Source organism: Leptidea sinapis, chromosome 9 (assembly GCF_905404315.1).
Source record: "Leptidea sinapis chromosome 9, ilLepSina1.1, whole genome shotgun sequence".
NCBI lineage: Eukaryota > Metazoa > Arthropoda > Insecta > Lepidoptera > Pieridae > Leptidea > Leptidea sinapis.
This window is the reverse complement of record NC_066273.1, coordinates 1,770,298-2,050,289: the sequence shown is the minus strand read 5'-3', so window position 1 is coordinate 2,050,289 and position 279,992 is coordinate 1,770,298. Positions and strand designations below refer to the sequence as shown.

Below are 279,992 nucleotides of genomic sequence, written 5' to 3'. Positions count from 1 at the left end.
TTTAATATAGAATAGATAATAGAGTGACAATCCAATGTGTTAAGTGTTTTTGTACACCTGATAAATCTCTACTTTAGATACATTATGCACCCTTATGAAAATTTAGTTAATTTATACGACTATAGAATATGACACGTCGAGAAAAAATAGTGGTGAACAGAGTTACGACGCCCAACACGGCTAAACCTGCATGCGTTGCCACCCCGTACCCCGACGTAGTGCTGATCGAGCACCCATTGTCTTTTAGATTTCTTTAGTTTAATTATGATATTGTTTAATCAGTCTTGTTCCAATTTATCTGTGAGTAACATTAAATATTGTTAAATAAAAGTACTTTTTAAAAACTTAATTCCCGACGCCCGATACGTAACTACAGTTAGCCTCTATTTTTAACAGTACTCACACTACCACGTATAACAAAGTGATTAACGTATCGCGAGTGTAAGACGTAGGTGTCATGCACACTAAAGAGCCTAAAAAACTTAGCCTGTTGTCATGCTTTGCCTAATTGAAAGATGCTCTATCTAGATATATAAAATATTTAAGACGAAAACCATTCAATGACATTTATGTCTATATCACAATTAAATGATTATGATTAGATATAACAATCTATCGCAAATATATATTTATTTAAAAAAAAATCATAAATGTATGTTTAGTCCTGTTAAGTAGTAGATTGTTAACCGAGGGTCGAAAGAATCAATTCCCGAGGTATTTAGACTTAGAAATTGATTTTTTTACCCGTGTTAAACACTCTACTTTTCATTTCGAATATGTGGAAAATAAAACTATTTGTTTATCTAAACTATTCATAGATAATATGTAATAATATTAGTAGTATCTATTTAAAATTAATTGTCAAATTAGGACAATAATTTATGTCGACTTTTTGAATTTTAAATATGGAACTCACCGCGTAATTGTTGCGGCTTATTCCGCTCAAAGAAGTTTGTGCTAAGTGCACACTGGCTGTTTAGAAAGTCACATGGGTGCAGCATTTTTTTATTAGATTTTCTTTTACATAAAACTCTTCACAGCTGACAACAGTTCTATTTTTAAGCTTCATTCCTGCCCTTAGGTGGGAAGTAATTTGTTTGAGTTTTTCCCTCTCTGTGGAGGGAGGCAGCATTTTCTACCCAATAATCAGATCAAAACGACAATACTTTCCGAGTGTGAGAAATGAAAAGTATTTTCCTGTTAGACCAGACAAGGGCTCTGGCCTTTGAAAATGGTAAGAAGTGAAAAAAATATATAGTAGGATGAAACCCATTGGAAAATGAAGAGAATATAATAAAATTGAAAGGAAAAATAATTTACGGGCGATCTGATGTCGCGGAGTGGAGGAGAGGGGGGGGGGTGAACTTATGGGTTAAAAATGGTTTATCGCGATTTCGTGCAAAACTACAAGTCCTATAGAAAAAAGTTGAATACCAAAGTTGTGGGTAATAAAATTGTCTATAACTTTTGTAGTTACACTGTTTTTCACATATTAACATCAAAATTTATGTAAAAAATTCGAATAACCAAGTTGTTGATTTTTCATTTTTGCCGGCTTTAAAGGCGTATTTTTCTTCCGTGAAACAGTAATGTAAGTAAGCATTACTGTGTTTCGTTCTGAAGGGCCTTGCAGCTAGTGAAATTATTTGGCAAGTGAGACTTGACATTGATTGTACTAACGTGACGAGCGCAGTTATAATGCCGCTCAGAATTTCAGGTTTTTTACAAGAATCCTGAGCGGCACTTCATTGCTCCTTCTACTCGTCTCGTCCCTTATGGTCATAAAAAAGTATAGTTCTACAATACGCACATTATAACGTACTGCCACAGACAACATAGCAGTGATATCATAAATCAGGAATGGTATTCATTGGCTCATTAAAATGTAAAGCTTTTATCTGTATTTCCAAGGTGAGACAGTGGTCGCGGTATCTTTAATATCTGCCGCAGTTCAGAAACCTCTGTATTCAATTTATTTAGCGAGCACCTCTCGTGATAAATCGTATGTAACTTTGGCGCCAGTTGAACGCGATACAAAAAATATAGGGTATACTGATTAAATGCGACAAAATACACTCTGCAAAAACGTTTTAAAGCTACTTGTAAGCCAGTCATCTCTGCGTCGACTCAATATTGTTTAGTATATTCGATATACAGGCGCACGATGTTTTTGACGCTAATGATAAAACTGGTTTCGGTGCAATGAATGCAGCTCAAAGGGTTTATCAGACGCGGAATCTCAAATCGATATAATAAGATCGCAGGCATCAGGATAATTTAAAAATATCGGATGCAATAAATTCTGCTCGAACGTCTTATAGTTTGCAATTTTTATGTGAATGCTTAGACTGTAAACGTTTTTTGCTGATTTTTATAATGTTTCGGGAATGTGTTTTGTATTTGCCTTGATTTCGTATCGAAAAATACATCCTGTGCCTGGTCGGGTTATGTTGTCATCGTATCAGTCCAACGAAAGACTATTTGGCTAAACTTGATTGATTCCACAGAAGAAATGCCTCAATTCGTGGTATTATTTCTCTACATTAAAAGGGGACAGTAGCACCGTTGTATTCCCCTTTTTTCTCCCTGGATAATGCTTCTAGAGAGGAGATTTTTTGTCACAAAATCTAGATATTCTAAAGCTATGTCTGTACGTTTTTATCAATCAACTAAGGACATAAGAAAATATGACTCTTCAAACATCGTAGAAAAGAGGCGTCTAGCGAAACTCTCTAAGAAAGAAGCGATTGTATGCAATTGTATTAAACGTTCAGTCATTGATAGATTGACAGATGACGGATATAATCTTATTAAAAACGGAGAAAGCCGAAATCTACCAGGTTTTAAGCAACTGTTCGCTTTCAAACTTAGCCGTTTCTTGCGCCGATTCTTCTCTCTCAGAGCGCCATTTGTTTCCGAAGCGGTATTAGTATCTAGTATATTAGAAAAGACAGCAAAAATAATTCTAAAGGAATTTAGGAAAATTTTCTGCCGGATGCTTTTTATGCCGGAATATACTTCGTCACCTTGTTTGTAATTACTATTTCAAACTGTCAAATCTCACTGCACGATTTAAACGTAATAAATTTCACTTTTTACAGTCCCGCCTGTCATTACGTAGTATTTTTTACATGCTCTTTGTTGAAGAGACTCAAGTACAAAGAGCTGTAATTATCAAAGTTAGTTGTAATTTATAATTTTGATCCTAAGCGACACTAGCGCCACCCAGACTTTAATAGTTCATCATCGAGAACTATGCTTCATGTTGGCAATTCTAATTTAATATTTATTTATACTTGCGTATTTATAATTTCATTATGTTCATATAATGCTCCCATAATACCCATATATTTAAGTTAAACCACTTAAGGCGCGACTTGAGGGTAACTGAGTTTATTTTAAGTATTCATTTTTGCTTTTTTAACCTTAAAACCTTAGATGATTTGTACTCTCAATAGAGCCTCTTGCTCTTAAGCAGCGCATGACAACAGGCCAGCCTTATTACTGTAGTGTGCTTGTCAGCTCACGTCTAACACTTTCGATACAACAGTCACTTTGGAAGCGTATTGCTGAAAATAGAGGCTTACAGTTTTTACACTATTTCTTTCGACTTTCACAGCTGTCACCGTCAATCTAGACATATAAATTGTCTAAGCTTAAAACGATGATAATTTTGTTGCATAGAAAAAACGAAAATTTTGTTAAAAAACCTTGAAGATTCTGGTAAAGAATACCTACTCGATGAGTGTGCAAGGTCTCACATGAATTTGACGTTTAAAATATATATTCGACTAGCCTATAAGATTAATTCCTTAGAATATTATTAGTGTCAATATTCTAAGATATTTTTTTTACATTAACTGGCTCCGTCGACTGAATGTCGACGATTTGGCCAACGCCAAGGTGGAGAGATGTTTTATTTTAATTTAGCTGTGGTTTTATTTGTGAACTGAAGAATAGGCAACAAGAGTTAGTACGGTTAGTAATAAACACCCATAATATTAACTACCTTGTTAGTATCTAATCTAAGTTTAAGGGAGAAATGTGTGAATGTAATTGGGAATATGTGCCTATATATTATTCGGTCTATTTAAATTATTGAATTGTCATTGGTGCTTGAAAAGTGTGCACTTTTTGACTGCACTTGACCACAGACTTGACTTCAATCCGACGTTTTAACATGGGTGAAAATAAGGTGAAAACCAGCACAAAATTTCTGTTAGTTACACACATACATACATAAATGTAATTTTTTACCAGTGGCTTCTTTGCACAGGATGCCGGCTAGATTATGGGTTCCACAATGGCGCCTATTTTTGCCGTGAAACAGTAATGTGTAAGCATTACTGTGTTTTGGTCTGAAGGGCGCCGTAACTAGTGAAATTACTGGGCAAATGAGACTTAACATCTTATGTCTCAAGGTGACGAGCGCAGCTGTAGTGCCGCTCAGGATTTTTCGGGATTCTCAAGGATGCTGAGCGGCACTGCATTGTATGGGCATAATATAAATTACCATCAGCTGAACGTCCTGCTCGTCGGACCTAATTTTCATAAAAAAAAATCAATAGACAATTACCAAGCTAATAAAACTGTGTTTAAAATATCTATATCTCCCGGTAATAAATAACGAATAGGTACAACCATCAGAGGTATCCAGAAAACATTTGGTGGTGCCGCGTTTGTAGAATACTCAATAGAATTCTTTGACGACTTGAAAACTTCAAAAGCCAAAGCAATTTACATAGCTAAGTATATACATTTTCAATTATTTATACTAGATACTGCAGTGCCTCTGGTATGTTTGCTGAATCGAGGGTGCCTGATTTCTATGCTGTGATGAGAAAGAGAGTTGCTTCCTTCTGGTATAGACTCCGCAAATCTCAGAACCGCATTCTCCAAACGGTTTGTGACGGGATGCCTAGCAATATTTTTTCATATTGGCTATCTGTGCATAAAAACAAAAATAGTAAATAAATGACGGTGCCATGACCAAGACGCCTGGGAAGAACTTTATTAACCTTTCCAGATAGATTATAAGTTTTGTGTATATTTTACCTTTTATCTTTATATAATGTATTAGAATATTACAACTTATTTGTTCCATAATATGTATACTGGGTAATTTTACCTTTAATAAAAACTTATTATTATTATTATTATACTTACTGCGCATAGTAACAAGCGTTGGGAGGTATTGCAATTTTGCAGCACAGTACAAAGTATTTACAAGAAAACGTTCACACAAGTAATAAAATTTTATTCGCATACTTGTATGTCGGAAAGAGTCGTTAGCTATTAACATTGTCTTGTCCTGCCCGCATGAGCCATGACGCATCGCCCCTGACCATTGTGAAATTTGAACTTTGCAATGTTATGTCTGACTTTGCATTTTATCGTTAGTCAATTGCTGTTCGAAAAAACTTTACACCGTTTTTTAGTTTTTAAATTCCCGATTGATATTTTTTGAACCGACTTCAAAAAGGTGAAGCTTCTCAATAGCATTGGTATTTATATACTATCTAAGTACAGATAGAGATAAATTACTACCTTTTACTGTCAGTAATTAGCTGTCAATAATCAAAAACTGTCGCAATATGGGGTATATAAGTCATTCGTATCGCCTTATATTGGGACGCGTGAACTGCATTTTCCATACAAACTTCTATCGCTGGTAAGCTATACGGCGTCCCATTGACAGACAGTGTGTACGGATAAGCTGAGTTACCGTCGATAGTTTTATTGGGACAGAAAAGTCAACGATAGTTACGATTTTTATCTCAAGTAACAGATAGACCGAATATTGGGAACGGCCGATAGTATAGAACGTCATTGGGCCCAGTAGGTTTTATTTTATGAACATTTTGAAGATGGTTTTTTAAACGTAGTTTTACATTTTTAACTACGTTAGGGTTATCCAAATGATTGAGTTTTCTTTAGTGTTAATTCCGCCAATATATGTCTTTAAATAATTCGACACGAGACTCAACTTTAAGTCTCGTCCCAGATTTTGGCGAGACAACACATCCTGAGGATGCCTCGTGTAGAGGCGAAACACGTGTCGAATTATTTAAAGACAAAATATTGGCGGAATTAACACTAAAGAAAACTCAAATCATAAGGATAATTATGGATTTCCGCAAAGTAACGCCTATTACAATAGATTTACCTCAGGGTTCGCTTTCACAGTACTTTGCTTGCATGATTAATCACTTCTTTTTCTTTTTTCTTAACTTACACAAGTGTGAGCAATATTATAACATTGATTCTTTAAATGTATGTGTTAACAAACGCAACCAACGCCATGGAGTTAAAAGATATCCCAATAAAGATTCTAATATATAAAATTCTCGTGTCATGGTGTTAAACATTGAACTCCTCCGAAACGGCTTGACCGATTCTCATGAAATTTTGAGTGCATATTGGGTAGGTCTGAGAATCGGACAACATCTATCTTTTCATCCCCCTAAATGTTCAGGGTGGTTCACACGATTTTTTTTTTATTTTTTTTTAAATATGTTTGATTATGAGTCAGCATTAAAAAATACATACAACTTCAAATTTTCACCCATCTACGATCAACAGTTACTTTTGTATCGCGATTTTAATATCGGCAATACAACGTGTGCTGGGTCAGCTAGTACATTTATATAAATGCTGTCGTATATTACTCTGTTAGGAAAGTTATTTAAAAAAAATTGAAGTAGGCGTTACTTTGCGGCAAATGTTTTGAGTTTTCTTGTGAGTGAGTGTCAATTCCGCCAAAATCTGTCTTAAAGCAATTCGACCCGTGTTTCGCCTCTACACGAGGCATCCTCAGGAGGTATTGACTCGCCAAACTCTGGCACGAGACTCACTCACTAGGAGAGTCACTCACTCTCCTAAAACTTTTAGTTTAATCTACGTATTAGGCTTAAAAAGTTTATGTTTGTTGGTCGTGATAAAAATATGACTATCACGCTTTCTAGAAAATTAAATAATCTTAAAAATTAATTAAAATTAATTTAGGAGATCCACACACATCTAAGAAATTCAAACTATACAAATCTAAGGTATTCTTCATATTATATATATAACGGCCGTTCCCAACATTCAGTCTATCTCTTACTTGAGATAAAAATCGTAACTATCGTTTACTTTTCTGACCCAATAAACCTATCGACGGTAACTCAGCTTATCCGTATACGCTGTCTGTCAATGGGACGACGTATAGCTTACCAGCGATAGAAGTTTGTATGGAAATTGCAATTCACGCATCCCAATATAAGGCGATAAGAATGACCTATGTGGTATATTGGACAGCTTCAGATTACTGACACCCAATTACTGACAGTAGAAGGTAGTAATTTATCTCTATCTGTAGATATTATATTGGGAACGGCCGTAAGACATTTTCCTAAGTATTGACTCATCACGATATCTCTGGAACAATAAAGGAAGAGACTTGAAATTGTCTAGGAATATTCCAACCGCCGAGTAGAGGTGAGCTACGAATGGATTTTACGAAGTTCCACCCTCAAGTTTTTTTTTATTATGAACAGAACAACGCCTGTCGGGTCAGCTAGTTCTTCATATAGTTAACCAACTAGCAGTGGACCTAGGATTTAAACCCAAGGCGTTTTCAGACCAAATAGGCGCGCGATAGCGAAGCCTGATTGCGGAAAATAGACCGCGAATAATGGTCAAAACGGATGAAAACTAGATAATATTATATAAGGTTTGTCTTACGTGTTGACAGATTAAGATGTACTGTCTATCTTTATGTCTGGCCACAGGCAATCATAAAAATATACAAAAATAAAAACCGTTACAAAGCAGTTATGGTAATTTATCGATACTTTCGGCTCCACGATCATTTTGGATGACAATGGCCTCGCAATAATGTCACACATGGAGGTATTTTTGTTTATATCATAAAAATGTTGACCTCAGGTCATCGACGTTCTTTTATTATCATATAAGAATCGTTGCCACCAAACTCGCATTTTTGTATTGTTGTTATTCATAATTTATTTAAATATGGATATATTTCGTATTGGGCTTTTACAAATGGTAGAATGTATTTTCTGTATAAAATTACAGACCTGTTTGATGGTTAGATAGTGCTTCAGAGTTCATTTTAATAAGTTATCTGTACGAGAGGAATAATAAGTTCATTTAGAAAAAAACATGTGTCACACGACAAAGCGACTAGAGAATCTCGAGATGACTTTATCCTAACAAGCATTACGTATTTGAGTATGACGGCTCAGTTTAATTCAATACCAATATCTCGCTACTTTAATAAAGTTTTCAGTGCGCCTAATAATGTCTTCATTTCAACTTTGTATTATTTAATTAAACAACAAATTGTTAGAAGTGAATTAATGGTTTAGCTCTGTGGTAATGAATTATATGATAAGGCAAAATGGCTTCATTAATTAAATCTTAGCATAGTTAAAGACTTACGTAAAGCCTTAAAAGAACAAAATATAGACATGAAATAAGGCGTTCGTCAAGACGACATACACATAGCCCTACTAAAAGAAATATTTCGGAAGTTAGAGTATTACCAGTTCAGTTCGTGAATTTACAAAATATGCTAGTAGACCTAAAAAGAAAAAGCCGTAGAGTTGTCTTAAGGCAACTAGGAATTTTTATTCATTCTTAATAAATTATGACCACCGAGAACGAAGACTCTATTAAAGTAAATGGTGAAACCATCAAAGCTGAGAAAGAGTACCTACACCTACTTGGGCTTAATAATTTCAGATGCGAATTTAATGTCTTAAATGTAGATACAAGAATTGGTAACGCATGGAAAAGCTATTGGAGACTTGAAGAGGGTTTGAAAAACAAAGGTACTGAGATATCGTTAAAACTTGTGCATTTACCAATACAGAACTAGGAAACTGAAGTGGAAATGATCAGGACACGTAATGGAAGGAGCTTGGTACCCAAGAAGTAAAAGAGAAAACAGGGAAGACAGTATTTGAAGGAAGAAGGCGATATAAAAGCAACAGGAAGAAAGACAAGGATCAGGATCGCACTACACAACTAGATCGAATCTAGGCAGATCCGCCCCCTTGTGTAGAATAGTTGTCACCTACAACAACTTGGTTAAAAGAGCTGGTATAGATATTTTTCAGCACTCTGCCCCATGTTTTAAAAATCATTATGAAAGTACTGCAAGATGGTTAGCCATTGTTCGTAGTTATTGTTTTATTCTTTAGTTTTTCTTGGTTATTAAGTAAGAACATAGTTATTTTTTTATCAGCCTTTTGCCTGTGGCTTTAATTTGTTAATTTTTTTTCAATAGTTTTAGCTTAACAAAGAATGTATATAATACTCTTAAGCATGTCGAGTTAGCCTGTAAGTGGAGTGTACAAGATTATAAAATAATTTTTATATGTATCTATAGATTAAGATAGTTGTATGCGCGTTGGCTTCCTAATAAATAAATAAATACACAAGCAGCAAGGAGATATGTTAGCGAATAGAGGTGGTCTATGTTGTTTTAAAAATCAGTTGTGACCCATAAATAAAGGCAAACAAGTAAATAAAAGCTTATTACAATAAGCCCCAAGATATTATTGATCACTGATACTGTAAAGATGTAACAATAAAACCGTGCAGCTTCAAAGTCAAAGTCAAAAAATCTTTATTCACTGTAAAACTTTATAAGTTATTTAGTGCAAGTCAGGATAAAGTACAAAAGTTACAATAGCATTCAAATGAGTATAACAATATTCTTTAACAAAATTTAGAACAACTATCTTTATCATTCAAATAATCTTTCACATTATAATCGGCCTAGATGTTAATTTATTTTTTACTATACTATTAAATTTTTTAATAGGTAATATTTTAATTTCATTTGGGAGTTTATTATAAAATATAACACAATCCACTTTAAAAGATTTAGCAATTTTACGGAGCCTAGTAGATGGAATTGCGAGTTTATGTTTGTTTCGAGTATTGACACTATGTACATCACTATTCATTTAATATAATAAAATATAATATGTTTATGAGCGTATATGTACTGGCTGTGTACGTTCTCGTATATGTACTTTCATAATATTTATTTCACCAAATGATTCCTGACCTTCAATGATTCGCAGACAACAATAATTGCTAACAAGGACTTAAGTTTTTGTTTCGTTTACTAACGTTGAATTGAGACGAGGTTATTGACCAATACAAGATCAATTACTTACTGGACTGCAAAAACATTTTCGTTGTGATATAATTGACTATTGCATACGATTATCTTGAAACAAGTTCCATTTTATATACCTACTAAGCGCAGACAGATTTCAATAATCTCTCATTGATTTGTGCTATTATAGACACAGTTTATAAAGTTGTTTAATTACGGACTGATTTGAAATTAGTTGAATAAGAGAATAGATTTTATATTAATACTAGCTGCCCTTTCGTTTTGTTCGCGTATTAATTTAAAAGAAGTCATCGATAAATTGAATTCGGGTGGCCAATGTTATTTTTGACATAAAATGTGCTTTAAACTAAGGGAAGAGACGAGCAGGAAGTTTAGCTGATGGTAATTAATACGCCCTGCCCATTGCAATGTAGTGCCGCCCAGGATTCTTCAAAAACCCAAACATTTTGAGCGTCACGAAAAAAGCGCTCGTCTCCTTGAGACATACGATGTTCAGCCATATTTGCCCAGTAATTTTACTAGCTACTGTGCCCTTCATACCGGGACGTTCTGATAAAAGGAAAGGTCCAAAGCGAACGGAACCGGCGAGCAGGTGTGTAATGATGGAAGCAAGTTACGTTCTGTTGTCTCTGCCTAACCCGACGAGAAAAAGGCGTGAGTGTATGTATGTTTATTGAAGGAACATAATATGTTGTATCGTCCTGGAAACACGCGAGGAAGCTCTCTGAAATCGCACTGTTGAGGAACACCCCACATCCTGATGGTGGCGAAATCCAAGTTTGTGGCGTGTCAAGTGAAGGTGGAACTCAGCTACGGGAATAATGTCAAACGGCAGCCGGTATATATATACAGTATTGACAGTTTTTATTTCATAATATAATCATTTAACGGCCGTTCCCAATATACTATCTACAGATTGGGATAAATTACTACCTTCTACTGTCAGTAATTAGCTGTCAATAATCTGAAGCTGACCCAATATACCCGATGAGTCAATCTTATCGCCTTATATTGGGATGCGTGAATTACCATTTCCATACAAACTTTATATCGCTGGTAAGCTATACGTCGTCCCATTGACAGACAGCGTGCACGGACAAGGTGAGTTACCGTTGATACGTTTATTGGGACAGAAAAGTCAACGATAGTTACGAATATGCCCTGTGCTGCCTCGGGGCGTAAAAAGAATAGGGTAGTCCCAGGTCCAAGGGTGTCGTAAGAGGCAACTACGGGCTTTTTGAAAGTGGGAGAGTCACGCTGCTGCCTTATGACGTCAGCACAATCGGGCCAGACTCGTCCGGGTTACTTACCACACTCGCACAGAATACCGGAGTGAAGTAGCGGCCTAGTGCCGCTATGTTTCGCATAGGTTAGTGTCGAGGACCGGAGGCCATTCCCCCCCGCCCCTCCCCCCCCCCCCCCCCCCAACAAAATATGAGAGCGGTCCTAAAAAATAAATTACCCCAGGAGGGTACCGGCTCTTGTAGAGCCGGAGAATCCCTCCCCGAGCATTCGCGCTCGGGCTGCCCCTCGTATTCTGGGGAGGGCACAGTACCGCGTATGTCACAGGACAAACAGGGCAGCAACACCACGGCACCCCGCTCCACGCTTAATGTGGACTTTTGTAACATCCGGGGAATTCACTCCAACTTAAACGCCGTCCACCACCACCTTGAGACGGCGCAGCCGGCCTTGTGTTTCCTTACGGAGACGCAGATATCTCGACCTAGCGATACGTCATATTTAACGTACCCCGGGTACAAAATTGAGCATAATTTCATGCCTCATGCCGGGGTATGTGTGTACGTTAGGGAGGATATCTGCTGTCGCCGTCTCGGCAATTTTGAGGGTAAGGGCCTGTCTACTCTCTGGCTCCGCGTAGATTTAGAGGACCGCGTCCGCATCTATGCGTGTGTCTACAGGTCCCATAGTGGTAACGCAGAAACGGATCACCTCATGGGCTGCGTTCAAGCGGCATTTGATGACGTGCTTGCTCAGATCCCCTCCGCTGAAATCGTAGTCTTGGGTGATTTCAACGGGCACAATGCCGAATGGCTTGGATCACGTACCACAGACTACGCAGGGCGATCTGTGCATAATTTTGCATTGGCGTATGGTCTGTCCCAATTGGTTGAGTCGCCGACGCGGCTCCCGGATGTGGATAGCCACATGCCGTCCTTATTAGATCTTCTGCTGACTACACATCCCGATGGTTACCAGGTCTCTGTCGACGCCCCTCTCGGAACGTCCGACCATTGCCTGGTCAGGAGTGTAGTGCCTATCCGACGCCAACGTCGCAGACCACCAGCGACCCGCCGCGTTTGGCACTACAAGTCAGCAGATTGGGATAGGATGCGTTCCTTTTTTTCATCCTACCCTTGGGGCAGGGTTTGTTTCCTTTCAGATGATCCTAGTGCCTGTGCCGTTGCAGTAGCCGATGTGATACTGCAGGGCATGGATATTTTTATACCAAGCTCTGTAGTACCGATCGGTGGCAGATCACAGCCCTGGTTCGATGCGTCAGTTAAAGCAGCATCTGACTGCAAAAAACAGGCGTATCGAACTTGGGTTGCGGCGCTGGGCTCAAAGGATCCGAACTGCAAAGTTCTGAAGAAGAAATATAACCGTGCCTCCAGATTTTTTAAGCGGCAAATCGCCCGTGCGAAATCGAAGCACGTCGTCAAAATTGGCGAGCAGCTTTCCAGTTACCCGACCGGAACACGCAAGTTCTGGTCGTTGTCGAAAGCTGCTCTTGGTAACTTCAACCAGCCGTCCATGCCGCCGTTGCACATGAGGAATGACACCCTGGCCCATACGGCAAAAGAGAAAGCCGATCTCCTGTGCACTCTTTTTTCCTCCAACTCGACTCTTGACGACAACGGAAAAACACCGCCGACCATCCCGCGGTGTCAGAGCTCCATGCCTGAAGTACAGTTCCGACAGAAAACTGTTAGGCGAGCTCTGTTTTCGTTGGACGTTAGGAAGTCGAGCGGGCCGGATGGCATTTCTCCAATTGTGCTTAGAACGTGTGCCCCTGAGTTGACGCCGGTGCTAACGCGTTTATTCCGGCACTCTTATTCAAAAGGCGTAGTCCCTGATTCATGGAAGTCAGCCCTTGTGCATCCGATCCCAAAAAAAGGAGACAGTTCGGATCCGGCAAACTACAGGCCTATTGCTATTACCTCCCTACTCTCCAAAATTATGGAGAGCATAATTAACCGCCAGCTCTTGGTATACCTTGAGGGTCTCCAGTTGATCAACGACCGGCAGTACGGCTTTCGCCATGGTCGGTCGACTGGCGATCTTCTGGTATACTTAACACACAGATGGGCGGCGTCTATTGAAAGCAAGGGGGAAGGCCTGGCAGTTGGTCTGGATATAGCGAAGGCCTTTGATCGTGTATGGCACAAGGCGCTCCTCGCAAAACTTCCATCATTTGGGCTTCCCGAGAGCTTATGCAATTGGACCTCCAGCTTCCTTACTGGGCGCAGCATACAGGTCGTTATCGACGGTTATTGCTCGAATCCCAAGCCCGTGAACGCTGGAGTGCCCCAAGGCTGTGTGCTATCTCCCACGCTGTTTCTTCTGCATATCAATGATATGTTGGACACCGCCAACATGCATTGCTATGCAGACGACAGCACTGGTGATGCCGTATACACGGGCCATGCAGGTCTCTCTCGGGAAAACGTCGACCAGTGCCGGGTGAAACTTGTGTCTTCTGTCGAGTCCTCTCTCGAGAAGGTCGCGGAATGGGGTAAGTTGAACCTTGTCCAATTTAACCCCCAGAAGACTCAAGTTTGCGCGTTTACCACTAAAAAAACCCCATTTGCCGTATCACCGCTCTTCGAGAACACTTCCCTTAAAGCCTCGCCTAGTATCGGAATACTGGGTCTCGAAATCTCGAGCAATTGCCAATTCCGTGGCCATCTGGAGGGCAAAGCCAAACTGGCTTCAAAGAAACTGGGCGTCATAAATAGAGCACGGCAATACTTCAAGCCGGCCCACATTCTAGCGCTCTACAAAGCGCAGGTCCGGCCTCACATGGAGTATTGCTGTCATCTCTGGTCTGGCGCACCCCAGTATCAGCTCGATCCATTTGACCGCGTGCAACGCAGAGCAGCTCGAATTGTCGGGGACCCAGTACTCTGTGAACGGCTGGATCACTTGGCGTTGCGTAGAGACGTCGCTTCATTGTGTGTCTTCTACCGCATTTATCACGGGGAGTGTTCCGAAGAGCTGTTCAACCTGATTCCTGCCGCCGAATTTCACCTTCGCACGACACGCCACAAGTTACGATATCATCCCCACCATCTGGATGTGTGGCGGTCCTCCACAGTGCGGTTTTCAAGGAGCTTTCTTCCTCGTACCACGAAGCTGTGGAATGAGCTTCCTTGTGCGGTGTTTCCGGGACGATACGACATGGGTACCTTCAAGAAAAGCGCGTACACCTTCCTTAAAGGCCGGCAACGCTCTTGTGATTCCTCTGGTGTTGCAGGAGAGTGTGGGCGGCGGTGATCACTTAACACCAGGTGACCCGTACGCTCGTTTGTCCTCCTATTCCATAAAAAATAAAAAAAAATAAAATATAAATATAAATAAAATAAATATAGTATTAGCAAAGAGTAGGGATGGATACTTACGTATTAAGTATTAGCATTGTTTTGTTGTCAATATTAATTATACAGTGTATGTACAATACCGTAATAGATCAGTAACTTAACTTCATACTAGAGCGCCCGAATAGACGCACGCACACATACACACGATTCACACCGCCGCTAAGCAATCATGGGGAGACAATACTATTGAGTGCCACCATAGATAATACACTCTATACTAGTGATAGATGTGCAACTATTGTTTTTATTTTGTAGAATCAGTGTACCCAGTCAGGCGCTAGATGGCGCTAATTATGTTTATAGTTTTTACTATTTTTGTAGACCGTATTGAATGCATATGTTTGTTTTGTGTGGGTGGAAATCTTATTAAAAAAAAAAGTTTAATAATTTCAGCAGTTACCTTTAAATAGGGAGAGGCATTAAATAATTACAACACGATAGTCAAGTCTTGTGTTAATAAGTAAGTTAAGTGAGTTTTTTGCTATCACTAGCTTTATCTATCCATCTATCATGTATGTTTAATTAATGCCATCGTGGTGAAGTTGCGTACCTAAAATAATAGGTGGCAGCACTTTCAATTTAATTTTTTTTCATGTGCCAATGTAGGGAAGTTGCACCCCCCTGAGTGCCACGCCGTTAGCTGCCGAGACTGGTCGCTATCCGAGGTAAATAACTGCACCGTGCCGCACCGTCCGCTTCATCAATATTTTTTTATGTACCAACCCTAGCGCTCCGCCCAGATGTAGGTATAAATAACAAGGACACCGCTGAGTTACGCTACTATTCTTTTGTGTTGTTTGCGAAGTAATGCACCTAAATACTCAAACGCTTCAACTTGTCTAACATTTCAATAACCTGTCAACAGATAGCATTGGACTATAACGAATAATATAACTATATTGGACATAACTATGGATAGATAAGATCTTGTCATTAAACGGTGAAAGCAATAGATCCGTAACTAGAGATACGTTATTGAAAACGGCCGTAAAAAAACTTCAAAATAGTAACGGTATTTCCCATAAAATTACATTTTGTTTCCACAAATTAACGCCGTTGGGCGCGTTTGAAATGCAAAGATTACAGAAAGGTGTAATTTATAATGTGTTAATTATTGTCCTTGTTTCAACAAAAAGGTATACGGCGATTATAACACATTCTAATTATAATATGCAAATTTTATTAAGCTTGATTACACAAAAGAGGATTGTTAAAATTTCGTCTCGCGTTTTGGATGATGTTTTGTGCGAGCCAAGAGTGATGTTAATGTAGACAGACTGTTTTGTACTAACTATTATACTTATTTACCGATCTAAGACGCGGATAGAAACGAAATGTTAAGTTACTCCAAGTTTAAAATTACTTCTCTCTTAAGTAATTCTGTTGTGACAAAGGTAAGATAAAGACAAACGGCCTTACAAATAAACTTGGTATAAAGTTATAACTGATGATAAACAAAGAAAATGCAAAATGTTTACAATATCGTTGACAACACTGTCAACACAATGATAATTCTTTGGCCTATGGACTTGCATCCCGTGCCACTAAATAAATTACAAAAAAAAAAAAAAATGATATTTCTGAAGTTTTCCGAATGACAAGCTGCCTTGCAAATAAACGCGGGAAACGTTATACGTCCGAATAAACCAATCGTAAGCAAAATGTCTATTTGTAAACATTTTGCATATTCTTGGTTTATGCTTGGTTATAACTTTATTCCAATTTTATTTGTAAGGCCGAAAGTTTTAAATTTAGAATAACTTTTCTTCACGTTTATTAATGACACAGATGGAGTATTGCTGACAGCAATACTCTGGTCTGGCGCACCCTAGTATCACCTCGAATCATTTGACTGCGTGAAACACAGAGCTGCTCGAATTGACGGGGACCCAGTGCTCTGTGAACGGCTAGATCACCTGGCGTTGCGTAGAGACGTCGCTTCATTGTGTTCCGAAGAACTGTTTGACTTGATTTCTACCGCTGAATTAGGATATCATCCCCAATATCTGGATGTGTGGCGTTCCTCCACAGTTCGATTTTAAACTCACTTTCTTCAACATACAACCAAGCTGTGGAATGAGATTCCAGGACGATATAACATGGGTACCTTTAAGAAAAGTGCGTTCACCTTTCCAAAAGGCCGGCAACGCTCCTGTGAATCATCTGGTGTTGCAAGAGAATGTTGGCGGCGGTGATCACATAACATGACGACCCCTACGCTCGTATGTCCTCCCCTTCCACAAAAATAACATGTCAGGCTTGTGCATACTCGTCCATTGGCAAAACTGCCATTGGCAAAACTGCCATTGGCAAAACTGCTTCATAACAATCGGTCTACTGACAAAATTTTTAACAAAAAAACAACCGATTTCAAAAACACTATTTCAAAACAATAGACATAATATGCTCTAAAGAGTATAAAAATAATTGCGTATTTTTATACAATCTAATTAATTAATCTATAGTAGTTACGATTATTATAATTTTTGGAATCGGTGTCCTTCCGCCGCGACTCGCCCTCGCCTCCTCACAACTCAAGCACATCTCACGTATTATTATGTATGTAGCTACAAACCTATCTTGGATGACACCGACTCCAAAATTTACAATAATCGTAACTAGGATTAGATTAATTAATTAGATTGTATAAAAATACGCACTTTTTTTATACTTTTTAGTGCATATTATATCTATTGTTTTTAAATAGTGTTTTTGAAGTCGGTTGTTTTATTTTTGTTATTTTTATTTTTATTTTATGATTTTTAGTGAATTTGAAGAACACTATAGTTAGTGTTCTTCAAATTCATGATGGTGAAAAGTGAAAAGAATCGGCCGAGTATCTTTAATTTGCTCCTAAAAATGGAAGAGTTACTTTGTCATGGATTCCGTAATCAGAACCTAATCAAACTCTCACCAAACTATCTTTGAAGTATATCCTTTCCAATAAAAAGAGAATCATCGAAATCGGTTGGCGCGATATTGAGTTATTCGTAAATTTATCATCCACTTTGCTATACGCATGTATAGCAAATTTAAGACTTTTATGGTTTTCTCATGGATGCCACTGTCAGATTTGGACCAAATTACAATGGGACCACACGGGAAGCACCAGCTTTCAAATAAAAAAGAATTATCAAATTCGGGTCACCCAGTCAAAAGTTTTGAGGTAACAAATATAAAAAAAAATATACCGACGAATTGAGAACTTTTTCTTCCTCCTTTTTTGAAGTCGGTTAAAAACATCAATGTTTATAAAGAATGGTTATTAAGTATGAGGTCGTAATATTATTGGGGCGCTCCATCTAAACTTTGGACTTTTCTAAATTGCCTCAAGTAAAGTTCTTTGTTATCTGTTGAGCTCCGGTTCAGCTGGAGGTTCAGCAAATTGCTTAATAGATAATACAATATCAACTTTACTTATACCTGTTTCATGATTAATTATTCCTTTGACTTTTTCAGAGTTATCACTACATATTATAAAACAAAATCCTCCGCCGTGTCAATCTGTGTGTTCAAAAAATTTCATGCACCGATTTTCGTGCTGTTTTCACCAATGGTTCTTGAGGAAGGTTTTTTGTATACATTTTTGTGTACATTCACGATATTTGTTGGAGAAGTCGGAAAAGAATAAGACGTCAGGAGCCCTATTACCAAAATCGAAATACGAAGTTTCGGTTGACGGATCATACATTTCCCTATTAATAAAGTGTTTCGGATCCGAAGTTCGCGATTAGACATTTTGTCTTCCGTTTACATTATTCCCAAATTTACTTGACATTTACTTTTTCGTTGTTTAACATTATTATGATAACTACAACATCACTTTATATGGTTATGTCTATGGTTTCAAACCGAAATCCATCCGTACTATTCGGATCCGAAGTACTTTGGTAATAGGATTTAATAAGAAGTTCGTCGTTCTTTCGTTTCAGACCGAAACTTCGGTTTTCGATTTTGGTAATAGACCCCCAAAAACAAAACAAAGTTGCTTTCAACGAAAACGCAGTCTAAACCCTCTGATATACACAATAATGTATGGTTGAATTGGACGTAGTTCCTGAAAAACGTTCCAAGCCACAAACATCACATTTTAAGGCATTCGTGTTTGAAGTTTAATAAAAATTAGTGTATTTCATACATGTGGGTTGGACTACTAAGTCATGATGTCATTTAAAGAGTGCTAGTAGGGCTGCCATTTATTTGTCAGTCCGTTAATATGAATCACGTGACCAGTTTTGGGTTCTTAACTCCATGTCGACATGATTGTGGTTTGGAACGTTTTTCTGGAGTTACGTCCATTTGTGTATCTTATTAAGGTCTACAGAAATGTCCGTGATATATCTCTCTCTTAAGAATAACATACTATATCCATTTTAATACTTCAAAAAAATTGGCAATTATAAAGCGGTAATGTAAAACCTGGTTTACATAAATATAATTTTAATACGATATTAATCCTTATCTGTTTATTAACTACTACATGGTATAAAATCAATCAGATATACGTTTTTGTTCCATTTTTACTTTATTATTTATTACATTTCTTCCGAATTCTTGCTTTTTTTTTCTATTGACAGACCCGCGTTTGTCCAGCTATCCAATAAACAAAAATATTTATATATGAACCGGCAACAGATTTAGAAGTGAAACACTAACATTAAACAAATCATAGGTGCTAGGGATATAATAGTCACCAGTGGGAGGCTTCTTTGCACAGGATGCCGGCTAGATTAAGGGTACCACAATGGCACCTATTTCTGCCGTGAAGCAGAAATTTGTAAGCATTACTGTGTTTCGGTCTGAAGGGCGCCGTAGCGAGTGAAATTATGGGGCAAATGAGACTTAACATCTTATGTCTCAAGGTGACAAGCGCGGTTGTAATGCCATTCAGAATTTTTGGGTTTTTCAAGAATCCTGAGCGGCACTGCATTGTATTGGGCAGGGCGTATAAATTACCATCAGCTGAACGTCCTGCTCGTCTCGTACCTTATTTTCATAAAAAAACACATATTATTTGCAGTACATAAGGTTAAAATTTGCTAAAAGTGCTAAATGAAGTTAAAAACGTTAAATTTATAAAATAAAAGATATAAGAAATTAAAAATACAAGTCTTAATGTTGTGCCTTTCAAAAATATATCCATGTCTAATTATTTTTTAAATAAAAACGCAATAAGTGTTCAAAGAAAATATTACAGGAAAATCCGATGCGGTCATGGTGATGTCATAATGACTGGCATTTTTATTATAATTATTTTATCAGTTTTAATTAGTATGTCTAGATAGCAACACAATTTTAGTAGTAGGGTTATGATAAGTAAGATAATTTGATAGGTACTTACAGAATCCGAAAGGTATTAAGGTAAAGGTCAGGAGGATAGCGTCACCAATAGTATTCAAAAATGTGGTGCAACACCCATCGACCATCGAAGTGACCAAATATATAGCGTCATCCAATGTAGTAAAATATATCGGGACACCATAAACGTCATAAAAATAGCCACATTCCAAGCACGAAATATATATAATAATATAATCTCACCAGATATATACAAAAATTGCTAAAATATCGAATACTACCTAGTTGTAGTAAGTCGAGTTGTTTTCAAAAACAAGTTTTCTTTTCTGTTTGAGAATATTATATTCCTGTTTTATTTGTATAAAATATAAATAGAAGCACACTTGGCTTCCTGATTCATTCAGTAACTGAGCCAAGTGAACATTTGGGGCGATAACTATAATAAGCGATATTTATGTGTTATTGGTGATTAATAATGGTTATTGTATGTTGCCAGTGATGACAGTCGCTAACTATGGGCCTTATGAGACAGCTCGATGTTGCTCAACGGGCAATGAAGAGGGCTTTGCTCGGAGTTTCCATGGGAAATCGAATCAGAAATGAGAAGATACGTAGGAGAACCAAAGTCACCGATATAGCCCAAATGATTGCGAAACTGAAGTGGCAGTGGGCAGGGCACATAGCTCGGCGGACAGATGGCCGTTGGGGCAGTAAGGTCCTCGATTGGTGACCACGAAGCGGAAGACGTAGTGTTGGTAGGCCCCCTACAAGATGGACCGATGATCTGGTCAAGATCGCCGGAGTAGGTTGGATGAGGGCAGCGCAGGACCGATCGTCGTGGAGATCTTTGGGGGAGGCCGTTGTCCAGCAGTGGACCTCTTTCGGCTGTAATGATGATAATGAAGACACCGTGTCCTTTTAATTCTTATAACCACGAGGTGTATAGTTAGTTCTATGTATTCATTTGAACAAATAATTTTCAATGGGAATCTACAGATATGAACTGGAATGTAAAAATTGAGTCAATACATTAAAACAAGTGGTCAAGTCTGCTAGCTTGTCGAACGTTGACCCTATTTCAATTTTGCGCTGTCGCGTTCAGACGTCGAGCTTGAAGTGTAACATTATAGATAAACAATAATACGCAGATACTCCATTGTAATTTTTTATTTTAGATTTTGATTCCGAATTGCACTTGACTGATCTTTTTTTATGACAATAAGGGATGAGACGAGCAGGACGTTCAGCTGATGATAATTGATACGCCATTACACTGCAGTGCCGCTCGCCATTCTTGAAAAAACAAAAAAATTCTGAGTGACACTGCAATTGCGCTCGTCACCTTGAGATATAAGAATGGTCTTTCTAAATGAAGCAAAATTTATTTATTGCGTCCAATACAGTAGTTCCGGATCTAAAATTTATAGTGGTATCTTCTGTTCAGCTAATTGAAATCAGCATGCGAAAAACTTTACTAAAAATAAAAAATAAATCGTTATATTTTTTTTATCAACCATTTAAAAATACAATGTTGTTCTGGGACATTGGCCATAAAAAAGCCTTTTTAAATAAATTGTTATTTTGTTTGATAAATTTACAAGGTTCGAATATATGTATACATATTAGGCAATGTGAAATTATTTATCTTTTTAAGTTATTATTTACCTGAAAATGTCAGACGACAACGACCATATGTCCACATATGGCATGTAGGTTCACATTTTTTGAGCAAGAAATGCTTGATATTTTTTTTTTGTTATCAAGTTGGCAAACAAATAAAAGTGTTGTTTTATTGTTCGGTGTTTCCGAGACAATATTTAATATTATTTATTTATATATTATAAACATACAGTTTCTTCTTAAAATAATACAAAGTCCTGTTAAACTGTTTACACAGTTTGTCTACAGGATCGCGCGAGTCTCATAAAATAAACCTTAAAACGTATTTTACAAATGTTACTTGATATTACATGGGTACCTAGTTACTTATAAAAAGCGCGTAAACGCTGCTGTGATTCGTCTGTTTTTCCAATTCATTCGTAAGATATTCTGATGAAACAGATAGGTACTAAAGACACTGGACTGTCTGTATCTATGTATATTTTTTATTACTCTTTGCGCTTTGTCTTTTGATTGTATCGTTCGCGTCGTTGTTGAAACAAGAAACCGAGCTATTAAACTTTACGAAGAGACTTTGCAGTCTCATTTTAATCAGATAATATTACTTTTAGGTATTCTAGATAATTTAAAAGTTAAATGAAAAAAAATGATAATAATGATAAAATGATATATATAAATGATCATGAAAAAAATCTAAAATATTAGGCATATAAAATTAGGTAATACAAGCATTAAGAAATTAAATATTTTTAGTATTTTTAATACACCACTTTAACATTTTGAAGACTTCTAGTTTACAGCTAAACATATCATATAATTTAGAAGTCGTCAAAATTTTTATAGAATGTAATATATATGTTTGCCACTTCCATGGCGATCCCACATAAATAAATTTTGTGAAATAGTATCTTCCATATAAGTTTAATTATCTGGTTTCACGAAAGTGTGTATCCTTAAAAACTCCCTTTTCAAAATGCAAAGTTTCTAATTAATTTCTAATTTCCTGACGGAATGATTCGAGTGGCTTGGGTACGTGGAAGGGCGCTGGTGTGGGACGCGTGATATTTCGGTCTTAATGAGTCTTACATTTTTGTGCCGTTTGGTGTGGTATCTCCTCAAAAAAACCCTAAACGGTGGCAGCTATTTCGGTTAACAGATTAGCCTAGTTATCCAATGGAAAATACTGCCAGTATTCTTGATACTCGGTCCTCGTAATGATAGTTTTATATGTAATTAAATTTAATAAATACAAGAAACAAATAATTATTTTCATTAATTAAAAGTTAAAATTCATAGATATTTTAAAATGACTCAATCGCGATTAATTAAAAGCGAAAAAAGTGGTCATAAAAATTAATTCCGTGAATTTCTATCTCGTGACATTAGATCGCAATTGCCTGTGAAAGTTGTCTCAAATGATAAAGAATCTCATAAAAATAGCGTTAAATTGAACCATGGATGACAACATAATGTAGAAGCACTTATCTTTTATAGTAGTTTTATGACAACAATCGTGCCGGCTATACACTTATTTTTATTTTCGTATTTACGCAATTACTACAATATGCATCATACAATAGCCCTTTAAGGCGAAAGGTAAACAGAAAGCCCTTTAAGGCGAAGGGAAACAGAGAAAGAATAACACGCAAACAAGGTGTTTTTAGACAAGTTTGGTGGTGAAAATATAGCATTTGGAGCTATGAACACTACTTTATCCTCTTACACATACCCTTAAGTCTTACCTGTAGGTTGCTAATGCTTGCTGTTGGTTAAAGTTAATACTCCAGAGCTATTATGAATTAATACCAGTTTTCTTTGCAGTTAAACAAGTTTTTTCTCGGAATGATGCATTTGTTTAGTACTCTCATAAAAGTTGTTCTTATAGCTTTTGCTTTTTTTGTGTAAGTACATTTATTCAGATTAGTAATCAATAACGAGGATTGTAAGCAATTAAGCTATTTGCGCCTGTTAAAATGTTACATTTTCGACGCAAGAATTTTGAAATAATTGGCTTTGTTACATAGGAGCCGTGAACTCATATCGAACAAGGTCGCCGGCGTTTAGTGTCGCCTTAACAACGATACTCATGACATTTCATATTTATTAAATGTCTTGATAGCATTGAAAGTTATAATGATAACATTTGTGCTGAGTCTCTTGGGCCCGTTCTTCTCAGGTCTGAGACACACTATTTTGAATGGGTGGTAGTTTTTGACGTTCAATAAGTGATTATAATTCCTATTTTGAATAAAAATATTTGAATTTGATTACTTACTTAAATAAAACACTTTTAAAGGATTAAAACGCGTGTAATTGTAACTGTTTTTACATTAGATTTTTGCGTAAAAGTTACATTTTTATTTTAGTTAACCCGACGTTTCGAGGTTAAAAGTGTTTTATTTAAATGTGTAACACTCGCGTTAATCAAAGAAAATACTTGATAATAAGGAATTAGCTTCATGTTCAAATAAAATTTGAAAAACAAAATTTTATGAACGATGCGGGCCTCGAACCCACGACCTCCGGCGTTCCGTGTCGGTCTTCTAACCAACTGAGCCAACCGTTCGAGTAACGCAATGTTATAAAATCTTGTATGCTTTGTTCAACTCTCAGGTTGTGGCGAATCGTTCATAAAATTTTGTTTTTCAAATTTTATTTGTGTATTAATCCTATAAGTGAGGGTTATAACTTTAAAAACATAACATATAGCTTAATGTTTTCTTTACTGATACGTTTAAGTTCAAACTTAATAATTAAATGAATTATGGAATTTCGACCTCTGGGCGACCACTAGTAAATTGAAATAGTTATTGAAATAAAACAATAGCTAAATGTACCTATATATACATAAGTATTAACATCTTAATGAGGAAAGAATATTTGTACGTATGTATAAGTGGACCATAATAAAGTTAACTTTTGGTTTTCTAAATGAACCTTTTTTTAATATAAGAGGGGACATGATGGGAATGTCACCACCACGGACGAGTTTAAAAAAGAACGACTCAGCGCCGTGATATTAACATGTGAAGCAATTGATAAATATCTGAAGTCATTGGACTACAATGAGACCCAAAATTTACTGAAAAATCTTATTTGACCTACTGGCACAAAGGCATTTCTCCCCCTCGGGTACATAAATACAGTACACACATCACGCTTCACACATACACACATCCCTACACATTCACCATACACACATAACAGTCATAACGTAAATATAATATAACACTTGATCGATTTTGAACACAATCAAATACCTAGTTTGTATAACTTTGCTAATTTCAAGTACACGCACCTAAGTATCGCTGATCTAAGGACGACGAATCACTATCCTTTCGTGATACAGTTTTTACTAGTACGAAACGATAGGGTTAATGAGTTTAATGACAGCCACTAAGTTACCTATAATAATGAAAGTTAACTTTGAATAATAATTAGTTCTATTGTGTTTAGTTAATTGTATAGATTAAGAAGCTGTATAATGGTTGTTTTCTTATTTTAATAAAGATTATTATTATTAACTTTAAGCTAGTGTGTGTGCAGTTACAGGGGATACCAGATAACACAAATTATGTCCCGATATTAGTCATAGTATTTATATAGCCACAATACTTTTAAGTCCGATTTTCTAATTTCTGATAGTTAGATTGTTTCCTAAATAAAAAATAAATATCGCATGCATAGTATAAGTAAATAAATAAATTACATAAAAAAATTACACCTTGAAAGCAAGAATTGCGGGTTATATTTCTGTGTCCATGTCTTGTTTGCAGTAACTTTGTTCTAACTGATATAAAAATGACGTACTAACATTTCTTATTTTCAAGAATACCTACACAAAATTGTTTGCCACTGACGTGGTATCAAATAATTACATTTTTAGAAAACAAATATCTATGTATGTTTTAAAACTTTTAACTATGTGCTTTAAAGTGATTTGGTTGCTAGGTAAATACACAAGTGATGAAAATTTTGCCAGAGTACTGGATCCTTGACAATTCGGGTGGCTCTGCGTTGTACGCGAATTAATGTTTAAAACTGATACTGGGATGCACCAGATCAAAGATGAGAACGATACTCGTATTAGAGTTCCACACTACTTTAAAAAAATATTGGTTAAGACACACCTGTTATCATAAATACGTGCATATTGAAACAGATAATGATTTATCTACTTAGAACACCATTACATGGATTACCCAATTTTTCGGGTAAAGTCCCTGTTTATTTATCGGCCACACTGGATGTCACTCTCCGTCACAGACGATGGCAGATGTCATAATGGCGGCTTATATTATTGTAAGTGTGTGCGTGGCGCTATCTATGTATTTACACGTTAACTGGCTTGTTTTGATGCTTCACTGTTATGTAGGTGACACGGAGTCCTTATTTTTTTACGACTTATTGCATAAAATAATAAAGTTTGATACAGAATAACGATATTAATTCTAATATAAATTAATTTGAACATTTATATATTCAATTAAATATTTTAACAATAAATGAAACATCAAACATCTTCAAACAATTCAAACAGTCAAAACAGTGTCTATTAAATTAGTTAGACCTCAATAAATAACAGTTTTATGTTTACAAATAGGTATTTGTATTTAAATCTTATGTATTTCAGATATATCTATAATAATATATTCATTTTAACGATAAATTAAAACATAAATATCAATCGTTGCAAACAATTGACAGTAGGTGGCGATTTGCGCCCATACTGCCATACTGACTCCAGCGCGTCCCTTGCGCTGTTTTTATGACAATACCAGACGAGGCTTCACCCATATTGGGATCTTAGCCAACACAGAAGGCATCACCCATCCTGGGATCTAGCCAAAAAAAGGCATCACCCTTCCTGGGATCTAGCCAACAAGACCAGGCTTAAGAATACGCATGGTGGCTCCGTGGTCACCACACATGGACATCCGCAATTATTCACAATACAACTGCAACGTGTACCAAGTTCCAAGAGTTTGCACTTGGTACACGTTGCAGTTGTACCATTCAAATCGTAGTGACAACTACTAGTTGTTCTTATTCCAAATCACAAGAGGTGATTCTTCTGATGTTACAAAAGAGCCTATGAGATCTTATAAATAACTTATTTTAAAAAGGCAAGGTTAAAGAAGAACCAATTTGATAGAAACTAAATAAATCTCCACACGTGCCAGCTGCATTGTGACGTAACACGCACATGACCTACCGTATAGCGGACAGTTTATTCATTTTATAGGCTACAAATATCGAAGAACCAATTAATCTATATACAGGGTGTTTTTTTTCGTAAGATTCGTTCTTAGCTGACTTCTACTCATCGAAAGGAATATTCCTACCATACAAGTCTCCGGGCCTTACAGTTTGACAGATATCGTGATGAGTCAATAAATGGGTGGAATATCTGATATATATATAAGATATTATACAGGGTGGTTTTTTGAGAAGGGCGGTGATGGCCAAGTCGGAAACTACGAGACTTAGAGGAAAGTCGTGAAAGGAGACATTTTGAGCAACTTATTAGTTAGGTAAATGTGGGATACGAAAAGCAATTTGTAATTTTTTTCTATTTGCTTTCATTTTTAGTAATACATATCTTTGTTAAGTTTGATCCTTATCAGCATCAGCGTTCATTGGTCCAATAATACAGGATGTAATTTTTTTGAAATATATTTCCGGTTCATTTCCGTCAAAAGTTCAAGATATTTTAAAAAACTAAATATGCAGTTACTAATTTCTTATAAATCGAGGGTAGTCATACCCTTTTCTCTAAGTCTCGTAGTTTCCGACTTGGCCATCATCGACCATCTCAAAAAACCACCCTTTATACTTATATATATATATATATATATATTTCCACCCATTTATTGACTCATCACGATATATCTCAAACTGTAAGGCCCAGAGACTTGTTGAGTAGGAATATTCCTTTCGCCGAGTAGAAGTCAGCTAAGAACGGATTTTACGAAATTTTTCTCCCGCACATGTTTTTTTTTATTATGAACAGAACAACGTCGGGTCAGCTAGTCTATACATCTACACATATAAATAAAATTGAAGTGTCTGTTTGTAATATTGAAATGTCTGTTCGTTCCGGCTAATCTCTGAAATGGCTGGACCGATTTTTACGGGACTTTTATTGGCAGTTAGCTGATTTAATAAGGAGCAACGTAGGCTACGTTTATTTTAGAAAAACTTTTTTATTTTAGAATAATCAAGTAATGTTGCAATGTCCAAGAAACGGTCTAACACTAAAAATAATTTATATGGCAAAACAACGTTTGCCGGGTCAGCTAGTATATGATTAAGACTATGGAATCGCTTATAATAATATATTGATGGGTTTGGATCCTTAAAGATATTTTATAGAATGATTATATATTCTTGATGTTGTTATGAATGTTACTATGGGGTCATGCTGCTGACATTGATATAGTGTTTGCTCTGCAAAAGAGAGCTGTTCGTGCTATATATCAGCTTGGTTATAGACAGTCTCTCAAAGAAAAATTTAAAGAATAAATATTATGACTGTTCATTGTCAGTACATTTATGAAAATTTAGTGTGTAATTAAGTGATTTTCATTATTATAACACTAGAAATAAGGGATTGCTTGTAACTATTTCTAGTAGGCTTCATAAGATACATAATAGCTATAAGGGTAAATGTATACACTTCTATAATAAAGTCCCAGCCACTGTTCAGGCATTATCTATAAATAAATGTAAATGTTTTATAAAAAATGGCTCTGTCGTAAATCCTATTACTCCACTGCTAAATATCTAAATGATCGGACAGCCTGGGACTAGATTGTGATTATTTTATAGCGATAGAAATGACTGTACAATATTGTATATTTTTATTGAAAAGAGCGCAAAAAACGAATGCTGGGAGAGTTTCTTGCGCCGCTTCTTCTCTCTCAGAGCGCCATTTGTTTCCGAAGCGGTAGTAGTATCTAGTAGTATAAGAAATGACATCAAAAAGAATTCTAAAGGAATCAATTTTGAGAAAATAAATGCCTTTTATATAAGTGAATTTTCTAGAAACTGCCATAACCATATTGTTAACACCAGGAAAAAGCATAAACTTAGTCTGTTTTATTAATAAACGCGAAGTAAAATTATTCCAAATTTAAAACTTTTTGTCTTTATCATACTTTTGTCAGTACAGAGTTACATGACATGGAAAAGTAATTTTAAGCTTGGAGTATTTTTTTATTGCGTATAAGACAGTTAATGTGTACTCGACTTAGCCAACTAAGTCGAGTTAGTAAGTCCTAATAGTTATCTTTTTGAACTCAAAAAGCTCAAAAACGACGCATTAGATAAAATTTAAGCGCTTTGCGGAAATCAACTTTCTTTTTTTTTTTCAATTTATAGCATACAATTGTTTTTAGTTAGAGAAATATACGGACTGGGTGAAGAAAACAATCCTGGCTACGAATCATCCGGGATTAAATCGGGATGAATTCCGTCGATCAGCTGACCTGTTCAAAAAGCTAACGGCCAGTTTTCATGACTGAAGAGGATGATCAATTCAAAGGCTTAAAGCGTCGGTAGCACAATATGTAGAACCGTACACCCTCATCACGGTGCTCCGGTTCTATTCTCGCCCACCACTTATTAATACACGTTCTGCGATGCTTTTTAAGGTCGGAAACACTCTATGTTTTAAAAAAATAGTATGGGATGCTATGATCACACGAGAAAGAAAGAAAGACAATGTAAAGATTCTGATTTAATCCCAGCATAGCCCTCTTCACAGCCCTCTGAGCGTCGGTGAGCTTCCTCATAAGGCACATAGTTAGCGACCACGTCTGCGTATGTCATCACTGGCAACATACAATGGTTTAAAACTTTTTTCCTCAGACACTCTGATAATTAGGACGAGAAGATTGTACAGAGATTCCCGAACGCTGCCCATCCGAGATGGATTCGACGAGTGACCTCTTTCCCAAAAATAGACCTGCCCAACTATTTGTCCAAAGTAGACGTACTCGTCAATAATTTCAAGCGAACAGTTCCCAATTGTCACGAAAGTAAGTGCGACATGGGCATTAGACGTGATCTTCGTCGTTTCCATGTAACAACTCGACCGTTCCCAATATACTATCTACAGATAGAGATAATTTACTACCTTATACTGTCAGTAATTAGCTGTCAATAATCTGAAGCTGTCCTAATATAACCGATAAGTCATTCTTATCGCATTATACTGGGACGCGTGAATTGTAATTTCCATTCAAACTTCTATCGCTGATAAGCTATACGTTGTCCCATTGACAGACAGCGTGTACGGTTAAGGTGAGTAACCGTTGATAAGTTTATTGGGACAGAAAAGTCAACGATAGTAACGATTTTTATCTCAAGTAAGACATAGATTGAATATTGGGAACGGCCGTAAGTCTACTCAATAAAATATAATACAATTTTACTACGGTGGTATACGCAGAACCAGACAAGAACGATGCATCATTATCCTCTGTACTATAGTAAGCCTTCTTTGTAAGGCTGATATTACTATAGTGGCCCAGAGCTACCGAATATCAATAAGAGCACGGCAATACTTCAAGCCGGCCCACATTCTAGCGCTGTACAAAGCGCAGGTCCGGCCACACATGGAGTATTGCTGTCATGTCTGGTCTAGCGCACCCCAGTATCAGCTCGATCCATTTGACCACGTGCAACGCAGAGCAGCTCGAATTGTCGGGAACCCAGTACTCTATGAACGGCTGGATCACTTGGCGTTGCGTAGAGACGTCGCGTCGCTTCATTGTGTGTCTTCTACCGCATTTATCACGGGGAGTGTTCCGAAGAGCTGTTCAACCCGATTCCTGCCGCCGAATTCCACCTTCGCACGACACGCCACAAGTTAGGATATCATCCCCACCATCTGGATGTGTGGCGGTCCTCCACAGTGCGGTTTTCAAGGAGCTTTCTTCCACGTACTACAAAGCTGTGGAATGAACTTCCTTGTGCGGTCTTTCCGGGACGTTACGACATGGGTACCTTCAAAAAAAGCGCGTACACCTTGCTTAAAGGCCGGCAACTCTCCTGTGATTCCTCTGGTGTTGCAAGAGATTGTGGGCGGCGGTGATCACTTAACTACAGGTACGCTCGTTTGTCCTCCTATTCCATAAAAAAAAACGCAAATTATTTAAAAAAAGTAAACAATCAAATAAAACAATAGAAATGTTATTCAATAAGCAAATTAGACTCAATTTGATTCAATTGATTGCTATCGCTCAGTGATAATAATTGATTTGTCCTTCTGTGAGTTCATATCAAGTCTGTTATGAAGTGTTCAGTTCAATGATAGAATTCCAGACTTTATTTAATAACCTGACGATTATATTAAATTAAAAGGCTGCTGAGTTCTTCTCAGCTCTGAGGGCTGAGATATATAGAACGTACGTACGTAGATGTTGCTCAGACTTTACTTAAGTAAAACTTAGCTGAGTGTGGTACAACGGAAAACTTGAATTTTGCAATGGGTTATCTTAGCTTAAGCTGAGCATAATTCAGCTGTAGAATGACTATAAAAACTAAATCAAAGATTACGATGCTGTGTATGTTCATAGGCACATAAGTGAATTTGCTAGTAACTGTCTGTCTGTAATAATAATAATAATATAATAATAAATTTATTTATTTCAGGCAGCATTGCCCATAATGTTAGTATTAACTTATTCTAGGATTAGTAATATTACAAGGACTTATTTTTAGATTTAAGTAAAATAATATTATGTACATTATTTAAGACTCTTAATATACTATTTTCATTTTTATTAATTCTATCCTTAATTGAAAAAATCTTATTCCTCAGAATAGCATAAAAATCATCTACTCTGTATAAGGCAAAAATATGAGATGCACTACAAAACCGTGGTAATCCCAAGAACATCCTAAAAGCATTATTATATTGAATTCTAAAAATGTTCATAGTTTCACCCACAAGTTACTTGTATAAAAGGACTGACAGTGGTGGTGAACAGTAGCTTTTTGACATTCCTACTGCACTTCTGAAATCTTAACCATAATGTTAACACCAGGAACAGACATAAACTTATAATTCCTACTACTCGGCTAAGTCCAGTTAGTAAGTCTTTTGAGGAGCGATGTTTATGCTTTTACAACAAGATTCCAGATAATGTTCAAAACAAAAGTATTACGATATTCAAAAGAATTCTTAAAAAATGTTTGTATGGTAAAGGTATGTACATACTACACACTACACTGTAACATAAATGACTTTCTTAATGATACCTCTGGTTGGGAATAGAGCGACCGCCCTCAGGCTTTTAAATAATAAGTTTTACTGTACGATATTACTATGTAAACATGTTTTTTATAAAAAAGAAGCCCGCTGAGTTTGTTCTGCCCGTTCTTCTCAGAGAATTCCAAAAAGAATGCTTTTGAGGCATTCATTTTGTGGGTGGTAAGTTTATGAATTTCGTGCGTGCAGTGTTGGCCAGTCATTCCAACCAGCCCAGCTCCTTCCAGAAGTTCAGAACACTCCTGGGGTGTTCGCAGACTTCCTGGAGCGACCTTGTATTTACTAAGGTTTGTGCCCGTTGGTTGGCCACCCCAGCACATTCCAGGATTACGTGAGTGACCGTTTCATCTTCGGTTAGACAGCCCCTGCACTTAGGACTGTCCGTAACGCCGATTGTAAATAGGTGTTTGTTCAGTGATGTGTGACCCGTTAGGGTGCCGACCATAATTCGGATGTCATGTCTGTTTAGGCTAATAAGTCGACGTGTCAGTTTGGGCGATAGTGCAGGAATCGCCTCTTTCGACTGTCTGCAGCCTGAGACATTTGTCCATCGGGTTCCATGTAGGTTGTTGGTGAGAGAGCGTATCCATGACCGCATTTGGCTGAAGGGTAGCGGCAGGACTGGCCCTGGGCCAGCCACTTGCGTTTCCGACCCTCTGTGACACTCGTATATCAGCGTTGAGTATATCGGTGTTGCTCCCCAGCGCAGTCAGTACTGCCATACTATCGGATAGAATACGGATATAATATCCGTGTATTTTCCTTCTTAGTATCGCGTCTGCAGCTTCCTTGATGGCTATGCATTCGCATTGGAATATGGAGCTGTGTATGCCTAAGGGTATAGAGGTGTGTATATTCAGTTCCTGTGAGAAGATGCCAGCTCCAGTTCCGGCTGCCATTTTGGAGCCGTCTGTGTAAATTCTGAGTTCATTTACACCTGACTGGTCTGCTCCCACTTCGAACAGTTGAATACGGTAATTCTTTTGAAAGATGTGTGTTTTGGGTATTCTATCACAGGGTGCCTCACAGAGTGGGAAATCCTTCCTTACTCTGTTCCAGAGGTTTCCTGTGAGGCAGTCATCATTCTTGCATACAACCATCAGCTTCAGGCGGAGAACCGACGTTGTCGCCTCATGTTGGATATGTATGTCAAGCGGTGTGAGCCCTAGAATGGTTTCTAGGGCAGATGTTGGCGTAGTGCGCATGCAAGCAGTTATGGCTGTGCAGGCCAGCCGTTGGAATCGCTGCAGCTTGGTTTGTACTGTTGTTAGCTCTGTCCTGGGCCACCAAGCTATTGCTCCGTAGGTGATAATTGGTCTAATAACTGCTGTATATAGCCATTTACATATCTTTGGAGCAAGACCCCAGGTTCTCTCTACGAGTCTTCTACACTGCCAAAATATTATACATGCTTTTTCCAGCTTGTGGTCTATGTGTTTATTCCAAAGCAGCTTACTGTCCAGTATGACCCCCAGGTATTTAACTTCTTTAGTAAGGCTTATCTCGGTATTGAACAACTTAGGTAATGTAAGATTACCAAAATTGCGTTTGTTAGTGAAAAGTATTAGCTCAGTCTTTGATGGATTAGCGGTTAGCCGATGTTGTGTGCACCATTCTTCGATTATCTTAAAAGCAGATCTAATGAGATTACATAGGACATTCTCGAATGGACCTGTTATTAGAATGGCGAGATCGTCCGCATAGCCTACTGTGTATAGTTTCTTTCTGTTTAGCTCCGCGATGAGCTCGTCCACCACAGGGTTCCAAAGGAGTGGTGAGAGTACTCCTCCTTGTGGGCATCCAGTTGCCACCACACATCTTGTGCTGGTGTTCACAGTAAAACGTATCGCTCTGTGCCTCAACATGTTGTCTATCCACCCGGTGCAGAAGCGTCTCCATCCTTCCCTCTTCCTATCGCGGATACGCTTCTTGAACCGGTACTGGGCTTGCTTGTACGCGTCCCAGTCGTCTGGTGCCCGGGTGTTCTTGGCTCTGTTGAACAGCTTCCTTACTTTGCCTCGCAGCCTTTCCAGCTCTGGACCCCACCACGCAGATCTGTTGCTTGAAATGGACTTTGTCGAAGTAAGAGGGCACATCTGTTCATAGCTGTTGATTAATGCATGAGATAAGTCAGTTATATGTGTGTTAATACCCGCCGTGCCGTTGTATTCATACGGTATGGTGATGGACTGAAGCTCATTCCTCATCAATTTGCTGTACTTGGCGCGGTCCGTTTTGCGCGGATTACGCCTTGGTAGGGCAGGTTTTATGTTTATGTGTAGGTTATACCTAATCCACCTATGGTCCGAGCATGAAAGTTCATCCGACACGTGCCAGTCGGTGATGTGTGTGGATACATGATCGGTTGCTAGCGTTAGGTCAATAACGGTTTGGGCTCGCGTTGTGACAATGGTCGGCTCGGAGCCCCTGTTTAGTATATTAAGGTTGGTTGAAAAGAGAAAAGTAAGTAGATCCCCACATCTTTTGTTGGTGTTCTGGCTGCCCCAGATGGTGTGATGTGCGTTGGAGTCTGCGGAGATGATGAGCTCGAGGTCCTCTGTGTCGCAGTATGTCACCAGCGCAGAGAGCTCCGACGATGGTACTTCTTCGTCGCCTGGCATGTAGACCGATGCTAGGACCACACTTGGCAGGCCTAGGCGGTTATCTGCTTGGAGCTTGACAGCGATTAGATCTCTGGAACATAGCTCGTTTATAATGGTAGTCGTTACATGCTTTGGTGTGTAGATACATGAACGTGTTTACCTTCGGTTGCAGTGTCCACTAGAATTTTACCTCCGATGTTATTCAGACCACATATTTTGCCATGTCTAATCCATGGCTCTTGGATTAGGGCTATGGTCCCGGTGTTTTCCTCCAGCACCCTTCGCAGGTTAGCCGTTGCGGTGTAACTGTGCTGGAGGTTGGTTTGTAGTATTTTAAGGAGTGGAGGTGGATGGGTCTGGGCTGCCATCACTATGCAGCAGACTTTCCTCCAGCTCCTTTAATTGATGGTCTTCCCCGACCCCTTGCTGCCACCAGTCCTTGGAGTGCGGCTTGGTCTCTGTGGGAGCTCCACCCTCTTTAGGAGTGGTGGTCACAGAGACACCGTCTGTCCCCTGACGGGTGGCCGCAGGGGCTGTTCCTGAGGTGAGGTCTTGTCCACCCTCTGGCTCGTCATCCATACAGATGTCGGGCGATGCCTCAGGAGCAGACGAGGTAGGCAGATTCGGCTGCGGTGCCGAGTCCGATTTGGGTTTCGGAGGCTCACTGCCCTTACCTTCCTAGTCGGGGAAGTGTACATATATGGAGCCACATTTGTACGAGACTCGTCGGTCTCGTTTTTTGAGCTCCACTACGTCTTCTTCCGGAATACCAAGGACGATGCGTACTTTGCCATTTTCGCCCGGTTCTGGAATATGGTACAGACTCCAGGTGCGGACGTTGTACCAGGGATTTAAACCGGCGAATCTGGTTTGAAGTAGGCTCAGATTTTCGCCCTTGGTGAACCTCGGAATGATCATCACCGCCTTTACCTTCTTGGGAATATCGACTTGGCGCCGAACAACCAGTCTGGTGTGTGGCAGTGGCGAGCTGATCTTTGCGACCGTTTTTCTAAGCCATTCCACGGTGTACGTATCCTCGCACCAAAGCTTGAGGGTACCCTCACCGTGGTTGGCTCTGCCTCTGAAGCTGGGCAGCCTTAGCGGGTCTGTAGAGGAGGTGGCGGCGCATATGTCTGCATCTATCGCTTCCTCTATAGCCATCTGGATTGCCTCGGCTTGCTCAGCTTTGATGTCTTTAAAGGGCTCATTCATTATAGCGTCTAGCAGGTCGTTAGACTTGCATATGTCCGCATAATTTATGAGGCCCTTTTTGGGAGTGGCCCGTGGGTTCGTACGCGTGCGCTTTGCGTCATCACGTGGTGACAAAGTGTCATCAGGACGAGCTCGTTTGTTGCCCTTGGGAGGGTGTGATCCCTGCCCGGAAGCAACTCGAGCTTCTGCCCTTTCGTGGACTAGTCTGCCCGCGCGTTTCCCGGTTGTGGGGCGGCCAGAGGTTTTTGTCTAGCCAACTGCCGTAAATATTTGTGACTCTACAAAGGTAATTGGCCAAAAAACGGGCGGCAACCTCGTGAAGGATAGTCCACTGGCCTTGTTTAGGGGATCACTTTAATGGAACTCCCCTAGACCATTTGCCAAACCCAGCATCGGACAGACGCTGGGAGTAGGGATTGCGTCAGTCAATATCTATATCGATTCACTGACGATACCCCCGCCTATTTATATATATATAAAAATGTATTGCTGTTCGTTAGTCTCGCTAAAATTCGAGAACGGCTGGACCGATTTGGCTGGGTTTGATGTGTCCCCCGTCGTTCTGAAATCGGAAAGAATAGTTTAAAATGAATTAGAATTTGTATATCTTTCCAACTTTCTCAGCAGGTAAAATATAAACTTAATTTAATCTCAAATAAAATTTGAAAACAAATTTTTTATGAACGATAAACCTTAAGTTTTGTCATAAGAAATACAGATTTTTATAAGTACTACGTGCTTAGTCATGTGTGTACGCGGACGTAGTCGCGGGTATCATCTAGTTTTAAATAAAAATATTTGAATTTGAATATGTTAAACTTACACCCAGCTAAGTTTTACGTAAGTAAAGTCTGAGCAAAGTCTAAGTACGCTCTATAGATCTCAACCTTAGGCTTATCTTTTGGAATTTCAATTTGAATAAAGGTTTTTATAGAAATACTAGCTGACCCAGCAAACGTTGTATTGCCGATATTAAAATCGCGATTCAAAAGTTACTGTTGATCGTAGATGGGTGAAAATTTGAAGTTGTATGTATTTTTTAATGCTGACTCACAATCAAACAAATTTAAAAAAAAATGTCAAAAAAATTAAAAACAAATTTGGCGTGACATTTAGGGGGATGAAAAATAGATGTCCGATTCTCAGACCTACCCAATATGCACTCAAAATTTCATGAGAATCAGACAAGCCGTTTCGAAGGAGTTTAACTACAAACACTGCGACATGAGAGTTTTATATATTAGAAGTAACAGCATTCGAGTTAAAAAAAAGTAAGGTAAGTAGTAAACAGTGAAATGACGTTGATTATATAAGTATGGTGTTTTGTGGAATTAAATGAATGCAGCAATGTTTTTTTTTAATAAGTGATTAATCTTAATTCTTATTTATTTTTTTATGGAAAAGAAAGACAAATACGTCCGGGCCATCTGAAGTTAAGTGATCACCTCCACCCACGTCATTTTGCAACTTTTGATAGTTGTTTGAAAAAATTCTTCTTTAGCTATGAAGTAAAAAAAGCTCTCTTTTCTATGAAACTAATCATGACACATACAAATTAGCCTTTTTGTTGGATGTTAATCTTCTTGCCTGTACATAAGTACACACACACCTTTTATTATTTGACAACTTATATATATATATACTAGCTGACCCAGCAAACGTTGTATTGCCGATATGAACATCGCGATACAAAAGTAACTGTTGATCGTAGATGGGTGAAAATTTGAAGTTGTATATATTTTTTAATGCTGACTCATAATCAAACAATTTTTAAAAAAAGATGTTAAAAAAATTAAGTTTTACCCTTAACATTTAGGGGGATGAAAAATAGATGTCCGATTCTCAGACCTACCCAATATGCACTCAAAATTTCATGAGAATCGGTGAAGCCGTTTCGGAGGAGTTCAAAGTTTAACACCATGACGGAGAATTTTATATATTAGATATAGAATTTTATTTAATCCTCGCCCATTGGTTGTGGTTCAGTAATCAAGTTACAAAAGGCTTATGTTAGTATGATACAAATGGTCCATTTGACCAACTAACGTCATGGTATCGAATTTGGGAGGGTGTGTGTGCGGCGTATCGTAAAAAAATTACATTGAATTTTTTTTTATGTAATAGGTGGACAAACTAGCGTAAGGGTCACCTGGTGTTAAGTGATCACTGCCGCCCATATTCTCTTGCAACACCAGAGGAATCACAAGAATCACAAGAGCGTTGCCGGCCTTTAAGGAAGGTGAACAACAGTGTTGACAATGGTGTGTTTCCTGATTTAATGAAACAGAGTAAAGTCATTCCACTATTCAAAGCCGGTAGTTCTTCTGACCCCACAAATTTTAGACCAATATCTATTCTACCGACGCTAAGTAAAATATTTGAAAAGCTTATTTTACAACCATTGCTTAATCATTTTTATGGTAACAATTTAATGAGCACTAAACAATTTGGTTTTTCAAGGGGTCGCTCAACAACAGATGCTGGTGTTGAGCTTATTCAGCAAATTTTTGAGGCCTGGGATAATTGTCAGGATGCCGTTGGTATTTTCTCTGATTTATCCAAGGCATTTGACTGTGTTCATCATGAAATCTTAGTTGGGCATGAATTATTAGGAGGGCAATGTTACTCGCGTCCGTAGGAGATACCATCTTTTTCTAGACCTACCCTACACGTGTCCTCCGGGTGGTGCTAAATGAGTAACAATGCCGAGTGTCAGGCGGCAGTAAATAACGAGACCGATTTAATAAGTCCTAACAAGACTTATCTGTGTGGGTAGTAAATGACCTGCACCACCCGCTACCTCGTGGTCATGTTTCGCGAAATGGGTAGTCTTGGCTTAATCGCCCGGGCTAAGAGGATGATAACCTCAATAAAAAATCCTCAAATCCTATGGTGGGACACGTGCCGAGAGGATGCATGACTGATGGGAAGATCAGCCTCAAACGCCATCTTCATTGGACCTGGCTCACTTTGAAGTATTGTGCCTTCACACGGGAATAGGCGTAACCCTGTGTGTGACCTGTTTATCGACCTCACTCGTGGGAACAAAAATGAACAAAGACTCAATTAACACAATTTCAACTACACAAGATAAAACAAAAAATAAGGTAACTCAGCAAATAATTCATCCTGGTATATTTAACAGACCCAGGTCGCACTCCATCTCTGAAATTAACCAAACCAATAATAATGCTAATAAGAAAGCTGGAATAACAGAATTATTGTCACCCCAAAATGACTTAGATGGATCCTGGACTGGCGTCCCTAATAAAAACAAAAAAAGGCAACGTGATAGTCCTATCAATGACAGAGCTCTAAAGCAGTCAAAACTGAATAGATACTGGCTTAGCAATTCTGTGCCTACATCTAACTCTTTTTCTGTATTGGAACATGTACAGGATGATCCAAGCCAAACTCCACAAACCGAACCCAAACCACCACCATTGTTTGTTGATAACATTGCAAACATACGACCGCTAACTCAATTACTGAATGCAAAAGTAGAAGGACTGTACACATTGAAAGTCTTACAGAACAAAAAAGTAAAAATACTGCCCCAATCAAGCGAAGCATTCAAAATTATAAGAAAGGAATTGGACGATAAAAATACAGAGTACTATACTTATAAACCGAAACAAGAACGGAATTTCAAAGTTATACTCAAACATATGCACTCGTCAACAGACACTGAAGACATCAGAGAAGCACTCGCAGCCCTTGATCATACAGTTACTAATATATGGAATATAAAGCAAATGTATACCAAAAAGCCACTAGATATGTTTGTTATCGAACTACAGCCAAAAACGAATAACAAAGATATATATAATATCAAGGGAATCCTTAATTTCCGTGTTAAGTTCGAACCACCAAGGCCAAAACGCAGCTTACCACAGTGCTATAATTGTCAGGACTATGGGCACACCAAAAAGTACTGTCGTCGTAAGGCAAGATGTATTAAATGTGCTGGTTACCATGCTTCCGTTGAATGCCCGCGGAAAGTAAGATCTGATGATGTAAAATGTGTACTGTGCGAAGGAAACCATCCTGCAAATTATAAGGGCTGTACAGTCTTTAAAGAACTCCAAAGACAGAAATACCCACCACTTCGTAGCAAAATAGAAGTGAATCATAAGAATGACAAAAGTACCAACTTAGTTAATAATTATAGTAAAATTCTGCCAAAACCAAAACATATGCTAAAACAGTTAGACATGAACGGGAAAAACCGAAAATGAATCTATTTAAATATAGCCAAAATAGACAGACTTTAGACGAAGAGACAAACGAACCGAAAGATAACTCTATCGACTCCAAACAGATAGTGACAATGTTCAAAGAAATGATGCAGCAAATGACAACTATGACAAACCTACTTATGAATATCATATCCCTACTGCATTCACATTCAGACCATTAAAAATTGCTATGTGGAATGCCAATGGGCTGTCAAATCATACTCTCGCAGTTATAATGTTCTTAAATACCAACAATATAGACATAATGCTAGTATTCGAGACCCATTTTACGAATAAAAGTTTCTTTAAAGTGCCTAGATACAAAATGTACAATACAAACCATCCTGACAGCTCCGCCCATGCAGGCTCAGCCATACTAATTAAAGAAAATATAAAACACTATGTGACAAATTCGTACTGTAGTAACGAATTTCAAGCTACTAATATAGTAATTGATTCCTCTAGAGGTCCGCTAACTATTTCAGCCCTTTACATGCCCCCTAGGCACAACCTTTAAAATGACAGCTACACTTCGTTCTTTCAAACGCTGGACAACAAATTCATTGCAGGAGGTGATTATAATGCGAAACATACTGACTGGGGATCACGGATTATAACTCCCAAGGGACGTGAACTCAGTAAAACAATACACCAGCTCAATCTCCAAGTATCATCCACCGGCGAACCAACGTACGGGCCCAGTGATATCAATAAGAAACCTGATCTGCTTGATTTCTTTGTCACTAAAGGCATTCCGGCTTCATCCTTGTGCTGTACATCCAGCTTAGATTTATCTTCTGATCATACTGCAATCATAGCCGAACTACGCAATAAACCAGTGCTAATAAAGAGACCCTGTAAACTCCACAGTAAAAACACGGATTGGATTAGATTCAGACAACGATTAAACGATACTATGACTTCTCAAATCCCATTAAAATCTGACTGTGACATAACTAATGCTGTAGAGATATTTAATAAGTGTGTCCAATCGGCGGCGTGGGAAGCTATTCCTACAGTTCATAGCGATAATGACTACATACCGACTTATCCTCAAATTGTAGTGGACCTGGTACAAAAAAAGAGACAAGCAAGGAAAACGTATCGAGAATCAAGATCTCCAGAACATAAACATATATATATATAACAGACTGGTCAGAAAACTTAAAAATACGCTAAGTAAAGTTAGAAACGAAAATTTTGAAAACTTTTTGCATAACCTTGACGCCACATCTGCAACTGATTATTCACTATGGAAAGTCATGAAAAGTGTTAAAAGACCTATCACTTTCCAATCACCCTTACGTAAAGAAGATGGAACCTGGACAAAAACTGATGCAGATAGAGCAAAATTATTCGGTGAACATTTGTCTTGCGTTTTTACTTCTAATCCCGACTTAGGATCAACTAAAATAGACGCGGTTAGGGAAAGCATGTCCTTGACCCATGAGCTGTCACTTCCGATCAAATATTTTTCCAAAACTGAAGTATGCCATGCCATTCGTAAACTAGACTCAAAAAAGGCACCCGGCTATGATCTCATAACAGCAAAAACATTAAAAGAATTACCTGACATAGGCATTATATTATTGACACAAATATACAATGCTATTTTAAAACGCGCATTCATACCTGAGCAATGGAAAACAGCTGAAATAATCCTTATCCTTAAGCCTGGAAAGGAACCAGATAAAGTTAAATCATATCGCCCCATAAGCCTACTGCCAATAGCTTCTAAACTGCTGGAAACCCTCGTCATGAAAAGACTTCTACCAGAAATCAATAAATCAAATATAATCCCTTCGCACCCATTTGGATTTCGCAAGGCTCATGGAACCGTTGAACAGGTTCATCGACTAGTCAATGAGATCAATTCCGCTTTTGAAAAAAGAAAGTACTGCTCGGCAGCCTTCCTCGATATCTCGCAAGCTTTTGACCGAGTTTGGCACCAAGGCCTGCTATTCAAGATATTGAAAATCTTTCCTCCAAACTTCTATCTATTTTTAAAATCTTATCTTACTCGACGCCACTTTTATGTAAAGCTTGGTGAAGAAAAATCTGACTTATATGACATTAAGGCGGGAGTCCCACAAGGAAGTGTTATGGGTCCAGTCTTATACCTATTATATACTTTTGACCTACCATTAACAAAAAATGTACTTGTGGGCACCTTCGCTGATGATACAGCAGTGTTATCTACCCATGAAGATCCGGAAATTGCATCCAATATGCTACAACGAAGTCTTGATGAGATATCCGTGTGGCTGCGCGACTGGCGCATCAAAGCGAATGAGTCCAAATCTGCTCATATGACCTTCACACTTAGACATGGCTCATGCCCTCCAGTAAAATTGAATAACATTGAAATACCCCAATGCGAGGAAGTGCAATATTTGGGTATACTCATGGACAGAAGACTGACATGGAAAAAACATATTTTCAATAAAAGAAAAGCACTTGGCATACAACTCAGAAAGATGTACTGGCTAATGTCACGGCACTCAAAATTGTCTCTCTGTAATAAATTACTCCTATATAAAAGTATCTTAAAGCCTATGTGGTCCTACGGAATTGAGTTGTGGGGAACTGCATCAAATTCAAACCTGGAAAAACTCCAACGCTTTCAGTCTAAAATGCTGCGGATCATAACAAATTCACCTTGGTATATCACCAACATCCAACTTCACCGCGACCTGAAAGTACCAATGGTCAAACAGGAGATTCTTAATAAACTCAAGTTTTATGCAAGACGTATTCAAGCCCACCCAAACGCACTCGCCTGCAATTTGACGAGTAAAAGTTGTTTCAACAGACTAAAGAGAAAAGCCCCTCAAGACCTCAATATTGTATAAGATATTGGCATTAAAAAAAATGGAGTGGTCACTGGACTAATACCATTCCAAGACTAATTTGAACTGTGTAACCTCTAGCCAAATGCCAAGTGATTAGGTAGATTGGAAGATAGTCAATATTTAAAAAAAAATCCAAGGCATTTGACTGTGTTCATCATGAAATCTTAATCAGGAAACTACATCATTATGGTATCAAGGGAGAAGCACTTGGCTTTCTGAAGTCTTATTTGGGCAACAGGTTTCAGATGGTTGAAGTGAACAGTAAGAGGTCAGCTGGATCTCCCATTACCATGGGCGTTCCACAGGGTTCGATTCTTGGGCCATTCCTATTCCTTGTATATATAAATGATTTACCATACGTTGTACAAAATAAACATAAGATAGTATTGTTTGCAGATGATGCTTCTTTACTTTTTAAACTACATAGACAGCATACTGCTTTTGATGACGTGAACAATGCTATCTCCAAAGTAGTGGAATGGTTCATTACGAATAATCTCCTTCTTAATGAAAAAAAAAAAACAAATGTATTAAATTTTCCCTGCCTAATGTTAGACAAGTTGACACAAATATTGTAGTAAAAGACGATGAGTAGATACAACCGTATTTTTAGGGATTACCTTAGATACCAAACTTCAGTGGGGTCCTCATATTATGAATTTGGCGAAAAAGCTTAGTTCTGCAGCATACGCAGTTAAAAAAATTCGGCAACTTACGGATGAAAATACCGCGAGGTTGGTCTACTTCAGCTATTTTCATAGTCTGATGACATACGGTATTTTACTTTGGGGACATGCTGCCGATGTTAACACCATTTTCACACTGCAGAAGCGAGCTATTCGTGCCATCTATAAATTAGGACCAAGAGTGTCACTAAGGGAAAAATTTAAGGAAATAAAAGTTTTGACTTTGACATTGCAATACATATATGAAAACCTTGTTTATGTAAAAAAAAAATATAAATTCGTTTAAAAAAATTAGTGACACTCATAATGTCAATACTAGAAATAGGGATAGGCTTGCTGTTCATGTAAGTCGACTCCAAAAAGTCACAACTTCATTCAGAGGTCTGTGTGGGGCGGGTCGTTCCCTTCCCTAAAATATGGTCGAGGGAGGCGATGGCTGGTCCATGCGTCATGCTCGTGAACGGGTGCTACTCGTGGGGGCTGGATGATCTTGTTACCGGGAGGTCTGCTTGATGTGTTTTTTTTATTATTATTATTTCCTTTAAAGTTAAAGTTATAATATATTTTATTTTATGAAATGCTCACATAATGCCTCTATTTATTTACGGTATTTGTGGATTGATGCATCTACTATACTCAATAACTCATGTGTTTATAAGTATTAATTTACTTTTTTTTTTGACTTACTCATTTGACTTTTGAGTATTTTTGTTGCGTCACTTTGCATATATTGTAATTGAAATGATTTGTAAAACAACTAAAATGTAAATCTTGACTTAAAAGAGTGGCAATGAGTTTCTTGCTACTTCTTCTCATTAGCTCAACCCTTTACGAAGTAGCGGTAAATTCAATAAGAAATAATATTTATATATTTTTTTTGACATTCATAAGTGTCATTTTTGTGACCTACATGAATAAAGTGTTTTTGAATTTGAATTTGAACGCGCTTTTTTTGAAGGTACACATGTCGTATCGTCCCGGAAACACCGCACAAGGAAGCTCATTCCACAGCGTTGTAGTACGAGGAAGAAAGCTCCTTGAAAACCGTACTGTGGAGGACCGCCACACATCCAGACGGTGGGGATGATATCCTAACTTTTGGCGTGTCGTGCGAAGGTGGAAATTTTTTCCCTAACGTGCCAAAATAAGTAAGAAGAATGTAACATTAGAATCAGAGGATCCAATCCCTAATGCGCAAGTGGGTCACCTAGGGGAAAGTATAAACAAGCCTTCCAAATACGACATCAGCATTACCACAGCTTAGGAAATGCGTTGCTGGTCTTTGAGATGGGAGTATGCTCTTAGTTTGAAGGTCCCTGAAGTGTATTGGCGCGGGAATACAGCAACCAGAAGATGATTCCACAAGAACCACTATTCAGATATCGACACATGTAATTTTACATGTTTACTTGATGTCGGGTTCTGGAATTTAGCTTAAAGTATCTAAAATAACTCTCCAGAGTTAATAATAACTTCCTGGAGTCATTGTAGTAATTCCACTGGTGGTTGAAGGAATTTCGGTCGGCGATCTGCAAAGATCAGTAACCATCAAGTAAAAAATCATTTGAATAACCCCTGTCAGGTCTAACAAATTTCTGATACAGATTTTTTTTTAAATCATTTATTTCTGATATAACATTACAAAGCGATATATACATATTATTCTGCCAAACTGCGCAGCAGTTTGTCGGCAGTAATTCTCGTGTTTCGCAAATTATCAAATCAATATTATGTTTTTGTGTGTGACAGTTTAATCTTCTTCTCAATCGTTCACTCTTGTCAGAGTGGTCGTGGTTGCCAAGATGACGCAACATTAGTCGCCGTTGGTGTCCACAGTTATGGGTCGCACTGCCTCCCTCGCGATGCTCCTCCACTTTTGACGGTTTGCAGCATTACGGGAGCACTCCACAATAGGTGTCTGGGTCACTGTTTTGATAAGGTCCGTCCATCGTGTGAGTGAGCGTCCTCTCGCTCTTTTCCCCTCCACCTTCCCCTGCACTATCAACCGCTCAATCGATCCTTCATTTCTGGAGATGTGACCAAAGAACTTCAGAATTCGTAGTTGCACAGTCGACGATAGCCTTTCTTTTATCTTCAGTTCTTTTAAGATGGAATTGTTGGTTCGGAAAGCCGTCCAAGGGATCTTCAGGAGTCGTCTCCAACACCACATCTCCAAGGCATCAATTTTGCGGCGGTCTTGAAGTCTAGGGGACCAGATTTCAGCCCCGTAGAGGAAGATTGGAAACACAAGACACCTCATAAGTCGAACCCTGGTGGTTTTGGTGATCCTTCTGTCCTTCCAGATCTTATTGAGCTTCTCTACCGCAGATCTGGTTATAGCACATCGCCTTCGGATTTCCAGCTCGCAACCTCCGGTATTGGAGATAGTAGAACCAAGATAGGTGTAGGTTGGCACCACCTCACAGTTGGCAATGTGTTGAAATTCTACCCTATTGTTATTTACGCGGTCTACTATCTTCTTATCATCTTGGTTTTAACTCTGTTGATGGCCAGTCCGAATTCAAAGCTGGTTATTTCCAAACGTGTTAGTAGTTCTTCAATATCCTCCAGTTTTCATCCTTTCATCCTCAGACAGTTTAATAGTCCCTACCAGTATTTCTTAAGTCTATTTATTATGGACATTGTGCTAAGTAGAACTTTCGCAATAAGTTTTTCACCTGATTTTTTGTTTAACAAATCGACAATTGTGACGCTATATGGGTAGATAATTCATTTATTAATGTAGGTATTACCCATTGCATGCTTCGCATACCGTAATAATTACATATTTTAGGTACCACTAGCTTGTTTTTGTTAGATAGCCGAGTTGAGTAGGTATGCACTCTGTGTACTACGAATTTATTTATATCTCGATATTGTTCGATTATCGTTAATAATTTTACCTTTTTATCAATTGGAATAATATTACATATTTTATACAAGCGTTCATAGTTCCCGTTAAGTTTGTTTTTTATATTTCTGTTCACTAAGAGCTTTAATGTTCTCATTTGCAAAGTTTTGATTTTATTTTTATTCGTAGTAAAAGTTAGTCTATAGCTACTCAATCCGTAACTAATTGTTGCCTCGACCAAAGAGTGATACAGGGTGTACAAAATATTTTTGCTCACCGATGACTTTAAGTGATAAATTTTACCAAATACTGTGCGGAGTTGCGAACATACTGAGTTAACATGTGCATTCCATGAGAAATTTTTATCAACGGTGAGCCCCAGGTATTTATACGACGTTACCTGTTCCAACTGACTACATTGACATATTTTTGAGGAACTATGCAAGCAAGAGTAACTATGTCCTATTATTTTAATTTAAATATCTTTATATTGACTATATGGTGAGAATATAGGCATACATTTTGTCTTTTCCATATTAATAATAATTCCATTGTCATGTGCATTAATACATTATTGTGCAACAATTATGTAAACTTGGGTGGGTGGAAGGTTTCACATTAATAAAACATGTCCACATGAATTAAACTGCTATAAAATAGATAAAAAGTAAGATAACAAAAGGCCGACAGATCTTTTAATGTTAAACGTCATTAAGATGAAGTATATAAATCTCGCGTAGAAGTAAAACGCCCACTTGGTATAACTAACGGTCCCATGGTGCACAGAAGTGTATTATGACCATTATGTCACGACTTATTTATACATTTCTTTTTGTTATAGGATTTTTGAAGTGAAAATATCTTAAGTGGCGTTGAGCACTTTTCTTGGGACTCCTATAAAATGTTAAACTCACGTCAGGTCACGTGATCTGATCGAAAATTCGTAAGACAGTCGTTGAAATTATATGGATGAAAGTTGATTTTTCTCAGAGATAAACTTTTTAATGTAAGAAATTATGAAGAAGAAGTATTAAATTTTTTATGTAATATAAATTGTCATTTGTGTGTACGAAAGCGCAATAAATGAATATTGTATATAACGACATAAGAGCTAGTACTTTTATACTGATAAATAAAGCAATTCGTGCGAAATTATATCCTAACCACTCCAAAATATTAAAAAAAGGCACAACATTAATGTTTAAGTTTTTTCTCCTGCCGGCACTCGCGGAGTACAATCCTATTTTGCTTAAACTAGTTGGAATATTGAGGATCATAGATGATTTTACCCAATTTAATACGAGGTTTCGCTTTCCTGTCAAGAAATTTCCTGCAAACATGAAAAAGTGACTTTCAAAAGTGGCCCTGGTGATTACTGTTTGATGGAAAATACAAAGAAAGACATTTAGGCTGTTTATCCACGAGTATTTGTAGATGTCGGCCGCTGAAAGCTGACGGCGGTAATCAGAGAGCTAACCGAAATAGAATATTTATGAACTTGAACAATAAGCTTGGTTGCGATCTCGAACTCTAACTGAACCCCTAATGTTCTCTATAATGTATCTGTTGGACTAAATTATTTCCCCTATGTTGTTGCTCAACAAAACCCATTCACAAAGAGCTGTGAAGCTGCGTTTTTCAGCCTTAGTTTGCGAATCACCTTAACATTTACCAGGCTGCTTTGCACAGGCAGCCCGCTAGATTATGGGATCCACAACGGCGCCTATTTCTGCCGTGAAGCTGTAAACATTACTGTGTTTCGGTCTGAAGGTCGCCTAGTGAAATTACTGGGCAAATGAGACTCAACATCTTTTGTCTCAAGGTAGGCGCAATAGTGCCGCTCAGAATTTTTGGGTTTTTCAAGAATCCAGAGCGGCACTGCATTGTAATGGGTAGGACTTATCAATTATTTTCCTAAAATCATTATTTTCATAAAATAAAATCAATTGTAGTAAAAACTCCTTGGTTGGCGCATTATTAGCGATATCTAATAAGCAATAGGCTAATAGGAACCTACCATGTACAAAGTACCATGTTACTAAAATAATACGTACAAGGTGTTGTCGTTGATGTTTTTAACTAAAACTTTAAGGTTCGTTATAAAAATAATGATATTATGTATTGGTAATTTAACAGTTTATTTTATTAATTTTTCCATTACAAATGTTAAACACCCACTTGTAAATTTTAAACAAAATACTAACTTGTGTTGTCTTGTCTTCTCTAATGGAAAGTTAGCTTCATAACAGTATATACATTATTAAAATTATTATTATTAAAAAAAAGAATAATACCAGACTGCACTATAGACCTTTTAAAAACCTAGTCTTTAATTATTCCTTACAACGAATAAATATCTATAATCTATTCGTTGTGTAAGATGTGACGTCACGCTCACTAACAACATGGCCGCCTGTTGCAAATTAATTTTGCAAATTAATTTTAAAAAAATTAAAAAAATTTAAAAAATTGCAAATTAATTTTATTATGTTAAAATACTTGCCATTTACAATTCTGTTGCTATCAAAAAATGTCACAGCGAACTCCTATAGGACCCGAACCGTTCTATGAAGTGAAGAATGATTGAAACCCAATAATACTCTGAGATGGTGCTTCCTTTAAACAGATCACGAATAACAAAAGAGAATAATTATTACAATACAGACTAAGCAGACATATTATATATTCCCAATTCCAATAAGGTGCAATTCAGAACGCACATTTTAATTCACCTAGAAGTTGAATCTTTTTCTATCGCGTGACTCTTACCACTTCTGACGAATTTAGGGTTGTCTTCTTTACCAAAAAGTGTACCTACCTAGTAAAAGGTCATCTTAAAAAATGGTTACGATTTTTCTATAATATAAATAGGTATGTAATCGTAACTTTCGATCGATACTCATTCGTTGTATAACCTACATTAGTTGTAGTAATGTATGCGTTGGAAGACCACGACATAGTAAACATACATGATTTTTCCTTCAAAAAGTAGGAACTATTTAAATAGGTACAAACGAGAACCTTTAACCGCGCCATGCGAACTAGACTTGCACACGTTCTCTTATGTATTATATTAACAATAATGCTAAATAATGCAATGCTAAATATGCAAATAAACAAATAATGCTTTTGCGGTCGGCTCTTGGTCTAAGTACGAAAAACGAAACAACCATTGAACCTAAACCACCAAGCTTAAAAAATTAAAACCCCTCAGAGCCCAGGCTTATTAATAGTTTCATACATGTTGTTTTGGGGATACTGTAACAAAGTCATTCAAAGAATACAAAAAATCTAGACTAGGCCGAGTCAACCATAATTCTTCAATTACTATCGCCACTTCATTTATGTTCGCCTAGTACCAATGTAATGTAAAATTAAAATTTACATAATATAAAATTTTATGTATTATACAACTAAATTAAAACAAAATTTAAATCATAAATAACACATTAATATATATATCACAAACATACAGATAATCACAGCTTTAACAGCCCTACCGTAGCACGTGTCTGATGTAACCATGGATTATCTATACAACATACATCAAGCAATTTTATCATCTTTCTTCAATGCACCCACGTACAACCAACGTACCTAGACCTCAGCACAATTACCTTTGATTACAACCTTCTAAATCACAGGTGTTAGTTAAAGATCATCTTAGATTGGTGATTGCGCACCCACGGGAGATGCAATCTTATTGTCTTGTACTTCTTATCCATTATAAAGACGAGGAATTCATTTAATATTTACACCTACGTGTACGAGGGCGGGTTGAATAAATTAATACGGTCGAAAGAATTTTTATTGTTAATTAATTAGAAATCTTTACAGAAAGAAACATTAACACTAATCTTATTCGATAAATCTATTATGTGAGGAATTTAGACTGTTCTTTTGGGTATGAATGTTGATAATTTTTAATTGAGATGTATTTATTTATGCTTTCATGCAACAGTAAGTACATAGTGTGGCGACAATGAAGCGTCAACGGACTAGTATTGGGTTCACGTGATGGTAGGTCATCCCCCGCAAATATTATCTATTTAAAAAAATGATACAGGTTTTCATTTGTGCGCGCATCTCGGAAATACTACTGGATAGGTTTCGATTAAGTCTTCCAAGTTTTATTGTATAAACACGTGGCCCCTATTTAAAAAAAAAAATAGGAAAACTGTTGACCGTTTTAGGGTAGGGGCTTAGGTATAGGGGTTCCCGTTAATTCCATACCTAAACGCTTCAAATTGTATTTATGACGATTTTGACCTCTTCAAGCTCAAAAATATAATATTATTTGCTTAGATAATTTATACGTCTTTTTGAACAACCGATGAATACAGGCCAGTTTTATTACTAGGTATAGTGTGCATGACAAACTTCGTCTCACACTCGCGATTTGTATGTCATTTTGTGTTAGTGTGCATTGCTTAAAATAGAGGTTAACAGTCAACTTTTCAATTTCAATTTTATTTTCACTAGTGTCACAGTCTATCTAGACGTATAAATGATCTAAGATGATTTGGTTTGATATACACAGTATTCAACATGAAAATCCCAATCGCAATAAGCCCAAATATATTTTCTAGAATGATAGTTTCATCGGGTCGACTGCTCGACTCATAAATTATGCAATACACTGCACGCCGTTCGTTAAAATTCACTGAACTCCTTATTGGGAGTTTGCCAGTTGCACCAGTTTAGGTGTTATATAATAAATCGATTTTCAATTTTCATAATTATCGGAAGCACAATATAAATTTGTACAGCTATGCAGTGTAATTTAGGGTTGTACAGAATAAATTTTGCAGTAGGTAACTTATGTTTTGCTTTTTTTTTCTTTATGGAAAAGGAGGACAGAAGAGCGTACGGGTCACATTCTCTTGCAACACCAGATGAATTACAGGAGCGTTACCGGCCTTTAAGGAAGGTTTACGCGCTTTTTTTTAAGGTACCCATGTCGTATCGTCGCGGAAACACCGCACAAGGAAGTTCATTTCACAGCTTTGTAGTACATGTGTAACAAATAATACTCATTCTTGCTTGGTGTTTGGTTGACTTCAACATGCTCTTTTTTCAAAGACAATAAGGGACGAGACGAGCAGTACGTTCAGCTGATAGTGGTTGATACGCCCTGGCTATTTATATTACAATGCAGTGCTGCTCAAGGTTCTTGCAAACCCCAAAAATTCTGAGTGGCACTACAATTATTGCGCTCGTCACCTTGAGACATAACATGTTAAGTGTTATTTGCCCAGTAATTTCACTAGCTGTTTCTACTGTTGCACTAGCGGCCCTTCAGACCGAAACACAATATTGATTACAGCTTACTAGCTATCCAACGCGGAAATGCTGCCAGTATACTTGGAAAATGCTTAGTAGTGATAATTTTTGAAGTGAAAACTTTTTAAGCCGCGTTAGGCACTCTGTGGTAGGGCAAAACCTCATGGGTTCGCGTCACGGACATACTTATGACTTGCGCACGCAAAAAAGTATATAGACACTTATTGACTGGGTGAAATCTCGCCAATTCGCGTAACCGAAATACTTATAGCAGTATATATGTAGCTATACAGCTGACGTAATGTCCAACATTAGTGCTGTGTATATCTTATAACTGAAATTTAATGAATTTAGTGAAAATTTCGATGAATATATACTGTACATTGTTGAAATAGTGTTTTTGTTTGATATTATTGAAAATAAGTTTTTTAAACAAATTTAAATTAATAATTTAATTGATTTTAAATATTATGAAATTTAACATTTTAATACTACTAAAAGCTCTAAGTTTTCACTTCTGTCAATATTTGCCAATATTTTTATATCATGTAATCACATAAAGTATTGTTGATAGTTATTAGCTAAGTATGTTTTGTTTGAATAAATTATTTAGCAGGTACATGATTAAACAACATTTTAATACAACTAGAAAATATTATACCCAATTAAATAAATCTTTCTGGATGCGCCACAATTATTATATTTAATGTTATTTGGTTGTGGCTAATTTATGGTCGACGATTCCTGTAGACAAAGAAATACCATAGACAAAAGACGCATTGTCATCTGTGACGTTAACATAATGACGGTTGTCTATTTCACCTCTAACATAGCAAAAAATTGTCACTTAAATCGTCACAAACGCATATAAATAATCACTAGCTGACCCAGCAAACGTTGTATTGCCGATATTAAAATCGCGATACAAAAGTAACTGTTGATCGTAGATGGTTGAAATTTTAAGTTGTATGTATTTTTTAATGCTGACTCATAATCAAACAATTTTAAAAAAAAATGTAAAAAAAATAAAAAATAAACATTAGGCATGGACCACCCTTAACATTAAGGGGGATGAAAAATAGATGTTGTCCGCTTCTCAGACCTACCCAATATGCACTCTCAAAATTTCAAGACGAATCGGTCAAGCCATTTCGGAGGAGTTCAAAGTTTAACACCATGACACTAGAATTTTATATATTAGATGATATAATTAATCAAGTCCTTCAGACTTAATCACTGGTCAAATATATAATCAATAAGTTATCGGTGTAACGCACCGCAAAACCTTTTTTCTTCGCACCTCCAAGGAAGTCGGACGCACATTACCACCAGGAGTTCCTAAAGGACTAGCGGGGGCCCCCAGCTGCAGAACATCGCGTCCGGGAATACCAGGTACGTCGGCATATTATTTTAGCCATAACTGATGGCACAATAATATTCATATCTTAACCACGCACGCGCGCACACACTTAAAAAGGCATAAAAGGCATTAATTTTCTCAAAATTGATTCCTTTAGAATTCTTTTTGATGTCCTTTCTAATAACTACTAGATACTACTACCGCTTCGGAAACAAATGGCGCTCTGAGAGAGAAGAAGCGGCGCAAAAAACTCTCCCAGCATTCGTTTTTTGCGCTCTTTTCAATAAAAATATACAATATTGTACAGTCATTTCTATCGCTATAAAATAATCACAATCTAGTCCCAGGCTGTCCGATCATTTAGATATTCAGCAGTGAAGTAATAGGATTTACGACAGAGTGACTTTCTTTAATAAACTTGGAAATCTAAAATTGATGTGCATTATCAGTCTCTTAATCACTACTATTAAAACTATTTTATTCCAGAAACCGTTTGCTATTAATTTCGATTACGTAACCAACCAATAACAAAATAGTCAACCCGATAGAAGCCCTCATTAACCTTATGAACTTCTAACTGGTTTCATATCTACCGCAGATTATTGGAACGGGATAAAGCTCGCTCTAATGTGATGCAGCTTAACTACTGTACATAAATTTCTTGTAACATAATCTTTGCATTATTTTTCTAATTTAATTAGCTTGAATGCTGCTGCGATAAGCGTTATATATTTATCAGATTTTTAGACAAGATTCATTAGAATGTCTGTCTCAATTTTAATGATTTACTATGACGTTTTTTATCGCTATCATTTAGAGATTTGAGTATTGTTAATCATAAATCTAAGTATGAGTGTCTGATTTTTAAACAAAACACTATAAACAAAACCTTACACAAACAATGTATTTCAAGCTCTAAAGCAGGGGTGCTCAAAGGGTCGATCGGGATCGACAGGTCGATCGCGAGTGCTTTTTGAGTCGATCTCGAGAAAAAAATCCGATATAATAAACTAAAATCGGTAATTACGTAACATCTTATAAAAGTATGCTCAGGGCATGTAGTGTCACGCTTCAACATCCAAATTTACTCTTTAGTTAAGCTTAGAAATTTAGAACGCGTTTGTTTTGTAAGAACCAATAAACTCGCAATTTTGAATAATAATTATGAGTTTTTTCATTGACATTTAAGATCAGACCTACATTTACCTTGACTAAAAAAATTGATATTTTGCGCGTAACTAATATCTATGTCATCGTGACACTCTACCTAGACGACAATCCATCATCACACATATTTGAAGCCTCTCAGAGCCGATCGATCGTAGTCTAACAGTTTTGAGGTAGATCGCCAGAAGCTCAAGGTTGAGCACCCCTGCTCTAAAGGTTGATGCATCCAATATACGATAATTTATATCTAAACAGTTTATAATTCTAAACCGTGTTCATATATTTAATGCAGCACCTCACAAACTAATATGTTTTGCATTTTACAGCTATTGTAAGACACTCAATTGATTGAAAAGAGTGGCCGTTGAGTTTCTTGTATGTTCTTCTCACGATCTCAAATTTTTCCTAATACATATGGTAGATACAGTAATTTAAATGAAATATTTATAGTAACGATTCAATAGCGCTTAGAATAACTTAGAACGACTTTGACTTTACCAAATTTTCAAAATGTATAAACATTAACATTCGCGTCATCTTTTGACGCAAATGACTTTTTTTTATGAAAATATTTGTTTATGAAAATAAGGGACGAGACGAGCAGGACGTTCAGCTGATGGTAATTGATACGCCCTACTTAATAGGTAGCAATGCCGCTCAGTATTCTTGAAAAACCCAAAAATTCTGAGCGGCACCACAATTGCGCTCGACACCTTAAGGCATAAGATGTTAAGTCTCATTTGCCCAGTAATTTCACTAGCTACGGCGCCCTTCAGACCGAAACACAGTAATGTTTACACATTACTGCTTGACGGCAGAAATAGGAGCGCTTGTGGTATCCATAATCTAGCCGCCTTCCTGTGCAAAGGAGCCTCCAGCCTCCCACTGGTACTGACTACCAACGTAAATGATTTTTGAATTTGATCATTTGGAACAGAACTTCAGCTTATATGTTGTAGTAGTTGTAGAACATTAAGGTTTGTTCGTTTGGGTCAATATATGGACCCCACCTCACCGATGAGTAAAAAAATAAGGACTCCGTGTCACCTTACATAACAGTGAGGCACCAAAACAAGCCGGTAAACGTGTAAATACAAAGCCCCACGCATACACTTCCACTTATAGAAGCCGATCGGCCGCCATTATGAGATTTGCCATCGTCTGTGACAGATCAGTTTGCGTCGCAATAAAATATTTTAAAAACGCCGTCGTGGGTTGTGAATAAGTGTAAAAACAATAATATAAAAGTATTTGTGGATATATGATTATTTAAGGGAGAAAAAATTGTGTAACTGGTATACCCCGTAGCCGCCCCAACCCGTAACACTAGCATAAAGGTGCTTCATTTGCTAATATCACGGCGCGGAGTCCTTTTTTTTTTCTAGTCCGTGCCCCACCGTGAACAAGTGTCTCTCTCAATCCAATAACAACACAACAAGCAACACTATTACGTACATCCGGAGAAGTAAACAAGAATTTTACTTGTTTACCCTTAGATCATATATACCTCTAGGTACACTGTTAGCCTAGAAAACATCGAAATAACTGGTGGTTGATAATTAACCTCTATTTTGTTCAATGCAGGAATACTAACACAAACCCCCTTATTCATAATGGTCCGCTAACTTTAAACAGCCGCTTAGGAGTGTTATTTTCTCATTCTGACTTAGGTCAATAGAAGAAGACAGAGTGAGAATAAGCAATGCTTTAAGTTAGCAGACTATTATAAATGAGGGGGCAAGTGTCATACAAATCGCGAGTGTAAGACGTAGCTAGTCACGCACACTAAATTATTAAACCCTTGTCTAGCAACAAAAGCCGCTATATATTATCGAAGAGTACAGTATACACTCACAGAGACTTCATTTTGAGGGAAAGGAGAACAAAATGAGGTAACCAGACGAAGGTAACCATGACTTATGGAAACACGGTTTTTGTAAGGAAGTACATAACAATGTTTGGCTGCCGCTATTTCGCGCCGGTTTCAAGTGGGAGAGGTGTGTCCGTTATCCCAACGTACGTGGACCCATGGCACTACCACGCCAAATATGCTACTCAGAATTTTTGGGTTTTACAAGAATCCTTTATTGTAATGGGCAAAGCGTATTAATTACCATCAGCTGAAAGTCCTGCTCGTTTCGTGCCTTACAAAAATGTCATTGAGTTGCGGGTAATTGCCCGATTACCTATACCTATAGGCTATAGCTATCTTATATTTTGTGGTACATGGCATAAACTTCCTTACAAACCTTATTATACGTAGGTCACACTAAAAGTTTTGCGTAACTTAAAAAAACAACATGTTAAGTATAACCAAAATATTATGTTTATTGCATTTCAAAATATTTTCCTTTACATTTTAAACATTTTTTCATGCGATCGAACCATTTTTAAAACAGGAGCACCACAGATCTGCAGCCATGTTTTCTACGTGCTGATTGAACGCTATCACTGCTTCTTCGGAATTGTTAAAAGTGAAACCTCTCATCAAATCTTTGATTTTGGGGAAAATACAGAAATCACAGGGTGCTAGGTCGGGGCTATGTGCAGGATGGGTGACGATTTGTGCTTTTTCGGAAGCTAAAATTACTTTGTTTTGTTGGTTGGTCGTGTGTGAAGACGCGTTGTCATGATGTAGGAGAACGCTGCTTTTTGGCCTCACGGTGGTCAAGCAAGGTGCTCCTCTCCCAAAAGCATTTTAAAGACGAGGGGCACAGTCTTGCGGAGAGAATGAGAGAACTTTTAAAATCATAAAAAAATCATCGCTCTAAAATCTTTTCGAATTAATTCCATTTTCGTTGCGTAGGTAGAACTTTGACGTGTGATAAAAAACAAATGATTTCCCGCCAATTGTTTTTTTTATTACTAACAAGGTTGCAACGTTTCAAAAAATATAACATTCGAAATTCAAATAGTTCCGATTAGCTAGAAGTGCAAAATGTAATGCGTTCCCCATGTAGACGAATCTACTAATATCCACAGATTAGGTGGATATCCTAATACGTCATGTACATATTTTGCGAAGATATCATTCGGCGGCAGGAATTAGGTCAGACAGCTCTTGGTAACATTTCCCGTGATAAATTGTTACTGACTGTCAATCAAATAACAATAGATTCGCTTTCCTTGTCTTGTTGTATCTCCGTAAGTTCTCTTTCGTACGCTTTGTTTGTCTATACGCTAATGTATTGTTAGTCAATGTTTCAAACGAAATCAAACCATTTGCGCCCTTACAACTAAACTTGGTATTAAGTTATACCTGAGATCCAAATGTTGTGATTTTATTGACTGTTAATTCCGCTAAGTTTTGTCTTTCATCAATTCGAGTTACTTGCCAGAATTTGGCGAGTTATTATCTCCTGAGGATGCCTCCTGCTATTTATAACCTAGGTCCTAAAAAATAATTAAGAGAAAAATATAAATAAATAAACATTTTTACTGTTGCATCTCAATATATTCGTGATAATGTTCTATATGTTCGAATAAGCACCTTAAGGAAATTGCTAGAAACTGTGACAATCATGACAATATTAATACGAAGAACAAAATATAGAAAACTTGTTACGCCACTACTCGGTTTAGTCGAGTTAGTAAGTCTTTTATTTGGCGATGTCTATGCTTTTACATGATTCCAGAAAATGTACAAAAAAAATGTGTTACGAAATTTAAAAGAATTGTTAAAACACGTTTGTTTGGGGAAGGTTATTATAACATAAATGATTTTCGTAATGATACCACAGACTGGGAATTAAGGGGACACACCCTCAGGCTCTTTAATTATTAATTGTTTATTGTACGATAATACATTGTAAACTATATTTTAATCCATATTAAAATAAAGCCCGTTGAGTATCTAGTGCCCATCCTCAGGTCTGAGGCACACTATTTCGAATGGGTGGTAGTTTCTGACCTACAATAAGTGATTTTAAGTCCTATTTTGAATAAAAATATTTGAATTTGATGACAACTGAAACATTTTTATACATGAGAAAAAACTAAGAGAACACGCAAAATGTTTAAAAATAGACATTTTGCTATTGATTTTTTTAAACAGACGTAAAACGTTTCCCGCGTTTATTTGCAACGCTGTTTGACGTTCGGAAAAATCAGAATTATCATTGCATTGACAGTGTTGTCAGCAATATAGTCAACATTTTGCATATTCTTGGTATATTCTCGGGTATGACTTTATACCTAGTTTATATTTGTATGGCCGTTGAAGTTATATTACCAAATACAGAGTGTAGTATCAACATTCACGATTTAAATAAAACGACGCCGAACAAAGTTTATTGATCGAAGTGAGCACGAGCCTCATTAGCTTAACAAAAGCATTAATCAGCTGCTTTCTAGAGATTAAGGTGAAACAAATTGCGGTTCAAATGGTGGGCGACTCCAAAATGTTTATGACATCACTACGGAAGACTGCGTCAATTAACACTAAGCTATTTTGTATTTAACTTATAGCTACGTTTAAATAAATAATATCAATAGTCGAGGTGTTTTCTGTCGGTAAATTTACATATTTATTGGGAATATTAGGAAATTGATTATTATTTTTCTATCACTTCTACCAAGTTTTGTTTAGTTTTTAGATGAAGGTAGATTCATATGGACATATGATAAAGAAAGAATGTAATGGTAGATTAAAGACACTTTTGAATGTTAAAGATCTTACCACCACACTGGAAAAGATGAGCTTTAATGAGATGAAGTGGCAAGAATATTTAATGTATAATTTATAGTTTCAACAATTTATATTATACTAGCTGATGCCCGCGACACCGTCCTCGTGGACACTATGAAGCAGCAAAAATACTATACCTGCCACATCCACTTCGTCGTATGTGCCAATTGGCACGTGGATATAATTATATAACAAGTTAAGTGGTAATAAAATTGTGAAATCAACATATTTAGTCAAATTTTTATAATTTTAATATAACAATTAAGAAGCACAGTCACATAGAACTCAAATATTAGTTGTACTTACATATTTTCAATGTAAAGATTTACAATTTTATAATGATAAGTACTTTATTTATAAATATTTTCTATTTCATATGTTTTACTTTGTAATCGTTTTTGTACCTTAATTGAATAAATAAATACAGTGATTGTTATTTTTTTTATTTATGAAAGAAGAGAATAAACGGGCGTACAGGTTACCTGTTGTTAAGTCTATTTTTTTTCTAGTTTTAGGAAGCTATACGCGCTTTTTTAAAGGTATCCATGTCGTGTCGACCTGGAAAAAGAAGCTCATTCTACAGCTTTGTTGTACGTGGAAGAAAGTTCCTTGAAAACCACACTGTGGAGGAACGCCACACATCCAGATGGTGGGGATGATATCCTAACTTGTGGCGTGTCGTGTGAAGGTGGAATTTGGCGACAGCAATCAGGTCAAATAGCTCTTCGGAACTCTTCCTTTGATAAATGTGGTAGAGGACACATAATAAAGCGACGTCTCTACGCAATGCCAAATGATCCAGCCGTTCACAGAGCACTGGGTCCCCGACAATTTGATACTGGGGTGCGCCAGACCAGAGATGACAGCAATACTCCATGTGTGGCTGGAACTGCGCTTTATAGCGCGCTATTATGTAGGGCGGCTTGAACTATTGCCGTGCTGTAGTTTCGTGTGTTAATAGAATTAATTAATTGATCATAATCCATTTCGGTGAACGCGAAGAAACGAGATTTCACCCATCCGAAAATTGACTAACTGTATACATTTATATTTCTTTTTAATGATTTATTATTATTAAATGAAAAAGGTATTAAATAATGCAAACGAATGACAAAGACCATGTTGATATTTATCTTATTAAAAAAGGGTAAAAAACGCAACAGAAAAGAGACGAGAACCTTTGCATGGATAAATTGGTGCTAATATTTGCTCTAAAGAAACACACTAATAATCTAAAGATTACTATTATTATTATAAATAATAGGTTATATTTCTGCTGTGGTAGCCCTATTTTAAGAACCCACGCGCATCACACAAAGTTCACTCATTGATTTCAGAGATTACATTAACGCTGTTTATCATAGTTTGACTCCACTATTAAGGCATAATGATGTTTATTTTGTAACATCAAGTATCATAAATTCAGATAATGTCATGTTTTGATGCCGGTTCATTTCTAGTTGTTTTTAAATTCGTTACGCCGAAGAAAAGGCGTTTGACAGTTTAGTGTAACGCCCACCAGCCTATTATGTAACCATAGACATTCGGCAAAGCTGACATTTGTCACGATTGAAGTTTAGCGTAGGCTTATAAGTCATTGAGATAATCAAATGATTATTTTTAAAGTTAATGCATTTTCTAATTTGTATTCGCTTTTCTTGGCAGTTAGGTATCTAAGTTGGTTTCTAAAATTTTTCTGACGTTTGCGACATTCGTTTTATTTTTTGGTTTCTTCGTCCATTATTAGGATAGGCAAAGGGTTCAAGCCCGTATCAAAGCCATCGTTGCAAGATTTTTACAATATTGTTCTTCGAGGAATAAATAATTTAAAGGATTTTTGCTCTGTTAGGGAAAAGAAGTATCCTTTCTTGCGTACATACATAAGTCGACACACACTTTTTTATTCAATTTTTTATAAGAATGATTTTTTAAAGAGCATCAGAGGCCTCAGATGAAATCTATACTAATAAATGAGGAGCCGGTTTTTTCCTTCGGTCATACTGCGAAAACTACTGAACCGATCGGAATAATACTTATACCATATGATTATATGATGCAGTGTGTTTCGGAGAAAGTTTTGTGTATTTATTTGTTGGTGATTACTAATCCGGGACCTATATATTTTTGAGTTAAGTAAACCTATATATTCGCGATACAAATAATTTATTCAATGACATATCATTACACATGACAATAATTTATGCAATGAGCGGGCGCGGGGTACTTAATTTATACGGAAAAACAACGTTTGCCGAGTCAGCAGTTGTAAAAAAAATTAATGGCAACACTTATGTCTTCAAAATAGCTTACAGTCTTGATCTAGACATGATAATCAAGATCAAAAAGTTATTTAGGAGTTCAATAATCACGGACACACCTAACTTAGTGGCCATCTTAACAGAACGAGCTCGTGATCGGAGCATCACTGGTCCTTCGAGCCGAATTTTATTGACAATTCAAATGAAGGTCTTACCCACATTGTGATATTTATTTAACAGAAAATCCTACTAGGGGCTTATTCTTATATATTTCTGTTATGCTATGTTATAAATTGTTGATATTAAATTATTCTTGTTAGATAATGTGTCTTGGTTTAACCTTATTTTAATTTATTGCGTGACCCTTGGTTTTGCCTTAAATTGCCAATGCTCTAAATAAAAAAAACATATTTGGTTTAGCTTATTACTTTATTTTATATTAAAGTGATAATGTTAGCAAAGGTTATTTATTAATAAAATCTTTTATTGATTATCTTTATATATATAATTCTTGTGTGCGTGTGTATGTCACTGAACTCCTCCTAGACGGCTGAACCGATTTTGATGAAACTTTCTGTATGTCTTTAGGTGGATTCGAGGATGGTTTGGATTTACAATTGAATTACCTCCTAAGCGGCTGGACCGATTGTGATGATATTTTTGTGTGTTTTAGTGAATTTGAGATAAGTGTGTGCTTTCAGGTGGATTCGAGAATGGTTTAGATTCACAATCAAACTACCTCCTAAGCGGCTGGACCGATTTTGATGATTTTTTTGTTTGTTTCAGTGAATTTGAGATTGGTTTAGATTCTCAATTTCGTCGATATTATATAATTCTCCTGCTCATGTGTATGTTAGTGAACTCCTCTTAACGGCTGGACCGATTTTTCAAATTTAAGACGTGTGTACAATGCAACGTCTGTCGGGTCTACTAGTAAAATATATTTTATTCTTAGTTACATTTCTCCAATATGTACATTAGAAATTTGTGTATGTTCATTTTAATCGTATAAAAGTAACAATTAGTTAGATTGTCTACCGCTACCGTATGCGTGGGAGAAAGGGAAGCCAAACAGACTAGCGTTTGTAACGCGTTACGTTACGAAGCGGTTTACCCTCCCATAAAAAGTTAACACTTCAAAAACTTTGTATCGTCATTTCATCAAATTATATTCCTCTCTACGCGCACCGATATTTTTTTTTACTAATGACGTGCACAAATATAAATTTGTAAATAATATACGGAAATTTGCTTTGTTCTTTAAAAATTCCAAGTACGTATATTTCACAGCTAGATCGATTTCAGCCATATCATAGATTTAAAATATACTAGCGTATAAACAAACAATGCGTGCAAGAGAGAAGAACATCTCTAACAGCAAGATAGAAAAGGAAAGTGAATCTAGTAATCGACTAGTAGTAAAGTCAGCGACGCTAAGAATTAACCCCTTAGTGTTTTGAATTGACACATCAAAAATGATTTTTATTTTTTTTTATTTGTGAAAATAAGGGACGAGCTGGACGTTCAGCTGATGGTTAATGATACGCCCTGCCCATTACAATGCAGTGCCGCTCAGGATTCTTGAAAAACCAAAAATTCTGAGCGGCACTACAACTGCGCTCGTCACCTTGAGACATAAGTTATTAAGTCTCATTTGCCCAGTAATTTCACTAGCTACGGCACCCTTCAGACCTAATGCTTACACATTACTGCTTCACGGTAGAAATAGGCGCCTTTGTGGTACCCATAATCTAGCCGGTATCCTGTGCAAAGGAGCCTCCCACTGTATCGCATTATCGGCATGTCAGTTGGTCTTTACGCAATATTTTAAGTCTGTGGTCCATATTACATCTGTCTATCTATGGTTATTAATTATTTCTAGAACTATTAGTAATGTGAGACATTAGTGCTTAATTTTCATTGACCACATTCATTTACAATCTATGACTATTATCTATAACGTTCACACGTGGTTCGTTTTGGCGCCATTTCTGTGTTAAGAGGTTATCTTTCAATAGCAGTATTTAATTGTCCATAAGTTGAAATGTCGGTATTTTATAAAAAGTGTCACCTGAACTATAAATCTTAATAACAGTTCTAATTAGTAAGCAGACGATCCTGTGGCACTAGGTTCCGTGCATCTACAAGAATATTCAGAGAAATAGATCCATATAATATAAATGAATGAACGAATGAAAACGTTATTAATAACAAAAAGAAACCACACAGAATAATAGAAGTTAAAAAGTGTTACAGAGGTTAGAGAAAAATAATAAAATATAACATAAAAAAATAACAATAAAATACAAATGCATAAAAAAACATAATATATAGATACAAATGATTTGAGTTTTGTTTAGTGTTAATTCCGCCAATATTTGTCTTTAAACAATTCGACACGTGTTTCACCTCTACACGAGGCATCTTCAGGACGTGTTTTCTCGCCAAAATCTGGCACGAGACTCTACTCTTAGCGAGACAACACATGGAATTGTTTAAAGACAAATATTGTCGGAATTAAGACTAAAGAAAATTCAAATCATTTGTATAATTATGCATGTCCGCAAAGTAACGCCTACTTCAATAAATTTTTATAATATATAGATTTGTATGCATAATATTATAGTAATATTCTTAATTTAAAAGTACTGTGTAGCTGTCACTAGCTGCTGCGTTGGTACTATTTGGTATTAGTCTGCGGTGATTTTCAGCACCCCCTGGTGACCGATGGAGTAACTACTATATGATATCTTACTTTTTCGTCTTTCTGAACCAATCCTATTTCTCTGGAAGGCGTGAAGGAATCAATTCAAAGTATACGGATCCTCAAAACCTGATAGGATGACAGCCCTGCGCTTTTTTAGGGGTTACCCATACTGTATCATCCTAGAAACACCGTGTATAAACGTTTCCATAATTTGTTTATACGCGGTATTAAGTTCCTTGAAATTCACACTGTAAAGTCATAATATTGACAAACTTTTTACACAAATTATCTTGCCCCAAGTTAAGCATATATAGCCTGTGTTATGGGTTACAAGACAATGATATATTTAATACAATATAATTACTTAAACATACATAAATTCATATAAACATACATAAATACATTTAAACATCCATGACTCGGAAACAAACATCCATATTCATCATATAAATGCTTGCACCTACCGGGATTCGAACCCGGGACCTCTAGCTTTGTAGGTAGGATCGCAAACCACTCGGCTATACAGGTCGTCATGCGTAATGCGTGACTCATTTAGATAGTAAGGATAGTATCGTATCTGAGTTTGCGGCAAACAAACAAAACACTGAAACAAAAACCTGAAACAACTATACTATAACGTTACAAAAATGGTCCCAACTCAGTCTGGTCTTCCATTGGGCCATATTGTGACTTCGCGATAAATATATATAAATACCTGACCCACGAAACGTTGTATTGCCGATATTAAAATCGCGATACAAAAGTAACTGTTGAACGTAGATGGGTGAAAATTTGAAGTTATATGTATTTTTTAATTCTAACTCATAATCAAACAAATAAAAAAAAAATTGGCGTGGACCACCCTTAAGATTTAGGGGGATGAAAAATAGATGTTGTCCGATTATCAGACCTACCCAATATGCACTCAAAATTTCATGAGAATCGGTCAAGCCGTTTCGAACTACAAACACCGCGATATGAGAATTTTATATATTAGATAAAGCCAAACTTATTTTAGCTAGTAAACTAAAAATTAACGTGAAGTAAATGTTATAGAACCTCACCTAGAACCTCACAACTGAAATGAGTAGGGTGGAAAAGTCGAAACAATTAGTGAAGAGGTACGTAAAGGGAGGTCACAGAAAAATTTTGTTTACGTATTGAAGCTCATAGAAAAAATATAAAACTCGGTCACGCAGTCTTGGTTGGAAATGAACGTCTCGAACTTCATAAGAGCTAAATCCGGTCAGTTTTAGAGAGTACGGCTTGCTGTAAACGCCATGATAATTTGGAGTCCCTAAAACGATCCGTACGATTGGCAGTGAAGAAATTTCCCATGGAAAGAGTGCGTGCTTCTATTGACAACTAGCCTCTACGTTTAAAGGACTGTATTGCAGGTAATGGTGACCACTTCGATTAAGCTTTTTATATTTATGTATTAAAACTAACACATTGTACAAGTAAGAAATGTTATTTGCAACAGATTTTTTTTTCTTTCAGTAATTCTGGAAAGACTAGGTATAATTTATAATTTCTACTTTTATATTATAGATATATAATATAAATAACGTATGTTGTCGTTAAAAGAAAATAGTAATTAGTTATGAGTTAACCACAAATAGATAGCACCGATAGCTCTTAACCGGCTCCCAAAGGGGCCGATAAATATAAATACTACCGATAAATATAGTCACCCGTTCATCCGATAATAGTCTTAATTCGTTCGATAACTACTATCTGCCTGTTGAAAGTTGCCGAAATTGCGCTATCCGTCGATTTACGCTTTTCTAATTGTTTAACTGAGGATTGAAAAATCGGCTCTAATACTTACAAATTTCAGGTCTGAGGCATACTCTTTCGAATGGGTGGCGTTTTTGACTTTGAATAAGTGATATTATCATGTCCTATTTTGAATAAAAATGTTTGAATTTTAATATAAGCAAATTTTTTAATTTTTATTGTAAGTAAAGTTATTTCGTGACCACTCTACATTGTAGAGTTTGTAGAAACTTGAAACTGTTGTTATTTGGTTTATGTAAAGTCATATCGTGTGGCAGCCTTGTGGAAGGAGTTAATACCTTTACCTAAAATATGGCCAAGGGCAGCGACGGCTGGTCTATGCGTCATGATCGTGAAATTTAAAGTTATATGTTGTTTGCGAGCATCACATGAACAAGATGTAAGGAAATAATCCACACAAAATTTCTTTGCATTTTTTATTTGCTTGTAATTTACGTATTATTTTATGAACAAACAAACATTATCATATCCTCATTCAGAAAACAAACCATTCACATTATTAATGACTAGCTGACCCGACAGACGTGTTCTTTATATCTTAATATATATAAATCTCGTGTCACAATGTTTGTCCTCAATGGACTCCTACACTAATGAACGGATTTTAATGGGGATTACTTCATGGAGTGCAGTTTGGTCCAACTTGAGAGATAGGATGAGGAGATGGGACCCATAATTATTTTTATTTTCAATATTTGTTTTGTATGGACAAATTTTCTGTGAGAGAATTTATTGACGCACGGTTTGACAGTTCTGCTGTGAAACAATTTCATTATAACAACAAGGAGCATATTATGTTACAATGAAATGAGATTATTGACAAATTCATCAAAAACAGTATTTTATTTATTATGTACAGAACAACGTCTGTCGGGTCAGCTAGTAATAAATAAAATAATGTTTTTGTATGAATTTGTCAATAATATATCATAACATGAAAAATTGCTTCGTTAAATATGCACCCTGATGACGTATGAAATTGTTTTACAGCAGAACTGTCAAACCGTGCGTCAGTAAATTCTCTCATAGAAATTATGTATGGACACATCAAAGGAAAAACAAATTTGTTGTTTTTATTTAATTTAGCAGCATTTTCCTATTTATTCACCTTTTAAACCTCCTCTGGACTTCCACAAATAATTCAAGACCAAAATTAGCCAAATCGGTCCAGCCGTTCTCGAGTTTTAGCGAGACTAACGAACAGCACAACATTTTTATATATATAGATTAATATGAATGTAATTCAGTCCCAGGTTCGAATTTTTAATATTAACTAATCATTTCTTCTTCAAACCGCCTTCAATTGGAGGGCCTTTACTCACTTAAAAACTGCGTGATTCCTTTGGTTGTGCAAAAGTGCATGGGTGACGGTGATCACTCAATATTAGGTCACCCATACGATGGTTTGATCTCCTATCCTAGTAGACTCTGTCCACATATGACGATATTGAATGTGAACAAGGCAAGTGAAATTGCGATCATTAGGAGGCTTACGTTACCCATTGTTCTTTTTATGTGCTGGTCCATGCTTAAACTCGTGAACGGATGGTTTCAGGTCGACCTGTTGTAGGTAATAAGTCATTGTATTTATTGGATTCTATTACCGTTTATGACAGTAATCACGACCATCATGTTCACGAAGCATCCTTACACAAACAATGAATTCAAGCTCTAAAGATAGATACATCCAAAATAGGATAATTTATATTTATACAGTTTATTCTTTATTACTTTTTATGAAATATTTAAACAAGACTCATATATTGGATGCAGCACCTTACAAACTAATTGGTTATATATATTACAACCATTGTAAAATTCTCTATTTGATTGAAAAGTAAGTTTGTTGTATGTTCTTCTCTCACGAGCTCTACTTTTTCCAAACGTATGGTAGATTCAGTAATTTATAAGAAATATTAAATCACGATTCAAAAGCGCTTAGTTTAAGTGTAATTGAACAAGGTTCTATTACCAGCGGGAGGCTTCTTTGCACAGGATGCCGGCTAGATTATGGGTACCACAACGGCTACAACTCCTGCCGCCGAATTCCACCTTCGCGCGACACGCCACAAATTAGGATATCATCCCCACCATCTGGATGAGTGGCGGTCCTCCACAGTGCGGTTTTCAAGGAGCTTTCTTCCTCGTACTACTAAGCTGTGGAATGAGCTTCCTTGTGCGGTGTTTCCGGGACGATACGACATGAGTACCTTCAAAAAAAGCGCGTACACCTTCCTTAATGGGTCGGCAACGCTCTTTTGATTCCTCTGGTGTTGCAAGAGAATGTGGGCGGCGGTGATCACTTAACACCAGGTGACCCGTACGCTCGTTTGTCCTCCTATTCCATAAAAAAAATGGCTCCTATTTCTGCCGTGAAGTAGAAATGTCTAAATATTACTTTGTTTCGGTCTGAAGGGCGCCGTAGCTAGTGAAATTACTGGGCAAATGAGACTTAACATCTTATGTCTCAAGGTAACGAGCGCAGTTGTAATGCCTTTAATTTCTAAATATAATAAAACCAATAAATAAATATAAATTTTCAGAAATAAGAGAGCATGATCAAAATATTAATTCTGCATGAATCTACTTTATATCTAGTTTTGAATAGAATTGTTCGTGACTGTACACTTAATAGTTAATGGTAAGCGACCATGCAGTAAACGACCATCTTAAGGAGCATTGCTTTCGAATAAAGGAGACTCGATATTCAGCATCGCTGACCAATTGAATAAATATCCAGTTCAGTAGCTCTGGGGCTAATGGCCCGCGAAATGGACTTAAGATTATATCATTTCTGTCTTTATATTGTAACGATGTCATACAACTTATAGCGAAGATAAGTCTGGGTCGTGCATATCATATAGGCAATTAGGCAGTGCCTATCTCGTTATGAACCTAAATAGATATAATACTAGTGTTCAAGTAATTTACTACCTACAGTAGGCAGTCTACAGATTACATATACGAAGCAAGCAGCGTTTCATACAACTTATGTCGTGCTGTCGGTCTAAATCGCAACTACGAATAGTTAGATCTACAGTGCCTACCTTGCTAGAAAACCATTTCACGCCCCTGAGATAAGTGTACTTTTTAATAATAACTGAGTTAATTGCTGTGTATATTAATTTGGGTCATAAAATTCTACGAGCGGCCTCCACCACTGTGGCATTCTGACCAGAATCAGTAAGTTGCATACAATTTAATGAAGTTTACATGATTTGTATTATAAACCTCGTTAATGTAAATAGTTGAGTGGTGGGCATATGTTTTTTCCCATGCAACGGTACTCATTTCGTTGAATTGCAATGATTTTAGAGTTTTTTTTAATGAAAAGAAGGCAAGATACGAGCAGGACGTTCAGCTGATGGTAATTGATACGCCCTGCCCATTACAACGCAGTGCCGCTCAGGATTATTGAATAACCCAAAAATTCTTAGTGGCGCTACTACTGCGCTCGTCACCTTCAGACACAAGTCTCATTTGCTCAGTAATTTCACTAGCTACGACCTTCCTTCAGACCTAAACACAATAATGTTTATACATTACTGATTCAAGGTTGAAATAGGCACCGTTGTGGTACCCATAATCTAGCCGGCACCCTGTGCAAAGGAGAGGCTCCTGGTACGAATATCCGATTACTATTCGTTAATCGGCTAATGCAGTCACGTTATTTAAATATTCGATTTCTAGACAAATATTTGAACTATTCCACCTAATACAAAATAATCAATCATATAAATCACACATTGAATATTTACAAAGCTCAAATTTAATATTGAAGAAATCGTTGCGATCAGTGGCGTGCATTGGTTTTCTAGCACTGTAGATCTAACTAGTTTTAGTTCTTTTTTATGGAATAGGAGGACAAACGAGCGTACGGGTCACCTGGTGTTAAGTGATCACCGCCGCCCACATTCTCTTGCAACACCAGAGGAATCACAAGAGCGTTGCCGGCCTTTAAGGAAGGTGTACGCGCTTTTCTTGAAGGTACCCATGTCGTATCGTCCCGGAAACACCGCACACGGAAGCTCATTCCACAGCTTCGTGGTACGAGGAAGAAAGCTCCTTGAAAACCGCACTGTGGAGGACCGCCACACATCCAGATGGTGGGGATGAAATCCTAACTTGTGGCGTGTCGTGCGAAGGTGGAATTTGGCGGCAGGAATCAGGTTGAACAGCTCTTCGGAACACTCCCCGTGATAAATGCGGTAGGAGACACACAATGAAGCGACGTCTCTACGCAACGCCAAGTGATCCAGCCGTTCACAGAGCACTGAGTTTATAGTTAGCCTGGAGATTGCTTACTGTAGTTATTTAGGAAAAATTTTGGGGTTCTATAGAAGTTTGGTTATAAAATAACGGAACCAATTAAACTAAATTAACTTTAACACTAGTGCTATATTTATTTAGGTTCATAACGAGGTAGGCACTGCCTAATTGCCTATATGATATGCACGCCCCTGGTTGCGATACTTAAGACTTCTAATTTATCGTAGGTTTGTACCAACTTATTGCACTTTTCATCATCAATTATACTCGCTTGTAGTGATGTCGTGGAGCAGGTTCTCTTCCTTAAAATATGGCGAGGGAACGCGTGCACTGGTTGAAATGCACTGACAACCCTACTGCAATTCTGAATTTTGGTTTTGGTTATTTCTAGTATTATTTTAAAATTACTTCAGATGCCAATAAAATATTCGCATATTGACTTATAAGGACATGACAGACTATAAATCTTAACATATATAAATTACGTGAGAGGTTGTTTGTCCGCGATGAACTCCTAAACTAATGAACGGATTTTAATAGGAATTACTTCCTGGAGTGCAGTTTGCTCCAACTTGAGAGATAGGATAGTTTTTATTTCGATTTGGGACCCATAATTATTTTTATTTTCAATATTTGTTTTATATGGACATTTTTTCTATGAGAGAATTTAGTGACGCACGGTTTGACAGTTCCGCTGTGAAACAATTTCATTTTTTTGAAATATTCATCATTGTTTTTAAATATTATTGGCAAATTCCTATAAAGCAGTATTTTTTTTATTCTCTACAGAACAACGTCTGTCAGGTCAGCTAGTTCTTTTTATTTTTATTTTGTCAAGTAAGTCAGAATGTATGGGTATGTCTGTCATATCACTGCATACATTGTAATTATAATAATTTGTTAGATGAGGCTGGAAACAATGGTTTCTGTTAACTTCTTCACATTACAGCTCATCATTTTGACATTTATTAGTGTCCTGACATGGAAAAAATACTTTTAGAATTGATACGATGACATACGATTAAAAGGAACGAGGTAAGTATTTGTTGTAGGAGGTAAATAAAATAATCATTATCTCTTCTATGGTACAGGTTTTATTATTATTATATACCTACTCAATAATCACACTATTTCTTTAAATGTATTTACACCATTCAATTAAGGTATGCACACACTTTAACCATCCCACGTCTTAGTATTCGTAATTTTAGAACTTCTTATCAATTTTCAATAGTTTAAGTCGTCGTAAGGTTTTATTTCGATGTTACGTACGATCAATAATATTAAATATAAAAAAGAACAGATATGATAGCCCGCGTATAGTGCGACTCGAAAGCGATTGGTACACATTTTGACAGTTTTTGTTTATACAGTTTGACAATGATAAACAAATGTCTGTTTTATTGTTATAATCATATCATCCATGAGCTGTGCAGAACACTAATTATTTGCTACAGGAGTGTCGTCTAGCGAGCCTATTACATCAGCAATAGAACTTATGAGTTTAGCTAATTTATACGTCCAGATAGACCCTTTTGCTGCTAGACAACCGATGAAAAGAGTGCAGGTTTATAACTCTAGTGTGCGTAACAAGCTACGTCTTACACTCGCGATTTGTATGACACTCTGTGTTAGTGTGATTGCATTTTTTCAAATAGAGGTTAATTGTTGACCTCTATTTTTTTCGACGTTTTCACAGCTATCAGTCTATCTAGACATATAAATGATGTAAGTCTCAAATGATATTCAATGGATTAGCGTCATACTTAGCACAACAAGGGTAGTTACAGTGTGTTTACCTTTACAATAAATATAATACTACATCTCCTAATGCCCTTTACAAACATAATATAAATTTATGGATTTGTTATTTATTTTGACGACTTATGACTTCATCGTCCGTTATGTTTTATTCGTCAATTCTTATAGAAATATGATGGAAAATTATTGCAGCTGTACCAACTACGCAATTGAACAAATTGATTTTTTTTATTAAACAGAAGAACAGATACTTATTATAATTTTATATTGTTACACATGATAATTGAAAAAAATACTACGTTAAAAACAATTACAATATCCATCCATGTGTGGTCCATCTTAAGGTACAATGTACAACAAATTTTTATTTAACTACACTCCTTCGCCATTTTATGGCGACAAATACTTTTTTGTTTAACATTATTATATAATATATTTTGCCTAATTTTTATCGTAAGCCCAAGCTAATAAATTACAAAGTAGAGTTTGCGCTACGTAAAAAGAGCACTGTGGTTTCTATGCGAATGTACAGTCACGCTTAAAAAGAATCTACTTACAAAAAACACGACATATTCACGGACTTGTTAAAAAAGGTTGACTCCGCGCCGTGATATTAGCAAGTGAGGCAACTTTATGCTAGTGTGTGTGCGGTTACGGGGTATACCAGTTACACAATTTTTTCTCCCTTAAATAATCATATATCCACAAATACTTTAATATTATTGTTTTTACACTTTTTCACAACGCACGACGGCATTTTTAAAATATTTTATTGGGACGCAAACTTATCTGTCACAGACGATGACAATTCTCATAATGGCCGCCTATCGGCCTGTAGTAGAGTAAGAGTGTGAGTGGGGCTATGTATTTACACGTTAATCGGCTTATTTTGGTGCTACACTGTTATGTAAGGTGACACGGAGTCCTTATTTTTTACTCGTCCACTATTGATGTATTTTAACATTAACTGAAGATTTTTGTACGTCACTGTACCGAAGAAATCTTGACCAATAGCGCAGTGCAACTGATATGCGGCGCTTCTCTCCCTCCCGCACCCCTTAATTTACCGCCAATTTATTCACGAAATCACTACGCGGGTATATCGCCAGTGCTGTTTTCACGTGGCGAGAACTATAGCATAAAACAACTAGGCCGAAATTTATAGGCTTATTAATAGTTACGAGACAACTATTCATCAGATAAATCAAATTTTATGTTTTTATTCAGAGTTATTACCGAACAAGAACTTTTATCGAAGCATATTTTTTAAGTAGTACGTTCATAATAATCAAATAAAATATTCAAATCGTTACTAAATATTGGACCTGTAAATTTTATTTCTTCTACCACTTGTAATTTTATTATTATCTGTAATTACACCTTTTTGACAAAAATAATACATGTTCATAAATAAAAAGTATTTATTTTTTGGAATTAACATTAGTATTCTAAATACAATTTGCCAAATTAAATGTAACGTGACTTTTATAATTTAATTGTAATCTGCGTTTATAGTAATATATAGCTAAGCTCACGGTATATGGGCTGAAAGTATTTAAATATTGTATAGTCAATGTGAAAGAGAGCGCGATATCGGCAACTCTACTCTCTCTTCAGTTTTCACATAACTGCTCATACCATGAACTTAAGCTATAAGTATCATATTTCCTATTAAATTTCCATAATATCTACATATTAATTTCTAAATTTCGAATGATTTCGAATATATAAACAAAACTAACATCTCCTGTATCACATAATATCATATTAAATTAGAACTTAATTATATTTATAAAATATAATATGGCAACAAAAATTTACTTAGCTAAGCACCTAGACCAGTAGGATTTTAGGTATTTACAAAATTATTTTATACAAACAATTTAATATTATGTACCACTAGTAATATATTACCTACCTAACTGTATTTTCTATAAAATTATTGCCAATCCGCTACTATCAAACAATTATAGATATTCTTTGCACGAGTTTTAATATGGCGCCTGCGAAAAACATAAATCACGTCAAACAAATTAATTCCTTTTAATCAGCAGTCCTGTCATTGATATTTTTTAAACTGAATTGAAGAATATCTGTATAAAAAGGCAATGACATTCTATACATATTATAAACAAATCAATTCGTATAAAAACTAAGTCGAAATGTGGAACATACAACAACAAATTATACCTTAACAAGCTTCGACTGCTGTTACATTGCTGCATTTACTCCAGTTATTTTAAATATTCTTTGTCAATTAGCATCAATGAAACCATTTATTCAGTTCAGGTTTGATTCGGGCAGTTCAAATCAAATATTTTTATTTAAAATAGGATGTGAAATCACTATTGGGAGTCAAAAACTACCAACCATTCCAAAAAGAATACCTCAGACCTCAGAAGAATGGGCGCAACAAACTCAGTGTGTGAAGTAACACTTGACACAAAACTAAGGAGAAAAATGTGCTTACATTGTCTTTAAGCACACTTTTGCCGTTCTGCTATCAGACTGCGAATGATATGTCCATATGTATAGAACGTCATTGAAAAAAGAGGAAAATAACTCTTTCCACCACACTTTTGCAGCTCGTTGATTTCTTCAAATTAATAAACAACTTTCTTTTCAAATTCCGACTTCAAGATGTATTTGATTTTTATTGTCAGCAATTATTTTTTCTCTTTATAACGTATTAGTTTCGATAATACATATTTAAAACTTTATATTTTACTTACACATAATATATAAATGACTGAATAGGCAAAAGATGAAGAAATCTTATTGTGACACTAAAAATACGTTCATATTTAAAATAGTAAGATCTTACGACAAAAACTACACAGATGAAAAGATATTGCAGGATTTCTTCAGGGTTTTATTTTCAGGATTTGTGTTTTTTATTCATATACACATTCATATATTTTAGCTAAATCGTCTAGTCGATTTGAAATGATGTGTTAACCAACTTCCAATATTATTTATTATTTACATTATAAATATAAATATCAAGCTAATCCTTCAAGATGATCCATATATTTGTTTGACGTAATTTATGATCCATCCAAAAAATACACTAATGTTTAAATGCATCAATTTAGTGCCTAAGTTAAAATATTTCGAGAAATATATTTACAAAACCACAATCTAACGTTTGATATGCTCTGTACATTTGCAGACTTCATTATGATATAATGCAATTAGTTTGCTCTTTTAAATAAAGATACGTAAACTAAACTGTGACAAGTAAGAACGAAGAATAAAATTTGTGACAGTTTCTCATAGTCGCTTCAGAGCGAATTTATAACGTTCTTTGTTATCATATACATAGATTATTGTATAAAAACCTTCCATATATAGGGACTAGCAAGAAGATGATTCTCTTTTTATCTCAATGATGTCACATGAAATAGTGACCACCCGTGACAAACATTCTATAAAGCGCGCTACACACCCACAGATATATCTAACAAAATAGTAGGCAACTTAGCTAGTTAGTAATAAGTCGCGCAGTCTACGGAGGCTGTTATTGGATTGTTTGTTTTCACTAGATATGTAAAATGTGTTTACAGTGTCACCAACTTATCTGTGAACTGATGGGTGTCGCCATCGTCGTTTCAGTGTTGCTAATTAATTCCAATGTGCACAAAAGCTATCGGCATATTTAACGCTTAAAATTCAGAAGTATCGCAATAAAACACACGGAACACTCGAAAGTAGTAGACACTGACAGTCGAATGACATTTCAACATGGCGACCGTAGTTCCTATTTTTGCCACTTCACAGATAAGTTGGTATTACTTTGCTAAACATCTTCGGCCTTTCAAATAAACTTGGTATAAAGTTATAACTGATGATATACAAAGAAAATGCAAAATGTTTACAATATCGTTGACATAACTGTCAATACAATGATAATTCTGAAGTTTTCCGAATGACAAGATGCCTTGCAAATAAACGCGGGAAACGTTATGCGCCCGAACAAACCATTCGTAAGCAAAATGTCTATTTGTAATCATTTTACATATTCTTATTGGTTATTCTTCTTGGTTTATGCTTAGTTATAACTTTATGCCAATTTTATTTGTAAGGCCGCTTGTATTTTACGTGCATGATGTTTTTTTTATCTATATTTAATGCAAAACTAGGAATAAAGTTTCACAAATTGTTACTGTGATCAGAAATCAATGTAAGACCGTGTGTGTACCTCATGAGTTTAATAACCATACCTAAAGTAAAAAAAATTGCTTTTTTTGTAGTGTGTATTTATTGAATACTTGCACCATACTTTTATCGTAGTATATGCTATGTCAAGAATTATCACTCATTTTAAATACAAAATAAACAAAAGTCTTTTCGAACTCACTCAAACCAAACAAATAGGTCTTTTCTTTTCAATTTTCGTAATTATTAATAATATAAATAAACAAAAGCGTCAAATTCATAAATTATTTTATATACATACTTTTCCTTTAGTTTCAAATTTTTACAGGGAACTCCATTTCCATATCACTATTACATCTAACAAGCCAGATAAAAGTTGGAATAAGGTTACTCAATTCTGTAATGCAAATAATTTAAATATGGGATATACTCAGATTTTTACCTACAGATGTTTATAAGAAAAAATATTTATTTAAAAGTCATATCTCTTAGTCTTCTGACTCATTTACACAATACAGTAATAGAACAGAACAGATGCGTAACTTAGCGGTCTCCTTGAAATTTATACCTGCGTCTGGGAACAACCCTAGGGTTGGTAACTTGGTACACACAAAAAGATTGACGACGCAGACGGCGCGGCACAGCAAATTTAACTCGGACAGCGAAAGTTTTGTCTTCCCAAGATTGCCTACCGGCCGTGTAAACTAGGATGCCGCATTATTTGAGCGAAGCGAGGTAAACTATTGATACTAATAGATCATGAACATTCGAAAATGATCAAAGGATAGTAAAAACTTATTGTGATTTAATCAATCGGCTCAATTTTAAAATAAATATAAATAACGCGTGCTAATTTAGAATAATTTGTAAATCATGAAAGTTTTTAGTTTTAATAATTGAATGAAAATTCTGTCTCGACAATAAGCTAGAAAATTTCGAAAGCATTCTATGAATTCAAAAATTTTAAAAATCAAACAAAAGTAAATCTATAGATCCTTTGATTTTAAATAAACATAAAAAAATACAGTAATTAAATGTAACTCTCCTAAAGCTAAATTTGCGTCTATGCAATTTGATGCACAGACTACTAAATTATACAATACCGCAAATAAAATCTTAAATATATACGCAAAGACATGTAGGGAATGTAAAACTAGCGTTACAAAATGGTTAAAAACTCTTTAGAAACTGGAGACTAATTGTAAAATTAATTAAAATATAAATATTAAAATAGAGTAAATGTGTGTTCTAAAAAATAATCATAAACACAGAAATCAATTGGAGGAGCAATTGGTGGGAGCTCCGCTCAGCTTCGCTCAATCATGTGTATGTGTGTGTACGTCGATTCGGACGCTCTAGTTTGAAGTTAAAGTATTGTTCTATTACTGTTTTGTATCATTTAAATTGATATATTCAACAAATCACAGTTCTAAACATGTCTAATGTACATGCGAATTAAATAGGTTCATTGCACAATCTATCACTTAACACAAAACTCACTATAGCTTACACATTGGTAAAAATTAGTAGTATGGTAAGCAGGGTGAACGACCTCTGTATTGTTGCTGAGCTTCCAACTTTAGGTGGCTCCGAATAGGTAGGACCATCTCCAGTACCTATCATTGTTCGACTACCTGTTAAGATGAAAGAAAAAACATTTAAAATCCAAATTATAAAAAAAAACACACACAAACATTAATTGACAATTAATTTATCATAATTATGTTTAATTAAATATAATTGAGATTTAAATAAAACACTTGAAGGATTAAAACGCGTGTAGTTCTAACTGTGTTTTTAAAGTTACAATTTTATTATTATATTTGCTAAACTGACGTTTCGTGACCTTATCAGGGCACGTTTTCTGCTCGTGATCTGAAAAGGTGCGTTTAAATCCTTTAAAAAGCGTCTTATTTAAATGTGTAAACCCTCGCGTTGATCAAAGAAAATACTATTATTGGGATTTTAATTTGTCGAGGAATCCCTGAGAGACCCCTAAGTACAGTTTTAACTAAAATCTGTCCCCCCTTTTTTATTAAAATCTAACAACCATGTTAATAATAAACTTGTCCAGTTTACAATAAACATAGAAAATTTTGTAAGTTAAATTATATGCAGTAAGAGTCAAGAATTTAAAATAAAGTATTTGTATTTAGTTCAATATGCATGCGCTAATAATCCATCTGATAATAAACAATAAAGAACAACTATGCAAATAAATACTAATGAAATATAATTTTGCAATTCTAGCTAAATTTTTACCGAAAGAATTTTATTATATTTATGAAGTAAATGTGACAGAGAACGCAATATCGGCAATACTGCTCCCATTTTCATCTCTATGAATTAAAAGTGTGCACTTTTAAATTTTTTATGTGCAAATGATTACGATAAATATGCAAAACTAACTTCAAGTCACCAAGTAATAAATATAGTATCAATAAGAAATAGTTTAATCAATAAATTTTAAAATTTAGACACGTCCATCTTAGGAGACATGTCCCTTAAATTTATAATTTGTCGTTTTATCTTAACCAGTCATAATAAAATTCAAATGTTAACTTTTTTGTTTATGGTAATAGCCGTTCCAAATATCCCATTAAATGGAAATAAATTAGTGAAGGAACGTTGGAATTCGAAAAATAACTAAAGTAGCCATAAACCATCTAGGATAAATTTCGCATCGAATGGTGGTAGTTTCATGTCGATACGATCAGTGGTTTAGGTTTGAAAGAGCAAACAAAGACCATTTTCATTATATATATATAGATTAGTTCGCCCAGGAAAATTAAGGTGTATTCGTTTAAATTTGACAATAACTGTGCTGTTCTCGAGTTGAACTAATATTGTTAACGGACAATATATATTTACCATTTGGTGTTGCTAATGGTGACATTGATCAGTTTTCAATAGCTTATTGATTTTACATAAGCTCTTAATAATCTAATCTAATTAATCTTACTTATATCCTGAGATCCAGAACCCTCTTCGCCGGATCCTTCCGCATCATACGAGCCGTCGTCATCAGTATACAGTCGCCCAGACCCTGAACCCTCATCACCCGCCTCGTCTCCTTGCATGAAGGCTTCAGCCGCTGGTGCACTGCCAGTCCACGAGTGCTCAAACAGCAACTTAAGAAACAAATAATATTAACTGTAAGAGTTTAACCAGAGACAACATAGTTACTTTATCTATGTAAACCAAGATCAGCTAAAGATGCTATATAGCGGCTGTTCCCAATATTCAGTCTATCTCTTACTTGAGATAAAAATCGTATCTATCGTTGACTTTTCTGTCCCAATAAACTTATCGACGCGCGACGGTAACTAACCTTATCCGTGCACGCTGTGTGTCAATTGGACGACGTATATCTTACCAGCGATATAAAGTTTGTATTGAAATTGCAATTCACGCGTCCCAATATAAGGCGCTAAGAATGACTTATGGCCTTAATGGCCGTAACAGCCGTTCCCAATATATTATCTACAGATAGAGATAAATTACTACCGTGTACTGTCAGTAATTAGATGTCAATAATCTGAAGCTGTCCCAATATACCCGATAAGTCATTTTTATCGCCAGTTCTCTGTTGCAATTTCCATACAAACTTCTATCCCCGGTAAGCTTTACGTCGTCCCATTGGCAGACAGCGTGTACGGATAAGAACAGTTACTGTCGATAAGTTTTTTGGGACAGAAAAGTAAACGATAGTTAGTGAGATTTTTTATCTCAAGTAGGCCACAACTGGAGATATACTGAATATTGGGAATGGTCGTAAGACAATAAGACATTAAAAAGCTCTTGCTTGGATTGAATTTTAAAGAGACACTGAATAAAATTAGTGATATTTAAAACGCTTTTATTAGAATCATACGTATTACATTTAATTATACATCTCTGGTCTGGCGCACCCCAGTATCAGCTCGATTCATTTGACCGCGTGCAACGCAGAGCAGCTCGAATTGTCGGGAACCCAGTACTCTATGAACGGCTGGATCACTTGGCGTTGCGTAGAGACGTCGCTTCATTGTGTGTCTTCTACCGCATTTATCACGGGAGTGTTCCGAAGAGCTGTTTAACCTGATTCCTGCCGCCGAATTCCACCTTCACACGACACGCCACAAGTTAGGATATCATCCTCACCATCTGGATGTGTGGCGGTCCTCCACAGTGCGGTTTTCAAGGAGCTTTCTTCCACGTACTACAAAGCTGTGGAATGAGCTACCTTGTGCGGTGTTTCCGGGACGATACGACATGGGTACCTTCAAAAAAAGCGCGTACACCTTCCTTAAAGGCCGGCAACACTCCTGTGATTCCTCTGGTGTTGCAAGAGATTGTGGGCGGCGGTGATCACTTAACAACAGGTGACCAGGGTACGCTCGTTTGTCCTCCTATTCCATAAAAAAAAATGTTTGTATTTATGTATGTAATGGAAACTTTAAACATGAATTATAAAAATGATCCTACTTCTACTAATATATGTATATATTTAATAAAACATAGGGTTCCAAAAGAAAACAACTCGAGATGTTAATAATAGAAACGAAAGTATCCTAGACTTATGAAGAAATATTGAAAGTAACAATTTAACTGCATTCACTAAGCGACTTGTTTCTCTGTGGTATGGAGTGTTATCGTTTACTAATCAATTTCTCATACTTATCTCAAACTGAGGAATCAACATGTTCAGTGTTCACGTAAATTTCAATTGATTTCAGGCTTTCAATATTGCACGACAGCAGAATTTTATGACCTGTTTATATAACGTGATTAATTTCTTGTAATACCTGTCTTGCTTGCCGCAGTCTGTCGCCCAGCGCAGCAACCTTTGTGTCTGGATTAGTTGGTGTCGTCAGCTCGGGGTTATATTTCTGGTCACTTATCGATGCCGATGCAACCAGCGCTTTCGTATACCTACGATCGTAAGATTATTTATTAAACCCAATTAGGATGAGCATCCAAACTTGATATGATGCAATGAGTTTCTAGCTACTTCTTCTCATTAGCTCAACCCTTTACGTAGTAGATTCAATTTGAAAATTTTTTTTTTGACATTCATAAGTGTCATTTCCGTGATCTACATGAATAAAGTTATTTTGATTTGATATTTAGTAGTCATCGAATGGAATGAATGTTCTTAAAGGCTTTACTTACCTTTATAAACTATGCAAAGAAACTCTGTACGATTTTCAAATGAAATGAAATGAAATTTTATTTGCAGGAAACATTGTACTTAAGATGTTAATTGCACAATATTATTGATAATCAAATATGTTTCGAGAATTGATATGCAAAATATGTTACAAAATTGTCTAAACACTACTCGTACTGTTATACCGAAACATGTCGGATTTCACAATGCTATCATTAAAATTTTAAGATATTATAATATGAGACGTAAATAAATTAATAATTCATTTAGTACCTATGTATAATATTAACAAATTCAATGTGATAAAAGTATATTAATTTACATATATTATTATCAAATAGACTAATTCATTTTGTATTGAAAAATTCATTTAAACTATAGAAGCACTTATTTGTTAACCACTGATGCAGTCTTCTTTTAAAAAAACTTTTTAATGTGGTATATTCTATTATGGTCACAATAACCGGACCGCGTTCGATGTTTCGGCCGTACCAAATCCGATAATATGTTTAGGCTTTAAGTCGCTACCTCAACATATCGCATTAATTTACTAGAAATTATAAACTTATTATGTTATGAAACGCGAAGTAAAATTATTCCAAATTTAAAACTTTTTGTCTTTCTCCTACCTTTGTCACAACAGAATTACATTTCATTTCGTTTATTAATAACACAGTAAAATTTATTAATTGTTCTTATTAAAATGTTCATTAATTATGTTTTTATATCGAGCTAAAATCTTGGTAATTTTACTATCGAGATTTTAATTTCCTATTGCTTCTGTCAAATGAAACTTACTCTCCGATGTTTTCTCCATTCCAACACTGTTCACTCGTTTCACTTGCAAAGTCCGGTTCATCGCACAAACGGTCTGCAAGACCACTGAAGAGTTTCTTGGTGGTGGCCAGTGTTGCTGCGAACTGAAGAAGTTCACTGTCCGGTGGTGGTGCTCGCAGGGCGTCTCGTCTGGTCGCACCAGGAGTGGGTCTTGGAGAAGAAGGATTTGTAACATCCAGCGTTGATGGAGAACCACACTCTTGACGAACCTATGAAAGAAAAAAGACTATGACTTATGGCTCAATGGCTTGCGAACATCTCTAACAAAAATACAGTAAGACAAAAGAGAATCGAATATATTGTTACTGTAACCGATTTTCATTGACAAATCGTAAACAGTCAGCCACACTTGGAATTAGCTTCTCGTATTCTGAATTTAAAATAACGCACACAATGTCAAATCAAAATTGGTCACATATACGCTAGCGGCCTTACAAATAATGGTATAAATTTATAACTGATGATAAACAAAGAAAATTCAAAATGTTTACAATATCGTTGACAACACTGTCAATACAATGATAATTCTGAAGTTTTCCGAATGACAAGATGCCTTGCAAATAAACGCGGAAAACGTTATGCGTCCAAACAAACCATTCGTAAGCAAGATGTCTATTTGTAAACATTTTACATATTCTTGGTTTATGCTTAGTTATTACTTTATGCCAATTTTATTTGTAAGGCAATTTGTAAGGCAATGTTATTTAGTAGTCTAAGATCCCGGTTTAGAACGTCCTTCACCACACTTGTTACTGGATGAAACATATTTTTAATGAAATTTAATATGTCAATAAATATATTGCATATGGTTTGCCAAGCAAATTTCAGTCCAGGATACGATTAATTAATAATTAAAAAAATTTATTTTAAATATTTCACCTGTTTGTTTAATGGACAAATTCTATACCAATAGAAAGTATGTCATATAGTCCATAGTATATGCAAAACTTAGGTTCCCTATTTTTTAACCTGTCACAAGTCATGGGTTGCCAGGTATGAACAGGTTAATCGATATCAGTGACTTGCACCGGTCTGGTTATTGAATGAAACTTAAATAAAAAGTTAATTTCCTTAAAAACATGGTGATATAGGGTTGCTTGCCAAAAATCAATCCTGAATACCGGTTGCCGAATTTTACAAGATTAAATACTGCTCCGAGTGAATATGTGCAACTGAGAGGCCTACCAACCATCCTCCATCAACCTTTAAATTTAAATCCAGCTCGGAATAAAATTATATGTTGAAATTAAAATTTTGTGTTTTTTTTACGAACAGCCATATTGTCCATTCTTATTTAATGACTGTTCCTAAGCAATGCCAAAGACCCATATAGCCCAGTGGTTGAGCCCTGCCTAATGAGCTAGAGGTCCCGGGTTCGAATCCCGGTCAGTGCAATCATTTATTTGATAAATATGGATGTTTGTTTCCGAATCACGGACGAATATATTTATTAATTTATTGACATATACTTATTTATGCATGTTTAAGTAAGTTTATCGCATTAAATATATCGTTGTCTAAAATTTATTGAATTAGGCGTTACTTTGCGGAAATCCATAATTATACAAATAATTTGAGTTTTCTTTAGTGTTAATTCCGCCAATATTTGTCTTTAAACAATTCGACACGTCTTTCGCCTCTACACGAGACATCCTCAGGACGTGTTGTCTCGCCAAAATCTGGCACGAGTGTGCCAGATTTTATTGTTTAAAGACAAATATTGGCAGAATTAACACTAAAGAAAACTCAAATCATTTGTATATCGTTGTCTTGCACGTATACCACAGGCTTTGCCTAGTTTGGGGCACAAGATAATTTATGTAAAAGTATGTGAATATTATTATATTATAATACAGTTATTACTCCATAACGTTGTATTTGTTTGTATTTAATTCGCAATATATTAGCCTCGGTCATGCCAGTACATTGGCATATGCGCGAAAATAGAAAGAGCCGAGTGAACGCCCTTACCGACTCGCGACAAACGTAAATAGATGAACACCAAGCGCAAATAGTCACATACTTCGTGCATTGTAATACCGCATTATGTTATTATTATAAAAAATTACATGCACTTCGCTGTGCCTTCTGGGAATGACTTACTAGATAAATACTGCACAGTAATTAATGTTTTAAAATTAAGCGAGGGACGTTATATATGTACCTACTCAAGACGCTGTCCTAAATGTTTTTATGCACGCTTTTTATTAGCTTCACCTGTTATGGGCACCACAACGACGCCTATTTCTGCCGCTAGCATTACTGTGTTTCGGTCTGAAGGGCGCCGTAGCTAGTGAAATTATTGGGCAAATGAGAATCTTATGTCTCAAGGTGACGAGCGCAGTTGTAGTGCCGCCAGAATTTTTGGGGCTTTTCAAGTATTCTGAGCGGCACTGCGTTGTAATGGGCAGGGCGTATCAACTACGATCAGCTGAACGTCCTGCTCGTCTCGTCCCTTATTTTCATAAAAAAATACCATTCTCCGCATACATTTTTTAACTAAACTAGCTTTATTTGCCACCTCGTCAGTGTGGACTTTGTTCTATCTCAGCATTTTTTTTATAAAAGCAACATCGTTGGAAGCACTTTTTACCATTGTTTGTCTAACTATTAGGCACGTTATAGACATGATTCTAAATTATAGATATCCGAAGCCGAATCCAGTGCTTTTGTACCTCTATAATCTAAATTATACAATAACACTCTGTATAAAAAAACGAAGTGAAATGAAGTCGAATTTCCAGGAATGTGCCGAATAATTTTAAAATGTAGACATATGTTTAAAATTATTTTCTCAAAATAGATGCATTTAGAATTCTGATACGTTTGTAAGTAACCGACTCATTTGGGGCGATTTTGACCTACCTTAAACGGCCAGATTTCGTTCCAACTTCATAGATTTATCGAGGACCGATGACAATACATTAATTTGATAAAATTATTCCATTTTGCAATTTGCAAAATAAGTTTTTTGTTAATGTATGTAATTTTTTCATGTATCGTCAATGAGGAATTGATATTCATTTTAAATTTCCACCATTATCTTTACAACCAAAGCGTGTTTTTTAGTTTTTTTTTTAAACTATTTTTATTATTATTTAAATTACAGGTATCTTTTATGAAATGAAAGTGTTGGTGAATAATATATATATAATAAGTAATGTGTGTAGTAATAACGTATATCTATATTAATAATAATAATATTATAGAGTTAAATCCCTAGGTCTAGTAGACTGTTTTTGAAAATTCTATTATCCATAGAAAACCAAATTATTTTTGTGTGTCATAATATGCTTTATTAAGCTGAAAATTAAAAGCTTTTTCGTGTAACTTGGATTTACAAAGTAAGTCGGAGAAAAAACCGTCGAACGAAAAGGGTTCATACGAATACTGCCTTAACGATGAGAGATGTTTATATAATTGTTTTGTATATTTGCATGTGGCAGCATTGAAACATCAACTAATATGGTAACACTGATAAATGCGAACATAGTCGCATGTAACAGATTGTCTTTTATATAATATTATCATTCCACCGCTGGGCAAACGAAATAAGGAAGAATGGAAGAGAAGGGCCTCCCCCTTATTCCCCTATTACTACAAGTACCAGTTGCACTGAACTGTGCTAAAGCCACTTTACCAACCATTACCAGTCTTAAAGACATAATAAGATTTGCAAAAACAGCGAAATGGAATTAAACAGAGCACATATGAAGGGCGAGTAATGAAAGATGGAGTAGTATCATCCAATGGATTCCATAAGAAGAAGAGAAAGTCTTGGTAGGAGATGGAGAAATGAGTCTTTTAATTACGAAGGAGAATTATGGTCCCGTACAGCAATATATTTTTTTTTGATAGCAATAAGGGACGAGACGAGCATTACATTAAGCTTATGTTAATTGATGCGCCCTGTCCATTACAATGCAGTGCCGCTTAGGCTTCTTGAAAAAACCCAAAAATTCTGAGCGGCACTACAACTGCGCTCGTCACCTTGAGATATAAGATGTTAAGTCTCAGTTGCCCAGCAATTTTACTAGCTATGGCGCTTCAGACCGAAACACAGTAATGCTTACACGTTACTGCTTCACGGCTGCAATAGGCGCCGTTGTGGTACCCACAATCTAGCCGGCATCCTGTGCAAAGGAGCCTCCCTCCTTGAATAACAGACATTACCAACAAAGGCCATTTCCAACAAATAGTTTTGTTGAAAAGCGAGCTGTTTGTAACTAGTATGAGTACCTATGTATTTAATGTTCAGATCAGAAATTTAAATTATTTAAAAAAGTTCCAAAATCCAAAAATGTTCAGCTAGTTAATGTCCGTGTTGTAAAACAACAATACAATAGTCCCGTTTTGAGTTTTAGATGTTATTTATAAATTATTTATTTTTACAAGAATAACTCTGAAATGGAAATTTTAACAAAATAAAAGTTAGCAGACAGCTGGCACGTCAACTCACCACAATTAACAGTTCGGCTCGTTCCAAACGTAAAATAAAAATGCCATGTGAATATGTTTAAATAATTAAAGTTAACATGTTTTAAAAATAACAACCTCGTTTTATTTTCGTTATATATATATTTATTTATTAAAAAAGGCTTTCCAACTAGACATACAATTAATATTATGACTTCTTATAATGTGAAATTTCTTATATTTAATACTTATGTATCTTACTTATAGGCATGCACAGTGTTGCCTTCATTTATTATTGTAAGTTGAGTAACCCTACTACAATATGTATGTTTACTATTACTAAAAACTATAATTTTATACATTCAAATTATAACGGTTCAAAAGCGTATTTTTTTAAATTGCCAAATGTATTAAAATTTATATCTATGCTACTGTTACTATGGAATTTACTGTTAAGTATATAATTTTGAAATAAGTTGGATAGGTGAATTTGAGCCATAACTGTTTCTGAAGAATCGTACATAGGCACATAAGCGATTTTCTAGAAAAAGATCTTAACTATTATTATCTTTTTGGCACCAGAAACAAACATAAACTTGTTATGCCTATTACTCGGTTAAGTTGAGTTAGCAAGTCTTTTATGGGGCGATGTATATGCTTTTACAACAAGATCCCAGATAATGTTCAAAACAAATGTATTAAGATATTAAAAAGTATTGTAAGAATCGTGTACTTATGTGGTACAGGTTACTATAACATAAATTACTTTGTTAATGATACCACAGATTGAGAATGGAGCGACTGCCGTCAGGCTCTTTAAATAAAATATTGTAACGAAATAACGCTGAGTAATGTTAACACCAGGAACAGACATAAACTTATAATACCTACTACTAGGCTTAGTCGAGTTAGTAAGTCTTTTGTGGGGTGATGTATATGCGTTTACAACAAGATCCCAGAAAATGTTCAAAACAAAAGTATTACGATATTGAAAAGAATTGTTAAAAAACGATTGTGTGGTAAAGGTTACTATAACATAAATGACTTTTTTAATGATGCCACAGATTGAGAATGTAGGGACCGCCCGCAGGCTATTAAATAATAAGTTTAATTGTACAATTTTACTTTGAAACCATATTTTTTGATGAAAAAAAAAAGCCCGCTGAGTTTGTTGCGCCCATTCTTCTCAGAGGCATTCTTTTTGGAATGGGTGGTAGTTTTTGACTATCAATAAGTGATTTCACATCCGATTTTGAATAAACATATATGAATTTGTATATATCTGTTGATAATATAATATCAGATTTATGTTGGTTGTGTGAATGTTTTTCGGGTGGGCGTATAAAGTGGTTGTAATTAAGTCGTATTGTGGCATCCGGCGTTGTGTAAACCATAGACGATACATGATTGTGTATCTGGGCCCAATCAATATGTCAAGATGATCGACAACTTGTAGGTAGCCATTTGGAGTTTTGAGAGACAATTCGAGTTTAAGCTCGACAAAATCAGACTAATGGTTAGAGCGATTATTGTGAACAATTACGATAAACGTCATTGATTGTGAAATACAATTTAGCTCGTGTTTGGTTTTGGATACATCTCAGAATATCATTGTTATAACCTTAGATAATTTAAAGGTTTAGATAGAGCCTCTTGCTGCAAGACAACCGATGAAAACAGGCCAGGTTTATTACTTTAGTGTGCGTGAGAAGCTACTTCTTACACTCGCGATTTGTATGTCACTTTGTGTTAGTGCATTGGTCAAAATTGACGTTAATTCCTGCCGCCGAATTCCACCTTCGCAAGACACATCACAACTTAGGATATCATCCCCACTATCTGGATGTGTGGCGGTCCTCCACAGTGCGGTTTTCAAGAAGCTTTCATCCGCGTACTACAAAGCTGTGGAATGAACTTCCTTGTGCTGTGTTTCCGGGACAATACGACACGGAATGATAAGGGTCACCCAACCCTTAATATATTTTTTGACAATATTTTTTTTTTCATTTTATTATTTAGCATTAAAAAATACATTCAACTTCAAATTTTCACCCGTCCACGATCAACACCTATTTTTGTATCGCGATTTTTATATTATTCTGTTACATCCACAGATTAACTTTGCAAAATATTATAGCTACTATAATAGGATGTAATTGTACTTTTCACGTTAAGCGATATTATTTTATTGTACGCTATCATTTTTAACAAAACAGCGCATTCATAATAACGTTTCACTTCGAGATCTCTCGTCATACTAATTGTGCAATATTGCTTACTGAGGCTATTCGGCTCAGTAAATAGGTAAATGGGAGGCTCTTTTGCGCAGAATTCCAGCTAGGGTATGGGTACCACAACGACGCCTTGTCTTTTTTTTTTAAAGAATAGGAGGACAAACGAGCGTACCTGTCGTTAAGTGATCACCCGCGCCGCCCACAATCTCTTGCAACACCAGAGGAATCACAGGAGCGTTGTCTTGCCGTGAATGTGTAAGCATTATATTGTTTCGGTCTGAAGGTCGCCCGTAGTTAGCGTAATTACTGGACAAATGAGACTTAACATCTTGTCTTAAGGTGTCGAGCGCAAGTGTAGTACCGCTCAGAATTTTTGTGTTTTTCAGAAGCTGAACGTCCTGCTCGTCTCACCAAGAGAACATTTTTATGTCAAATGTATCGCTTACAAAATGGCGCCTGACCGTTTATTTCATGTATGTACGTCAAATATAAATAAATAAATAAATCCATAGAACAAACTACTCAGCATCTATTGCTCGACACAGCATTATGTAAAAACAAATGACATTCAGACTGTTAAATTTATTACAAAAAAGACGACAGAACTATAAATAAAGAAAACAGACGGCGCCTCACCATGAACCTCTCAAACAGAATTTGTTAAACTTTTCATTACCTAATTACCCCAATAAAGCACAGATATAAACCTTCCTTAATAGGAATACAAATTGTTTGATAAATATTCATGAAATACTGGCGCCTCTTATATTAACATATTTTAAATAAACAAAATTATTGCGAATGACAAGCGAAAAATACATTAGTATTCAAAATATACCGGTTACGCGCATTTCTCCAAATACAAGATGGAGTCATTAATCGAATCAGTAGTCGTCTTTTGAATGTATCACGGCCATTAAGTAACTATTGAAGTTCAATAAATAAGTGTGATGCGCCAGTGTATCTATAAAATTGCGTAGCAATAGGTTGCGCCGGCGCCCACCTCTGTTGTGGTCCAAGTCATAAGTCACATATGAAACGATGGTGATGAGTTTTATAGGAAATAAATTATTAAATCATCGGAATCATTTAGTGCTAAACGTCCTGCTTCGGAATACTAATGAAGCATTTTGTTTTTGCTTTAAACTACCTGTCTGAACATATATCTTAATATATATATATTACGTGACACGCTGTTTGTCCGCGATGGACTCCTAAACTAATGAACGGATTTTAATGGGGATTACTTCATAGAGTGTAGTTTAGTCCAACTTGAGATAGTATACTTTTTTTATTTGGGACCTACAATTATTTTTATTTCCAATATTTGTTTTGTATGGACATATTTTCTGTGAGAGAATTTATTGACGCACGGTTTGACAGTTCTGCTGTGAAACAATCTCATTATAACAACAGGGAGCATTTTTTACGAAATAAATCTTAATGTTTTGAAATATTATTGGCAAATTCCTATAAAATAGTATTTTTTTATTATCTACAGAACTAGTATGCCGATACTAGTAAAATTATGCGACAATTTGGATCTTTTTTCTTTAAACATTGAACCCTTAAAATCATATACTTATCTCCTCTAGAAATAGCTGTATGCTTCTTTTCAGGAATAGGGTACTCAAAAACTAAAACATAACAATAATGATTATGTTTTATTAGTTAATTAAAATATTTATTACTTGAAGTTACATGTTATGCAAGTTATTATTTTGCATGTTGTGTAACAATTATAGAAGTGTAATATTAAATAAAATTAATCTCTATTCATTTTACTGGAATGTCAACGAAACTTCGGTTTAAATAATTATAATTTACACGCGTTAACTTCTTTAAAAAGTATTTTATTGAATGAGTGTTACTCGCTTTAATCAAAGTTATATTATAAAAATGCTTACTATAATAATATTAAATCGCTGACAGCTTTTGTCGTGTCTTGGACATAAGGTCGCGTGGGCGGGCGTTATCGACGCGTTTCAACTTGACGGAGGCCGAGCCGCGGATTGTAATATCTGATGAGTTTTCACTCGCGATGCTAATGACCTCTCTTATTAATCTGTCTTCTCATTTGTTTGTTCAACAAAAGTGTTACACTGTTAAGAAGATATTATTACTGATTCTTAGCGAGCGCGTTTCATACGTGAATCTTTGGTTCATGTCAAGAATGAAAAAAAAAAACTTTTTCTTCACCAATATCTTATTTAAAGGCAAAGTTTACCAAAAAACATATATCGTTCAACACGGACTAGTAAAAAAAAAAGCACTCCGCGCCGTGATATTAGCAATATCGTAAAACTGAAGCAATATAAACGAGGTATGAGACAAATGCAGCTATAAAGGATATAGTTTTTTTGAGCGTTGTCAAAGCGAAAACAATCTAAAGGATTAAGGAAGTTTAACAGACCTATTGTAACGGTTCGTGTAGGTACAACAAATCCGTGATCGGCCGAGGTTTGCTCGTGCGACGATGGCCGAACTCGGACGATCAAATCAAACACTTGTAAAATAAATAGGGCGCGAACCCCACCACGACCGTCATCGGGCGATGACGTCCAGAAACGGCCAATCAACCGTCGAGTCCGAAGTTTAAATTGCGTATCAGTTACCATCAGCTGAACATCCTGCGCGTTTCGTCCCTTAATGTCGTAATAGTAAAAAAATCAACAATGCAAATTAAGTGTATATCTGTTAAAACACATTCTAAAATAGTAGAAGAACTTGATGAGCTGTAATCACCGAGTTGTTTTCTGTACATAAGTATTTCTTAACCCACACACGCCGATGTCGCTGACGTTGAAGTCTACGAATTAAAATAATTAAAATTAAAATTATTCTTCAAATTCCTCCATTTTAAAAACGCGTAGCAACACAGTTTACCACAGAATACCGGCAGAGTACAATGTTGGTTGCAGTGTAAGCACATTCACGTCCGAGTAGTTATGCTCGTCATCGGCCGACAAAATCTGTTTTGGTGTACGTTTCGTTAGAATATGATTGGGGCCTAGGTAGGTTGCAAATATCGAGGCCTTGGATAACACGTATTACACATATTAATAAGACTGAGACAGACACTACCGGTGCGTCCTCGAACAATGACAGGATCGTTACAACACATTACCTATGAACACTATTAGCTCATACAGCGAGTCAACAGGATACTGCGGTTATTCGAATGTCGCTGTTTTAAATCAAAGTCATATTTTTGTCATAATTTGTCTGGCTCTCTTGTTATGGAATATAACAGCGCGTCTCAAGCTCGTCGACAAATTATAACATAATTCAATAAATCACCAGGCTAATATGAACTTTAATCCCGACCCCTTTTTACAAAATTTTTCTTCTCATTCAACTCAACTGAGTTATAAAATGGTAAGTCTTTCTGGCGGTATGAAATGGAGAACTGTAAATTTGATTTTTTACTTTTACTTCATGGTATCATCATTATTATCATTATATCAGTCGGAAGACGTCCACTGCTGGACAAAGGCCTCCCCCAAAGACCTCCACGATGATCGGTCCTGCACTGCTCTCATCCAACGTATTCCGGTGATCTTGACCAGATCGTCGGTCCATCTTATGGAGGGCCTACCAACACTACGTCTTCCGGTACGTGGTCGCTATTCGAGGACTTTATTGCCCCAACGGCCATCTGTCCGGCGAGCTATGAGCCCTGCCCACTTCCGTTTTGCAATCATTTGGGCTATGTCGGTGACTTTGGTTCTACTACAGATCTCCTTATTTCTGATTTGATCTCGCAGAGAAACTCCAAGCGTAGCCCTCTCCATTACTTTTTGAGCGTCCATGAGCTTTCTTATCAGGCCCATAGTTAGCGACCACGTCTGAGCACCGTAAGTCATCACTGGCAACACACATGGCGCCTATTTTGCCGTGAAGCATTACTGTTTCGGTCTGAAGGGCGCCGTAGTTAGTGAAATTATTGGGCAAATGAGACTTAACATCTTATGTCTCAAGGTGATGAGCGCAGCTGTAGTGCCACTCAGAATTTTTGAGGATTTTCAAGAATCCTGAATGCCAATGCATTGCAATGGGCAAGGCGTATCAACTTACCATCAGCTGAACGTCCTGCTCGTTTCGTCTTTTATTTTCATAAAAAAAACACACACACACAGGTGGAAAATCTTCGCCTTCAGACACTGTGGTATTTAGGACACAAACTATTATTAATTATTACACTTTTTTATTTCACGTACCTATTATAACCTATTATATATTATAACAATAAATAACAAAGTAATTAAAACAGGATATAAAACATTTTTTAATGGAAGTCATAGTATGTTAAGTATAATATTTCATAAATGGTTTTCATAAGAGATTTTGCTTCAATGCTTTCACGATTTCAATATTCATTAAATGGCAACCCACGCTTTTGGCGCCAATTATCTTGCTCGCGTGAATCTCAAATATATTACCTGTATTCAGTTATGAGATTGTTAATAACATATTAAATTTATTTATGTGTATTGTGTATCTATATTTGTTTTTAGGTATATCCTATAGTTAAGTTTGCCAGTGGGAGGCTCCTTTGCACAGGAAGCCGGCTAGAGTATTGGTACCACAATGGCGCCTATTTCTGCTGTGAAGCAGTAATGTGTAAACATTACCGTGTTTCTTTCTGAAGGGTGCCATAGCTAGTGAAATTACTGGGCAAATGAGACTTAACATCTTATGTCTCAAGGTGGCGAGCGCAATTGTAGTGCCGCTCAGAATTTTTGGGTTTTTCAAGAATCCTGAACGGCACTGCCTTGTAATGGGTAGGGCGTATCAATTACCATCAGCTGAACGTCCTTTCGTCTCGTCCCTTATTTTCATATAAAAATAAGAAAAAAAAAGTTGATTTATTGTCTTTAAAATTAATACATAAACTCTTCAACACCTTAAGGTTCCCTGGAAGGGATCGCTGATAAGGTCGCTCAATTGTGGTAGGTACCTTAACTGTAAAAATTGCAAAAAAAAATAATTTTTAAAATAGTGCAAAGTAAAGAATTTTCATTCATTCATTCTATTTGCTAATACCTAAAGTCAATTGTAATTCAGAATAATATTTTATGTCTTTAATTATTTCATCAGGCAACAGAAGTTTCCGCTGGATAAAAGCATTTTAAGAAAACTCACCGCAAATCAGAGTGTTAATTAATTAATGTTCCATGGCATCCGGGCATAGATTTATTAATCCGAAAATATACGACTTGACTGCACCGTCGAATGACCCAAGCAGTTAAATAGTAATTAGATCAATATTATATGTAAATCTTAATTGTCCAACATAAAACATTAATACACGTGAGAGACTCTTACAGAAGTAACGTGTTGTATCCGTAATCTATACTAATATTATAAAGCTGCAGTGTTTGTTTGTTTGTTTGTTTGAACGCGCTAATCTCTGGTACTACTGGTCCGATTTGAATGATTCTTTCAGTGTTGGGTAGTCCATTTATCGAGGAAGGCTATGTTTTTTTTTTTCAAAATTAGGGATCCGTAATAAAATTGCTATTTTGTAACACAAGGTGTAAAATCGAAAACCTATTTTTGCGTGCGCTGCAAAAACTATTGACAATAGAACAAAATGATGTACAGGCTATAATATAGGCAATATTTTATTAATTATAAAACTATCGCGTGAATTATACTTTATATGGCAAAACAACGTTTGCCGGGTCAGCTAGTCTAATATATAAAATTCTCATGTCGCGGTGTTTGTAGTTAAACTCCTTCGAAACGGCTTGACCGATTCTCATGAAATTTTGAGTGCATATTAGGTAGGTCTGAGAATCGGACAACATCTATTTTTCATCCCCCTAAATCTTAGGGGTCCACGCCAAATTTTTTTTTTATATTTTGACATTTTTTTTTAAATTTGTTTATGAGTCAGCATTAAAAAATACATACAACTTCAATTTTCACCCATCTACGATCAACAGTTACTTTTGTATCGCGATTTTAATATCGGCAATACAACGTTTGCTGGGTCAGCTAGTAATATTATAAAAGTGAATGTAAGTTTGTTTGTTACGCTTTCACGACTAAACCACTGAATGGATTTTGATGAAATTTATTAAAGAGATAGACAAGAGCTAAGGAAAGCACATAGGCTACCTTTTATCGCGATTAAAAAGCTTGGCGAAGTTGAAATGGGGGGTAGAAGTTTGTATGAAAGTTTGTCATTATCGAAGATAACATCATGAAAATTTGTATTTAAGAACTTGATAAGAAACAAATCAATATTTGTTCTAGCGTTTTTAAAATTTAGATCTATGTGGGAATGAAAAAAAAATTGTTCTATAGTTGGTAGCTTATAAAAATGTATTAACCACAGCAGTTTGTTGTGTATTATTTGCGAATTGTCGGGGACCCAGTGCTCTGTGAACGGCTGGATCACTTGGCGTTGCGTAGAGACGTCGCTTTATTGTGTGTCTTCTACCACATTTATCACGGGGAGTGTTCCGAAGAGCTGTTTAACCTGATTCCTGCCGCCGAATTCCACCTTTGCACGACACGCCACAAGTAAGGATATCATACCCACCACCTGGATTTGTAGCGGTCCTCCAGAGTGCGGTTTTCAAGGAGCTTTCTCCCTCGTACTACAAAGCTGTGGAATGAGCTTACTTGTGCGGTGCTTCCTTAAAGGCCGGCAACGCTCTTGTGATTCCTCTGGTGTTGCCAGAGAATTTGGGCGGCGGTGGTCACTTAACACCAGGTGACCCGTACGCTCGTTTGTCCTCCTATTCCATAAAAAAGTGAGTATATTCAGAAATAAAAAATGATACCCGAAGTAACAATTGCACGCGCACAAAGTCGCGGGTTAAAGGTAGTGTAATAATAAAATACCCACGTAATCCGACAATAATTCAAGCTTTAATGGTCATTAAATAGCAATAAAAACTAATCCATTTATACTTCGGACGTAAAGATGAATTATTTCTCGATATAATTGTATATTTATAGCTATAATTATGTTGTTACTAGTTATATTAATTAATTATAATAATCGTGTTAAAAGTATTAATTTGTGTTATCGGATGAGATAGTTTGATCGATTCGAATGTTTGAATTTTACATAAACGTTAGGAACTATCTTTAAGATTGTATAAATATGAATAACCTTTATCTCTTTAGACTTGGAATGCATATTGTGTTAATGCAAAGCATGAAGTATGAATAGCCTTAAAAGATCAATATCATAGTGTACAAATTCAATTTTAAGTGAGCATCGGATTTAAGTACAGATTGTTTCTTCTTATTTGCTTGGGTTCGATTGATAGGTACGTCGTGCTTGCTTAAGGCGAACAGAAAACATTCAAACAAGGTGTTTTAAGACAAGTTTTGTGGTGAAAATATAGGATTTGGAGCTATGAACACTACTTTATCCTGTTACACATACCCTTAAGTCTTATTTGTAGGTTGCTAATGCTTATCGTTGGTTAAAGTAAGCACTCCAGAGCTATTATGAACTACCAGTTTTCTTTGCAGTTAAACGAGTTTTTTTTCGGCATCATGCATTTGTTTAGTATACTACTATCATAAAAGTTATTCTTATAGGTTTTTACTTTTGTATGTAGGTACATTTATTCAGATTAGTAATCAATAATGAGGATTGTAAGCTATTAAGCAGTTTGCACCTGTTAAAATCTTTTCGACCCGAAAATTTTGGAAATACTGGCTTTGTTACATAGTTGCCGTGAACTCATATCGCTCAAGGTCGCCGGCATTTAGTGTCGCCTTAAATGCCATTGCTTGTGGCAAAGTCATAGGGCGGGTCGTTGTCTTCCTTAAAATACGCTACAATGTTATAACTTCTGAAAATCAATTGTAAGTGTAACGTTTTTCAACTAAATAAATAAACGTATTATGATTTGGATATACCTCTTAAGATGTAAAATTGCTTAATGTTTAATGTTTCGTTTGTAGTTAAATTTTTTAGCAAAAATCGTTTGTGAATTCTAGCGTATTTAGAAGTACCCACAGATTCTTCTCTACCTTTTCTTTCTACTTCTTATGAAAAAAGCTGAAGGTCATTAATTGGGTTTCTAGGTGGTTGGGATCAAAATCTATTCAGCTCACTTGAACCACAATACACTAATAGAACAATACTTTACGCACACATACACACGATTGACACGGCCTTCAAGCATTATTGGGAAGTCAAAACTAACTGAACCTAAACTACTGACTGCCACGTCGCATGTCGCCGATACTGGAGGTCATTACCAAAATCGAAAGCCGAAGTTTCGGTCCGAAACGAAAGAACGACGAACTTCGACTTAAATTCTATTACAAAAATACTTCGGATCCGAATACTGCGGACGGATTTTGTTACAGACATAGACATTACCATAAAAATTGTAGTAATAATGACATAAATTGTAGTTACGATCATAATAATGTCAAACAACGAAAAAGTAAATGTCATGTGACTTTGGGAATAAGGTAAACGAAAGACAAAATGTCTAATCGCGAACTTTGTTTCGATCTTCGGATCCGAAATATTTTCGTAATAGTAAAATGTACGATCTGTCAACCGAAACTTCGTATTTCGATTTTGGTAATAGGGCTCCTGGTCGCTGTCAGAGTTTTTTTTTATGGAAATACGAGCGTACGGGTCATCTGGTGTAAGTGATCAAAATCGAGTTAAATTAGATGCACCGCGCCGTCAATCCTAGCGCTCCATCCAGATGTAAGTGTAAATTTCAAGAAGATCGCTGAATTAAGCTACTGTAGGAGTACTTGTATTGTGCAAGAACGTGCCAACAATGGCAGGAGACATGCAAATAGTAACTAAATAATATTCAACAAAAACCGCTTACAAGTAAGGACGTCAAATCAGCTACAATATTTCATTCGGATATGAAATGAAATATTATCTCGAAGCAGTGTTTTAGTTGTACCATTGGTAGATATTAGCGGAGATGTTCTTTGCCCCGCGCCCACGTGTGACCTGTTCACGCCCACACACAAACTTTATGGCCTCATAATTCCACATAAACTTATTATAGTAGAGATTTCAAAGTTTATTGCTATCCAATGAACTTTCCAATGATTCGTCGTGGAATGTATTGTTGTAACTTATGGCATCGTTGCTGTAATATGTTAAGTTTTGTTTGGAATGTTGTCTGCGTGTTAAAATGTCTTAATGCCAGTGAAAATACACTGTGATCTAACTTGTCGTTAATTGGGATTTAGATCTGTTTTATCTGGAAAGTATGAGAGTGATATTGAAAGAAGAGTGAATGAAGGAAACATGGTGAATGGAGCTTTGCACTCCTTTATGAACAGGCAGAAGGTGTCTAATAAGGCTCGTTTGGCTGTGCATGAGGGGGTGTTGGTTCCAACACTCATGTACGGAAGTGAAAGGTGGTTATAGCAGAAAAAACATGAAAGCAGTATAAATGCAGTTGAGATGAGAGCGTTGAGAAGTATGATAGGAGTTAAACTGAGTGACAGGATAAGAAATAGTGAGATAAGGAAACGTTGTGTTCTGAAATTCCTTAGGCACCTATACTTCAAGTTATATGGAGTATACCCATTTTACCCACTTATGTATCCGACACTGTTTGTGCTGGGTATGGTTGGGTATACTGAGTTGAGCGTCCGTAGGGATTTTTTTCTAGCAGCGTATGTGGTAAAGTTGTTGCGCGGGAAGGAGCACAACCCGGGAGTTCTGTGCTGCTTGAGTCTTCGTGTGCCGGACCGGTACGTGTGGAGGCGCCACTACTATCCATTCCGATGGCGAGAACAAATGTGTTGACAAAGTCGCCTTTAACTAGAGCCCTTCGCCATATAAATGAACTCCACAACAAAGTGGACATTTTTGAGTGTACGTGGAGTGAACTCACAAGGGTATTGTTATATGTAGTATGTTATGGTAAATAGTAGTATTTTTAAGTTTTTTCTATTTCTGGTGTGATATATTATTTGTAATGTAATGTAGTTTGATTTTATGATTAGTTTTAGTTTGATTTGATTGTTGTTTGCTGTGTTTGTTATTCTTGTTTGTTTGTAACTGTCGCATTAGGTAATACCTGTAATGATAGTTGCTATGTGTGTGAAATAAATAAAAAAATGTTGTGACAAAAAATCCAGAAGAAAGGTGTGCTGAGATGGTTTGGACATGTCGAGAGAATGAATGAAGAACGATTGACGAAGAAAGTGTATAAGGCCAAAGTGAATGAAAGTGTTGGAAAAGGTAGACCTAGGCGGACGTTTCAAGATCAAATCAGGGATGTCTTGAAAAAAGGCCAGGTCAAGAGTACCCTAAACCGGAGAGCATGTATGAAAGGAATAATGAAAGTGGACGAAGCGAAACAAGTATGTAAGGATAGTAGCAAGTGGAAAGAAGTGGTCTCTGTCTACTCCTACGGGAAAGAGGCGTGATTTTGTGTGTGTGTGTGTGTTTATCTGTATAGTAAAGTAACTTTAAATTTAGTTGTTATTATAGTTATATTAATTTAAATAATTGCAAATTATATAAAATTTCATATCAAAATTTTAAACTATTTTTATTACGATATTTATTAGAAGTTTAATCATTACGATAATTATTTTGCTTTTACCTGTTCTTGTAATGAAATAATGTCATAGAAGAACTGTCAAACTGTGCATCAAAATAATTGCTAATACCACGGCGCAGAGTCCTTTTTTTTACTCGTCCGTAGTAATAATGTGAAAAATATTATTTAGTATTACCACAATAGATATACTGATTATGGTAAGATGATTATGATTATAAATTACCAAATCCATATATAACCCGATCAGTAGCAAGTTCAAATTATCGTTTCGGTACAAAATCCAAGCCTGCCTGTCATGTTCAACTGATTTTGAAGTTGTCCGGGTTATAGGATTCTTTGTCCTTTTCGGTTGATAATTCATTCTAATATTCGTTGATATTATAAATGAAAGACAGAAAATTAAGAAACAATTGAAATGTATGTTTTTAATCTAATATCATTGCGGAACTTTAACATTGTGATTATTATGTCTAGTACTCACGATATGTATATTTTATTAATTTGGAACTTGGGCGGAGGTTCCGCCGCGACCACGATGTATGCAGTTGGATCGAAATGTCAATCATATTCAAAATCAAATATTTTTATTATTGATTGATTTCATTATTATAATAAAATGAATACAAAAAAAATATTTTTAATCAAAATAGGATTCAAAATCACTTATTGAACGTCAAAAACTACCACCCATTCAAAATAGACTTCCTTAGACCTGAGAAGAACGGGCGCAAGACACTCATTGGGCTTTTTTTTACATAAAAAGATGGATTACAATGTGTTCACTTCGTTCCCAATCTGTGGTGTCATTAAGAAAATCTAAATAACCTTTCCCACACAAACGTTTTTTAACAATTATTTTAAATTTCGCACCTTTGTTCTGTACATTTTCTGGGATCATATTGTAGAAGCATATACATCGCCCAATTAAAGACTTACTAACTCGAATAAAGCGAGTAGTAGGCATAACAAGTTTATGTTTGTTCCTCGTGTTAACATTATAAATTTCAGCGTTTCTAGCAAATCCTCAATGTGCTTATGAACATATAGAACATTATCAAGAATATATTGAGAAGCAACAGTCAAAATGTTTATTTCTTTGACGTTTGCTCTCAATGATTCTTTAGGACCTCTATAACTCTTCTGCAGCACAAATATGGTATTAATATCTAACGCACTGCCCCATAACAATATACCATAAGGACATATAATATAAGCATCAAATTAATAAAATATATATCTTGAGTATCCGTCATAAAAATTACAATAAAATGTACCTATTTTATATACATAAAAAAGGGTTATATACATTCCTATAAAACAATAAAAATTGTTCAAACTATTTAAGTTTTAGTAAACATTTGAAAATTAAAAGACTCTTATTGTTGTAACATTTTTCTCTTATTTGTGTAACTACCATGTTTATTGTACAGCAGTGGACCTTTACAGAAAAAGTCAAGCAGATAATTGCGAGTAATAAAGAGCAATGGAAAGATGCTTATTAAAAATATAAGGAAGACAGACAAAGTAATAAGCGCTGGGATAAGACAGAAAGCCAAGATCACCGGAGCACTCACACATGCACTGGCAATTAAATGGAAATGGGCTGGACATATTGCACGGTATCGGTACAGGAGATGGACTAGAGAAATTACACGTTGGAAGGGGCCAACATCAGGAAAACGAAATGAAGGAAGAAAAATAAAATGATGGGCTAATGAGATAGCACAATTAGCAGGAAAAGAATGGATGCAGAAAGCACTTGACAGAATGTTATGGATGAAGTTGGAGGAGTAAAGTTCTGGGACCCATATCTAAAAAAGTAACTAACTAACAATTGTACTAAAAACATAGATTAAGCAAATAAAACTAACAATATTTCAAATGTACACTTTTTTGAGATACAAAATTGCATAAATAAATACGGAATAAATGGCTTTATTATTATTATTGTTGTAATGTTCAAATGCGTTCATTTATCAATGCTAGGTAATGTCATAGTACGATTTACGTTGTGGCTCAGCAAAGTATTCAACACTCAAATAGCGAACAAAATTCACGAGTTATTGCTGTGTTGGTTATAAATCACAGTAACTTGATTCAGAAGCCAGTCGCATATTTCATGTTGAAAATTATCTCGAGCCAGTCTTAACACCCACCCTACTTCACGTTCCCCTATATTATCTTTATTTATATAATATCTATGCATTTCCTGCTCTTAATATACCAGCTGTTTTAGAGCCAAATGGTATTATTACCCGCCGCGATGGCAAGCGTCCTGATGGAATGATGCTGGGTGCTTGAGCACGCGAAGGGCGCTGGTGTGGGACGCGACTTGCGTCGACACTCTGGCTCCTTCTCATGTCCAAGTTACGTCAGTTGCTGATGGGGCTGCTGCTTCGACTGCCGAAGACAGCAAGCGTCGCAAATATGTTGTTCTCAATGAGTGATACATCTTTGTGCCGTTAGGTGTCGAGACACTTGGCCCGTGAGGCCCAGAGGCATCTTCGCGCCTCAATAAGGCTACTGGAAACACAAGCTATTTCGGTCAACGGAACAGCCTTGCTATCCAACGCGGCTATGCTGCCAGTATTCTTGGTACGCTTCCACGTAATGATAGTTTTAATTTCATGTAGTCATAGTATTGTAAATATAGTTCTAAGATTTGATTTGATTGAATAATAAACATATCTTAAATAATGTTATCGACTCACATTACTATCAAGGTTAAATTTAAAATTTCCACAAAATGGTAAAACGTGACAAAAAGACAGTTTTTATGTTAGGCTGATCTCTAGCTCTAGGCTGAAACGCTATAGTATTCAGGGACTTCCAACAACATTCGTGGATAATCAGTGAGAGAATACTCACTGAAAAATTTCGATCTTGTTAAAATAAGGGACGAGACGAGCAGGACGTTCAGCTGATGGTAATTGATACGCCCTACCCAGTACAATGCAGTGCCGCTCAAGATTCTTGAAAAACCCAAACATTCTGAGCGGCACTACAATTGCGCTCTTCACCTTGAGACATAAGATGTTAAGTCTCATTTGCCCAGTAATTTCACTAGCTACGGCGCCCTTGAGACCGAAACACAGTAATGTTTACACATTACTGCTTCACGGCAGAAATAGGCGCCGTTGTGGTACCCATAATCTAGCCGGCTTCCTGTGCAAAGGAGGCTTCCCACTAGTAAAATATATATATTACATGACATATCCGCAATACCATAGGTCAAGAAATGTTACCGGCCGGTTATGTTCAAAAGTACTCCGCATAAACCTCTATTAAACGTTTCCAACAATTAAATAAAATGAAAGTGCAATTTGTAACTTGACGACAGTTGAAAATGTCGTTAAACGAAACTCGAAGCATGTCTCCGAATTTTCAACATCGTCCTGAAAACTTTCAACGACCATTAGGCCTCGTCAACGGCCTGGAGCATACTGTTATTGGAGAATTTACATTGGAAATTACTTTAAAGACTTCTTATATTACAGTCAACTCTTTAAAATGCATGTAGCGTTGTTGGAAATATGATTTGAATGGTTGACATTTCACGATAAGATTGAGAATGTAATGCAAAGGGTACATACAACTTTCATATTCGATGTACTAACAACATTGAGAGCATATTTTATATCTATCAATATCCCAATTGCGGGGTAATTCGTAAATATGCTTTTTTGCACACTGATACATAAACTACTTAAAATATATATATATATATATATATCTTAGTGTACATATAACTTACAGGGTTACATATTATTACTATATCATATATCTTGAGTTACAATATTTATTACGCTTAGTAAAATTCAAATGTATCAATGGGATGATTAATAGTTATTTATGCAACTGTTGTGTAATAAGGGGTATTAAAACACGAATGTGAGTTTATCAAACGAGGCGAAACCGAGTTTTATAATAGTACCACATGAGTGTTTTAATACCTAATTATCAACAGTTGCATCCAAGACTTTATCTACACCCATAATATGAATCCTCTGAAAGATTCGGAAACTGTTAGCTTACTGCTAACATTAAAACAGCCAATCCTAGCAGTAACTTAATATCTTCCTTCCATTCCATTGATTATATACAAATAAACTAATTATTAATGAAATAATTATTTACTGTAGTAGTAATTTACATTGCAGCGTTTAAAATACCTGGCGGTGTGCTGTCAAAACTTAAATCGCTCATTTTTTGTAAACAAAGCAATAAAAATATCGAATAAAAATGGCGGGGATTCGAATAACCTACTATTTTTACGGCGCGCGACGTCTAGTGGTGTGAAACGCGCGTAAACGAAAATGTTCTTTTTTTGAAATTCATACAGATACCACGCATTGAGCAATAAGAATGTGGCTGTCTGTTGAAAATCTTAGAGCATGAAGGGATCGAAAAAAAAACAAAGGAGTGTTGTTATGAAATTCAGTACAACATTACAATACTCGTTTGGATGATGTAATGGTTATTAGGACATTGGGTGTTTTAATGTTGGCAATAAGCTAACTGTTTCAGAATGTTTAATAGAGGATTTAAAGCATGGGTGTAGATAAAATTAATTACTAAATTTATGTCTAATGAATTTTCCAACATTTATTTGGAAATGTTTCGAGCCAACACTATACTCATGTCTGGTATTTTATTTTGGTACTCAATAAATTCTTTTGACATTCCCTCGATTGGAGAATTTTTTCCAAAGTTTGTATTTACCTTGAAAGAGTCTCAAGAATCTCAAGTCAATTTCCTAATAAGCAATTATTGCGTTTTAGCAGGTTATCAAATGTAAAGTAGGTTCTGTAGATGGAGCCACTTCCTGAGAGTTGAACAAAACATAGCAAGATTTATGAACAATACGTCACTCGAGCGGTTGGCGCAGTTGGTATGAGCGCTAGGACGGAACCCGAGAGGTCTGTGCCAGTGCCTGGGTTTACAGAAACTTCATTGAGGTGCGTAGATAATACTTTGTACAATCTTCGCGCCTCTGGGCTCTTGAGACAACAGAACACGTGGCACGTCAACGTCACACATTGTTCGAGACTGGCTCAAGTACGCCCACTTGGGCGTAGTTGCCGCATTTTGCGACTAAGCCTGCGGTATCTATTTGGAGCGTAGCAGTGGCCAATCCTTAATCTAAGCCGATATATTATTGCTGTCTACTATCGGCTAAACACGAAAATGACATTTAAAAGAATCCCAGAAATCATCGATAAATATGAATGGTACTCACTTTCTTCTCCAGCAGCACATGGTTCTCAAGGGCGTGCATGATGGCATTTGAAACTCTCGCATCGATAGCTCTTAGTGCGGAGTCAGCGTCAGCCCTGGACAGTCTCTCGACTCCTTCGACGTAGCCAGTCCAAGGAGCATCCAACTCGGAGACCTTCGAGCCCAGGCACCTGTTCAGAGTATTTTATGGTAATAAATAATAAAGGTCAAGGTAAGAATTCCTGATCGAGAATTAATAGATTAATGAAGCTGTGTCTATATCGGCCGAGTAGGCATAGATAAAAGGTACTAAAAGCTTTTTTTTTATGATAATAAGGTACGAGTGGTCTCGTACCTGCTCGTGCAGGACGTTCAGCTGATGGTAATTGATACGCCCTGCCCATTACAATGCAGTGCCGCTTAGAATTCTCGAAAAACCCAAAAATTTTGAGCGGCACTACCATTACGCTCGTCACCTTGAGACATAAGATGTTAAGTCTCATTTGCCCAGTAATTTCACTAGCTACGGCGCTCTTCAGACCGAAACACAGTAATGCTTCCTCATTACTTCTTCACGGCACAAATAGGCGCTGTTGTGGTACCCATAATCAATACAGGAAATAGTCGATAAAGTTTTTTATGGCAAAAGAAGTCAATTATACCTGCCAGCAAATAATTGTGCAATTGTTGTAAAAGATCTTAAAACCACAATCCATCTATCGATATAAATATAAAAGAGAATGTATGTTTGTATGTTCCCTAATAACTCCTAAACTATTCGACCGATCTCAATGAAATCTTTTGTAATAGATTCGTTGAAGCTCAAGGAAGGTTTACATATATAGTTTGTCGTGTCACGATCCCACCCACGCACTCACCAATGCATTTACCATATCGCTCGAACCGTTTATTGACAGAACGTCTGTCGGGTCAGCTAGTACAAATTAAAAATGCGTTAACTTACAATGATAATAAAGCAAAATATAAATAAAGGAGCATAAATTTAAAAAATAATAACACGTATTCAGGGCAATTTTAAATGGAAAACAAAGGACCTTGTTAGCGAGCGACTCTAGCCTAGATTTACTAAGAAAATAGGAGAGGAAATTATTTTCCCGTTATATAAAATGAAGTTTTACCTCGAGATTTAGGTCTAATGTAAATTGTTTTAGCTTAATATTGCTGTATAGAAGCCAAGACTAAGAATTGTTTGCCTAAAATAGATTAATTCTTTGAGTGGATATATTTATCGACAGCTATTTACGGACTACAGTTGGACGTAATTCTAGAAAAACGTTCCAGACCACAATCGTGTCGAAATGTGAAATAAGAACACAAAAATGGTCACGTGATTCATTAATATGTCCGTTAATACGGACTGACAAAAATGGCAGCCCTACTATCACTCTTTAAATGACGTCATGACTTAGTAACCCACATGTATGGAATACACTACTATTTATTCAACTTTAAACACGAGTTCCTTAAAATGTGATGTTTGTGGCTTGGAACGTTTTTGAGGAACTACGTTCAATTGTCCAATATATTTCTCGAGACATTAATTTATAATACTGTTTTCCCGGTGTTTTTTTTTTATAATATTTTATAAACATCACTAAAGATATTTAAAGAGAATAGGTGAAGAACTCGGCTGCTAAGCTTTCCCCTTTCTTTGTGCAGCGGTCAAGTGACCTCTACTAACAAAATGACGTTTGATGCGCGTTCAGTCGACATTCAGACACAGAACGTGCAACAGGAGAAGAAAAGCGAAGAAACCGAACTGTTCCAGTAGAGTACGCATGACTTAGTTTACATTAATACAAATATTAAAACGTATGTTTACACAAAACAATTAACATTGTACTGAGTCGTATAATATACAGTTCTGTCATACCGCTTTTGGCGGAAAGCGATGTGATTGGTTAATTTAGATCGCGCCACAGACGCCACGCCCGTACGCATTTCGTAGTTATACTTTGAATTGTCGGTCTATTCTCTTTAAATTTCTTTGGACAATAAAAAGACGGGATTCAGATTTTAAATAAATTTGCAAATTAAACTTACCCTCTAGCAACATTGAGACAGAAGTTCCTACAAGGCGCGACGTCAAAGCCCTTGCACCTGGAGCAGCCTGCCAGTCTGAGCAGCTTGGTGGAACACTCCTCGTCTGTGGTGGAGATCAGTTGTTCGCTGGTGGTCAGAGCACCGGCGCCCACAGCCAGCACTTGCAGAAGAGCTCGCGCCGCTTCCAAGGACTTCGACAGCGATGTTCCTAACTGTGAAATAACAGAGGCATATATTTAACATAATATAGCTTTTAGTTACAATCTTAGTCTTTAGTCTTAAAAAAAAGAGAGATCTCTAACAGAGATGTAGCAAGATAGAAAACTTAAGCCAATCTATTTTTACTGTATCTGATTTTTGTTGAAAAGTCGTAAATAGTCATTATTAAAAAACTAACTAAAGCACACCTCAAACAATCCAATCCCAATTGTTTGTCCAATCTTCGCAATATTATTACCCCCTTATTCATAATAGCCTGCTAACTTAAAGCATTGCTAATTCTCATTCTGTCTTCTTCTATTGAACTAAGTCAGAATGAGAAAAAACACTCCTTAGGGGCTGCTTTAAGTTAGCAGACCATTAGACTTACCGTTGTTGTTTAAGTTAGCATTACCGTTAAATAGCTAAGTAGCGATCTGTCAAAATTTCAAACAAATAATCAATATTGATTTGATATTGCACGTTTTAACTTAAGCTTTAATTACTATTAAAATTATACAGAATAGATACGCCAATTAAAAGGAATACTATTAACAGTACAATAAGTATGGTATGATGCCAAGGAATATGATGGTGCAACATATTCCGCTGTTTATGTTAAAGTATTCCTCAACAATAAGAGCTAATATGATGCAACTCAGCATTAGTATATTATTAAAGGCATAAAAGGCATTTATTTTCTCAAAATTGATTCCTTTAGAATTGTTTTTGATGTCATTTCCAATATACTAGATACTACTACCGCTTTGGAAACAAATGGCGCTCTGAGAGTGAAGCGGCGCAAGAAACTCTCCCAGCATTTTTTTGCGCTCTTGTTAATCAAATATACAATATTATAATGTCATTGCTATTGCTATACAATAATCTAAATCTAGTTAGTCCCAGGGTGTCGGGTCAGTTAGATATTCAGCTGTGGGGGAGTAGGATTTACGACAGAGACATTTTTTAGTAAAACATTTAAATTTATTTATAGATAATGCCTGAACAGCGGCTGGGACTTTATTATACAAGTGTATACATATACCCTTAAAGATATTATGTATCTTATGAAGCCTACTAGAATTAGTTACAAGCAATCACTATATTTTGTTAGAGAAAATAAAATTTATAATTATTACCTGTTGAGGCACTTCTCCAAACGGCTGCACAGCTTCATAAGCATCTTTCAAACACGCCTCATACTCCCGTGTGAATTCCTTAGCATCCAGCCTTAACACGTTCTGATATGCTACTGGAAATATATCCCTGAAGAACTTCTTTGTACTAATCTGCATATCTATAGGAGATGGTGATCCCAGGTCTTCTCCGAGTGAGGCCTCCATTTCTGGCTTGGACCGTAAGATGGTCCTTATATCGTCGTATAGGCTAGCCAGCGGAGTATGAGCTCTTTTCGCATGATTTCGGTAGAGCTGTGAGAACAATGCTGCAGTCTTGTTCTGTGACTGATGCGATAGACCCGTCAAATGTTCTGTGGACAAAATGTATCGATAAGAAATGGAATTTTGAAATGGAAGCAGGTATGACTATAATATAGTAATATATATGAATTTGAATATTTGAATTTGAAGTCATAATGCCATTTAAAGAGTGACAGTAGGGTTGCCATTTTTTGTTAGTCCGTTAATATGAATCACGTGAGCAGTTTTGTGTTTTTAACTCGATTTCGACTTGATTGTGGTTTGGAACGTATTATTTTGGGTGTGGTCACAATTCACCAGTAACTCAGCTGTCTCCTTGAAGTTTATACCTACATCTGGGCGGAGCGCTAGGGTTGGCACATACAAAATTATTGACGATGTGGACGGCGCAGCGCAGCTAATTTAACTCGTACAGCGACTTGTCTCACGGCGCGCGTACGGCGTGACACTTAATAGTTCTGTCATCCTAAGATTGCTCAGCGTCCGTGTAATCGTGTGTATGTGTGCGTGAGTCGATTTCGAAGTTAAAGTACTGTGTTATTACTGTATAGTGGTGTGGATTTCTTTGCTTATCTCGAACCAAAAAAGGAAATAAATATATTTATACGACGACAAACTAGCACTCACAATTAATATGAAAGGCTGGGTGAGTCGCGATAGATTACTATCGGAGTTCATAATATCTAAGCCGGAGTTGACATCTGGTTATAAAGGAAGGAATGCGGACTGACAAAGCTGATAAAGAAAGACATACCACAGGAATATTTTCACTCCACTACTATGTTTTATAGATAAATTTAATTGTGGATTGTATTCAGATAGCTTGCTTAGTACTGTATAATATTTTGTAGATTCTCAGATCTTGTACATTAGCAGGGTTAAATATTATGAATAAATGTTTATTGTTAATTCCATTCAGTTTGTTAGTCCACACCATAGACTTAGAAAATACTAGCGTATAGAGTTAGCTCGTAATTAATATTCAAAATACTAAGAAGCTAATTCCAAAAGTGGCTGACCGTTTCCAACTCGTCAATCAAAATCGGTTACAGTAACAATAGATTCCTTTTGCTTGTCTATCTTGCTGTATCTCCGTCTAATATATTGTAAGTCTATGGTCGACATGTAGAATGCCCCAGTCGCCCGCCTGCACCAAATAGAGTCAGGTGTTAACGTTAAACAACGGGAACAGACATAAACTTTTAATGCCTACTACTTGGCTAAGTCGAGTTAGTCTTTTGGGGGGCGATGTACCTATATGCTTTTACAACAAGATCCCAGAAAATGTTCAAAACAAAAGTATTACGTTATTGAAAAGAATTGTTAAAAAACGTTTGTGTGGTAAAGGTTACTATAACATAAATAACTTTCTTAATGATACCACAGATTGGGAGTGGAACGACCGCCCTCAGGTTATTAAATAATAAGTTTAATAATTGTACAATATTATTTTGTAGGTTTTTGTATCTTTTTGATGAAAAAAAAGCATGCTGAGTTTGTTGCGCCCATTCTTCTCAGATCTGAGGCATTCGTTTTGGAATATGTGGTAGTTTTTGACGTTCAATAAGTGATGTCACATCCTATTTTGAATAAAAATATTAGAATAAGAATTGAATTATTATTAATATATTAAAAACTCGTATGCTGGTTTGCATCATATTAACTGTTATAGTTGAGGTTTAAATCAAATTTAACGTTAAAAGTAACGCTGACTTTAACATAGACTGCAGGAGGTCTACTCGCAAAATCGACAACGATACATTCGGAACGATACGATAATACTCCGAATATATCGCAACTAACCTACTCTAACAAATGTTCGAATTCCTTATCGTTTATCGTTACCATAGACTAATATTTTGATTTTTTTACGATGTTAGTGTGAATGTAATATGTTCAAACCTAAACATTATCTGTGCTTTGTCGCTGTGAAGTGTCAAAAGTCAAAACATAGTTTAGGCGCTAAGGACCATGCCAGACTCTGCACCACCAATTTGGTATCATTTACACATAATGTAAAGTTTAAAAAAATATATAATGAATATAATATGACCATTTAAAATTGAATAAATAATACAAAACTCGCGGATAATAAAATGTAAAAAAAGTAACTCAACCCTTCTCGTCGACTTCCTATTTCTCAGGCGGCCATTTGCATTATTTCTACGCATAAACGATCAACAAAATGACTTAAATAACTTAGTAGTAAAAAAATCCTCTTGAATAGTAAATCAAATATAATTATATTAATAATATTTTTTAAATATGTATATGAAACAGTATGAATAATGTTATTTATATATATACATAATAATTAGCTATTAAACATATATGTAAAACAAATCTTATAACAATATTTACAATACTACGACTACATAAAATTAAAACTATCATTACGTGGAAGCGTACCAAGAATACTGGCAGCATTACCGCGTTGGATAGCAAGGCTGATCCGTTGACCGAAATAGCTGCCAGCGCTTGGGTTTCCAGTAGCCTTATTGAGGCGCGAAGATAGTATTTTGAACATTCTCCGCGCCTCTGGGCCCCACGGGCCAAGTGTCTCGACACCAAACGGCACAAAGATGTATGACTCACTGAGACCAACATATTTGCGACGCTTGCTGTCTTCGGCAGTCGAAGCAGCAGCCCCAGCACCAACTGACGTAACTTGGACATGAGAAGGAGCCAGAGTGTCGACGCAAGTAGCGTCCCACACCAGCGCCCTTCCCCGTGCCCAAGCCACCAGCGTCATTCCATCAGGACGCTTGCCATCGCGGCGGGTAATACCATTTGGCTCTAAAACAGCTGGTATATTAAGAGCGGCAAATGCCCTGCGGATGACTTCATTAATGCTGGCGTGACGACTGATACGGCCTGCCGATTTTAGGCAGGATAACCCGTGGCGTCCAAGAGCATCTACCTGAACGCCACATCTACATTGATGTGGTTCATTCAGTTTTATACCTAGCCGGAGTGATACGCATATTGACAATGTCATATTGTCAAGTAGCGTTCCAATCGGCGCAGAAGGCAAGGCTTGTAACCAAAATCCCGACTCATTTTCTGTCACGGCCAAAAGACGAGCACGCTCTGTTATGTCAGTAGATGTGATCAAAAGATCATCAAAGGCTGACTTACAAAGAAGTGCGTCCCATGCTTTTTGACACTTTAAATCGTCTGGAAAATTTTGAATTTTTGCAATATTTAGCCAAGCATTGTTAGCTTCGTTCAAATACACAATCTCTGAGTTACCTGGTACATGATTTACAATTCTAGTAACCAAAGGCTGCGCACTATGAACTGAAGATAGAAATGCTGGTAAGGCAACGCCCGAAACTTTGCGAGTAACTCAAGGCCGATTGAGCTAAAACTTTCTATAACAACTTTCAAATCATCTAAAACAGAGTCCACTTCACCACCCAAAGTACCATCATCCAAGTACCAAACATTAAATTTTGATTTTAGTTTCGTTATGGCGGAATGAATGGCAAGGCTAAATATTGCTGGACCAAGAGGGTCGCCTTGCTGACAGCCAACAGAAGACCAAATATTATGAGTTTTGAATAATAATTTTGATGGTTTACTATAACATTGCCAAATATAATGATAGATTGAAGGAATTGAATTTTTAACTTCTCTCAGCAGAGCTCCCCTATCAACAGAGTTAAAAGCATTTTTCACATCTAATTTTAAAAAGACATCATCAGAGTTCCTCTCCAAAAAAGTTCGCGCAGCGTGGACTGCAGCTTCGCAACCACTTTTGCAGCCGAAACCCAACTGAGTTGGAATGAATTTAGTTGATAGGAAAGGAGAAATATGTTTACAACAAATTTTAGAAACAAGGCGTCGAAATGTGCAGCCCACGGCTATAGGACGAATACCACCATCTTTTTTCTTAAGAGCACATATATTCGCACCATATAAAATTTCGGTAATTTCGGTATTAACTTTTCCAGAAAGCATGAGATTTACTAAGAGAACAATATCCTCAAGCAACGCTCTACCCGCATCCCCTGTGGAAGGACATACCAGATCTTTAAGATGCTGGGGTGTCAGTCCATCGGGGCCGCCGGCAGAACCAGTCTTAAAGGACATTATTGCTTTTAGTACATCACCATCATTAGCCCGTAGATGATTATCGGAAAAAGATGGTTCCGGAATATCACAATTAGCATCTGGTGATGGGTGTTTACTTTGTAAAGCCAAAAGTGTTTCATTTGAGTCGGGTGCCAGGATATCATTTGAAAAAAGTATAGATGCAGCACCTTTCACGTCACCGTCATTAACTTTCTGTTCTACTTTTCGAAAAATGTTGAATTTTGAATTTTGTTTACTATTTAAAATATTGCCAAAGATATTTGGGTCAGAACAATTTGATTTTATTTTCTGTGTGAGTGAACTGTGGTCATCTTTTTTAGCATGTAAAGTTGAATATGCGAACATGAACAAATGCTCCCAACTATCTTTTGAATTTTGGTTTACTGTAGATCGAATGACTTTGGAGAGTGCAGTTGCAACAGTAATGCGAGCCCCTTTTGGAATTCGCTTTACTACTGGAACCGAATTCTTTAATTTTCCTAATAATTCCGAATATTTGTTGTAACATGATATGCGTTATTTGTCAAGGGCAAGGTGCTATAATGTATATCCGAAACTAACGCGGAACTGTGCTTTTTACCGGTGTGAATTTTTAAGCCTCTTGCACCTCTAAAATAACGTGTAGGAGAGCATAGGTCACATTTCACAAGATCACTGGCTTGGCTACAAACATTGTTTATGATGTGATTATTATCACTCATTAATTCACTATTCACTATTGGTCCATTTAACAGTCACTTCACACACAAGCTCAGCTATTGGTCCTCGAATGACACGAACTGCGCGTTGCTATGTGCAGAAGACAAATATAATATGTATATTGTATGGCAAATATATCTATACAACTTGAAACGATAATAGCAACGACAGCCTAGATGGTGTCGTTGAGATTATCGTAAAAGTGACGTTTGATTATTTGTGAAATTCGAATATTCGTCTCTGACATTTTCAACTAAGAGTAGGGTTAGGACCGATAATATCGGATAATGTTTCGTTCGTTCAATCATCGTTTCGACATTGAATACGACGTAACGAAGAGTAGGATTCGACACGACTAATGCCACGATTTATCGAATATCGATTTTAGGAGTAGGCCCCCAGAATGTGTTGCACCATCGTATTCCTTGGCGTGGTTAAAGTTAAAAAGTGAGATATGTCAATTTCGTATATGTATTGTAAACTTTTGACAGGTCGCTATTTAACATTAACAATAACTTTGACCGGCAAAGATTGGACGGTTACAGTTAAGAGTTAAAGCTATGAAGACATCTACAAAATGTCAAATGGTGCAACTCATTTTTTTTCTTAAGCGGTAAATTAACATGTATGTTACTGATAAAGTGAGTTGGTGCAACCCGGCCTCAGTTACTAAAACCATTTTACGTATGCTAAAAGGAATATTTTTCTGATCAAATATTAACCCATCTCATTATCTAGTGTTCTTGCGGCGTTGTACACTGAATCAAGTTTGCGTAGTTTCAAAGCGTATGAGGGCCTTTGATGTTGTGAAAGATACAGTGGGCTGCAGATATGATGTGGCACAAGTCCAACGAGCTATGGCTTCTGTTTGCGAAACGAAATGTTAACAACTGTTTCACTGTATGATGTGCACGCTTTTAGGGAGATATTTCAATATTCGGGGAAAATAAAATGTTAAACTAGGAACGAGTTGGATGGCTTGTGATTTCAATAGGCTTTATAGAATAATGAAAATCAAGTTACACTATTTCATCATGATTATCTCAGCCGGAAGACGTCCACTGCTTGGCAAATCCCTCCTACAAAGATCGCCATGACGATTGATTCTGCGCAGCCCTCATCCAACCTATTCCGGCGATCTTGACCAGATCATCGATCCATCTTTTGGGTTTTTTTTGCTTATGGAAATGGAGGATAAACGAGCGTAGGGGTCACTTGGTTTTAAGTGATCACCGCTGCACACATTCTCTTGCAACACCAGAGGAATCACAGCAGCGTTGCCGGCCTTTAAGGAAGGTGCGCTTTTTTTGAAGGTACCCATGTCGTATCGTCCCGGAAACACCACAAGGAAGTTCATTCCACAGTTTTGTAGTACGTGGAAGAAAGCTCCTTGAAAACCGCACTGTGGAAGACCGCCACACATCCAGATGATGGGGATGATATCCTAACTTGTGGCGTGTAGTGCGAAGGTGGAAGTCGGCGGCAGGAATCAGTTAAAACAGCTCTTTTGAACACTCCCCGTGATAAATGCGGTAGAAGACACACAATGAAGCGATGTCTCTACGCAACGCCAAGTGATCAAGCCGATCACAGAGCACTGGGTCCCCGACAATTCGAGCTGCTCTGCGTTGCATTGGGTCAAATGGATCGAGCTGATACTGGGGTGCGCCAGACCAGAGATGACAGCAATACTCCATATGTGGCCGGACCTGTGCATTGTACAGTGGCCAAAAATACCAAATGATATCATTGTATATGCTAAGCCGGGCAGGCATACACGGAGAGGAAAAGCGCGAGGGACGAGTGGGTCGTCACTAGTTTTAACTTATATATAACTACTTAGAAGCAATATTTTTTAAATCTTTAAGTAAAGTAAAAACAATATCTATGTTCAGCAACCACTTGTTGATCAGGTTGTCTTTCGACATAACCTCCCCCAGTTTCTTCCGCTTATCTCTATCTCGAGCTAACCTTCTCAATCCTGTTGGCAAATCGTCCCCTCATCTTTTAGTTTGACGTCCTCTTAGTCTTTTCCCATTTTTAGGGTACACACTTTTACTCAAAATATCTTGCCAAAAACTAGGCTATGCCTGTACTATTGGTGCAAGACAACAACATATTGTTTAATACAATATACATACTTAAACATGCATAACAGTGGGAGGTTCCTTTGCACAGGATACCGGCTAGATTATGGGTACCACAACCGCGCCTATTTCGTCCGTGAAGCAGTAATGTGTAAACATTACTGTGCTTCGGTCTGAAGGGCGCCGTAGCTAGTGAAATTACTAGGCAAATGAGACTTAACATCTTATGTCTCAACGTGACGAGCGCTATTGGAGTGCCAAACAGGATTTTTGGGCTTTTCAAGAATCCTGAGCGGCACCGCATTGTAACGGGCAGGGCGTATCAATTACCATATGCTCGTCTCGTTCCGTATTATCATAAAAAAACATACATACGTTTATAAGTATTTATGTTTTTTTTCCATGACTAAAACAAACATCCATATTCATCATATAAATATTGTACATACCGGGATTCGAACCCGGGACCTCTATCTAAGTGGGCAGGGTCACTAACCATGGGCTATATGGGTCTTAATAGTTGTCCGATCTCATTATATGGCCAGTAAATTTTTAGGTACAAGACTGGACTGGACCTAAATACTAAAATTGCACAAATAGTCTACAATAATATTATGTTGATGTACTTCTCACGGGACCTATTTAAGTAAAAAAGGGGCATTATCATTGTCAACTCTCAAAATGTTGGATCGATTTTCATGCGGTTTTGTTTTGTTTGAAACCTGATAGGTATACATATTGTCAGGAAAGTACAGAATGAAAATATTCTTTTCAGATAAATTCGTGTAACTTAATTAAAATAGAATAAATTTATAAGTAGTCTTATTAACAAGAATAACTATTATTTGAGTTATACATACCGCTCGAGTTGGTTACATAAGTTCCTCAGTGATTTTTTTTTATGTAAGACAATATTCAGTCTATCTCTTACTTGAGATAAAAATCGTAACTATAGTTGACTTTTCTGTCCTAATAAACTTATCGACGGTAACTCACCTTATCTGTACATGCTGTCTGTCAATGGGATGACGTATAGCCTACCAGCGCTAGAAGTTTGTATGGAAATTGCAAGGCGGTAAGAATGACTTATTGGGTATATTGGGACAGCTTCAGATTATTGACAGCTAATTACTGTCAGTAGAAGGTAGTGATTTATCTCTATCTGTAGATAGTATAGTGGGAACGGCCGCAAATGGTATGTGATCTCCGCATCTCATACTATCGTGTAACACCAGAGGAATCACAAGAGCATTGCCGACTTTATAAAGAGTCAAATAAACCAACATATAAATAACGTTTATATGAAGTACAACAAATTTTGCTGAAGTAAATGAATAAAGCTAAGCTTTACGCCTACTGAATCAATTCCTTTTAAATTACGCAACACCTTAATGGTTACCTACAAATGAGAGAAGCAACTCCGCAGTCGGTATATAAGAGTCATTCGTCTGAGACCTCTAGACGCCCTCCTACGTACAGACTTACTTCTATTACGAATTAATTTAAATGCCACGCGTAAAACGCTTTGAATTCATTACCTTTAGAACTTTCTAGAAGCTTTCGAGTTAGTCAAAATATTTCAACGTGTCTCGAGTTAGTTTGTAACTATTATTCAGGTAATGGATGTTCTTAATAGTTTAGCTATTAATATAACGAGTTTTAGAGTCAGAACTTCTTCATCTTCATGTGTTAGTAAGAGAAAATGGTGTCTAGGTTTGAGCCAAACAACCATTTTCTTAGGTTTTTCGGCCTTCACGCTTTCACTATTCTTCACTTCATATACTATCATTCCTTGTCTTTGCAGTTCTTGATTGAATTGAACACAATCTAGTACCTACAGTTGACCTTCACCAAGGCCTTGTCCAGAAAGGGCGAATTCGCTGCGAATATCTCGCGCAATACGCGCGTTCGTTGCGTCCAGAAGGAGCGTACTAACGCGCGAGCATTTGGGAACGGAGCCAGTCGAAAACATGGAGTTGAACGAAGCGATCTCTAGAGTTCGCGCGTTAACTGGACGCAACAAGGCGTCCCTAGTATCTAGACTCGCGCGAATCAAGCGCGAGTCGAGAGTCTGGCGTAGTGCACGCGATTTACGCGCGTGTTTTGAATTCGCGCGATGCTTGTGGACGAGATGTATGATGTCTAGTACCTCGAACACGCGTGTATGAATTCGCGTGATACGATTCGCGACGAATTCGCCCTTTCTGGACAAGGTCTAAATGCAGCCTTAAAATGACGCCAATGACGTAAAGCAGTGATCATATCCCAAGGTGTATAGTATTCAATATGTACTGAAACTGTAGATACTCAAACTTTCATATTTTTTTTTTTACAACTTTAGAAAACTTACAGCTAGCTACATATAAAAAATTAATCTATTATAAAACAAAAGTTTTCACAAATAATAACTTTTTATAGCGTACTAACCGACCCGACAGACGTTGTTCTGTAGATAATTAAAAAAATATTTTATAAGAATTTGTCAATAATATTTCATAACAGAAAGAATTATTTCGTAAAAATGCTCCTTGTTGTTATAATGATATTTTTTCACAGCAGAACTGTCAAACCGTGCGTCAATAAATTCTCTCACAGAAAATATGTCCATACAAAACAAATATTGGAAATAAAAATAATTATGGGTCCCAAATGAAATAAAAACTATCCTATCTTTCAAGTTGGACTAAACTGCACTCCTTGAAGTAATCGCCATTTAAATCCGTTCATTAGTCGTTAGGAGTCCATTGCGGACAAACAACGTGTCACGTAATTTATATATATTAAGATACCTACATTTAATATAATATTATATAACCTTCTTTTACTTTATATAAGTTATAATTGCATAAATATTTTGATAAAATGTTGGAATTGTGGTAAATCATGATTTAAAAGATTGCCAATATGTTCCTTGCCATTTCTTCTCATTGACATTCGCGAGTGTCACAGCCTTAAATGACTAAGTAATAATATTCGGTAATTGTATGCAAGTGGGGAAAGACACTGAACAGGAGCATATCTATGTCAGGTCCGTAATATTATCCCTCTAGGAGACAGCTTCTGCAATTATATAATATGTTTGTAGCAGGTTTGACACCGCATAAAGTTAACTGGCGCTTCGAGCGTTATGTCGACTCATATTATCTTACTTAATTTATACTTCTAGACAGAGTCTGTTGCTATTAAAGCCCTTCCCAATATACTATCTACAGATAGAGACAAATTACTACCTTCTACTGCCAGTAATTATCTGTCAATAATCTGAAGCTGTCCCAATGTATTCAATTCTTACCGCCTTATGAATGGAAATTTCCATACAAACTTCTATCGCTGGTAAGCTATACGTCGTCCATTGGCAAACAGCGTGCGTTACCATCGATAAGTTTATTGGGACAGAAAAGTGAACGACAGCTACGATTTTTATCTCAAGTAAGAGACAGACTGAATATTAGGAACGGCCGGACAACCGATAAAAACAGGCCAGAAATATTAGTTAATGTGCGTGACAAGCTACGTCTTACACTCGCGATTTGTATTCTCTGGTATATAGTGTATTATCTATGAGTTGTATGACGCCTTGTGTTAGTGTGCGTTAATAGTGCGTAATTGCTTAAAGTAGAGGTTAGTTCTAAACTCATTTTTTTCGACATTTTCACAGCTGTCATAGACTTTCTAGACGTATAAATGATCTACGATCGTCATATTTTCTTATAATTTACATATAAGAATGAAATCTCTTTGAATCATTCTGGTGAAGGTTGTGGGTTTATTATGTATTTTAATAAATGAAATTTATTTATAATAATTAATTGATTAATTGATATTATGTTGTCGCCAACTTATATTTAACATTCATATACATAAGACTAGTGAGATGTATATAGTCAGACATTTTGAAAAACCGTGTAATACCTTCACAAAGAACTTATAGGGTTTTCTGTTTTTAGTAAGATGGATGTCCCCAATACCTTATAATTTTAACACTTTATAACTTGGCCATATAAAATTACAAGTAATGACCTGGAATAAGTTTGTGCCCGCTATTTGTATGAATTTTATTATGTAATGCAATGTAATTGAGTGAATTATTTGTTTTACGAATATATATATATATATATATATATATATATATGTGTGTTTCTATGTTAATTAAATATATGATCCGGACACGCACGAGTAAAAAAAGAAGGACTTTGTGTCACCTTACATAACAATGAAGCACCAAAACAAGCCGGTAAACGTGTAAATACATAGCCCAACGCACACACTTACACTAATACAAACCGATCGGCCGCCATTGTGACATTTGCCATCGTCTGCGACAGATTAGATTGCGTCGCAATAAAATATTTTAAAAATGCCGTCGTGCGTTGCGAAAAATTGTTAAGACAATACTATAAAAGTATTTGTGGATATATGATTATTTAAGGGAGAAAAAATTGTGTAACTGGTATACCCCGTAACCGCACACACACTAGCATAAAGGTGCTTCACTTGTTAATATCACGGCACGGCCGCGGCGTCCTTCTTTTTTGGTCGGGTTATTTTGAGAATTTTTTACTAAATTAATGGTGCATATTTATTTTCCGTGTAACAATTTCGAGGTGGTGAACAGATAATTAATATAAATTTATCGTTTATAGTTGACCAATTAAGTTCCAACGTTACTTCCAAAAGCTATGATACCTCTTATTCTAAAACTTCCATTCGGTAAAAGTTACTACACAAAATAAAAATTAAAATCTTCTGAATACTGAATCTTGTTGAAAAATTAGTCCGTCGAATACTAAAGAGTATTAAAAGTTAAAAGTTTCGCATTCAGCCTGAGTGGTGTAATTAGTTATGTTAATGGGAGCGTTCGTGTTATAAAATATACAAAGTTTTATATTTTGTAGCCAGTCTGCTAGACACTGCTTGCTCAATGATTCTATTTGAATTTGATAAATATTTAAACGAATGGCAATGGAATTGCTTAAAGCAAAAAGACATAATCGCAATCCCCATTAAAATTCCATATTTAATTTTAGTCATTCGTCTTATTCTTAATAATCACTGTTTTGCGTCATAGCCGTCATTTTTGATTCTAAGGCTGCATTTAGTGCTCGACCGACGGGCAGAGCAGACGTCGGTCGTGCATAACGCGTATCCGTAGGCGCTGACCATGTTGCGTTTAGTGTTCAGCTAAAAGCAAACATGATTGCGCTATATTTGCAGTATATTATCGCCATAGCGCGTCAGTGGACTGACGATTCTAATCAGCACGACGTAGCTGTACGAGCGTAGCCATTCATGAGCGTTGGACTGTTATATGTATTCATATGTTTTCTTTGTTATAGCTACGCTTGACCGACGTCAGCGCTTAGCGTCGGTCGAGCGTAGCGCGTATCCGTAGGCGCTGACCATGTTGCGTTTAGTGATCAGCTGACAGCAAACATGATTGCGCTACATTTGAAATGATGAAATAAAAATATTTATTTGTATGCATGTCTATAATAATAAAATACCCTCATATTAATAGGGATTTTTTTTCTTAAGCCTTAACTACCTACCTAATTTCGGTGAAGTAGAAAGAATATCATAAATTAATTTTTTTTAGACGATGTGGGACTTGAACCCGTGCCTCTCGGGTTACGTCCTACCGCTCTACCAACAAACCAACCGTTCGAAAATCTTGGTATATTTTTGTTCGAGTCTCGGGTTGTGGCCCTATATACATGATCTACTTTACCTGCTGAACATCAATAATTGCATATTAGGTAATCAAGTTAAAGTCCCATACCAACTAAAAATTTTGGTATATAAATTTAAATTGTATAAACTACATTTTTATTAACATGAAATTATCACGAAGAGTTACAAATACAGTCTTTACTACCAACAGATTATGTGTGGTCTGTTAAGGCAAAATAAATAAACGAATAGAAATAGATAGAACAGACATAATATATAAGTTAGATGTCGTTTTAACTACGAAGCTGAAAGCACTAATTAAACAGTCTATCAGTTAAAAACTCACTTAGACTGCGAAAGACTGTTATTTCAAAGAATTAAACAGACTGTAAAAGAAATGAACTTTCAGATAACGCCGGTACTTGAATTATCATTAAAATAGAAGCAAGAAGCGCATTCAATTAAGAATGAAATAATTGGCTTCATAAATACGAGTTGCGTATAAGAACGAAGGAAAATTATTTTAGCTGCACGCTCGGGACTGGCGCGGGAGGGTCTAGCAAGTCAAGACTTAAAGCTTCAAATTGCTCACGGGCAATACGCAACAATATAAAACTGTAAAGTGTGACGACTACTAAATGCTATACCATCACACTAATATAATAATATATTTTTGAATAGAAGAACCTAAAAAATAAACGTACTCCTCACGCCTTTTTGCAACCTGAATGGAATTTGAAAATTTATACCTATTAATAAATTTTCGTGTTAAAAACTAAAAAAAACTTTATGCAAGTTCTTCCTCTTTTTTCACGTGTAACTTATCTTCTATCAAGTTCTCTCTTGAGGTGGAACGGGGTTGCGCGCTAAACAATAAAAATTGTACATTTGTCGTATCACTTCTCTTATACAACACTCCCTTTAATCATTTAATGCCACGCCTAGTAACGGAAATCTGAGTTTCGAAATCTCGAATGATTGACAATTACGCGGTCATCAGAGAAGCATAGCCAAATCTTTCAGGTCCGGCCACATAAGGAGTATTGTGCTCATCTCTAGTTTGGTGTACACCAGAATTTGAATACTTATACCTAATTATAAATTTTCGTGAAAAAACAAAAAAAAATATGCAAGTTTTTCCACTTTTTGTCACGTGTTACTTATCTTCTTTCAAGTCCTCTCTTGAGGAGGAACGGGTTTGCGCGTTAAACAATAAAATTTTTACATTTGTCGCAATGACGTTCTATGTCGTATCACTTCTCTTGGACAATACTCCCTTTAATCATTTAATACCACGCCTAGTAACGAAAATTGAGCATCGAAATCTCGAACGATTGCCAATTCCCGGGCATCAGAGAAGCATAGCCAAATTGGCTGTTGCGGTCTTTCAGGTCCGGCCTCACATGGAGTATTGTGCTCATCTCTGGTCTGGTGTACAGCAGTCCTCTATGAAGGGATAGATCACTTGGCGTTGCGAAGACCTTGCGCTTCGTTTTGTGTATTTTAGCGCATTTGTGTATCATTAATTAAGTGTTGTAATTGATAGTTAAAATATTTTGGCCAAAGCCTGATCTCACCAGGGCAATTTTGATTTATTAGTGACGATTCCGAAAACAGGAGTTGGTGTTTTTTTATAATATACTAGCGGACCCAATAGACGTTGTCTTGTACACACGTCTTAAATTTGAATAATTTGTCCAGCCGTAAGGAGGAGTTCACTAACATACACATTAAGGACAATTATATATGGACTGAATTGAGAATCTAAACCATTCTCAAATTCACTGGAACACACAAAAAATCATCAAAATCGGTCCCGCCCTTTAGGAGGTACTTCAATTGTAAACCTTATTCTCGAATCCACTTGAACACACACAAAAAATTCATTCAAATCGGTCCAGTCGTTAAGGAAGAGTTTACTGTCAACACACGTACAGAAGAATTACATATATAATGATATTATCGCTAGCAGTGAAGGGGAATCTTAAGTAAGGACGTTGCCACACTTAGGTTATTTCCTCTCAACGTCTAACCGAGGGTGTGGAGTGAGCATTGTTCTTAACCCACTCATTATAAAGAGGTCGATGCACTTGCCAATGTCAGATTTTGCTTTGTGCATCGCTTACGTTAACTGCCGCGGTTTTTCACAAAGTACGTACGCTTCAATGAAATTTGTATGGCTCGGTTTGCGAGACTTGTCGCTGACATCAAATGATTTATTTAGTAGTAAGAATATTTTATTTATAAGAAGGTAATATTGGAGGCATGTAACTGGAGTGTCTTATATAAATTCGAATGTGGTTTTACGCTTTTATTTTCGCTCTCATTTTCAAACACCCACTCACAAGATTGATGTTTTATTTCGGGTCCAAACAATAAATCCACGTTTCGTCTCCTGTGACAATGTCAGCAACATTAGAATGTCCGTGGTCGTACTTCATTAGCATCTGTGAGCACCATTCCACGCGGGCCCGCTTCTGCCCCTCTGTCAGTTCATGAAGGATCCAACGACAAGTTTCCGAACTTTCAATTCTTCGCGTGAAATTTTCTGAATTTGGCTCATACCATTCCCCAATAGTGCTCCAATTGTCTCATAGGCAATCCGCGGGTTTTCTTCAATAAGCCGCTTAATAGTAGCCACATTATTTTCGTTGACGGCAGTTGAAGGCCGCCCTTCACGAAATTCGACATGTAAAGAAACCCGACCTCTCTCAAATTCAGCAAACCATCGCCTCACGGTGCTCAAACAAAGCGCTTCTCTCCCTCAAAAGCATTTTGAAGACGAGCGGCACGTTTGCGGAGAGAGAGAGAACTTTAAAAATCATAAACAATCATCGCTCTAAAATCTTTTTGACTTAATTCCATTTTCGTTGCGTACGTAGAACTTTGATGTGTGATTAAAAACAATTGACAAATAATTCCCGCCAATTCTTTCTTTTTATTACTAATAAAGTTGCAACGTTTCAAAAAATATAACATTCGATAAGTTGTTCCGATTAGCTAGAAGTGCAAAACTTTTAGTGTGCACCGTGTAACTAAATATATATTTTAAGATATGCTTCATATTTCGGCTTTGTGTTTATACATGATTCGTCTGTATGTATAGAACGTCATTGTCACAAACAACAATTCTCAACACTAGTATGTTAGTTAAGTAAACCGACGTAACCCGCAACTTAATTACTTTGGTAATCCTCTATCTTGTTTCGTCCCTGTCAAACTTATCCAAGACAAATAACGAAGGGAAATAGGAATCTTGTACCATCATTTAATCTTTACCATTAAATTTTATGGGTTATAAAATGTCTTTAAGTAGTAACAGTTAATGACAAGATAATTATTTTCTCCTAATATTATTAAGCACTTACTTAAGAGCTTGAAATATTTCAAAACGGATTAAGTTTGGTAGCTATTTAACTACTGTTTACTAATTTTATTGACTGGCTGATGTTAAGAAGCTTTCGAGTAATTGAGACATCTCCATAAAGAAGTATTCGTGGAGAGTGTACTATTATATAGGAATATAGACAGATAATAAGATAGTTTTTGAAAGTGTTATATTAGGTATACGTTGTTTTAGGGACTACGCACACTTATTCAGCTCTTTTCAGCTTTTGTCCATAGAAAACAACAATTTTGTATGGAGACGTGTAAGCGTCGATTCAGCTTTCCGCGTCCATTCTGCTTTCGCGGCAAACCAGCATAAAATGAGGATAATTAATGTGTTTTTATTATGCGAATGCTATAGAGAGCGTTCAGCGCTGTTCCGCCACGTACACCGCTGCTCGCCGTCGAACGCGGCGGAACAGCTTTTTACAGGGATGGTTCGCAACTCCTTGTCGACTAATTGCGACCTGTATTGTTCCTGCATTGATTTTATGTTATCATTATGCACGCAAAGATTAAAGAGTGCAGACGTGATTTAAAGTTATTATTCTCATTCTTACGACGCCGTAAGCGGATGATAGAAGCAGAGCTGTATAAGTGGGACCAAAATCGTTCAGCGAAACGCGAATGGAGCTGAATAAGTGCGCGTAGTCCCTTACTATGCCATTACCAAGACAGATTGGCCATTTATCCATAAATACAAATGTATAGTTGTCAGCCTTTTTTCTATACTTGTAGTATAAGACGGTAATACTTGCCTAGTTTCAAAGTTCTAGAACAACGGAAAATACCCTATAAAGGAGGATGGCGAGGATGGACCCACATAATTTAAAAATTAAGGAAGCATCGTACAAGTACAAGTTTATATTGATTATAAACTTAAGTTTATACGATGCTTATACAAAAAATATTGAGGCGCTAAGATATGGGAGTCAAAAGAAATAAATATTATAATTTATTAAAAAAGAATTAAACTTGCACTAACGGAACGTTTTGCGCAATTGACATCTACATTTTTTTGACATGACAGTCCTTGTCATTTTTATATGGATGTTCCGACACCATCAAACTATATACATAACTACAAACATACTCAAACCAGTAAATCAGTAGTAATTCAAAATAAGATTCAATAAGATTATTATCGTTTTTTGATAATAAAATCTTTAAAAAATTCGATACCAACTTGAAAAAAAAATGTCTTGTGAATCCCCAATTATTAGCTGCTGGCCAACCTTCCACATATATAAAAATATATTATCTTTTAGCAGACAGTAATTAGGCATAGACATAAGATACAAATTATTGATTGAACAACAGATATTCATTAATAATTTCAGGTTATATTTTACTTTTAGTTATAACTTTTTTTTCCCACTTTTTTAGACTTACTTACGATTTGCTTATTTCTTGGTTTTATTACGTTCTACAATTATTAATAAGTTTCCATGATCTACGCTACTTCTTTCAGTGTGTCCCAATATACATGCATACTCGCCATTCTCCTTTCAATTCGCGTGAGAGTGCCGAATTTTTGCGTAAACTTAGAAGTAAACAGGTTCAACAAACTGCAGACTTTATTATTTTAAGTTCTCGATATCTCCACGCGATTCTTTATTCTTTTTGTCTTTTTATTCCTAATAGTATGTTGATGAAGTGATATTATGATACTATTTGCAAGTCACATTAAAATCTTTATCCTAGAAGTTCCTTCTTCCAACTACTTAAACAAGTTTTACTCAAAAATTGTTGATAAATTTTTGAATCATCTCAAATGCGATGTCATCTAGTATTATAAACCTGAATGATATTTAATTTTATAAAGTAATTCCTTATGAACATATAATACACTCTTAAGATATCTGAAATCACGCGAATGTTCTGGTGAAAATTATTATTTTTTGATAAAAAACGTTAAACTGTAACAAATACAAAAAAAAGTATAAGATCATAGGTATTAAAACAATTTATATGATTTCAATATTATTAGTCATTTTCGTTTGTCATTTACTAACATTGTGTTTCCAATGAACATATATTTTATTATTCAAAGTTTGAACAATCATTATATTATTATGAAAGACCACCCCTTTATTTAAGATTCGTTTTAAACATACAATGCACTCTGCCAATTATGGGGTGTGTTTGGTTGAACATGTGATGTGGTTCAAATCGATAGATCAAACAATAGAAAGCTCGTAAATTATGCAATAGTTTGATTCTGTATCCACTGGGTCTTACTGTGCTGGGCGTACCTACACTGTAACGATGCCAACAAACTTGCCAACTATTTTATAAACAGCGTTTAGAAATAGTGGTGACATTAACCCCCTTATTCATAATGGTCCGCTAACTTTAAACAGTCACTAAGGAGTGTTTTTTCTCATTCTGACTTAGGTCAATAGAAGAAGACAGAGTGAGAATTAGCAATGTTTCTAAGTTAGCAGACTATTATGAATAAGGGGATAAATAAATACACGGGTATTAGTAACCATAATCATAAAAAATATATATTCGAAACAAAATTACATAATTCAACTTTGTTGTTTGTAATTCTTGTTTGGTTTTGCGCAGGTCCCCTCAAATTGACATATTTACCAGGCTGAGTTGTTATTGGATTTAAAAGGTGGGCTGGGAGTTTCTTATCAGTTCTTCTCCCCATATCAAAACCCCTTTACGAACTGATGTAGCTTAGATATGATAGGCGCCGTCGTGGGACCCATAATCTAGCCGGCATCCTGTGCAAAGGAGCCTTCCACTGGTAATGTCGTTTACCAAGTGTTGTCGCAATATGTAATGTGATTGTCACTCCGTATGGTAAGTAAATATATTTCTATCTGGAGTAGGTACTGATAACTTCCGCCGATAATCGTGGTCTAATATATTCAAATTGTAAATTCAAATTTTGCAAGAGGGACTCTCAACAGTCGTCAACGGTCTCGGAGCGCGAATTAGAATATCCGCTGAACCACTTTACTTGCTAAATATTTATGTGTCATTTAGCACTTGTATCCCCGCATTTGTAATATTGCGGTATATTTATGACACGGTATATACGACGTTTGGTATATTATATCTTGTGCTTAGATTAGTATGTTTATCAATAGTTCCGATGTATTTCTTGTGTACTTATTAAAATTCTAGTTATTAATACCTTGCAAACTATTCCAAATCAGAGACTATCTATTTAAAAAAATATTCGATCTTATGAATTTAAGTTACATGAAAACGAAAACATTTTTTTAAAATAAATGGAACTATATATTGCCCAAAATCGTAAAATGAATATAATAGAATGTGGCAAGTCAGCCAAATTCTTTTATAGTTACTAGTAATACAAAATCATTGCTTTTAGGTCGATGTAAGAGACATATCTTGGGAATGAGTGCCGCTGATCATGGCCACATACTCTAGGTAATGCCTATTACTAATGAGCATAGCCTGGGTGTCTCATTTTTTCATTATTTCTATTGTTTTTCTATGTTTTTATTTTGCTTTGTCTCCTTTCCTATTTAATTTAGTCATGTTATTGTATGTAAAAATAATTTTTTTTCGCCTTTATTGGATATTTTTAGAATCATCATTTCAGCCGGAAGACGTCTGCTGACTGACAAAGGCCTCCCCCAAATATCGCCATGACGATCGGTCTTGCGCTGCCCTCATCCATCCTAATATTTCCTATTTTTAGAATGATAATTATTTAATATTAAAACATTTTAAGTTTAGAATAAGTGAACTCGCTAATCCCCACATAAATACTTAAGTTTCATGAGGATGGCTTAAATTGTTTTGAAGTTTGTTTCTTGTATATTTTGACAATAAATAAAAAAAAGTAAATATGTTTTTCAGTTTTCAGTTGTGTGTGTATGTGTGTGTGTGTGTGTGTGTGTGTGTGTGTGTGTGTGTGTATACTTGTAAATGCCCAAACACAACTCCTGTTAAAAGCGGAACTCAAAATTCCAATTTTAAAAGGTCCATCAAGGAAGTTACATTTTGGCACATCCTAATAGGTATATTATACTACATTCGTAAGCTATCACTCAGTATACTGTGTATGCTGGCTACACACAAGTATATGTATACACACACACACACACACACACACGCGCACCAAAAACGTTACTATCCCATTTGATGAGTAGGTTTTAGTCTCCATATTTTTCTCATAACGGGCGCCTTATATGAATATCGATTCTTAAGAAGTAAACTCCAAAAAATAAATATTATGTTAATCACATAATTAAAAATAAATAAGAAATAAATAAACAGACAAACCTTGTAAGGTTCTTCTGGTTGCCAACAGAAGCTCAGCTATGGGTCTCGTTGCAGCAGCAAGTTTTTCCTCGGCACTCCGCCGGATCACGTCTCGGACCTGCTTTTCTCTTCCTCGACCGCAGCAGTGTCCTCCACATAACAATCCTGTAACCATACCATTAAATTTAATAAAATATTGTATTTCCTTTGCCTAAAACGAATGACCATTTAAATAATTTTAGTGGGCTTTTAATGCGAGTAATAAGCATCTATGTATGTCAATGTTTCCGTTGGCTTTACAGTAGGCACAGTGACCTTTTCGCAAATAACTAATATAATATTCCATATTTCACTTGTTTTTATCCCTTTTAATGTTTTTATCTGATCATGTTTTCAAATTCAAATATTTTTATTCAAAATGGTATTTATGGCTTATTGAACGTCATAAACCCATTCGATAATTTCGTACAATACACTTTATCATTAAGTAGCCTGGGAGGGGTCGCTTCATTCCCAAACTGTAGTGTTTAGGAATTTCTTGTCAGTTCTTCTCCCCATGTCAAAGCCCATATAAAAACTGATGTAGCTTCATGAGGTTTACCGCATGTTGTTACAATATGTTATGTTATTGTTACTCCCTATTTTATATCTAATATATAAAATTCTCATGTCGCGGTGTTTGTAGTTAAACTCCTTCGAAACGGCTTGACCGATTCTCATGAAATTTTGAGTGCATATTGGGTAGGTCTGAGAATCGGACAACATCTACTTTTTTTCATCCCCCTAAATCTTAGGGGTCCACGCCAATTTTTCTTTTTTATTTTGACAATTTTTTTTAAATTTGTTTATGAGTCAGCATTAAAAAATAATACAACATCAAATTTTCACCCATCTACGATCAACAGTTACTTTTGTATCGCGATTTTAATAGCCGCAATACAACGTTTGCTAGGTCAGTTAGTTTACTATAAATATATTTCTATTCTTCTCTTTTCTACAGGAACCGGCCGTCAATTGTGCAGAAAAAAAAAACAAAATGCAATTTGTCAAGATACATTTATTCAGATCATATCTAGTAAAAGTCAAAAATATTTTATTGCTCGTCAACGTCAATTACAAAAAATACAATTCATATACATACACATTAATTACACGAAAGATTAAAAATATAAATAAACAAATGCTATGCGTATATGTAATTATTTGTATAAGTACACCAAAACCCATCTAACCTTCTTAAAATTTCAGCAAAGGTCCATACTGATAAATAATTCATTCTGGAAAGGTCCATTTTAGTGAAATGTCCTCCATTTTCCAGAAATTCGAAGCACAATTTACACTAAGTGAGATCATGAGTTGACCACAGACACAGCAACTGTCAGACAGGGGCTATGTGAGGCGGCGGTCTACCTTTGTAAGACAAAGTTTGTTGAGCTTCTGTTAATTTTACATTTGAATTATTAAACAATACGTTTCCCTTCTATTGTACACGTGTGAAATAATTTAACTCAAACCTAGGTTTCAGAAACTTTATTTATCTCAAAAAGAAAACTTAGTTACAGAGATCTAGTGTAGGGATGTTAACAACGTCTCTACGAATAAATCTTGGATCGATCTTTTTTGTTTTGTTAACTGATTTTAATGTGTATGTGGATGATGCAGCTACTGTACTCAATAAATTTTGTATTAATTTACATTTACTTTTTTGACTTACTCGTGTAAGACATTGACTATTTGACGTTTGAGTGTGTTTGTTGCATCATTTTACATTTTACATATTATATTGTAATTGAAATGATTTATAAATCTTGATATAAAAGAGTGGCAATGAGTTTCTTGCTACTTCTTCTCATTAGCTCAACCCTTTACGAAGTAGCGGTAGATTCAATAAGAAAAATATTTTAATTTTTTTTGACATTCATAAGTGTCATTTCCGTGACCTACGTGGATGAACTGATTTTGATTTAATTTGATTTGATATTAGGAACAAGTAAGCGTGTGTGACTTTTAAATAATTTTTTTTTTCATAAAAAGGCACTAACCTATTAAATGTCAACATGACCACCTACCTACACAAAAGAAAACAAAAACATATAAACAAAAATTTCACTTAAGTCTTACCTATTTAAAATCATTTATTTAATTAATAGATGGAAACAAAATTATTTTATTATTAAATTATTGTGATTTAATTACTCAGAAGTGCTAACCCTGACTGTTCTGTCCACTGCCCCCTCCGCACCGCATCTTCCCACTTATGTCGCCTATAAATCGCCATTATTTTCACTTACGATGCCTTAGCATTAGTTTCATTCGCCTTTCAACATTATTTAGTAAGTTAGTACACCTTAAAATAGGTGAATAGTTACAACCATACAGATTCTTAAAATAGATTTACTAGCTGACCCAGCAAGCTTGCAGACAAATTAGTAAAAATATAAAAAATAAATTTTTGGGCTATAAAATTAGATATTGGCTGATTCTCAGATCTACCCGATATGCACACAAAATTTCAAACAAATCGTTTCAGCCGTTCCGAAGAAGTTTGGTAACTAACACAGCGACACGAGAATATTATATATCTATCTTTATATATATATTTCTTGTGTGCGTGTGTATGTCACTGAACTCCTCCTAGACGGCTGGAACGATTTGGATGAAATTTTTGTGTGAGTTCAAGGGGATTCGAGGATGGTTTAGATTCACAATTGAACTACCTCCTAAACGGCTGGACCGATTTTGATGATATTTTTGTGTGTTCCAGTGAATTTGAGATTGGTGTGTGTCTTCAGGTGGATTTTAGAATGGTTTAGATTCACAATTAAACTACCTCCTAAACGGCTGGACCGATTTTGATGATTTTTTTGTTTGTTTCAGTGAATTTGAGATTGGTTTAGATTCTCAATTCCGTCCATATAATATAATTCTCTCCGTCCATATAAATAAGAACTCCTCTTAACGGCTGGACAGATTTTGTAAATTTAAGACGTGTGTACAGGACAACGTCTGTTGGGTCCACTAGTCTATATATATAAAAGAGAATGTATGTTTGTATGTTCCCTAATAACTCCTAAACTATTTGACCGATCTCAATGAAATCTTTTGTAATAGATTCGTTGAAGTTCACATATATAATTTATATGGCAAAACAACGTTTGGCAGGTCAGCTAGTTAGAAATAAAACAGTTTTTAAAGAATTAAAACGCGTGTAATTGTAACTGTGTTTTTACATTACATTTCATATTGACAACTACCTATGACAGATACTCTCTCGACTCCTGTCAACCGCGGTCCCCCTGAAAACGTGCTTTCTAGAGCGCCTCGGTCAAGGTCAAGGTCACAAAACGTCGGGTTAGCTAAAATAATAATAAAAATGTAACTTTTACGCAAAATCAATGTTAATATAGTTTACAATTAATCCAATTAAAAGAGTTTCATTTAAATTTGTAACGTTCAGAAAGATTGTATGTTATATATATTGTATTAATATCGGCATCGTTGCCCCATAACAATATCTGTCAATTGTCTAATCTTTTTAACCACCGATGCTGCAGAACTAAGTATATTCGCCAATCCTTCAATACGGGGGCCTCGTTGTAATTTGGATTCAACCGGTTTTATCACCTCTCCAATTAACAAAACACTTATATCGGGATAAAATGTCCCTAAAAAATAGAAAGAATGAAATTATTAAGTTACTAATACATGGTACAATTCTAAATACAGCTGACTAAAAACAAGAAAATACTATAGATTTATAGGTAATGTTGTTTTATGAAAATATGGGACGAGACGAGCAGGACGTTCAGATGATGGTAATTAATACGCCCTGCCCATTGCAATGCCATGCCGCTCAGGATTCATGAAAAGCCCAAAAATTCTGAGCGGCACTACAATTGCGCTCGTCACCTTGAGACATAAGATGTCAAGTCTCATTTGCCCAGTAATGTTTACACATTACTGCTTCACGACAGAAATAGGCGCCGTTGTGGTACCCATATTCAGCCGGCATCCTGTGCAAAGGAGCCACTGGTGGCCTGAACTAAAAGTTATAATCAGAAATTGACGAACAAGCGACGAAAATCGGTGTAGATGATAAAATATCTACGATCAAAGTTGTGGGCAAAATGCTAGCTGATATTATGTTAAATAAATCATATGTCTGAGAATATTATAAGCATGGAATGACGTATGCGATTGGCAATGTGGCGACATGCGGCTTGCGACGCAGATCAACGCACGTTACCATTCAAGGCCGGCGCGACCAGACATTGCGGAGTCCGAACAAAAACTATTTATAACTCTAGTTTTTATACCGAGCTGTAACGTGATGCAATTACTGAAAGTATTAACGCTTTTTATCTTAACGCAGGTGGATTTTGAATTGAATGGAACTGCAGTTAGTAAGAAAGACATCAGTGTGAAGTTATTTTATAGAAATACGAGACAAAGATACACACAATTGTAGATGGAGCAATAATTATTTTATTATTCAATTAATTTGTATTTTAACCATTCATATTTAGTGTTTTAGTGCAGCAAATATTCAGATTGATTTGTGATAGAAAGTTGTTATTTTGAAATTCGCCTTTTGTTAGAATTTCACATATTCATAGTATAATTTTGTGAAGTAAGAAGGAATATATATACCTACTTGTACTAGCTCATTTGGCAAACGTTATTTTGCCATATTATTAACTAGCGGCCTGCTCCGGCTTCGCACGGGTATAAAAAATATAGCCTAGGTCATTTACTGAAAATATACGAGTTTTCTGTAGACCTTTTCAATGTGTACAATATTTTGTACATTATTTTGATAAATCTCGTAGGGTTTCAGCCTGCGTTTGAAAATTATTTACGACATCACATTAGAAACCTCAAAAATAGCAGTATTTATCCACTTTTTAATTGATGTTTAATGCATATAAACCTTCCCCTTCAATCACTTTATCTATTACAAAAAACCCATCAAAATCCGTTGCGTAGTTTTAAAGATTTAAGCATACATAGGGATATACGGACAGAGAAAGCGACTTTGTTTTATACTATGTAGTGATTAGATAAGTACCCCGCTCCTGCCATCTTAGTCGCTTGACCGAAGTATTTGTATTGCGTATATAACTATGGTTATTTCTAGGTGAAAAATACAAAAGAGATTATTTTCTCAAAACTGATTCCTTTAGAATTCTTTTTAATGTCATTTTTAACACTACCACCGCTTCGGAAAATAATGGCGCTCTTAGAGAGAAGGAGTTGTGCAGGAAACTCTCCCAGCATTATTTTTTGCGCTGTTATTAATATAATATATATATAATATTTGTTTCTTTTACCGTATTTATCACGGGCAGTGTTACGAAGAGCTTTTTAACCTGATTCCTTCCGCCGAATTCGACCTTTGCACGACACGCCACAAGTTATGATAAGTGGCGGTCCTCCACAGTGCGGTTTTCAAGGAGCTTTCTTCCACGTACTACAAACCTGTGGAATGAGCTTCTTTGTGCGGTGTTTCCGGGACGATACGACATGGGTACTTTCAAAAACAGCGCGTACAACTTCCTTAAAGGCCGACAACGCTCCTGTGATTCCTCTGCTGTTGCGAGAATGTGGGCGGCGGTGATCACTTAGCACCTGGTGACCCGTACGCTCGTTTGTCTTCCTATTCCAGAAAAAAATAAAAAAAGTTCTGGATAAGGAATCACCATATATTTTTTACTAAAAAAAATTTCGTCAGCTGCACTTTATGGTATAAGTATTATTCCGAACGGTTAAATAGTATTGATTTGACATGTATATAGATATAAAAGCCCCTAAAAAAAAAAAAAAAAAGTAGTATTCGCAGTACCAGTGGGAGGCACCTTTGCACAGGATGCCGGCTGGATTATGGGTACCACAAAGGCGCCTATTTCTGCCGTGAAGCAGTAATGTGTAAGCATTACTGTGTTTCGGTCTGAAGGGCGCCGTAGCTAGTGAAATTACTGGGCAAATGAGACTTAACATCTTATGTCTCAAGGTGACGAGCGCAGTTGTAGTGCCGCTCAGAATTTTTGGGGTTTTTCAAGAATGCTGAGCGGCACTGCATTGTATTGAGCAGGACGCATCAATTACCATCAGCTGACCGTCCTGCTCGTCTCGTCCATTATTTTCATAAAAAAAAAACCTATAACTGAACAAAAAAATCAGCTCTCCATTAATGTGTATAGAATCTATATAGATAGATAGATTGATACTTATGAATATTCACTGTCTTCTTGATGTTAATTTAGTAAGCTTCAAAGATATAATTTAATACGTATAGGTATTAATATCTATTATTTATATTATGACAGTATATGACTAAGCATATGTGTTCTATTAACGGTTTATTTGTTTAGTCATTCGTACATATTCACGAAGCGAACGGATGGAACGAATAAAATTCAATTCATATCCGCTCACTATTTCCAATAAATGAGCCACTCAAATCCGCAAATCCCTGAAATATATGACCGATATTTCATCGTTTACCTTGTAAATATCTGCGTATCCTGAATATATATTGCTTTTCAAAGTCCTGTTTTTTGTTTCAGCTGTATTTAGTAAAGGATTAAATAAATAAAATACTTGAAAAGACTCAATACTTGTTTTATTAAATTACTACAGGGACAAAGTTGGATTTTTAGCGGGAATATATTGACAGAGCGTAGTGTAGTGACACTTGAGTTTTTGACAGCTGAGTGACAGGGTGACGTGTTCTTTTTTTTTCGAGTTTATGGCCTGGTATCTAGACCTTTAGGCCAACAATGACGTATTCTTTATTTCCATGAATTGTTCCATGTATTAGTAAACAATTTGTTGTTCTTGTAAGTGATAACCCTCACTTCTTGGATTCATACACAAATAAATTTTGAAAACAAAATTTTATGAACAATGGGCGGGACTCGAACCCACTAAACAAATTGTTTAGATTTACAAGTGGGACATCTCAAGTCAGTTTCCTAATATGCAAATATTCGGGTTGAGAAGGTTATCAACTGTAAAGTAGATCGTGTAGATGAAGCTACAACCGGAGAGTTGAACAAAGCATATAACATTTTATGACGACACGTCAGTCGAACGGTTATCTCAGTTGGGAGAGCACTGGCACGGAACGCCAGTCGTGGGTTCGAGTCCCACATCGTTCACAAAATTTTGTTTTCAAATTTTATTTGTGTATGTATCAATAACTTAGGAATTTCATTATTTCTACTTTTTAGGGACCTATTTTATCCCGATACAAGTGTTTTGTCAAACGGAGAGATGATAAAACAGGTAGAATCCAAATTACAATGGGACTCAATTCCAATTAGTTCTGCAGCTAATTTGTGTAAGAGTGTGTGTGTCAATCTGTTTGCTGCAGAGGAGGGCTATTCGCGCTATTTAAAACCTTAAATAGCGCGAATAGCCCTCGGTAGCCCTAGGTCCTAAATAATAATTGAGAGAGAAATTTTAAGAAATAGACATCTTGACGTTTTTTGTCATTTGGGCTACGGAACCCTAAAAATACTAGCTATAAACAAACAAAGCATGAGAGATAAAAACATCTATAACGAACATACAGAAAAAGAAAGCGATCTATTGTTACTGTAACTGATATTGATTGACAGGTCATAAACAGTCAGCCACACTTCGCATTAGCTCTTTAATATTTTGAATATTACGTCACTAGCTAACACACACATTGATCGAAATTGAACACGAATTATTGGGCTGTCAGATCGTCTATACTATATTATCTGAAAAAGAAGTCTCAGCTAATGTTACCTATTAAGATGTAATAGATACTTTGTATTAAAGGTCTAGAATAAGCAACCCATTTCAGAATACAGTTAAGTTGCATTCAGACATTTTACTTTCCTTAGAATAAAAACGTAAGTTGATTTAAACAAGCTTGTAGAAAAGAGGTCATAGCAAGACGGTTGAGTGCCATTAGAAAAAATATGTGGGCATATGTAACTTAAAGTTTCTACACTTTATATGGACTTCACTTATATTCACTTAATTAGACGTAAGCCTACATTATTTGTTACGTAAAATGCAATGCCTCCACATTCCTAGCATATAACTTTATATGTTGTAAACAGCTGACTACGATGTTCTAACTTTACTTTTACTTTAATACTTGGAAATGTTATATTAATTAGTAAAATACTTCTCAAAGTTTAAAATGCATGTAATTGTTATCCTTAAAAAAGTATTTTATTTAAATGTGTAATCAAAGAAAATACCATGATATTAATTAATTACAATTTCAAACCCAGTACTTCATTAAAAATGGTCTTCATTAAAAATATTACGATTCGATATCAAAATAAATTAAATTCAAGTGTGTGTAATTTCGCCTCCACACGAGGCATCCTCAAACATCGCCGAATTCTGCCACGAGACTTCAAAGCTATCAATACAAATATATATACATACATACATACACATTCACGCCTTGTTCCCGTCGGGGTAGGCAGAGACAATAAAATGCCATTTGCTTCTATCCTTACAAATCTTTTCATACATGCTCGCCGGTTGCGGGTGCTTCGGACCTCTCTTTTTCTCAAAACGTCCCCAATTTGGTCGACGAATGTTCTACGAGGTCTCCTGCGACCGTCTTGCAGACACACACTTGCCTTATATATTTAATGCGTCATAACTATATTTCCTAAATATCAATATATACGAAATACAAAATAATAGTATTATATTAATATTAAATTTAAAGGTTTGCATCAGATGTGTATTAATTTTTTATTAAGTATTATTTTATACTTTTCAGTTTTTGAAGTCGGTTTTTTTTTAAACGTATTTAATTTTTACTTTTTAGTTCAGTCAGTTAATTATAATAATATATAATCAGCCTGACGGAAAACTGTTAAAAAATCGTATACAAAAAAACAATTACATCATCCACGTAAACAAAAATTTTCATAAAATGAAAACTACTTGGCCAAACAAAAAATTTTTATGGGACCAAATGGCATCTACTCCGCGCATCAAACTATAAAAGAATTACGTAAATCGAAAAATAAATCTCAGCATAATCGGTGTACATACATAACAAAATACCGATCCTATTGAGAAACTTCTATTTGACGTCGGTTAAAAATAATATTATAAGCTAGTGTTTTCTAAGTTTAGATATTGAATTCCGGAAAATAACTTTTACAATTGCATGAGTACATTCGTGTAACATTAATAATTTAAAATCAAAAACATTCGACTAATATAAATTAACAGAAAACTTGGAATGTGTAGTGTAGAATACATAAAGAGCGATTGTGGTGAAGTATCCTCATGAAGCTGTACCTTCATTAGCCGTCCCATTCATGTTCTTCAAATTATTCACTCAGTACTCGTCGACAGAGCTGAGCTGTTATACTATTGTGAAGCCTTTTACACGATGCACACTGTTTCTGTAATTGTAGGATAATGCTTGCTTAATATATCGGGATGAATTATGTGAGAATTGTCCTGGGGATTTAAAAAAATTATTTCTTACTTTTTTAACTCGTATCGCAATCATCGAAAAGAGGTAGAGTTACTCTGTCAATTTTTTTTGGAATACTAATTATTGGGCGTTGTGTCATTATTCTTAGAAGCTTAATTATAGTGATTTTAGTTTTGAAATTTTTTTCTATTTAAACAATTTGTTATTTTAAAGTGATGTCCCTCACTTCTGGGATTAATTATACAAGTTTAATTTGTAACCAAAAGTTATGAACGATGCGGGACTCGAACCCACGCCTTTCGGATTCCGCCCGAGCGCTGATACCAACTGAGCCAACCGTTTGAGTGACGCATGGAATCTTGGTATGCTTTGTTCAACTCTCAGGTTGCGGCTTCATCTACAGGATCTACTTTACAGTTGATAACCTGCTCAACCCCAAAATTTTCATATGAGGGAATTGACTTAGAGATGTCGCCCTTTCAAATCTAAGCAATTTGGTATATTTAGTTTAACAGTAAATTAATGTTTGCTTGTTTGTCAATTTAAAAACTTGTAATGAATCCCTTTTGGTCTTATTTCCTAGAATATCTTACGAGATATAACGAAAAATCTTACCAAAAATTGCACGCTGGAGGCGTAATGGCAAGGGCACACCTATTTGTATAAAGACACGATTTTCAGGGAAACTTCAACAAGATTATTATTGCGGCAATCGAGAAATATAGATTTATCTACATACAATCCTGCTGAATAATGTTGAATTTCTGAGGAGTCCTTGTATAATTAAAAGAGTCTTAAGGCGCGGTCATACCTCAATATCCACAAAAATTGGTTTCTTCGATTACAACATAACGCAATGAAAATATTCCGACGCAAAAAATACAGTGCACAAAGAAGGACTTAAAGAAAATTTTGAACCGAATAGAATATTTATATATAATTTCAGATATCCAATAAAAAAATTGGTAGTTGCTTCCCAAAAATAAACTTTGGAGTCAAAAATCTCCGAATTTTCAGCTATAACAACATTCGTTTTTTAAAGAATTTAATAGAATTATGACTTTTCTAAAACTTAAACCGAACAATTTTTGAATTTAATATGTAAATTTTGAATAAATAAAAGAAAATCAGTAAAATAAATGTCCATTTGCAGCTTAGACACATGATCAACACAAGTAGAGTAGAGTTGGTTGTAGCGCTTACAATCCTAGTCAGTCCGCGCCTGAATTTACGAAAATAATATTCTCCAAGTAGTTTGATCAGGATCTTTTCGAAAACAAATAGACAGAGGATAGATTCCACTCAGTACTGCAACAATAAATAAAATTACCCAACACAAATATTTATAAACAAGACAGGCTAGCCCGGGGATTCTTGCCGACAATGCCGGATTTAGAGATCTGGGGCAACAAAGCTGTGGAGGCCCCCTGGCCCCAAATTATGTTACAAATTAAATGGACAATTTTTTCAGTCGAGACTGGCGAGATTGTTTTTTATTTTCTAATCAGATATTATGTTTGGTAATAGGTCATTTTCATCTATCAAAATTAAATTATGACGGTATGTTATTTATAGAGTTTTTACCATATACGAATTCAGTACTAAGTTGTTATAAAGACATAAGAATTATTTATATTTTAAAATTAAAATCATTCACACCCCATTGAGCCATACTTCCCCAAGATGGACAGTAAATTGCAAATGCTCACGAGTATTAGGGCCATTTGACAGGTTTTACTGATTGCCTGATTTTGTGAGTGAATAAATATAGATAATGAATACAAAATTGGGTGTATTTTTTATTGTTAACAGAACAGCGTCCATTGGATCAGCTAGTATCTAATATAATCATGTTTGTACAAAGTATTGTACTGTAGGTAAACGTTAATGCGAAAAAAATCAAATGGTTTACTAGTGTTAACTATTTACTAGTTTGCCTGAATTTGAATTTGTTTTTCCAACGTCTCTATTGTGGGCCCCTTTTTTGTGGAGGCCCCAGTTGCCCTCCCCTAAATCCGGCCCTGCTTGCCGAGATTAAAATAACTTCAACTAAACGCGAGTAATGCTTTCATTTCTTTCAGCGTCTTTGGAGCGTTTATGAAGGTTGATGTAATTAGAAGTCGTGAAAGGGTACGGAGTATGATACGTTTACCTATTTATATACTGTTTATACCTGAACAAACGTAACATCTGTTAGTAGAATACCATGATATATCTGTCGAGCAAAATTTCTTAATTCACTCTGTTTTATTGAAGAAATAAACTTCGTGTTTGTGGCTGACTGGGTGATAGATTTAGATGATCACCTACGTTAAGGAGATTATTATTGATTCGCCTATTGTTGCGTAGCGTGGCATTTTTTACTTTTTTTTGGAGGAGAGAACCTGATGTAAAGTGATCACCGCTGCCATTCACTTGCAACACTAAAGGAAGCACAGGATCGTTTCCGGCCTTTTAAACAAGAAGGCCATGTCGTATTGTTCTGGAGACACCGCACAATGAAGCTCACTCCACAGATTAGTTGTACTTGAAAGAAAATTCCTTGAATATCGCACTTTAAAGAGAAAGCAAGCAAGCAATTAACCTGGTGGCGACTACCACATTCCCCAAATGGGGTAATATTGGCTGTATCCTGTCAAAAACTTAAGAATCGTAATAAATGACCATAACATCAGACTACCAAGTCTTTTGTAGGGCGATGTATATGCTTTTGCAACATGATCCCAGAAAATGTAGGTACAAAACAAATGTGTTACGAAATTTAAAAGACGTGTTATGTGATAAAGGTTACTATAACATAAACGACTTCCTTAATGATACCACAGATTGGGAATGGTGCGACGGCCGTAGGCTATTTCATAATAAATTTAATTGTCACGAAATTTAATTTAAAAAAAAGAAGAGCGCTGAGTACCTTGAGCCATCTTTTCAGGTCTAATCAGGTCAGTAAGGTCAGGAGGCGTACTTTTTCGAACTCGTGGTTTATTTTGACATACAATAATTGATTGTTAATACTTTAATAATAATTTTTTACGAAAAATATTTTAATTTGACCTTCTAGAATCAACTTACAACAAGTTTATTTGACTTTGACTTTGAATTTTAAATAGGAGCCAATTTCAAGCAAGGCTGACTGATTACGACTTCTCGCTTAAATTACATAACAATACTTTGATTCGCTTTCCTTCTCTGTCTTGATGTACTGATGTCCTTCTCTTTTCATTTGTTTATACGCTAGTATATTGTAAGACTATGGATAGTGACACATTACAAATGACTGACAGAAAAAATAATTCACCAATTGCCGTGCCTGCCGTGAAGCAGTAATGTGTAAGCATTACTGTGTTTCGGTTTGAAGGGCGCCGTAGCTAGTGAAATTACTGGGCAAATGAGACTTAACATCTTATGCCTTAAGGTGTCGAGCGCAATTGTGGTGCCGCTCAGAATTTTTGGGTTTTTCAAGAATCCTGATCTGCACTGCATTGTAATGGGCAGGGCGTATCAATTACCATCAGCTGAACGTCCTGCTCGTCTCGTTACTTATTTCCATAAAAAAGGCTGTTACAGTCTATCTAGACGTATGAAATATGATCTAAGCATAAAAATAACAATTGACTCAAATAATTTCTAAAAACTAGTTCAAACTTGTTCCGTGTCATTTAATATATCACGTGGGTTTGATAAGGTGAGAGAGGTTAATGGCATCAGCCGTGTGAAATAAGAGACGGTTTCCTCATTTACTAAGTCAATACAATTAACCACTTAATCGTATTTTGAGTAATCAATATGCTTCTAATGGAAGGGCACCCTTGGTGTACTTTTTAACTATGCATAAATTATTTAATATATATTGACAAATCAAAAATGGTCCATGCCATGATCTTTATGCCCCTAGCTTTCCTTCTTTTTTCTTTCTAATAATGATATCAAATAGATATTGATATTAAATTATTTATTAATACTGATTTAATCACGATTTTTTTTACGTTAAACGTAAGAGGTGGGACGTTATCGCGAACCCTGATGAAGGACCATCCAAATGGTCCGAAACTAGTCGGTACTGACACCGTCAAAAACGTGAGTAGATCTGTAGATAATAAATAATTTAATAATTACGCTCGAAAGTTTTAAAAGTTATTATTATTACTTATCTTAATTATTTTATCGTCAAAAATATATGGCAAATATTAAATAAATTAATATATACTTCACATTTGTGCAAACAAAAACTTTGGACTTTCGTTATATGCGGACCAGGCTTACAGAAATACAAAGAGATAGACATTAATTCGCTCCGTATACTGAGAAAAAGTCTCTCGCTTAACAAAATGCTCTTAGGATTGGTGACCAGCAATGTACATGGTAATATTTAATTAAATAGCAAGCCGAAGTAAAACTTAGAAGATAATTTTGGAATGGATATTTCGTTATACCGCTATAAAGTGAACTGTTTAATTAAATAATTTCTCAGTATAGAAGTGATAACTTCTTATGGAAGGGTAAACCGCTTCGTAACGTAACGCGTTACGGTGCCAGTCTGCCTGGTTTACCACCAAATTTCAATTATCTACGCCTTATGGTTCCATTGATATCGTTATATAATTTATGTCAGCTTGATGTGTTTACAAGCGCTACCAACGTCATTTTTGACATTATTTGAGATATTAAGTTCACGATATATTTATAAAAGTTTAAGTTCACGTTATAAGTGGAAAGTGTAAAATACAGATATTTAAATTTTAAGTGCATTTAAATTAGCAACCCCTTCTACATTTATACGAATTCATATCGTTAATCACAGCTTATATTGGATTGGTTGCGCTCGTCACCATGAGACATACGCTGTTAATTACTCATTTGCCCAGTAATTTCACTAGCTACAGCGCCCTCCAGACTGAAACACAGTAATGTTTACACATAACTGCTTCACGGCAGAAATAGGCGCCGTTGTGGTACCCATAATCTAGCCGGCTTCCTGTGCAAAGGATTAGAACTAGTAATAAATTAGTTCACCTTTCTTTGTTTAACGTGTTATTTATGATTTAGCTACGGAGTTGTAATATAGTCATTATCCTGTACATATTCCCGGAAAGCAGCAGTTTATGACAGTCCTGTAATAACGGGGTCTCAATGAAATGAGCGACATTATCCTGTGCGGCGACATTTGGCAACGATATTATCATTACGGAGAAATGACTCGCTTATATTACTGCTGCAGTGTCCTACCGTTGTTATATTACATACGTAATTATCACACAGACAATTCAAATGATTAACTGGCCTTATGTAGTAAGCTTTTTCTTAAAATGAAATCAATTTATTTCAAATCAAAATCAGTTTATTCACGTTGGTCACGGAAATGACACTTATGAATGTAAAAAAAAAACTTATTGAATCTACCGCTACTTCGTAAAGGGTTGAGCTAATGAGAAGAAGTAGCAAGAAACTCATTGCCACTCTTTTATATCAAGATTTACATTTACATCGATTTACAAATTATTTCAATTACAATATAATATGTAAAATGTAAAATGATGCAACAAACACACTCAAACGTCAAATAGTCAATGTCTTACACGAGTAAGTCAAAAAAGTAAATGTAAATTAATACAAAATTTATTGAGTACAGTAGCTGCATCATCCACATACACCATAATCATAGGTAAACTATGGTAAACTACATTACACTTGACATATGTAATTTTTTTATTCAGCTCATTCGGAAGACAGATTTCCTTAGAGAAGAACGAGCAAGAAACTCTAAGGTTGTTCTTTTGAAATCTGAATGGTATTACAAGGTCTTATTTTCAATTAAATTTACAAATCATTTCAATAACAATATATGTAAAGTCCTCCACTTCGTCGAACGATCCTAGATACTAATTCCCCAGTCCCTCGATTATGTAAAATTTTAAATTCTTATAGCGTAGCTGATATTGACATATTTGCTGATTCCTTAACCAAATTCCGCAAGACCATTAGCAGCATCATTGGTAATCTTTAATAATGTTATAATTGGAAAGATTATGTAACTGTGTATAATTCATTTATTAATTTAAAAAAAATGTTTAATTTGTAACTTATTGTATATAATACCTTAAAATTAATTACTTCTGTGACTGCTGTGTTTATTTGTAAGTAATCACTACATTTAGTTCCTACTTTTTATATTTGTGTGTATTATTGTAAGTGATTATAAATTAACCTAATAAATGAATAAATAAAGTGATGCAACAAAAAATATTTTTTAATTAATTAATTTAATTTAATTAAATTAATTTGCCCTGTGCTACCCCGGGGCGTAAAAAGAATAGGGTAGTCCCAGGTCCAAGGGTGTCGTAAGAGGCGACTACGGGCTTTTTGAAAGTGGGAGAGTCACGCTGCTGTCTTATGACGTCAGCACAATCGGGCCAGACTCGTCCGGGTTACTTACCACACTCGCACAGAATACCGGCGTGAAGTAGCGGCCTAGTGCCGCTATGTTTCGCATAGGTTAGTGTCGAGGACCGGAGGCCATTCCCCCCCGTCTTTCCCCCCCGTCCTTCCCCCCCCCCCCAACAAAATATGAGAGCGGTCCTAAAAAATAAATTACCCCAGGCGGGTACCGGCTCTTGTAGAGCCGGAGAATCCCTCAGGAACGTTGGACGTCAGGAAGTCGAGCGGGCCGGATGGCATTTCTCCAATCGTGCTTAGAACGTGTGCCCCTGAGTTGACGCCGGTGCTAACGCGTTTATTCCGGCACTCTTATTCAAAAGGCGTAGTCCCTGATTCATGGAAGTCAGCCCTTGTCCATCCGATCCCAAAAAAAGGAGACAGTTCGGATCCGGCAAACTACAGGCCTATTGCTATTACCTCCCTACTCTCCAAAATTATGGAGAGCATAATTAACCGCCAGCTCTTGGTATACCTTGAGGGTCACCAGTTGATCAACGACCGGCAGTACGGCTTTCGCCATGGTCGGTCGACTGGCGATCTTCTGGTATACCTAACACACAGATGGGCGGCGGCTATTGAAAGCAAGGGGGAAGGCCTGGCAGTTGGTCTGGATATAGCGAAGGCCTTTGATCGTGTATGGCACAAGGCGCTCCTCGCAAAACTTCCATCATTTGGGCTTCCCGAGAGCTTATGCAAGTGGACCTCCAGCTTCCTCACTGGGCGCAGCATACAGGTCGTTATCGACGGTTATTGCTCGAATCCCAAGCCCGTGAACGCTGGAGTGCCCCAAGGCTGTGTGCTATCTCCCACGCTGTTTCTTCTGCATATCAATGATATGTTGGACACCGCCAACATGCATTGCTATGCAGACGACAGCACTGGTGATGCCGTATACACGGGCCATGCAGGTCTCTCTCGGGAAAACGTCGACCAGTGCCGGGTGAAACTTGTGTCTTCTATCGAGTCCTCTCTCGAGAAGGTCGCGGAATGGGGTAAGTTGAACCTTGTCCAATTTAACCCCCAGAAGACTCAAGTTTGCGCGTTTACCACTAAAAAAACCCCATTTGCCGTATCACCGCTCTTCGAGAACACTTCCCTTAAAGCCTCGCCTAGTATCGGAATACTGGGTCTGGAAATCTCGAGCAATTGCCAATTCCGTGGCCATCTGGAGGGCAAAGCCAAACTGGCTTCAAAGAAACTGGGCGTCATAAATAGAGCACGGCAATACTTCAAGCCGGCCCACATTCTAGCGCTCTACAAAGCGCAGGTCCGGCCTCACATGGAGTATTGCTGTCATCTCTGGTCTGGCGCACCCCAGTATCAGCTCGATCCATTTGACCGCGTGCAACGCAGAGCAGCTCGAATTGTCGGGGACCCAGTACTCTGTGAACGGCTGGATCACTTGGCGTTGCGTAGAGACGTCGCTTCATTGTGTGTCTTCTACCGCATTTATCACGGGGAGTGTTCCGAAGAGCTGTTCAACCTGATTCCTGCCGCCGAATTTCACCTTCGCACGACACGCCACAAGTTACGATATCATCCCCACCATCTGGATGTGTGGCGGTCCTCCACAGTGCGGTTTTCAAGGAGCTTTCTTCCTCGTACCACGAAGCTGTGGAATGAGCTTCCTTGTGCGGTGTTTCCGGGACGATACGACATGGGTACCTTCAAGAAAAGCGCGTACACCTTCCTTAAAGGCCGGCAACGCTCTTGTGATTCCTCTGGTGTTGCAGGAGAGTGTGGGCGGCGGTGATCACTTAACACCAGGTGACCCGTACGCTCGTTTGTCCTCCTATTCCATAAAAAAAAAAAAAAATACACAAAAGTCAAATATTAATTAAAAATAAATTGAATTAATAAGTAAAAACACAAGAGACATTGAATACATACATATACAAGCATGCAAGCATCTACTATATTGTACTATATGTACTTACTACTACTTAAGGCGACACAAAATGCCGGCGACATTGAGCGATATGAGTTCACGGCTCCTATGTAACAAAGCCAATATTTTCAAAATTCTTGCGTCGAAAATGTAACATTTTTACAGGCGCAAACAGCTTAAATGCTTACAATACTCATTATTGATTACTAATCTGAATAAATGTACCTACACAAAAAAAGGAAAAGCTATAAGAACAACTTTTACGAAAGTAGTATACTAAACAAATGCATCATTCCAAGAAAAAACTTGTTTAACTGCAAAGAAAACTGGTATTTCATAATAGCTCAGGAGTATTAACTTTAACCAATAGCAAGCATTAGCAACCTACAAGTAATACTTAAGATATAACAAAAGATCCATATAACAAAAGATAATATTCATCTACATATTACATTATGCAATAATCACTAAATGCCTTTACTTACAATTTGACCGAATTTCGAACACATAATGTAAGTAACTAGATAATTCATAGGTGTAGATAAAGCCTCTCGCTGTTAGGAAATGCATGAAAACAGGCCATGTTTATTACTTTAGTGTGCGTGACAAGCTACGTCTTACACTTGCGATTTGTATGTCACTTTGTGTTAGTGTGCATTTATTGCTGATAATAGAGGCTTACGTTTTACCGCATTTTTCGACGTGTTCACAATTATAAGTAACATTAATTTCTGAATAAAATACTTTTATAGGATATAAACCTATAATTGAATTTATACATCACCGTTGCATATTATGTCACACTATACATTTATATAGAACTAGCTGTTGCCCGCGAAATCAGACGCGTGGGAGTTAAAAATCAGCGAAAAGATATTATATGCCTAAATCTAGCGTCTTCAGCGACAATCTTTGTATTATCTTTATCTTTATACGTTGTCCGGTACTCTTGTTAAAATTGCAAAATTAAATTTTATCAGTTGTAGTTTGCCCGCCGCCGGACCGCACCATAGTATCGCGCACTCGGTTGGTCATCGTCATAGCTATTAAAATATTTGTTTACATAATATTTGACCGTAACGAACAGTCAGATGGAGTCAGTACTGTAAACATTCATATGGTTAAAGCTTGTTTATGATATTTCAAACAGACAAAATGTTGTGTCAAAGATGAACTGCGAATAACTAAGAGGATATTATTATCATAAGAACATGGAGTATTTATCTCCAGTATAATCTTAATCTTGATCATTTTGTATACTGCCAAACTGCAGTCGTCTGTTATGTCTTGTAATAAAAGGGTTTCAATGGAATGACCGCTATTACTCGTATACGACGCTAGCAGACTGGGCAACATTTGGCAAAGATATTATCATTACCCAGGATTACTAAGATAACTTATGCTATACGTTAAATTCACATTATTATCCAGTCTAACTTACCTTACCGATATACCCACAACATACAGAGTAATATTTTCTTTTAAATTTATTTTCTATTTTATTACACTATATCTTATAAGATTATTGCATGTATAATAGTTGCTTATATTTCACATCTAAAATAAAATAATATATGTATAGGTAATACATGTTCATTTATATATGTATGTTTAAAACTGTACTTGTAAAAATTTAAAATAAACCCAATTAATAATACCTTACTTAATATTATCTTATAAAAATAAAACAAGTCAAGTCTTTGTATTTTATTTTTTATTACTTATGTTAAATTACTTATGTTAATTCATGTATTTTCACAGCTATATGTTTTTTATCGTAATAACATTTTCTGCTTTTTGTATTTTATTTGCAATTTTTTATTGTTAAGAGTAATTAATTAATGATTAGTGTAAGATAAACAGTGTATCTAATATTACTCAAATAAATAAATTTAAAAAGAACTCGATTGTAACTAACTGACTATTTACGATTTAGCTAGGATAAATTATTTTTTGGGCGCAAGTGAAACAACTGTTGTTCAGTAAGTAGCACTGCACGGAAACGTCCGCTCCCGACCAATGACCGACTGGAACTGGCGCTCCCGCTGTACCAAGGAACATATTTACTTATATTTGCGCTGTACTGTGCATTCCACAGTCTTAAAGCACTCAACGTCACACGGTTAATGTCACTGTCGATGCCATGACAGTGACAATGATTGTAAGCATATATTTAGGTTAGATTAGATGTCAAGACACTACACTAGACTTTGCGAAAACTAATCGAAACCTAAAAGGTAGGTTAAAGGGATGTAAACAGTTTTTTGCTGTTACTATTTGCATTCTGGCATCAGAATTCATATTTAAAAAATAAAGACATTTATACACAGTATGTATGTGTCTTACTATAATGAAAACATTTTATCGCTTGATTGTTGGATGCCGTAGAATTAGTGTGCGCAGGAAAAGAATTTGATTAAGTATTCGCTTTAATTCGTGTTCCGGGTTTTATTTATAAAAATAAGGGACGAGACGAGCAGGACGTTCAGCTGATGGTAATTGATACGCCCTACCCATTACAATGCAGTGCCGCTCAGGCAGTCGCGTGCATTTGTTTTCTAGCAAGCTAGGCACTGTAAATCTAACTAGTCGAAGTTTCGCTTTGGTCCGATAGTACTAGGCTTAAATAGGTGAGATCTAAATACTAAATTTGTATATCGAATATACAATTTGGAGACTGCCCACCTTGGGTTCAATTAAAACGTGGTTATTGAATAACAGAACCAAATTAAACTAAATCAATTTTAACACTATATTTATTATAGTTCTTAACAAGTTAGGCACCGCCTAATTGCCTATATGGTGTGCACGCCCCTGCGCTCAGGATTCTTGGATACCCCAAAAATCCTGAGCGGCACTACAATTGCGCTCGTCACCTTGAGACAGATGTTAAGTCTCATTTCCCCAGTAATTTCACTAGGTACGGCGCCCTTCAGACTGAAACACAGTAATGTTTACAGATTACTGCTTCACGGCAGAAATAGGCGCCGTTGTGGTACCCATAATCTAGCCGACTCCCTGTGCAAAGGAGCCTCGAACTGGTAAAATTAGTCGTTTAGTTCGAATTTACATATTTGTTTTCACTTTGTTTGTGTGGAAATTCATTGGAAAAGTTTGGCTGACTTGTAAGACTATGACATAGTCTTGCCAGAATGTTAATAACTTAATGAAAGTATGTAAATTCCTCTCGTTTTGGGTCTCGAAACCTTTTCTAATGTCTGAACATAGAATGTGTGATGATAAATAGATCAATATAAACTCTTCTAATTTCTGTATTACATACTGCTCAAAAACTAAAAAAAATATATTTATTTTCAAGTGCATAACTTGATATTTTCATTTGAAACTCTAAACCTAAAAATTAAGCCTGTAAGCATAGATCAAATAACACTACATGCCAGGAATTTGCGTATATCTGACGTAATTGGAGATGTTATTACGACACCATTGTAGGTATGAAACACGCAGTTAAAATTATTGTAAATGTTTATTTATTATTTGTCACGTAGTGCGATATATAGACTTATCGAAATCATGCTAATTGCAATCTTTATGGATTATCTTTTCATATAATAAACTTCTCCACACTATTCATAATTCACCACTGACTTTTTATTTTACTTCGACTATTGGGAAGTTTTACGATGAAGTATCAACTAGATTTGCAATCCGCGAAAACCCGAAAGGTAAAATAATAAAAAAATTGTCAAAAAACAACCGACTTCAAAAACACTATTCAAAAACTAAAAAAAATAATATGCACTAAAAAGTATAAAAATAATTGCGTATTTTTAAACAATCTAATTGTGGTGGTCAAATGTTTCAAGTGAAGTTTATGACCAAAAAACAAAATAGAAACACGGACAAAGACACAAAATATTATTTTCGTCCTTTTTACTAATAACTGTTTTTGTATGTCGTGATCTCATTCATGAACAAATTCAAATTCAAATATTTTTATTCACAAATGGATGTGACATCACTTATTGAAAGTAAAAAAACTACCACCCATTCCAAAATGAATGCCTCAGACCTGAGAAGAGCGGGCGCAACTAACTCAGCGGGCTTTTTTTTACTTGTCACACCCAGGTCACGGACGAGTAAAAAGAAGGACTCCGTGTCACCTTACATAACAGTAAGGCACCAAAACAAGCCGGTAAACGTGTAAATACAGCCCCACGCATACACTTACACTAATACAAGCCGATCGGCCGCCATTATGAGATTTGCCATCGTCTGTGACAGAACTAGTCCGTGATCCAGGTATATATATTCTTCTTCATAGAGAAAGATTCATGAACTTTAACTGTAACAAATGTGCCATATTTATTATACGTTTCACCGAAACCAACATCAATTAAGTTAATGATTATAGGATTTGTAGACACTTGAATTGTGCAATTTTGATGTGGATGCTACATGCTTAGTATACATGATCGCGGTACATTTCAAACAGAAGCCGAGGGGTATTACATCTACATTAAAATAGATTGTTATTAACTGTTTTTTTTAAATACTCAATACAAGACATGAGAATAGATTTTGAATTCCTCTTCTTTAATGTCTATGACTTTTTCCGAAACAAACTTTATTTCAACAATAATATAAAGTATAATGCAAATAACTATATATTTATATTGAATTACGGGCGAAATTACTCGTGTACTGTTTACTGATTATGACGTCACGGCTCATAAATCAATGACAACGCGTAATTTATAAACAAAATCTCCTTTTTTTATGAAAATAAGGGACGAGACGAGCAGGATGTTCAGCTGATGGTAATTGATACGCCCTGCCCATTACAATGCAGTGCCATGCAAGATTCCTGAAAAACCCCGAATATTCTGAGCGACACTACAACTGCGCCCATCACCTTGAGACCTAAGATGTTAAGTCTCATTTCCCCAGTAATTTTACTAGCTACGGCGCCCTTCAGACCGAAACACAGTAATGCTTACACATTACTGCTTCACGGCAGAAATAGGCGTCGTTGTGGTACCCATAATCTAGCCGGCTTCCTGTGCAAAGGAGCCTCCCACTGGAGCCTTCAAGCAACGTGGTAAAAATTATTAATATTTTAGTTAATGTAGTCGATTGCCGTATTTTATACTAAAAGTATATATGGAATATCTTTCTTATCAGAATACTTATAATAACTCTGACGTCTAATTTCGTGAAACGATAAGAAGGAATTGCCTTCTCATTAAAAAAATAGCATTAAAAAAAATATTTTTACTCTATAGTGCACTAAATCAAGATTTAAACTTTCTATAATCGTCACTGTGAGTAGACTATGACAACTGTGAAAACGTCGACAAAATTGAGGTTGATAGTTAGCCTCTATTTTAAACAATGCACGCACACAAACACAAAGTGACATACAAATCGCGAGTGTAAGACGTATCTTGTTAGGCACACTAGAGTAGTAAACCTGCTCTCTTTTCATTTGTTGTCTATGTACAAGAGTCGCTATCCATATACAAATTATTATTCCATTAATCCGATCTAGCTCTGGAAATATTCAAAAACATGAAGCTTACGTCTCGAATCGAATAGGCGCTCATTACATATTAAATCTCAAAGTGACGCTCAGAAGTTTGTGTATTTCAATATATCTTCTCTAATATATAATTCTCGAGTCATTCTGTTAAACATTGAACTCCTCCGAAACGGCTTGACCGATTCTCATGAAATTTTGAGTGTATATTGGGTAGGTCTGAGAATCGGACAACATCTATTTTTCATCCCCTAAATGTTAAGGGTGGTCCAAATTAATTTTTTTTTTTTTTTATATACATTTTTTTTAATTTGTTTGATTATGAGTCAGCATTAAAAAATACATAAACTTCAAATTTTCACTCATATACGATCAACAGTTACTTTTGTATCGCGATTTTAATATCGGCAATACAACGTTTGTTGGGTCAGCTAGTATATCTTTATATATATATTTCTTGTGTGCATGTGTATGTTACTGAACTCCTCCTAGACGGCTGGACCGATTTTGATGAAATTTTTTGTATGAGTTCAAGGGGATTCGAGGATGGTTTAGATTCACAATTGAACTACCTCCTAAACGGCTGGACCGATTTTGATGATATTTTTGTGTGTTCCGGTGAATTTGAGATTGGTGTGTGTCTTCAGGTGGATTCGAGAATGGTTTAGATTTACAATTAAAGTACCTCCTAAACGGCTGGACCGATTTTGATGATTTTTTTGTTTGTTTCAGTCAATTTGAGATCGGTTTAGATTCTCAATTCCGTCCATATAATATAATTCTCCTGCTCATGTGTATGTTAGTGAAATCCTCCTAACGGCTGGACCGATTTTTCAAATTTAAGACGTGTGTACAGGACAACGTCTGTTGGGTACACTAGTATATATATATATATTTCTGAGCGGTACTAGATACATAATAGTATAGAATATCATTTTCTCTTAAAAAAATTCTAATGATGTTTGTTACTGAGTCGGCCTGCCTACCTATTCAGAGTACGTCAATCAAATAAATAATAAAACTGACACAAGCAATTATAACTAAAAATGTTATCAAATACAATGACGTGGAAAAGCGTAGTGATGTGGCAACGCTATCGAATGTCGATGATCGATAAGCTTAATGTAATGGATGAGTCGATGAGAATGAAATTTCGTTATAACTGCTTTACCGTGATCCTAGATAACAGGCCGGCCCGGCCGTATTTCATTGATGGTGTTAAGTTGTAAGATAGATTATAAATGTAATATAACTTCATTAGTATGGAAGTTTTGACGAGCTTATGACGAACTGGTCTTAACTATACTGCAGTTAGAGGGCGCTATGTTAACTATCTATTGCTTGTCTAAACAATTTTAAATAACACTTGAATTTACAATGTCAAATTTATGAATGCAATATATCTAATAATCAGTGTTCCACACAATTTAAATTTACACAGAGTTTAAAAAAAGCAACAAAAACCGCTTTAAAAAGTAATTGTTTTTTTAAAAGGGGATAGTTGGTTTTGTACTAGTACAAAGTTCTCTATATTTTTTTAATATAAAAAACTAGTGATACTGACGTTAGCTGATCTACTAGACCATTTATATCACACTTCAGCTACCAAGCATCTTGTATCTCATATGTATACTGAACATTTAAGTAAAGTAATTTAATAATAATTATTAATTAATAATAATTAAAAAAGATATCTCTTTCTATTTATTTTCACAATTCATTTTAGTTCAATGGTACTTCAGAGTAGGTAGATACATATGTAACGGGTGGTAGGTTTTAACTTTCAATAAGAGATTTTAAATCATATTTTGATGAAAAATATTTGAGTTTCAATACAATTACATTAAGCGATGCTGCCATTATTCTCGGTACATTGTCGTAGGTCTTAAAACAATAACATTTATAGATATACCGTATCGATCGCTCACAACACTATTATTCAAGCTACGCTAAGCTTCACAATAGATCAAAGATGGCGCTGACTTTGTTTTGTAATTAAATGAAATGAAAATGAAATGAAATATATCTTTATTGCACACCACAAAATAATTAAACATAACAAAAATCGAGACTACAAAAAGCAATAGGCTGCCTTATCGCTTAAGAGCGATTTCTACCAGGCAACCTGTAATGAAGTAGTTTTAGTTGAAAAGATAACAGAAGGAAGTGTTATCGATATGCATATAATTTAAACATAGTAATGAATTTTTCACAGTAATAAATAATAATTATGGAGCATTGTTTTGAAAGATTGGAGAGTTTGAGCCTTTCTGATTTGCGAGGGAAGAGAATTCCATAGGCTAACAGCTTGCACAGCAAATGAATTGTTAAAAAAGGAAGTTTTATGAACAGGTGTACAAAGCAAGAGATTATGGACAGACCGAAGATATAGTTGGTGAGAACTTAATGCTGAAAATTTTATTATATCTATACTAATATTATAAAGCTGCAGTGTTTGTTTGTTTGAACGCGCTAATCTCTGGTACTACTGGTCCGATTTGAATGATTCTTTCAGTGTTGGGTAGTCCATTTATCGAGGAAGGCTATAGGCTTTTTTTTTCAAAATTAGGGATCCGTAATAAAATTGCTATTTTGTAACACAAGGTGTAAAATCGAAAACCTATTTTTGCGTGCGCTGCAAAAACTATTGACAATAGAACAAAATGATGTACAATATATATATAGGCAATATTTTATTACTTATAAAACTATCGCGTGAATTATACTTTATATGGCAAAACAACGTTTGCCGGGTCAGCTAGTGTAATAATTACAAGTGTACAGTATAATCTGGGTAAAGTTTTATGTAGATTGCAAGTATTGAAATACCTAAGTTAAGGCGAAGAGTAAGCAGAAAACACGCAAACATGGTGTTTTTAGACAAGTTTGGTGTTGAAAATATAGCATTTGGAGCTATTTATCCTGTTTCACATACCCTTAAGTCTTACTTGTAGGTTGCTAATGCTTGCTATTGGTTAAAGTTAATACTCCTGAGCTATTATGAAATACCAGTTTTCTTTGCAGTTAAACAAGTTTTTTCTCGGAATGATGCATTTGTTTAGTATACTACTTTCGTAAAAGTTGTTCCTATAGCTTTTAATTTTTTTTTGTGTAGGTACATTTATTCAGATTAGTAATCAATAATGAGGATTGTAAGCAATTAAGCTGTTCGCGCCTGTAAAAATGTTACATTTTCGACGCAAGAATTTTGAAAATATTGGTTTTGTTACATAGGAGCCGTGAACTCATATCGCTCAAGGTCGCCGGCATTTAGTGTCGCCTTAAGAGTAGTAGCGGATAGCAATTGCATAAGATATCTTTTTTTTAGCTTTTCCATTACCTGTAACAAAGGAAAATATTTCATTAAATTTTATTTGATTGAGTATTATGCAAAAATATTTATTGATACACAATTACACATATTGTCTTGCCCCAAACTAGGCAAAGCCTGTACTATGTGTGCAAGACAATGATGTATTAAATACAATATTCAGTCTTAAACGTACACAAATACATATAAACATACGTGACTCTGAAACAAACATCCATATTCATCATATAAATGATTGCACCTACCGGGATTGGAACCCGGAACCTCTAGCTCAGTAGGCAGGGTAACCACTGGGCTATATGGGTCGTCAGTATTATGATCAGCGTGACAATATGTAGCCTTTATATTGTCCCAATCTCTTGTTAATGTTATTGCTAGAGTTGTTTTAAATCTATTCCCTAGTTTTTACGTTTTACTCGGACAAACATACGGAGAAACACATAAATAGACAAACAGAAAATTGAATTTATAATTCATATTATTATTTATTATATTATTAAGTAGGTACTTTTTAGGATTTGGTATGGTTTTTAGAAAACATAAGTTTTTTTTTTCAAATTGAATGAAGTTTTCACGACTGACGATGAGAGAAGTGTGCTTACTTTGTCTTTAAGCACACTTTTGCCGTTCTGCTATCTTCTGCTATCATCTATCGTTCTGGTATGTCATTGTAAATATATATTTTTTATGAAAATTAGGGACGAGATAAGCAGGACGTTTAGCTGATGGTAATTGATACGCCGTACCCTATGTAAACCCTAATATAACAATGCAGTGCCGCTCTGAGCGGCACTACAATTGCGCTCGTCACCTTGAGACATAAGATGTTACGTCTCGTTTGCCTAGTAATTTCACTAGCTACGGCGCCCTTCTGTGTGTTATGTGTGTAGAACGTCATTGATGTCAAAAGATACATATTTACAGCTTCCTAGTTTTACAAATTGTTTTTATTACAATCTATGTGATGTGTCGCAAGAAACAATAATACTCAAACTTAAACCAGTAGGTCAAAAATGTAAAACAATAGAATTTATTGATTACAGTTGCTTCAATCTACAAACACTGTACACAAATAAACGTATTTTAGCACCATTACTACTTATACTATGATATATTCCTTACCATTACAAAAATATATACGTCTAAATAGAGTCTCTTGCTGTTTAGACAACTGATAAAAACAGGCCATGAATATTAGTTTAGTGTGTGTGCTAAGCAACGTCTTACACTCGCGATTTGTATTTTTTTAATGAAAATAAGAAACGAGACGAGCCGGACATTCAGCTGCTGGTAATTGATACGTCCCTTTACAATTCAGTGCCGCTCTGGATTCTTGAAAGACCCAAAAATTCTGTGCGGCACTACAACTGTGCTCGTCACCTTGAGACATAAGATGTTAAGTCTCATTTGCCCAGTAAATTCACTAGCTACGGCGCCCTTCAGACCGAAACACAGTATTGCTTGCACATTATTGCTTCACGGCAGATTTAAGTGCCGTTGTGGTACCCATAATCTAGCCGGCATCCTGTGCAAAGGAGCCTCCGACTGGTAATTTGTATCACACTTTGTGTTAGAGGTTAGTTCTTAACTTAATTATATTCCACGTTTTCACAGCTGTCATAGTGTGGGAGTTTGAGACTTTCGGGGGGGGGGGCATAATAATAATATAATACTATATACTATAAAATATCTTACGTTTAAATATAATCGTGGCAATAGCTGTTTTAAATTCGCGACAGATTGTAACTAAAATTAAGATGGTGGGCTCTAGAAAAAAACATATTCTCAAAGTGGGCGGTGAGCAAAATAAGGTTGAGACTAGACCTATAATTGATCTAAGGTATATATAAATTCTGACGAAGCTCTTAAGCTTTTATGTATAGCCGGCTTAATATAATAGTGTGTGCTGTTGTTTAAATCACTGCACGTTACATTTAGCAATATTAGCCGGCTTCGATACAACAATACACATTCCTGGGGCGCCTCGCGTCGGACCTCGAACTGAGTCTCGACGTCTTTTTACAAATTCCCTGCAGAGCCTTCGTGCGCGACGGCCATTTTAGCCGAAGTTAAGCCAAAAAGTCTACAGGACAGACAATAGCATGCGGATTAAGAAAAAACATATCGGAATATTATCGGTTGAACAATTTTCTGCGTGGTTCTTATGCGTTTGTTTTTATTCTACAGTTTATTAGTTAAGTGCAATTCTAAACTTTTACAACTTATAGACTTACCCCCTTATTCATAATAGTCTGCTAACTTAAAGCATTGCTAATTCTCACTCTGTCTTCTTCTATTGACCTACGTCAGAATGAGAAAAAGCACTCCTTAGCGGCTGTTTTAAGTTAGCGGACCATTATGAATAAGGGGGTTAGAATATTCTACTATATAGCTTTACTGCGTATAGACACTACTACCGCTTTGGAAACAAATGGCGCTCTGAGAGAGAAGAAGGGCCGCAAGAAACTCTCCCAGCGTTCTTTTTTTTGCGTCCTTTTTAATGAAATATACAATATTGTACTGTCATTGCTATTGCTGTAAAATAATCATAATCTAGTCCCAGGCTGTCCGATCACTTAGATATTCAGCTGTGGAGTAGTAGAACTTACAACAGAGACATTTTTTAATAAAACATTTAAATTTATTTATAGATAATGCCTGAACAGTGGCTGAGACTTTATTAGTAAAGCGTATACATTTACCCTTAAAGCTTTTATGTATCTTATTAATAAATATAATATAATTAATAATTCATTTCGAATTAATAATTTATTGTAATTAATAATTAATTTGGAATTAATAATTAATTTTGTCAATAATTAAATATGTCCTTCTATTGAAGGACAAAATTCTTCCAAGATCGTGGCCAATCTTAGACCATTAATACATGTAGATAGATTATGACAGCTGTGAAAACCTCGAAAAAAAATGAGGTTGACAGTTAACCTGTATTTTGAGCAATGCACGCACACTAACACAAAATAACATACAAATCGCGAGTGTAAGACGTAGCTAAAGACGCACACTTAAGTATTAACCTCCTGTCTGCTGCCGTTGCCATATAGCAACTCTGTTATTTGATTAGCACACAAGACATTAAACCTGGCCTGTTACCATCGGTAGTCTAACAGCAAGAGACTCTATCAAGATTCTATATATAATTATTATTCTAACGTATAAATTATTTAAATGGGAACTCTACCTATAACAGAATCCTTTCAAGAGACAGGCTTGATTATATTATTAAATAAATAAAAAATATTAAAATGCAAAGAATAGAAAAAAATGAAATTCGATCCTCATTTGATCGCTTTGAGTCCGTATTCGACCCGTATGGATAAAAATAAAAATGTTCTCAGAACTCGATCGGCTCTTTGCATGAGTATGCAAGATTAATTAAAGATATATGCGGAATAAGAAACAATACAAGCACGCAACCATCGCCCCCATCTTTAATAAACACGTGTCGCGTTTATTCACCATCATTATTGACTTACCATCTGTTTTAATCAACTCACAGAGGACCAACGCACGTGTTACAAATCCCATTGCAGATTCAAAATAAAACGCAAAAAGAATTCTGCAACGCTTAACCTACAAGCGACATACAGTCTGCAATGCATCCTACACAAAATGACATAAGCGTCAATTTCGCGTGCGTTTCCTTAAGCGATCCTTTTAGCTGCAATGACGTTTTATTCGAATTGTCTGTGCGGGTGGATTGGCCCTATTTGAGGAGACTTGTGAATAATCCACGCTTGATAGAATCTGGAACGTTCATTATCAAACACTTCACGCCAGGTGAATAGGCTTCGAGCCTCGGACCGTAATTGAAACAAGCACTTCATATCCCTCAATTGTTGGCACGGCTTTCGAAATATAATAAACAAATAGAAATTGAAGGAGTACACAAATCAGCAAAGAATTAATATGGAAAATGATTCGGTAAATTAGTTATGATAGTGTACAAGATATAACTAAATATAAGGATTTCTGACGATAACGAATTCTGGGCTTTCGTGATGTCAGTTAGATCAGCCCTGGAAAAATTCACAAATTGAGAAGTCTGAATGAATTAACTAAAAAATATTTCTGGATATTTCCAGAAAATACTAGTTTACTGAGTTAATATTGTATTTTTTTGAGATATAAAAGCGACTGGGCCTCTCTCATCATCATGATTTGGCCATGAAAGAATGGTGGTTGAAAGTAGATTATTGGGGCGATTTACACCGAATGTAAATGGAAGTGCTGCTAAATAAGGATCTAATTTACAATCAAATCGGGAATACAATTTAAGGGTTTAATAAGGAGCTCGTTTGCTGTATTTATAAGTACTAGATAACATCAAACAATATTTCCATCATCATCATATCAGTGGGAAGACGTCCACTGCTGGACAAAGGCCTCCCCCAAAGATCGCCATTACGATAGGTCCTACTCTGCCCTCATCCAACCTGTTCCGGCGATCTTGACCAGATCGTCGGTCCATCATGTAGAGGCCTACCAACACTACGTCTTCCGGTATGTGGTCACCATTCGAGGACTTTACTGCCCCAACAGCCATCTGTCCGTCGAGCTATGTGCCCAATAACAATATTAAAAATAGCTTAATCATATAGAACACAAGAAGAAGCCCAGTATAAAACGAAAACAGTCTGTCACAGAATATTTAATTCCCATTCGTTTCCTAAATTATGTCTTTGATTACGTATTCCTTAAATATCATATAATTATGTAACACTTTCGTAAAATCTAATTCTCCCAAGCTCTGTAGTCTATTATAACTTGTTGAGGGTCATTGAAAAGCAAAAATAAAGCCAGCCCTTCGTAAAACTCGAGAGCGGCCATCCTTCATTGTCAGTAAATGAGTATAAAATGATGAAGTTTGTCAGTAATGAATGTTAATAAGATAAAAGAGAGCGTCTGATTGAGTGAACTTGCGAGGTATCAAGTTTCTTGGCGGTCAATGCAATTTTGCGCTCCAATACCTACAATAATAGGGTTGCCTCTTGTGAATAATGACGTTATTTATTACAAAACTGTGAAGGGATCTCTTTAAGGCGAAGAGTAAGCAGAAAACACGCAAACATGGTGTTTTTAGACAAGTTTTGTGGTGAAAGTATAGCATTTCGAGCTATGAACACTACTTAATCCAGTTATACATATCCTTAAGTCTCATTTGTAGGTTGCTAATACTTGCTGTTGGTTATAGTTAACACTGCCGAGCCTTCTTGAACTACCACTTTTCTTTGAAGTTAAACATTGGCATGGCGTGACGCATTTGTTTGGTACTTCTCTCATAAAAGTTTTTCTTATAGCTTGTATTTTTTTGTGTAGGTTCATTTATTCAGATTAGTAGTTAATAACGAGGATTGTAAGCATATAAACTGTTTCCCACGCAAGAATTTTGAAAAGATTGGCTTTGTTACATAGATGGCGGGCCGGCAGCGGTGAACTCATAACGCTCAAGGTCGCTGGCATTTAGTGTCGCCTTAATAGAAATTAAATATTAATAAAATTAATTATTCTTAGTATTTCCAAAGTTCCTCATGATTATTTGGGTAGTTAAGGCGTACAAGCGTAACAAACAATAATTCTCAATTTTATGAAACACATTAGAAGAGTTCACACCTTCAATGCTTTGCTAGCTGTGACCTGTATAAAATTATTTCAGCAAATTAATGCTTTTTTCATTGGAAAGGTGGATCGTCTAGAATTTGGGTGAATGCCAAAAGTCTGTCGTTACACTTTTCAGGTTCTATAGTTTTCGAGCTATCTCTAACTGTTAAATACAAATATTTCATCGGAAAGCAAAGGTAAAGCTAACATTATTCTCATTAGGTTTACACAAAGATTTACTTCTGAATGTTTTATTTTTATAATACCGCCAGCATTATTTAACAAATCTAGTACTTCTTTTAATTTTATTTTGATTGTAAAGCTAAATCGCATTTAAAAATTCCATACACGAGAGACAACCCTATAATAAGTAAGGTACAGACTGTCTGACGGCGATCTTTGGAGTTGCTTTTTGTTTTTTTTTTTCTTAGCTTCTACGAGTATGTTAATTAGTCTGTATCGAAGTATATTATATTGCAATGTGAACCAAATATTTTAATTACTGTTATTATATTATTGATAAACGTAATTCAAAATAATTAACTATATTCTATACCTAAATTAATTGTGTTTTTTAATATGTAAAGAAATTTATTTATTTTTTTCAACTATTGCTTTTTACTTTATATCGTGTAAGCTGATTTCTTGATAACTAATATGCTGTTGTGTTTCGATAAAAGGTGTATTTTTGGGTATATAGAACATTTCATTCAAAGTCGCAGGCAGGCTGACCGAGTAAAGTTATAAAGTGATTATATATATTGCAAATGTAACAACTTTATTATAACCTAACTAAAAAATTGTAGTATAAATAAACCCATACCAGATTCAACACAAACCCAAATCACTTCAATAGATTTACAGAATTTGAGAAGAAAAATCAACTACAAATGCTTATGAATGCAAATTCCCTGACGAAATATCACATCGTTAGCGAAGCCAGCCTTCTCCAACTCAAGTAATACCTTTCATGTCTAAGAATATCAAATTGTATACAGTGCTTGCAAATTTCGCCTCTCTGTCCATAGCAACATAGTAAAATATTGCATAACAAGTATTTTTTGCTGAAAGACATCCGATTCTCGAATAGAACCTGAACTAATCAGCCAGTTCGAATATGAAGTGCTTTTGCACGAAAAGTAATAAAGTACCAAAGCGTGTTATTTGCAATTCATTTGGCTGGTAACAATGGATGTTGCTTGCTCGTGTCAGTCAACGAGGCAGTCATATTACAATTTATGAGTTGGATGCTCATTTTATAACAATGATGTCATTTGCTAGGCCTTGAAACATGATCTGAACCAATTTTTTTACGTCATCATCAGAATTGGCTCTCTTCATGGTGTTCACGAGACTTGTAGAAATTCAGAAACGAAAGTGTATAAGATCTTAGAAGTGTGAATATAAATTACTATGTCTACAGGTACTGATTCGGACGACGCCGAATTCCACCTTCGGACGACGCCGAATTCCACCTTCGGACGACACGTCACAAATTAGGATATCATCCCTACCGTCTGGATGTGTGGCGGTCCTACACAGTGCGGTTGTCAAGGAAATTTCTTCTTTGTACAACCAAGCTGTGGAATGAGCTTCCTTATGTGGTGTTTCCGGGACGATACGACATGGGTACCTAAAAAAAGCGCGTTAAAGGCTGACAACACTCCTGTGATTCCTCTGGTATTGCAGCAGAATGTGAGCGGCGGTGATCACTTAACATCAGGTGACCCGTGTGTACGCTCCTTTGTCCTCTCTTCCATAAAAAAGTAAAAAGATACCCCGTTCTATCTGGCCTGCCAATTCTATTGTATAACGGTCAAATTTAGGTCTTAATGAACTATTAAACCGTTACTAGGTTTCAAAGTACTTAACAAAAACCTTAATGCTAGACCTTTTCACGGTCATTGCCCATTGGTACGTATAAAATCTACTTTGGATTATGAGATATAGCGGCCAACTGCCCTACTTGACAACTGTCTAAGTTAAAGATTTTTTGTTATGACAAAAAAGACGAGACGAGCAGGTCGTTCAGTTGATGGTAATTGATACGCCTTGCCCATTACATTGCATTGCCGCTCAGGATTCTTAAAAAAACCCAAAAATTTGAGCGGCACTACAATATCGTTCGTTCGCTCGTCATCTTGAGTCATAAGATGTTAAGTATTTTTGATATTTGCCCAGTAATTTCACTAGCTACGGCACCCTTCAGATCGAAACACAATAATGCTTATACAGTACTGCTACACGGCAGAAAAAGGCGCCGCTGGTGTGGCCATCTAACCAGCGTCCTGTACATAGAGCCTCTCTGGTATGATGGTGAGACCAGGACTTAATACACTTTGGAGAAAACGTAACGTTCAAAAAGCTACCGAAGCCACAGAAACTAACAATATAGGGAATGAGAAGCAGATAGATGCTCTCGAAATATGGTGTTGGAAAAGAATGGTTGGAGTATCGTGGGCAAAGTTCCATACAAATTTTTGAATACTCCAAGAAGTCGACATCTGGCAGTCTCTATCGCAGTATAGTCCTTACGTTTTTGGGCACGTTTCGCTTCGTGGAGAGGTGTTCATCGAGCCCCGGTTGTCCTCAACCCTTCGTTAGCATATCGGCAAACCCGGTGGGTTAAGATGGCCAAATGTATTTACTTTATTTTATTTTAAAAACACATCAAACATAAAGCAAGTTGATTTCACTCATAATCATTAAATTGAAATTGAATAGTGGCGACATCGTTGTTCATGATCTTGTAGCTTACAGCTTAGCATAAACCATGTAGAAAGTTATTTAATGTTAATGGACCAATGTATACATAACAACTACATTTCTCATTTGAGTTTAAAGCCTATTCTAGGAAATAGAAAGCTTTATCAGCATGTGCTTAGCTCTAAGCTAAGGTATGCGGCAGGGAACACTTCCAAGGAGTTAGTACTTAAGTAGTAAACATAAAACCTTATTAAATGTTAACGACCCTGCTTTTATATCTAATCAATATTATACCGCATTACAGGAATACAGATTCAAATTCCTCTCAAGTTGAAAACTTTATGAGTCAGGATATAGTTAACACTTAACATTAACAAGATCTTCAATGGAGTCTTCTTTTAGAGCTATTTAATCTAAATAATATAATGTCTGCGTCAATTCCTATAATAATATACGAAAGTATTTCAGAGAAGAGCATTTGTTTTGCTTATCTGTGGCATATACGCAATCCATAGACTTATATAGAGTATTGTCGCGTTGCAACGCTTCGACGTATTTCGATGACGAGAGTTGTCATACTTCATGTCATGCAGCAACGTACATGACAAGAGTTGCCAAACTTTAAGGCATTGATAATTTTGACAGCTCTGTCAGCAATACTCGTAGCTCAGCGCAAAAGTGTTTACTTCAGACGCTGTAGAGCCGGGTTCGATACACCTACCAGTGTATGTATGTGTTTGGGTTTTGTAAGGTTAATGGAAATTTCCTAGTAAGTTAAGGGTCAAATCGAATTGATAAAAAAGGATTGAAAATGTGTAAGCAAGAAGAAAATAGTTAAAAGAAATTTCTAGTACAATTTAAATTTAAAGATGGAATGGGTGAATCATTTTGAATAAAGAACAGATCCGGGGGTATATAAGCCGTACTAAGCGTGACATACGGCAGTTCTAATTAAAACTCGAAAGTGTAAAGGACAAAGAAGGAAGAAAAGAGGAAGTGAAAAGTGGAAAGTGATCAAGGAAAAAAGAAGAGGAAGATAGAAGAGAACTAGTGTTCAGTGAAGTGGAAGATGCCGGCGCCGACAAAAGGAACAGCGGCAGACCGGCGAAGTGCAAATTCAGAAAAATGGACGCAAATAAAGACTCGTTCCTATAAGCAGAGTATTATGTCCAATCCCTGACACTCTCGTGTCAGTATACTAGCGAAAAGACGATCTGACAGTCAGATACTGCGTTACTAATGCCTTTATGTCTTTGTTAGAGATGGACCAAAGCGAGGCTGCACAGGATGCCGGTTAGATTATGGGTACCACAACGGCGCCATTACTGTGTTTCGGTCTGAAGGGCGCCGTAGCTAGTGAAACTACTGGGCAAATGAGACTTATGTCTCTTATGTCTCAAGGTGACGAGCGCAGTTGTAGAGCCACTCAGATTTTTTGGGGTTTTTCAAGAATCCTGAGTGGCATTACATTGTTATGGGCAGGGCGTATCAATTACTATCAGTTGAACGTCCTGCTCGTCTCGTCCCTCATTTTAATAAAAATAAAGATGTTCTTCTCTCTCAAATGCTCTGTCTGTACGCTAGTAGTTTATAAGTCTATGAACTCAACCTCAATAGCTATACAGTATTGGCATATTTGAATACGGGTTAACGAGGGTTGAATTGAAACATGTAGCGGTTACAGTCGAGTTCACAAATCATCTCTAATCATACACTGTTATTGCTTCTATTGAGAGTGTACCAATTTCGTGACCAGAGTGCGCCGGCTCACGTAGGTACTTAGCGTGACCAGAGGCCATGTCATTCATCTCAAGTTATTTTTTTTTTAATGAAAATAGGGAACGAGACGAGCAGGACGTTCAGCTCATGGTAATTGATACGCTCTGCCCATTACAATGCAGTGCCGCTCAAGATTATTTTATTATTATTGAAAAACTCAAAAATTCTGACTAGCAAGGTGTACGTGCTTTGAAGGTACCCATGTCGTATCGTCCCCGAAACACCGCACAAGGAAGCTCATTCCACAGCTTTGTAGTGTTCCTTTCATTTTTGTTATATTCGCTTCCTTATCCAATACGTATGAAACCCATACTACTATTTTTTTTTTCACGTTTTATCATTTTCAAAGGCTTCAGCACTGGTCTATAAAGATTTTGTTAATCGACAGCAATACCTCAGTTCTAAAGTTTTACAAATCTGAAATTCTGTAAGTTTGAGAAAAAGATGAATATGAGAAATTGTTCCTTAAACGATAGCCCACAGTCATTACCACTGAGAAACAAGTCGATAAGTGAATGCAGTTGAGTTGATACTTCCAATATTTCTTCATAAGTCTAGAAATTAGAATATTTTCGTTTTATAGCTACATCTCGAATTTTTTCTTTTCGAACCCTATTTAAAATTGTTTCTCTTTAGAACTAAGGAACCGATAGGTAAATTATAAGAAGCTTACGGGGTAGAGTGAGTACTTTTAAGTGATACAACTTCTCCAATATCACAAAAGTCATAGACGTTTCTGGAAATTTCTCCAAATCTATGAAACGATCTACAACTACTAAATTACAGTTAGTTCGCTTCTGCTCTGTAAAGTGCTTGCGCAGTGTTTGACGAATTGGCAAAATTCACAAATTGATGCATGCAAAACCATCGCGTTGAATAATTCATGATTTAGAACACTCGTACAAAACGCTCCTTGGCACAACTCGTAAGTCAACTCAATGAAGACTGTGCATCGAATATCAATGGCAGTGTATGTTATATTTATTGAAACGTTTACAAGAACAACACAGGTATTTTTTGAAGTAAAAATTCTATGCGCACATGAGGGTCATTTTTTTACGGATGAAACGGAATTATTATAATATAAGTGACAATGTGTCCAATAAGAGGGAGAGAGTGATTGAGTACGATTGAGAAAGTGAATTGATACGATTGAGAGAGTGAGAAACGGTGAGAAAGGGTGAACGTAGCATGAAGCACATAGCCATGCAGAGAAATACGGAGAGACGGAGAAAAAATACACACTATTGGTTGATGTATTCGTTTATATAGTATGTATATTTAGTATGTAGTTAAATATTAGAACTTTCGATGTTAATTCTGTCAAATAACGTCTTGTACTAAACATTCGTATAGCCGAGTATTTGTATATTCGTATTGTATAGCCGAGTGGTTAGCGATCCTACCTACTAAGCTAGAGGTCCCGGGTTCGAATCCCGGTAGGTGCAAGCATTTATATGATGAATATGGATGTTTGTTTCCGAGTCATGGATGTTTATATGTATTTATGTATGTTTATATATATTTATGTATGTTTAAGTAAATATATTGTATTAAATATATCGTTGTCTGGCAACCCATATCACAGGCTATATGCCTAATTTGGGGCAAGATAATTTGTGCAAAAAGTGTGGCAATATTATTATTATTCGTCTTGTAAACGCATTTTTTTATTTATTTACATTATCATTTGTATGCATGTACAATGTGTAAACTGTTTACTGTGTTAAATTTAAAAATAAACATTTTGTGATAATAATGTATTTGAAGGTAAGGAAGTTGCAATATTTAAAAATAATATGTGGAATTTAATATACTATAACTTTTCATAAAATAAAATATTACAAAAATTCTCTTTTATAAATTTTAATTTCAAAAAAATAATCAATAATTTCTAATATCGACAAAAAACATTAGATTTAGAGAGTAGATTAATATTAGTATAAACAAGATTTAAAAATTAGTTAGCCAAAGAATTTTCACCTTTTTTTCATGTTCTTCGTACGCACACAATTTTTCTATTTTTTTTAAAGAAGAGAAGGACAAACGAGTACACATACGTATGATGGTATATATGTGCACATAGTACGTCATAGCAATTTTCACTTAAAATTGAACGACTTGTGAATTCAACATAATCTTAAAACTTAATTAAATTACAGATCGACAAATGATAAATGAATTCATTAATATATTGTTTAATTATTGGCGATAAGATTATTGATTCTGAAATTGTTAAAAATTAGAACCTGATAGTTAAAAATTAAATAAAACCTAGAATATATTCCAGTAGCAAATTAAATTTGTAATTAACGGACACTCATAAAATATAACAGATATAACAAATCATTTCCAATGTGCTCTGAATCTATTTAGCATATTTATGACAATATTAATGACTCTAGTCGTGTTATAAATATAATATTAATTGATTCTCCTATTCAGAGCTTAAACGGTAAAAAATCTCTAAACTTCAAATCACATTCTTTCTAATATCTTATGCCGCGTTTTCAATTGTTTTTGGAATTCCATTACTAGTATTTGTACTCTCTTTCTCATCTTCTCTCTCTAAGATTACGATTAAACTGACATGTTATTATTTTAAACGAATAAAATTTTAAGAAAATAATTGTCTTTGCCTATTTTGTTTCAATCTGTAATAAATACATGCTTGCAAATGTTAATATGCAATAATTATTACACTACTACAAGATGTTACCCATCTTACCCACCAACATTAAAACGGATTAAAACCTGTTTTTTGAAACAGTTATTAAAGGACAAAATCGATTTGCATCTATGATTTCATTCGGGTTAACCGTAGACTGAATTGTTTTTAAACCCTTACTAACGATAAATTTCCTGAGCGTCGAAACGAGACGATCGTACCTACCAAAAGGTAGTAGGTTTGTACTATGTTACGTACAAATATGTTGTAAATACTAGAAAAATCTAAAAGTTTAACTGTACTCTGACAAATGACTCGACAAAAACAAAACCGATCTGAAGCGGTTTAAACATAAATAACTTAAATAGCCGAAAACCGTAAAATTTTAGCTAAAAACTAAATAAAAAGTTCTCTATGTAGGTACTTGACCGGTTACAACAATTATTGTTATAAAAAATGAACATTATTCAAAGGAGACTTGCTTTTTTATTAATACAACAAATAATAAACTAAATATAACGTCGGGAAATGCAACATATCATGTAAAATGCAAGTCGGCAATACTGAACACAATTCACACATTATCTCCTAAAAGCATTCATAACAATATACATAAATCAGTGCCAATTTTCATTAAATCCAATGTTGCGTTTGAGGCAAAATATATTTGAGTTCGTACGCTTAAACAAATTGAACGCAGACAAAATAAATTAACAGAAACTAACGCTAGGGCGCAATATTATGTGAGTAATTTAGCTTCCTTGTGTTCAGTTTTTTAAATTTCTTTTAATTAAAAAGGTTTGCGAGTTCTTGAGCTCCTGACCTGTCAAGCCGTGCGATGCGTGCAGTGCAAGAGCGGGCGTGACCGCGCATTTATCACTCTCACCCTGATGAAGGATCTCCAATTGGTCCGAAACTATCTCAGTCAGTATATCCAATTAAAAACCGTTTTAAATATATTTTTGATAGTTTCTCATGAAAGTTTTTTCTAAAATATCCGATATTTACGTAATCATCACTTATTTTCATATCATTTATAAGTGGGAGGCTCATTTACACAGGCAGCCGGCTAGATTATGGGTACCACAACGGCGGCTATTTCTGCCGTGAAGCAGTCATGTGTAAACATTACTGTGTTTCGGTCTGAAGGGCACCGTAGCTAGTGAAATTACTGGGCAAATGAGACTTAAGATCTTTTGTCTCAAGGTGACGAAGGTAATTGTAGTGCCGCTCAGAATTTTTGGATTTTTCAAAAAATATGAGCGGCATTTCATTTTAATGGGTAGGGCATTGTAGGGTAGTATCAATTACCATCTGCTGAACGACCTGCTCGTCTCGTCCCCTATTTTCATAAAAAAAATATCGTTTTTGATCTACTACAAAACTACGCGGAACCTCATGAGTGTAGATATACTTCACGCCAATCATAACTACGATTATATTTATAAATATTTAGAAAAAATACTACCTACTCAAAACTGGAACAGTTATTTTAATTTCGCCGATGTTGAAAAGGAATACTCTTAAATAGTTTTACGCAAACAACACTTATTAAGAATACATGAACAGCTCTAAGTATTTAACTCTAGCCTAATACGAACTGTGCTCATGAATATTTCCAGTGAATAATTAATCCAATGTTCGTGACACATGATTGATGACATCCTGCCAACCAATTCATATCTCAATTGATAGCCCAACACCTCAACACGGGATACTTAACGATTTATTTAACTACGATTCAAACCTTTTATCTTGATAGTTTTTTAATACAATATTACTTTGAATGCTTATTAAAATATAAAATGTTATTACTGTGGCATTTACATATACATATTTAAGTTCTGGAGGCTTATGAGGTTGAGGGTCACCTTATGATCTTAACCACCCAAGCATTAAATTATTAAAAAGATTTGCATATTTTATTTCGAAGTATAGTTACACCATTTAGATGTAATATGTGTAATGTATTCGATGTAGAAGTTAAATAAATAGATGAAGAAAGATAGAGCTATCACTAATCACCAAATAGACAAAAGCAAAAGAGAGCTGTTCGTGCTATATATCAGCTTGGTTATAGACAGTCTCTCGAAGAAAAATTTAATGAAATAAATATTATGACTGTCCATTGCCAGTACATTTATGAAAATTTAATATACGTTCACAAAAATCGTCACCTTTTTGCTCTTAATAGTGATTTTCATTATTGTAGCACTAGAAATAAGAGATTGCTTGTAACTAATTCTAGTAGGCTTCATAAGATACATAATAGCTTTAAGGGTAAATGTATACACTTGTATAATAAAGTTCCAGCCACTGTTCAGGCATTATCTATAAATAAATTTAATTGTTTTATTAAAAAAAATGGTTCTGTCGTTAATCCTATTACTCCACAGCTGAATATCTAAATGATCGGACAGCCTGGGACTATATTGTGATTATTTTATAGCGATAGAAATGACTGTACAATATTGTATATTTTTATTTAAAAGAGCGCAAAAAAAAGAATGCTGGGAGAGTTTCTTGCGCCGCTTCTTCTCTCTCAGAGCGCCATTTGTTTCCGAAGCGGTAGTAGTATCTAGTATATTAGAAATGACATCAAAAAAGAGTTCTATAGGAATCAATTTTTAGAAAATATTTTTTTTATGCCTTTTGGACCAAGGGCTACTTTAAAAAATTTATATAAATACCAACTACGAATGTCTGTAAAGCTTATAATTGTTCGACAAAATAATGTTTCCATGTTCGTACTAATTGACAATCAAGGGCGCACGTTTAGATATAAATCTACATACTGGAAGAGGTAAGATAAATAATATTTTATTTACTTTCAAATTTAGAATAACTGAAATCGGATCTTAATTTATTATTTATCATATTTAATTTAATTTACTGTTAATAATGCTACTGGAAACCCAAGCGCTGGCAGCTATTTCGGTCAACGGATCTGCCTAGCTATCTAACGCGGAAATGCTGCCAGTATTCTTGGTACGCTTCCCCGTAATGATAGTTTTAATTTTATGTAGTCATAGTATTGTAAATATTGTTATAAGATTTGTTTTGTTTGAATAAATTATATATTTACTGTTAAGTCCAGAATTATTGAAACACAAAGAATTTGAAAAAATGCTACATTTTTTAAGAAAAATACTGTAAAGTTTATATGCGATACAATTCAGTAAGCTTATACCTATCTAATGACACTAATTAAAGGAAATACAAAAATATTAATTTAATAAAATAGAGTTTAAAAATATGATAATTAATTTGGAAATTATACCTTATACTGTTATCAAACCATATACTGTTATTTTATAACAAAGTGTATGACTGAATTTAAAATGGTTGCAAATAATTAACACTTGTCATTTCTTGTTATATTAACATCAGTGATAACCTTAATTGATGCACACTGCAATGTATGCAATACTCTAGACTCGAACGTTCGTTGTTATGAATTAATTGTATTATTTCTCAGAAGACATTGCGTAATGCCTGCTAAGCATATCTTATACAAACAGGAGACCCTTCCAGTGAAGACATTGTTATATCTATGTCTGAAAAAGAGACTCAAAAAAAATTACCTACTTGTAAACCTGTGACCACATTTAAAATATTTAAATGAACTCTTTATAGAAAAGGCCCACTCTTATTACCATTCCATATTGCCCAGCATTTTTTTTAAATAACAAAGATTAACACGCTCAATAATGTATGTTAATAACCTTATAGCTGTTCGCAATGAAAATGCAACCTCAAAATTAGATCCACATTGCGAGCTACTAAATTTTGATTTAATTTTTTTTATGGAAGAAGAAGACAAAAGAACATACATAGGGATTACATAATGGTATGTAATCACCGCTGCCTATACCCATTTGTAACAGCGGAATCACGAGAGCGTTGCTGACCTTATAAAGCATCAAATAATTGTAAGTATCAGGGAGCCAACTCCTAAAATCGATAGTCGATATATCGTGGAATTAGTCGTGTTGAATCCTACTCTTAGTTACATCGTATGCAATGTCGAAACGATGATTGAACGAAGGAAACATTTTTCGATATTATCTGTCCTAACCCTACTCTTAGTTGAAAATGTCAGAGACGAATATTCGAATATAACAAATAATCAAACGTCACTTTTACGATAATCTCAACTACACCTTCTAGGCTGTCGTTGCTATTATCGTTTCAAGATATATTTGCCATACAATATACACTCTTAATAAATATTATTAAAATAATAATATGTGATTTACTATTCAAGAGGATTTTTTGACTACCAAGTAATTTAAATCATTTTGTTGATCGTTGATGCGTATAAAGTAATGCAAATGGCCGCCTGATAAATAGGAAGTCGACGAGAAGGGTTGAGTTACTTTTTTTTACATTTTAATATCTGCAAGTTATGTAATATTTATTTAATTTTATTATATGCATTACATAATTTTTGAATATTTACATTTTGTGTAAATGGTGCTAATTGGTGCTAATTGGTGGTGCAGAGTCTGGCATGGTCCTAAGCACCTAAACTATGTTTTGACTTTTGACACTTAACAGCGACATAGCACAGATAATATTAAGTTTTTCAAGGTTTGAGCATAATTCATTCACGCTAACATCGTAAAAAATTCAAAATATTGGTATTTTGTTACGATAAACGATATGGAATTCGAACATTTGTTAGAGTAGGGTGGGTGCGATATATTCGGGGTATTATTGTATCGTTCCGAATATATCGTTGTCGATTTTGCGAGTAGACCTCCAGATCGAAAACCGAATATTGGTGCGTGGCGACCGTGGTGACCGTGGTGGGTCGACACTGCTTTTCAATGCGCCATCGTCTCTTTAGTAATCAGTACAAAGAATGTTTGACCTATAATCATTCAGTGCCGTAAATCATTTGCAGTCACGCACCACTCCGCTAGCATGACGTCATATCTAGTAATTAACAGTTCCGAGAACGAATCATTGCGATCTTTTCCTGTCGCGATTGCGATCAAATGCACTACCAACCCTTTGTCATTCACACGTTCAGTTCATATAAAATACTAGCCGAGTAGATACTGTGACATGACCGTTTATTACATAGAAGTTGTTAACGAGCCGTAAAAAATACAGTGAACACCTGCACGTGCATCAGGATAATGCCAGTTTTCACATAACCAGGCCTATAAATTAGATAATAGAGGTCAAAATCCTAGACCTAAAGAGCCCTCCTGAATACGGTCCTGACTTGACACCTTGACTCATTTCTGTTCCCACAAAATAAAAAGTTCCCAAAAAAATCTGTTAAAGAGTCTGAAAAACAAGTATCCGAGCTCACTGATGAGGAAGGGCATACATGTTTTCTAAATAAGGTTAATCATATGAAAAAACACATTAACAAAAACAGTAATTTTTGACCATCCATAACTTAGAGATGGGCAATATTTAATTTGTGTTTCATAATCAATTAAAAAATTTAATTCATTAATTAATAATTATAATTGCTGAAGTAAATAATCATGAGCTAATACAACAAAACCTAATAAACCAATTACTATTATTAATTAAATCATTCCTAATGAATTTAATGTATCCTTTATTCTACTTCCTTGAGTTTTAGTATGGGAAATTATCTTAAATCCGGATAAAATAACAATATAAACTTCAGAATGTCCCAAAATAAAAAAATAAAACTCTGGCAAGGAAATAGAATCTCCACCTCCAACAGGATTAGAAGTATTTTAACTTTGATCTGTAAGTAATATAGTAATAGCTCCAACTAAAACAGGAAGAGATAATAAAACTAATAAAGCTGTAAAACCTACTGCTCAAACAAATAAAGGTATTTGATCAAATGATAAATTATTAAATCGTATATTAATAATAACAAACTTAGAGGTCGCTTCCACCAACAGCGATGAAGAGTTATTTCAATCTAACACAAAAGCCAAGCCGCCCAAAGAATGGCTTGCAGATAATGAGGAGTGATAATTCACGCCCAGTCGAGTCGCCGGATCGAACCTGCTTGTTCCTTATACAGTTATCGGAATGGCACCGCGGGATCGCTTTGATTTTAAATCATTATCTGAGCATCTGTGGATCTAAAGATCTTTTGATTACGTATTGCCACAGAGTAGAGACAGATATTTTCGTATAAAGACTAAAGTATTGCTAAACCCACGGACTAGTAAAAAATAAGGACTTCGTGTCACCTTACATAACAGTGTAGCACTAAAATAAGCCGATTAACGTGTAAATACATAGCCCCACTCACACAACTACTACAGGCCGATAGGCGGCCATTATGAGAATTGGCATCGTCTGTGACAGATCAGACAGTGCGTTGTGAAAAAGTGTAAAAACAATACTATGTAAGTATTTGTGGCCATATATGATTATTTAAGTGAGAAAAATTTTTGTAACTAGTATCCCCCGTAACCGCACACACACTAGCATAACGGTGCTTCACTTGCTAATATCACGGCGCGGAGTCCTTTCTTTTTTCACTCGTCCGTGGCTAAACCAAGGAGTTATCATTGCTAGATAAAGTCTGCCACAAATGTCAAGCAACCGCTTCTATTCTAATTATTTCTTGAATGTTAATTCGCCGAATTCTAGCACGAGCCTAAGTCAGTCAAGTCAACACCTCCTGAGAATGCCGATTTAGAGACGAATCATATTATTAATTATGGATTTCCGCAAAATAATCCTGAATTCAATAAATTTTATTAAACCAGTGTTGCCAAGAGCACTACTGAACAAATTTATTAAGTATTTTTATTTACATTTATTATTAGTGATATTGAAATATTACTTTTTTTTGAACCTTTTAGATGAAAATATAAGGTATCATCAAAATCTTTGATAGCTCAGTCCCTGAAAGTAATAATTCAGTAGAACAATAGCAAGACTGATAATATGATGCTTATCAGAAAGCCGACATACTCTTAGAAGTTCAGCTTTGATCAAATAATTAGGGTAATGACGAGTTCTTTCGCAAAGGATCAAGAGAAAAGAATTCAATGATTATAGAATCTTAATACCAGTAATAAAGCGAGACATTATTATAACCGCTACATTTGGTGGAATGATAAATCATCTAGGTCGTGAAAATTAATTACGTTTAATTAATATCTGCTCGCTTCAGATCTACGATGAAGTCATGAGGTATCTGGGGCCAAAAGTTCCCAGCTATTATACTGTGATATAAATTTTATCTAATCCAATCAAAACATGTCTACAAATTATTTAATTCCATAGACATATGAATAAGAAGGTTCTATAAGTGACAGAGACCGCATTTAAGAGTGACCAACCGTCATAAAGTTCATAAAACACGTACGTGGTTGTGATGTAACACATCTTTCTTTAAAAATAATTTCTGATAGGTATCTTGTGCATCAAATCTAGGTTTCTATTGTAGCAGAAACAAATTCAGTATAACTCCAGAAATAAAATTTTGAAAACAAAATTTATGAACGACGCGGGAGTTGGACCCGCGACTTCGCGCGTTCCGTGCGAGCGCCAATCGCCAAAAATCTTCCAACTGAGCTATTTTTTGAGTGACGTATCGTTGATAAAATTTGTATGCTTTGTTCAACTCTTATGTTCTGGCTTCATCTACAGGATCTACTGTAGAGTTGATAACCTGCTCAACCCAAATATTTGCATATTAGGAAATTGACTTGAGATGTCGTTCTTGCAAATCTAAAATTTGAAAATCTAATTTTATTTGTGTATTAATTCCAGAAGTGAGGGTTATCACTTTAAAAACATAACAAATTTATTTATTTATCAGGAAGCCAAAGTGCATACAACTCTTAATCTACGGACACATTTAAAAATGATTTTATAATGTTGTACACTACACGTTCAGGCTAACTCGACATGCTTAATAGGTATAACTCTCCAAATATCGGCTATATGAACTTTGGCCGTTCATAATGTACTCATAAATTGTAAAAGTAAAGAAAACAATGCGATACAAACCTGTTGCATGTAATAGAGATTCTATATGATAAACATTTATTTCTAAAATTTGTAAGGATTACTCAAAAACACGTATTTCCTGGAAGAAGTTTTATGTAATTTCTGCACACTATTTTTCGTTCAATGTTATCGCTTTCTCTTGCTTGTCAACAACAGACAGTATGCTTTGGATGAAACAACATGCTTTTAAACCATGTTCGGGTTGACGTTAGACAGGACCCACCTCACAGGTGACTAATATACGACCAGCATTTAAGTAGTGATTTAGTATTAATCGGACCAGCGGACGTGAACATATTAATATTATGCTACTACTATACTACGGAAACTGCAACTAAATCAATCAATTTCATCGCTTGTTTAAGTAAACTGCTGTATTTTAAACAAAACAATATGGACGTATTACTTACCATAAATTTCACTACTGAATAAAAAAAAGAAAAAGCTAGTTTCTACTATTCTATTTAAGATTGCAAACTATATTGTGGGTAGCGAAATTCGTCATTAAATTCTTTTCAAAACAATACGCGATAAAATTACCGAAGTTCAATATATTTCCAACCTCGCTAACGTCTGTATTGTGTTATATCTGTTCGACTGGGCTGGTCTTTAGTAGGCTGTAGCCCATGGATTCAAATTCAAATATTTTTATTCAAAATAGGATTCAAAATCGCTTATTGAACGTCAAAAACTACCACCCATTCAAAATATACTGCCTCAGACCTGAAAAGCACGGGCGCAAGAAACTCAGCGGGCTTTTTTTATATAAAAATATGGATTACAATATGATATCGTAAAATAAACATTTATAATTAAAGATCCTGAGAGTGTTCGCTTCGTTCCCAGTCTGTGGTGTCATTAAGAAAATCGTTTACGCTATAGTAACCTGTCCCACACAAATGTTTTTTAACAATACTTTTAAATTTCGCAACACATTTGTTCTGTACATTTTCTGGGATCATATTGTCGAAGCATATACATCGCCCAATAAAAGACTTACTAACTCGACTTAATCGAGTAGGCATAACAAGTTTATGTTTATTCCTCGTGTTAACATTATGAATATCACAGTTTCTAGCAAATTCCTCAATGTGCTTATCACTTCTTTTCAGTAATGTTTTACCGTTGCTCTTTGTGTGTCTAAGTGATATTTAATATTTAAATTATTGTTCTTTTTTACCTATACCGTGAAGGTATGTACCTATATACGATACCACTTTATCTAAACTAGTTTTTGAAGTTATACTTCTTTAGGTGCGTTATGAGAAAATGATGTGAGTGAAATTTTAAGATGCGCGCGCATCACCGTAACAAAAAAGTAACAGGTTGAAGTTGGTTCCAAAAATTTTCTTACTTTTGCGTTATTCGCTTTTTATTTTTGGTTTCTTCGGTCATTATTAGGACAGGCAAAGAATTCAAGCCCATACAGCCGTATTCATTATTCAATAATGAATTGTCAAAGCCAACTTTGCAAGATTTTTACAAAATTGTTATTTCTAAAATCGTAGAATAGCACGAGGAATAAATCATTTTAATGATTTTGGCTTCGTTAGGCCAAAAAAGTATAACTTCTTGCGTGCATACATAAGTACAGACACACATTTTTTTGACATAACGGAAATTGTTAAATTATAAGGCAATATTAGCCCAGGGCCCTACAACCTAACAGTCCGTCCCTTGCTATTCGATCTACCTAAATATACACAAAAAATTGTTAAAGCTTTAAAAACGAAAGAGAAAATATTAAGTATAAGTCCATTAGTGTTTATTCATTTAGCTCTTTGGAATGTTCAAGACTTTTAACACCGGAGAATATTCAAGACTTAACACCGGATTTAGTTTAAAATTTTAACACAGCACAGCAAGGCTGCATTCGCTGCAAAAAACTGTTCCCATTTTAAGTAATTACTCTTTTAAATGAGAATATTTTGGAAATTTATTTCATTCATTTTATGTTCATGCTTCTAAAACTACTTTTACTTATCGATGTTTTTAATGTTTATTAAGACTGATAATAATATTTTTTATGAAAAAGTCAAATCTCATATAGGTACAAAGGCGTTGAATAATTCTATAACCCTATCGAGTTTCATATATAGTAAAAATAAAACTGGGCCGGTCACACACGAATAAGACTTAAACACGAAGAAGTCCGTAGCATCGTTTTTTTTTTAAATTTAATATTTAAGAGAGAGAGACAAATAGGCTGGAGGCTCACGTGAGGAAATGTGGTGAGGCAGCTTCCCATGGACATCCACAGCACCAGGGGTCAAGAGTTGCGTTGACGGTATTTAAGTTTAGACTTGCAAGTATTATGTTAAGAGCTTAGTTCATAAAACTCTCAAGAGATGGCGTTCACTATGAGGCTTGATATTCTAGAATGCTCACTAAACACTATTTTGTTGCATTTAGTTAGCTCAGCCAATTTATTTTGATTAAATGACTGACTCAGACCCGACTCAGACTGAGATTCAGATCCTTAAGCGTGTTTGATTTCATAGTATTCATACACCAACAAAGGTGACTTTTTGAGACTATTGTACATAGGTATTAAGAGTAAGTTATTTTTCGTGAATTTATGTACTAATGGTCACCTTTTTGCGACACAATTATTATTATTTTACTTTATTTGACAAACCAATAATAATCATACACAAATGTAAAAATATCAACAATGAGACTTAAAAAAACAATATTGCAGTAAAGCGCCTTTGAAGTGACAAGATTTAGTCAAGATTTAGCGAGTTTATTTTATGGAAATACGGGACGAGACTGGCAGGTCTTCAGCTGATCATTGTTAAGTAGTGGTGGAGTTGTAGTAATAATTTTATCATATATTACTATAATTTCGAAAGACAAACTGCTACATAGATTTTCGTAATCGCTGAGAACACTGTCCTATCATTGCAAATCGTAAATTACTTACATTACAGGACAGATAAAGGCAAAACTAACTGAGGATTATCTACATTACTTAAAGTTATAACCCGACAGGTGCGGTCCGGTCGTAAAATGAATTATATTAGTTGCGAACAAAACGTATTACTGCAGTTTATATGAAGGTATATTAGAGAAACAGGTCATAACTGTCGTAAGTTATAAGCTGGTTTAGATTTAAATTGTAGCGATAAGTATTTTTATTCGATGATGAGATAGAAATATGTTCTCAATATTGCAATCGGTTTAATATAGTTCATTGAATTTTCGAGATTTAACGTTATTTATAACGTTAATTGTATGATCGCATGAAGGTTATATCGCTGACCTCTACTTTTTACCACTGGACTGGTGGCTGTCAAAGTGCTTTTGTGCCTGTTTGATATTCGCCATTTTGGCGCTGTTGGCCTGCGAGAGCCTGTGGAATTAAAATTACTGATGACAACCACAGCTAAACAAACATAAATAGGATAACTATTTACAAAAAAAATACGTTGTTTCCCGAACGTAACGTAACACGTAAAACGACCGAAATTAAATCAAAATGAAATCCTTCAGAGTATTGTTGGTTTCTCTCGCAGCCATTAGTATAATACGTCAAAATTAGTTCTCTGGACGCTCGCGAGTGGCGCTTCAAATAAGTACAAAAAATTGCTGTCAAACACATGGAGCAGCCTGTCCAGTGATATTTATACAGGTCAGTGGGTAATATGTACTATGTACTAGTGAAGACATTTCAAAGTGACTGTTTGTAACACAAGTTGTGGCTAACTGTAGTCAACTCACTTAGTCTATGATAAGCGTTTGTAGTAACACCACGCATTTGAGCGCCGGGTTTTGTTTATAATTGCCTTCATTTGTATGAGATACTGCTTTTTACAAGATAGTGATTTTTCACCACTAAGTTCAACATTTTATTTTTTAAACACGCTTAATAATCGATTTAAGTAGTGACGACGAGTCTTCGTGCTAACAACTGGCAACTTACATATAAATATTGAATGAATGTGAATATCAAAGGGCAGTTATGAGTAGCGCCCTATAATTTGTTCGGAAGTGCTTCTAAAGTACGTAGTATATATAACCTTGATATGCAATCATTACCGTATGAAATTTATCGTCTGACATTTGAAAATTATATGACGTAAACAAGTAAATATCTTATATATAGTCTAATGTTCCTTGTTTTGATATTGTCTCAAATTAACATTCAATGAATTATATAATTTATGACAATGCATCCCTAATATCAACACACATATCATTCGCAGTCGATAGCGGAACGGCAAAAGTGTGCTTAAAGACAATGTAAGCTTACGGCCGTTCCCAATATTCAGTATATCTCTTACTTAAGATAAAAATCGTATCTATCGTTGACTTTTCTGTCCCAAAAAACTTATCGACGGTAACTCACCTTATCCGTACACGCTGTATGTCAATGGGACGACGTATAGCTTACCAGCGAATAAGAATAACTTATCGGGTATCTTGGGAGACATTCAGATTATTGACAGCTAATTACTGACAGTAAAAGGTAGTAATTTATCTCTCTCTGTAGATAGTATATTGGGAACGGCCGTTAGTCGTGTGCCAACTGTCACTATCCGAATTTATTAAAACATTGATAATATATACAAAAAGAATCAAACCTTTTAAATGAAAAGTTTAAAGAATAAGTAATAAGTTATATAAATACCACACTCCTATTTTTATCAAGATCAACAATTTTTAACTATGACATTTAATTTCCTCTGTATAATGAGCCTGTTACAAAATTCCCAAGTTCATAGGTGAACATACCTGAAGATACCAAATCAAGTTTATCATAAAAATATCAATATGCGCATGGCTTAACATCTTAATTTAATGAAGGTAGCCTAACCCTTGCCACTTGGATCCCACATTAGCATTAATATTAAATAATATTACACGTGTTATATCTACTTTCTATGTAAAAAATCCCAAATGACTCAAACGGTCTTTCAATTTTATTACATCGTTGACTTGAATTGATTCCAACAATATTAGATCATTTAAAACGGTTATTGGAAATTAAAAAAGCAATTTTTAGGAGAAACAATATAAGTCGTTATATCTGAAGAGATTTTTTTATATTATTTTATATCACTTACTGGGATTATGAGCACATGCGATCCTCTTTTCTAATCTATAAAAAAAATTAAAAAATACGGGTTGCACTCGGGTTGTTGTACTTTTTTGAATATTTTGGAATTGTTACGGAATAATTTCGCACGAATTGCTTTATTTATCAGATTAAAAGTACTAGCATTTATGTAGTTTAATTCGTGCAAGAAGACGACAATTTATATTACATAAAAAAATTAAAACTTCAGAATTATTACAATTATTTTAGATAAATTTTAATTATTAATTTTAAGTTTATCTCTCATAAAAACTAACTTTCATCTATAATTTCAACGACAGTCCTTTATTTCAATCAGAACATATGTCCTGACGAGAGTTTTACATTTTATACCCATCGCAAGAAAAGTGCTCAACGCCGCTAAAGAAGTTTTCGAAATAAAAATAGAGCCTAATAGAAATAAATTTAAAATTATGTCAATAAAATATCTACTGAAAAGTATTTGTTGCTAAAATGTTCATTTTTTGTTACATAATTTACTAAAAAAACATATAATTATTAAATAATATAGTGAGATTGTACGATCCTCAGTCAAACCATCTAGACGGCTTTGGAAGCCAATGTATATTTATCAAAATCTAAATATTATTCTTAATAAATAAATAATAAAGCATTTTCTTGCATTAAATATCTATCGTAAAATAAAGTGAACACTTAATGTTAACTCATTTCAACGACAATCAAAACTTGTTAACTCGATTCATTTAAAATAAAAAACAAGAGCTGTTTCCTCAATTTAAATCTCAAGTCAATTTTAATTTCACCATTGTTAGTTCTCCATCAATTGACCCCTACAGTTGGTTCGCCTCTCATACAATAAAGAATGTTTGTGTGAAAAGAAAAACATGGAAATGGAAGACAAAAGAGGTTTTATTGTGACCTTAACCCAGCAGATAAAATCCGAGACGGCCCGACCCTCTTTCTAATGTCTTTCTACCTACAAAGCCGTATTTGTTTTGTATTGTTTGAGATATCGCTGAATAGAATTGCTGAACTTATCACTTATAGTATGAACTACTTTTTTCTGACTCGATAAATTCGAAACGCCGCGCCGCAGTGATCATTTTCAAATGAGTCAACAGTTAAAACCTTTTTTTTTAAGTTTCGTGGCATTGGCTACGAGAGTCAGCCTAGCGAAACTCTAAGAAAAAAGCGATTGTATGAAACGTGCAATGATTGATATATTGACAGATGACGGCTACAATCGTTTAAAAAACGGAGTAAACCGAAATTTACTACATTATAAGCAACTGTTCGCTTTCAAACTTAGCCGGACTATACTTCGTCGCCAATTATTGTTATTACTATTTCATACTCAAGTCAAATGTTACTGCATGTTTCATACTAAAATTTCATTTTTTACTTAGGTAGTCCCGCCTTACGTAGTATTTACACCTACTTTGACGAGAGTATGATTATCACTTAATTTCATTGTATTTTGTGTGAGAACAATGGCGTAAGCTTTCCATTTAAAATAGCGCACAGGCCCGCGCAATGTTGATGGCTGACATTGCGCATGCGCAGTAGATAGCGCCCAACATGCGCGCCATTTTTAACTTTATCAGCAACTAAATAAATATAGTTTTATTTATTTTATGATCGTAAAAGTATTGTACGTATGTAATTAGCGATTGTAACACTCGTGTTGTCTATTGTGCCATTCGATTTGGCATCAATAACTATCTTGGCTAAAGCTAACAGTTTGTAGTAATCTAATTTAATTATCATGTGAAATGTTTCTGGGAAATGCAAAATCAAAAAAAGCAATAAGTAAATTAAACGACGATACGGATTGCAAGCGTTTTAATGAAATACTAATTAATATTTTTGCAGTTTTTTTACAAAATTTTGGTATTTCTCAACTACAGCCAAGACTACATACAATTTTTGGTTGTGGTTCGCTGGTGCCTGTGGTACCTACTGGCAACCAGCTACCAATTAACTGATGAAGATATTAATAACCTCTTGGAATCGAACCCGCAATTGATTAATCAAAATCTGACTGAGGAAACCGAGAGATTGGAAATATATTAAAGAAAAATCTTAAGTGAGAATGAAACCAACCAAGTTTTAGTAAACACATATTTTATAATTCCATCTTGAGTCAATTAAAATATTTTTCAAGACCTCTATTCATTTTTATTAATCAGTCAAGTTGTCAGGTAAATACGATAAAGTTAATTAAGAGGTGCGGCGAGGATGTATTAGGAAATATGGCTTCTTAACGAAAACTGATCTGGGTTTCCAGTTCTGATTCATTCCGGTGAATCATCGAACTGTTTTTTGGGTAATAAAATAAGTTGTCTAGCAACACCGAAAATAAAGTAAACCATTTGTCTAAATTCCTTTTGTATAAAATCAATTTATTGAAATTAACTTAGCGATGTATTGATTTTGGTTTTAGGCTTTATATTTTATTTAAAATACACATATTACATATTAAGTATCTTAATAAATTGTTGTCCCAGAGTAATTTTACGACAGAGGGTGTAAAAAGGAGTTGATGGTTCAGAGCATTTTATCGCGAGCGGCGACAGAGCTAGAATTCCTTTGTTGCAAGAACAAAACAGTACCAATTAAGAAAGCTATGTTTACGCACGGATATCTTTTTACTGACATTCAAATCCCAACGGTAAGAGAACTCACAGAGATCTATTATACTGTTCAAAGAAGAATAAAGCTTTGGAATAAATATACAGGGTGTACTCGTTAAATATTTATTTATTTATTGCTAATTACCACGGCAGTGCCACTTCACTAATTAGACGAAACACTAAAAGGAAAAATTACAAACAAAAAAGGAATATTAAAGAATAATTGTAACCATTATGCAATATCAATGATCTCCGCGTACCTAAGTATTTCAGAAGCTAGTCCACCCATCATTGTATGGATCCCATTGAGCATTCTTGTCCAAGAGCGCGTTGAAAGATGCCAATGAACGCGGTATAGGTGCCACTGCTCGGGCAACTGTGCGAAGAACACGAGAAGGGGGACACGAGAAGATTATTTTTCCGTGGGCGAAGATTATTAAATTTAGGGACTCGTATTCGACACAATTGCTCATGAAGATCTAGAGCATCAACCTCTCCTCGTAAAATGCGACACATAATATTTTTTTATGAAATAGGAGGACAAACAAGCGGTCACCTGTTAAGAGACCACCGCCGCCCACAATCTCTTGCAACAACAGAGGAATCACAAGAGCGTTGCCGGCCTTAAAGGAAGGTGTACGCACTTTTTTTGAAGGTACCCATGTCGTATCGTCCCGGAAACACCGCACAAGGAAGCTCATTCCACAGCTTTGTAGTACGTGGAAGAAAGCTCCTTGAAAACCGCACTGTGGAGGACCGCCACACATCCAGATGGTGAGGATGATATCCTAACTTGTGGCGTGTCGTGCGAAGGCGGAATTCGGCGGCAGGAATCAGGTTAAAAAGCTCTTCGGAACACTCCCCGTGATATAATATAATATGACGAGTCGATTACTCCGAAACTATTACAGATATCAAAAAACTTTAAACTGATCTCGAAAGTACGTTTTCTAATCAGTAAAACTATATCTATAACTTTTTTTAAATCAAAAGAGAAGTTACCCAAATTTCGATATTAAACACTCCCATAGGTACATTTTGTATCCGATTAATAGATAGATTGCACAACAAGGACATCAATTCGAACATCTACTTTGAATACAAAATGTTTTACTTACTAACAAATAAATATTATTCAATTAAATGACTTTTATAACTTAATTAGGTTAATAAACAGTTTCCTTTAATATCAGAAATAGGCTAAAATTATTTTTAAAATGTAAGGACACTAAAACCTTTCTACTAATCTCATACTAAATGTATGGAAATTTTTAATATCAAAATTTTGGATACGACTCGTTGGATTTTTAAAAAGTCACGCCATTTTACTGATTTGGTAACATTCTTTCGATATCAGTTTATAGTAACGAAATAATCGCCTGGTTACACTTAATGGTTACATCCTGTAAAGTGCCTGTGCCAACTTCAATCTCAGACTGGATAATGATATAAGTATTAGAAATTCTTAAACACTGATAAATGATGATTTAAAAATTGGTTATTTGTAAAGTCGGTTTACGGATGTTAATTTAATAAGATAACATCTTTTATACGATCGTTTAAATGAGTCATAATAATTTTTTAGTAATTTTTTTTTTATTCGAAAGGAGGACAAACGAGCGTACGGGTCGCCTGGTGTTAGTTAAGTGATCACCGCTGCCCACATTCTCTTGCAACAAAAGAATCACAGGGGCGTTGCCGGCCTTTAAAAAAGGTGTACGCACTTTTTTTGAAGGTACCCAAAGTACTCAAAATTGTAACATTGGGTAAGATTAATGCACTTGTCGATCCATGCTACTTTTATGATAAGCAAAGAACAAGATGCGTAATAAGCCGAAGGGCTAGGATCTTACTTCGTAGTTACAGATAAAGGGTGTTTAAAATGATATTGAGGTTTCTAATATCATTTTTTAAACTGAATAGTTTGCGCGAGAGACACTTCCAAAGTGGTAAATCTACCTGATTGAAGCAATTTACCTTTCAATCAATATTACTTGTTGCTACGGAACCCTTCATGGGCGAGCCCGAATCGCACTTGGGCGCTTTTTGTTATTTGTGTGTGTGTAAATAAATGTTTTATTTGTCTAAATAAATCCGCTAAAGTTAGTACACAAAACTAACTAGCATAAAGCAACTAGATGAATCATTAACATAATACAGCATAAATAGCATTTTAGAACTAGCGATCAGCATTTAGGCCAAAGATTTATTTGCTGTTTTGCTAAACTAAAACAAATGCTATAATAAAACCGCGCCTAGCACGTTCATGTGTGCAGCAATAAATGTCACTTCAACCTAAATACTAACAGATGACCTTAAAGCCGATCCGCAAATGAACGGATAAATTTTATTGGATTTGAATTTAATTACCAATCCCGCATATCCAGTATTGGAAATTCAAAAAATTTGCTAGGCCTAGTTAATTAAATAAAGTTCTGATTATTGTTCATTTAGTACCATTGATAAACAGCGGTAAATGATATTATTATGATACTGGGGTCATTATAGGAAATACATTTAAAGTACCTAATATCTATCGAAAGCACTGACCTCTAACTATAGAGCACTGGACAGGTTGTTCCGTTTGTTTGACAGCAAATTTTTTGTGCCTATTTGAAGCGCCACTCGCGAGCGTCCAGAGAATTAATTTTGATGTATAATACAAATGGCTGCGAAGGAACGTACAATACTCTGAAGTATTTTTGCATTTTGAATTAATTTTGTTCGTTTTCTGTGTTATTTATACTTCATGAATCAACGTAATAAAGAACACAATTTGTTTTTATAAGTAGTTTCCCGCCATGTTCGATCACATCATCACATCACACATCATACACCATCGATTTTTGCTGAGGTTGTCTTCACTAGTTTTAGTACCACAGACTCTCGCTACATGTTCAACAGCGCCAAAATGGCGAATATCAAACAGGCACAAAAGCATTTTGACAGTCGCCAGTCCAGTGATATGAGGTCAGTGGTCGCACTGACCTCTACTATATACCACTGGCAAAAGGCAATTATCGTTATAATTTGCATCAGCATCAGAGTGCCTGATAATAAATTTAAACATTCCAAAAATGAGGTTGATTCTTTTAAGAACTGACAGTCTTTATACTGTCAGTTGTTAGAAGAAGTCACCGTTTTTATGATTACCTTCCATCACCCAAATTATACTATATTTAATGCAGAACAATGACTGTGAACCCCTGGTATAGAACCTTTGATATGGACACTAATAATTTATTCTGGGTGATATAAATAATCTGCTAGCAGTAAACAGTCGGGTAATGTCCATAATTAATGCCGGTGCTGTGGTTTCTTCTCGCCACGGAAATATCAGTTTGAGAAAGGACATCATTATTGTGGGCTTAAAAATTATTTAATGTTTCAAAAGCTTTACGCAGTGCTTGCATTGAAACTTCCTGATTGTACTTCTGTTATTAAAACCCTTGTCAGAATTTAAAGTACGGGTTTGCCATTTCATGATGGAGATATATTAAGGGATACAATAAATGGTGTACTGTAGGATAAGTTTATATTATCAAGGTTATTAATCCTTGTCGTCATTTCTGTATCCTAATTAGTAGATCATTTGGCGGGGAACTGTTTTTCTTTTCAAGCAAATATTTATGAAAATTGAGGGAGAAATGGCTCATAGAGCAAATCATGACGGTTGTTACCAAGCTGTTTTAGGTGAGCCTCTGCGTCATTGTTTAAAGTTCTGCATAATACATATTTGGTGTTATTGCTGAACCGAATCTAGGAAAGCTAAAATTAACGCTATGCCGCTTCAACTAATATTTATTATCATCACATCGGGTAATTTCCATTTTAATCTATAACCAGAAAATTTGCATTCTTTATTTATTTATATTCTTTATTTATTTGTATTGATTCGTTTTGAATGCTTTGTGTGTGAAATATAGACAACATTAAAACTATTATAAATTTTTTTAGGTCTTACTTTTTGGTCGATCAAGATGGCACAATGAGAGTTGGTGAGCGTCATACATAATATTTTAATTTCTTCGCTTTCGTACGTGGTGAGGACTGAATAGGCTTTACTACTCCGCTTTACTCCATGCCGGTGTCTCCTGGGTTAAAAAATTGAATTAAAATGATAAAAATAGCCTAAATATACATATATACTGCTATAATAAATATAATTGATAATTTTAAAACTGTTTAAAATACTCTTTACATTGAACGCGACGTTATAAAATTTTAATTAAACCTGGCCATTACAGACGGCATTGAGAGGAACAATGCTTCAAACAATACTAGATACATTATTAATGTGACAACTCATTGTGTCTCTACAACCATACTTTGTCACTTATGATGTGCTAATAGGGTTTGATACCATCATAAATGTTATGTTATATGCAAATGATTGCGTTAACAGTGGAAATAAAAATAGTCAAGTCAAGTACAAGTCGGTTTAGATACTTTAATAAATCGGTCCAAGTTACGATCCTTGTGGGACGCCAGGACGTAGCAGTAATAGTGTATTTGGTAATAATTGTTCATGCCATACTTAGCCATCATAATACGTATGAACTAAATTTTTCGACAACACAGTTTTACAGTTGATCTTTTATTTTTATTTACATTTAAAGAGGGAGCAAACGTTCAAGAGGCCTCGCGTGATGGGTAATACTGAGGCAACCAGCACGTTCAACAGCAACGTGCTGGTTGAGGTTTGGGAAAACTGCAGTAATTGATTGTACAAAATGGCTGTTCGAGGCAAGAAGTTTTTGTAAAACGCGCAGTTGTAGAATACCCAACGTCAATTTGATGCGAGTGGAATTTCGCATTTTGTCGTAATCTCCGGTGGTGGAATGCGGTGGCTCGTATCAACCCGAACAACTTTTATCATTTACATCATTTTATCATCAGTGGGAAGCTATATGGGTGACGGTGGTACCTTGTTCTCTCAAGCAGTAGTAGATATGTAAGCACTATTTGTTTTTGGGCTGAAGGTCGATATAGCTATTGAAATTACTAATCCATGGTTAATGAGCCCCGACTGAAAGCCGAGAATGGGTCATCTGTGCTCTACATTCCCAGAGGTTCTCCGGTGAAATTCCCTGCAAAAAAGCTCGGCGAGATTCGAGGAGATTTTAGTGGGTATTGTAGCATTGTAACCTCTTCTATTTAAGTAAAAGAGAGGTAAAAGTGGTTAAGTTCCACATTCAATGTTCTATCTAGCGTAGGGTCCTACGTAAATGTATTAATCCGCCTCGTTTAAAAAAATTTCGTTTAAATAAGTTTAACATGATTGAAAATTGTAAATTATAACTAAGCTAAGGAATGAGCTTCCTTGTGTCCAATGGTTACCTACAAATGAAAGCACGTACACTTTTCTAAGAGGCCGGCAGTGCTCCTGTCATCATTCTCTGGTGCTGCAAGAGAAAGTGGGTCGGGGTGATTAAATAGCCTCAGGTGATCCATACGGTCCACGTCTTCCATAAAAATAAAAATTAAACGGATTTTGTTGCTGTGACGCATAATGGCCTGTCACCATTTATTATCTGTTGTGTTAACTTTTCGTGATACATACTCTATTATATAAGGAAGCAGTAAAACTGGGCTGAACATTTCCACACAATTTCCTAAAGACGTCTAAAAGCCTTGGCGTCAAAGTAAGATCGATCAGACCGCACCTTTCTCGGTAAGCTAACTCGGTCGAAACATCCATTTTAATTTGTTGCCTTGTCCGTAGTACCATCATTTAGATTAATACTGCTGTAGTTTCATTCAACATACATTGTTGTACAGTAGGCGATTAGACAAAGTATTAACTTTTATTAACAGTTTGTCATTTTTAAGTGATATCCCTAACTTCTGGGTATATATAATATTCAAATTTAATTTGTACCAAATTTTATTCTCTGAGCCTGAGAGTTGTACAAGACTCTACCAGGATTTACGGTGTATGTGTCTCTCGGGGTGAGACTGATTGATAGAATCCCGAATGCGGTAATACAAGGGCGCTGTGGTCTGAAAGAAGATGTTGTGACTAGGACTGAGAAAATAATGCTGAAATGGTTTGGACACGTGGAGCAAACGAGTGAAGAAATAATGACTTATCAAACATATAAGGCAAGTGTGTGTGGGCAAGTCGGTCGTGGGAGACCTCGTAGAACATTCGTAGAAACGTCCGAAGCACCCGTAACCGGCGAGCATGTACAAAAAGAGTAGAGATGAACGTAAAGGAAGTTCGTGAGATTTGTAAGGATAGAAGCAAGTGGCATTCTATTGTCTCTGCCTACCCTGACAAGAGAGAGCAAAATACGTGTCGAATTGGTTGAAGCAGAGTTTTAAGTTACCCGCACGTTCAGTCGGGGGTTCAAAGTAGGCTGGTTTTTTTAGGAGGACGTTACAACCCCTAACGCTAAGCCGTGTGGTTGGGCTTTAGGTGCATTTTTCATGTAGAATAACAAATCTTAGCCAATTTTTATGACACTACGGGACGAGACGAGCAGGACGTTGAGCTAATGGTAATTGATACGCCCGCCCCATTACAATGCAGTGCCACTCAGGATTCTTGAAAAACTCAAAAATTCTGAGCGGCATTACAATTGTCTCATTTGCCCAGTAATTTCACTAGCTACGGCGCCCTTCAGACCGAAACACGATAATGATCACACATTACTGCTTCACGGCGGAAAAAGCCGGCATCTTGTGCAAAGAAGCCTCCCTGGCAAAAAAATTGTAAAGTTTTGATAAAACGTTAAATTATTATGTTATATAGTAGTTAAACGCTAAATAAGTTTCATGTTTTTCTTAATTCAAGTTAATTTTTTTGAAATAAGTCTCGAGTAATATTTTAATAATTTTATCAGACCACTTAAGTAGGAATAGAGACATAACACGGCCTTGGAGTTTGTTAATAAGCGCTACGTTAAAGGCTTTCGTAAACACTTTAATAAAAGTACACTTGATTACTCAAATACACATTCTTGTTTATACAAGAATATATAAACTTCCATTTCAATTACGAAAATATTATATAAGACTAAATATAAAAAACTTGTTACAATTAACTCTCTCGTTTCAACCCACTCAGTTTCCCTACATGGTCCGATTACTCGCGGCCCCATTTTGACGGTCACCAACTCGTGAGAAACACACTCCATACTGTCGAATACGTAGCCAACTGTCCGATCTAATCACACGAATAAATACTCTTAAAACGAACTGTCGAATGTCTGGGTTACAAGAAGTCTTATTATCAGACACAATATCTGACATAATTAGAGCGATTGGTACGATTATTATTGCAAGACTTTATAAAATACATATGGACAACAATTTGAACTTTAAAACAGAGGAAACAAATGATGGAGTTTAAGCTGAAACAGTGAAAAAACAAGATGATGTTAAAGAAAGCTTTCATTTTTAATCAAGTCAACGCAAAATCTGTAATTGTGTAAATTTATAATCTTTACATAAAGGACAAATACAGCGTTGGTAATTTTATTATTAGTTGGTATTGCTAAGGAATAACTACAGAAGGTACAAATCCCCATATATATATATTGTTGGAAACGTCTTGATGAGAAAAGCTAAAAATCTTGAGATTGAGTTTCTAGATGGTCGGAATCAAAAGCTATTCAGGTTCAAACATTTCCTATAGAGTTACATTGAAAATGAGATTTGTTTTCAAGACGAGCGGATCGTCGCTACTAATTCATACGTTATTAGTAAGTAAGAAATCATAGTTAGTTTGACTAGGCTTCTTACGCACTTAGCTCATGACTGGGCCATTGTGCGTTTCCGTTCGTTTTCTTACTCAGACAAGTCCAGACCGTCCCAGAAGTCTAGCAGCCTCTTTCAGATTGCTACAGGCATCACGAAGCACTGCTGGAGATCGAATGATTTGTGCCCTTTGTTCGGCCACACTCCTACACTCTATAAGTTTCTTCTGCCTACGTGCATCCTCTGCATAAAGGGCTGTTTATCACACCTATGGTAAATAGATGCTTGTTTAAGGGACAGTGACCTGTGATAACACCTACAATTCTGCATGTTCTGTCCCTATGAAGTCTGATCAGGTTGCGGTCAGCCTCTTTGATGACTCATCTTTCACTGTTTTTCTATTCTGTTGGATGGGCTTCTTCCGCTTGTTTGCGCCGACACTTTATGATTTGTTCAAGAGATATGGATAGCAGTGCTTCCGGCCTATATACTACAGCTTCAAAAGAAAGATTGTCCTTCACGTGTCTCCTGTCTGTGTATGCATGCCCGGTTAAGCATATGCAATAATAATACTAGTAATATTTAGAGTCAAATGGCCATTGTTGGCACGGTCTAGTGAACAAACCTCATAATCAACTCTTCGGGAAATATTTGAACCTGAATTGCTTTTGATCCCGATCGCCTAGAAACCCAAACAGAACGATCTGAAGCTTTTCTCATCAAAACCTTTCAATCGATATTTTAGTACCAATTGTGGTAGCTAAGGAATAGAATTTCGAAAGCAAAGGATTGTTTAAAAATTTTATGTCATCGTGAGTGAAATGTTTAAGATATTAAGACCTTATCGAATTGGATAATAAGAGGGAGGATATAATAAAATACAACAATTTCAAAGAGAGATAAATTATAAATTTAAATATCCAACGGTTCATTCTGAGAGTGCATGCATTGCAAAGTAAAAATATAATTTATAAGCAATTGCAAAAATGAAACAGTGCTGATATTTTGCTATTTTCTCTGTTCCATTAAGACCAGCACGAGATATGAGATCTCTTTTGCATAATTTGCTTTTTCTCCTTGCTACGAAAATGAGTGCACTATACAGTTCATAAATCTGATGGAAATTTTCCGTAACTAAGGTGAATATTAAATGTCTCCTAGGACACTGAGCACAAATTCTAGAAATATATTAAAGCTTCTCTGACAAAGAAGGCTTACTATAGTATAGTAGATTATATAGATGATAATGATGCGTGGTTCTTGTGTGGTTTAGTCCAGGTTATATGATTTAAAAGATGGGCTGGGAGTTTCTTATCAGGTTTTCGCCCCATGTTAAAGCCCCTTTAAGAACTGATGTAGCTTCATGACGTTAACCAAGTGTTGTTGCAATATGTTATGTTATTGTCACTCCCTATAGTATACAAGTATGTAGCTATTTTATTCTAGTCTTGTTAAAGATATTATTTATAATTTATATATTTCTCATTATAAAAATGTGACGTTTCGAGTAATAGGTTCACATGATGGTAGACGATACCTCTTGCCATTACAATGCAAAGCAGTTTTCTTCAGAAACCCAAAATTGTCATCGATGAAGCTAAGACGTTAATACATGCCAGTGACCTAACGCATAACGCGAAACGGACGACCAGGGCGTAGAAGCCCTATTTAAAGATTAAAATAATTTATAAACAATAATTGATGGCTAAAAAAAATTTAGACATCCACCCGATTTAAACTTTTACATTTTTGGAAACAAAAATAATGTTATTTGTAGTAATATTAACCGAACGTTTATATATAAACTAAAACTAAGCATATGATCACCACATGTTCTCTGGAAAACACGGATCTTTAAACAATACTAGGATGGAAACACTGATTGACTGATATTAAGAATTTCATAAAAAAAATCGATTTCTGTGGAATAAAATACGCAACAGAGCTAAATGACGATATACATTTAAACATAGAAGCCAATTTATTTAAGGCACAAAAAAACAAAAGCAAAGCTATTGGCAAGTTATCAATAAAACAAAACAAAATTTGCATAAAGACAATGTATTACAGATTATTAAAGGTAATAAAATTATAAAATCTGCCAAAATACTTGCTTAAGTCAATTCAGACCTAAAGTCTCATCTGTTCAGTAATATGACTAGCTACGGCACTATTCAAACCGAAATACAAGTAGTGATTGCACACTACTGCTTCATTCCACATTGTAAACGACGTCCTGTGAAAAAAGCCCACCACTAGTAAAAAAATATAACACCTCAATAGGGATAAAGATGGAAATTGGCAAATGTTATACAGAGAACAACACTAGAATTCTATAGACATTATTTTATACCATCTGCAATACATATACATACATTAAATTTAATTTTAATCATTTATCCTTTGCAAGTTCTTACTGACAGTTCATAACATCATACTCGAGAACATATTAAAGTAAAATTTCATAATGTAATATAATAAATAGGTTAATATGTATTATTTCTAGCTTTTGTTTTGTAAGGTCGCAGCCAGTCTACACCTTTCTAGATCTGCAGAGTTACGTGATGCAATGCGACGTTGCCGCGCCGCCAAAAATAATGAAGCAAAATAAACGTGTACTGTAGCTGGAATTTAGGCATCAAAGAGAAATAACGAGCGATCCAAATACGAGAGATGACATTTTATTTTTATGAATTACTTTTGATATTTTCCGATAAGTATATATATTACGATTTACGATACGATAACTATCTACATCCACTGTACCAGTGGGAGGCTTCTTTGCACAGGATGCCGGCTAGATTATGGGTACCACAACGGCGCCTATTTCTGCCGTGAAGCAATAATGTGTAAGCATTGGGTTTCGGACTGAAGGGCGCCGTAGCTAGTGATATTACTGGGCAAATGAGACTTAACATCTTATGTCTCAAGGTGAATAGCGCAGTTGTAGGGCTGCACAGAATTTTTGGGGTTTTTCAAGAATCCTGAGCGGCACTGCATTGTAATGAGCAGGGTGCATCAATTACCATCAGCTGACCGTCCCGCTCGTCTCGTCCCTTATTTTCATAAAAAAAAATCCCCACAAACTAGCCCACATTCAAAGACACGATAGATTCCATTCGCATCAAAGAACAACCGGTGCAAATGTGATGAATTCAAAAGGGTTCGGTCTTATTATATTAAAAACTACTAATTGTTAAAGTAGAAGTAAAAACGAAAGAAGAAAACTAAATAAGGAAAAAAAAAAAATAACAAGTACAGCTAATTAAATCATTTTTTTTTTATGGAATAAGAGGACAAACGAGCGTACGGGTCACCTGTTGTTAAGTGATCACCGCCGCCCATACTCTCTTGCAACACCAGAGGAATCACAGGAGCGTGGCCGGCCTTTAAGGAAGGTGTACGCGCTTTTTTTGAAGGTACCCATGTCGTATCGTCCCGGAAACACCGCACAAGGAAGTTCATTCCACAGCTTTGTAGTACGTGGAAGAAAGCTCCTTGTAAATCGCACTGTGGAGGACCGCCACACATCCAGATGGTGAGGATGATATCCTAACTTGTGGCGTGTCGTGCGAAGGTGGAATACAACAAATGAAATAGTTATGAGTACAGTACATGTATCAACATACGTTATCATACATTACAACATAAACAAGGGTTTTACGAGAATATTGTAAGAAAATATGAAATAATGTTAAAGACAAAACCAACGAAAGCAGAGTTCGCGACGACAGGATAATAAACAATCCATTTGCGGAGTTTTGTATATAAATAGGTTTAATTAAGCTTCCTATCTCTTTAAAAATATTTGCGAGAAAACTCGAGCTTATCACAGAGCTAAATCAGCAAAAAATTGTTGTTGCCGCTAAGACACTTCTTTGCAATTTTATCGGCCGTGTTGTTTGAAAACTGGTGACCTTTCAAATCACAATGGAAGTATGCCAATTATATTTATGTAATGTTATGTGAGAGCCAATTATCACAAGTGTTTGATGTTTTATTGTTGAATTGAACGAAATTGTTGTTTTATTTTAATGTGTAAATACTTTTAATTATTTACACTGATTTTTATTTTTGACTTACTCGTGTAAGGCTTTGAGTTTTTGACGTTTGAGTATTTTTGTTTCGTCACTTTATGTACACACATGTAATGTAATTGAGATGATTTGTAAAACTATGAAGCTATAAATGTTAATTTAAAAGAGTGATAATGAATTTCTTGCCACATTTGCTCGTTAAAGCTCAACCTTTTCCAAAGTGGTGGGAAATATGAAAAGAAAAAAAAAATGTTGACAGTCATAAGTGTCATTTCCTTGACCTACATGAATAAAGTGATTTTGGTTTGATTTCAAATATTATATTTTAGAATACTGTAAATAAATTAATAAAAATAACATCACAATATTGAAGTAAAGAGTTTTTATTTAAATGAAATCACATCATTCATTAATAGCACCATTGTTACAAGTCAAAAAAAGTATATTAAAAATGCTAATTATCATTTTAGATAGGTAGGGAAGTATTACGTACTTCCCTACCACAATCCCAATCCCAATCACAATAATACAATTTTATATTGTAATTGTTGTTTTGTTATATAAAAAAAACACATTTAAATTTGGAATTTACATTTTTACAGTCATGATATATTCTGTGATAGTCTGATAATTTATGAATGTTACACAATGACGTAGAATAAACAACTAGACTCTCATTCGCCTATTAAAAGGTCCTCAAAAAATGTCTGAGCGGCGTTATATATGTGTAAACAATAACTTATACAGATAACATTAAAACATTCATTCAAATTAACACCTTTTTTTGCGGCAATAAAGTTCAAAGTCTATTTGATACGCTCATTAGAAGTAGTAACATAACGTCACGCGCGAGACAGACGCGAACACGAGGCAAGAACATTTTGTTTTAGCACTTGAAATGTATTTTTTTTTAATTTTATAAAAATGTCATGTTAGTTAAACAATTTTGTTAATTGAAAAGAGCACTTGCCTGAAATACGACACTCCATCACTTATAAGTTTGGATATGCTTATTATTTGAACAGTTTTTCACTGAACGCTTTGTCATTGCGTGGCGTTATACTCAAAGCGCGGTCGAAACACAACCGAACGAAAACACAGCCTAATAGTCAGAATTTTGCTTTAGACAATTTTTGAGCTTAATTTGAGTCTAATTGTTAACATTTTAAGATCTAGGTCTTAATATTTACAAGCAATACAATATGCATTCATTAAAAAGTATATCTTCCTATATATATGAATGTATTGTGTCATGAATAGCTGAAAGGAACCTACAACTTGCAGCCGAGTTCGCAACGAGACCACATATGAAAGGCGAGCAACAGAATAATCGCCTTTATTAACAGTCTTTACAAAACCTGTACGACTTAAAACAATAAACCATTGAAATCCCGCTATTTTAAGTGGAACGCTTTTATGTATGCGTTTGAATATGTATTTTTTTTATGAAAATAAGAGATGAGACGAGCAGGACGTTCAGCTAATGGTAACTGATACGCCCTACCCATTACATTGCAGTGCCACTCAGGATTCTTGAACAATCCCAATACTCTGAGCGTCACTACAATTGCGCTCGTCACCTTGAGACATAAAATGTTAAGTCTCATTTGCCCAGAAAATTCACTAGCTACGGCGCCCTTCAGACCGAAACACAGTAATGCTTACACATTGCTGCTTCACGGCAGAAATAGGCGCCGTTGTGGTACCCATAATCTAGCCGGCATCCTATGCAAAGGAACCTCCAACAGGTAAATTATATGACACTCTGTGTTAGAGGTTAGTTCTAAACTCATCTTTTTTTTCGACGTTTTCACAGCCTCCCACTTGGATGTATGTTAGTATGTATATAGTATTAGTATAACGGTGATCTTTTTATTGAGAAAACTTAGCGAGAATAATCGTCACACATTCTATAAACTTTTTTTTTACTTTGTATATTTTTTTATTGTAAAATCTATAATGTTAGGTTAATATCTATAAAAGGCTTACACTCAACTCAATTATTGCACAATGTTATTTCATAATTTGTACATTTATAAAGTGAAAGAATACATAAATACATTAAAACATATTTTAAGAAAAAGTTTAAATATATTTTTTAATATATTTACGAGTGAGATGTTCACCTGATGGCCGACTGGCTCATAACTGGCCAGAAATAAAAAAAGACGCCATTGCAAGTTTTGGTTTACTTACCACTTTCAAATAAAATATCGTCAAGCAATGGGTACTTAACTCCGGAGTTTAATAAATTAGACGATAAAGGGATTATTTATAATCCACTACCGAAAAAAATTGGAGATAGTTTCGATACTTTTAGGTATCGTAACTATCTCCAATTTTTATGCTTATGATGATTTTGATCAATGCAGAATACCAAAAAAGCCAAGGTTCTCAATAGTAATATTATGAATATATAAAAAATAATATACAAATTATTAACTAAGTAAATGCTTTTTTTGTAACCATAGCTTGTAATCGCCTCGAAAAATATGCGAAATGAAGTCTTAGGCAAGATGTATAGAGCCAACTTAGACTTTACTTAAATTTACCAGTGGGAGGCTCCTTAGCACAAGATGCCCGCTAGATTATGGTTACCACAACGGCGCCTATTTCTGCCGTGAAGCAGTAATGTGTAAGTGTGTTTCAGTCTGAAGGGCGCCGTAGCTAGTGACATTACTGGGCAAATGAGACTTCACATCTTATGTCTCAAGGTGACCAGCGCAGTTGTAGTGCCGCTCAGAATTTTTGGGTTTTTTCAATAATCTTGAGCGGCCCTGCATTGTAATGGGCAGGGCGTATCAATTACCGTCAGCTGCACGTCCTGCTCGTCTCGTCCCTTATTTTCATAAAAAAATAAGAAAAAAAAACTGAGCTGAGTGTGATAAAACGCGAACTTGACTTTTGCATGTCTACTTTGCATTGGGCAGTTTTAGCTTAAGCTCAGTGATATTTCAGCTGTCAAATGACTATAACAAAGAAATGAAACAGTATGCTAAGCTTACACTTAGCTAAGTTTTACGTTTGTGAAGTCTTACCACCTTATTCATAATAGTCTGCTAACTTAAAGCATTGCTAATTCTCACTCTGTCTTCTTCTATTGACCTAAGTCAGAATGAGAAAAAACACTAATTAGCAGCTGTTTCAAGTTAGCGGACCATTAGGAATAAGGGGGTTAGTACGCTATATATCTCAGCCTTAGTATTGGGGGACTGGAACCCCTGGCTTCATTCAGGAGTTAACTTTAATCCTTCGCTACGGTCACAATCCAATATAACGCGCATGACATACAGTGATTTTCACCCTTGCTGTGTTATTAATAAACCCTGAGTAAAGTTATTCCAAATTTAAAACTTAAACTGCGTTAAAAATAAACTTGGTATAAAGGTATACCTGATATTAAACCAAGTATATGCAAATTGTTGTCTAACGGCCGTTTTCAATAACCTATCTATCCTTAGTTTAACTTACTAGACGACATGTAGAGTGTAGACAAATCTATCCTTTTACGCTTACTTACATTTCAATAACCTATTGACAGATAGTATTGGACTATAACTACATTTGACATAACTATGGATAGATAAGATCTTGTCATTAAACGGTAACAGCAATGTATCCGTAAGTTAAACTAAGGGTAGATAGGTTATTGAAAACGGCTGTATATCGCTAATAATACTGTCAATACAATGATAATTATGAAGTTTTTCGAATGTCAGGCAGCCTTACAAAAAAAACGCGGGATACATTATACGTCCGAATAAACTATTTGTAAGCAAAATGTGTATTTGTAAATATTTTGCATATACTTGGTTTATGCTCAGGTATATCTTTATACTAAGTTTACTTGTAAGGCCGTTTGTCTTTACCTAGGAAGAAGTAATTTTAAACTGGGAGTAACTTTACACTGCGTTTACTTAGAAAACCTTTGGTGTATAATCTTAAATTAAACCATTTATCAATATACTCGATTGAAAGGAAAACCCACTATTAAATTAAGGGGAAAATAAGATAATCTCTTTATTAAATCAATAAAAAATATTTGAAAGATATATATATATATATAAAGAAAACCTATAATACCTCCATGGCCAGTTTGTATATAAAAATACTTTTATATTCTCATATTTTATTCGTTAATAAGTTATTAATTGATTTTGTAATAGTAAACCGCCTACTTCTACATCCAATCGAATCGCTTCAAATTTAATTAAAATACACGCATATAAAGATATTACCATTTGTAGAGTTAATTCAAATTATATTAATATTGTATATAATCTCAAACGGAACAAGTTTTTTGCGCGTCGTACTTTTAAATAGCGATCAATCACAAATCTTGTTTCATTTAGAACAACTTTTTATCCACGACTAGGTACATGTCATGAGGTATATCGAAAGAATTTTGATAAACTTTAGATTAAAGATAAGTACAAGTAGTAGATCTGTAGCCAAGGTACATATCAAGGTGGAAGTAAGATCACTGAACTGACCATACGATGAGAGATAGGACAGAGCACTGGACAAAGGCCTCCCTCAAAGATTTCCACGACGATCGGTCCTGCGCTGCCCTCATCCAACGTCCGGCGATCTTGACCAGGTCGTCGGTCCTTCTTGTGCGGGCCTACCAACACAGCGTCTTCCGGTACGTGGTCGCCATTCGAGGACTTTACTGCCCCAAAGGCCATCTGCCCGTCGAGCTCCATCTGCCCATTGCCACTTCAGTTAGTCAGTTAGTCGGTAACTTTGGTTCTCCTACAGATCTTCTCATTTCTGATTCGATCTCGCAGTCTCCATTGCCCTCTGAGCGATCCTTGTTATTTACACCAACCCTTACTAGTTTTATTTATTTACTATTTTGTTAAAGTAACGTTAAATTAAAAATTACAACAAATTGTTGGATGAACCTTATAGATGATGACCATCGGACGGACCGGTGAAAGGCATAAAAGGCATTTATTTTCTCAAAATTGATTATTTTCGATATCATTTCTAATATACTAGATACTACTACCGCTTCGGAAACAAATGGCGCTCTAAAAGAGAAGAAACGGCGCAAGAAACTCTCCCAGCATTTTTTAATCAAATATACAATATTGTATTGTCATTGCTATTGCTATAAAATAATCATAATTTAGTCCCAGGCTGTCCCATCACTTAGATATTCAGCTGTGGAGTAGTAGAATTTACGACAGAGACATTTTTTGATAAAATATTCAAATTTATTTATAGATAATGCCTGAACAGTGGCTGGGACTTTATTATAAAAGTCTATACATTTACCTTTAAAGCTATTATGTATCTTATGAAGCCTACTAGGATTAGTTACAAGCAATCCCTTTTTTCTAGTGTTATAATAATGAAAATCAGTACTAAGCGCCTTATACTAACTGGTCATTACGGTAATAGTTTGTCGTGTCTTATGGTAGTAATAATAATTTTGCGTTGGACAATGCTACATACCATCGAACATAGTTCATTTCCAGACCGATGGTTCGGCCGTACTAAATCCGATTATGTGTTCAAGCTATTAAGGTAAGGACAAATCCACTCAATTCTATAAAAGATACTGTTCCTCACACTCTTTTTATTTTTTACTACCTTCGCACGACACGCCACAAGTTAGGATATCATCCCCACCATCTGGATGTGTGGAGGTCCTCCACAGTGCGGTTTTCAAGGAGCTTTCTTAATCGTACTACGAAGCTGTAGAATGAGCTTCCTTGTGCGGTGTTTCCGGGACGATACGACATGGGTACCTTCAAAAAAAAGCGCGTACACCTTCCTTAAAGGCCGGCAACGCTCTTGTGATTCCTCTGATGTTGCAAGAGAATGTGGGCGGCGGTGATCACTTAACACCAGGTGATCCGTAGGCTCGTTTGTCCTGCTATTCCATAAAAAAACTAGTTTTTGCTCAAGTGAATACTCGCGACATGACACTCAATCCATTTTTTGCTCTACATTGAAAAACTGTCTGTGTACGTGCAGTTTATACAACAAAAGTAATTTCGTGATTGATACGCGATATGTGAACGACACAATGCTTGTATATTTTGTTCCCATGTTAAATCAAACCAAGTTTTTTATTAGATTTAATAACGTTATATTTAGAAGGTATGTAACTTTTTGTTTAGTTCCTATTCACTTTATTGTTAGAACTTGCTAGACATTAGTAGTAAGCGATTTAGCATGTTTTATAGTATTTTTTTATGAAAAATATGGGACGAGACGAGCAGGACGTTCAGCTGATGGTAATTGATACGCCCTGCCTAGATTATTCAAAAAAACCAAAAATTCTGAGCGGCACTACAACTGCGCTCACCTAGAGACATAAGAATTGTTGCCTAGTAATTTCATTAGCTACGGCGCCCTTCAGACCGAAATACAGTAATGCTTACACATTACTGCTTTACACCGGAAACAGGCGCCGTTGTCCCATAATCTAGCCGGCATCCGGTGCAAAGGAGCCTCCCACTGGTATATCAAGCCGATTTGGAGAAACGCAAAATACAAATTCAAAAATTTATAAATGTGTAGGTACAAGATACATTGTTTAAAGGTAATAATATACACGGGGAGACTAATTCAGACATACATATTTTATAACAAGTATAATATGATTATTAGAGAATGTGTAATGTTGTTCAATTCAAATAGTTGCAAAAATTTTACCGCGTCGACGAACTCCGTCCGCATTTGCCAGTGGTGGTGTGTGTGAAACACCAATCATGTGTTTCAATGCTGTCACATGCATACATACAAAACAATCATAATATATCTATCAGCGTTCTCTCTCTATCAGCGTTCGTAAGAAACGTTTTCGGCTGGCAGTTTTTTTTCCGGCTTTACGATATATCCTATGATACTCACAAATAATGTGGCTTGCTATTGGTAACAGAATTTTCAAAATCGGTTCAGTAAATCCAGAGATTACCCTATAAAACTTCACATACAAACTTTACGACTAGATAATATTAGTTTTTTTTATGGAATAGGAGGACAAACGAGCGTACGGGTCACCTGGTGTTAAGTGATCACCGTCACCCCAAGGTACCCACGTCGTATCGTCCCGGAAACACAGCACAAGGAAGCTCATTCCACAGCTTTGTAGCACGTGGAAGAAAGCTCCTTGAAAACCGCACTGTGGAGGACCGCCACACATCCAGATGGTGGGGAGCATATCCTAACTTGTGGCGTGTGGTGCGAAGGTGAAATTCGGCGGCAGGAATCAGGTTAAACAGCTCTTCGGAACATTCCCCGTGATAAATGCGGTAGTATAGACTTATATAATTTGTAGGGCACATGATGCGAGATAAAGTGGGGAAATGGAGCAAAAGACTTACAGAATGGTACCATGGTATGACAAAAGTAAACGAGGAAGACAGCACACAAGGTGGGAAGATGAAATTAGAAAAAAAGAAGAGTTCCCAAAACAGAAAAGAGTGGAAGTCGTTGGAGGCCTTTGCCAATTGGCACGCCGATAAAGTGACATTTTATAGTTTATAGCTTAAGATTATTGGTTTTTCGAATGTTAATTGCTTTAGTACGGAATAAAATGGCTTTTATATTATAGTGAATATAATTTTAAGTAGGTACCGCTACAACTTTTTGACTCCTTGTACCTTTTTGAATAAATTTTATTATTATTATTACTAATCATAATACATAGCATTGAGTTTGTTTATTATTGATAACTAGCTGACCCGGCAGACTTCGTACTGCCTCAATGCCTCAATAAAAGACCTAAATTTTTGTATAAAATAAATTAAAAATAAACAAAAATTTAATTTTTTACCTCCTGAGAAAGTTAGAAAGATATAAAAATTCTAATTAGTTATTCATTTTAAACTATTAATTTTATTGCTTTCTGAACGACGGGGGACCGGTAAAGAAATTTGAAAATTGTTGTTTTTATTTAATTCCGAGTATTTTCATATTTATTCAGCCTTTTAAACCTTCTCTGGACTTCCACAAATAATTCAAGACTAAAATTAGCCAAATCCGTCCAGCCGTTCTCGAGTTTTAGCGAGACTAACGAACAGCAATTCATTTATATATATATATAGATAACACGTGCCATGAACTGTTATAAGTTCCAGCTCTTGATGTATAGCATTTTGTTGGGCTTATTTATATAGAGCTCAGTAACCAACAGACATAGGCATAATTCATTAGGGGTTTTATCACACTCTTAGGTAAAACATACAAAAATCTTATGAAACAATATCGGGTTATAAAACTGCATTATGAAATCTGCAAAAACAAACCATAACACGCTGTAATAAAATCAAATATTGTCTGACATTTAGAAGCGCTATGAGTAACACATAATTGCATAGCTATTACACTCATAATGAATGGTGTATTAAACGTGTTGAGATGATAATTCAATCAAGAGAGGATCAAGAGACTGCGAGCGTGTCTGTTTAATTAATTTCAGTCTTATAAGTAAGAAGTTAGAGTTTAGATTTCGACAGGCGTTAGATGAAAACTGTAATAGGATAGTGTTAGTTAAACGTACCTCAAACACAAATTAGGTTAGCATCTGTAGTTTGTACGTGAATTGAACGTAAACAATGCTTATATGTAATATTCATACTAACTGAACCGTAATTAGACTCATGTAGACAGGAAGCTGCTGAAATTATTTATCGTTCAAATTTTGTTTTATTTCTGTATCAACTTCGGTCACCAAATAGCACGTTTTTTTTTATAAAAGTACATGATTAATATGATTACAATTATTTGCAAGCTAACCTATTTCATATTATGTACTAATAACATTCAGGAAAATCTTAATTGCTCTTAAATCCTTAAATCTTAAATCCTTTTTGCTGTTAATAGTGATTTTCATTATTATAACACTAGAAATAAGGGATTGCTTGTAACTAATTCTAGTAGGCTTCATAAGATACATAATAGCTTTAAGGGTAAATGTATACACTTCTATAATAAAGTCCCAGCCACTGTTCAGACATTATCTATAAATAAATTTAAATGGTTTTATAAAAAAAATGGCTCTGTCGTAAATACTATTACTCCACTGCTGAATATCTAAATGATCGGACAGCCTGGGACTAGATTATGATTTCTTTATAGCGATAGAAATGACTGTACAATATTGTATATTTTTTTTTGAAAAGAGCGCAAAAAAAATGCTGGGAGAGTTTCTTGCGCCGCTTCTTCTCTCTCAGAGCGCCATTTGTTTCCGAAGCGGTAGTAGTATCTAGTTGTTATTAGAAATGACATCAAAAAGAATTCTAAAGGAATCAATTTTGAGAAAATTAATGCCTTAGGCGTACACCAGTTAATATGTTAAATATTGCAATTCGTTGTTTGCGCTGCGGCCTATACTAGATATGATGAAATAGCATAGAATATTATTAAATAAAGCTTAATGAAATAATTATCAATTTAAGTTTACATTATAATATTAATGATCAGAACCAAATAAAAAGGATATGAAGATTCGAACTCTTTGATCAACAATAGCAACTGTTGATCGAACTTCGAAATACAAACGTTCGAAACAGGCAGTTTGAATTTAGAACGAAAGTTTTTTTTCTGTATTTACCCTAATACTACTCAAAACTCACAGGCCAAACTATTCGACATTTAAACGTTGAATAAAACATTCGTAGCTCTTACACTGGTTCATATTGAGTGAAATATTTTCACCTAATAGAATATTCAGCAGTTAAATAATATTAACTAATGCAGGTATAACAAATTCATAACGCCTCGCCTATTTCAATATTAAATTCTAAATGGCGTGCCTCAAGATTGAAAGACCTCATTTGCATTTACTTGCATGTACAGTTGCGTACTGAAGCTATAATGTATATCATAATTTACACCTATAAAAAACGTAGCAAAAGGTTTTGATCGCTCAGGGGGTAATTAAAGGAGGCTATGCTCAGAGCTTTCCTGCGAGATGGAATAAGAAATGAGGAAATCTGTAGGAGAACCAAAGTCACTGACATAGCCCAGCTGGTTGCGAAACTGATGTGGCAGTGGGCACATAGCGTGACGGACAGATGGCCGTTGGGGCAGTAAAGTCCTCTAATGGCGACCACGTACCGGAAGACGCAGTGTTGGTCCCCCACAAGATGGACCGCACGATCTGATCAAGATCCCCGGAATAGGTTAGATGAGGGAAGTGCAGGACCGATCGTCGTGGAGATCTTTAGGGGAGGCCTTTGTCCAGCAGTGGACGTCTTCCGGCTGATTTGATGATGATGATGTACGTGCTCCGGGCCAAAAACTGAGAATATTCAAGCGTATAGACAACCTGACAGTCGGATAACGTATGATCAATTTGATTTATCAATGTGAGCGTTATATAGTGGTTACAGAGGCGTGCATATCATATAGGCAATTAGGCAGACCTCGATAAGAATCTAATTAAATATAGCACTAGTGTTGAAGTTGTTTAAGTTTAATATGGTTCCGTTATTCTATAACCAAACTTAGATTTCAGAGATTACCCGGAACAAACAACAGAATGTACCGTATATATATTCATATACATGTAGTAAAAAACGGTTATTTCAATATTACAAACAGACACTCCAATTTTATTTATATGTATAGATAAGCTTGTTTATTATAAGTCTATACGAGTACTTTGGACCGACAAAGTAAAATTCACTAACTGATGTATCGTATAACTGGAGGAGTGGAAAAGTGATACTCACGACTACAATGGTACGAAACTAAATACATTACTAGTGTTTAACAGACACACTGTTATGACATTTTATATAACAAGCACTGGTTTAAAGCTGTTTTAACTAGTTGAGGCATCCAATAGGAAGGATAATTTATATTCAAACAGTTTTATTCTTATATTATTTTTATGAAATACTAGCTGACCCAGCAAATGTTGTATTGCCATATAAAGTTATAAAAAAGATCAATAATTAAAATTTTTGGGGTATAAAAATAGATGACGACCCATTCTCATTAAGCTTTGACTGTTATGTCTATACATTGCCGCATTTACTCCAGTTGTTTAAAATATTCTTGGTGAATAAGCAGCAATGTAAAACATTTATTCAGTTCACATTTGATTCAGACAGTGACAGTTGACACACGACTAAGGAGAAATCTGTGCTTATATTGTCTTTAAGCACACTTTTTCCGTTCCGCTACTGATAGCGGAAGCGACTGTTGCGGAACAGACTGATATGCGAATGATATGTCCATATAAATGTAAAACTACAATAGTTGCCGTTCAAGAAACAGACATTCACTGCCCGCAGAATGAAGTTGTAGCCCTGTTTTAGATCCTACCAAAATATCTTTTGTTTATTTCTAACCTTTATAAATACCATTTTAACCAATAACCAAAGTAACAGATTTCATAATTCTGCTACTAAATAAAACACAATTTTAATATGGATAAATGATGGAAATGTGGACAATAATTACAATTACTTACTAAATACCACAAAATCTCATTGATCATGCAACAACTGCAACTTCGGGTTTATTACCTGAAAGATAAAAATAAGGTATATGAGTGATGGTGTTTGGGCTCTACACATTAAAACTAGCACATTCAATGCGAATTTTAATAAAATTGTAATCTATTGCTCGATCACGATATTAGTGACACAACACATTTTATTAGCCGAGTGGTTAGCGATCCTACCTACTAAGCTAGAGGTCCCGGGTTCGAATCCCAGTAGGTGCAAGCATTTATATGATGAATATGGATGTTTGTTTCCGAGTCATGGATGTTTAAATGTATTTATGTATGTTTATATGATTTTGTGTATGTTTAAGTAAGTATATTGTATTAAATATATCATTGTCTTGTAACCCATAACACAGGCTATATATGCTTAACTTGGGGTAAGGTAATATTTGTAAAAAGTGTGTCAATATTATATTATTATATATTATATTATATTAATCAGGTACTACGCATGACATGATTTTTGGAACACAGACCTAAAATTGCTAACTATATTTCTTAACAATACCACCGATGAGTAAAACTTATTATGTTGTAAAATATCGGTAAGGAACTTAACAATAACTCTTTTAATAATTCAATTGCTCGGATTTTTAAGGCGAAGAGTAAGCCGTAAACACGCAAACAAGGTGTTTTTAGACAAGTTTTTTGGTGAAATTATAGCATTTCGAGCTATGAACACTACTTAATCCTGTTACACATATCCTTAAGTCTTATTTGTAGGTTGCTAATGCTTGCTGTTGGTTATAGTTAACACTCCAGAGCCTTTTTGAACTACCACTTTTCCTTGCAGTTAAACAAGTTTTTTGGCATTTTTAAGAATATACAAAGCTTGAACAAAAAAAAACGAAAAGGACATCTGGATTCGAACCGGGGTCTTCTGCTTTCCGGATCACCCAATGTCCCATCTGAGATATTATAGTCTTGTATATAGTGGCGAAATTTACCTTTGTATTCTAATGTTATTGTAGCTGTTTCTCATTCAAACATGGATAAAACCATTTTTTTTTAAATTGAAACCTAGCTAGATCGATTTATCACCCCCGAAATCCCCTGCATACTTAATTTTATGAAAATCGTTGGAGCCGTTTCCGAGATTCAGAATATATATATATATATATATATATATATATATATATATATATATATATATATACAAGAATTGCTCGTTTAAAGATATAAGATAATATAATCAAAAATAAAAAAAATCCAATTAAGTTTTAAACGAGAATGTTTTTATACATATTTATGTGTCATTAAGGTGTATAATATACAAATAAATCGAAACTGTACATTTAATATTTTTTAAAAGAATACACAACGTGTGTTCTACAAATAATACTGAAGCCAAAAAGTAGTTAACAGAGTGTTTGTCTGTTTGTACTAATTTTGTATTCATATTTTGTGCATCTCAGAATCTGCCCTAACGATTTTAATTAAGTTGACTACACGGTTTTCGGGATCAAAAAAACAGATTCAGAATAATCATTTAAATCACGCGTTATTTGGAGATTTTTCAATGTGTTCTTAATACAATATTAGTAATGGTAACAGTAAACAATGTAAGTAATATATAAAGAGTTATATTACATTCAATGTTTTGCTTTGAAATTTTGATTCATCCGTACTACAAAGAGTACAACAAGACACACCGGACACATATCCGTGGTTCGTTAGCGCTGCATAAACATTACAAAGGCGATATTTCCCATTTCGTACACCGCACTCAGAACCAACCATAGAATAACAATACATTAAAGTATAGACAGACACAACGAGAACTTCTCAAACGGAGTTATAGTATGATAGAAATGGTGAGCAAATCTATTTTAACTGTAACGGTTTTTTACTGACAAGTCGTAAACAGTCAGCCACGCTTGGTATTTTAAATATTAAGCCCATATACTTAGAATATAGTAGCAAGTTCACGCATTATCGTGCTGTCAGATCTTCTATATGCTAGTCGCTAAGGGTGAGAACTATAAGGCGTTAGTTTAGCATGATCTTTAATAACGTTTTTATAGTCATTTGATAGCTGAATTACGCTGAGATTAAACTTAGACAGCCAAATACAAAAGCTTTAAATGACACATATTTTCCCCGAGGGAGGCTCCTTTGCACAGAAAGCCGGCTTGATTATTGGTACCACAACGGCGCCTATTTCTCTGCCGTGAAGCTGTAATATGTAAGCATTATTATGTTTCGGTCTGAAGGGCGCCGTAGCTAGTGAAATTACTGGGCAAATGAGACTTAACATCTTATGTCTCAAGGTGACGAGCGCAATTGTAGTGCCACTCAGAATTTTTGGGTCTTGAATTGGGTTCTGAATCCTGAGCGGCACAGCATTGTAATGGGTAGGGCGTATCAATTACCATCAACTGAACGTTCTGCTTGTCTCGTCTCTTATTTTCATAAAAAAAAAACACTCGGCAAAGTCTTGCGTAAGTAAAATCTGAGCAAAGTCTAAGGCTGAGATATATAGAGTGAACTTAGATTAGTTACACATACACTCAGCTAAGTTTTATGTTAGTCTTAGTTAGAGGCGATGTAATAAAACTTTCACTTTAAAAGATGTTGAAAATGGGTAATAACTATCTAATGTATTGGTCATATAACCTTCATTGAAAGTGCGAGTTCTAAACCCTGTTGAGACACCCAACTCCTAGATTATTAATAAGTCTAGATAGATATAGACAGCTGTGAAAACGTCGAAAAAAAGTAAACTTTAGAACTAGCCTCAGTTTTGAGCAATTCACGCACACTTACAGTAAGTGTTATACAAATCGCGAGTGTAAGACGTAGCTTGTCACACACACTAAACTAATATTCCTTGCTTGTTTTTATCGGTTGTATAACAGCAAGAGACTCTATCTATTAGTAAAGTCTGAGCAAAGTGTAAGTTCACTCTATAGATCTTAGTCTATGGATCCAACACAGTACAAAGAGTCAGTGTCTGCTAATATCCGTTGTACACATGTCCGCTTGCTAGGAGTCATTACCATTGCTTCTCGATCGTACTGGAGAACACCGCGTGTTACTCGCCGCTGTATTGTCATCTATTAGGACAAAATTTAGGTTATCCATTATTAAATTGATTGTTGGCGCGTTAAATCAACATCTATGCAATCAATAAGCAAATCAAATCAAATATATTTTATCAATAACCTCGTAGATAAATCACATTACACCTGTTATATGTAATTTTTTTATACTGCTCGTTCGGAAAGTAGATTTCGTTAGAGAAGAACGGGCAAGAAACTTTAAGGTTGCTCTTTTCAAAAAGATTAATAATTCTTATTTAACTATAATTACTATTATCAATTCTGAGACAGACATGTAGTTACATGGGCAGTTGCCCAGCACCTCAGTCCCAAGGGTTATTTATTTAGTCTCTAAATGACCGCAGACCTGAGGAAAGCTGAGGACAGGACGGAGTGGAGAAACTTGGCTAAAGCCGAGACCCTGAGCCAGAGTGTTCACTACTTTCAACAATGAAAAATACGATCCAGACGAGATCTAATGACGAAATAGCAATAAAACAATGGAATATAAAAATTCTAATGGCAACTAGAATTTATTAAATACAAGCTGGTGACCGGCCACTTCGCTTTACCTAAACAAATGTATATTGTTTTCCAAATTCATATTAAAATTTAAAATATTTTTTGTTAATTGCGAAAATTATAGAATCAATTATTACAATATTTGTCAGGGCGACAGGAAAAGACTACTAATTATTTCCGAGTGACACAAAGATTTTATGATAGAGGAGGACAAATGAGCTTATGGGTCACCTCATGTTAAGTGATCACTGCCGCCCACATTCTCTTGCAAGACAGATCACAGGATCGTTGCCGGCCTTTAAGAAAGTGAAAGAATAAATAAAATAAAAAGAAAAGAAAGAAAGATCACTTAACACCAGGTGACCCGTACGCTCGTTTGTATTCCTCTCTACTACTCCTATTCCATACAAAAAAAAAGTACGGGTTTTTTTTAAGGTACCCATGTTGCATTTATTCCGGAAAACATCGCACTAGGAAGCTCATTCCACAGCTAGGTTGTACGTGGAAATAAGTAATACAAAAACGACACTAACGCTAATAAAACAGCGGGAAAAACTTAGCAATCACATAATTGTTTCTCCATGTGCTTAAATTGTGTCATGGAATTAATTTAAATTAACGATTTAATAACGTCAAGCAACTGCAATTTGGTGCACGAATTTCGTTTCTGTACTAGTCGGTACAAGTAACCGGAAATGCAGCGCAATTTAACCATCACTGACTTAAACATGACACAGTTTGGAGTCTCTTTAACGCTACTGTTATAATTAATAATAGTTAAAAAAAAAAAACAAAAAAATACGCGTGTATAGAAAATCCCAAAGAAAAATCAGAAAATAATTGATTTGAATTGAAAATAGTGTAAGAAAAAATGATTTTATTGTAAAAAAGCGCGGGGTGCATGGCATCAATAGTTATAAATATTTTATAAACAGATATGAGTAGATGGGTTATTTTGATAATATCCTGAAAAGCACCACACGCGTTTTTTACAATAAAATCATTTTTTCTTATCTATTTTCATTTTAAATTTCTTAAGATTTATTTTCTATTTTTTTGAGGGATTTTCTATAAAAGCGTATTCTTTTAGTTATTTTTAAACAATTATTTATTTTTCATTTTTATTTTTTTGTTATAAAAAATTATATATAATATATATTATTAAGTTTCTATTGAAATTAAATAAATACAATTTAAGCACATTGTGAATCTATACTTCTATCTTAGATAATTTATACGTCTATATGACTGCGACAGTTGTGAACGTAGAAAAGAACTGCGGCGAACTGTTAACCTCTATTTTGAGCAACGCACGCGCTGTGCGTGTCAAACACTAAAACAATGTGATTGACGTATGGCGAGTGTAAGATGAAACTGTCATGCACACTCAAGTAAGTAAGTAGACGTAGCCTGTTGTCATGCGTTGCATAACGACAAGAGGCTCTATCTTGACGTAAAAATTATTTAAGACTTGTATACTAATGTTATATAAACGTAAAGGAGTTGATCAAGAATACTGAAGGCTAGGCCACTACCTTATATACCTGGAACAAGAAAGATCAGCTTGGAATTGAAAATAAATGACCCGAAATTCTATTCCCTACCTACCTCACCAGTGGGAGGCTCTTTTGCACAGGATGCCGGCTAGATTAAAGGTACCACAACGGCGCCTATTTCTGCCGTGAGGCAGTAATGTGTAAGCATTACTGTGCTTCGGTTAGAAGGGTGCCGTAGCATGTGAAATTACTGGGCAAATGAGACTTAACATCGTATGTCTCAAGGGGTCGAGCGCCACTGCATTGTAATGGGCAGGGCGTTTCAATTACCATTAGCTAAACATCCAGCTCGTCTCGTCTCTAACTGTCATAAAAAAATATAATATTCTGGTTTCTGAGTAATTTATTTATAGAAATAAATCAAAGCGTCAGCCACGTCGATTTTAAAACCCTGACTTATTCTAAAATATCACTAAATTCAAAATAAAATTTATTTATTCTAATAATATTGACACACTCTTACACAAATTATCTTGCACCAAACTAGGCATAGCCTGTACTATGGGTACAAGATAACGATATATTTAATACAATATACTTACTTAAACATACATAAATACATTTAATATTCCATGAATCGGAAACAAACATCCATATTCATCACAAAAATGCTTGCACCTACCGGGATTCGAACCTAGAACCTCTTGTGTAAAGTGAGCCTTATTACATCGTTCTTAGGGCCATAACGGTTTATGGCCCTGAGATTAAGATAGTTCGGTAACTATTACACACTAACGCATAATAGAATTATCCCTACAAAGTTAAGTTACTGCAAATTAATGAGAGTAAACAGAGGATTTTGAATTTAACCGGATAACAGTTTTTATTTTATGTAACAACAAAGAGGTTTTATGTCGCTGAAAATCTGTTAACATTTTTGTAATAAATATATGTCTTAATTAAAACGATATAAGATTATTATCAAAATTATTTATAATCGACAATATTTTGTTATAAAATATATGCATTTTAATAAAATACATGTTAGTTTTTCTCGCAAGTTTGTTGAAAAAGGGCGTGTACTGTATGATACTATAACATTTGTAATTTGTGGTTTGTTACTCCAAAACAATTTCAATATCAACTATCATTACCTTACTGCCCGGAAACCATGAATATAAGTTCTAATGCATCAAATTCATTAAATTAAGAAAATGAAAGATAAAAGAAACAATAACAAGTTTAGTTTAAACTAGTTCTACAGTATAAATCTGTTTTAAATCTTATTTGTAACGAGTTAGAGTACAGAATAACGTATTGTGAAAATCTCATTAAACCGCTAGATATAAGGTTCCATAAATAATACTTATATAGTGGAAATCCTTTATTTTTCCGTTCCTAATGTTACGACGGGAAACAGTAATAATGTTGCAAAGTTACGACAATATTTTACACGCCGGCGGGCCAGAGGCACGCCCATGTCAAGTTTCACAAGTGAAATTGCTTTTACTGTTATTTTCACAAGGTTTTTACACATAATTGACATGTTTAACGGAGAATGAAGTATGTTCTAATGAGTATCGACATTTAACAGATTTTTTTTTTATGGAATAGGAGGACAAACGAGCGTACGGGTCACCTGGTGTTAAGTGATCATCGCCGCCCACACTCTCCTGCAACACCAGAGGAATCGATGATTGTATAGTAAATAACATCAATAATCCCTACTAATATTATAAATGTGAATGTAAGTTTGTTTGTTTCGCTTTTACGCCGGAGCTACTGAACCGATTTTGATGAAATTTGGTACTGCGATAGACTAGAGCTTGGGAAAGGACATGCAATGAACATAGTTCCCGCGGGATTTGTCAAAAATGAAGTTCACGTCAATGAGCTATAATTAAACTAATAGTAGGTTTAGTTCGCCATGGCAATCTTCCTTGAAATAAAATTCATGTAATATGTTAGGAACGGGAGCGAAAACGGGAATCGGAACTGGAATAGAACATGAGATAATCTTTAATTCCAAACTTGCTTATAATTTTTAAAAACCCTTTATCTACCCGGACGAAGTCGCAGGCATCAAGCTAGTTAATTATAAATGGATAATTGTAGAACTATATATTGCACATTGTAAGATTCCTATAACATAAATGATCAAAGAGGATGTAAATACTACGTCATATAAATGACTTTCTTAATGACACCACAGATTGAAAATGGACAAACCGCCCCCCGGCTATTTTATAATAAATTTTATTGTACGATATTATATTTTTATTCAAAAAATAACCCTCTGAGTTTCTTACGTCCGTTCTTCTTAGATCTGAGGCATACTTTTTCGAACGCGTCAACTCGTAAACGGGTGCTGCGACCTGGCACCACAAGCCAGGTCGACCTGTTATCTTTATATATATAATTCTTGTGTGCGTGTGTATGTCACTGAACTCCTCCTAGACGGCTGGACCGATTCTAATGAAACTTTCTGTGTGTATTCAGGTGGATTCGAGAATGGTTTAGATTCACAATTGAACTACCTCCTAAACGGCTGGACAGATTTTGATGATATTTTTGTGTGTTCCAGTGAATTTGAGATTGGTGTGTGTCTTCAGGTGGATTCGAAAATGGTTTAGATTCTCAATTCTGCCCATATAATATAATTCTCCTGCTCATGTGTATGTTAGTGAACTGCTCCTAACGGCTGCACCGAAAACATGTGTACAGGACAACGTCTGTTGGGTCCACTAGTCTATATATAAAAATTAATTGCTGTTCGTTAGTCTCGCTAAAACTCGAGAACGGCTAGACCGATTTGGCTAATTTTGGTCTCGAATTATTTGTGGAAGTCCAGAGAAGGTTTAAAAGGTGAATCATTATATGAAAATGCTCGGAATTAAATAAATACAACAATTTTGTTTTTTTTTTAATGTGTACCCCGTCGTTCAAAAATGAAATTGAAAGAATAGTTTAAAATGAATAACTATTTAGAATATATATATATATATATCTTTCTTACTTTCTCAGGAAGTAAAAAACAAACTTTAATTTAATTATTGATTCTTTCTTATTACCTTATATGGCAATACAACGTTTGCTGGGTCATCTAGTAGTTAATAAATCATAGTATTTTTTGGATGCGATTACTAATTATGACAGTAATCACGACCATCCTGTCCACGAAGCATCCTTACACAAACAATGAATTTAAGCTCTATAGATTGATGCATCCAATATAGGATAATTTATATTGATACAGTTTATTCTTTATTACTTTTTATGAAATATTTCATATTTAAAACGCTTTTATCTTTAACTCAGATCATATATTGGATGCAACTTACAAAATAATTTGTTTTATATATTACATTGCCATTGTAAAATACTCTATTGATTAAAATGAGTGGCCGTTCCGTTTCTCACGAGCTCTACTTCTACCGAACATATGATAGATTAATAAAACTTAAAAAATTTATGAACGATACGGGACTTGAACCCACGACATATTGCGCTCCGTGCCAAATGAGCCAACCTTTCGAGTGACGTATCGTCATAAAATCTTGTATGCTTTGTTCAACTCTCAGGTTATGGGTTCATCTACAGGATCTACTTTACAGTTGATAACCTGCTCAACCGCAACATTTGCATATTTGAAAGGAAATTGACTTGAGATGTCGCTTTTGTAAATCTAAACAATAAGTTATGTTTTAAAGTGATAACCCTCACTTCTAGGATTACTACACAAAAATTCGAAAAAATAACTTTTTCTTATTTTATTATTTATTAACCCCAATTTAAAAGAAATATTTATAGTGACGATTCGAAACCGCTTAGTAAGCTTAAAAGCCTAATTGAATAAATTTGAAATGGATGGTAGTTTTTGACGTTCAATGATTTTAAATTCTATTTTGAATAAAAATATTTGAATTTGATTTACCAAGACGGTGCTAGAAAAGATCGCGCAACAATTTATATCTCGTTTTTACCTCAGTTTCTGAATCTCCCAAGAGCTAGTTAAAGTATCAATCGACAATGTATCTAACGTCAAATACTTTTTAGGCCCCAACTGTAATAACCAGTTATGTCACTCGCCTTCAACCAGGATGTAGGCCATTTCACTGTCAGGGATAAATTGATTGAATCTAATCACGCCATAAATTGTCCCGAGAGCGCTTCTCATATCTCGACCAGCTCCATCCACTTGCGGACATATCCAGAGATAATATGATACTTAGTAATTCTGATTATCAATTGTAAGTGCTTATATTATCTGTACTTTGAACAGGATCGGCCTTACAAATAAACTTGCCATAAAGTTATACTTCGGAATAAACCAGAATAAAATGTGCTAAATGAAAGAAAGAAAACAAAGAAAGAATATGCTAAATGTTGACTAAATCGCTGACAACACTGTCAATACAATGACAATTCTGAGGTATTTCGAATGTCAAGTAGCATTGCAATTTAACGCGGGAAACGTTATACGTCCAAATAGATCAATCATAGGCACAATTTCTATTTGAAAACATTTTACATATTCTTGGTTTATGCTCAGGTATAACTTTATGCCAATTTTATTTGTAAGGCCGTATATGTTTTAAAATAGACATTTTGCTTATGATTGGTTTATTCGGACGTAAAACGTTTCCCGCGTTTATTTGCAAGGCTGCTTGACATTTGGAAAACTTCACAATTATCAGTGTATCTACAGACAGTGTTGTCAGCGATATAGTTAACGTTAAAAAAAGCGTTTATATTATATGTTTAAACGAGCAATTCTTGTATATATAGATATTTAAATATATGCAGCAATATATAAATATATTTAATCTGATTTTAATGAAATTTAGTATACAGGTAGTTTCGGGGGCGAGAAATCGATCTAGCTAGGTTTCAGTTTTTAAAAATGTTGTTTTATCTGTGTATTAATGAGAAACAGCTACAATAACATTAAAATACATAGGTAAATTTCGCCACTATATACAAGACTGTAATAGCTCAGATGGGACATTAGGTGATCCGGAAAGCAGAAGACCCCGGTTCGAATCCAGATGTCGTATTAGATTTTTTTGAAGTTTTCTACATTCTTAAAAATCCGAGTAAGGCTCGGTCGTCCGGATATTTAGAATGTAATTGTATACATAAAGCCTATATTAAAAATTATGCTTTAGAATGCTTTCTCCTTTTGGATTTAAAATATGTACAGTAGTTTTAAGATACTATATTTGGATATTGACCAAACTTGTTTAATTAAGTTTTTGCAAAGAGTAAGGTGACGCCTCTTTCAGTGTTTTTAGATTTTTAATTAATTTATGTTTTACTTACGCGCACGTGAATGAGGGTTTAAAGTTACTACTCAGGGTAAGAAATAGGTCTGTCAGCTTTTGTATTTAGTTCGTCTGGTGACGTCACTAACTGCAGTCTGCAGATATGCCATATTATGGTGTAATACGAAACATTTTGTGGGTAAATCATAAAATAATGATATCTCCGGTAGTTGAATGATATGATTCTAACTAATCTACCAAAAATAAATTTTTATTCCTGACTTTTGTCTGAATTTTGACCTGTCAGCTTTATCAATTAATTTTTTTATATTTCTCAAGGCAGGGAATAGAAGTAATATTCATCTATACATCTATACAATAAAATTGGAGTGTCTGTTTGTAATATTGAAATAACCGTTTTTTACTACATGTTTATGAATATATATAGGGTACATACACCAAAATATCATTTTTTTACTACTTTTGTCTGTGTTTTGGCTGGACCAATTTTGACGTGACTTTTATTGGCCGGTAGCTGATGTAATAAGGAGTAACTTAGGCTACGGTTAATTTAGAAAAATTCGTAAAGTAATGTTGCAATGTTCGAGAAACGGTCTTACTCTAAAAATAATTTGTATGGCAAAACAACGTTTGCCGGGTCAGCTAGTACATAATAAATACAGACCCCGAAGTTCAAAATTCTTTATTTGTTTAAATAATCTATACTAATATTATAAAGCTGCAGTGTTTGTTTGTTTGAACGCGCTAATCTCTGGTACTACTGGTCCGATTTGAATGATTCTTTCAGTGTTGGGTAGTCCATTTATCGAGGAAGGCTATAGGCTATGTTTTTTTTTCAAAATTAGGGATCCGTAATAAAATTGCTATTTTGTAACACAAGATGTCAAATCGAAAACCTATTTTTGCATGCGCTGCAAAAACTATTGACAATAGAACTAAATGATGTACAATATATATATAGGCAATATTTTATTACTTATTAAAACTATCGCGTGAATTATACTTTATATGGCAAAACAACGTTTGCCGGGTCAGCTAGTTATTTATATTTACGCCATCGGTACTATTATTACCTCAATAATATTAAAAAATTATTATCGCTTCACCCCCATATTTTGGTATAAAAATGACACGTACTTCAAAAAGCTTTAAATTGCTTTCTGGCAGAATTACCGCTTAACGTATGACCTTCATAGAAATTTGAATTTTGTTACTCTAGTAAAAATAATATTTCAATTAAATATTTTTATATAAGTTTGTTAAATAAAATAGTTCCTAATAAAATATTTTTTTTTTTTAAGTCTTAAACAAATAATTTTCTGTAATTCTTAATTGATTGCATTTTTTTAAAGAATTTTTAGTTGAATAAATGAAATTTATTTTTTACATAATCATTTCGATTCATATATTATTTCTAACTTATATTATTATGCATAAACAATCACAAGTTTTACTTAAGAATGGTTACAATTTCGTAACTGTTCTACGCCAAAATCGTTCTATTCATAAATAGTTATAAGTTTTACTTGAATCTAGCTTATAATAGTTTTCTTAGTGTCAACATTAATCTCAGGCTGGTTATAAAATAAGTTAAAATGTTGGAATAAGTACGCAAAAGCAAACTGTAACAAGTTAAAACGAGTCTGTGGATAAGTGCTACATTCGAAGTTTTACCAATTGTGCAATCCCGCTCCAACCCACTCATTTCAAATTTATTTTATACCTTTCAAATGCTGAGATATTTACGAAATCTGGCAATTTTTATCAATTGCAAATATGTTGTATGCGTCGGCTTGAAAATGTAAAAACTATACAAATGATTTAAGTTTTCTTTAGTGTTAATTCCGCAGATGTAAAAACTGTTTATTTATCAATATATTTTGTTCTTATATTTTTGTATAAACATTTAAATAATTAATGTGGATTGTAATTATTATGACGAGTACTCAAGATATATAATATACGGCAACAAAGCGGTCAGAATAATTACAATTTTAAGGTTTCGCGATGATAAAAGCTTTAAACCATTCGAATATGAATGTTGGTTTCGGAGTCATGGATGTTTATATGTATTTAAGTATTTTTATCGTATTATATATATCGTTTTATTGCACACATACTTAAGATAGACATATTAAAATGAAACTTAATATGAAATTTTGTACAACAAAATTTATTAAAACGAAATTTTTTTTAAAAAGACGAAAAAGGTCGCCGAGTTTCTTGCGGCCGTTCGTCTCAGGTCTAAGGCATAAATAATATATCGAAAAGCTAGTTCTATGACGTTTAATAAGAGATTTTAAATTCTATTTTGAATAAAAACATTTGAATTTTATTTTATTTTATTATGTCCACTCAAAATACTATATTTTTGCTGTCGAGATTCCTTATGTCCATTTTAAAATTATGAACAGAGCATCGAGGTCAACTAAAGTAATACTTATTTAGTTTTAAATTTACTTATAATTTATGATAATAATATGAAACCTAATTTAAATTAATAATTAACAAAGTTTATTCGCATGTTTGACCAATGCTAACGCGGTTATTGTCAGTTGATTGAAACCATGACCGCAAACAAACCGCAGCTTGTTTATCACGTTCATTGAAGACTGTCAATGTATACCGTACAGCTGATTGACTCACAGATAGCTATTAGTAATCGAATCCGGGAAGCCCCAGTTGAGGGTCGGATGTGAAAACGATACCGGGATCACTCGGCCACCTGTTTACGAGAGCTATTGACAATTACTACGAACAATTGACTGACGTTAGGTGCGTCTATCACGAATTTACTCCCATAGAGTAACCATAGAGAAACCAATGAGTACGATAGCGACTTAAAAAATATTTTTTCTCTATCATGATTCGAAGTTAGAGTATTATTTTGACGACCGTCTTCGAGAAAAATCGAAATTGCTGTATTGGCAAAATTAATGCGAGCAGCGACCAAAGAGGATGTAAATACTACGTGATAAGAGGCAGAAACTAAATTTCAAATGTTTAGTATGGAACGTGTATTCATTTGACATATTTTTGAAATAGTAATTACAACATTGCGACGAAGTATAATCCGGCTAAGTTTGATAGAGAACAGTCGCTTAAAACTTAGTGGATTTCGGCTATGTCCGTTTATTACAAGATTATATTCGTAATCTGTCAATCTATCAATGCCTCTTTGTTTCATACAATCGAGTAAATCGCTTTTTTCTTAGAGAGTTTCGCTAGGCTGGCAGCGACCGATATAAGTTGTATGGCTTAGCGGCATACAAATTACATATTAAACTCATATCTGTCGTGTAATTTAAAAATGGAACCATCTTATACTCCGAAATATGACAACCAAGGAGGTAACTAACAAAGGTTTTATTTAAATTTCGAACTGGCTTGAAAAACGAAAGCTGTAAATGCACACTTTATGGCGGGAATAATTATTGATGCTTTTTTTCGACATTGATTTTGAAAAGTAAAAAAATGAGTTCAAGTGAAGGCAATGTGTGTGATGAAATTTCTTTAACACCACCATAAACTCAAGAGGCGGCAAGAGCTGTTTACTTTATATTTCCGCGCAATATTTGAGATTAGAGCTATGTCAGCCTTAGCCACAACTAGGCATTTAAACGTAAGTCCGTCAATGCCTCTTTTGCTGGCTGCTGCTCTTCTCTAATATCTGCTACACTGCGAAAACTACTGAACCGATCAGAATAATACTTATACCTTAAGGTGCAGCGTGTTTCAGAGAAGGTTTTTAGTATTTAAAATGTTGGTGATTCCTTATCCGGAAAAAAATCGAGAGATCTTATTGTTTAAGTTAATATTTTATTATATTTAATTCATTATGTAATAATATCTAGTTTGTAAGTCTATTTTGGACTAGTTTTCGTAGAATATTACTGTATAAGCGAAAACGGTAGGATAGCACTGCGACAGATAAATAAGTTAAATTGAAAACCCAATATGTATTTATTAATATTAAAACCTGTCTTCTACACAAATCCGTTCCCGCACCTCGGTATCCCGAGGGAGTAACCGGGATTACAACTCTCAGACGGTTCATTCGTGACCTGAATTTCTATTACACAGCGTTCTATATTACATATTTATGACATTTACATAATAATGACATACGCAGGACTGACAGTGAGAGGTTGAGAAGAAGAAGATAAACAATAATTTATTTTGCAGAAATCCATAATTATACAAATTTTTTGAGTTTTCTTGAGTGTAAGTGTAATATCTGTCTTTAATCATTTCAACGCGTGTGAGACTGAGCAAGTCTCGTGCCAGAATTTGGCAAGTCATCATATCCTGGGGAAGCCTCGTGTGTGGGGGCGAAATACGTGTCGAATTGATCAAAGACGGATATAAGTGGAAATTCGATCCAACAAAACTCAAAGTATCAAAATTCTTGAAGAAGATATACGCTCCAGAAATGTAGTTCTAAAGAAGGATGCAGTCTGAACGAACTAACGTTTCGATAGTCTAGAAACTTGATGTCAAACAGCATTTATCTGCCATTGAACAATCCCACAAACTCACCTTCTTTGGACAAGTATTTGGCGAAGAACTCAGTGCATAGAACGCCCAGCCTAAAGTGGAAGACATTAGACCGAGCGACAGTTAATCCATGCGATGGCCCGATCACCTCAAATCTTCTGTGGGCGGACCATGAGTGCAGGTTCCTATTAAAACTTCTTGACAAGTACGACCTCTCTATTAAGAGCGTGTCGGCCGAAAAGAAGGAACATTCATTGTTAAACCAATTTGATTTAAATCTTATGCTGCGGTAAAATTAATAGTTGGTTGTTATAACGAAACGACACAAATCGCCTGTTAGTTGTCTTTCGGGTAAAGAAACCTAAAAACCCACTATAAGAGTGTAACTAGGTAATTATAATTTAAATCGACCAACACTAATATAAACATCTGAGTATACTTCAAAGAAGTGCTGACCCCGCAAACGTTGTTTGGCTATATAAATTAACTTATATACACGGACTAGTAAAAAATTGCGGACTCCGTGTCACCTTACATAACAGTGTAGCACCAAAACCAGCCGATAAACGTGTAAATATTAGCCCCACGCACACACTTACACTACTACAGGCCGTTAGGCGGCCATTATGAGAATTGTCATCGTCTGTGACAGATCAGTTTGCGTCTCAATAAAATATTTAAAAAATGCCGTCGTGCGTTGTGAAAAAGTGTAAAAACGATACTATATAAGTATTTGTGGCCATATATGATTATTTAAGGGAGAAAAAATTATATAACTAGTATCCCCCGTAACCGCACACACACTAGCATTACGGTGCTTCACTTGCTAATATCACGGCTCGGAGTCCTTCTTTTTTTACTCGTCCGTGCTTATAAATAGCTAGTTATATAGATTTTTCCTTTACAAAAGTGCTCAACATTTTTAAAATATGTGTTTACTTTAAAAATAATTAAATGCTTCGTATTTTAGCATTTGTTCCCACCATATAGTGCACTGGAAATGTTTGCACATCGCCAATACCGTTTTCTATTTAGATACACCTACGTGCATACAGAAGGGATCGTGAACCAAAGATAACATACCAGATACTTGACCTTTGTAGACTGAGAGTCGGGTACTAATTTGTACTTTATCTTGTTATAGATGTTAATGTGACCCACATTTTATTGTTGTCATGTAAATGACAACTAAGTGTATATAGGAGGGATCGTGAACCACTGATAGTGCTAACGTTTGACCTGCGTAGTTTAAGAGATAATATCTATACTTACTATGTATTATATTGACACAAAATTCACCATAACAGCATAACAATCATTCAATCAATCAAGTAAGTGTCTGGCTATGAAAATAATGATGAAATAACAAAAAAAAAACCTATAAAATATTTATTGAGACATTAAACAGTACAATGAAATGAGATGTGGTAAAATTAAGTAGCAGAGATATTGTCTATCATTTTTTGATTCTGAAGCGTTGATTTTAGCGTAAACGTTAATATTTGATTCTAAATTTTTTAATATGATTGTAGTTTTCTCTAAGTGTACATATTTAAAATTTATTCTAAATAAATATGATTTAAAATATTGTAATCAATTTCGTAGCTGACTCTTAGACTAAAAACACAAGGGACAGTCGACGACTGGAATAATTAGCGCGGTCACCTTATCTACGTTAATTAATAATACGGAGAGCTGCGCTCTATTATATTATTCCGAACGAGTTGGTAGTTCTAAGTTATATTATTTATCGATATCGATATATAGATCGATGAACAAAAGTTAAAATTATGATTCTAACTTGATGCAGGAATTTTTAACCGAAACGCACATGTAAATTCAACATTATATTTGAATCGCTTGGTTTAGTCCTTTAGAAGTAAAACGAGTGCAATTACAAGCTAAAACTCAACTATAGCCTCGCCTGTATGCATGCCTCGTTAAGTTCAAATTCAAATTCAAAAAAGGATACGATATCACTTATTGAAAGTCAAAAACTACCACCCATTTCAAAAGGTATGCCTCAGACCTGAGAAGAATGGACGCAACAAACTCAGCGGTCTTCTTTTTTTCATAAAATTGTGGTAACAAAATAAAATCGTTCAATTAAACTTATTAATTACAATTACAATTAAAATGATTAAATAATATTTAATAGCCTGAGGGCGGTCGCTCCATGCTCCATCACATGCAATGGTGGTTAAAATTTAGAAAAATAACACCAATTAGATCATAATTGCCTTTGTTGGCACGTTCTAGTGAACATATCTCAATTAATAATATTAATTTTCCAAAATTATGACAATTCAGTTACAACCATTCTAATCTATTAAAAAGTACCTTATTCAAGTTCCACAATTATTTGTTTTATATTTTGCTCATTTTTATTGGGATATCCGAAGAATAATATTAACATTAATTAATGTAAACTTTAATTGTTGTAGTATATAAATATGGCAGATGCGAAATACACCTAAAAACTATAAAATAAAGTCAACTGTTTGTACTTAAATAATTATTTTTTATCCTATAATTAATTTCTGCAATGAATAACTGTGATATATAATTTTAATGAAAATAAGGTACGAGACAGGACGTTCAGCTGATGGTAATTGATACGCCCTACCCATTTCAATGCAGTGCCTCTCAGGATTCTTGAAAAACCCAAAAATTCTCAACGGCACTACTATTGCGCTTGAGACTTAAGATGTTAAGTCTCATTTGCCCAGTAATTTCCCTAGCTACGGCGCCCTTCACACCGAAACACAGAAATGTTTACACATTACTCCTTCACGGCAGAAATAGGCGCCGTTGTGGTAGCCATAATCTAGCCAACTTCCTGTGCAAAGTAGCCTCCAAATGGTAAAAAAATCTATGCAAAAGACTTTTTAATTATGAGTTATAGCACTTCAGTTATACTCTGGAAAGAATCAGTAAATTACTCTGTTGGCAACAAACGCCTTCCAAATAACAAAAATGAAAGGTTAATTAACATGACCTTTTTAGCTCTTCACCTTTCTAAGAAAAACAAAATATTATAAAATAGGGCTATAACGAACACAGTTCCTACCCCAATAACTTAGTAAACGGAAAATACTTAAGTACTTTACAAGGGTTCTCCCCTAACTTATTTTATACTTCCGTTGAAATTAAACTTTCTTAATTCATTTAATATGCTCTATTAACTTTCTCAAACATTCTATTACCACTGTGATAAGTCTAATTGCCTCATTTGAATAATAACTTAAAATTCAAAGTCCTTAGGCAGTTAAAAAAAAGTTGGCTCAGCTCAGAATTGCAAATCAAACCAATATCACTTTATTCATTTTAGACAAACAAATGACACATTATGAATATGAAAAGTTATCCTATTATCGTTTGCAAAGTTCGATTTTGCGCATGCATTTGCGTTCGCGTGCGGGGATATGGTTAGCGTGCGGGAATGTTTGTTGAAAATAATTATAGTGGTCGAACTTTGCGCAAATTAATACTCGTGCGCACGTAGGTCATCCTGCACTCGTTTGGCTCGTGCGGTAACGGCCTACTTTGCGCACTTGTATCGTAATGTACTATACCATTTAGGTACCACTTCGAAAAACGTTGAGCTTTAATGAGAAAGAGTAGCAAGAAACTAATTGTCATTATTTTAAATCTACATTTACAGCTTTATTGTTTTACAAATTATTTTAAATGCAATCTAAGTAGAGAATTTTGCAAGAAGTCTTCTTTGCGCGTCAAAATATAAGTAATTATTAATTTAACTGGATTTATGCAATTTTTACAAATTATATTCAAAAAAGGCGTAGATTTTTATATACAATCTGTGTGAAACATATATAATTTGGGCCAAAATTTTAGACCTTATAGATGATATCAAACTTCTTATACAACGAATCGTTTATCTTTGATAGAGCGACATCTCAATCAATTTCCATGCTATTATTGGGTCTAATTAACTGAATATCAAAATGGTATTGCATTAGTTTGATACGATTACTAATCTATGTAAAGTATGTTGATGCAAGAGGAATCACAGGAGCGTTGCCGACTTTTAAGGAAGGTGTACGCGCTTTCCTTGAAGGTATCCATGTCGTATCGTACCGGAAACACAGCACAAGAAAGCTCAATCGACAGCTCCTTGAAAACCGCACTGTCAAGGACCACGACACATCTAGATGGTGGGGATGATATCCTAACTTGTGGCGTGTCATGCGAAGGTGGAATTTGGCGGCAGGAATCAGGTTAAACAGCTCTTCGTAACACTCCCCGTGATAAATGCGGTAGAAGACACACAATGAAGCGACATCTCTACGCAACGCCAAGTGATCCAACCGTTCACAGAGCACTGGGTCCCCGACAATTCGAGCTGCTCTACGTTGCACGCGGTTCTCTATATTACAGCTAATGTAAATTTATCTATTTGATATCTATCTCAGTAGCTCTATATTTTTCCGATGATTGACGTTTCAAAAGCGCTTAGTTTCAGCCTATTTAAATAAGTTTATTTGACTTTAATTTAAATGTAAAGCAAAGGTCCTGTAAGAGATGAGAGTAATGGAGAGTTCAATAAAAACACCAACAACAACTTAAAATGACAATTCTCATCCGGAAACAAATTCAAACTTTGTGCAAACAAAAGAATAGCAATAACAACTTTACTCAGGTACGACAGAGGTTTTTATGTACTGTCAAAAAACAAGGTTTCTCATTTTATGGTTCTAATTCCAGAAGGTGTATAAATACTTAATCCATATCAATTGTCTCTCTTATTAACTGTTATAAAGACACTGACAAAACACACTTGATAATAGTTTAAATATTAAGATGCCTTCTAGAATACTTTTTTTATGACAGTTATATACGAGACGAGCAAGACGTTCAGCTGATGGTAATTGATACAACCTGCGCATAAGAATGCAGTGCCGCTCGGTATTCTTGAAAAAACCCAATAATTCTGAGCGGCACTACAATTTTGCTCGTCACCTTGAGACATTATATTATATGCTAGGTCTCATTTGCCCAGTAATTTCACTAGCTACGGCGCCCTTTAGACCGAAACACAATAATGCTTACATATTACTGCTTCACGGTAGAAATAGGCGCCGTTGTGGTACCCATAATCTAGCCGGCATCCTGTGCAAAGGATGCCTCCCACTGGTAAAATACTAGTCTAAAAGGATTATTAATACGATACTGTTAATGGATGATGAAACGAATGAATGACCAATCTGTTGTAGAGATTAAGAGAGGGATCATATAACAATAGCAGTGACAAATTATCTGACATATAAAGCAAATTATTATGAAACAATCCAGACGATATTAATATTATCTTTGTGCTGCACAAGCAGGCTATTTGCGCTATTTACAACCCAGATACCAAGGAATCATTGAGAGAATAGTTTTAAGAAGTTAACATCTTAACTGTTGCCTTTCAATATATTCTTGATGATGTTATGTATGTACATAGGTACTATAGAGAATTTTCTAGAAACTGTGATTATTATAGTGTTAACACCACGGACTGGTAAAAAATAAGGACTCCGTGTCACCTGTGTCTACTTCAAAGAAGTGCTGACCCCGCAAACGTTGTTTGGCTATGTAAATTAACTTACATAACAGTGTAGCACCAAAACAAGCCAATTAACGTGTAAATACATAGCCCCACGCACACACTTACACTACTACAGGCCGATAAGCGGCCATTATGAGAATTGTCATCGTCTGTGACAGATCAGTTTGCGTCTCAATAAAATATTTTAAAAATGCCGTCGTGCGTTGTGACAAAGTGTAAAAACTATACTATATAAGTATTTGTAGCCATATATGATTATTTAAGGGAGAAAAAATTGTATAACTAGTATCCCCCGTAACCGCACACACACTAGCATAAAGATGCTTCACTTGCTAATATCACGGCTCGGAGTACTTCATTTTTTACTCGTCCGTGGTTAACACTAGGAACAAACAAAACTTGTTATTGTCAAGTTGGTGTTTTTTTAGTGATGTTTATCTAAAGGTAAATTTTCAAAGGGTGTTGTGAAATTCACTTCGGGAATGAAGTGACGAATCACCCCAGACTTTTTAATTACTTTTTTTTTTGTACTATTATATATTCTTAGTTAATCAGTATTTTAAAGTACAATGGGCCCGCTGCATGTTATCTTTCGAATAAATGATAGATCTGGAAGTACAAAACGAGATTTTAAAAACGTAGCGTGTTATGGTAGAACCCCAATTACATCACACTGCGCTGGTCACCCTAACACCTAAAAATGGGATTCTAATGTTTCAAATCAATTCAAAAAGCACTTTATTCATAAAGGTCACGGAAATTACACTTATGACTGTCAAAAAAAATATTATTTCTTATTGAATCTACCACTACTTCGTAAAGTGTTGAGATGATGAGAAGAAATAACAAGAAACTCATTGCCACTCTTTTATATCAAGATTTACATTTTCATCGTTTTACAAATCATTTCAATTACAATATAATATGTAAAGTGATGCAACAAACATACTCAAACGTCAAATAGTAAATGCCTTATGTGAATGTTTTTACCACAGTATTAGTGCTAGAAAGGCTTTTGCTTAGAATAAGTGTTTCAAGAGCTCCTTTTTAAGGGGACTTCAATTAAAGGAGGAAAAAAAGGGAGGCTCCTTTGCACATTCGGCCGGCTAGATTATGGGTACCGCAACGGTGCCTATTTCTGCCGTGAAGCAGTAATGTGTAAACATTACTGTGTTTCGGTCTGAAGGGCGCCGTAGCTAATAAAATTACTAGGCAAATGAGACTTGACATATTATGTCTCAAGGTGACAAGCGCAGTTGTAGTGCCGCTCAGAATTATTGGGGTTTCTCAAGAATCCTGAGGAACACTGTATTGTAATGGCCAGGGCGTATCATCGTGTTTCGGTCTGAAGGGCGCCGTAGCTAGTGAAATTACTGGGCAAATGAGCCTTAACATCTTATGACTCAAGGTGACGAGCGCAATTGTAGTGTCGCTCAGAATTTTTGGGTTTGACAAGAATCCTGAGCGGCACTGCATTGTAATGGGTATCAAATATGAATTGCCATCAGCTGAACTTCCTACTCGTCTCGTCCCTTATTTTCAAAAAAAAAAAGCTCTTTTACTTCTATCGGCATGTATTCCTTATCTTTATTCATGTAGGTACACTTAAAGAACTTGATTTGATATTCGAATTTTATCACTTTTAAAAAACAAATGATATTTCTCGTGTTGATACTAAAGGTATATTTTCGATGACTCATACAACATGAGTTAGACTTATTTGGGACGTTAATACTACTCAATATTATTGTGTCCGACGCGACCTACCTGCGCGTTGTTTTGGGAGGTACCTGGCCTGTTTATACTTCATAATTCCTTGACAGATCTTTGTTAGTTAGAGATTATGGCACAGTAAATGGAAAAAAGGTAAATATGCAAATTACTTTACAGTTTTTTGGTGAACAATATAAATACCTGAGATAATTCTAGATGGAGTCTCTTGCAACGCTTGACAAGAGTCTAAGTTTATTATGTTACCGCCTTATTCACATGGTCCGCTAACTTTAAACAGCCGCTTAGGAGCGTTTTTTCTCATTCTGACTTAGGTCAATAGAAGAAGACAGAGTGAGAATTAGCAATGCTTTAAGTTAGCAGACTATTATGAATAAGGGGGTTAGTGTGCACGACAGCTACGTCTTACACTTACGATACGTTAGTCACTTTGTTTTAGTGTGCGTGCGTTACTGAAAATAGAGGCTAACAGTTCGCCGCTATTTATTCGCAGCTGTCACAGTCTATCTAGGCGTATAAATTATCTAAGTTTACGACTTTCAGTTAAACATTTATCAAAAAGTTAACATTAAGAAATAGATAACAAAAGAAATAAAATCATTTTCTTCAATAATAATCAAACCGTTATGCAAATTTGATTTAGAAGAATATGACTGAAGCAAAAAACCAATAAGTAATTTAATTTTGGTAACGAATTCAATTTACGAGCTCCACGGAACCTTAAAGACTTTTATCGATATTTCCAATTGCCCCGTTGCTTCTAAATGACATTTAGATATACAGCCAGTTTGTAATAAAAAGGTTCTACGTTCTTGTGACATTTTAGTATACTTGCGTTTGTTCTTTGTTTATGTATTCTTAAAAATACATCAACACATAAAACAATGACTAACGATCGTTCCCAATATTCAGTCTATATCTTACTTGAGATAAAAATCGTAACTATCGTTGACATTTCTGTCCCAATAAACTTATCGACGGACCTTATCCGTACACGCTGTCCGTCAATGGGAGGACGTATAAACCGGCGATAGAATTTTGTATGGAAATTGCAATTCACGCGTCCCAATATAAGGCGATAAGAACGACTTATCGGATGTATTGAGACAGCATCAGATTATTGACAGCTAATTACTGACAGTAGAAGGTAGTTATTTATCTCTATCTGTAGATAGTATATTGGGAACGGCCGTAAACTATCTTACAATTTAAGTTATTGATGTACACAAAGTATATAAAGTTTGCTGCTTTAACAAATAACTACTGCTTATTATTACTTAATAATAAATAACAATTAAAGTAATTTTTAGACTATAAGTTATATTGTCATTATTTTTTTAACATCACATGGTGACAAATTATTTAAGTTTTCTTTAGTGTTAATTCCGCCAATAGTTAAACCTGGCTCGTGCCAGATTTTGGGGAGACAACACGTCCTGAGGATGCCTCGTGTAGAGGCGAAACACGTGTGAATTGTTTTAAAGACAAATATTGGCGGAATTAACACTAAAGAAAACTTAAATAATTTGTATAATTATGGATTTCCGCAAAGTAACGCCTAATTCAATAAATTTTCACATGGTGACATTAAAAGAATAAAAAAGATATGAAATATTCTTAGATAATTTATACGCCTAGATATAGGAACTGTGACGTTGTACTATTCATTATATAGATATAGAAACATATTTAAAAACTCCAGACTAATCAACCTGAAATATTTTGATTTGTAAAAAAACGCAGCGTTCGTAAGTATCAGTATTTAAAAATAATAAAAGTGAAAATACAAAATAATTCACGTTTTGATAGGGACAGGTCGCCATCTTAGTTACGTCATAGTGACGTCACGTTGCATCAACTTATAAATTGACCAATCAAAGGACCGTTAGCAAGCTGGCGACTGACAGCTGACATGACGTTATAAGTTAATATAACAAGGTTCTGCCAATATCGAAACACGCGGAGTTATGTAAGGTCTGTATTCGGATTAATGAAGATACCAATGGACCTAAATAAACATATACAACTTCACCCTCATGTTAAAAATGAATGCTTCGAACAGTGTAACAATATTATTTTTGATTTCACCTAGTATCACCCACCTTCTAAAGACGGGGGATATAAGGATGTTTTTTGTCACGAAAATGCGTTACAAGCGCGTGGAGTGGTTACACGATATAATATCACGTCGTGAGATTATTATATAATAATACAAGATGCATTGTTTTCCATAAAAATGCTAAATATTTCTGTCTAAAGTGTAAGGTCACATTGCATGCTAAAGATTATTTTTTGTCCTATGATACAGTGGACTAAACCTATAATTAAGAAAATAATGTTTTTTTATTTTAAAGAATTATATAAGTACTTAATAAATATTCTTACTCTTATTATTTTAATGAATCACCCATAAGAATAGTCATATAGTAAGATCAGTAACTAATTTTACTGCTGTTCCTTTAAAAGAACACCCCTCCCCCTTTTCCTGGGAGAGTAGGATTTTTTTCAATATTTTTTATAGGGTTTTAATACCATAATTATACACTTTAGAGAAAATCAAAAAGACCGCGCACATTTTCCATCTCCCGTAATATCCGGGTTAAGGTATTTAATTAGATAAGGATCAATACTGTATAAGTTATAATCACTTCGAAAATTAGCCATTATTTGTCGTAAAAAGTAACTGACAGAAAAATTTTATTGTGGGATATCCATAAGAGATTTTATCGGAGTTTTCTGTAGGCCTTTTCAAGGTGTACAATACTTAGTACATTATTTTGATAAATCTCGTAGGGTTCAGCCTGCGTTTGCAATAGAAGCGGAAAAAATTTTAATTATTTACGACATCATATCAGAAACCTCAAACATATTATTCATATAAACCTTCCTCTTCAATCACTCCATCTATTATAAAAAACCGCATCAAAATCCGTTGCGTAGTTTTAAAGATTTGTATGCTTAAATCTTTAAAAACTACGCAACTATATTTATATAAAAGTAAAGGGCTCCTGTTTCCGCAGTTAGACCGCTTAATTGGGTCCATTTTGCGTGCAGTATTGGCTAGTCATTCCAACCAGCCCAGCTCCTTCCAGAAGTTCAGAACACTCCTGGGGTGTTCGCAGACTTCCTGGAGCGACCTTATTATAAGCGACTAAGGTTTGTGCCCGTTGGTTGGCCACCCCAGCACATTCCAGGATTACGTGAGTGACCGTTTCATCTTCGGTTAGACAGCCCCTGCACTTAGGACTGTCCGTAACGCCGATTGTAAATAGGTGTTTGTTCAGTGATGTGTGACCCGTTAGGGTGCCGACCATAATTCGGATGTCATGTCTGTTTAGGCTAATAAGTCGACGTGTCAGTTTGGGCGATAGTGCAGGAATTGCCTCTTTCGACTGTCTGCATCCTGAGACATTTGTCCATCGGGTTCCATGTAGGTTGTTGGTGAGAGAGCCTATCCATGACCACATTTTTATTGAACTGAATATTTTGCGTTCAAATGCTTATAAATAAATATTTATTACCAAACTGATGAAAGAACTAATTGAATGTTAATATAATTACCATATTATTCTACGTGAACATTTCCGTTGAGTTCGTCTGTCAAATCGGTTTAATTCTGCTTCAGTAATTCAGCCCGCTTCACTGACATGCCATGTACTGTCCAGTACGGTCACATTTCATATAAATATCATACTATACCATACCTATACCATATTATATTCTATGAAACAATATGGCATACTATATTATTCCATAGAATATCATTCCAATTCAAATTCAAAATTTTTTATTCAAAATAACATTTAAAATCACTTATTGAACGTCAAAAACTACCACCCATTCAAAAGAGACTGCCTCAGACCTGAGAAGAATGGGCGCAAGAAACTCAGCGGGTTTTTTTTTAATATAAAATATGGATTACAATGTGATATCGTACAATAAACATTTATAATTAAAGAGCCTGAGGGTGTTCGCTTTATTCCCAGTCCGTGGTGTCATTAAGAAAATCGTTTATGCTTTAATAACCTTTCCCACACAAACGTTTTTTAACAATTCTTTTAAATTTCGTTTGTTTGTTTTTTACATTTGTTTTGTACATTTTCTGGGATCATATTGTAGAAGCATATACATCGCCCAACAAAAGACTTACTAACTCGACCCAACCGAGTAGTAGGCATAACAAGTTTATGTTTGTTCCTCGATGGAAATCATAATGTTAGTCTTTCTAATATGATCACAAACAAGCTCTGTTTATATGGAACGTCCTTAAACTAGAGTGCCGCAATCGCTCGTCCCTACGTACCGCTTCGCTGCAGCGTATATTTGAGCGAAGCGAGGTAAACTAAGTCTGTGTACAAAAACAAAACAAAATTAATCAAACAAGATTTGATCAATCGGCTCAATTTTTAAATAAACATAAATAGCACGTGCTAATTTAGAATAATTTGTAAATCATGTTTGTTTTTAAATATAAAATTGAATCAAGTCGAAAATCAAAATTCTTTCTGTCCGACAATAACCTAGAAAATTTCGAAAGCTTTCTATGAGTTCAATTTTTTTTAGAAATGGCAGAGAAAAAATTTAACACAGAAATCATCTATTTGTTTTCATTTTATGCAAATAAGGGACGGAAGATCAGGACGTTTAGCTGGTGGTAATTGATACACCCTGCCCATTTTAATACAGTGCAGCTCAGGATACTTGAAAAACCCCAAAAATTCTGAGCGGCACTACAACTGCGATCTTCACCTTGAGACATAAGATGTTAAGTCTCATTTGCCCAGTAATTTTACTAGCTACGGCGCCCTTCAGATCGGAACACAGCAATGCTTACACAATACCGCTTCACGGCAGAGATAGGCGCCGTTGTGGTACCCATAATCTAGCCGACAACCTCTGCAAGGACCCTCCCATTGGTTAAACATGTTTTATAGTGTTGTATATTTTAAGCTTGTTTCATGTCCTGTTGGTTAAACAAATAAAAAAATATCACATTAAAATTTTCATAATTTTGCCAGACTTATTTCGCGATTATATCTAAGTCTATCTCAGTCATAAAATACTCGTGAAATATACTTAAATTATGTTTATTAACTACTTTTAATAATAATAATAATATGCTCTCAAATTTTAGATCTTTACGAAATTACATATATTCCCTTACAAAAATTAATAATTATAGAAACCTACTTGCTCTATAGACCGCCGTTTTATGAACCCAACTTCTTTGACAATCCAAGACGTAAATCATACCAATCATCATTCATTAACACACAACTCATCAACACCAACCACATCTTCATACGAAAAACACTTAAACCAAGTTACTTGGCATATGTCCGTACTTAGGTTCATTACCGAACTAAAGTCGAGAGCAAAAAATCTGTTGTTAAAAAAAATATATTGCATAATTTTACAAAGTCACAATTACAATCAGTCAATATTATTAATAATTACAATTATTTATGAATATTTAGATATTAATAAAATTTGAAATTGAATAAAAAAAAAACATTGATATCTACAGCTATTTTTGGTTGTTATTATAATGTACATTTAACCAATTTTAGAATTTTCAATATATTTAATAGTATGATTAATTACTACATGAATAAAGTAAAAAAATAAAAAGCAACTGCTCTACCTGATATATTAAAAGCAAACTTGTAAAATAAGTAATATTGTTGTTTATTACTTAAAGATGAGTTTATGCCATATTTGCCTAGTGGATTTGCTCTTCGGATTTAAGTTACCCAGTTACCGAAATCAAACGTGGCCACCGAAATAACAGGTTACATAATGTGAGAACAGCGACCTCCCGCACCGATAGGAACAATGAAAGTGAGAGAGCAGGAATGTGCGGGGACGCAGGGGGCAGGGGGGGAGGCTGCCGATCCCGGTTCCCGGTTCCCAAGCGAGGAATGCCAGCACGAGCAACAAAGCCTTCGTGCCGCCATTCACCCCACTCTACCGTGCTGCCCCCGTCCCGCGACACTCCCCGCGACCCCAGCGATTCCGTCTCGTAATTTTTCTTAACTCTTAAGCACCGTTCTAAAATTGACTCGAAATTATTTATTTTAGTTATTCTTTCCACCAGTGATAATTACATTAATTCAAGCAACAATACAATATTTAATCTAAAGTTAATTCTAAATGCGTTATCTTTTAAGGCAGATACAATTATTATGAAGCTTACAAATATTTATATGGTACGAGTATAATCAAATGAAGTACTTATACATAATTTAAAAAACGTTTTAACTTATTATCGGAAAAAAATCACAATGTAATAGTTCTAGGTAGTTCGCTAAATTGAAATCAGTTAAATATATTTTGTTAATATTACAAATTATTAAATTTATCACATAATAAAATTTTACTACGGAATGTTTTGAGTGAGTCCCCAAAAGGATTCAAATGTTTGCAACTATCGTTTAGTATTTAAGACAATCTGGTATTCGAATGATTGTAACATTGGGTCGTTAATAATAGAATCCTGTAAAATTAATAATAAGGGACGCGATAGTAACACTATGTTCAGGTGTTGTTCACAATATTAGCCATCAAGCGGGACTTTGGAGGTTTTGCACAAGACGCCAGCTGATATTCCTCCCGGCAATAGCTATAGGTTACGTGCATTAAATATATATGCATATATATGCAACCATAACACTAGGATAATATCCACGGGCGAATATTACGTACCTAGTCAGTAATTATTATGGTGATAGAACTAAAACGTCATCCCTCTTTACTTAACTATCCTCGGGCAAGATATTAGAAACGAGCCTGACAAAATAAAATAAAAAAATATGTTAAAAAAATATCTATTGGAAAGTATTTGTTGCTAAAATGTTTATTTATTGTTACATAATAACCTACAGTTATTAAATAATATAGTGAGACTGCACTAATCCCAGTCAAACCGTCTAGACGGCTTTGGAGAACAATGTATATTTATCAAAATGTATATTATATTCTTAGTAAATAAATGATAAATAAAATAAAAATATATATCTTAGTTTGAAAGGTGCCGTAGCTATAGAAACTTCTAGGCTACTGGTACTCAAAACAAAATACTGCCAACAATTTGTTTTAGAAGTCTAGTGGGTATAGAAACTGTGACCACGGTACTGTTGTAGAAATATATAAGTATTGTTATTATTATATAAAAAGAGGTGACGTTGTTTTGCCATATAAATTAAATACCCCCGCTCATTGTATGAATTGTCATATGTTATGAAATGACATTGACTGAATTATTTGTCTTGCGAATATAAAAGGTATTTATAATTAAAAAAAATATAGGTTCCAGATAAGAAATCCCCAACAAATATAAAGTAAAACCTTCTCCGGGATACGCTGCATCTAATGGTACAAGAATTATTCCGATCGTATCAGTAGTTTTCGCAGTATAGCCGAAAGAAAATACGACTCTAGAAATATATAAATGTTAATTAGTATTTAAGAATAAAAGTGACATTGCAACTGAAGAAGTGATAACAAAAAATATTATTCCATTAACGAGCAGATGTCAAATGTTATATAAACAAAGACGACTATCGCGCTATAATTGATACTTGACAATATTATTAAACAATAATACCAACTGTTACTAACACCACTAATACGATTAGGGTTGTCACTCGATGGTATAAAGTATACTTTTAATTTTACTTTGTGAATAAGTACTTTATACAAGATTCGATTACTATTCAGCAACCAATTAAACGGTTTGGTTGCTAAAGGTCCTTAAACTTAATAAAACGGGTCGGGTATAGGATATGAATGCATTATATGAGGAATAATTCATTTTTATGTCTTATTTTATATGAATGTTAAGTAGCAGGTCACAAACCAAACCATATACAGAGAAGAAGTTTTGAGTAAACTTAATATAGAATCTGTGTGTACATTTACAACTAAACACATCATTTACTAATCGTTAATATAAAATGTTATCGCCCAAAGAAATGTAGGTATAAACCAAAAATTAAAGGTACTCCCTCACGCAATATCACCTAAACAGGTGATATTGCGTGAGGGAGATATTTTGAAGTGTAATGTAAATAAATGTTTAATAAAAAAAAATAAAAAGGAACTCCTCTGTAGGTCCATGGTAAATTAAAAAAAAAGTTACACCAACGAATGATCTCATGGGAAGCGATCACTTCCGCTCACACTCTCTCACAATGCCACAGGAGCGTTGCCAGCCATCTATTTTTTTTGTGTACTTGCTTATTTTGAATATCGAATCATCTGGGCAACCTCAGTTGGGAAATATTTAGGATTATTTTATTTTCTTTACTTTAACAATAACTATTATGTTAATGGAACAGTGGCAGCCCTAGCGATCTATGCACTTGTTTGAATCACGTTGATCATACAAATTATCGTATCTAAGTACACGTTATGAACAAGTAATTAGAAAGTAATTGATCTAATTCTATGTTTAGTACGCTATCTAATGGAGAACTATAATTTATGTTTTATGTTCATTTAGGTCGTTCAATGTTGAGATGTTATCAACAACTAACTAGTATTAAATAAAAAATGGTCTAAACAACCGATTATGAAAACGATCACAATTAAAAATAAATTAAATCTAATATATAAAATTCTCGTGTCATGGTGTTAAACATTGAACTCCTCCGAAACGGCTTGACCGATTCTCATGAAATTTTGAGTGCATATTGGGTAGGTGTGAGAATCGGACAACATCTATTTGTCATCTCCCTAAATGTTAAGGGTGGTCCACACGATTTTTATTTTTATTTTTTGACATTTTTTTTAAATTTGTTTGATTATGAATACATACAAAAAAAATACAACTTCAAATTTTCATCCATCTACGATCAACAGTTACTTTTGTATCGCGATTTTAATATCGGCAATACAACGTTTGCTGGGTCAGCTAGTTTAAATATATATCCCAAGTGGACAAAGGAAAAAATAAAATTGTTACGTATAAAGTAATAACAATATCTGGTGGTAATATATACCTATATAATATAATAAAATAGTAACACAATAAAAATGTAAATTGAATATTTTTTAAAAAGAGTAGGTATCTACTTGATTTGTGATCTACAAACAATACCAAATCGAAAAACGTTCTTTACGTATTAGAAAAAAAAATTGTCAGTTTGTGTGCAGGTAAACGCAAAACTTAATAAATAGATTTAAATATAATTTTGCATATTATTTTATCATGCTAGATGTAGATAGTATCTTATGTGCACGCGGATGACGTCACGAGCTACATAGTTCGTTTACCAAAGGGTTCATAGCGATTCTTACGAAGGTGTAATTTGGAGACACGAGACGAGTCGGAGCCAGCGATACGACTGCACTTTATTTATATAAATCTACGAGGAAATAAATACATATTCGCAGATGTAGAGACTGCCGATAGAAGTGAACACGTAGATTTCGTGATGTTTAAAAACAACTAAATTATTAATTTCAAATTATTTTTAAAACTTATTTTCAATAAAATATTAATTAAACAAAAAGCACTATTTCACATTCAATTTCAAGAGCACTAAAGTTGCACATTACGTCAGCTGTATAGCTACAGATATACTGCAATAAGCATTTCGGTGCCGCGAACTCACGAGATTTCACCCATCCAAAAAGTGTCTAACTATATAAATATTTATATTTATTTTTCTAATTATTTTTTTATCGCGTGCGCCAGTCACGTGCATGTCGGTAACGCAAGCCTAAAAGATTTGCCCATACCAAAAAATAAATCAATTTCACTTATTAAACAGCAAAGTACTGCTGTGGCATGGAGACCCCACGCGGAACCGAAATCATGCACGTGACACGACTAAATACGAGGACCGATTTGTAATTGAATGAATCAGTACGACCGCAGACGGTGCTGGCTGAAGGAAGACGACACTCTCTATCACTAATATTGCCCTATAGTTACACTATAGTTGCTCTATGTAGCGGCCGAGTTAATTAAATATTTTTATATATAACAAATATTTAATACGTGGCGAAAAAGCTAAAAGTATCAGTTATGTTTTCGTCTAGTATTCGCAGAAGATACTAAAATCTAATATTAAAACACTAATCAATGTGAAAAAAAGACTTAGAGATGACTTTAAATATATAAATAAATCTTCTTTATACATAAAAATTTAGTGTCACGTTGTTTATCCGCAATGGCAATGACACGCACAGTTTGACACAAAATAATTATTGTTATTTTAGATTTATGTGTCTAGATAGTGTACTCGCAACGCCTCTAACCGTCAGAAATGGAAGCACATCGACAGGAGATCTACCCTCAGAAAGGATGTTGACCCACCGAACACTCCACCATGTACCTCGTCAGCGCAACCACGACCACTCTGACAAGAGTGTCCGACTAAGAAGAAGTCTAGATAGATAAGTAGCGATCAATATCAACCTAAATATAACGAGTTTCACAGTGCGCAATTTCCATGACATTATTGGCCTTGTGACAAGCCACTGTTACCTTCGCGTAGCTACAATAAATAACACACGAGCCGTATGATCGCTGCTAACAGAAGATCGTTGTCCACAATAGCTGATTACTGTAAGTATTACAATCCTGTTTGTCATCGGCCACCACAGCAATTGTAACTGATCTAAACTCATCATTTCATTGATGCCCAGTGCCCACTCAATACTGACACAATACAGTGTAGAACAGTACTTTAACTTTATACAAGAGCAATGCCTAGAAAAGAAAAAAGCGAGCGAATTCACAGATTGACAGATGACGGCTGTAATCTTGTAAAAAAAGGAGTTTTAAGCAAATGTTCGCTTTCAAACTTAGCCGGATTATACTTCGTGGCCAATGGCGATATTGTAATTACTACTATTTCAAACTTATTTCAAGTGGCTGCACGTTTCATACTAAACCATATTTCAATTTTTACGAAAGCAGTCCAACCTCTTATTACGTAGTATTTACATCCTTTTTGGTAGAGCACCCGAATCAACGCACGCACACATACACACCATTTACATGGCCGCTAAGCAATGTTGGGGAGCCGCTGTGCGAGTTAAATAAGCTGCGCCCGCGCCCTCAACGTCGACAATCTTTTAGTATGTACCAACCCTAGCGTTTCGTCCAGACGTAGGTATAAATTTTAAAGGATACAGCTGACTTACGCTGCTACTGTTCTATTACTTGTACTGTGCCACTACATTGAATCATTTTATCTTCATTCTATGTATTATTCAAAAGACATCGAATAACAACATTGATTTATTACAATATGTCTAGTTATAAACTCGTTCATTTTACATGTGTAGATAGTAATTATTGTCCATATCTATGCATTATTAATTTAAAGTACTTTATTGCATCACTTCGCATAGTTTGATTTTGGATACATGATGGTAGTTTTGACTTTCAATAAGTGATATTATATGCTATATTGAACAAAAATATTTGAATTTGTATTATTTTTAACAGTAAATATTTGTGGGCATTTTTTCATACAATCGTTCTCGACTTTCATTTTTATGGAAGAGGATGATTGTTTTAGAATTATGAAATCTAAGATCGGCCTCAGCTAATTATCTTCTAATGAGTGGCAATAAGTTTCTTGTCACTTCTTCACATGAATAGCCTAAACACATGGTCGGATTTGGCACGACCCCGACCATCGGACGCCGGCCTCGCACCAATTTGTCCGCCGTAGTACTTGGTACGATTCTAAATAATAATAGTAATAATAATAATTTTTTGCGATGGATATAGCGAATTTTGACGGGTCCCGGACTGCGTCCGACGATTCAGTCGGACCAAGTTCGACCATGTGTTAAGGCTATAAAGCTCGTCGTTTTTACATGGCTCTAAGATTGATACCATAATGGCTCTAACTCTGACGTGTCGAATGCATGGATGCCTTTAAGCTTAACGCATCGGTAACAGCTTGGCGTATCAGAACGTTTCGGTCTGTGAGCCCCTACCATAAAAGAACCTCCAACTTGGATAAAAAAAAAACTATTTCTACGTTATATAACACAGTTACGTTAGCCAGGAAGTAATAACAGGCATTTAAATTACAGAATAATGTTTATTAACAGTAGACCTACTCCGAAAGTAGCTAGTACGCGGCCTAAAATATTTTCAAGCAACTCAGGATTTAATTTATTAAATGCATCACTCGGAACAATGTATGTTACCACTATTCGGGAGTATTAAGGCGAAGAGTAAGCATTACACGCAAAAATGCTGTTTTTAGACTAGTATTGTGGTGAAAGTGTGGCATTTGGAGCTATGAACACTACTGTGTCCTGTTACACACACCCTTAAGTCTTACTTGTAGGTTGCTAATGCTTATTGTTGGTTAAAGTTAGCACTCCAGAGCTATTATGAACTACCAGTTTTCTGTGCAGTAAAACTAGTTTTTTCTTGGAATCATGCATTTGTTTAGTATACTACTATCATAAAAGTTGTTCTTATACATTTATTCAGATTAGTAATCAATAATGAGTATTGTAAGCAATAAAACAGTCTGCGCCTGTTAAAATGTTAAATTTTCGACGCAAGAATTTTGAAAATATTGTCTTTGTTTTATAGGAGCCGTGAACTCATATCGCTCAAGGTCGCCGGCATTTAGTGTCGCCTTAAGGTCCATAACTTCGTCTAGTGCTTTTTCAAATTGAACCCACGTATGAATTGGTAACTTTGGTGAACAACATGGTATTGTAGGCTCTACATTTCAATTAAGTTTAATGTTTTTATTGTTATTTAAAACACTTAAATTGTCACTATTTGACACGAAATAATTCTGATGATTGATGATGTTGAAAATAAGACTTTTTCTACAAATTTGTTTTATGATGTTTTTAAACTTAAACACAAGATTAAGAGAAAAATAGAGACGCTTAAACAGAGAAGTAAATTTATTAATGAAAAAAAGGGAAATATTTTTTAAATTTATAAAATTTCGTGTTTATACAGATGGATATCGGTTGTCATTGTGTTTGTTTATGAATTGGAATTCTATTTGTTTATTTTTATTATTTTTAAAATGTATAATTAGGAAGTTATTATGTTAGAAATAACCAATAATACGTTATTATTTAATATAAATTGTATTGTTACAATTTTTTGGTTTTAGGTTTCTTGCACATTCCTCCCAATTTAATATTAACATATTATTTGTACATTATGCAGTCCTCCAAATCACTCGTAATAATTAAAAATATACAGATATATAAATAAATAAATACTATTAAATGGATTTGGGATTTTGATTACATTATTTATGTTATTCACACTTTTTCTGAACATTTTTGCGTCTCCGACAATTTTTCAGTATGAAGAGATTTCAATTAAGAATAGGTACCTACAACAGATAACATAGTACGTAGACAGAGCAACTCGCAACATAGATGCTTGTTGACCCAGTATCCGATATCCGGAGGGTCCATCTGATTGAATTTCAGTTCAATCTCATTGTAATCTAGAGGCTAGAGATCTATTGTTTGATAAGAATACACTTCTAGCGGTCAAATGAAGAGTTACTGTGGGTTTAATTACAATTTTTATTTCCTAACCAATAAATCTATATATATTTAGTCATGGAGACATATTTTCAATTAGAGGCAAGTTATAGCGAAGGTATTTCTTTACGCATACTAATTAATATAAACAATAAATTTTAATATGCACTTATCAGAACAATTGTCTCATTTAAAAGGTTTATTTTACATTTTAATTTTAAGCAGCCTACTAGAATAAGGTGTTATTGATATTGAATCGATTGCGTACATTAATTAATAAACTCAGTCACCTATTAACTGTTAAATTTTCTTTATTCCTTCAACTTATTTTCAAATTGACGTTATTACAGGTATAACGCCTATTAACTGCTTTGGTAGCTTTTTATACATATTTCGAATTATAATTTTAATTTTTTTGGAATATTTATTTTTGATAAAATTCATGCGTGAATTTGCTATCTACTAGGCCAGTACAAACATACACTCTAATACTTGACAACAATTTAAATAACAATACTCATATTTATATCTCAACTATTATGATATATTATATTTGTTAAAGAACTGATATAATTATTTACAAACTGCAAAGAGATGTATGTAATTACAATCTAAACTAAAATATAAATATAAATAAATCATTTTATGTTGCAATTTTCATAGAAAAAGAAAAGCCGGTAGAGTTCCTTTATAAATATATCCGAATGTTTACGAAAATTCGCACCTGACTCGATCCTGTCGTTTTCTGGTATGTTGTGCCTTTTGAAGAAGTCTTCGGCGAGGCACGAAGGCGCCGCGGCAGAGGCAATGCTCACACATGCCGCCAAACAAACAAACACAAAACACCTCATGGTCACTTATACAGTTATTCAATCACTCGCGATGTTACAGCACGGGCAGTTAGTTACACGTGCACCCACTCCGGTGCGCATTCCTCGACTGGGAGCTCGCCGGTCGCCGCACTCAGCCGCTCAGTCTCGACTCTCGACTCCTCTCTTGGTCTCTCTGTCTACGCTCGTCGCTCACTCTCAGTGAGAGAGAGAGTCACAGAGTTCGTGGTGGTCTCTCACGTTCATGGGGCTATGTCCAACATTAATCGCTCAAGCTTAAATTTGAGTGCGTAAATCTGAAAACATCCCAATTGTCTAACTCCCAAATGCTTAAAAGAGGATTCACATGGGTTTTGCCATGCATTTTCGTTTAATATAGATGAGGGGCACTGAGCAAAGTTAAATGATAATTATTAGGTTTTTATTTATTTAAGAATTAATTACCTATTACAATTTGTTTTATTTTCAACTAATAACTATTTTATAGTCTAGAAAATTAATTTATAATAACGATAATTTTTTTCCAATAAAATTATCCAGTTTGGAGTTAGGATGATTCAGTAATTATTTTCACCATGAAAAAATATATATCATAGAACTAAATTATTGTATGAAGTGTTCGAAATACAAAAAAATTTCGCTTAGCGTCCACTTAACTAGCTCTACCAAACTTTACATTACTTCTTGGACAACTTAAACAATCTATTTTTACATTTGAACTATTAATAACTTATTTTATTCATATAGATTATTATCTATTGAGGCATTAAGTAAAATAATGTAAGAATACAAGACGTATAGATAATTGTTGCGCGCGCACTAATATCGAACCAATTTCATTCGACTTTACGAGATATGCGACTTATTAAACTTTCGCGAACTGTTACGGCCTAGTATCGAGGACATATCGATTTATTGTGTACTAAAAATGTATTTAATTACTCACCAGTGGGAGGCTCCTTTGCATAAGATGCCTGCTAGATTATGGGTACCACATCGGCGCCTATTTCTGCAGTGAAGCAGTAATGTGTAAGCATTACTGTGTTTCGGTCTGAAGGGCGCCGTAGCTAATGAAATTACTAGGCAAATGAGACTTGACATATTATGTCTTAAGGTGTCAAGCGCAGTTGTAGTGCCGCTCAGAATTATTGGGGATTTTGAAGAATCCTGAGGAACACTGTATTGTAATGGCCAGGGCGTATCATAAAAACAATTAATACAAACCCTCCAGGAATCCTTACAGGAACGTCATATTATCATAAAGTATTTAATATTATGATTGAAAATGTATTTACAAAACATATACCTATTGATATATATGAAAAGCTTAGACGCTCAATGCGTTTAAAAACTTAATAAAAACTATTTATTATAACAAGTCGTCTAGTGAACTGATAAGGTAACTATTATAAATAAGTTTATTTATATACTTAAGTTTATATATACTCTTTATTTTATTATTTCTGTAATTACAAAATCCTATCTTTTTTCTCTCCTCTTTTGTGCTTATGTCTAACAGTATAAATGTAAGTTGTTTTTGTATTAATATATGTATGAGCGTATATAATATCCTATTTTATCTTAATTTATTGTCTTTTGTCAAACTATAAATAAAATCGCCTCGTCGTCAAATTGTGCTACTATAACTGTTATATATAAATTGTAACTTTATGTATTTGAAGTGCAATACAGTGTTTTCATTCGTTACATTCAATTTATGTGTTATTTTTTATGATAAACGCACAAAGGGCCTCGCGTACCTACGGACCACCAGTCCGTAAGTAATTACCGCCGTTCAAATTATACTGCAACACTATCACAGGAGTGTTGCCAGCCTAGTTGCGTTGCGAATTTCAAAAGAAATTGTTAAAGGATTGTGTGTTAAAAATATAAATGACTTTACACTGCACATGTTGGAATTAAAGCGATCTCCTCCAGGTTTTTCCAAGACGTTTCTTGTTTATTTATTTCTTTTATTTCATAAAAAAAGGAAAATGTCCCGCTTAGTTTATCAGGTAGGTATGTTACATTCTCCTTCCAAATGGGTACTAAATTCTGACTTTCATTTAGTTATTTTTTTGTCCGATTTCGAATAAAAATTACATTTATATTTTGTGATTCCTCTGCTGTTAGTAGAGATTATAGGCGACAGTGATCACTTACCATCAGGTGACCCGTACCCTTGTTTGTTCCCCTTTTAATTATATTCATAAAAAAAAAGTATTTTCTTGTTCCCCTTATCCCCCTAAGAAATAGATTTTAAATATATTTTACCCTTATACTTTGATTAGTAAATTATTCAAGAATTTGAAGTGAGCGTCCAGAAAAAGCTACTTCGAAGAACCCACCATTATTTAATTTCAACTTAGAATATTCAAAAATAGCCGTACATTATTCAGAAAGCTTCTACACTACATTCTGAATACGATGTAATCACTTAATTTATTATGTCTAGCTCTGCTATGACCTTCAGTGGAACTAAACGAAAACATGAACGGATATAACATACAGTTTATTGACAACGGAACAGTGTCTAGCCAACCGTCCAGACACCATGAATTAACTCACGTACTGTGACTGACGTAGTGTGACTGTGAGCTTGAGACTACCCCCCTTTGTTTGCGATGCTATAAAACAATAAGAATTATTTGATGGCAGGCTGACTCAAACTGGAGGCAAACATACTTGTGCTGAAGATAAGACTTGTTTAAAACGAATACTTAGCTCTTTATACTTACAATAATTATATGCAAATATTATTCTATTTATTCTAGAAGGTTCCAATTGCAACGTGAATTACCTCAGTAGTATATATTATATATATAAGAGATTTCCACCTATGTATTGACTAATCACGATATCTTTGGAACCATGAGGCCTCAGATAACTTATAGATACGTCTGGAATAATCAGTGGTTCCCAAACTTTTCTTCGCCATTGACCATGTTTGCAGGGACCACATTGTGCAAGAAAAATAAACTGAACCAATCCGAAAACAAACTTTAATCAAAAAGTAGAATTCAAACAGTACATTGCCATTTCATTGTATTGTTAAGGCGTCCAGGGAGAGTCTTCGAAGCTAAGGCCTGATGGTGTATGAAAAAATGCATAGTTGCCTTAGAATTCTTCTGTTTTACTCACGTTGCCAGACCAGAGCGTGTTCTCAATATTGCTTACCCGAACGCCCTACGTACAGAAACCAACGAGTTTCTCCCAGCTAAAATTATGGTTCTGAAAATATTCATGACGTCGATACCTTTTGAAGTTGTTTCCAGTTCTCGTGAAATCAATAATTCTTCACAATGTGCAGCGCGCACGTGTTGATTTTGGTTCGCGGTCCACGGACCATATTCCACCACTGGTTAGGTACCACTTCTAGATAGAGTCTCTTGCTGTTAGACAACCGATAAAAACAGGCCATAAATATTTAGTGTGCGTGACAAGCTACGTCTTACACTCGCGATTTGTATGACACTTTGTGTAAGTGTGCGTGGATTGCTCAAATAGAGGTTAGTTCTAAAGTCTAGTTTTTTCGACGTTTTCACTGCTGTCAGCGGCTTAGAGATGAATATTTTGGTGGGAATATTCTTTTCGCCAAGTTGACTTCTGCGGACGGATTTTACGAAATTCCATCCATTTTTATTATGAACAGAACAACGTGTGTCGGGTCAGCTAGTAGGTATATTATAAAAAAACTATAATAATTATTATTTAACGAAATTTAATTATTATTTATTTAATTCTTTAAAATAAAATGTAAAAGTGAGACTGTTCTAACAAAAAAATACAGTTTTAAATAACAATATAAAAACTAACAAACGCATACTTTAATTCGATATAAAATCACCGCACTATTTAAACATTCTTGGTGAAAACAATCGAAGAATACAAAATATTTTAAGGTTTTTAACACAATAAGGTACCAGAAATGACCCATTCGGATGATGAATGTAGTTGGAACGCCATATTCATAATTTATCACCCGATAGATAATCCAGGTAGAGGCTTCATTGAGTCTGGCCGCCGCCGACTCTCCATTGTGCTGCGTACTAGAACGGCGGCTTCTTAGGGTACAGCACAAGGTACAAACTTCCAGCGAGTTATAAGAATAAATAATATAACTTTATTGCAAACACAGAGAGATCTATAGTACAATAAAATATAATACAAAGTAGCTAAGAAATACTTATATAATTCTACCCTAATTATTTTAATATGTATATTAAATAAACTTATAGACATCTATATACAATAAAACAAAGTCGTGTTAGTTACACTATTTCTAACTCAAGAACGGCTTTACCGATATGGCTGAAAATTGGTGAGGAGGTAGCTTAGACCCAGGAGACGGACATAGGATAGGATAATAAGTCATAAAATATCAAAAAAATTACGAAAAAAAAATCTGATACATTTTGTATGGATTGACATTTTGATGACATCTCGAGAACAGAAAGAATTCAATAAAGTATTTTATTAGTTTCACGCTACATGAGTTATAAAATACAACTGACAGTGCACGTCATGTTATTCAAGTTGACCGGTTGGTGTGTTTGTTTCGAGTTTCTATTAGCTTATTGTGCCGATATTATCATTAACAATGTCACGACCACGACGATCAAATTATTCCCGACAAAGATGTAATGCACGTAGGATTCGAAATATTGCGAATGAAAGGACTGAAGAAGAACAAGAAATTGCAGGTGAAAAGAACTGCGTTAGTATGGATCGTCTTCGTGCTATGAATCACAAGAGCAATTTTACAGCCCGTAAAACGGATCGGCTGGCAATACGAAATCATCCAGTAAAACCTTAGAGATCAACAATTTATAGATAATTTTCGACGCACAAGAAGAAGTTTATGAAGTACTGATTTGAATCGAGTAGAGTTTCGATACGATTGCAGTACTTATACTGTACTGTAGTACTGCTTGCATACTAGCTTTCGCATTGGGCCGATGGACGTTGTTTGCGAGTATTCTGCGGATAAACGCAAGAATTGTGCTGCCATGTTCTAGAAAACACTCAAAAATATAATGTTTGTTTCCAAATGACCTCATTTGGGGCAGACATCTAAGAACGAGGATATAATCCGACATTCAAGGTATTTATTTATTTACATACTTACACACAATACAGTAAAATAATAACATACGTACTATTCTTATTCCTATGTATTGTGTTAATTCTAAAAAAAGTGTTTATAAATCAGTAATACGGGTTTTGCTTTTGATATTGTAGATATAAGGACAGATTCACCATCGTATTGGATCACTGCAACCTCTCGAAGATGCACAGCTTAAATTTTTACAATTATACTTCATGGGCAACATGGACAAATAACTTGACCGATGTCAAGAGATCAATGCAGCAATAATAATAGCAATTCTTCAGATCTGCAGCAACTACTTAATGAACATTTTGCATGACGATTTAGCCCCCAAATCTTTATTTTCCGATCCGTCTCGCATTCGCCCTGACCATTCAAATCTTAAGGCCAATCCTTGAAAGTTTGTGGTATGATTGAAGACAATCCATTTCCGAAGTTCAATCTATATATATATATATATAAGAGATTTCCACGTATTTTTTTTTATGGAATAGGTGGACAAACGAGCGTACGGGTCACCTGGTGTTAAGTGATCACCGCCGCCCACACTCTCCTGCAACACCAGAGGAATCACAAGAGCGTTGCCGGCCTTTAACTCATCCATAATATCCACTCGTCACGATATCTCTGGAACCACTAGAGCTAAAGACTTGAAATTTGGTAGGAATATTCTTTTCACCGAGTAGAGGTCAGCTAAGCACGGATTTTCCAAAATTCCATCCGAAAGAGTTTTCTTTTTATTATGAACAGAACAACGTCTGTCGGGTCAGCTAGTATTATATATAAATGCATAATACGCACGGTGATTTTATTCAACGTCTCCCGCCTTGCTCTTATAAATTGCACCAAAAAGCTATTTATTTGGCTTCAAACAGAATCGACTATGAATGTTAGTGGTAATAAAAGGGACGTCTCATTTATTATTGACAAATATTTCGCGTTGACCCATTCGGAGTGTAACGGAAGGCGCCACATTATATCATTAAATTTATTACCTACAATGCATAAGTGTACCTCGAGTTTTTATAGAAATCACAAAAGGTTGCATCTGTAGCGTATAATGTATTGAATCTTAATTTCATGCACTCTTACTGAACCTCAACGGAAGCTGTTGCATTTTCCATCAAAGGGAAAAAATTCGAAGAAATCCGAAAGCAAAAGATTGTATCTCAGGAGATGAAGATAGCACCTAGAAACATGTCGCGTATTTTAAAAGATGACTTAGGACTTGCAGCCTATAAGAGACTGTTCATTTCTTTATCATCATCATCATCGGCCGAAAGACGTCCACTGCTGTAAAAAGGCCTCCTCCAAAGATTTCCACGAGCATCGGCTCTGCGCTGTCGATCAAATCATAGTATCAAAATAATTAATGTTAGAATTTTGTATGCAAAGACATCAATAAGACCATTCCAATGTCCATAAGCACCGGTATTTGCTCTCCATCAGATGAGAAACTAAATGGCCCCTTTGCCCCTTTAATATAAAAAAAATCCAATAGCACATGAAAATATTAATATGTTAATCTATGAAATTCCTCTCTGGAAAGGCGTGATTCATGCATATTTTATCATATCCCTGGATGGATAAATTGTAACTTAGCTTGTGACATTACTGGGCAAATGAGACTTACGAGTAACATTTTATGTCTCGAGGTGACGAGCGCAATCGCAGTGCTGCTCAGAATTTTTGGGTTTTGCAAGAATCCTGAGCGGCACTGCATTGTAATGGGCAGGGCGAATAAATTACCATCAGCTTAACGTTCTGATCGTCTCGTCCTTTGTTGTCATAAAAAAAACTTGCGTCAATATTTCGCATTCTGCAGGAAATTGTCCGCATTGCCAACAAATGAGGCTGCCTCGCTGTGATCGAGCGGAGCACGGGGAGGTGACGTCAGTTGCGCACGCGTTTATGTCTATTGATTGCGATGCGCAGGCGCATACCTTTACATGTTTTTGTTACGTCCATGTACGATGGAGAATTGCGAGATTTAGTAGAATAAAAGGTACATTTCAGAGTGTTATAGTTATATTAGAGAGATATGCCTAGTTTTCATATAAATATTGAGATTAAAAGGAGATTCAATTTTTTTTATTTATATAGGTAGTATTTTCTGTGATTAACGTGAGTGTTACGCTGAAAACGAGATCTGGAAAGGTCTTGAAACGTTGGGTTAACTAAAAATAAAAATGTAACTTTTACTCAAAAATCTAATGTTAAAAACACAATAACAATTAGGTACACCCGTTGTAATCCTTTAAAGTGGTTTTTTTTATATAAACATTTCGTGTCACTTTGTTTGTCCGCGATGAACTGATTTTAATCAAACTTTGCACACTGTGTGCAGTTTGATACAATTTGAAAGAGAGAAAAGAACAAGGAATATCGAAATAATAATCGAGAAGAGAAAAGAGAGCGGGTCGCGGCGGAAGGACACCGACTCCAAAAATTACAATAATCCTAACTAGAATTAGATTGTATAAAAATACGCAAATATTTTTATACTTTTTAGTGCATATTATATCTATTGTTTTGGAATAGCGTTTTCGAAGTCGGTTGGTTTTTGTTAATTTTTTTTTATTTTTTGATTTTTAGTGAATTTGTAGTACACTAACTAACAACTTGTCTAAATATGTGTATATATACTAAATTTTTCAATGCAGCAATGAACGTAAGCGCTCAATTGAAGAGTTCCGTTACTTTGCCATGGATTCCGTTATCAGAACCTAACCAAACTCTCACCAAACTATCTTTGAAGTATATCCTTTCCAATAAAAAAAGAATCATCGAAATCGGTTGGCGCGATTTTGAGTTATTAGTAAATGTATCATCCAATTTGCTATACGTATGTATAACAAATTTAAGACTTTTATGATTTTTCTCATGGATGCCATTGTCAGATCTGGACCAAATTACAATGGGACCATACCAAATAAAAAAAGAATTATCAAAATCGGTTCACCCAGTCGAAAGTTTTGAGGTAACAAACATAAAAAAAATACCGACGAATTGAGAACCTCCTCCTTTTTTGAAGTCGGTTAAAAAGAAGGAATCCCGTCGAGTTTATTGCACCCGTTCTTCTCAGGTCTGAGGCATACTTCTTCGAATGAACAATAAGTGATTCCTACTTTGAACAAAAATATTTTGATTTGAATTAAAAGTTATTATTTCTGAGGCTTGACTTTACTTTATAATTATACCTATTTTAGTCAAGAAAGTTCTAAAGACGAAGAGGGACTGTAATATTATTAAGATACTAAGCGACTAAAAGTGTATAAAAAACATCAGATCAATTTACATATTGATTGTTGAGGCGTGCCTTATCATGTCGATACAAGTTCACAGCAACACAATTAGCGAGCAACAACAAAAACTCACACAAAGAAAAGGATGCGAAGCTTTTTCTGTAAGCTTTACTTTACCGCTGAATAGATAAAAGAATACCATGATTTATACAACAATACAAATACATTTAAGATCGATATTAAGTAGGTTATTATATATTTATCGAGTTAAATACATTTTGTATTCCTTAACTTGTCGAGATGTTTATTTATTGGTATAAACACTTTATACATAATGATTCTAAGATAAATCTTAATAAGAAGATACTAAAAATGACAAAGGCACGTTTAACATTTCGCCTCACAGATGATTTAATGACCAGCAGCGACTGAGTAGTGATTTAGTATTAGTAGACACGGCAGACATGAAACAACACGTGCATATTTTATTTATCAATAAGTTGTAAGGCAAAGTAAGAGGAGGCCTCGCCAAAGTTGGAAACTTGGAGCAATAGATGAAATTTTCGACGTCGTCTGACTCCAAGGTGATTTAGCGAAAAATACAAATTTTAATGCAAAATAAAATAAAATAAAATTGTAAATACTGCTCTAAAATAAAGTAATTTTTTATTATTATTATTCGACACTCTAGCTCCTTCTCAAGTCAAAGTTACGTCAGTTGGTGCTGGGGCTGCTGCTTCTACTGCCGAAGACAGCAAACGTCTCAAATATGTCGCAATAGTCCTGTGATTCCTCTGGTGGTCTCTTCCAGAGAATGTGGGCGGCGGTGATCACTTAAAATCAGATGACCCTTAGGCTCGTGTGTCCTCCTCTTTAAAAAAAAGATACGTAGCCATGTTAAACTTGGTGATTTATACACCACCAATGGGTAAGTTGTGATTTAGTATTCGTGAGAACGGCTGACGTGAAATAAGTATGTATCTCACTAGCATTGACGTACAATAAACAACTAACTCACAATCGTGCTCAAAAAATGTCTGAAGTAAAACTCTACCTACACGTCTATCAGGCAGAGTTTGCGTTCAGTTGTTAGTCGACCGCGCTTTAAATGCAGACCACGCAATGACAAAGTGTTCAGTGAAAAAATGTCAAAATAACAGCTTCATCATCATCATCAAGGCCTCCCCCAAAGATGTCCTGCGCTGCCAACGTATTCTGGCGATCTTGGCCAGATCGTCGTTCCATCTTGTGGTGGTCTACCAACACTGCCTCTTCCGTTACGTGGTCGCTATTCGAGGACTTTACTAGGCCATCAGTCGTCGAACTATGTGCCCTGCCCACTGCCACTTCAGTTTCGCATTCATTTCAGTAACAATTTCATTTCAATAACAGCTTATCCATCTTTATCCATCTTTAAAAGGATGGAGTGTCGTACTTATTTCAGGTAAGTACCCAAAATTATCAAAATTATGTAACTAACTTAACGTTTTTAATCATTTTTGCTAAATAATAGCATATTTTCAATTGCTAAAACAAAATACATCGACGACGACATGTGCGAAAGGGCGGGAACGAAAAGAAAAGACGTCTTTTTCGCACATTACGCATCACAATATGCGTATGATGTATGGCTTTGAACTTTACTACCACGAAATAAGGTTAATATTGATTTGAATGTTTTAATGTTATCTATAATATAAGTTATTGTATACGTATAAACAACGCCGCTCGGACATTTTTGACGTCCTTTTAACAGGCGATTGGGAGTCTAGTTAGTATAATCATACTCACGGACGAGTATAAAAGTAAGGACTCCGTGTCACCTTACATAACAGTGAGGCACCAAAACAAGCCGGTAAACGTGTAAAAACATAGCCCCACGCATACACTTACACTAATACAAGCCGATCGGCCGCCATTATGAGATTTGCCATCGTCTGTGACAGATCAGTTTGCGTCACAATAAAATATTTTAAAAACGACGTCGTGCGTTGTGAAATAGTGTAAAAACAATAATATAAAGTATTGGTGGATATATGATTATTTAAGGGAGAAAAAATTGTGTAACTGGTATACCCCGTAACCGCACACACACTAGCATAAAGGTGCTTCACTCGCTAATATCACGTCGCAGAGTCCTTCTTTTTTTAATACTCCGTGAGTCATACTATATAATTTATTTGTTTATTTATTGGAAAACACATATATAAGACAAATAAGAAGCATCTAACACCAAGTTTCTGGTGAACTGAATACGGCACCAACCGGTTCACCACATCGAATCCATCTTAATAGAGAAATGCGTAGAAACTAAGTTAATTAGGGAATATAACGCAATGTCATCGCCGATACCACACAAACATCCGTATAATGTGAATCAGGTGAAAAGATATTTGATGGTTGTTTTGTGAGCACGCCGCAGGTAAAATACCAGAGATGACAATGGAAGTTTTACTTTCCACGTTGCACGGTTTTTAAAAGAGTTTTTTATTTATACAAATTACGTTTGTATGGCTACATTTTTGAACTGTTCTGGATTCAAACCCGTGCCTTTCGGTATACGTCCCAGTGCTCTACCAACTAAAACAATCGTTTAACTCACACTCACATCACAAATCACATACCTACAATAACACTACACACAAATAGTCACAAACTTACATACACTCACACATATTTACAAACACACTTACATATAAAACCGCACTCACCGGCGAGTGCGAAGTCTCTTCAAATCTAGAGTCCATTTTACCAACAGATACACTAGATCGTTAATGATCTTCTCTCCATCCAGCCTAGTGAGCAGGCGGTCCGAGGTTCGCGTCTCTTTCCGAGTGGCCCCGCGCTACATGTTCGGCCTCCAAGGCCCCGCCAGGCCTCGCTGTAACAGCCTTTAGGATATCAGCCCAGAGGAGGTTTTTAGTCGGTAGGGGGTGTTTACACCCGAGCCCGACATAATATGAGCCCCGTTCCGGGGTCTTCAATACGTAAATGTATTTTCCTCCTCTCGAAAAAAAAAAAAACAACTAAACCAACCGTCAGCATGCCGCAGGATACGAAAATCTTAGCATGTTTTGTTCATCTCTTGGGTTGTGGCTTTTGTGCTCAGTTGGTAAAGCTGTTCCTGTAAGTTGCATAGTGATCGGATGAACAGAAACTATGAGCGGCCATATTTTTTTAACTACTTGTTAAATTTGAGCTGTTTTAAAAAAACAATCAATTGCTATCCACTTAATATAGGTACGTACTAAGGGGTAGCAAGTTCCTACCCTTTATGTACAAATGCTTGTCAAGAAGTTGTTAACAGTGTTAATAATTACTTGACATAAAAAAGTGTGTGAAAAAATATATAAGTACATCTTAATGAATTTAATTTCTTATTCCAAAAGTCAGTCAGATTGAAAATTCTAACAAGTTCTCTGTTATTGAGTTTGGTCTTTTAAAAAAAAATCAAATCGTTAACTGCAATTGCTTCTTCTCTTACTAATTACATCTTATGTCTCAAAGTGACGAGAGCAATTGTAGTGCCGCTCAGAATTTTTGAGTTATTCAAGAATCCTGAGCAGCATTGCATTGTAATGGACAGGGCGTTTCAATTACCATCAGCTGAACATCCTGCTCGTTGCGTCCCTCACTGTCGTAAAAAAACTAAGGTGCGATTATTTCTAACTTAGTTTAACTTATTTATAGAGGCTTTAGTGACTCCCAATGTGAAAGTGATAAAGTAAAGATAGGGCTATATAAATAGATACAAAGTTAAAACATACATTTTTATCAGTAGACTGGAAGAATGTCGTAATACGAAATGCAAACATTGGACCGGCGGCAACGGTTCCCACTTCTACAAGCCCTACACCGAAGATAAGACAAATTCAAAGATTTTTATTCAAAATAGGATTTAAAATCACTTACGGCCGTTCCCAATATTCAGTCTCTTACTTGAGATAAAAATCGTAACAATCGTTGACTTTTCTGTCCCAATAAACTTATAGACGGTAACTCACCTTATCCGTACACGGTGTCTGTCAATGGGACGACGTATACCTTACCAGCGATAGAAGTTTGTATGGAAATTGCAATTCACGCGTCCCAATATAAGGCGATAAGAATGACTTGCAGCGCTAGTGTTTTTATGTGAAAGACCACGCTCGTTGTTTGGTTTTCTCACGATTATTGATATACAAGTTGAGCGCAGTTGTAGTGCCGCTCAGAATTTTTGGGGGTTTTCAAGAATCCTGAGCGGAACTGCATTGTAATGGACAGGGCGTATTATTTACCATCAGCTAAACGTCCTGCTTCATTTTCATAAAAAAAATATAATACTAGGTAACACGAAAGACATAGAAAAAAAATATGATACAAGTTTCATACATACATACATACACACTCACGCCTTGTTCCCGTCGGATTATGCCATTTGCTTCTATCCTTACGAACCTCACGCGCTTCCTCTTCATTCATTACTTTTTTCATACATGCTCGCCGGTTGCGGGTGCTTCGGACCTCTCCTTTTCTCAAAACGTCCCCAATCTGGTCGACGATACACACTTGCCTTATATATTATGATGCAAGTTTCAATTCGGGAATAATGTTGTCTAAAGCCATCGGAAATGTGTAATCTTATTTAATAAGTTAAAAATGAAACAAAAACGTATTTCTGAATGATTATACCCTTCAACTACCATTCCTTGTTTGTAGGTGGCAAGACGGTGCGGAGGGAGGGTAGTATCGCATCAAGAAATTATATGGTGTAAAAGATTAAAATATCTAACTATTTTAAAATGATAAGTATTAATATTATATTCGTGTAAACAGCTTTTACATTACCACTTAATAATTGCCATTTTTTTTATTTATTAAGATGGATATAGTATGTTACTCTTAAGAGATAAATATATGCCATCCCGGACATTTCTGTAGATCTATATAAGATACACAATTCCACCATACATTATTTTCTTATTTATCAACGGGTTTAGACAGCGTTTTCACTGAAAGCTCCCAGACTGCTTATTTTTATACGACACCTCCAAAAAATATTGTTAATGTTTACAAAAATGTATGCAAAACCTTAACAAATCATATACATACTAAAATCTTCCTCGAGAACCTCGCTATCCATTGGTCCAAACAGCATGAAAATGGATGCAGTAGTTTTTTAATTTATCACGAACAGACAGACAGACAGACGCGGCGGAGGACTTTGTTTTATAATAATGTAGTGATTATACCTACAAGTTTTAATAACCCTAAGAACCGCTAACTATATCACAAGTATAGTAATTAATAACCTTCTGAGCGCATCGAACGATAAAGACGTCACTTACACATATTGAATGAAACAATTTCATAGAAGGTGTTCACAAATCAGTAGAATATCATGCCTCTAATTATCCAAGGGACAACAAGTTTCAGGGCTGTCCCTCGCCACTTATTAATATATATAAATTAAGTGACATGTTGTTTGTCCGCGATGGACTAAACTAATGGACGGATTTTAATGGGGATCACTTCAAGGAGTGCAGTTTGGTCCAACTTGAGAGATAGGATAGTTTTTATGTCGATCTGGGACCTATAATTATTTTTATTTTCAATAATTGTTTTGTATGGACATATTTTCTGTGAGAGAATTTAGTGACGCACGATTTGACAGTTCCGCTGTGAAACAATTTCATTATAACAACAGGGAGCATTATTTACGGCATAATTCTTGATGTTTTGAAATATTATTGGCAAATTCCTATAAACAGGATTTTTTTTTATTATCTACAGAACAACGACTGTCGGGGCAGATAGTATTTATATATATTTCGGGGAATATATAATTGTGATTTATACAATTTTTATTTATTCTAAATACCTTCATAATAACATTTGTGGATTTTATATGAGAATATATATTAGCCAAATGGCGGAAAACGAAACCCTTCTAGATTCGTCATGTCTGTCTGTCTGTATGTCACAGCCACTTTTTTCCTAAACTATAAGAACAATACTGTTGAAACGTGGTAATTAGATGTATTCTGTGAACCGCATTAAGATTTTTTACACAAAAATAGAAAAAAAAAACAATAAATTTTGGGGGTTAGAACTGAAACACAAAAATGTTTTCATCAAACCTAAACGTGTGAGGTTTATATGGATAAGTCTTCAAAAATGATATTGAGGTTTTTGATATAATTATTTTCTAAACTGAATAGTTTGCACGAGAGACACTTCCAAAGTGGTAAAATGTGTCATACATTACATTAAACACTGACAAACAACATTTACATTAAACACTGACAAACAACAATTACATTAAACACTGACATACAACATTTACATTAAACACTGACAAACAACAATTACATTAAACACTGAAATACAACAATTACATTAAACACCTACAAACAACAATTACATTAAACACTGACAAACAACAATTACATTAAACACTGACATACAACAATTACATTAAACACTGACAAACAACATTTACATTAAACACTGACAAACAACAATTACACTAAACACTGACAAACAACAATTACATTAAACACTGACATACAACAATTACATTAAACACTGACAAACAACATTTACATTAAACACTGACAAACAACAATTACATTAAACACTGACAAACAACAATTACATTAAACACTGACATACAACAATTACATTAAACACTGACAAACAACATTTACATTAAACACTGACAAACAACAATTACACTAAACACTGACAAACAACATTTACATTAAACACTGACAAACAACAATTACATTAAACACTGACATACAACAATTACATTAAACACTTACAAACAACAATTACATTAAGCACTGACAAAAACAAACAAAATAGTGTGGAGCACTGGCACAAATGAGTAATAGTCTATACACTACACGGTCAGCTGCTGCGAACTATAGGCGCGCGCCGCCCGACCGTCACGCGACATGCAACACACAGACGAAAAACTTTGAAACGATGTAATAAAAGTTGCACTTTAATAAAAATAGTTAAATTAAAAGCACCAACCCTGACTGTTATCCTGATACAATCTCTAAGTTCCACACTAATCCAACGCCTGTGTGACTAACTCGGTTGGAATGCGATGCGCAAGCGCCGACCGCCGCCCGCCAGTAGTCAACGAGAACCTGCTCGCGATGCCATCACAGAACAACACATGCACACTGTTAATACACGCAAAAACAGCCTCTATTCCTGCACACCAAAAAATAAATTTGAATATCCTTTTATCCATGAATGTTAAGGATAGCGCCGGCGACATTGCAAGCGGTCCTGTGAAACCTTCGAAAGTGATATATTACTGTGTATACGTGTAAATAGATCGCGGCCAGATTTAGATGGCTTTGTCATTAACAGGAACACATTTTACTGATATGTGGTATCTTATTAAATGTTCAAACGATATGAATTTTAATGAATGTGAATATTTTGTTAATTATATTTTTTTTTATGCGAATTTGTAACTTTGCATTAAACGTTGATTGTATGCAATCTATTTTCTGAGACTGTTGAACCTCACACCCTTTTTTATGGAAGACGAGGACAAACGTGTGTACGGTGCTAAGTGATCACCGCCGCCCACATTTTTAAAGGTACCCATGTCATATTATTCTGAAAACACCGCACAAGGAAGCTCATTCCACAGCTCACTCGTACGTGGAAGAAAGTTCCTTCAAATCTGTACTGTGGAAGAACCCACACATCCAGATGGGGATGGGGATTATATCATTATTTGTGATGCGAAGGTGGAATCCGGCGGCAGAAATCAGGTCAAACAGCTCTTCTTTTTTTTATGGAAAAGGACGCCGTCCACATTCTCTTTCAACACCAGAGGAATCAGGGGAGCGTTGCCGGCCTTTAAGGAAGGTGTACGCGCTTTTTTAGATGGTACCCATCATCGGAAAACTCCCGTGATAAATGCTATAGGAGACACACAATGAAGCGATGTCTCTACGTAACGCCAACAAATTCTTGAACACTGCATCGTCAACAATTTGAGCAGGTCTGTGTTGTACGCGGTCCAATGGTTCGAGCTGATACTGGGGTGCGCCAGATCAGAGATGACAGCAATACTCCTTGTGTGACCAGCGCTAGAATATCTAAAGAATCTCCTGCCAGAGAGAACCTATATTCTGACTGCGCACTCAGTATCACAGCCACAGATATAGAATATAGTAGGTATAGATGAACTGACAGCCCGATTATGCGTGATCAATGTGTGCGTTAGCTAGTGTCAATCGAAATCGCTTACAAATTCAAATATTTTTATTAAAAATAGGATGTGACATCACTTATTGAAAGTCAAAAAACTACCACCCAGTCCAAAATGAATGTCTCAGGCCTGAGAAGAACGGGCGCAACAAACTCAGCGGGCTTTTTTTTCACCAAAAAAATGTTTATAAAAGTAACATTGTACACAAATTGTTTAAGTTTTCTTTAGTGTTAATTCCGCCAATATTTGTCTTTAAAACAATTCGACACGTGTTTCGCCTCTACACGAGGCATCCTCAGGACGTGTTGTCTCGCCAAAATCTGGCACGAGACTAAATCAAATGAGCCGGAAGCCGCTCTTTTATACCCTCGTCCCATGAAATGACGCGCTGTGATTGGTCGGTTGTTGTGACGTATTACCCCCGGAAGAGACACGTAACAAAGGTGATGGGACTAAATTTGTTTGTTCATTCAACAATGTAAACATATTGTTTTTTTTTTTTACGTGTCGAATTGTTTTAAAGACAAATATTGGCGGAATTAACACTAAAGAAAACTTAAATAATTTGTATAATTATGGATTTCCGCAAAGTAACGCCTAAATTTCCTAACCTAATGAAAATTTCCTAACATTGTACAATTAAACTTATTATTATTCCCAATCTGTGGTATCATTAAGAAAGTCATTTATGTTATAGTGAGCTTTACCACACAATCGTTTTCTAACAATTCTGTCGCCAATCGCCCCACAAAAGACTTGCTAATTCGACTTAGCCGAGTAGTAGGCATTATAAGCGTATGTCTGTTCCTGGTGTTAACATTATGGTTATGACAGTTTCTAGCATATTCACTTAACATAAGTGTATGTAATGTATGTTCATAGGCACATGCCTATGAACATACATTACATTATCAAAAATATATTAAGAAGCAACAGTCAAGATGTTAATCTCTTTGAATTTTGCTCTCAATGATTCCTTATATAGATACAGTAACAATAGACTTTTCTACCTTGCTTTATCTTCGATAGAGATGTTCTTTTCTCTCGAACGCTTTGTATATATATTATATATGCTAGTATATTATAAGCCTAGGATTTGACGACACTAAACACACCCTGTCACAAGTTTAATTTGTACTCTTGCAGTTTGAAAAGGCGTTTTACCTTTGCCGTACATATTTCAACAAAGTGTCCCACAAGATAAAGTTAACTAAAAATAGCGGCGTATTATTAATTATTTTTGATTTTTTGACGACCCATATAGCCGAATGGTTAGTGACACTGACTACTAAGCTAAAGGTCCCGGGTTCGAATCCCGGTAGGTTCAGTCATTTATATGATGAATATAGATGTTTGTTTCCGATTCATGGGTGTTTATATGTATTTATGTATGTTTAAGTAAGTATATTTTATTAAATATATCGTTGTCTTGTACCCATAGTACAGGCTATGCCTAGTTTGGGGCAAGATAATTTGTGTAAAACTGTGTCAATACTATATTATATTATTATTATAAGAGAACCAGAAAGACTATATCAAAAGAAGCTGTAATCATTGCCTATTATGGCTATATAGCATCTATAATTACGTATGGTATCTTGCTATGGGGTAACTCCTCAAACATAAACAAAATATTACTGGCTCAAAAGAGATGTATAAGAGCTGTGGCTGGTATAGGGCTCTTTGATAGCTGCAGATCTCTATTTTTAAATTAAAACATACTGATTGTAACCGAAATTGACATACTAGAGGCTAGCTTATTTGTTAAGAAAAATTCAAATCTATTCACTCGGCTGGGCGACTGTTCTTTGTTTCCATCGCGTGATCCTATGAGACTTCGAGTACCCCACATAAGAATAACTTTGTACCAAAAAAACTGTCTTGCTATGTGTGTAGAAATATTTAATAAGTTACCAAAAGAAATAAGAGAGGAGTCAGTATTAAATAGATTTAAATTTAAATTATTAACACTATTAAAAATTATTGTTTTTACTCAATAAATGAATTTTATCAAACGAAGTGGTAACTGGCACCAATACTATTTTTACCAATAATATTATATTTTATTGTGACTATTTTTAGTGCATTATCTCTTAGCATTTGATTTGTTATTGTAAATGTGTATTGTAGGGTCTTTTAGTAGACTTTACGCTGATTAAATTAAATGTAGTAGAAATTATTGATTGCGTTAGGTTTATAATATTGTGAAGTGAAACCACTTAAATATTTGCATGTCTGTCAAGACGAAACATGTGCCTGCTCTTAAATTTGTAACAACTTTACTTGTCAATGTTTCTGGCAAATAAAGGAATCAATTTGTACATAAATTGTTGTTTGTTAAATAAAGGCTTTTATTATTATTATTAAATAAGAACACATTGAAGTCTAGGTATAAAGCCTATAGCTACAATCGCATCGTCTCTCTCCAGATTATGTTCATTTCGTGAAACATAATCTAAGTGTAAATATTTTAAACATTATTTACCAATATATCATCCTATATTGTGTGGAACTCATAACTCACCTCTACATCATACCTAAGATAAAACAAGTATTTTCTATCCTCGCAGATAAGTTTTGGCGATGATTAATGTTAGATAAAAACTTTCCTCGAGGGTTATATTAAAGGTTTGTCGATCCTGAAAACAAAATGGATGCTGTAATCGGATGATTTATAAGTATCGTCATAAAAATATGAAACTATAAAAATTCCATCTTATTTACATTATCTTATTATCTTTGGTTTGGGATAGATAAAAATAATAATAATATGTCATTTAAAAGGCATAAAAGGCATTTATTTTCTCAAAATTGATTCCTTTAGAATTCTTTTTGATGTCATTTCTTATACTACTAAATACTACTACCGCTTCGGAAACAAATGGCGCTCTGAGAGAGAAGAAGCGGCGCAAGAAACTCTCCAAGCATTCTTTTTTTTGCAGTCTTTTCAATAAAAATATACAATATTGTACAGTCATTTCTATCGCTATAAAATAAGAACAATCTAGTCCCAGGCTGTCCGATCATTTAGATATTCAGCAGTGGAGTAATAGGATTCATGACAGAGCCATTTTTTTATAAAACATTTAAATTTATTTATAGATAATGCCTGAACAGTGGCTGGGACTTTATTGTAGAAGTGCTAAGTGCATTTACCCTTAAAATTTATTTCAAGAATTTAAGTCGAATAACATAAATTGAATAATATAGAATAAGTTACAATAAAATTATTATACATGGCAGTACTCAATAAAATAACTTAAAACTAAAATTGCCCCATAGGGGGGTTCGTACAAAGAGTGATGTACTGATAAAACTATTCCCGGTTACTGTCACCAGTATTGGAGTAGGGTAAGGTGGGGCACATTGTTAAAAAAAAACAAACGATAATGTAGCGACGAAATACACTGGCCTTCAAAAGTATCACACTTTTAAAATTGGGATAACGTTTTAAGTTCACAAGATATAATTTCGAAATAAAAAGGACTCCAAAGAAAATTTAATTTTGTACATAAAAACTTAGTCGGTAACCTTCTTTTAAGAATTGGCTGAAAAAAAACTTCAAAAACAAAACCATGCCTTTTTCAAAGTGGACGTTTCCGAATTACAATTTTACCATTCTCATTTTTCATTCTGTTTTAAATTTTTTTCAAGATCGATGGGTCTTGTTTTAAAAATTTATGCTAAAAAGCACATAACATTTATTTATCATGCCTCTTTCAGTTGAAGAATGTGCTAGGATCATGGCTTTTCTGGAACTAGGCATCAGTATGCGTCGCACTGCAAGAATGGTGGGTGTGACGGTACGAACGGTCCAGAAGGTAAAGCGAAGGTACGAAGAGACTGGACACCATCTGAGGAGACCTTGTAATGGCAGACCCAGGTGTACCAGTGCCCGAGAAGATCGTTATATTATTTCCACTGTGTTAAGAAATCGCCACCAAAATGCAGTTGAAGTCCAGCAACAGCTACTTCAGACCCGGAGGGACTACATTAGTGACAGTACAGTGAGAAGAAGACTTGCTGAATCAAATTTGAAACCCCGAAGACCAGCGAGTGGCCCAAAACTCGAGAGACAGCATCGAGTAGCGAGACTGCGATACGCCCGTGAACACATGCAGTGGGATGAAGAAGAATGGTCAAGAATTTTGTTTGCAGATGAGTCTCGATTCTCCCTTTACACTTCTGATGGAAGGCGAAGTGTTTACAGGCGACCTGGTGAGGGTTACCTTCAAGCCTGCATCTCAGAAAGAGTCCAATACGGTGGAGGCAGTGTACATGTATGGGCTGGCATATCTTCAGAAGGTTCGTGACCTACTTGAATAAACTAATTTTGATTTGATTTTGATAATGCTCGGCCACTCACGGCTCATATCGTACAAGAGTATATTCAGGAGGTCGGTATCAGCGTGATGGCTTGGCCATCAAGAAGTCCTGATCTCAACCCAATTGAACACGCCTGGGATGAGCTTGGGAGGCTAGTCAGAAATCGCAGACCACCACCTACTACCCTCAGATTGCTAAAGCAGGCCCTGGTAGAAGAACGGGAGAATATTCCCCAACATCGGCTCCAAAACCTTGTGTTCAGTATGCCAAACCGGCTCGAAGCTGTAATCAGAGCTCGAGGAGGCAATACCAATTATTAAAAATTAAATAACATGTAGGTTTACATACATTTTAGTTGATTTTTTTTACACTAAACTAAAAATGTCTATTTTCGTTGTTTTATCTTTTTTAAGTTAAAAATGTTACTAATGTATAATTTTAGTTTCTAAGAATTAAAGCCTATAAAATTTGCAACAAGACGTTTTTAATCTCTACCTTCTATAGTTAAGAAAAAATTTTAATTTGAAAAGTGCGATTCTTACTTTTGCAGGCCAGTGTATTTATTAAATCAACTCCTAACTACCATTTATATAAACTTTAATAGTCTCTCTTCGTTTAAAATTATTTAAACATAACTTTCATTAGGAACTTCTTTACTTTTTTTTACTTTTAATCAGATCAGTCGATTTTATTAGTGAACCTCGTATCTACAGTACGGGTACTCAGTTACAGGGTAAGGGGCACAATGTTACAACATGAAAATACATAGTATAAAAACGTTTTCAATAGAAAGAAAAATCTCAATATTATGTCTTCCAACGTTACCGTTGCCATATCTGGTTCAGGAGGAAAGTAGAAATGACTGTCAACTTTTCCACTATTACGTAAATAGCTGACTTTATATACATCATTTTAAATTTTTTTAGTAATTTTCGAAGTTTTTCAGCTCTCTTATAATGAATTTCTTTTCTTTGTGCTATATTCTTTTTGTTTACTTTTTCAAGTTTATTTCTTACCATTTTATTTTAAAACCTAAAGAAATATTAGTTGGGTATCATTGTATCACAATGTCCCGTAACACAGAGCCCCAGGTGAGAGAAATCGAAAAAAAATATCAATAGAGTCTTTTCAGAAATGTTTACAAAAATCTAAACATACAGGGAATAGAGGAAAGTCACAATTACCTTTACATAATACATCAAGAAACAAATAAATAAATTTAATCCGATTTTTTCTAATTTTGAACACATAAATTCGATTTTTGTTTGTTCTTTCTAAAACGCGGCACAGACTAAAGCGATAACAAAAGTTCAAAGATATATACCAACATTATAAAAATAAATGTCAGAAAAATAGATACTCGCATTTTAACAGTGTACCCCATGTAGCACTGTGCCCCACCTTACTCTATAGTATTCTCCGGGCGGTCCGAGCATACACTGAGAATTTCGTTTTCGAATTCGCGAATGCGAGACCAAAAAGCCACAACTCGTAATCTTATCACTGCGAAATAATCGAGGACTCTGGCGTCGGCAAACATGCACTGCAATATTTGGACAGTCTCATGAGTGATGTATGCATTATTATACTGCACTCTGATGCTGCTTCGTGCACTTTGGGACAGTTGACCCAAAGCTGATACGTATAGAAGCATTGACAATATTATGCTCCAAACAGTGTTAGCTTCGCCTCAGGACTGCACCGAGCAAACCGGCGTGCGAGCATTTTGCAACTAATACAAAAAAAGTGTGTGTGTACTTATGTAATAAAACAAAAATCCATAAAAAAATTCGCAAAAGCTATATGGTTTTATAGAAGGTATTACTTAAATACAACCAATAAAAATATTATTATACCGTATAATTTAGTTAAGTAACGTGCAATTAAATATCATTAAGTTATTTTAATAGAATTAGAGAGATTTTTTTAAAACTTGTATATAGATTGAAATTAACTATTGAAATTTATTTGATTCTCGTCCATTGGTTGTGGTCCAGTAGACATATGGGTTACAAGAGGTTTGGTAGCTGAAGTATGATACAAATGGTCTAGTTGACAAGCTCACGTCAGGGTGTCGAATTTGCGTGATAGTTTATCCCTAACGCGCCAAAAGAAGTATAAAAGATCAACAGAGCCACCAAAAACAGATTAAATGTAGTAAAATACCAATCATTCGTTACAGTCTCAGTGTTTCTATTAATATAATAATAACCGAAACAAAACTGGATCACTGTTTTTTTTATAAAGTTGAAGGAGCATTGAACATTCAGATCAGCACCTGGTCGGTAAGCGATCACCGCGGAATCACAGGATCGTTGTCTCCAGACGGCCTTCATGATACACTCTTTGGAAACAGAAGATGGTCGTTAGTACGTGAGACGCACTAATGCATCGATTCTGAACCAGCTCCGAATAAAACATAGCTTGTCTACCTTATTCAGATATATTCATAATTATGCAGATAACGTATTCTTTCATATTTTGCAACACAATGCGCAGAGGCGCAGTAAGTTTGAAAAAACTAATTGTGGCTGGAAATATCGAAGGTAAAAGATCGCGCGGTCGTTCTCGAACAAGTTGGATCTTAATTTACTGTTTTTTTAATGAAGTTATAACCAAATTAAAGACTTGTCATCCAAATTCTCCATGGCTCCAAGCTGGTGGAAGCAGTTCATCCGCTCCAGATACAACCATTATGCTGACCACGAACCTCAGACATGAGCGACCGACCCCAGAGAGAGAGATATATATACGTGAAAGAAAGTTTAGGAAATGCGCCACACAGTTTAATTAGAGAAGCCGTTCTCATGAATATCAATGGCATCTTAAGCGCTAGCAACCCTCTTGTGAATAAAATTCAAATATTTTTATACAAAATGGGTTTTAAAATCAGTTTCTGTTCAATTCGATTCGATCCAAAAACTGAATCTATTTCACGAAAGAATAGATTAGCGGCGATCAGTTCATCATGACATTTTAAATTCTAGACTTTATTTACCACACAAACGTTTTTAAACAATTCTACGCAAAATGTTATGTATTATTATCAATGATTTATTATCTCCATCTCAGCTTGGTTATAGACAGTCTCTCAAGAAAAATTTAAAGTAACAAATATTACGACTGTTCATTGTCAGTAAATTTATGAAAATTTAATATACGTTCATAAAAATCATCACCTCTTTGCTCTTAATGGTGATTTTCATTATTCTAACACTAGAAAAAAAGGGATTGCTTATAACTAATTCTAGTAGGCTTCATAAGATATATAATAGCTTTAAGGGTAAATGTATAGACTTTTATAATAAAGTCCCAGCGACTGTTCAGGCACTATCTATAAATAAATTTACTCCACAGCTGAATATCTAAGTGATCGGACAGCCTGGGACTAGACTATGATTGTTTTAAAGCGATAGATGACTGTACAATATTGTATATTTTTATTGAAAAGAGCGCAAAAAAAAGAATGCTGGGATGGTTTCTTGCGCCGCTACTTCTCTCTCAGAGCGCCCTTTTTTCCGAAGCGGTAGTAGTATCTAGTATATTAGAAATGACATCAAAAAGAATTCTAAAGGAATCAATTTTGAGAAAATAAATGCCTTTTTACACCATGAATAAATACTTATTATAATTTGTGCAACCTCATGCCTCATAATACACATTATTTTGTAGAGCGTCGTCCAAGGCCAGCGACAAAGAAATGGTTGCGGAAGTTTGCTAACTCGTGCCAAAATTGAAAAAGTTGAAAGGTTATATCCGTTACTGAAAGCAGGCGCCACGTATATATCTAACTATGTACATTGTATTATATACTATACTTATATTACCTGTGTTTTGTTTCAAGTGTTAAAAGAGATATGTGCGTCTCGGGACGCCTGACAGAAGTGATATCTTAAACTAATCTAAGTTGAACTATTTAATATTGAAATTGTTTAACTTGATAAAAACTTAGACTATCACTTAAATTTTATGTATATTATTATGATAACGTAAGGAAAGGTTATTTATTAATAAAATTATTTATAGATTAATGAGCAAAATATATTTTATTCTTAGTTACAACTATTAATTAATATGTACATTAGAATGTTTTGTATGTACATTATTAGTATCATTATTTAATCCTATAAAAGTAACAATTGGTTAGAGTGAGAGAGGAGGAGTCTGCCTACCGCTGCCGTATGCGTGAGAGAAAGGGACGCCAGACAGACTGGCGCCGTAACGTGTTACGTTACGAAGCGGTTCACCCGTTTCAAATTGATCTAAATTGATCATTGAGAAATACTTGGTGATGAAAAAGAGTGACCTGTGACTTCTTGCATGCTCTACTTTTTCCGAATATCACTTATCATCATCATTACAGCCGGAAGACGTCCACTGCTGGACAAATATATATTTCTGCCGTGAAGCAGTAATGTGTAAGCATTACTGTGTTTCGGTCTGAAGGGCGCCGTAGCTAGTGAAATTACTGGGCAAATGAGACTTAACATCTTAGTCTCAAGGTGACGAGCGCAATTGTGGTGCCGCTCAGAATTTTTGAGTTTTTCAAGAATCCTGAGCGGCACTGCATTGTAATGGGCAGGGCGTATCAATTACCATCAGCTGAACGTCCTGCTCGTCTCGTCCCTTATTATCATATGCTTTGGAACCCAAGTGATTGCGCAGTTATTTATCATCATCATCAGTCTGAAGGCCTCCCTCAAAGATCTCCACGACGATCTGTCCTGCGCTGCCCTCATCATTGAATTGATTCAACAAAGTTTGCATGCTAACTCTACGAATCTTTATATATATATATTTCTTGTGTGCGCGTGTATGTCACTGAACTCCTCCTAGACGGCTGGACCGATTTTGATGAATTTTTTTGTGTGAGTTCAAGGGGATTCGAGGATGGTTTAGATTTACAATTGAACTACCTCCTAAACGGCTGGACCGCTTTTGATTATATTTTTCAGTGTGATTGTATGTTCCAGTGAATTTGAGATTGGTGTGTGTCTTCAGGTGGATTCGAGAATGGTTTAGATTCACAATTAAACTACCTCCTAAACCGCTGGATTTTGATAATTTTTTTGGTTGTTTCAGTGAATTTGAGATTGGTTTAGATTCTCAATTCCGTCCATATAATATAATTCTCCTGCTCATGTGTATGTTAGTGAATTCCTCCTAACGGTTGGACCGATTTTTCAAATTTAAGACGTGTGTACAGGACAACGTCTGTTGGGTCCACTAGTGTCTAATAAAAGTGGACGGCGACAATCATGCTAAATTATGCTGTTCAACAGCACAGTTGTATTGTATTTAAAAACGCTGATATTGTGTTATAGGAGTTAATGCGGTAGCTCGCCATTGAACCTTGCCTGTTGAACATTATTGCAATTATTGTAAGGTTCGCTAATTTTGTTACTTTTTCAAACACTCGAAGTAGTTTTAAAGTTTATCCATCAGAAAATATGTAACTATAAATAATTATGATATCTTTTGCCTTTATCTTCTTTATATAGCATTTCCAAAATTTTATATTTATATTTGCTAGGTCTGAGAATCTATTTTTATACCCAAAAAAACTTTTTTGAAAATTTTTTTTTTACTTATTCATTTAGCAACGTTTGCCAGGTCAGTAATAATATATTAAGTAGTTTAGATATAGATAAATGAAGATGTTCATAAACCCATATAACCTATACAAAAGTTAATTCATACTAAGTAGAGAAATAAAACATTAAAGTAGCCAATGTTATCATTAACAAGCAGTAGTACTTATGTTATTATTAAAAAACTCAAGTTATTTACCGCTAAAGTGAATGTACTGCAAGTACTTACGAGATTCGTGACCTGTTTCACTTCGCGCCCTAAATTATAATTTTAGTGCATAGAAGCTCGGAAAGTAACACCATTTCGCTCTTGTTAAAAATATAACCACACAACCACTTCATATAAGTAATATAAGTACATACTCATTCAGTTTATTTCAGTATGGCGACTTATTTTCGATTTATACGATACCTTTTACCATTGTAAATAATCATTTAAAACATATATTAAACATATTTTAATGACGTGCTTGACTCTCAACTTTCTCAGTATAGTTCGGCTCTTGTTTTCCTAATACTCGTTTGTAACATTGAAAACGTACTTACTTTTTAATGAAATTTTGGTATCTAAAGCTCTAAATATAACACACAGTGACCAAACTAGTAAAGAAATAAACACTATAAAATTTTTAAGCCTTACATTAGATAGCAATTGTAAGTGGAAAGCTCAATATGATACAGTGGCAGGCAAAATAAATAAGTTTTTTTTCTCTTTGAGAAGGCTCAGACAAACTGTATCCTTTAATGTTGCACTTACTGCATACCACGGTTATATTGCTTGAGTTTTACGGTACGGGTTAATACTACGGGGAAACTCAACTAATATTTCAAATGTTTTCAGGCAAAAAAAAGTGTTATGCTATGTTTTGCTTGCATTTGAAATTTAAATTACCATAACCGTAACGAAAGTCTTCATTCAAGGTTATTTTTGACAGAAGCTACAATAGAACAAAATTACGATATTTCACATTTGGTATATGTAATATGAATGACAGTATTTTGACGCATCGTATTTTATTTGTGTACTACAACTGAAGTGGCAGTGGGCAGGGCACATATTTCCACGGACAGATGGCCGCTAGGGCAGTAAAGTCTTCGAATGGCAACCACGTACCGGAATGCGTAGTGTTGGCAGGTGTCTCACAAGATGGACCGACGATCTGGTCAAAATCACCGGAAAACGTTGGATGAGGGTAGCGCAAGACCGATCATCATGAAGATCTTTGGGGGAGGCCTTTGTCCAGCAGTAGACGTCTTATGGCTGATATGATGATAAAACAACTGCCATTCACAAATTTAAGTTAAATTTATGTTCTTTGACTCTTAAGTGTCATTTCCGTGACTTACATGAATAAAGTGATTTTGATTTGATTAGGGACCGTATGGCGTAATAGCCAGCTTGTGAATCACCACAACACCTACTCGAAGTCAATGTAATATAAAAGGCATGACGGTCTTCAACACGGCCGTCTGTTTTACGTGATAACGTGCCCGTACCTACATATCGATATTTTCGAGTGTTTAATGTGTGACAATCTTTTTGAACACTAAGATCCTCCAGAAATTCATTATTAATTGATCGCAACTCTTTTCATATTATGGGACAGGGAAGAAATCAATAAAAGTTTCAGCCCCTGTTTCGTCTGGGATGGTGAAATAATATTAGTTATTAATTATTATATAGTGAATTTTATTCGTTTGGTATTTTCAAAGAGTACAATAAAAAATTGGAAAATCGAAAAGTGCACGCCTCGAACGCTCATGCTATAATTTTTTTTTTAAAGTTAAATTTCGAATAAAATCGAATCACCTGCGTTTTTTTTAAAAAAACGTGAAGGCCTACAGTAGTCATTTTAAAAAGGAACCTTCTCTGCTTAATTCTGAAAAGTGTGAAAAAAAAAATTAAGTCGTTTCGTCAAGTCGTTCTCGAGATATCGGTACCACGCCGTTTTTTTCAACCACAGACTAATGGACGTCCACGATATTTTTTTTAATATTAATACGTATTCGACAACTTAAAAAAAGTATCAGGATTATTCATTAGCGTCTCAGCTTTATATTGATGTGCTTTTTATAATGTTTAAAAGTAATAGAAAAAAAATTTGCAGTTTAAAGAGTGGAAATCGTGTGACCTTGACGGGTCGGTTATAAAGCACAACCTCGCCGCTTCGCGTTCGGAGCGTGCAATATGTCATTCATGAGCTCGGACGGATCAATTCGTTTTCGTTCCTGGCACCTCTGCAGTCTTTCCTATTATGGTTTTCAATTAACATATTTTTATTAACACATCGAAAAAATTGCGGTGAACTGAAATCCTATTTTTCAGCAACTCAGGCACATTAAATCAAAGTGACATCCATATCGCGAGTGTAAGAGGTAGCTTGTTACGCACACTGAAACCTTGCCTGCTTTCATGCGATGACTAACAGCTAGTGGCTTTATCTAAACGTAGGTATAAATTATCTAAGAAAAATACATTAAAATCGGGTTACTTATCCCACTTCTAGGCGTAATAAACTGGTCCTTAATCAACTAAACAATTTCTTTGATTCATTGGCTTTCGAGTACGTAGGTATAATTAAACTTTCCAAACTTTTTTTTATGGAAAAGCTGGTCAACCGAGCGTACAGGTTACCTTGTTTGATACGTATCACGCAATATGAACGCTTCACAGAAGAAAAAAAAGTGCCGTATAGGGACGCCCGAAAGAAGCGTAACTCTATACTATAAATCGTAGGAACTAAGCGTTGAAAATGTCACAAGAGGTGTGGGACAATTTACTTATAATCAACTGAAAGAATCAACTTTCGTTTATTGTTATATTTTCGTTTCCAGCTAATCACAACGGATATTCAAATTTCAAGTGACTGGCGTGGATGCGTAGGGAGGAGGAACAGATAAAAGCTTTGTGCTCCTCCGGGGCACATAAAAAATAGAGAAGCCCCACTCTCAAGGGTGTTGTAAGAAGCGACTAAGAGCATTTACCAGTTGGAGGCTCCTTTATACAGGATTCCGCTATATAGTGGAAGCATTATTGTGTTTCGGTCTGAATCGTACTCACTGGGCAATTTTTTTTATGAAAACCACGGACGTGGCGAGCAGAGAGTTTAGCTGATGGTAATCGATACGCCCTGTCCATTACAATGCAGTGATATTGGATTATTGAAAAACCCAAAAATTCTGAGCGGCTCTAAAATTGTTAAGTCTCATTTGCCCAGTAATTTCACTAGCCATGACGCGCTTCAGACCGAAACGCAGTAATGCTTACAAATTACTGCCTCACGGCAGAAATAGTCGCTGTTAATAATCTAGCCGGCATCCGGTGCAAAGGATCCTCCCACTGCAATGATAAATGAGACTTAACATCGTATGTCTCAATGTGACGAGCGCTATTGTAGTGAAAATTTTAATTGTTTAATATACATAGAAAATTTTAAATATTGAAAAATAAAACTCAAAATTTTATAATATTTATTGATCATTCACACATTCACAAAATGATTGAAACACACTACAATAAGTTTTTCACATAAAGGTAATCTTGGTCCGCACTTGGTTCACCTGCCACACGTTGAGGTTCTCGTACTCCTCGATACACGCGTCCACCTGTCGGATCAAACAGCATTAATATTTTAAGTAATGAATATCGATGGAACAACCGACCAATAGCCCGTATCGTTCATAAATATTGGTTACGAATTAAATTTGTATAACAATTAAATCTCGAAGTGAGGGGTCACTCTAAAATAAACAAATTGTTTTGATCTGAAGTAGCGATATCTAAAGTCAATTTCCTAATATGTAAATATTAGGATTGAGCAGGTTATCAAGTGTAAAGGTGATCTTGTAGATGGACCCATAACCTGAGAGTTGAACAAGGACATACCAAGTTTTACGAACCTTGCGTCACTTGAACGGTTGGAAGCAGTTGGTAAGAGCGTTCGGACGCAACCCGAGAGGTCGCAAGTTCGAGTACCGCATCGTTCATATATTTATTTACAAATTAAATTTGTACAATTTATCCCAGAAGTGAGGCATAAATAAGGCCTACGCCTTTGTGATTGAATCTCCCGGAATAAAAACGAATCTACAACGCATTCTAATGGATGGAGTGAACACTTATTTTCACGTGTCTGCTTTTAAGTGACAATAATTATAATAACAAAAAATATAACTCCCGTACGTTGGGGTAGCGGCAAAGCCTTGTCATAATAACATAATATGCGTGATGTCGACATTCAGTCGTCAATATATAAACTATACTTTATTGTAGCGTCTGCATGGATCTAGCGTCACTATGACGTCATTATGACGGCGGCTTGTCCCATTCTCACCGTTCAGAGATTATATCACGTATTTACACTGACGTACCTACAATAAATAACTAGACTCACAATCACGCTCAAAAATTGTCTGAAGTAAAACTCTGCCTACTTTATGTTGTGCTACGACCGCGCTTTGAATACAACGCCACGCAAAGACCAAATTTTCAGCAAAAAACTGTCCAAAAACTTAAAAGTGATGTCGTATTGCAGGTAATTGCCCCTTTAAATTAACATACTAATTATGTAACTAACTTGACGTTTTTAATCATTTTGCTGAATAATTAAATTTCAATTACTAAAATAAAATACATCACCCAACGCAATTTTTCATTTGCACCTTTATCAATGAACTTCTTATGAGCGTATATAATAAACTTTGAACATTAACTACCACGAAATAATGTGTTATTTGAATGAATGTTACTCGATTTTTGACCACCTTTTAATAGACGATTTGGGAGTCTAGTTATTTATAGTACGATGTGTATTTATCATAAATTCTAAAAGCATTAAGTAAGTTAGTTAACGAATACCTGATCAGGCTTGAATCCCTTATCGACGCAGCGCTCAATGACGTCAGCAATCTTCACCGTTGTGTTGGTGCCGGCTAGATCTCGCACGATGGCGAATATGCGGTCCGTCGCGGAGATTCCCCTGTACCGTAACCGAAATATCGGTAAATACTATATAGATCGACAATATATAAAAGCCACACAATTTAACAGTGAACTCTGAGTTCAGTTAGGATATTAGAATCAACCACTGCAATATAACTTTTTAATTATTTTTGATGTTGGTTATTGCTACACTGTTCCAGAATATTCGAGAATAATCCTTACCCCTAGGCCGTAGACTTCTGCGCTATTATTCTGGCTATCATGATGTTTTTGGCCAAACATTTTTCAAATACTTTGTCACTTTGTAACTTGGCTTGCGTGGTCGGTCAAACTTTTTTTTCACATATTTTCTATTTTTTTTAATTAAATTTAGTAATACATTTTAAAGAGATACTAAAAAAATATAATTTGAATACAAAAGAGGTATCTTTTATAAAAAAAAGGTTATTTGAGATTTTCCTCTAGAAAAACACAAACTCGCAAATTCGCATGTCTTAAGATCTTCGGAGCGTCGTTATATGGATTGGGTTGCTATCTTACTCTAACTAGGTGCCCCGGGTTCAATCCCCGACCCCCACGTACTCTAAAAATACTGACCTCTGCACGTTCTCGTCGATATGTGTCAAAGACTGCTTAGAGACGTCGACGAGTCGAATCGCTTCTGACACATCTTCTTTCTCCACCACGTCGGAGAGCCTGGATATAGAATATTCGAATTTAGTTTATTTCTTTCTTTAACGCACAGCTACTTTTTTTTGCCACGAAGCATTATTGTGCAAGCAATATTGTGTTTCAGTAAGGCAAGGTACAATTTATGTCTCTGCCGTTCCATATTACAAGTTTTTACATATTACTATGGAACAGAAGTGCATTGGTCCATTCAAGATATTGAAGTACTATTAAAAACTAGAATCACAATCGCCTATTAAAAGGTCATCAAAAATATCCGAGCGTCGTTGTATACAGTATGTATTTTACATCTATGAATTAAATGTAGCCACATACTTGTTATAACATTTGCTGACGATATACATGAAAAAAAATCGGTGCACTAGTTAGGTCAAAAACACTTTTAATTTTGAGCGAATATTAACATGCTGTACATTGTACAATCGGGTCACGAGGTCACTGGGTCAACACTCAATGATTCAATGAACTTGAATCTTAGCACATCAAAATGCGATGTTGCCATTCCGCGTGCTTCAAGTTCAAAGACGCTGGTCGTTTGTCGGATAGAACACAAGCGATGTTGCCTGTTCGGTTGCGGTGACTTCAAACGTGTCGGACTGTCCTATAGTGAAAGAACGCGGATGGGCTTAGGGTAGGGCGCAACCTATCGATAAATAGCTTATTTTAAAGGAAATAATACCCGATTCAAAAAGCTATTTAACTTTAAATACTTAGCGCACAGTGTTTCTAGACATATCGTAAAAACCTTAAAACACTAAAGTTATAAACAATAACGTTTTTTAATGTCTTACATGTTATGTAATACAAAGCAATCTAATTTTTAAAAACCGTATCAACTTACCCGTTGCTACTCAGGTTTTATTAAACGGACAAATGAGCGTACAGGACACCTGATGTTAATTGATCACCGTCGCCCACATTCTCTTACAACACCAAAGGAATCACAGGAGCATTGCCGGGCTTTTAGAAAGGTGTACAGGCTGATTTTAAAGATGAAAGGGAACGCCTGACCTCCTGATGGTGGAGATGATATCGTAATTTGTGGCGCGTCGTGCAAAAGTGGATTTCGGCGGCAGGAATCAGGTCAAGCAGTTCTTCGGAAACTCCCAGCAACGCCAAATGATCTAGCCGTTCACAGAGCACTGGATCCCCGACAATTCGAGCAGCTATGCGTTGCACGCGGGCATTAGGTTCTAGCTGATACTGGGGTGCGTCCGACCAGAGGTGAAAACACTACAGGCAGTATCTGGTCTTCCTGCGCTATTGGAGAGCGCTAGAATCTAGGTCAGCTTAAAGTATTACCGTGATCTATTAATGACCCCTAGCTTCATTGAAGCCAATTTGGCTTCCTTGAAACCTTCCAGATGGCCTGTAGACATGACCGGAAGTGGTCTTCATAATCTACTCGCAGCCAGAGAGTACACCCTACCCTAGAAATATATCTATCCTCCCCAACAAACACACCTACCCATATTATTATTCTTTCATTATTCTGTGCGAATGAGGAACTTAATCCGAACGAGTCTGGTCCGATCGTACTGTAGTCATAGGACGACAGCATGACTCTGTCACATCAAAAAACCCTTTTAGTCACCCACAACTCACAAAACAGTAGTTTCAACTACAAAAAAGTATCGATAAACTATAATTGTGAGGTATTATTCCCTATTAAAGACTTATTTTTTTCGTTGTTTGAATGTTTACCACATAACTCATCAGTGACCAGTGTATCGCGAGTCTTCTGGGCGAATAGATTATGTGTTTGCCTTTCGAAGGAATCAAGCTGAAATGTACAATGTATATGTGTACATGTGTAAATTGTGTTTTTAAGTTTGTTAATTGTTATAGCTTTTACGGTGAATTTGACATTTATTTTTTCTTTGACCAGAACGCATGCAAATACGGGTGAGTTTTCTTTAAATATAAAACCAGATGCACAATATTGAATTTACAGTTCAGTTCAGTTATACCGAAATAAAAAAGTGTTCGTAAGAATGAACATAGAGAATTTATATTTCGTCGCAAATAATCAAACAAATCAAAGGTGAAGCCGACGATCCAGAGGTCAATGTACGTCGTCAAAACAGTACTGCTAATTCTTAGTATATATATTTGAATATTTATTTTGTTTGAAAATTTCACTTTTTCAATTTAAAGTTTTTAGTTAAATAATTAATTTTGCGATAGTTATGTGGACTAGTATTACTTATATTTTTATTTATTTCATATGTATGCAGACCATACTGTACACGTATACATTTACTTGGACAGATGACATTAAAACATACATTCAAATTAACACCTTATTTGAGGGCAGTAATGTCCAGTCTATTGTTTATGGTGCGAAATGTGCGAAAGAGATGGATATCGTCGGCGATGTAATTTGTTTTAGCTATTCAAATGTTAGCAAAATGATTAAAATACATTAGTTACATGATTTTGATAATTTTAAGGGGCACTTACTGAAATACCACACTCCATCAATTTTAAGTTTGGATATGCTGTTATTTGGAAAGTGTTTCACTGAACATTTTGTCATTGAGGGGCGTTGCATTCAAAGCGCTGTCAAAACACAACTGAACGAAAACTCTGCCTAATAGACGCTTAGGCAGAGTTTTGAATCGATTCCAATTGTTTATTGTACCTCAATGATTCAAGAGCAACTTTTTGAAAACTGTACGCGCTTTAAAGATGGAATGTCACTCGACCACATGATTATCAGCTTGATATGTGGACTGGTTGGTATACCTCAGCCTGGCGAGTGCGGTGGAGAGCCGCAGGATGGCCAACAGATTCCTGGCCGAGGTAAAAGTGACGTCCCGGCTGTTGCGAGCCTCTCGACGGAGCTCCACATACGATGCTGTCAAATGACATCAGAAATTTATATTCACTCATTACTTTTACGTATAAAGATCATATTATATTAAACTAAAACAGACAGAAACAAATTACCTAATTAATAATTATTACAAAGGGTGTCGTAAGAGGCGACTAACGGTATTTACCAGTGGGAAGCTCCTTTGCACAGTATGCCGGCTAGATTATGGGTACCACAACGGCGCATTGTGTGCTGTGAAGCATTTATGTGTTCTTGTCTGTTATTACTGGACAAATGAGACTTAACATCTTATGTCTCAAGGTGACGAGCGCAATTGTAGTGCCGCTCAGAATTTTTGGGCTTTTCATGAATCCTGACCGGTGTTGCATTGTAATGGGCAGGGCGTATCAATTACCATCAGCTGAACGTTCTACTCGTCTTATCTCTTATTAATAAAAATAGATGGCTGAGAGTGTTATGCCGTTCCGTGACGGGAAACGGGCGCCAAAAATATCATCACATCATTCATAATTGGACTACGTCCTGAAAAACGTTCCAAGCCACAACATCACATTTTAAGGAATTCGTGGACTGGGCTACTATTTCATGATGCTATTTAAAGAGTGACATTAGGGCTGCCATCCGTTAATATGAATCACGTGACCAGTTTTGTTTTCTTAACTCAATTTCGATATTATTGTGGTTTGGAACGTTTTTCTGGAATTTCGTCTAATCGACTCACAGACGATGTAGTCGGCCAGGTTCCGCGGCACGACGGGCTGCTTCCGCTTGGTGAGCGCCACGTACCGTCGCACCAGCTTCATGGACAGAGCTCGCACCTGAGTGGGCGGCTGGGACGAGTGCTGGTGCACGTACGCTATGTGCTTCGCGAGCTCCAGGTCCTTGTCTCTGTCAACAACCCACCATTCATCATAAGTCAAAGTCAATTAAACTTTATTCATCCAATTATTTTGAGTTTTCTTTAGTGTTCATTTCAAAATACTCGCCAAGCACTGGCACTCGAGACTAAGTCTCGTGCCAGTGTTTGGTGATTCAACATGACCTGAGGATGCTTCGTGTAGTGGCGAAACACGTGTCGAATTGTTTAAAGACAAATATTGGCGGAATTAACACTAAAGAAAAGATTTCCGCAAAGTAAAGCCTACTTCAATAAAAACTTTATTCAATATGACTTAAACTTAGCGCTTTTGTAGTGTTACTATATATATTTATTTTAAATTACTGAATCTACCATATGTTTGCAAAAGTAGAGCTCGTGAGAAGAACATACAACGGCCACTATTTTCTTTCTTTCTAAGCTTAGCATAATCGTTTGAGTTTGACCCAATTAAAGGTCCAAATTCAAACCCACATTCACACACTCACTCACTCACACACGCAAACAGTTTTCAGATTTGTTTTAATTGTGCGATAATTGCATAATTAGGTTTTAATCGTTTTTGTTTATTTCTATATTGTTTATCAAGTATTATGTATCCGCTAAGGAAGTTGCGAGATATTCCCAATACAAGTGTCCTAAGACAACTTACTGGGAAGGCTCAACCACTAAAAATGTATATGTAATCTTAGAAATAAACGAAATTTATTATTAATTTATTATATATCTTTGATTTCGTTTTTACAGTCATTTAACAGCTGAATTTATGCTGAGCTTAACCTAAGACAGCCCAATGCAAAAGTCAAGTTCGCATTTTATCACACCCAGCTAACTTTTACGTTTTATTTTATGACGGTAAGGGACGAGACGAGCAGGACGTTCAGCTGATGGTAATTGATACACCCTGCCCATAACAATGCAATGCCACTCAGGATTCTTGAAAAACCCAAAAATTCTGAGCGGCACTACAATTGCGCTCGTCACCTTGAGACATAAGATGTTAAGTCTCATTTGTCCAGTTATTTCCCTAGCTATGGCACCCTTCAGACCGAAACACAGTAATGCTTAAACATTACTGCTTCACGGCAGACAGGCGCCGTTGTAGTACCCATAACCTAGCCGGCATCCTGTGTAAAGGAGCCTCCCACGGGTAAATGCCCAATGCAAAAGTCAAGTTTCAGTTTTATCACACTCAGCTAAGTTTTATGTAAGTAAAGTGTAAGT

At 35.4% G+C, this 279,992-nt stretch overlaps 2 protein-coding genes across 2 annotated transcripts in view; both read right to left on the bottom strand.

The window, feature by feature from the left end:
- Window positions 1-77,140: 77,140 nt before the first annotated feature.
- LOC126965850 (division abnormally delayed protein) lies at window positions 77,141-243,046 on the bottom strand. The gene is made up of 9 exons (XM_050809612.1): window positions 242,816-243,046; window positions 128,182-128,325; window positions 107,666-108,015; window positions 106,329-106,540; window positions 104,287-104,455; window positions 81,821-82,068; window positions 80,658-80,784; window positions 78,833-79,001; window positions 77,141-77,504 (listed from the first exon to the last, which is right to left on the bottom strand). Exons 1-9 carry the CDS (start codon window positions 242,940-242,942, stop codon window positions 77,377-77,379), a joined length of 1,674 nt encoding a protein of 557 aa, XP_050665569.1. The 5' UTR covers window positions 242,943-243,046; the 3' UTR covers window positions 77,141-77,376.
- Window positions 243,047-272,874: 29,828 nt separating this feature from the next.
- LOC126965844 (DNA replication licensing factor Mcm7) overlaps window positions 272,875-279,992 on the bottom strand; it is a 20,639-nt gene continuing 13,521 nt past the window's right edge. Inside the window, exons 12-16 of the mRNA XM_050809606.1 lie at window positions 278,613-278,779; window positions 277,801-277,912; window positions 274,960-275,058; window positions 274,279-274,399; window positions 272,875-273,026 (exon numbers count right to left, since the gene is read on the bottom strand). Coding sequence (XP_050665563.1) covers window positions 272,946-273,026; window positions 274,279-274,399; window positions 274,960-275,058; window positions 277,801-277,912; window positions 278,613-278,779 — 580 coding nt within the window. The 3' untranslated portion in view covers window positions 272,875-272,945. The remainder of the gene's footprint in view (window positions 273,027-274,278; window positions 274,400-274,959; window positions 275,059-277,800; window positions 277,913-278,612; window positions 278,780-279,992) is intronic.

What these genes read in the sequence shown, in the direction of transcription:
- LOC126965850 (XM_050809612.1), bottom strand. Translation starts at nt 242,942, where the DNA reads ATGAGGTGTTTTGTGTTTGTTTGTTTGGCGGCATGTGTGAGCATTGCC. An exon ending in AAACGACAGGATCGAGTCAG is followed by an intron (nt 128,326 to 242,815) that starts GTGCGAATTTTC and finishes GTATGGTTACAG; the next exon opens with GATTGTTATGTGGAGGACAC. An exon ending in ATGTGCTGCTGGAGAAGAAA is followed by an intron (nt 82,069 to 104,286) that starts GTGAGTACCATT and finishes TTTCTTTCATAG; the next exon opens with GTTCGTCAAGAGTGTGGTTC.